Source organism: Canis lupus, chromosome 4 (genome assembly GCF_011100685.1).
Source record: "Canis lupus familiaris isolate Mischka breed German Shepherd chromosome 4, alternate assembly UU_Cfam_GSD_1.0, whole genome shotgun sequence".
Lineage (NCBI taxonomy): Eukaryota > Metazoa > Chordata > Mammalia > Carnivora > Canidae > Canis > Canis lupus.
In genome coordinates this window covers 35509496-35764382 of record NC_049225.1, presented here as the reverse complement: position 1 = coordinate 35764382, position 254887 = coordinate 35509496, and the positions used below count along the sequence as shown (strand labels likewise).

At 51.7% G+C, this 254887-nt stretch overlaps 6 protein-coding genes and 2 long non-coding RNA genes across 30 annotated transcripts; 5 read left to right on the top strand and 3 right to left on the bottom strand.

The window, feature by feature from the left end:
- Positions 1-5564: 5564 nt before the first annotated feature.
- ANXA8L1 (annexin A8-like 1) lies at positions 5565-20586 on the top strand. 2 transcript variants are annotated; one of them, XM_038534561.1, is made up of 13 exons: positions 5565-5685; positions 5802-5902; positions 9528-9618; positions 10319-10413; positions 11787-11900; positions 12620-12710; positions 13251-13330; positions 13706-13765; positions 14516-14609; positions 14814-14909; positions 16483-16541; positions 17494-17616; positions 20062-20586. In XM_038534561.1, exons 2-13 carry the CDS (start codon positions 5882-5884, stop codon positions 20065-20067), a joined length of 930 nt encoding a protein of 309 aa, XP_038390489.1. In that variant the 5' UTR covers positions 5565-5685; positions 5802-5881; the 3' UTR covers positions 20068-20586. The 2 variants fall into 2 exon arrangements, with proteins under 2 accessions (XP_038390489.1, XP_038390488.1); XM_038534560.1 differs by having other exon boundaries at positions 5632-5685; positions 19883-20586.
- Positions 20587-52271: 31685 nt separating this feature from the next.
- LOC119873252 lies at positions 52272-59502 on the top strand. The gene is made up of 3 exons (XR_005357603.1): positions 52272-52377; positions 59102-59258; positions 59359-59502. It is a non-coding gene; the product is annotated as an uncharacterized LOC119873252 (long non-coding RNA).
- Positions 59503-62823: 3321 nt separating this feature from the next.
- On the bottom strand, positions 62824-70015 carry LOC489082 (neuropeptide Y receptor type 4-2). 3 transcript variants are annotated; one of them, XM_038534557.1, is made up of 2 exons: positions 69971-70015; positions 62824-66332 (listed from the first exon to the last, which is right to left on the bottom strand). In XM_038534557.1, exon 2 carries the CDS (start codon positions 66290-66292, stop codon positions 65165-65167), a length of 1128 nt encoding a protein of 375 aa, XP_038390485.1. In that variant the 5' UTR covers positions 66293-66332; positions 69971-70015; the 3' UTR covers positions 62824-65164. The 3 variants fall into 3 exon arrangements, with proteins under 3 accessions (XP_038390485.1, XP_038390487.1, XP_038390486.1); XM_038534559.1 differs by lacking the exon at positions 69971-70015 and adding an exon at positions 68195-69363; XM_038534558.1 differs by lacking the exon at positions 69971-70015 and adding an exon at positions 67582-68130.
- A 28523-nt stretch (positions 70016-98538) lies between these two features.
- Positions 98539-104959, bottom strand: GPRIN2 (G protein regulated inducer of neurite outgrowth 2). 4 transcript variants are annotated; one of them, XM_038534554.1, is made up of 3 exons: positions 104859-104959; positions 104050-104127; positions 98539-99827 (listed from the first exon to the last, which is right to left on the bottom strand). In XM_038534554.1, the coding sequence occupies exons 2-3, from the start codon at positions 104101-104103 to the stop codon at positions 98553-98555; spliced, it is 1329 nt and encodes a 442-aa protein (XP_038390482.1). In that variant the 5' UTR covers positions 104104-104127; positions 104859-104959; the 3' UTR covers positions 98539-98552. The 4 variants fall into 4 exon arrangements, with proteins under 4 accessions (XP_038390482.1, XP_038390483.1, XP_038390484.1 ...); XM_038534555.1 differs by lacking the exons at positions 104050-104127; positions 104859-104959 and adding an exon at positions 101255-104039; XM_038534556.1 differs by lacking the exons at positions 104050-104127; positions 104859-104959 and adding an exon at positions 100720-100952.
- Positions 104960-119751: 14792 nt separating this feature from the next.
- Positions 119752-128330, top strand: LOC489080 (synaptotagmin 15). 6 transcript variants are annotated; one of them, XM_038534548.1, is made up of 7 exons: positions 119752-119874; positions 120416-120593; positions 120969-121111; positions 122102-122397; positions 123669-123839; positions 124557-124677; positions 125511-126208. In XM_038534548.1, the coding sequence occupies exons 1-7, from the start codon at positions 119868-119870 to the stop codon at positions 126101-126103; spliced, it is 1509 nt and encodes a 502-aa protein (XP_038390476.1). In that variant the 5' UTR covers positions 119752-119867; the 3' UTR covers positions 126104-126208. The 6 variants fall into 6 exon arrangements, with proteins under 6 accessions (XP_038390476.1, XP_038390477.1, XP_038390480.1 ...); XM_038534549.1 differs by having other exon boundaries at positions 119756-119874; positions 120421-120593; XM_038534552.1 differs by lacking the exons at positions 119752-119874; positions 120416-120593 and adding an exon at positions 126482-128330 and having other exon boundaries at positions 120605-121111; positions 125511-125690.
- A 14106-nt stretch (positions 128331-142436) lies between these two features.
- Positions 142437-219953, bottom strand: SHLD2 (shieldin complex subunit 2). Of its 11 annotated transcripts, none has more exons than XM_038534538.1 (13): positions 219895-219953; positions 199155-199247; positions 194831-194877; positions 192933-192988; positions 174760-174865; positions 172882-174402; positions 168875-168982; positions 160046-160240; positions 159749-159883; positions 154661-154867; positions 148040-148268; positions 143508-143623; positions 142437-142768 (listed from the first exon to the last, which is right to left on the bottom strand). In XM_038534538.1, the coding sequence occupies exons 6-13, from the start codon at positions 174395-174397 to the stop codon at positions 142533-142535; spliced, it is 2742 nt and encodes a 913-aa protein (XP_038390466.1). In that variant the 5' UTR covers positions 174398-174402; positions 174760-174865; positions 192933-192988; positions 194831-194877; positions 199155-199247; positions 219895-219953; the 3' UTR covers positions 142437-142532. The 11 variants fall into 11 exon arrangements, with proteins under 11 accessions (XP_038390466.1, XP_038390465.1, XP_038390463.1 ...); XM_038534537.1 differs by lacking the exons at positions 192933-192988; positions 219895-219953 and adding exons at positions 217736-217792; positions 217925-218388; XM_038534535.1 differs by lacking the exon at positions 192933-192988.
- Positions 159387-184261, top strand: LOC102153522. 2 transcript variants are annotated; one of them, XR_005358089.1, is made up of 3 exons: positions 159387-159495; positions 167394-167501; positions 183897-184261. It is a non-coding gene; the product is annotated as an uncharacterized LOC102153522 (long non-coding RNA). The 2 variants fall into 2 exon arrangements; XR_005358088.1 differs by lacking the exon at positions 183897-184261 and adding an exon at positions 174294-174537.
- Positions 219954-220265: 312 nt separating the features above from the next.
- GLUD1 (glutamate dehydrogenase 1) lies at positions 220266-254344 on the top strand. The gene is made up of 13 exons (XM_038534546.1): positions 220266-220704; positions 233727-233807; positions 234327-234382; positions 235177-235240; positions 239706-239800; positions 244996-245175; positions 246298-246435; positions 246643-246780; positions 247151-247231; positions 248119-248242; positions 249038-249129; positions 252291-252353; positions 252933-254344. The coding sequence occupies exons 1-13, from the start codon at positions 220266-220268 to the stop codon at positions 253050-253052; spliced, it is 1671 nt and encodes a 556-aa protein (XP_038390474.1). The 3' UTR covers positions 253053-254344.
- The last annotated feature ends 543 nt before the right edge of the window (positions 254345-254887 follow it).

Below are 254887 nucleotides of genomic sequence, written 5' to 3'. Positions count from 1 at the left end.
ACCGGTACCCTCCGCTCCTACCGCTGCTCCCACCGTCCTCAGCTCCCTGATGCCCCAAGAAGGGGCCCGACCCTCAGGGCCGCACCTGCCACCACCTCCACCCAGGCCACCTCGTCTAACGCAACCACGGGTCTCCCGCCTGCGTGTCGTGAGTCCCGTTTCGGTGGGAGGACGCCAGTCATGTTGGGACCCCCCAGGGAGCTCACCTAACTATGTGATCCCCTTAGAGCCACGTGCTGAGGCGGGTGCCTGATGGGGGTACAGCCCAGACCGCAAGGGCCATTACCAGCTGACGCTCCCGGGTGTCCCTTTCCAAAGGCTGGCTTCTGGAGGACACGGCCCCGTGAAGACACCACGGCAGGGACAAGCCCGGTGACCGCAGGCAGGTCACTCTCACCTCTGCAGAGACAAGGCTGTGTGGAGGCTGCACGTGGTGATGTGTGTAGTGACCCGCGCACACGATGCACACCCGTGCACACGCACAGGCACACGCATGCCGAGGGCTCCCAAGGGGCAGCTGGGCATGACAGCTTTCTAGGAATTTAAGGCAGGGCCGGGTGCGGACCAGACTGCTCAGGTCCGATGGCCAGATCAGGAAGGGACCTCAGGGACTCCTCCTTCCCTTTGACAAATGAGCTGAAGACCATGGGGGCCTCAGCTCCTGTGGGAATCTGGGGGCTCCCATGACAGACACAGTGCCCGGTATCGCGCGCAGCCCGTGAGCCCCAAGGTGACCTGGATTCTCTGTGCAAACACGCAGTTCCTTGGAACTGGAAATCGGAACCTTCACCCTTCCTTCCCACGGCCACAGGTGCTGGGTGGGCATCCCCGGGACGCGATCTGGCCCCCGAGCAGAGGCTGCGGCTGTGAGGGGCGGAGGTACAGGGCAGGCCCATTGTCGCAGGGGCCGGGCGGGCGCCCACTCCGGGCGGGCAGGGGCTCAGTGCGCGAGGCCCCTGGGCACCCAGGGCACAGCAGGCACCGGCGGGGGATGGGCAGTCCTTGCAGGCTTCCTGCCGCCTGGTAGCCTGGGCCTCAGGTGCCCGGTGCCGACTGACAAGGTGGGGACAGGTCAGCGGCCGGGGTGGCAGGAGGCTGTTCCAGGAGATGGCGCTCACAGCTCACAGTCGGCCACCAGCCCCATTTAAGAACCCGGTTTAAAACCTCAGTCTCAGTAGAGCCACAGAGAGCTCAGGGTCACCACGCAGTTGACTGCATGCCCATCGTGTGTCACTGTCACCCGGCAACGGTGACGCGACTTCGCCCTTTTCTGCAGATATGTCTTGGGAACGTGGAGAAAGAGCAGAGTACTTGGAGGGGAGGGGCCTGCAGTGCCCTGACCCCTCGGCGCACCTCCAAGCCCCAGGCCTCGCGCAGACACGCGTGACCCCCACAAGGCTCCCGTTAGAGGAGTGGACCAGGCTGGGGCCCGCGAGTGCCAGGCCCGCCCATGTCGGGAGCTGCTGCTGCCCCAGCCCAGCCCCCGCCCCAGCACCCGTCTGCCCTGTGCCCCCCAGGACCTCGCGCCAAGGACTGCTGCTGCCCCTGCGCACCCCGGCCCCAGGCTCGGCCCGCCCAGCACTGTGGCCTTCCTGCCCAGGCCAGCTGCCTCCCCGGCCCCAGGCTGTCCCCTCCCTCTCGCCAGCACCCAGCTTACTGACTTATTACTCCCGCCTCTTGGTTTTAATCCCGTGGGGGCCTCTCACCCACAGTCATTCCTTCCAGCCCAGGCCCAGGGCCCAGCACCCATGTCATCTCACTCCTATAGGCTGCACTTCTCTGGCCCCGTTTCTGCATCACACGCTTGAGGGAACCTTCTGACCCCAATGGATGGAGCCAGATGTTTGCCTCTCCTGTGCCTGTCCTGGCCTTCTGGAGGCTCCCGGGGTGGGGGTGGGGTGGGGGACACACATGCCCTGCAGGCTGGCGCCCACACAAGTTCACACCCACCCGCCTCCGCTGAAGCCTCGGTGCCAAGCATGACTTTTAACACAAATTCCAGACAAAACAATAAGAAAAGGCGTTTCCTAATTGCCCCAGATGTAAGAAGAGGAGGAGGAGAAAGAAGAGGAAACTTGACGTTAGGTCAACTCACCGCAGCGAGCGGCTTGAACGCCGAGCGCGAGATTTATGAGTCAAGAGTCAGGGCCCGACGAGCTGAAGGCCTCTGTGTGCAGGTGCGCAGAGGACGGGCTCTACTCCCTTCTGTGTCACCGCGGCAGGGGCCATGCTCCCCATCTTCATCCCTGGCCCGAGCGGGACACGGAGAGAGGCCATGTGGCCCAGGCTCCAGTGGGAAGTTAGGGTCCCGGGTCAGCAGTGTGGTGGGCATGGCGGGGAAAATCTGACCTGAGACGCTGCTATTAAAGTCCATCTGGTTCTAACAAACAGAATCCACCAGGTTCCAGCAAAACCAACATAATCCTGTCCCCCTGGGGACACCTCCCCCCTACCCCCCGCCCAGGGTCCTGGGGGCCTCGTGGAAAACATTTCCTGCGAAGATGAGCTCAAAGGGGAAAAAAAATCCTAGGTTTCTACCCAAAGAGAGCCCGCAGATGAGAGAAACAGAGACTCAGAGCCCAGAAAGTAGAGATAATAAAGCAACCTAAAAAGGAAATTAAAATCAGAGTGTGTGAAATGTTCAAGCAAAATTTAAAAAGAAACAAAAACTACAAGGACAAGAACAACTAATTATGAAAATGGCAGAGTTTAAAGATCAAAGTTTTAAAGCAGCATTAAATTAGAAATGTAATGTGACTTGACATAATTGAAGCGGAAAAAAAATGGAGTAATTGGAGAGACGGATCTGCAGATGCTGGTCCTGCCGACCGAGATGGAAACCAGAAGCGGGAAATTAATAAACAAGGAAAGAATGAGAAGCTGCAGCCACCGCAGCTCGTTCCTTCATCCCCAGTGGTCAAAGGCTGCAGCGAAGGCCCTGAACGCCAACCCACAGGGGAACAAAGCTGCGTCTGCTGACCCACCAGGCCTGGGGGCGGGCGGAGCAGGCACCTGGAGGGAAACCCACCCAGTGGTCTGCTAAGAGCGAGAGTCAGCAGACTCTCCAGAAGGTTCTGGAAGGACGGAGGGGGCTGATCAAGGACGGAGAACCAGCCTTCTGGATGGGACAGGCCGAGTCCCTGGGTCTGTGCTCAGCTGGCCAGAGCAGCCCGGTGCCTGCCCCGAGGCCTGGCTGGGGGAGCGTGGCTGCGGCGCTGCTGGCAGCCCCCGCGACCTCCCCTGACCTCGCTCCTGGGGCGCACTGCCCTCCTGCTGACAGGCCAGCAACCCCTCCACCTGCTGTCCTCTACCCTTGCAGTAACCATCACAGCCCTGTGGGCGGGGTGTGGGTTCCCCCCAGCTAACGTTGGCCCCACGCATGTGCCCTAGCTCCCGCTCCCCACCCGCTTTCCCAGAAGCTGGCCTCCCCTCCCTTCTCCCCTGCCTCTTCTCTCCTCCTCCTCCTCCTCCTCCTCTTCCTACTCCCCAGAGCACTCAGCTCGCTCAGCTCAGCACCCCTGCCCTAGAATTGCCCTCCTTGGCCCACCCCACCTTCCAGATGAGGCCCCCTCTGCTCCGGTTGCCCTCACACCCACGCCCTGGCCCCTGGGCGCCCCCCGCTACCTGGCTCCCTCCCACGCCCTCCCATACCCCCCTCAGCTGAGTGTTGGCACAGAAGCTCCCGTCACCCTCTGCCAGGAGCGCACTCTGCGGCTGGCCCCTGGCGCCCCACAGGAAGATCGTAGCCCCCGAGAAATCCAGCTCAGCTGGGCTGGACGCGGGCACCCCCAGAACCGGGCCCGCCTCTGGCAGTCTTGTGGCTGGTGGGGATGGGACACTGTCAGCCTGAGTGCAGGGGGTCGGGCGGCCGGTGCAGCAGAGCAGTCACCACCACCACCACTCCCCACCCCCCGTGCGGCCCTGACCCTCCTGTCGCGCCCAGGCCGGGGCTCACTCCGCTGGGCTCAGGGTGGCTCCAGGCAGCCTCTTCCCGCCTCGCCTGCTGACACCAGGGCCATGGCTAGCCGAGTGACCCAGGGTAGGGGGCGCTCGGACGGGGTGGGGCACATGTCCCCAGGGCTGAGGAAAGGCCCTCAGGAAGGGGAAGTAGTCACAGGGGCACAGCGGGCACAAGTGGGCACAAGCAGGCAGGTGACAGGCTCCAGAGTGGACCTGGGGATGACACAGGATGTCAGATCCCCGGGTACGTGGGACCCAATGGATGACCCAGGGACCCTGCAGGAGCAGGTGGGGGCCCCAGGGTGTCCTCTCTGGGATGGGAGGTGCCCAAGTGACTCCCGAGGGCAGCCATGGTTCAGGGCCCCTGATGAGGAGTGAGGGGCACAGAGAGCCCAAGAAGGAGTCCTGGGGGCCACTTGGGGGCACTAACGAGACTCGAAGGGATGGCAAGGGTGCTGGGGGTCCCAGAAAGGCAGCCAGAGGTGGGCTTGGGACAGAAGGTGAGGTCCTGGCTGCGGGAGCTCAGGATGGCCGGGAAGACAGTGCAAGCGCTGTTGGGGCCTGGTCCTGTCGGGGGCCCCCTGGGTCACTGTGCACGGAGCACCCCTCCCTCAGTCGCCCTCGGAGGGCCAGGTGGGTCTGCACCGATCCCTATGGCCAGTCCTGGTCCCCGCGTCCGGCCTGGCTCTCCGGGCTCCTCTCCGGGCCGAGCACGCCGGTCCTCCCCTGGGGTGCCTGCTCCTCCCAGGACCTGCTCCTCCTGGGACCTGCTTCTCCCTGGGGACCTGCTTCTCCCCGGGGCCTGCTCCTCCCCAGGACCTGCTCCCTACACACACACGCTCACCGCAGCGCAGGCACGTGCACCCGGGCTGGACAGCTGAAGCCCTGACCAGCCCCACCTGCGGGGACACCTCATCCTACCCGCGGACGATGGGGATTCTGGGCCCCCAGAGCCGGGGGCAGCCCCCTCCCCAGGCCCGACCGTCCCTGCCGGTGGCATCGTGCAGTGCTGTGCATAGCCACCCTCTGGGTGCCCCCGACCCCCCAGCGTGTGCACCCCCACCCGCACATCAGAGGAGCAGCCTGGAGACGGATCGGAGAGCCGGGTGGAGACTGAGGGTCGGTAGGCCAGGGGCTTGTGCCTCAAGGGACGCAAGTTGCTCTGAAAGGTTCCCTGGCCCTTCCCTCAGGGCAGCAGGGCTCCCAGAGGCCCCGGGGGAGGCTCCGCAGGGCGGGGGCCCAGGGCAGTCCGGCTGAGAGCAGGTAGAGAGAGCAGGCCATGGAACATTCTGGTCAGGGGACCCAGGGAGGGCCAGCTCCAGACAGGGAACAATCATCCCCTTCCCTGGGAGCTGGGCCTCCCCTGGGCGGCAGGGTCCCCCCCCCCACCCCGGGCGGCGGGGTTGCAGGAACTGGGGTCAGGAATTGGGGCACGGAGCGTGTGTCCCCCCCGCAGTGCAGGGACTGCACCTGACCCCGGGGTTTGAGGCCGACAAGGACGGTGGGGTGGGGCTCGGGCAGCCAGGCCTGGCGGGAGCTCCCCTGCTGCTGGCGGGCCTGCTGTCCTCCTTCCCTAGGGAGGCCCCGGTGGAGACGGACACGCGGCCAGCGAGCTCTGTGGGCCCCGTGGGTCCCAAGGCTGGGACTGGGTTTTCCTGTCCACAGAACAGCCCAGCCCACGCCCTGGCAGAGGCGGCACATTCCAGGCCCGGGAGGTGCTCGGAGGTGCTGGGAGGTGCCGGGGATGGGTGGGGGGGAGCGGGGTGGGAGGGCAGGGCGGGGCTGGGTGGGGCCGCAGCTGCTCGCCTGCCACCCCCCCCACAAAGTGTTGCCTGGGCCAGTCCTGCGGACTCTGGAGAGAGGGAAAGCCACCCCCAGCTCCGCATCCCTGGGGACACGCGATCCATCGGGAGGCAGCAGGATGGCCTGGTGGAAAGCCTGGGTGAGTGGGGAGCAAGCGGCCGAGGGTGGGGCTCCTGGGGGGGCTGGGGAGGGGTGCGCTCAGTCACCATCGCCCAGCACGGGACACCACGCCAGAAAGAGGAGACAGAGGGGCGGGCGGATGAAGGGAGTGGGGAGCCTGGGGGCTGGGGGCTGGGGGCAGGCTGAAGTGGGGGTGAGGGGCACGGGGATGGGGAGGCTAGGGGGGCCTAGAGAGGGGCTGGGGGGGAGATGGGGAGGCTGGGGGGGCTGGGGGGGCCTGGAGGGGGGCTGGGGGGTCCGGGGGCTGAGGGGGGAGGCTGGGGGGCCTGGAGGGGGGCTGGGGGTAGGGGGGGGAGGCTGGAGGGGCCTGGAAGGGAGCTGGGGGGTGGGGGGAGATGGGGAGGCTGCAGGGGGCTGGGGGAGCCTGGTGGGGGGCTGGGGGGGCCAGGGGTTGGGGGGAGGCTGGGGGGGTCGGGAGGGGGGCTGGGAGCCAAGGGCTGGGCCCAGAGGCAGAGCCAGGCAGGCAGGGGTTGTGTTTGAGGCACTCATGCATGTGGGGGGTCTGTGTGCACACCCGTGTGTCAGAGGAGACCCAGGCAGACGGTTCCCCCTCCCCCCCCCCCCCCCCCCCGCAGAGGGAACAGTAGTGGAGGTGCAGGGGGGGGAGGGGGAGCCCGAGAGAGGCCCCGAGGAGCAGGCAAGCCAGCCCGTCCTAAAGCCTGAGGGGCTTGGGCTTTCCCCTCAGAGCAGCGGGGCCACTGGAGGTCCTTGAGCTGGTGCCAGGACGGAGAGCCCCGCCCTGGGGCTTGGGGGCAGCCCACGGCTCCACGGGGAAGGGGACGAGGGCCTGGGGACGAGGGCCTGGGCGCGAGGGGTCAGCTGGGCCCGTCTGTGCCTCCTTTACAGAGACTGAGTCTGCTCCAGTCCCCGGGAGGCCTCATGTCGGGAAAAGGCCAAGGTGTGGCCGCTCCCCGGCAGTCACAGGCAGAGCTGAGTCACCTTTCCAGGGAAACGCTCCTGTCTGGACAGGCCCGCGCCGGCCCAGGGCCCAGGCCGACCCCCCACTGCTGGTGCTTGGGGCGCCTGGGACCCACAGCCCGCCCCAGACGCTGGGGCTCTGCTTCCGGAGTTGTACCTCTTGTCCCCCAAAGCTCCGGGCTGGGGAGAGGCTGAGGCTTCTCGGGGCAGCGGGTCACAAGGCTCCCCCGGCGCAGCGCCAGCTTCGGGTGAGACAAAGGCCCCACAGTGGTGTCGGTGCCGAGGCGAGGCCCGAGGCCCACGTCGGGGAGGGCGGCGGGAGGAGGCAGCTGGTGAGTCAGGCCGTGAGCAGGAGCCAGCAGCGCCTCTCAGCAGCCGCCCCCCCCCCCCAGCGCCCCGCGCCCAGCTCCCGGGCGGTCACGATCACCAACTCCGCTGCCCACCGACTCGGCCGCTGTCAGGGCGTGAGCACGGCGCCCCTGGCGCCTGGAACCGCTGAGCCAGGGCCTGGCACGAAGGAGCGACTCAGGCGGTGGTCGCGGCAGCTCAGGCCACACAAGCAAGGGGACAGTGCGGGGTGCACACAACCGGCAGCCGGGAGACCTCATGGGCTCTTCTGGCTGGAATGCGCACGGGGACCCCTTTCCAACGCTGGCTGAGACATGGGCGCTAAGAATCTAGATGGGAAATTTGTTACCAGACCTTGGAGACTCAAAGGAAGAGTTACAGAGTTTCTCCTCTGTTAGTCAAAAGGAATATCCCTATAGACCCCCCGCCCCCTCGATGGGGCGTGCTTTCAGGATCTCATCAGGGCTTGAAGGATGCATGGATGGTGGGTGGGTGGGTGGGGGTGGATGGATGGGTGGTGGGTGGGTGATGGATGGATAGAAGGATGGACATGGTGATTAAATGAATGAATAAACGGATGGGTGGGTGTGGCCATTGAGTGGGTGCAGAATGGATGACTGGGTGAACGGATGAGTGGACCGGGGGGTGGGTAGCTGGGAAAGTGGGTGAGTGGGTGGGGGGCAAATGGAGCAATGAATAGGGGAGAGGGAGTAGGGAAACAAGCCGGGACTGAGCTCCTTCCCACGGGGTATCTCTGAGGCTCCTTTGACGCCCGTCTCCGTCTCCGCACTCCTCTACCATCCCTCTCTCCATGATACTCACTCGAGGAGGATCCCTTACTTTCACCTTCGAGGTTCTAGGGGCCTGGGGCTAAAGCGCCCTGCGGCCGGCCCGGGTCAGGGGTCCGGATCCGGGCAGGGCCCAGGTGCTTCGGTTAGTTTGTTTCCCAGCTTCCAGGGCGTCCTCCAGTTCCTTCTAATCCTGACGCTCTGTCCCCCATGAGCCTGCGGACTTGCACTGGCCCCAGGACGCCCAGCCGGGGCGCTGGCTCCCTGCTTCTTGTGAGCACCCGCTTCCCGGGAGGAGGCAGCCTCACCTCCTACTTGCCCCTCTTCCCGGCCTGTCTGCTCTCTCTCGAAGCAGCTTGCTCAGCTCCAGAAGCCTGTCCTGACGCGCCCCATGCGCTGTGGTCTGGGGGGGCCGTCCTTCCCCAGAGGAGCCTGGGGGTGGGGGTGGGCAGCGCTTGCCCCCACATGGCACCAACTGGGAGAGGCCGCCGATCCGGAGCCCACACCCCAGGGTGGGGGCAGTGGCAGGGGCAGGGGCACGGGGTTGTGGTTCCGGCCGGTGCCAGCCTAGTGACAGAGGAGCCTCCCGCAGAGGGGACACAGCAGCCCCCGGAGCCCAGAGGGGAGCAGCACCCTGCAGCAGGCCAGGCAGGCTATGGGGTCTCAGGGGACCCTCACTTGGAGGGGCTCCCCTACCAGGCCTGAGTCACCCCAAGAGTGTGTGTGGCCTGCCTAACCCCGCAGAAGCCGCCTCCCTGGATGTTCACCATCCGTGCTCCTTGGTATCCCTGCACCCCCCCAGGGCCCCGCCCTTCTCCTCCCGAGCTCCCACTAACACCCCCCCCCCGTGAACCTCCCCCAGCCGCAGGGATCCTAGCTCGACAGATCCAGGAACAGTTCTGGCAAGAGGCTTGATGCAGAAAGCTGTAGGGCCCCCCTGAGGACAGCTAGGTGGCCGGGAGCGCAGTGGTGCTGATTGCTGGGCCTGTCACCCCAATAAACCACTATGGCCCTTCCTCGGGCCCCCCCAGGGCCTCCCCCTGGCTCTTCCCTCCTCCTGACACCAAAGGCCTCAGGAGAGGAGTGGGGGCAGCGCCGCAGGGGCCACAGTGCCAGCCGCCTTGAAGCGTCAGCACACCCCGACCCCCCAGGGCTGGCACGGGGTAAGGGGCTGACAGCTGAGATTCCATCTGTTAGGATGGCCGTGGGCGCGGAGCAGCTCGGCTCTGCCTCACCTTCCTCACGACGCCTGCAGCCACCCTGACGGGACAGGCCTGCCTTGGGCGAGGCAGCTGATGGACACACGGGGCCCCCACCCCAAGCCCCGGCTTCTGCAGCCCTGAAGGAGCCGGAGCACAAGCGGGTGCCGAGGGGACCTTCGTCTGGGGTGCAGAGTCTGGGAGGGCCGCCAGGCAGGGAAGGGGGAGGGCCTCGTGCCCCCCAGCAGGTTCAGGGCAGGTGCAGGGTGGGCTGGTGTTCTGCTCTGCCCGCCTCGTGCCCCCCTCCCAACGAGCCCGGGTTCTTTTGCAGATGGAACAGGAGGGTGTTACAGTGAAGGGCAGCCCCCACTTCAACCCGGAGCCTGACGCGGAGGCCCTGTACACAGCCATGAAGGGCATCGGTGGGTGGTGTCCTCACAGGCCCTCTGGGGGGTCGAGGAGGGGCCGCCCCGGAAGCCTGCAGGCACCCCCAGCCTGCTCCGCGCTGGAGCCGAGGGAGGGAGGCTGGGCCTGCCCAGTCGGGGGAAGGGGCACTGGCTGTCTGTGGGCGCATGCGTCCTGCAAGGGCCTGAGCCTACTGGCCCCCAGACTGGCCTCACAGCTTCCATGCCCCGTGGGCTGGGGGGGGTGGGCAGTTCTGCGGGGTGAACTGGGCCCCGGGGCCTCCTTCGAGGCCAGCAGGCTCGTGCCTGCAGAGGCCAGGGCTGCGTCTTTCCTAGAGGAACCCTCGTGGCCTCCACTTCTGGGAGGGCTCAGCTCTCACCTCCACTTTGGGAGAAAGCAGGTGCTCCGGAACGGGCAGCTTGAACCTGCTGCTGGGCCCTGGGTCCCACTTGCTCCCGAAGCAGAGGAGTGTGCAGGGAGGGGGTCTTGCCCCGGGGGATGTCCCGGGCAGCCCGGAAGGATGGCCGCAGGGTCCTTGATTCCACCCCTGCCTCCCCAGCCCCCAACATGCGGCCAGGAGGGGAGGGGAAAGGAGGGGAGGGGAGGGTGGAGGAGCCTGTGCCTGTGTGTCTTCACCCCACGAGAGCCGTCAGGTTCTGGAGCTGGGAGTGTGTGGGGCTGCCCTCCCCTGCGCAGCTCATGCCCGGCGCCCCGCAGGGACCAACGAGCAGGCCATCATTGATGTGCTCACCAGGAGGAGCAACGCGCAGAGGCAGCAAATCGCCAGGTCCTTCAAGGCCCAGTTTGGCAAGGTAGGGGAGGAGGGATGGGGGGGGCGCGCGGAGGCGCGGCTGCAGCGAGGAGCCTCGCCTAGAGCACGGCCTCTGGGGGGCTGGGGGGCACCCAGCGCTATACACGCTAGTTGTTTATCTGAGGTCGGAAATTCACCAGCCGCCTGCGCTCTATCTGCTTAAGGTACTTGTGGGTCCCCCACCCTCTCCCCGCTCCCCCAGCTCCCTCCTCCCTGCTCTGCCCCTGCTCCCCTCTCGGCCCCCCTCCCCCCTCCTCCAGCTCCTGCCCCCCCCTTTGCCCCCTCTCCCCTCCCCCTTCCCCCCCCTTCCATCCTGGCTGCCCTAGCTCCCCGCACCCAAGGCTCCCCACACCCGGGGCTCCCTGCTCCCTGCCCCCTCTTCCGCTCCACCCCCACCCCATCTCTCACCAGCCTCCATAGCCCCATCCTTGAGCTACGTTGCCCCCTCTCTGTGCTTTGCTCACTCTGCTCCCAGAGCCTGAAAGGCCTTCTCGTTCCCATGGTTCCCTGTTCCCGGGGCAGAGGTGCGGCCAGGCTCCCCTCTGTCCTGCGGCTGGACCCCCTCTGCACCCCCTGTCTGCTCGCTGGTCCTCGAGGCAGCTCCAGAGGCAGGGAGCACAGCCACTGGATCCCTTTTCTCTCTCCCCTCCCTCCACCCCCAGGATAGAGCCAGGCATCGAGGGTCCTACCTAAGCACAGGTGCAGGGGCACCCAGAGGTCCTTGGTTTGGGGATTTAATGCCGGAAGGTGACCAACGAAGCCCAATCTTTCCAGGAGGCACCACACGCACTATTGTTTTTTAGTAATTTCTTTCTCTTAACCTTCCCAACTGTGCATTATTCTCTTTATTTGGCGTTAGGGAAAACCGATGTTCTAAGGTAAGTGCCACAATCCCAGACCTGTGAGCAGCAAGGTGGGGATTTAAATCCAAATCTGACGAGGCCCTTGGTCCCCGGCTCCACTGTGCAGATCAGCAGGGCATGGCCTTGGGCTTCTTGGTGAGACGCTGCCCCTGGAAGGAGGCCCAGGTGACACAGGCCCGCCTTCGTTCCTGCACATGCTGGGTGCCTGTGGCCACCTTGGGACTTGACGGCGAGCAACCATAAAGGTGCACGTGGGGCTATAATGTGCCCAGCGCTGCCCCGAGAGCTCAGGGGGCCCGTGTCTCCTCCAGCCCCCTGAGCAGTGTATAGGGCAGGAGTGGCACCGTCCCTGCATGGCAGGTGAGGGTCCTGGTGCTCAGAGAGCCTGAGTTCCTGGCCTGAGAAATGACAGCCGCGGCCCACGGGGGAGCCCACAGAGTCCACCAGAGCCCCCGGGACCTGCCACCACTCGGGTGCACCTGCACCTTACCTTTCCTTCTTCCTGCGTTAGGACCTCACCGAGACCTTGCAGTCGGAGCTGAGCGGCAAGTTCGAGAGGCTCATGGTGGCGCTCATGTACCCGCCCTACAGATACGAGGCCAAGGAGCTGCATGAGGCCATGAAGGTAACTAAGGGGGGAGGGGGCGCAGAAGCCCTGTGGCCCTGTGGAGTCGCTGCTGGGGATGCCTTCCCTACGGGGGCCTGGCCCTGGGACCCCCGAGCCCCCTTGAGCTACCTTTTGGGATGGCCAAGCCCCGTGAGCCCGCAGCCTGCTGCCCAGACTGCCACTGGACCCAGACTGGTGGGCGTCTGCCATCCCGTGGCCACCATGGAGTCAGGTCAGCACTTCTCAGGACAGCGCCAGAGCAGGGGTGCGGGACGTGGGACGTGGGACATCTGTGTGTGTGTGGGGGTCCTCGGATCGCCCACAACCCCCACCGCTCCTTTAGCACCCGCAGATAAAGAGGGAGGCAGGGCCGGGGCCCCGCCATCGTCTCCACTGAGAGGACACTTGCTGGGTGCACTGGGCACGTCACACCTGTTACCTCCCATCGTCCTGTGGGGGGGCCGGCTCTTCATCCCAGGATGATGAGGATGCTTGGGCTCAGCAGGGGAGCGTGACCCGGTGACCCGCGGGAGACCACCAGCACAGGGCAGGGCCGAGACACAGCTCCCGTCACCCGCCCTCAGGATCTGCCCCTGGAGACAGGCGTGTGGCTTCCGCAGAGGCCCCACGGGAGGGCCAGGGGCGCAGCGCCCACCAACCCTCCTCCCGAGGCCCTTCCTTGGACGCAGCGGGCGAGCGCAGGTGGAGCTCTCCCGCACACCCGGGTTCATCCACAGGGCTTGGGCACCAAAGAGGGGGTCATCATTGAAATCCTGGCTTCTCGGACCAAGAATCACCTGCGGGAGATAATGAAGGCGTATGAGGCAGGTACGGGAGGGCTGGGCCTCGGCTGGGAGCGGCCCGGTAGGCGGCGAGGGGCGAGCCGTGCGCTAGGCCTCCCCGGGAAGGCTCTTCTGCACATGGGCGCTGCGTACCTGCCGGGTGTCCTGTCCTGTGACGGATGCTCTCGTAGCTCCTTAGGCCCACAGGCGCGGCTGGCCCCGGGAACCGAACAGGGAGGCCCTGCTGCAAGGGGCGAAGGGGGCCCACAGGCCTGCAATCGTGGCGCCCCCGGGAGGCGAGGCAGGCAGAGGCCAGCCTGTCCCCCCCAAGTGGAGCAGAGCCCGTAGGCAGCCCCCAAGGAGGTGCCCGGGCAGACCTATCCCTGTGCTCCGAGCTCGGCCACGTGTGGTGCAGCGTCCTCGTTCTGAGTGACCACCAGGTGCTGGAGCTGCCGCTTCAGGCTCGGCGCAGGGTGTCCTTGCCCCGGGACTCATCCTTACCAGGAGGCCTCCGTGGAGAGAAGCGCGGGAGACGGGGCCGGGGGAGGACCGAGCGTCTGTGCCTCAGGCTCCCATCTCCCCTCAGACTACGGGTCCAGCCTGGAAGAAGACATCCAGGCCGACACCAGCGGCTACCTGGAGAGGATCCTGGTGTGCCTGCTGCAGGTAGCACTGCTCTGCCTCCTGGGAGCCCCCGCCTGGCCCACCCCAGCAGCTGGGCTTGGGAGGGGGGAGTCAGGGCCTGGCTTCTCGGACACCTTAGTGTGACTGGGGCCTCACACCCCTGCCCGGCACGGCCTCGCGGGATGGCCCAGGACGGGGAGGAGGCACTGGGGGCAGCAGGCCCCTACTGCCTGCCCCAGGCGGCGCATGCGGTTACCCGCGCTCCTGCGTCCCCAGCTCCCGGAGGCTCACTAGTGTCACCTCTGGGTGAGGAATCCCGCCTGGAAAAGGGTACCCGGCCTGCGAAGTCCCCACGGCCCAAGGGCGCTGCAGCCCCGCTACCCTCCTGCCCGTCGCAGCCACCGCTTCTGTTTCTAGGGCAGCAGGGATGATGTGAGTGGTTTCGTGGACCCGGGACAGGCCGTCCAAGATGCACAGGTGAGGCCAGTCACCGCGCCCACAGCTTCCGCCCTGTGGGCCGCCTGCCCCACCCCTGCATCCTGACCCCGGGGGCTGATGCTCGAGGCTTCCATGCGACACTAGGCCAGGCTGGGACCCGCTCAGCTCTCTGGACACCTGTGCCCGCGGCGTTCCAGAAGGAAGGGGCGGCTGTTGGGCAGACCTAGAAATGGGGAGGAGGGCAACTGGGGGAGGGTCCACCGAAGCTCAGGAACAGCCATGGACGGGGATGTGGGGCCTCTGAGGACCAGAGGGGAGCGTTCTGGTCGGTGCCTAGAGATGCTCAGGGGCAGGGCGGGTCCGGAGCGGCGGGGCGGGGCCTCGGGAGGCGGGGCCTCAGCAGAGGCGGGGCCTCGGGCGGGGCGGGGCGGGGCCCCAGGCAAGGAGGGGCCTCAGCAGAGGCGGGGCGGGGCCCCAGGCGGGGCGGGGTCTCAGGGGGTGGGGCAGCACCCTAGGGGCGGGGCCTCAGGGGAGGTGGGGGCGGTACCCAGGGGCGGGGGCTCGGGTGGGCGGGGCCTCGGGAGGCGGGCCCAGGGAGGCCGGGCCCCAGGCAGGGCAGGACCCCAAGGGAGGGGGCCCAGCAGCTTCTGGGCAGACTTCCAGAAGGGATTCTAACTTCTCAGGGGCAGCAAGCCAGGAGGGCAAGCCAGGAGGGCCGGGTGGGTGGATGGGCGCTGACCCCAGCCCCGTGCCCTCTCTCGTGGCCCCTTGCGGTGGCCGCAATGCCAGGATCTGTACGCAGCGGGCGAGAAGATTCACGGCACGGACGAGATGAAATTCATCACCATCCTGTGCACGCGCAGCGCCACCCACCTGCTGAGAGGTACTGGGGAGGGGGGAGGCCCGTCAGGCTCCAGCAGGGTCGGCGGCAGGGGCCGGGAAGCGGGGGACACCGCCAGGGAGCCTGGACCCTGTCCCTGAGAACCGGGCGGAGGTCGCGGGTGGCACGGGGATGTGCAGTCTCCGTCTGCGGTGCTGGGTGGCACGGAGATCTGAAGGTCGCCTAAGAGGAGGCGTCTCCCCACAGTGTTTGAGGAATACGAGCGCATCGCCGGCAAGAGCATTGAGGACAGCATCAAGAGTGAGACCCATGGCTCCCTGGAGGAGGCCATGCTCACAGTGGGTAAGAGACGGCTGGGTGCTCAGACACCTGGTGTCCACAGCCACGGGGCTCCGCTCTGGCCCAGGGCACAGTAGCAAGGGGGTCCCCATGTCCACCTTCAAGGGGCCCCGTGCCTCCAGGCCACACGCATGTGCCCCTGGGCCCAGGACATGGGAACTGCTCCACCCTGCTGTCTCCAGGGTGCCATGTCCTGCCCCCATAACCCCTGTGCGGTGTGTGTGCCAGCGTGAGTGTGAGCGTGATCCAAGTGAGCATTGGTGTGTATGTGAGGGCATGTGCACACTGGCAGGATCGTGCCTGGCCCCGGCCTGCACACACCCTCAGCAACCACACAGGGAACGTCTTGGTTGTGATGTTAAGCCTTAAACAAAGTCACTCATCCAGACCTTAGCAGGGGCCCTAGTCACTGCCTTGGTTGCCCTTTGAAGGGATGATGATGTCTAGTTGCAGTCCAGACTCCACGCCTGATGATCTGACGCTGGGGTCGCTGGGCACCTTCCCTCAAGCCTGACGTCAAGTGTACTTAGACCAGGGTGCAGAGCTGAGGTCACAGGGAGAGGTGTCCATGCACAGCCGAGGCCCAGGGGCAGAGGGGCTTTTCCTCTGCTCCCTCCCATCATGGAGCCACGGCTAGGGCACCAGGACGAGGGCACGCACCCCCACGCCAGGCTGGCCCCACTCAGGGTCGGTCAGGGGAGCTCCACACATGTGTGGGTGCACTGCGACCTCAACAGTTCCCGGCGGCTTTGCTGCGATGAAAACTAGTCCGGGCTGGGGCGTCTCAGCGTGGACCCTGCCCCAGCGCGAGTCAGCCCCTGCGTGGGGTCTGGACGACCTCCTGGATAAACCTTCAGGCAGGGAAGAGCAAAGGGGCGCGGTGGCCCCACACGAGGCGCTTGCTCCTCAGTTGTCCTTGAGGACGCCCACCGCTCAGTCCCGGGCCAGGGCGGAGCAAGGCAGGCAGGTCAGGGAGTGGGTCACAGCCTTCAGCGGAGAGCTGAACAAGGGCAAGGCCCACGCCCTCTCCGCTGCCCTGAGTAAAGCGCCAAGCTCCCAGACCCAGGTGCCGAGTCTGAAGCAGCACCCACGAAAGCAAACACGGGCCGGCTCCCTGGGCCAGACGTGCCGGTGCCCCGGTGCTCCAGGGCTGGGCTCTGCCGCCACGTGGAAATTCAGACGGAGGAGCCTTACTGACACGTGACATGCAGAGGGCACCTGAGGCCTGTGGGCACCAGTCCCGGCTCCTCTGTGGAGCTGAGGGCCAGATTCTGGGCAGAGCTGGCTCTGCAGCGTCGGGGCCCAGGGGCTGCCCTGGACAGAGCCGGGCCAGGTGGGCCAGCCCCGTAGACCCCGTGCGTTCTTGGCTCACCCTCAGCCTACGCCCAGGGCCCCTGGCTTCCTGGCCTGCCCTCCCTAAGCAGGGCAGAGCCTCTCGAAGCCAGGCAGCACATACGCAACTAGGCCAGGAACCGCATGATGCTCCCCCCCAAGATCCGAGGCAAGGCGTAAATCAGTAAACACGTACACGTGCCACCGCAACCCGTAGCACTGACAGAGCTTTCCTGTTTGCCAGTGAAGTGCACACGGAACCTCCACAGCTACTTCGCCGAGCGGCTCTACTATGCCCTGAAGGTAACGGTTCTGTCCTTTGTGCCCCCCGTTCTCCTCCCCTCTCGGTTCTGATGTCAAAGCCGGGGCAGTCAGAGCCACCACTGTGACTTGCGTGTCTCCTCTCACTCCAGCCCCTTGCTGGGCCGAACGCTCTATCGGCAGAGGGTAAACCGAGTCCAGGGAAGGGAAGCCACGGGTGAATTTGAGCAGGTGTTTTCACAGGTGTGCAGTGCACTGACCTCTCCTAACAACCCTGTGAAGCCTGTGTCATGACCGCCATCCCACGGATGGCGGAGCTAAGGCTTGTGATCCAGGTCACGCAGCTGGCACCTGGTGGAGCCTCGGTTTGAACCCAGGCCAGTCCTGCTTCCTTTTCATGCCACCATGTGACACCCTTAGGTGAGCCCAGGTCGACACGGCCAGGACATCAGGGCACCCTTTGCACGGGTGTGCAGAGGGAGGCTGCCACACGCGGCCCTCCTCCTCCGTGCACGCCGGGAGCGCCGGCCCGGGCTTGCCTGTGGCCCAAGAGGCAGCGCTGGGCATCCCAGCCCGTCGGGCCCGCGGCTTGGCCATGGAAGCAGATGACGATGAAGGCGGGAAGGTGTTGCTGGGGAATTGGCCGCTTAAGCTGAATTTCACGATGTTGCTGCTCTAGGGAGAAGTCTTCCTCCTGGAGCAGGGAGCATCCTGCGTCTCGAATCCCATGTGCAAGCACCACACACACACACATACACACTGCTCTTGGGGCCTTTGGCTCCCAGTACGGGCAGACATGTGGGCTGGAGGGAGAAGAAATGAAGGGAATCCCCGAGTCACGGAAGCAGCCTTCTCAGTGCTTCCCCCGAAGTAGAGGCCCGTTCCCGTATCCCCGGCCCCAAGGAAGGGCCTTCCCCAGAGCACAGACCTGTGTGTCGGCAGGGACTGGACCGGAGAGGCCAGCAGTGACTGTTGACTGCTGCCTCTTATCCAGGGAGCAGGGACGCGCGATGGGACCCTGATAAGAAACATCGTTTCGAGGAGTGAGATTGACTTAAATCTCATCAAGTGTCAGTTCACGAAGATGTACGGCAAGACCCTCGGCAGCATGATTGAGGTGAGCCACGAGGTCCCGATTCTACCTCCGGGGTGACCCGGGGGCTGGGCCACAGCCCACATCACCTGTGTCCATCCCTTCCCAGTAGGGGTCTCATTCTGCATTCGTTGTCATGCAGTGTGTGGGGACAGGCAAGGGGGTCGGTACGGTGGGGGGGAGGCGAGGGGCCAGGGCAGGCACAAGGCCAGACCACAGAGGCCTGGGCGCTTCACGCCTACAGTTGGCTTTGCCCTGGACTCCCGGGCGCCCCTTTGAAAAGAACACGCCGAGCCCTAGCAAAGGAAACCACATCTGGACTCCAGCAACAGGGAGTCGTTTGGGAGGAATCAGGCAGGCACCCTCGCATCCAGGCTTCGGTAGTCGGAGCAGCACAATTTTAAGGAGATGAGTCAGATGAAATAGTTTTTCTAGTCATTAATGCAAATGCATTAATTAATTGACTATTTCATTAAGGGAAGTCACACCTGGAGGTATGTCCCAAGTCTTCCCTGGCTGCTAAGTCAGATCCCTAAGCTATTCTAGAAATGTCTGTTGTCAACCGTATTTCCAAGAAACACACAGCTCACACTATGTTTAAAGAAAAAAAGGCATTTCTACTTTTCTTTTTTTTTTAAGCATTTCTACTTTAATATGGTTCAGAATGGAGCCGCGGTAGGTGGGGGTAAAGGCTGATGGAATTATTCTTTGTTTCGTTTTTGGCTTCCCAGCCAGTCTTGCCAAAAGACAGGAGGGCTCCCCGCAAACCAGCCCGGGCTACTGATGGCTCCCCAACACCCAGGCCCACCGAGGGTTAGGAATCTTTTTCAACCATACACGGCTTCTGGGGCCTCGGGGAGCTTCCTCTACCTTCTCAGCATCAGTTAGAAGGAGTCACAGTCAGACGTCAGAGGAACAGCCACACTGAGCAAAAATGGTGACTTTGACCCATCCAGGGTGTAGACTTCATGACAGGGAGAGACTTAGGAGGCTAATTGGCGCATGAGCAATAATCAGTCACAGAATCCCCTGTCTACACATACAAGAAGCCCACCTCCTTCAGGCCTTGCCTGCATTTAGTTGGAATTGTGGCAAAGGTGGCCAAGTGCTTTCTTTGCGTACAGACCACTCTCTGTAGATGTCATCAGAGAAAAAAAAAATGATTTCCAACAGCGATACCTGCATTAAAAACTGCATAGAAATTAATAGGAAAATTGATTAAAAACCTCACTTATAACGTTATAGGCATGCATTTTAAAAGATAGACAAACTGGTTTTCAAAAAAGTACAAAAACAAAACTAATGTATTACAGAAATTGTTCTGTCAATAGAAAAAAAAAAGGGAAGGAAAGGAAGGAAGGAAAGAATTTGAAATGTGGTTAAAAATCTACCAGGAAACTTCAGGCCCAAAGGATTGTACCAGCAAATTTGAGTGAAAGTTAAGGATCCGTTGATTCCCATGAGTGGGAAGTGCCCTGGCACGTAGGACGTAGGACGTGGACCCGGCCCAGGCCCTGCTGACCGAGCGCCCCGGCGGCCGCGGTGCCCCCCGCTGCCCTCCTCCTCGCACACAGGGAGCTCCCCCACCCCGTGCTGCGCTGACCCCGGCCCCGCACTCTCAGGGCCTGCCTCACAGCTCGGGCGCCGGGTGGCCTGGAGACGTGGGGTCCTGCTGTGGGCCGTGCCGGGTAAGGCGCACCCGGACATGGGTGCCGTGTGGCCTCCATGTGAGCCGCACAGGCGAGCCCGTGCCTCCCTGCCTGCACCTCAGCACGTCTCAGGAGGCTCCCAGCCGCAGCAGCACCGGCATTTGATAGATGAAGCGGAGTCTGAGGTGGTGACAGGAGACTTGTCGCAGCTGCAGGGGCAGTGAGCGACAGCTGCGGTCTGGGTGTGCGTGCACCCGGACCCAGGCCCCGCACTGGGCGCCTTGCCTCCTGCCTCGGTTCCCTGATCTGTGACGGTCACTGTTGAGTAAAGGGGCGGCCGGGCAGGCGCGGGGCCTGAACGGACCCTGGGGAGGCCCGTGCAGCCGGTGGAACCAGGGGCCACCAAGATGCCTTCCCGGCCCCAGAGCAGGACGGTGTCTGTGAGTCATTTCCTACGTTGAGCTCCCCTGTCATTAGGAGGAGAGTCAGAGACACAGGCAAATGTCCTGCAGTGACACAGGGTGGGCCTGCGTCCCGGGAAGCAGGGGGTGCTCGGCCTCACTCTCCAGGGAGCACGAACGAGTCCTAGCAAGAACCTCAGCTGACAAATACCCCCGTGACCCTCTTGTCCCCGTCCCCAGGGAGACACCAGCGGTGACTACAGGAACGCCCTGCTGAACCTGGTGGGCAGCAGCGCCTGAGGGCTCAGTGTGGAGCCCGGGGCCCTTCAGCCCACCCTTGGCCGGGGACGGGGGCAGGGGCTTGGGGCGCCCAGCTAGCCTTTCACTCCTCTATCTCCCCGCTTCTGAGGCGGCTCCAGGTGTGAGCACGGTGCTGGCCTCCCCCCCACACCCCCCAGCTTGGCCGCTGCAGGGCCACTGGGCCCGGGTTTCGCAGCTGCGCAGCCCCACCCCATCGACTAAATCAGGATCTGCAGAGAAAAGCCCGGAGAATGAGGCATCTCCACGCGCACCTTCGCTGAGAAGCGTCCCGGAAAGGCCGGCCAGAGGCTGCGAGAGCCGCGGCCTTCAGAGCACACACGTGCGCACACGTGCGCAGCCGACGCACGGGCCCTCGGGCCACTGGGAGGCCACCAACATTCGTGCGCCAAAACCTGAGGCTGGAGGCAGGATGTACATTCTCCCCGTGTCTCACCTGCAGAGGAAAGCTGCGAACCCGTGTCCCGCCGAGGGCACGTCCCCCACCCAGGCTGTGCTGGCCCTGCAGGTGCCCTGCCCCTCCCTCCCCTTCACCAGCCTGCAGCTTCTCTTATTCCGACCCAGTGCCTGACACACAGATGCCTGTGTGGTGCTTTCCAGAATAAAGGTTGTGTATTCGACTCTAAGTGCCTCAGGGATTTTAGCAGTGACCAGGGAAGGACCAAATTGATCAATGTTCATAAAAGAAATCAATGATAAGATTTTGGGGGATGAATCAACCTCGAGTGCATGGGTGGGCATTTCCCAACAAGGACACACTGAGCTCAGAGCCTGCGGTCGCCCTAGGGATGACTCAAGTAAGGATACTTCCTGCCGCTAAATTAGGATCTCTCAGAGGCAGGGATCTTGGGCTCCTCTTCCAGCCTGTGGCTCACCTAGCTCTCAAGGGGAGCAGCTTGGGGGAGCCGGCTGCCCTCAGCTGGTCCAGATGTGGGGTCTCCCGGCCCTAAACTAACCCTAACCCTAACCCCAAACCTAACCCCAAACCTAACCCGAACCCTAAAGCTACCACAAACCTTAACCACTAACCCCTAACCCCTAACCTTAACCCTAAACCTACCCCTAACCTAACCCTAACCCTAACCCTGAACCTAAATCTAACCCCTAAATCCTATCCCTAACCTTAACTCTAAACCTAGCCCTAACCCTAACCCTAATACCAACCCCAACCCTAACCCAAACCCTAACCCCTAACTCTAACCTCAAAATTAACCCTAAAACGAATCCCTAACCCTAACCCTAACCCAAACCTTAATCTTTTTTAAAAAATTATTTTATTTATTTATTCATGAGAGACACACACAAAGAGGCAGAAACACAGGCAGAGGGAGAAGCAGGCTCCATGCAGGGAGCCTGATGTGGGACCCAACCCAGGACTCCAGGATCATGCCCTGAGCAGAAGGCCCCACTAAACCACCTAGCCATCCAGAGATCCCCCCGTAAACTTAATCCTAACCCTAACGCCTAATCCTAACCCCAACCTCAACCACAACCATAACCATAATCCTAAACATAACCTAATCCCTAACAGGCCAGCATAGCTAACCCTAACCCTAACCTAACTATAACATTAACCCAGAGCCTAACCCTTAGCCCATCCCCAAGCCTAACCCTACACTAAACCCTAACCCTAGCCCTAAACTAACCCTAACCTAACCCTAATCTTAAACCTAAATGCTATCCCTAACCTTAACCCTAACCCTAAACCCTACCCTTAACCCTAACCACAACCACAACCCTACCCTAACCCTAACCTAGCCCTAACCCTAACCTTAACCCTAAATGCTATCCCTAACCTTAACCAACCCTAAACCCTAACCCTAGCCCAAAGACCATCCTTAACAATAAGCCCTAACCCCTAACCCTAACCGTAACCGTAACCCTACCCTTAACCTTAACCCTAAACCCTATCCCTAACCTTAACCCTAACCCCAACCCCAACCCCAACCCTAACCCTAAGCAGCCTCCAGGGGAGGACACACGGTCCCCAGCCACCCGTGGGAAGAGGGTCAACAATTTGGGGCCGTTAGATCATCAACGAGCAGGGCAGCTAGTGGGTGTGAAGTCCTGACCCCATGAGGGCAGCGGCAGGAGTGGCTGAAGTGGGGCCCCCAGGGGCCCTGCAGGCCACACGACAACCCGTGTGGCCCTGGACAGGCCTTGGGGTCGTCCTGGTGCTTTTTTTCCTTCTTTTCTTTAATTGAGGTCCTGCCCTGGACTTGGCTTCGGCGCCGAGTCACTGAGTCACCCTCTGCCCTCAGACAACACTCTGTGCTGCCATCCCTCGGGGCACAGCCTTGGCCCCAGGCCCCCCCAAAACTAGCCTGACGCAGCCAAACAGGAGCCTCAAGACACGCGGTAGCGGAGGCAGCTGGGGAGACACCGCTGTTACACCGATGTGCCCGGTGGGGACCCTGAGCAGCGGCGCACAGGCTGTGCTTTGGCCCGGGTGGGGCGCCTCTGCCCCACAGGCAGAGCAGGGGTCCCGAGGCCAGGGAGACTCGTCCCAATGGGGCCGCGGCCAAAGCGGCCTGCGTGGTGCGTGGGTGGCCTCCCCCGAGCTGGCTCCCGTCTGTCTGGCCGTCCGCGCTCGGGGCCTGGGGCGACCAGCGGACTCTGGGGAGGCGGGCGAAGGGACTTGGCCAGGCACCCTCAAGCCGGGACACGGCACCTCCAAGTCACGTTTGCTGGAACAACCTCTTGGCACTTCTGGTAAAACAGACGTGGTCCTAAGGGACTTTTCCAATGGCTCTGGGATTTTTTTTTTCCTTTTTTATTCCTTTTTACTGCATCTGTGTTCTTAAAGGTAATTTGGGGTCTGGTCGGTTTGATTTCAGCAAAAGAGGAGAAGCTGGGTGCTCCCCACTTGGGCCCCTGTCATCGGCCCATGATGGCACCGTGTTTCCTGGCTCTCTATGGATTAGGGAGTCACCCCCCACCCCCAGGTGCCTCATCTCCGAAGTGCGGCCCGGCCTCCTCCGGGCGAGGCCGACTGGTAGAAGGAGCCCCCGACCTGGGACCGGGTCTGCCCTCAGCGCTGCCCAATGGCCTTTCCCAGAGTCCTTTTCTGCTTCAACGGAGCCGCCCTCACCGCCTGCTTCCCAGACGCCGGGTGCCTCTTGGACTCTGAGAGGGAAGCCTTCCTGTCCGCCCTGAGGACAGCGGCCCTGGACATACGAAGGGGACGCATCCTCTCTCGACTCCTGGCACCTGCTGGGCACCTGCCGGGCACCTGCTTACCGCTGCAATGACCAAGGCAACAGGTCCGACCACCCGCCCCACCAACCACCGTCCAGTGGGTCGAGTGGCCACGGCCAGAACCGGAGCCGCCTTCTCGCTGCCCGGGGCTGAGGCTCAGCCTCCCAGTGGGCGAGTCAAAGCGCAGAGCAGCCGCGGGAGGCAGGTGGGCACACTGAGACCCCAAGCTCCGGGACTTCCAGGGACACCGGGAGCCTCTAAGGGCTGGAGCCCCGGGCAGAAGGGACACACCGTGGGGCCTCGCACATCAGGGCTACAGCCCCCCACCCCCGTGTGACTGAGGAGCCCCCGCCCCCCAGTGCATACCCAGCTGCAAGTGGCGCCGGGTGGCCCGGGACCCGCTGGCGCCGTGCCCTCTGCTGGCCACAGGGTTACCTGCCCGCATTGCCCCCCCCTCGACCCACCGCCCCCTGGACCCACCACTTAAAGAGGAGGCTGGTGGGCTGGGCCCCCTGACCATTGGTGGGGGAGCCCGAGCTCCCTTGCACACCTGCTCTGCGCTCTGCGGGGCCATCAGCCTCTCCAATTAGGTTTCAAAAACACTTATTTGGGGGCGCCCGGGGGCTCAGCGGTGGAGCATCACCTCCAGCCCAGGGCGTGACCCTGGTCCCGGGATCGAGTCCCACGTCGGGGTCCCTGCAGGGTGCCTGCTTCTCCCTCGGCCTGGGTCTCAGCCTCACTCTGTGTCTCTTGTGAATAAATACGTAAAATCTTTAAAAAAAACAAAAACAAAACAAAACTAAGAGTTCATCAAAATTTTAAACTTCACCAGTAAGAAAATTAATGAACAAGTCCAAGACTGGAGGAAGGGGTCCCAAAGCATCCCGAACAAGCGGTTTGACGTCGGAATGTCTAAGAACCCCTTCGGGCCTTGGCCAGAGAGTACGGGGTGTGGGGCTGAGGGCTCAGTTCTGGGGCCTCCGCCGCTCACGGCCCTAACTGCTGGCTCTCGGTACAGACCTGGAAGTTGCTGAGCAGCGGCTGTTCGGTGGCCCCAGCCCAGGAGACCAGTCACTGCACTGTGACCCAGGTGACCCAGGTGACCCAGTGCCTCTCACTGCAGCGCGACAAGCAGCACGTCCACACGCTGCTCACCTGTGCCCGTTAGGGCTCCATAAAGCTGGAGGACAGGGTCTTTCTACGAGTTGGTAACAGGGTGGAGGACACCCTCGGACACCCACCCTCCCAGGGACACACGCAAGGGCTGGTGAGCCAGCGGGGACGCTCGCTCCTCTCTCTCAAGTGCCACACATTCGCTTTGCTGTGACAAAGTAAATTATGTAAAAGCTTTAGAAAACCTTTCAGTGGGTGCCAGGGGCTCAGTTTGGGGGGCCAGCTCTGGACTCCGGCTCAGGTCTTCCCCCCAGGGTCCTGGGATCGAGGCCCGTGTCAGGCTCCCGACTGGGCCCGGAGAATATTCTCTCTCCCACTGCCCCTTCCCTGTCTCTCTCGCTCTCTCATTCTCTCTCTCTCCAATAAATAAACAAAATCTTTTAAAAATAAAAAAAGAAAAAAGTTCGGTCATTTCTTATAAATTTAAACGTAATGCCTTACTGTACGATCCAGCAATTCCATTCTTAGGTTTTTGGCTGAAAGGAATGAAAACTTACCTCGTACAAAAGGATTTATACGGCAATGTTCACAGAAGCTTTACTCTTATTTTTATTTTTTTTAAGATTGTATTTATTTATTCATGAGAGACACAGAGACACAGGCAGAGGGAGAAGCAGGCCCCATGCAGGGAGCCCAACGTGGGACTCGATCCCGGGTCTCCAGGATCACGCCCTGGGCTGCAGGCGGCGCTAAGCCGCTGAGCCCCCGGGCTGCCCGGAAGCTTTATTCTTTTTTTTTTTTTTTTTTAAAGATTTTATTTATTTATTTATTCATAGAGACACAGAGAGAGAGGCAGAGACACAGGCAGAGGGAGAAGCAGGCTCCATGCAGAGAGCCTGACGTGGGACTCGATCCAGGGTCTCCAGGATCACGCCCTGGGCTGCAGGCGGTGCTAAACCACTGCGCCACCGGGGCTGCCCCCAGAAGCTTTATTCTTAAAATGTGAAACAATCCAAGCATCTATCAACAGGAAAATGAACAAATAAATTGTGTTGGATCCATGCCAGGAAATGCTAGCGGGCCTTTACAAAGGAAACGGGCCCTCGGTGCACATGACAACACAGAGGAGTCTCCAACACGTGTTCCTGATCCGAGGAAATCCCACGTGAAGGAGCACGTCGGGTAGGACCCCACGCATATGAAAACTAACCCACAGTGAAAGAAATCAGACTGGTGCTGGCCCCGAGATTTGGGGGTGGGCCCAACGGGCAGAGATAAACTGGAAGTGGCACAGAGGAACTTTCTAGGGTATTAGAAGTATTTTAAGTCTCATAAAATGGGGGCTACAGGCAGGCATGAACTTGCCAAAACATATCAAATTTTAACAATTAAGAATTGTGCGTTGCGTCGTATGTACATTATCCATCAATAGGAATATCGTACAGAAAGCCGCGATGAACATTTGTGTGCAGATTTTTGTGTGGACTTACGCTAAGGTCTCTGCTAAGTGCCCGGGGATGTGACTACTGAGCACCCAGTAGGTGCAAGTCTTTGCTCAGTGGACATTTAGGGTGTTTTTGGTCTTCTGTTATTTGGAAATAATACTACGATAGACATTCCTGTAGGAATTATTTTTTTTTTAAGATTTTATTTATTCATTCACGAGAGACAGAGAGAGAGAGGCAGAGACACAAGCAGAGGGAGAACCAGGTTCCCCACAGGAGCCTGAGGCGGGACTCGATCCAGGACCCCGGGTCACAGCCTGGGCTGAAGGCGGATGCTCCACCGTGAGCCCCCAGGTGCCCCTCTTGTAAGAATTCCTACAGGTCAGTTAGACGACAGACTCCTAAAATACAGCGCCTGGATCAAAGTTCATGCGGCATTGTAATTGAGATGAATTTTGCCAAATTGCCGCCAAAATGACATTTGTGTCGATTTTTTCTTTAGGAAAAGGAAAGAACCAGTCAGTCTCCTAATCCTCTCACTAACAGTAAATTCTCAAAATTTGATCACTGTTAGTCCGCTGGGGAAAGTGTGGTCTTCCTGTGATGACAAATGGTCTAAACACATGATGCTTTTCACATCCCTAGGAGCCCTTTGTATTTGTCTCCTCTGCTACTTGACAGCTCCTCCCTCAGTGGAGCTCGGGGATCAGCGGCGTTGTCCCTGTCAGGCCCCCCCGCCCCGGGAAGGCCACATCTGTGTCTCCACTTGTCGGCTGAAGGGCATCTGGATTGCTTCACTTTGAGGCTCCTACAAACCCACTATCGACGACTTTGCGTGAACATACGCGTTCAGATTACTAGGTGTGTACTGGGAGCGGAATTGCTCACTCACGTGATAACTCCATTTACTTTCCTCAGGACCTGCCAGGTTGTTCTCCAAAGTGACTGCACCGCTTTATATGTCCACCGGCAGCACATGAGATTTCTAATTTTTTTACATCCTCATAAACAGGTGTCATTATTTGTCTTTTTTGTTAAATCCATCATAGCGGGTACATAGTGCTATCATCTTGCACTGTTGATTTGCTTTTTCCTAGTAACTACTGATTTGGGCGTCCTTCCATGTGCTTCTTGGTCACGTGTGTGTCTTTTCTGGGGAAATGTTTGTTCAAATTCTCTGCCCATGTTTTCACTTGTTAGCTGTCTTTTATTGTTGAGCTGTAAAATTTCTGTCTATATTCTGCATACAAGATCCTTATCACGTATATGATTTGCAAATATTTTCTGTTCCTGGGTTGGTTTTTTTTCTTTCTTTCTTTCTTGATAGTGGCCTTTGAAGAATAAGTTTTTAATTTTGATGATATCTAGTGTATTTAGGGTTTTTTTTTGTTTTTTTTTTTTTGCTCTTGCCTTTGGTGTCATACGTAAGAATCCTTTGTCAAGCCAAAAGTCATGAAGATTTACCCATATATTTCTCTTTTTTTTAAAGATTTTATCTATTTATTTGAAAGAGAGAGAGGATGAGCAGGGAGAGGGGTAAGCAGACTCCCCACTCAGCACAGAGCCAGCCTCTGGACTCAATCCCAGGACCCTGAGATCATGACCTTTGGTAAAGGCAGATGTTTAGCCAGCTGAGCCACCCAGGTGTCTCCCATCCTTTATTTCTTTTAATAGCTTTATAGTTTTACTTCTTACATTCAGAACTTGGATCCATTTTGAGTTAATTTTTGTATATAGTGTGAGATAATGTTTCAACTTCATTCTTTTGCATGTGGATATCCAGTTGTCCAGCATCATTTGTGGTAGACTTTTTACCCCACTGAACTGTCCGTGCGCCCCTGCCAAAAATCAACTAACTGCAAGTGGAAGGGTTTATTTCCAGAACTCAGTTCTATTCCATTTCTAGTAACACACGGTCTTGATTATTACAGCTTCGTAGTAAGTTTTGAAATCAGGGAGTGTGGGTCCTCTCACATCATCCTTCTCTAAGAGTGTATTGGCTTTTCTGAGTGCCTGTCATCTCCATCTGAATTTTAGCAGGAGCTTGTAAATTCCTAAGAAAAAGGCAGGTGATGGGGATCCCTGGGTGGCTCAGTGGTTTAGCGCCTGCCTGTGGCCCAGGGCGTGATCCTGGAGTCCCAGGATCAAGTCCCGCATTGGGCTCCCTGCATGGAGCCTGCTTCTCTCTCTGCCTGTGTCTCTGCCCCTCTCTCTCTCTCTCTCTGTGTGTGTGTCTCACGAATGAATAAATAAAATCTTAAAAAAGAAAGAAAAGAAAAAGGCAGGTGAGATTTTGATTGGGATTGCACTGACTCTGAAGACCAATTGGGAAGTAATGTCATCTTAACAGTATCAAATCTTCCAAATCCATGAATATAGGATATCTTTCTATTTATTTAGGTCTTCTTTATTTTAATAGTGTCAGGTGGTTTTCAATATATATATTTTGTATTTTTTTTATATTTTGTATTTCTTTTATGAAATTTAGTCCTAAGCATTTTTGATGCTGTTAAAAATGGAATAATATTCTTAATTTTATATCTGAATTGTTTGATGCTAGTGTATACAAATACATTAAGCTTTTTTAATATATTAAACTTTTATATTGATTTCATATCTTCAAACTTGTTAAACTCACATTTTAGTTCTAATAGTTATTTTGTGAATGCCTTAGATCATACCTGTGAATATAGTTTTACTTTTTCCTCTATAATCTGGATGTAATTTATTTCTGTTTATCTACTCACTTGTTTACTTATTTGCACAATTGCCCTGTCTTGGATCTCTAGCTCCATGTTGAGCAGAATCGATGAGAGCAGATTTCCTGGCCGCCTTCCTGGTCTTCGAAGGAAAGCATTCAGTCTTCCACCATTAAATATGATGTTGGATATGGTTTTTCACAGATAATCTTTTCCAGGCTTCAGAAGCTCCCTTTCTCTTTCTAGTTTGTTGAGTGTTTTTATCATGAAAGAATATTGGACTTTGTCAAGTACTTTTTCTGTATCTATTGAGATTATGTGATTTTGTCCTTTATTCTATTAATGTGATATATACTTTGATTAATTTTCTCATGTTAACCAACTTTCAGGTATTTTATTGTTTTACAAATTACATCTTTATATGTTATAAGCCCATCAATACTTTCATAATTATCATTTATGCAGTGGTCTCTTAAATCAGACAGGATAAGAAAAAGGTAACAAAAATTCATCACACTACTCTTTTTTGTGTTTACCTGCGTAACTGCCTTTACAGCAGTCTATTTCTTTGTGTGGATTCAAGTTATGATCTAATGTCCTTCATTTCAGCCGAAGGACTCCTTTTAGTATTTCTTATAGGTAAGGTCTGACAGTGATGGATTATCTCAGTTTTTGTTTATTTGGGAGTTTCTTGTTTTTTCAAGGATAGTTTTGCTAGACTGAGAGTTCTTAATCGACAGTCTTGCGGTGCTTTGACTACGTGGCATCCCACTGCTTCAGCCTCCACTTCTCTAATGAGAAGTCAGCTGATCTCCTCATTGAGGTTTGCTTTGGATAGGTTGTTTTTCTCTTGCTACTTTCAAGATTGTCTTTGCCTTTTGACAGTTTGACTCTGATGTACCTAAATGTTGGTCTCTGGGTTTATCCTACCTGCAGCGCAAGGTGTGTGGATTAATGTTTTTCAACAAATTTGAGAACATAATGACAACTATTTCTTCAAATATTTTTCTGCCATTTTTTATCTCTCTCTCTTCTCCTCTCAGGATTCCCATTATGCATCTGTTGATAGGTTCGATGTATCAGGTCTCTGAAGCTCTGTTCACTTTCTTCTTTCTTTATTCTGTTCCTCGGGCTGTATAATCTCAACTGATCTATCTTCAAATGACTTCTCTTCACTAATTCTGTCCTCTGCCTGCTTAAATCTCTTTGGAGCCCATCTAGTATATTTTTCATTTCAGTTATTGTACTTTTCAAAACCAGAATTTCTAGTTAGCTCTTTTCTATAATTTCTATCTCTTTATTATTTCTCTGTTTGGTCAGATATCATCATACTTTTCTTTAATTCTTTAGACATAATCTTTTTTCGTTCTTTAAAGATGTTTATAACAGGTGATCAAAAGTCTTTAACAGTAATTTGAATGTCTGGGTTTCCCCAGTGGCGGTTTCTAATGAATACTTTTTTTCTCCCTTTGAATAGGCCATTTGTTATTATTTCTTTGCATCTTTCATATTTTTTTCTTGAAAATTGGCATTTTTAAATAATATAATGTGGCAACTCTGGACAACAAACTTCTTCCGGGGTTCTTTTTCTTATTGTTGTACTGATGCCTTTTTTGTCTGTTTGTTTGTTTGTTTAGTGATTTTTCTGGACTAATTATCTAAATTCAATATTCTTTGCCACATATGGCTACTGATGTTTCCTCCTGGTTAGTTTAGTGGTCATCTACTGATTAGACAGAGACTTCTTTTAGTACCTGAACCATTAAGTCCTCCTACTTTTGCTATGAAATGTGTGTGTGTTTGTGTGTGTGTGTGTGTGTTAAGCTATGTTTTCAACAGGCCAGCAAGCAACTTACAACTCTGTCTCAGTGTTTACTTCCTGCTTGCTGAGAGCCTCAAGGTCAATCATGGTGTAAGCCCTGCACAGGTCTTTCTTGGGTGTATATACAACCCAACACATGCATGTGGCCTTCTAGAATTTCAGGAACATGCCAGTGCTTTTCCAAGTCCCTATGAATATTTCATTCCCCAGCTCTTCCCTTCAGGAGTTTTGATCAGCCTCTTGTTAGCCCCAGCTGGTATTGCTACCCCAGGCTGCTGATTGTTTTTGACAAATGCCCTCAGGATATGGCTGTTTGCACAGAGCAAGCACTGAGCCATGTCAAATAAAGATAATCCCTAAGAAGGGGGCTTTTTCAGGGAACTGTCAGATCAAATAGTGATAATTCTCTGGGAATGGGGTTTTTTTGGAAAGCTCCAAACCCATTCTGTCCTCTCCAGTGACTGCCAGGCTGCTGGTTTTCCCTGCCATAGCTGTGAGAATTTTGGTTTGCAAATGCACCACGGGCCTTGAAAGGAGGATGGGAGTAAGGTAAGTTAAGACACCACAAAATTTGGCTATACTTACCACAACTCATCCATTTTTCTTGAATAAATTATACTCAGAATGTTGAAACCTTTTGGCTAATTTCCAGAGCTCTGAGAAAGTTAATTTTGACCATTTTCACTAGTGTTCTCCTTGTTTTTTGAGATTGTATATTTTCAGAGGTCATTATTCTTCCACTGTTGAAGTGCTTTTCTTGGTCTGAGTTTTTGTGTTATTGTTTTTTTGATTTAGGTTTTGGGGTTCTTTTTTTAGCTGGCTCTTGGAGGAATGGTTTTTCACTGCATAGCCTTGGAATTTTTTTCTTTGAAGTCAAATATTCATTTATTAGCATCTGTTTCAGTGTTGATCACTCTGTATCAATTTTCCTTTCAGCCAATAAATTCAAGTCTACTTTTGTTTCAGGAAAGTTGTTTTGAATTTTGACCCTAATATTTTTTTCTATCCCACATTTCAGGTTTCCTTAACCAAGGAACAGAATGTCCTCCTCTGTTTTGAATGGTTTCTGTCTTCTGCTGAAGGCTGTCTGTATACCACTTGTTTGCCTTTTCAAAACAAGGCCACTCTATGGAGACTTTTCTGTATTCAAGACAAAATTTAGAGACCTACGTGTGTTTCCCCACCCATGGTAATTATAAGAGTAACCATTATTATAAGGTAAACATCTAAGGCTTCAACATCTGATGTCATTTAATGACCACAACGACCTTGTGAGCTATGTATTATCTTCGTTTTACATTTGAAGATACAGTGGCTCAGAGCAGTTAGATAACTAGTCCACTGCCACCCAGCAGTTAAGCGTCAGAAGCAGGATGTGTATTGAGGAACATCCAGCTCCAAAGTCCAAGTGCTTCAACAGGCTGGCATAGTGATACTCATATCTGCCTCCACCAGGGCCCCATCCATTGATCTGGGACACTTGCCAGCTCATCATCCCTGCTACGGCGTGACAAGCTGAGGACCTGGCCTATTTATCTTATTAAACAAGGCCCCTCTCAGAGCTTAGAATGGTTCAGTGCAAAGATAGCAAATGATATGACACACATGCCACTTCTCCCCCTCTGGCACACATGGAAGGCTTTGCTAATTGAACATGGCATTCTTCCCCTCTGTGCTCAGTTAGGTCAGGATCCTTCTAGACCCGGTTTTTAGAGCAGCCGCTACCAATCTATTAGAGCTGACATGCAAGTTGAAAGACTATCCCTTATCTAAATAGTTTATTAAATAAGGAGGCTGAACTGGGGAGTGGCAGGTGGGGGAGGGGGTGCAGAGGAACAAATGAGTTCTCATAGAATGAGGAGGCTGAGCCCATGCAACAAATATAGGCCATCAGATATTTCCAAGAAAAAAAAAAAATCCTCATTTGTCCAGAATTTGGGAAGTGAGTGTGAATCTCAGAAAAATCTAGAAATTTCTGGCTATGGCCTGATGCCAAGTTGCACCGCCCTTATCTAATAGCACATTTGCATTTTTGTGTGAGTGTAACTGATAAAACTCTTTGGGGTCTGCTTTCTGTGTTGCTGAAACCCTCATGTCTGACTTTCTAAGTCTCTGCTTTAACATTCACTGCCAGTAAGTGATCCACACGGCCTCGCTCAAATGGCTCTCTGGTGGGCGGCCTTTGCAAGTGCCCAGGACCCCGCTGGTATGGGATGGGGGTAATGAAGAGCCCCTGATCGCTGACAGCCTGGGGCGGCCCTGCGTGTCCCAGTCCCAGGGAGCGAGAAGCACCTGTCCCCTCAAGCTTTGGTTCTAATACCTGAGGCTCCTGTGGGGATGAAGGGAGCAGCCAGGCCCCTGCCAGAGGGTCAGAAGCTTGCCCTGCAGACCTCCGGGAGCCTTTACCCGGCAAGACGGATGGCCGGGGGCCGAGGAAGGCAGTGAGGGCTAAGAAATGATGCAAGCCTCGGCATAATTGGATTCTGGGTTTCCGCAGAGTGTGCTATCACTGCTTACAAATGGGGCCCGGCCACCGAATTGAGTTATCAAGCGAGCAGAGTCCTGAGTCACGGATCGCCCTTCGTCCACAGCGGGCTGGAGGCGGCACTGCGTGGGAGATGGCAGCCGGGGGCTCGCGGGGACACCTCCTCCTAAAGCACGAGAAAGAAAGAGGCCGACAAATAGTCTCAGGCGGGCGGTGTTTCTCACTAAATCCAAAAGCGTGTGTGTGTGTGTGTGTGCGTGTGCATGTGTGTGCGTGTGCGTGCATGTGCACGTGCGTGGCAGGTGTAGAGAGTGCAAGCAGGTAGGAAGGGGCACACGCCGCCGCAGCAAACAGCCACAGATGCCAGCCCCGCGCAGGGCCCTGAGCGCCCGCTTCATGGCCCAACCAGGTGGCGAAGGCAGCTCAGCAGCCACGCCCGGAGGCCTTGCCATGGGCCAGGCGTGTGCTCGTCCACTGGTGCAGGCCACACACGTCCTTCACTCCCACGTCCCAAGAAGCCACGCCACCAGTGAGGCAGCCCTCCGGGTTCCTGCGAGTCCGCTGAGAGGGGAGGTGGGCACAGCGATGCACGAGCCCTGGGCCCCGGGCGCCCGCAGCCCAGCGGTGTGACCTCGGGCAAATCACCAGCCCCGCTGTTCAGTCTCCTCCTTCACGGAATCTGGGGTGCTCTCAAGTCCTCCTGCACCACCTGACCTCTCCTCTATCACCGTGTCGTGAAAAGCAGGGCTGACTTGGGAGCCCCGTGGGTGGGACCAGGAGAAGTCGGGGCAGCTGGGACGCGGACAGGACGCCGGGTTCAATTACTCCTCTGAAGTCTGAGCCGGAGGCCCTCGTGGGGCCCTTAACCTTCACTGGGCAGCTCGCTCTGCTGCTGTGGTCTCTGCCCCAGCTCAGACCTTGGGCCCAGAAGCTACACATTATAAGGAGGACAAACTGCAGAGGGACAGCCCAGTGCCCCCGCTGCCCGCCCCGCTGTGCCCAGCAGGTGGCCTGGGGTGAGTGACTTCACTCCTCTGAGTCTCTCTTCCTCTGCCTCATTCCTTCACAGAGACATTCCTCATTGCCTTTTCTTCTTTCTTTCTTTTTTAAGATTTATTTATTTATTTTGAAAAAGAGAGAGGGCATGCTCGTGCCTGAGTGGGGGCAGGGTGGAGGGCGAGAACCCCAAGCAGACTTCCCACTGATCCGGAGCCCGACCCAGGGTGATCCTGAGACCCCAAGATCATGACCAAATCAAGAGTCGGACACGTTAACCAACTGAGCCACCCTCGTGCCCCTCATTTCCTCTTCCAACGTCTAACTTAACCCCACCATCATTGTTTTCTCTCCATGTCGTGGTTTTTCTCTCCAGGGAAGTTACTACATTTTATACTTCTCTGTGTATTAGGGGAGGGGATGTCTGTCTCCCCCTGGAATGTGAGCCTCGAGGAGAGGGACGTCGCCAGTCATTCACATTTAATGTCCTGTGCCCACAGGATGCCGGGGGCTCGGCAGGTGAGCGCCTGCCTTCCACCCAGGGCGTGACCCCAGGGTCCCAGAATCGAGTACCGCCTCGGGTCCCTGCTGGGAGCCTGCTTCTCCCTCTGCCTGTGTCTCTGCCTCTCTCTGTGTGTCTCTCAGGAATAAATAAATAAAATCTTAAAAAAAAGTTCAATGCCCACCACAAAGAAGCTCACGGTGTGTCCCCAATACTAGCAATAATATAACAATAACAAGGGTAATAGTCTTGCCCTGTCCCTTCCTGACCCCACACCTAGATGTCACTTTCAGAAGAGAACTAATTCCTGGCTTGGACCCACCCTTGCGGGCAGGGGCACCAGGCCACAGCGACCTGACACCCCAGGCTCTGGCCTGTGGCTCCGGGGCTGGCCTGGCCTTTCTCCTGGGCGGAGTGCTGGCAGCCTGGCTACATTCCCAGAGAGGGCCCGTCTTCTTGGGCGCGGTCCTCCCACACCAGCCCTTCCAAACCCCTACTAGGCCAGCCCAGAACACACACAGGCAGAAGCTTCTAGGCCCACCTCGGCTGCCCTGCTGGGTCTCGGGAAGACTTGCCAATGGTGCCCGCTCTTTGCAGGCACCTCGGTGGGAAGCTGGGCAGGTTCCAGCTGGCCTCTCTTTTCCCTTCCCCCGAGGAATATTTCAGTTTCCCTCACTCTTGTCACCAAGCATCAGGCCAGCCTGGAGGTTTAAGGCTTTAGCGGTTCAGGCAGAAATTGCACAGGGGAGATGAATGGAATAAGGGGTCTATATAATTCAGCACCTTATCTCCCCTGACCCCTTCCCTCTGCCAGTAAGATAAAGGCACCTCCAGGGCAAGTATCCCCCACTCCTGCACAGTGGCTTGGGTTTCCTCATGGCCTCAACATCGGTGAGGAGAATACATGCAACCACTCATATCTGAGAAAAAGAGTTAAACAAGGGGCAGCAACCAACATCCAGAATCTCATGGCCATTCTGACCCTAGTGGTGTTAGCGATAAAAGGACCTTAGAGTATTTGAAGCTCAGATTGGGCAATAACTTGACTGAAGTCACACAGCCAGAGGGCAACAGAGGCAGGGTTTCACCTGCTGGTCCCCCAGATGCCTTTCCTCTGTACCCTGTTTACCAGCCAGTTGCTGCAGCTTCTGAGGGATCAGCCCTGCTGAAGGCTGCTCAGCAAACTGATCTCTGTGAACAATGTCCTGCCTCTGCTGTAGCAAGCACCCCAGATGACACTTCCCTCCATGACCCCGGCCCCCACTATCATCCCAAGAACACTGCAGGGCTGTTTCACTCATCATCAGCCCAGAATGCAGGGCATTTGGGCTTTTCCAGGACCTGTAAAAATGTTTGAGGCATGGGAAACTATTGGGAGCTCTGAAATACTTAAGTGAAACTGCAAAAAAATATCTTATTAATGAAATGTCTTACAATGTGTAGCATTATGTCAACTAGTGAACGTGTTTTATAGTAGTTATGTATGCTATATATAACTCATGTCATTATACATAAACTGCATTTAATGATGTTGGATGTGGCAGCTTTATGGAGTGGATAAGGCCTCCCAAAGACAGACCACGCAGTAAGCAAGTGAGCAGTGCTAGCTCTTGATTTGCCAGGTATGCCCAGAGCCAAAGTCCAAGCTCTTCCTACTGTATGTCTTTAAAAGGGCCCTTGGAGTCTTCTATTCCTTTAATCTTTCACCTCTTGTTTTTCTGAAGACATCATTGAAATTGAAGCTTGTAAATTCAAAATGGAAAGAAAAAAACAAACATAAGGCAGAAGCAAAAAGAGAGGTGGGCCATTAATAAGTAAATTAATAACTTCCAACATAGTTCTGGAAGACAGAAATTTCACAAAGTATGGGGAGAAGGAATAGAGGGAGGATCTGCAGTGCCAAATATATTATTGAAGATTCCAAGGGAGGTGGGAGAGGCTCTTTTCACACACTCAACAGGCCTGACAGCAATTGGAAACAGGCAGGGTTTCAACACTTCACTCAGAGTGGTAAAACATGGATACTAGCAGACTTTGATAAGATATACAAGTGTTCTTTAATGTCCAGGGCAACCACTATGAAATTTGTACAAAGAGATATACTCTCAAACATGATAAATCAATATGGAATCCTAAACAGTGTTCAAGTAAACCATAACCCATGAGAAGACCCAAAAAAAGAGAAACAGAGGAATCATAGGAAACAAACATAAAGCAAATCACAAAGTGGCAGATTTAATCCCTAACATACCAATAATTGCCCTAATGTGAATGGTCTGACTGCAGCAAGCAGGACAGAGATTGGCAGAGGGGATTTAAACAACTCTAGCTATTTACAAAAAAAGTCTCACTTCAAATTCAAGGACAGAGGTAGGTTGAAAATAAAATGATAGAACAAGATACACAATGCATACACTAATTTTAGAAAGTAGGTGTGGCCCTGTTAATATCTAATACAGAAAAATTACTAGAAACAAAGAGGAAAATTATGAAATGATGAAAGGACCCATTCAGGAGGAAGACATAACAATCCTGTATGTATACACGCCAAACAACAAAGCCTCCAAAAACATGAAGCAAAAACTGATGAAGCTGAAAGGAAAAGTATACAAATGCACAATTATAGTTGAGGACTTCAAAATCTGTCTCAGAAACTCAAAGAACTGCTACCCAGTAAATCAGCAAGGATACAGAAGATCCAAACACCACCAACAACCAACAGGATTTAATTGACATATATAGAAAAATCCATCCAACAATAACAGAACACAATTTTTTCATGTGTCCCTGGATTGCTCACCAAGATAGACCATATCCTGGGCCATAAAACAAACAACAGGGATCCCTGGGTAGCGCAGTGGTTTAGCGCCTGCCTTTGGCCCAGGGCGCGATCCTGGAGACCCGGGATCAAATCCCACATCGGGCTCCCGGTGCATGGAGCTTGCTTTTCCCTCTGCCTATGTCTCTGCCTCAATCTCTCTCTCTCTCTGTGACTATCATAAATAAATAAAAATTAAAAATTAAAAAAAACAAACAACAAAAAACTTAAGGAAATTAAAATCTTAGAGCGTTTCATCTAACCACAATGGAGTCAAACGAGAAATCAAAAACAAAGACAAAAGGAAAATCCTTAAACACTTGGAGATTAGACAACACACTTCTAAATAATCCCATAGGTGAAAGAGGAATTCTCTAAAGAAATTTTAAAAATACACAGAACTGAAGGGAAATTAAAATACAACATATCAAAATGTCAAAAAACAGAGATTACAGCATATCTTATACAGTACCAAAAGGGAAACAAAAATGTATAATGCTAAACAGGAAGAAGGAAATAAAAACGAAACAGAAGATGTCAGTACAGACCCAATAGCCATTTAAAAGATATAAAACAATGATATCAACAACTTGACATGCATAAGTGTGAAGCTTAGAACAAATCGACTAATTCCTCAAAAACCAGAAACTACAAAAAACTAAGCCAACTTGTAATAAAAAATCTTAGTAGCCTTATAACAATTAAACACATTTGATTAATAATTAAAAAGCTGTAGTAAAATAAATCTCCAGGCCTAGAAGTTTTCCTTTGAGTGTTATATCAAACATTTAAGGAAGAATTAACATCGATTTTACACAATCTTTTCCAAGACACAGAAGAGGGAACCCTTTCTGACTCATTTTATGAGGCTTGTATTACACAGATACAAACCAAACAGAGACAAAGAGAAACAACACATTAATATCTCTTCTGGAAAAAAAAATCTCTTCTGAACTCACACCCCAAAATCCTCAACAAAACATCAGCAAATCCAATCCAACAATGTATAAAAAGAATTAGACACCACAGCCAAGCAGGATTTAGTCTAGGTATGTGAGGCAAGTTTAACATTTGAAAATCCACTGATGCTAATCACCACATCAGCAGGCCAAAGAAGAAAAATCACAGGATCATGCAAACTCATGCAGAAAGAGCATTTGACAAAAGCCAACAGTCATTCATAATAAAAGCTCTCAGCAAGTTAGGAATACAGGGAACTAACTCAAATTGATGAAGAGCATCTGCAAAAGAAGCCATCACTAACATCATATTTAATGACCCAACAGAATATTTTCCTCTAAGATTGAGAACAAAACAAAGATGTCCATTCTCAACACTATATTCAACACAGTGCTAGAACTTTTGTGACTGCAATAATTCAGGAAAGAAAAGAAACACAGATAGGAAAGGAGGAAATAAAACTGTTTCTATGTCAGATAACATGATCGTCCACGTAGAAAATTTCAAAGAACCTAAAAAACAAATAAAAACAAAAAAACTCCGAGAACTAATAAGAAATTTTAGCAAGATTATAGGATAAAAATCAACTCAAAAATCAATCTCAAAACTCAACTATAAAAAAAAAACTGAATTAAAAGTGACAAAGGATTTGGGTAGAAGAGAAGGCCTACAGACGGCAAATAAGTACGTGAAAAGATACTCAACTTCATTAGTCAGTAGGGAAAAGCAAGTTAAAATCACGTGGCCTTAATGTCTAAAACTTAATAATCTGACGCCGTTGCTGGTAAGGATGTAGGGCAACTGGAGCTCTCCTACATTGTTAGTGGGAGTGCAAAATGGCACAGTCATTCTGGAAAATGATTTTTGGTTTCTTATAAAATTCAACATATACTTACTGTAGGGCCCAGAAATTCCCCTCCTAGATATTCACCACAGGGAAATAAAACTTCCATTCATCTGTATACAGATGATCAGAGAAGATGATGATAGGGGATCCATAATCGCCAAAGCATTAATATCCTCCCAGGAGTAAGTGGATAACATGTGCCACATCCGTACCTGCAACTCCACCCGGTTAAAAAGGAATGAGCAACTGAGCCATGAGCGTGCACAGGTGAGCCTCAGAGGCATCGCGTGCCCAGGGAAAGAAGCAGCCTACAAACTACATAGTGCATGCTTTCACTTCCATGCAGCCTAACAAAAGGCAAAACTATAGGGCCAGGGAGTAGATAACTGCTGCACGGGGGAGGTCCTGCAGACAACGGGGCAGCACAAGGGAACTCTGGGTGATGAAAGTGCTCCATGTCCCAGTCGTGCTGTTTCAGAGCTGTAACTACCGGGGCGCCTGGGTGGCTCCGTCGGGGAAGCGCCTGCCTTCAGCTCAGGTCATGATCCCAGGGTCTCCTTCTGCCCACCTGTGCGCTCTCTCGCTCTCTGTCTAAATAAGCAAAATCTCTTAAAAAAAAAAAAAAAAAAAAAAAAAGAGGAAAAAAAAGGAATTATAACTACTCCAAAAGTGAATTTTATTGTTTGTAAGTAAAATTAATTCTAAAAAGATAAAAGAAAGTTAATCATGTGCCTTCTGATGCAATGCAACACAAAATTCATAGAACATCTATGAAGAAAAAAGGTTAAATATACACTTATATGATCTAATCATTTCATTCCTAGGTATTTTCCCAAGAGAGATGAAACTGTATGTCCACAAAACTGGAATAATTCAACATCCATCAAGAACATTCACCTCTCGCAGAGTGTTCTCAACTTAAAAATTGTGGGATATCCATACAATGGAACACTACTCAGCCATAAAAAAGAGGGTGCTTTTGTACATGGATTAAATCTCAAAATAATCATGCTTAATTAAAAAACAAAAAGAGGGATCCCTGGGTGGCTCAGCGGTTTAGCGTCTGCCTTTGGCCCAGGGCACGATCCTGGAGTCTCGGGATCGAGTCCAACATCGGGCTCCCGGCATGGAGCCTGCCTCTCCCTCTGCCTGTGTCTCTGCCTCTCTCTCTCTCTCTCTATGTCTATCATAAATAAATTTTAAAAAATCTTAAAAAATAAAATAAAATAAAAAAGACCAGAAAAACAGGCATTCTTATAGTATGATAAGGGGGGAAATAGATATATACATTCATTTTCTTGACTGTGGCAATGGTTTTATGGGGGTGTATATACACTAACAGTCATCAAATTATATGCTTTCAAAATGTGTCATTTATTATATATGAATTTTATACCCTAACGGGCTGTTTAAATTTAAAAACAAAAGGAAAAGTAAATGTGTATTTAATGAAGGTTAAGATATGAAATTTTTTTTAAAAAGATTTTATTTATTTATTCATGAGATACACAGAGAGAGAGAGGGGCAAAGACACGAGCAGAGGGAGAAGCAGGCTCCATGCAGGGAGCCCGACATGGGACTCGATCCCGGGGTCTCCAGGATCAAGCCCTGGGCCGAAGGTGGTGCTACACCGCTGAGCCACCCAGGGGTCCCCTGAAATTTCATTTAAAATGTGAAGTCTGGTCGGCAAAATAACGGCACTGAGTTGGTGTCAGAGGGGCAGAGACTCGGCGCTGCTAGTGGAGAACTGGAGAACTGATGGTGTTGGAAAGGACAGCCCAGCTTGCATGCCAGCAGCACCAGCAGAAAGAACAGGACAGCGACAAGGGGAACTCCGGGTGGCACATGGACCTAGGCCACTGAGGAACTGACTTCAAAATAGGGCGTCCTGGATGGTCTTGGTGGGTCCTGAACAGTCCCTGGCCAGGGGACACAGGGGCAGAAGAGGAGGTGAGAGCGGTGCCGTGTCCGCAGGGCCCCTGCCGTTGCAGGCGGTGGACATGGAGGGAGAAGTCCTCAAACCAAGGAGGCGGGCAGCCGCCAGAAGGTGCAAGCGGCAAAACCCCGAGTCCCCACTGGAGCCCCGCACACCCTGACCCAGCCCAGGGACACCCACTCCAGACCTCCGACCTCCAGAACTCTAAGATTTGCAATGTGTTCAGCCACTAAGTTTCAGTAATTTGTTACAGCAGCTGGAGAGAAACCATGCAGGGCACAGAGCTATCGATTCCTGTTTCATCCGACACTTGAGGCAGTGTCCACCCCTGCGCCGTGGGGGGGCTAATGCTGAGGGGTCCGGGCTCACGATGCTGAGCACCAGGAGAGGTGGGCCCGCCGGGCACCGTCATCAGAACTCAGGGCCGGGCTTCTCAGGCAGGATCTCTGCCCGTGGTGGCCCACGGGACATCACCAGTGGGAATCCCAGAGAAGAAGAAAACACTTTTAGTAGCGAAAGTACAGGGGAGGATTCTTTTCTCCTAATTAATTTTTTAAAATTCCAATATAATTAGCATACATTGTCCTATTATTTTCAGGTGTAAAAGGTGTGATTCCACGATTGTCTAAGTTCCTCAGTGCTCATGATGATTAAGCGTCCTCCTAATCCCCTTCACCTCCTTCACCATCCACCTCACCCACCTCCTCTCTGGTCGCCACCAGTTTGTTCTCTATACTTAAGAGTCTGTTCTTCAGTTTGGCTTTTTTTTTCTTTGTTTGTTTTGTTTCTTAAATTCCACATATGACTGAAATGATATGGTGTTTGTCTTTCTCTGACTGGCGTATTTTCCTTAACATTATACCCTCTGGATTCTTAATGGCCTACATCAGGGACCAGGCTTGGGGTTCAGGCAGCTGCCACGGCCGGGGAGGTGGAGTGCCCGGGATGGGCCAGCTGGAGCATGCTCACACACACCCCGGGAGAGAAGGGGAGAGTGCCTTCCCAAAAGAAAGAGGGGTGGGAAATACGGGAACGCCTGCCACAGTCCATTACCCTGAATGAGGCTGACAAAATGCAGGATCAAGGTATAATTACGGAGTGCAAAGTTATCAAACTAAATAATGGAAGAACTAAAAATAATTGCGGAAAACTATGAAACCTGGGGGATAATGAAGGGAGTCAAGAGAGGCACATACATGGAGCAATCTCTTGTTTTCCACGGTAGGGGATCCACAAACTTTCTACAGACACTAGGTCAAGAAAAGAGTACATATACGTGCTAGTCTCAGAGGTACCCACGGGAGGCACTAAAAATGGGAATGTTTAGAAGTTTGCTGGAGAGAGAAGGTGGACACTGCTTTCCTTCATCATAAACCCTTCTCTCCTGTTTGATTTGTTCCTAATTGAATGCATCTTGTTGGTGACCAGATGTACTGTGAGAGCAAAAGATTTTTAAATATTTGGATGAATGACCTAAGCTTTGAAAAGGACTCGATCAGTATCTAGGATGGTGATTCCATTTGAGATGAAATTTTAGAATCGTAAGGAAAAGATGTATGATGTGGTATGATCCTTTTTTTTTTTTTTTTTTTTTTGACGTGGAATGATCTTAACTAATATCTGAGTTACGCTTTTTGGAAGGAAACTACCTTATTTTTTATCTACTTGGCTGAACCTCTAGGAGTTTGACTTGTTATATCACAGGTCAATAAAAAAAACTTGATGGTCTAAGTCTGGGGAAAAAATCCACCCTTACCTGCTTTAGTTTTTAAAAACCAATCGCAAATGGATGAGTGAATGGACCTCTTGTCATCCCCTTCTCTCCAGGAGACAGGAAGATGCCGTAATTCTCACAAGAAGACTTGCCACTCTCCATTTATCTGCTTCCCAGGCACATGGCTCCTCTGTCTGGAACACTGACCTCGCCTGTCCATTCTTCAGTCCCTGCCAGCTCTGGCCCCAGGGGATGGCCGGAAGCCACCTTAGCAGTTGGCCAGGATCCCATCTGCCTTTGCTTCTCTGGGGCCTGACCTGGTGCTCAGACTCTTGGCCTAGATCCCCACCTCCACTCACCCAGAATCTGGGTCTGGCTCCCTTGTACCTGAATTTCCTACTGACTCATAGGTCACAGCTCCCTGAAGCCCCAAGGTCACTTAGGTTCCAGAGGTTATCTGCAATCCTTCTTCATCAACCCAAGCTCCCAGATAGCCTTGAACACCTCCAGTGACAAGAACGCCATCCCTCCCTGGAGCTGCTCCTACTCCAAGTAAGTCAATAATCATTGCCAGGCTTCCCCTCAACCCAAGGGGCAGCACTAGGACCAAGATGTGGGAGCCACTGAGGCAGAACTTGGCCTGCCCTGCATGCTGACCCCAAGGCAGCCAGACCACAATCTGGGCTTGATGCTGACTTCTAGTCCCTCTGGGTCCCTGCTTACCCACCCAGGGCTCCTAGACATTCAGAGTCTCACTCTCCACCTTCCTCCAGGGCCCAGCCATGGACTTACACTGATGCTGGGTGTCATATAGAACCATAGTTGATCCCATCTCTGTAATCTTTGGTCACCATCCCAAAGGCAAGCCCCTGGCCACCCACCATCTCCCTCTCTCCCTCCATCCTGCTCTGGGACTCCTCTCTGTCAGGCTCTTCCCCCATGGCTGACTCCAAGTCCTTGTTACTGTACCCTTGGGAGCCCTATCTCTGAGCAAACAAACCCTCCATCATCAGCCTCTTTGCAGAGCTCCCTCGCTCCCGGGCTCTTTGAGGACACATCCCCTTTGTCCTCAGTCAGAGGCTCTCACTCTTTCACATCCAACTGGGGGAAGGATGGAGTGGGGGTCCGGAGTCTCCCCCTCTTTCCTCCATCCTTCTGAGGTGTCATCTGCTCTCCAATGGCTGGGACAGACAGCCTCCCCTGAGCTCCCCAGTCCTCCCAGGTCACCCTGCGCTGTCCACTGGAGGATGGACAGTGCCTTTGGGGATAGCCTCTCCCATGTTCTGTCTGGAGACAAGCTCTTAGGCTTGCCCGGCTTCATGCCAGGCTCCCAAACCAGGAGCCCCCCTTTTGTTTCAGCTGCTGTCCCCTATCCTTGGAGGACCTCTCCCCTTGGGAAACGTCAATCAAAAGTGGATTTAGCATCTGCATTATTTGGAGTCATGGCAGGAAGTAGAATTCAACCCGGATGGTTCAAATCCGAGATTTTAATGACAATGCTCCCAAAGAAAGGTGGGTAGAGTGTGGAGAATAAGTAAGGGACGTGGAGAACATGGAGGCAGCGACTGTAGGGTGCCGTCACCACCCATGGGCTGAAGACACGAAGACGCAACTGGGCCACCGCTACCAGGAAAGCTGGAGATGCGGAGGGGGCTGCCGGCTGGAGGGAGGCCTTGGAGGAACAAAGCTCTGACCCGTCTCTCTTCCAGCCTTTCACCCTCCAACCAGAGCCTCCCAGTGGCTGAGTCCAACCTATGCCCAGCGAGAAAGGCCCAGCCAGGAAGCCTGAGGAAGTCTGGTTCACAGGCCAAATGGGCCAGAGAGTGACAGAAGGAGGTGGAACAGGCACTGGGTGGACAGGTGAGAACAAAAGGAAAATAGCAGAAACCAGGGCCATCAAAACTATTTTTGGAGTCCAGTTGCCTTGTTTTACAAATGGAGGATCCGAGGCGGGGAAAGGATGGTGACACAGAGTCCTAGTTGCACAGAGCTTGTGGCCAGGCTGAGCCCAGACTCTGGGTCATCATGTCCCCTGCTGCCTGTCACATGATAAAGTCCATGACTCCAGTCCTCCTTTCTATGTAGTCTTTTGAAGTGTTTATGCACTAAAAATAATTTTTAAACCATTTTAATCGGGTACATTGCTCTGAATCCCTTCCCCAACAGGAAATATGCTGGCTGGCTGGTGGGAGGCTTGGCAGCTGGCCTTGAACTCCCTTGACCTCCCCACGCCCAGGCTGAGGTTTTCCATCCAAGCCCAAGCTCGACAGAGAGGCTGGGATTCAACAGTCATAACCCTTCTAGTTATTGCTCTGTAGACAGCAGCTGGATTAACATTCGGAGAGGATGGGAGGAGAACTCTAATTGAATTCCAACATAATAAATTGAAGCCAACTCCTTCGATTTATGGCAGTGTCTACTGGCATCTTTTAATTTTGCGTCACATTCATTTGGAGCCAATCAAATTAGGGCGCTCATTAGCGGCTGAGGTGGGTGAGGCTGGAGCCACGCTCCCTGCTCCCAGAGGTAATGAGATCTGTGCAACAGAATAATTCAGGAGTCCGTTTGGGGCTGGGGGATGGGAGGCTATGAGGGCACAGTGGTCAGACTCATCATCAGGGAAGCTGACTCGGGCGGGGGCTGGTGTGGACTCCGGATCTCGCTACTTGCTTATAGGATGGCCTCGGCCTTCACCCTCTGCAGCCTCACCTCCTCCCCGGGATAGAAGCAACACACCTACGTCTGAAGGCTGAGCGTGAGATGAGATCAAGATGTCATAAACAGTTCGTCCTCCAGGCTTCAGGCGCCGACCTCTGCCCTGTCCTCCCACCGAGCCCTCAGGAACACCATCGATGGGCTCTGGCTTCGGTGACCACCCTGGATTCACCCTGCCTCTCAAGGGGCGCTCGTTCAAAGAGTTGGTGGCCTTCTTTAACTTTCCAGAAAGACACGCTACTTAAAGCCACCTTGTTGGCTTGCCTAACTAGGAGGCCCACAACCAGGATTTTGGGTACGATTGGGCCCAGGAATTCAAGCGAGGTCTTCGGAGTTTCATGCTCTACCTCTAGACTCTGCAGGCCTCGGCTTGGCTTTGGTTTCACCCACACTGTCTCCATGAGCCAGCAAGATAGTGTGCAGAAGCCCCAAGCTCACCTGGCCCTCAAGGCACATTTAGAAGGAGAGAGAGCTCCTCTCCTAGAATTCATTCTCAGTTCCTAAAGATGGACTCTGGGTGGCCTTGTTGTGTCATACGCCAAGCCCCGAAAGAACAAGCATGTCCAATGTTACGAAGCGCGGAGCCAGCGGCCATCTAACTCGCCGTGGCCGAGAGGAGGAGTCTTTTATTACCGCCCAAATCACGGTATGTTGGTCGAAAAGAGCCTTTTTCTCAAAGCAGGGCACCCTGGAGGTAAAATTGTGCCAGAAGTTCCCTGCAAAGCCATGTGAGGACCACACAGCCTGCAACTAGAAAAATGCGACAAAGAGAAATATGCTCCTGGGATTTCCTGGGTCCCCTTTTCCAGCGCCTCCTCCTGTATTTCACTCCACGCCAGACTGTCTCCCCATCCTGCCAGAGCATCTACCATATACCTTCCCTGACCTCTCTCGTCTCCTTCTCTAGAAGACCAAACATCTCCTCTGGCACCCTAGAACCTTTCTCTGCTTTCCCTCTGAAACCCGGATCCTCTGCTCAGCCTCCAAAGTGCTTTCTCTCTCTGCCTTCCCCCAACTCTTACCCCTCTCTTGAGTGCCGAGAGGATCGACAAACATCTGGAGGGCCCCTTCCCCAACTTCTAGAGAAAACCAAGGGAACACATCTGGCACAGGTTGGGAACCACATGGATTCCCTGACACCCAGGGTGCCTCTTCTAGGAGGATAGGAAGCTGTTGGTGGAAGGAACAAAGGGGATCAGGGCTATCTGTGGTGTGGAAAGACAATGATTGAGATGCCACTTTTGTATGAAGAGTCCTCAGGTTTAGAAGGCCACATGGGCCAGATCCTGGCCTAGCACAAGGACGCAGGGTGGTGGGGTGGAGTGAGGGGGAGGGTGCTTCTGTCCTATTTATGGATGAAAAGAACAGTCCCTTCATATAAGGTAAAACCCAGAGTCTTCGATCTAGGTGGCCAGAAGCCCTGCTTTGCTGGGGACAGTCCTGATATGATGTCTTTTGTCCCAGTATAATTTTCAATACAATCCTGTAGTAGGTTGAGTTATGTCCCCCAAAAAGTTGTGCCCATGCCCTTATTCCTGTGACTTACAAATGTGACATTATTTGGGAAAAAAGGTCTTTGAAGATGTCATTAATGATCTCAAGATGAGATCATCCTGGATTATCTGGTGGGCCCTAAATCCATGACAAGCACCCCCGTAAGAGGAAGAAGAGAAGATGCCGATGCACAGAAGACTATGTGAGGACAGAGTTGGAAGAGATGCAGCCACAAACCAAAGAACGCCTGGAGCTCCCAGAAGCTGGACGAGTAAAGGAAGACGTCCTCCTCCTAGAGCCTTTGGAGAAGACAGCCGCGCAGCCCTCTGTTTGCAGACTTCCGGCCTCCAAAACTGTGAGAGAATGAGTGTCTACTGTTTTAGGCCCCAATTTGTACTAATTCATTACATAAGCCCCAGGAAACTCATACAAATCCTCTTTATTTTCAACTCTCCAAGTTTGCATACTTACATTCTCCCCCTACGTGCACGCACACACACGCACACACACGTACACTCCAGAGGGGAGCCTGGGGAAAGGCAACACGAAGCAGAGGATCTGTGCCTGTCTTACACACGGGACCAGACGCCAAGGGGTTGCTGGAGGTTAGCAGGGCACCCGGCCCAGGTCACAGCACAGGATATGCACAGGAACAAAAGAAATGTGTCTGATTCACATTTCCTGATTTCAAAACTCACTCTAAAGCTACAATAACCAAAACAGTGCGATACTAGCAGAAAGATAGACACACAGACCAACAGAATAGAACCGAGAATACCCAGAATTAAACCCATGCTTCTATGGTCAATTGATTTGACAAGGTTGCTGTGTCCCTTTTTGAGGAAAGAACGATCTTTCAACCAACAGCACTGGGACAACTTGATTTCTACCTGCAACAGATGGAAGCTGGAGCCCTGCCTCTCACGCTATACAGACATTAATTCAAAATGTATCAAAGACCTAAATGTATCAAAGACCTAAAATCAGAGCCAAGACTATAAAACCCTTAGAAGAAAATATAGGGGTAAATCTATGACCTTGGATTTGGCAACGGATTCTTAAATATGACACCAAAAGCAAAAGCAAAAAAAGAATAATAACGAATAAACACACTTCATCAAAACACAGAAACCTTGGAGAATCAAAGGATATCATTGAGAAAGTAATAAAACATACAGAATGGAAGAAAATATGTGAAAATCATGTACATATTCAATACCCGGAACGTATAAAGAATCCCTAAAACCCAGCAGCAAGGAGATAAACCCAAATTTAAAGATGACCACAAACCTCGCATACGTATTTCTCCAAAGAAATGACACGTAAATGGCCAATAAGCACGCGAAAGGATGCTCCATGTCCAGTCATGAGGGAGATGCAGATGAAATCGCGACGAGACACCACCTCACATCTACCAAGGTGGCCATAATTTTTTAAATGGAACGTAACACGGGTCGGTGAGGTTGGGGGAGAACTCAAAGCCCTCATACCTCATCTCCAGGGAGAAGGTAGGACGATGCGGCTGCTTTGGAAACCAGGTGGCTCCTTGAGAGGACCGGGTGGGCCCACCACGCGACCCAGCATCTCCAGTCCCCCGCGGGGAGATCCAGAGCAGCCCTGGTCACGGCCGCCCGACTGCGAGCCACGCAGGCGAACCGGGGTGCGTGCGGGACACCTGCCGCAGAGGCGCCGCAGCCCCACATGGAGCCCACCTGGCTCGGCACGGCTGCTGCCTTGGGCTCGGGGTCGCGCGTTGTGGGGATCAAGCCCAGGGCTGGGCTCCGCGCTCAGGGGGCATCTGCTTGGGGGTCTCTCTCCCTCCCGCCTCCCCCCACTCTCGCTCGCTCTCTCTAAAAAAAGGAATGACGTTTTGATACATGCTGACCGCATGGATAAACCTTGAAAATAAATATTACGCTAAGTGGAACCAGCCAGATCCAAGCTGACAAAGATCTCATGACTCCGCGAAATCTCTAAAATAGATAAACTCGGGATCCCTGGGTGGCGCAGCGGTTTGGCGCCTGCCTTTGGCCCAGGGCGCGATCCTGGAGACCCGGTGATCGAATCCCACGTCGGGCTCCCGGTGCATGGAGCCTGCTTCTCCCTCTGCCTGTGTCTCTGCCTCTCTCTCTCTCTCTCTCTCTGTGACTATCATAAATAAATAAAAATTAAAAAAAATAATAAAATAAAATAGATAAACTCGTAGAGACAGAAGGTAGAGATGGCAAAGGGCTGGGCGAAGCGGGGGGCGAGGCGTCGGTGGTTAGCGGCTGCAGAAACGGGGTCCCAGAAACTCTTGGGGGACTGTGGCGAGGACGGCACGCCAGCACGGATGTGTTGCATGTCCCTGACCTGCACGCAGTGAAACGGTTAAAATGGCAAATCTTACGTTGTGTTACAGCCACGTCTCACGCAATAAAAAAGAACGCGTGTGTGAAGGGCCAGGCCAGCAGTGGTCAGGAGCCCGGCAGGGGTCGGCAGCAGGGGTCCTATCCTCAGACACTCAGTGCGAGGCTTGTCAGCAGTCCTGGGCGCCCCCAAATCCATCTCTTCTGAAAAAGAGGAGAAAGTCCAGGGCACAAAGAGATCATGCATATTCATAAGTTGGCATCCTGGCGTTCGCCGAACACACTCCTCTGCCACCAGCAGGCCCCGGAGCAGGTCACGGATGGCTCTGCAGCAAGGGCACGGCTCCTCGTCCACTGCCCCCGGAGACAGCCGCGGGGACACCGGGTTGCCGGGGACAGGGATGGGGGGGGTGCACACCTTGGAAGGCTGGTTACTGCTGCGCCAGGCAATTCAAGAGGCAAAGAGGATGGGACAGAGGGCTCCCGGCCATCTGGAGGTCCCCGAGGCAGTGACGGGGAGGCTGCGCCCTGCAGCTTGGGGGCCGGAGGGTGTGGGGCAGGTGTCACTGTGGGCAGGGGCCACCAGGGGAGGGAGGGGGCATGGAGCGCAGGAAGAGAAGAGCCGGGGGGCTGGAATGGGGGCTGTGGAGACGTGAGCCCCAGAGAGAAGAGATGCAAGGGAGGGTCCCCTGCCAGGACTCATGGGGAGAAGCGCCCCAAGGCCCACTTGTGCTTGCAGAGGAGCCAAGATGAGCGAGGGCCATGGGTGGGGGTCACCAGGGGCTCCGGGCGGGCACTGCCCCCACGGGGCCTCCAGCCCTTGCCCGCACTGGAAGAGCCAGGCCAGGCTTGGGGGGGGGCGGGGGGGGCGGGGGCGCAGGGGGGCTGCTTCCCGGCAAGAGCAGACATGGGGGCTGGTGTGCAAAAAAGCAGGGCCCTGGGCCCACAGCCAGGCCCCCTCAGCCCACAGCCTCTGTAGGGTTCAAGTGCTACTCAATGACAGCAAGGAAAGGGGTGGGGACATCAGAATGTCGGCCCCGCTGAGGAAGCTGTGGCCCGGCCCTTGTCCCCAGCCCACTGTCCCCACCCAGTGTCCCCAGCCTGGGGTCCCCAAGCAGGCCGGCTCTGCTGCACCCCTCAACTTCCTGACCCCCACGCTCTCAGCACTACGTCAGCCACACCAGCCGGCACAGCCAGCCTCCTGCGAGCCTGACATCAAGTCTCCAGAGACAAGGGACCACTGAGACAGGCTGTGACTCTGGTGTCGTGGTAACGGCAGGACACAGGACACGCTGGCTGTGGAGGCCGCGGCTCCTGCCTGTCGAAGTGCGTGTATCTGTGGGCTCCGGGCCAGGCCTGGATGCCCGGCGGCCTCAGGGGTGCGGGCGGGAAGCTGGGTGACCCACTCTCAGACATCTAGGGGGCCGGGGCCCCACCACCCAGCGTCTGGGCTGGAAGAGCTGTGCTGGGACCAGGCTCTGAGCCCCTCAGCCGTCCCAGGGAGGGGTGGGCTCGGCCCCGCTGCAGAGGGGGTGCCCTGCCGGCCCAGCCCGGAGGTGGCACAGGCTGTTCACCCTTGGTTTGGCTTTTAGGGAGCGCGCCTGCAGGGATTCCTGGGACCAGGCTCTCCTGACAGAAAGGAAGCTGAGCCGGAGCCCTGAGAGGCCCCAGGAAGGGTCTTTTCCACCGAGGCACGAAGGCTTCTAAAATCAGCCGTTTCTGATGAAAGACGCAACAGCCACTTATTGTAGAAACCTTGGGAAATGTGAAAAATATAAAGATAATAAACAAAAACATGAGTGCAACCCCGTAGTCACTGTGGTCTTTCCCTCCAGGGCTCTGGTCAGGCTGCCTCCTGGACTGTGACACAGCGAGGACCCCACTCCAGGGGCTCCTAGGGTCCGCACACTGGTTGGAAGCGGGTAACGGGCCCTGAGTGCCCTCAGTGCCCCTCAAGGGCCCTCCCCGCCCTCCGACACAGCCACTTCCGACGACACGGAACCCAGAAAGGCCTCTGGGTACATGAAGCCTATTGCCCTCAGGTCCCCCGTGCGCTCCGGCCTCCACCGGCCTCACCCCCATGACTTGCACGCAGGCCCCTCCTTCCGATCGATGAGCAAAGGACTGTCGTGCATCCGGCCACACTCGCGAAGGAACCCGTTTGCTTCAGCGACCCCGACACGCTCCGACCCCCAGGGAGGCAGATCCAAGCCGCTGGGGAGACTTTTTTTTAATGGAAGTAGAGCCAACCTGTCGTGTCAGACAAGCACGTGATGCTCACCGCCAAGAGGTGGGGCCCCGCCGGCCACCAAAGGCACCACAGTGACATGGCCCACGTCTGTGACTGAGCTCCTCCCCCACTGATCCCCGTAGGCCCGCTGCCGCCTCCCATCCCCCCATGATGTTGCCCACTCCTGCCCCTCCCCTTGGCCAACGAGTAAAGACAGCTTCTCTTTTTCGTTGTTGCTATTGTGGTCTGTCCACTTGTTTTGTTTTTTTAGGTCCCACATACAGATGGAATCATGGGTATCTGTCCTTCACTTATTTCACTCTTATCTCCCTTATTTTCCCTCTTATTTCACTTAGCATTAATATGCTCTAGGTCCCTTAGAAGAATTAAGTCAATTAAATACATCAAAAAAGAATAGAAAGGAAGAATCATAAAAGGACTGCCTGGTCTAAGTTCATTTTAAAACCCGTGCGAATCAATAAATAGAACTCGAAAGGGAAAACGAATCTAAACTGACACACAAACGGGCATTATCCACGGTTTGGTTTTCATCTGGTTTATCTGTACGTCCTAACTTTTGTTTGCATGAGACAAAGTTAAACTTGGCTTTTTTGTTCAAAGACAAAAGTATAAGTCATTTGTGCAGCATTCGTTTCAAGAAAAGGGGACTTTCAAAAAAAAAGACACCAGAGGGGTCTGGGTACCTGGCCGCCCGGCAAGGGTGCAGCCGCCGCCACCTCAGCCGCCACCTCTACTCTACTTGTTCAATAGTTCTAAAAACCAAGTGTTTCTGAGCCAAACGTCTGCTCGGCCCCGTCTGCATAAGGAAGTCTCCATATCTGCATAGGAACACATGCGTGTGTTAATTGGTCTTTGTTGATAAACACACACGCGGTAGATTCCTGTGTCAACACTGCGGCCGGGCGCCGCTGGAGGAAGCGTGATGGGGCGATAAGCAGGAGGCGCTCCATGTGCCCGGAGCCCGCAAAGCGCGGCCGCCCGCCGACGGCTCTCTCCCGCCGTGCTCCATCTACGTTATGCCGTCCTGCTACTTACACACGAACACTAGACGGGCCTCCCGACGTCCAGGCCGAGGTGGGTGCTCCACTCGGGAGCCGCCTGGGCTGAGCCCGAGGGACCACTGCAGCCTCCACGAGCTGTGCTGCCCGGGGGAACCTTCCGGTCCGCCCTTCGGCCTCCTCCCTAGAGCTCAGCCCTGAACCTCCAGGCTCCTTTGTCTGTCCTCCGTGGCACTCACTCCAGGCCAGGCATTGCGTCGGCCACGCAGCGGGGAGGGACCCGGGGCCGGGGGGGCCACAGCCAGGAGGACGCCCAGACAGACGTCCTTTCTTCCGTCCCGTTCTGACCCGTTCGGTGGCCACACAGGCAATGAGACAAGGCGCCGGGGAAAGTGCTCGGAGAGTGAACTTGGACTGTTTGCAGGGACTCAAGGGCGGCATGTTTGAGGGACAGAAAATCAGTGGTCGGTGGAGGGAGCAGAGGCTGGAAAAGAGCGTGAGGAAGGCGGCCAGACGTGGGCCGGCAAAGGCCCGGGGGCCACGGAAGCGCTGGGGCTGCAGCCTGCAGGGCTGGGAACCACCAGATGGTAGCGGCAGGGTCGGATTTGCACCTGGAGCCGGAGGAAGCTGCCGGACAGCAAGGCGTGACAGCAAGGCCGGACGCGGAGGTGCCCCTGAGGGAGCTTCTCGCCGTAGCCGCGGGGCAGGAGCTGTCAGGCGGCGGGGTGGCGGGGTGGCTATGAAGGAGGCCCAGCGGGAGCGCAGGGCAAGGGCCCGCTCTCTTTGGGCTTGCCTTTGGGTGTGGGGGTGTCGCCCACGGGCACGGGAAGTCTGGGGACCGCCAACCTGCAAGAGCGGCGGAAGCCAAGGGAACCCAACGCAAGTGCTCACGGGGAGTCCGGCAGGTGGGCTGCAGAGGCCCAGGCAGGGCCAGGGAAGGGCTGAGCCCTGAGGGCCAGAGTTAGGGGAGCGGCCGGGCGGACGTGGGGGGCCGCGGGGCGTCTCCGCGGATGTGGCGCTGAGAGCGAAGTGCTGCCGAGGCCGCATGGGGAGGGGGCCGGCGTGCGGGGAGCAGCAGGCCACGTGGGCCTCTCCGGATGGCAACTCCAGCTGCGGGCGTGACCAACGGCTGAAGCCGGCAGAGCGCGAGAGGGCGGCGGCCGTGGGTCACGATGCTCTCGGAGGAGCTTGATCTCCGAGGAGAAGAGCTAAGAGGGCTGTGAGGTCCCGGGAGCTGCGGCCGCGTCCCGGAAGGCCAGGGCCTGCGGGGAGGGAGCCCAGGGCCACTTGGAAGGACGCGGCCCGACGGCCAGAGCTTCCCCAGGGAGTGATCCACACACGCCTGGGGCTGTCGGTCCCGCAGGCTCAGGGCTGGGACACTGGCCAGTGTGGAGCCCCGCGCAGGCGGGCAGGAACGTCGAGGAGGCTCAGGGACAGGCTGCCCGCCAGGCCCACGGCTCGACGCCGATGCTCTGAGCCCTGAGCGCAGGGGACGCAGGCCGCATGGGCTGGGGCTGGAGCCTGGGCGACACGCGGGCAGCAGCGGGACCCGAGCCTCCGAGCCGCCATCCCGGTGCCTTCTCGGTGTTTTGGACACTTGCGGCTCGTTCCCCACGTGTCCATCGGTGCTCGGTGAGAATGCACACCGATGACGCTGTTGCCTGGCCTTTGCCAGGCCGGTGCGCGGCTCTGAGGCGGCCACTGCTGACCTAAGTGACTGACGTAACCGCCCGGCCGCAGCCCCAGCTCCCGCGTGGACTTGCCGGGCCCAGGGCAACCCGGCTCTGAATGCAACGAGCCTCGGGCCACCCCCTGCTGGGTCCTGGGAGCTCAACGCCAGGGTTGGGGGGGTGAGGGGGTGGGGGGAGTGGGGGGGCCCTGCCGAGGGCCTCTGCTCGGGCTGGCAGGGTCGGAGGGAGGCCTGAGGAAGTACCTCGTCTCCCACGGGATACAGAAATCATGGACCCTCCCAAAAGTGCACAGAATCCTGAGAACATTCTAATCGAAGCCCCCATTTGACGGATGCGGAAGCTGAGGCTCGGTATTAGCAACCTCCAGGCCCTTCTCAGTGAGCTGGTGACATGGGAGCCACACACGGGGAAGACGGCTGCCATGGCGACAAGCCCGTCACCCCCTGGCCAGCGCACTGGACCCCGCGTGGCTCAGGACGGGTCAGGGCCCCGGGGAGCAGGGACGTGTCCCGCAGCGCATGCCGCCACCCTGGGGACGCGTCAGGACAGGAGTGTCACCCCTGCCCGTGCCTGTGGGCCAGGACTCAGCGCTTAGGGCCACAGTGGCCTCGCTTAGCAAGCTGAGCCCAAAAGCTGTGGAAGTGGCCTCAGGGCCCAAACTCCGATGCGGAGCCCGGATGAAGTAGCAGGGGGCTCAGGGCCCGCGGGACCCCAGACGAGCTCAGGGATGAGCCAGTGGCCCTCTGCAGGGCCCCGCCGCTGATCCACCAGCTAACATCCGGCCCCCGGAAGCCCTGGCCTCGGGCTCCTGAGCAGGGAGGCGCCCGCCCCTCTCCGGGGGACGGCCCCAGGGTCTGAGCACCCCGCCAGCCAGCTCCCCGAGCTCCCAGCTCCAACCCCCTCGGGCCGGCTCGGTTGTCGCCTCCCAGGACAGGACACCCATGCCCCCGTGCCAGCCCATGGACAGCAGCAGCAGCCGCAGCACCTGGCTGCAGCCACAGGGCCTCCCAAGGCCAGCACCCCCGCCAGTCACACCAACCGGCCTCCTCCTGGCGCCCCCCCCACCCCGCCGCAAACACACGGGATCTGCTGCCTGCGGCTGTGCTCACCACCCGCCTGGCACCCAAGCCCCCAAAGGGCCCTGGGGGGATGGGCCGGCCCGTGTGCACGGGGAAGTGGGTGGCTCGAACCGCCCGCCCGCTGCGGCACCCAGCTGGGCCACATGCTGAGGGGCGTCCCGAATGAGGTTGGAGGGCAGCGGCCGCGGGCGCTTCCCCGGCCCAGGCCTCAGGCCCTGCTGGGCGCAGGCGCGGGTCCAGGTTGCACAGGTGCTCAAGCACCCGCCCCCCACACTCTGTGATATTTAACTCTTCTATTTTTTATTTTATTTTATTTATTTATTTGACAGAGAGTGAGCAAGAGCGAGAAGGGGGAGTGCGGAGGGCGAAGCCGACTCCCCTCCGAGCAGGGATCTCAGGACCCTGGGATCACGACCTGAGCTGGAGGCAGATGCCCAACTGAGCCCCCCAGGCGCCCTCATATTTAACTGTTGTGACGCTCTGTCCTGGGGGAAGTGGTGCAGGCTGCCACCTCGGAGCTGCCAGCCGTGCTGATTAGAGAGCCCAGTAGTCCTTCCCCAGGACGCGACTGAGGCCCCCCCGCCCCCCCCCCCCCCCGCCAGCTGGCAGCACGGCTCACACCTGCCCAGGTGAGGTACAATCTCCCCGTGCCCCAGACACCTGGGTTGAAGAAATGTGGGTCAGGAAACAGTGGGTAAGGGAGGTGTCTTCTTGGGAAATCCTGGCTCCGCAGCACCTCCACCTGCCCCCACACCCTAAGGTCCTGAAGCCCAGAAGGGGCTGCAAGGGACGTTCGCATGTGGCAGCGGGCTGCTGGCCCTGCAGAACACACTACCCAGGGAGGGAGATAAGGCTATCGGGGTTTGCGACGCGGGGCCCGGAGCTCTTTGTTCTGAATGCGCGCCCTACTTTCCCTACCGTTTCCTTGGCAGTCAAGACAAAGACTAATCAAATGCCCATTAACACCTTTATGAATGAAAGGAAATGTATTTTAAGAGAGCTTTGTGCTGATACACAATTGCCCTGATAAACTTCTCCAAGTCTGACGGGAATCCATTCCAAATAAATGGTGACATTTAAGCAGCCTGTAACCCCAAGGGCCGGGGTGCAGCCACTCTCCGCAGATCCCTCCCGCCCGGGGCAGGAAGTGCTTGGTCGCTGTCAGCGAGGAGAGCATCCTAGTCTGCTCTGCAAACCCCTTCCCGGTATCTTCTGGAGACCCCGGGGCCCCAGGCTGGTGTGCCTCCGTGGATTGGCAGCAGTCTAGCAAAATATACCAGACCCTTGAAGACACTGTGTAGGGAGAAGCCCCACCACCAGACGAGGCCACGCCAAGATCTCTGTCACCAGGGGATGTCTGCCCAAGTCAGCACGACCCAGTTTAAGACAGAGACGAGAGCTGTGCTCATTCCTCCACCATCAGACATCCCTCAACACGCTGTAGGAATCAAAGATTTCCTCTTTGAGGAACTTGCAGATCTTTGCAGCATTTCTTGGGTATTATTGGTCCCTGCAAAGTGGTAAGGACAGAACTCCCGGCTTCCTGCCAAGAAGTTTGACTTGAGGCTGTTCTTGATTTTCTAAAGAAGCGAGGCCATAGAACAACTCACCTGGTGAGGGCAACCTGCCTGATGTCTCTGGCTCGGCTCTGGGGAAATAGCCCCTATGTCCGGCTTATGCTGCTCTGTCCACCGGGACACTGTCCCACCCCATGTCCTACGACCCCAACATGTTTGCTGACCTCAGTGCCCTATCACCAGATTCAGCTCTAGGCAACTGGAATTCTTTTGGGCCATGCCCAGCTCCAAATCAGCCCACACCCTAATCTGGCCCCCATCCGCATGGATTGGTCAGGCCTTGACCCAAGGTTTCCCTAGAGCTCCAGATCTAAGCACCTGACCGTCCATCTGCATGCCCAAGTGTGCCATCAACAACATGTCCTAAGATGAGCTACCCGTCCCCCAAATTCTGCTCATCTGGTCCACCTGGTCATTCTGATCCATCTCATTAAATGCACCAACTGACCCCTACTTTCCCAAGCCCAGAACCTGAGAATCTTCCTTCTCTCCCCGACACCCAAGGCATCCTGTCCACTTGACACCTAAATATGTCTCCAATGCATCTCTCCTCTCCAAGCCCACCTCTGCTTTGGTGTTTTGTTTTTTTTTTTTCCTGCCTGGCATCACTTTCTTTGAGAGACTACCTCTATCTCCTGCTATAATAATGCTCCCACCAAAACCACGATGAGGTCCCACCTCACACCAGTTGGGATGGCTAAAATTAACAAGTCAGGAAACAACAGATGTTGGTGAGGATGCAGAGAAAGGGGGGCCCTCAACCCTGTTGGGAATGCAGGCTGGTGCAGCCACTCTGGGGAACAGCATGGAGGTTCCTCAGAAAGCTAAAAATAGAGCTACCCTATGCCATGGCAATTGCACTAGTAGGTATTTACCCAAAGGATACAAGCATGATGACCCAAGGGGGCACCATTCCCCCCATGTTTATAGCAGCAGTGTCCACAATAACCAAACTATGGACAGAGCCCAGATACCCATCACCAGATGAACGGATAAAGATGTGGTACACACACACACACGCTGGAATATTACTCAGCTATCCAAAAGAATGAAATCTTGCCATTTTCAAGGACATAGAACTAGAGGATATTATGCTAAGCAAAATAAGTCAGTCAGAGAAAGACCATATAATTTCACTCCTATATGGAATTTAATATAAACAAAACAGGGGAAGGGAAGGAAAAATAAAATAAAATGAAAACAGAGAGGCAAACCATAAGACACTCTTAATTCCAGGAAACAAACTGAGGATCACTGGAGGGGAGGCGGGTGGGATGGGGTAATTGGGTGATGGGCGTGAAGGAGGGCACGTGGGTGTTACACGCAGCTGACAAATCACTACATTTTACCCCTAAACTAGCAATACACTTACGTTAACCTCATTGAATGTAAGTCTTTAAAACATAATAATGATAATGATGATAATAATAATACTATCAGAGCCATGTGATTCAAGTGAAGTTGACCCACCACCCTGACCCAGGGGTAGTCCCCGGACCCAGGCCTGGCTAAAGAAGGTGTGCAGCAACTTGGCCACGGTCATCTGTTCAGGACTGAGCCATGGGAAGCCTCTCTTGGGTTCTGCCTGGGCGCAGGAAGAAAGCTATGCTCCTTGTCCCTGTGCTCATGAGGAGCAACGGTGGGAGCTATGGAGCCTCCTCCTGTCCACGTAGGAGGATGAGGCCATGAAGAAACCAGTAGAATTAAGGAATTAGAGTTGTGGAGACAAAAGGGTAAGGGAAGGAGAGTCCCGATGTCATTGTTTGAATCCCTGGATCCAGCCTAAAACCAAAGAACTTCCTTTGGAAAAGCTCCATCCCATGATATGAATCCATAAATCCCTATTTGGTCATAACCAGGTTGAGTTGGGGATCTGTCTCGAGGAACTGAGCATCTGGTGGACACAATAGCTCCCATGGTCGGGTCTTTCTGCCTTCAAACTCCCCTCCTGTACTGGTCAGCTAGGTTGCCATAACGATGTATCACAAACAAGGTGGCTTAAATAATAGAAATGTATTGTCGCAATGTTCTGGAGGCTGGAAGTCCAAAATCAAGGTGTCACCTGGGTTGGTTCCTTTGAAGGCTGTGAGGAACGTGTCCAATGCTCCTAGCTTCTGATGGTTTGCTGGCAATCTTTGACCTCCCTTGGCCTGTAGAAGCATCACCCAGACCTCTTCTTTCATCTACAGTATGTACGTCTCTCTCTTCAAATTGCCTCCTTCTATGAGGATATCAGTCATGTTGGATCAAGGGTCCACCCTCCTCCAGCCCGGCCTCACCCTATACCTGCCATGCCCCCTACTTCCAAGTAGGGTCACATTCTGAAGTACTGGGGGGTTAAATTTTCAACATTATGAATTAGGGGTGAGGGACACAATTCAACCGGTACCATCAGCCAGCCCACCTCCAGCTCTGCCCCGCATCAGAGGTCGCTCGCTTATGCCCACCTTCAGATCCTCTCGTCTTCGCCTGCTGGTCCAGTGGCCACCGCAGCACCCAGCTCTGCAAGGTTCTGACCGACTTCCTGCAGGTGTGACCTGGTGCCACATCATCTTATACACTCACCGCACACCTTCTCACCCCTCCCCGGAGCTGCTCTGTTCAGGAGAGGTGAGTTCAAGGTCTAAGAATGCACAACTCCATGGGGAAAACCCCTGATGAGTGAAATACAAGGATTGATGGTTAAATTCTTACTTCTTTCTCCTTCCAGAGAGTCTGTCCTGAGACTTACACAGAAGATCAAGTAATCCGCTGCCTTTGAAAAACAGCCAGTTCAGTAACACGACTTCGAATTGGCTCTCTCTCCCTCCCCGTCTCACTCCCCATGTCCTCACTTCATTCTCCAATAAAGGAAAAGCCCATAAGCCTCTGCCTCAGCTTCTCTTTACGGGAACCCAGGCCAGCTCAGCCACACTGATCTCTCTAAATGAAACCTGGCCATGCCATTCCCCTGCTTAAGGACCTCCATGGTCCCTCCATTACTCATAAAGTTCAAACTGTCTAGCTGAAAGCCAGATGGCAGCTTGGAGGTCATCTGGTCAACATTTTCCCTGCTGTAATATTCCAAGTCATGGACTTTGGAATTCATCAGATTCGGTTTCAAATCTGGCTCTTTTTGAAAATCTGGATAAAGTTTTTTCCCCCTCCATTCACTTCTTATCTACCCAATCTGAAGGTTGAAGAGGCAATGCCTATAGCGTGTCTAGCGCAGTGTTTGGGGCACTAAATACGTAGTAGCCAGTATTGTTACAGACGCAGAATCAGAAACCAAGATGCAGAAGGGGCCTCTGAGGATAACACAGCCAGCTAGCAACAGCTTTACTACACATGGAACCAAAATCCTATAAAACCCAATGCCTACACCCCACAAATAAGAGGGAAATATCACTCCCTTCAGATTAACTTAAAAAGTTTTTAAATGTATTCACTCTTCAGATACTTCTTTTGCACCTCCCCTATGCAGAGAGTCCTCCAGGAGTCAAACCGTGAATAAAACACACAAGGTCCTTGCCTTCATGGGGTTTGCATCCTAATGGGGAAATAAGGCACCACACAACAAAGCAATAAATGCATGTAAGCGTGTCATGGGGTGCCGAGTCCTATGGCATAAAGTAGGCATGCGGGGCGAGGAGGTTGTATTTTCATAGCGTGGCTGGGGAATTAATCTTCTGAAAAAGGTTCACTTAAGGTGAAGGGAACAAGGGCGTGAAAATGTGGATATCAGAGGGTAGCGTCGGGGTAGGAAGTACAAAGGACTGAAGTAAGAGCAATTTGAGAGTGCTCCAGAGACAGCAGGAGGCTAGCGCTGCTGAAGGAGGTGGAAGAGGGGAAGGGTGGTGGCCAGTGAGGTCAGAGACAAGCAGATGGCCAACTCGGGCAGGCCCTGGAGGAGGGATGTGGCTCTTAGAGGTGATGGAAAACCAGTAAAGGGTTCTGAACAGAGCGTTTAAAGGACTGCTCTGCCCGAGTGAAACCCTCAGAGACAAGGCCACCGCAATCATCTTGGAGAGAGGGTGGTGATGGCCTGGACCGGGGGGCAGAGCCCGGGAAGGTCATTCTCGATACATTTTGAAGGCAGAGTTTAGAGAACTCACTGGAGGGCTGTAAGCGGAATTGGACCTCAAATGGTACATTCTGAGAGTAAGTGAAGGAAAAGGAATGATAAAACTTTCTATGAGAAATGCTTGTTCCCCAGTCATGGAGATTAAATGTGCAGACGTTTGGCAGTGACGTGATGGATAAGCTCTGGGTATCAAAAAAGCTGTGCCCACGGGCCTTGGACAGCTGTGGTGACTTATACTTATCCTTAACTCTTTATATCTGTTATCCTTAAGTATTTATGCACTTGGAGGGTTTCCAACACATCTTCATTTGCCTAGCAGCTACAATGTGTGATGTGGTTCCCAATGGGGATACAGGCGCAAACAAAAACTCAGCATCCTTGGGAAGCTTCCTTTGGAAGCTGGATGTACAAACCTGAGAGCAGGCTGGAGAGTCACATCTGAGAGCATTAGACGCATAAACAGTGATGTTGAAAGCCAGGAAGCTGGGTGAGGCCACCTAGGGAACTAGAGGTGGGCCTCCCTGTCTCTCGGGCGGGGGGGGGGGGGACATGCCAGTATTCCGAGGGCAGGGACACCAGGTCCAAGAAGGAACCTGAGAAGGACGGTCCAGCAGAACCATGAGTGGGGTGTCCCGGAAAAGCCACATGCAGAAAGAGACTCGAGGAGAAGGGATTGATCGACCAGCTGCCAAACATTGCTAATTGGCCACAAAAGACAAAACTGAGAACTGACCGTGGGATCTGGCGACATGGGGAGGTCACTGGTGGCCTTGGCAAGAGCTGTTTGGATGGACAGGTGAGCACAAAAGAGCATGGGAGGAGAGCAGCAGAGACTTCAAGATCAGACAAGCCTTTGGGGGAGCTCTGGGCAAAGGAGAGGCCAGAAGTGAGGATGCTGGACGCTCAGGAGGGGAGCGGGCACAGGGTCGCGAACAGCAGAGGTCTGCTCTTTCATGGCGACCCCTCAACAGCGGCCGGGCTACAGCAAAACAGGCACAAGCCGCTGAGCACAAACCATTCCAGCCTCTTTGGAAGTCAGTTTCACAGTACGCGTCAGGAGCCTTGAAAAATGTCCACGGCCTTTGACCCAGTAATTCCACTCCACTTCTCCTCTTCTAGGGAAATAATTCCAAATACAGGAAAAGTTCTCTGCGGGCGCCTGGCTGGCTCGTCAGTAGAGCATGTGACTCTTGATCTCCAGGTCACAAGCTCAAGCCCCACACTGGGTGTGGAACCAACTTAGAATATTTTTTAAAAATAATAAATCAGAAAAAAGTGGTCTTGCATAGAAGCTCATCACGCAGCTACACATAATAGGTCTAGAAACATCTCCATTCGCCACAACAGATGATGATCATGGATGTAGGATGGGTCTAGTCATTGGACTATACACTCTATGAGAATAGGGACAGGGTCTGTCTTATTTACCTCTGTATCTCTAGCACCTACCATGTGACATATCTGTTGAATGAATGAAAATTCTTACAAGGTTAAGCAAAAGAAAATATTAAAATATATCTCAATATCGTGCATAAATACGCACACACTTACAGTAGGAGTTCAACCATGTTTTTCCAATAAAACTAACACTATATATACAAAAACTAAAGAAATAACTCACAAAATGTAAACAATGAGTGTCACTGGGTAGCAGGACACGATTTCCCTTTTTCTATTTTGTTATTGCATGTTTTGGGGTATGTTTAAGAATGAACGTGATTAACTTTATAATGGGGGAAAAAACGAGCCAATGTCATTCCTGGAAAAAGGCAGGGCAGGAGTGAGGCAGGATTTATGCTCCCACCTCCAGGTTCCATAATGCTTTGCTCCAAGGGTCCCCAGGGGGTCTCTGTGGGTGGGTGGCTCCAGCCCGAGCCCCAGGGCTCCGGGGAAGATGGGCTGCTCCCATCACAGGACCAGGGACAGGGACGCGCCCGTCAGCTGGGAGCCAGGAGCCTTATTGCCCCGAAGGAGGTAGCAGCTTTACTGGCACATTTGCTAAATCCTTAATCTGCTCTCAAAAATGACACACAGCATCGTGGAAGACCGCTGGTGACAGTTTTCAGTGAAATCTGAGGGCACATTCACTAAGGACGTAACTGCACAGCCTGGTCATTCAGCAAATATTTATTGAAGGAATGAGAAGGTGTCACAAGAATTACGTCCGCATGCAGATGGAGAAGAGACAAACAAGCGCGGCCAACGAGCCACCTCTTCGGCAGCACCACCGCAAGCCCATCTCCAGAGCTAGGGCTCCCAGGGCGCTCGTCGAGATCCCACCGTGGATGGAGCAGAGCTTCTCACCCTCAAACATGTGCACCGCTGACTTGGAGATATTAATCACCTGAGGATTCTGGCCGCACAGGCCTCACGTGGGAACCGAGATCCTGAATGGCCACAAGCGCCGGGTGATGCTGAGGCTGCTGGTCTGCTGAGCATAGTTTGAGCAACAAAGTCCTAGGGGGCCGGGGAACCAGACAACTCCAAGGGCCATGAGGACCTGGGAGTGCAAAAAACCATCCGGGCAGGTTGTGCCAACCCGAGCAAGTCGAGGGGAGCACAGAAGATGCTCAACAAAGTTTTCACCAACTACCCCAAGTCCTAATGCCAGATGCCCAGCCCGGTTCCCCTGTCCTCAAGCACATAGGCACCCTAAAGCATCCTTATCCCCAAGCACCCCCACTGCAATAGGCAATGAGACAACGACTCCAGACAATGGCACAGGCTCTGCAGGGGCCTGAAGCCCCCAAATTCTTTGGGAGGCCTGGCGAACGACATCTTGCCGGGATGAGCCCAGGGCCTGGGCTTGGCTGGCAGGGGCTTACAGGGAGCAGCCAGCAGCAGATGGCACCAGAGGACAACCACAAGCTGCGCCCAATAGGCTGGCTCAAAACCTATCCCAAAAGCCAGGGTAAAGGTCAACAGAGGGACGGAATGAGAGATGTGAGCAAAGGCTGGGGTGAAACAAACAGCTCCGGGAAGGGAGCTAGTGGCTCTAAGAGCACTGGTCTTGGGTGTCGGCTACACGAGGTCTTGGTCAGCCTCAGAGTGAGACTCCTCCAGGCCCCCAGGCCACAGTGGGTCTAGCCACTGCCGCTGTGCCAGAGCATGGGTGGGTCTGCGGGGCAGGAGCCAGCCCGGGACCCGCCACAAGTGGCCCAGACACGATCCTGGCCTGCCTGACGGGTCTGCACGATGACAAGTCCTCAGATCTGGCCCAGCAGCGAGGACTGGGGCATGACCTCCATGGGGAGACAGTCATGGTCAGTGTAGCCCTTCCTCCATTGCCCCCAGTGGGCTGGAGGAAGGGGGACCCCTACTCCTTTCAGCCAGCATCCCATTAAGCCACACTAAGGAACCCCTGGCCCCTACCCCTACGGAAGGCTTGGTGAGGCTTTGGGACGACCGTGCACATCGCCCAGAGCAAATCAGCTTAGCGGTCAGAGAGTGCAATGAAGGAGGCCGGGGTCCCAGCCTTGAGCGCTGTCGGCCTGGCAGTGGTCAACGCTGTGGAGGGTCACAGAGTCCCGGGCTTGCGGCCTTGTCAAGAGAAGTCCTGTCGGCCGGGAAGGGCAGGTCAGAGAGCCCTGCCCGTGCTGGACCGGGCCGCCACGCACCTGTGCTCAGCTGAGCACTCGGCGGGGGCGCATGTGCCACGTTCACCGGCAGGGGCCCTGTCCCTGCAGCAGGGCCTGTCCTCGGGATGGAGCACAAGTTCTGTGACAGTGCAGATGCCCCCCAGGGTGCCTATCAAGGGGAGATACGTGTAGGCCCGTTTCCACATATGGTGGCAGAGGCCGTGAAAGAGAAAGGTGGAGGGAGTGTGAATCCTGGAATCCTGCTGCCCGGGGCCGACTTTCCCCTGTAGAGGAGCGTGAGGACCCAAGGTGACCGGGGTCCATGCTCTGCCTCGGGATGTGCCTATCACGGAACAGTAATGCCTCTATCTTGTCGTCAGAGACGTCCTCACCGCCTACGAAGCCTGCCCACCAGCATCACCTCTCCCGGAGGAGAGGGGTTGACCGAGGTCCAGAGCTGTGACCCCATGGGCTCCTTCCCTCACCCCACAGGGACCTCACAGACCAGGGACCTGGCAGAGGCGAAACCCTTGTGTCCCCAGGCTGAGCGTCTGTTTGTCAGTTAGAATGAAGTCTGCCGCTACGCGCAGAGCATCTCTGGCCTGGCACCTGCGCAGGCTGTAAGGCCTACTGCGACCTGCGGAATGCGACTCAGAATTCTCCCAGGAACAGACGGCTGGACCATCTGAATGGCAGGCTTCACAACGCAAATGGTTGCAAAACCCTTGCTGGCCCCTCCGGGCTCCAGAAAGCCAGGAATAATGGAGTGCCGCCAGAATGCCAGAAGCGGTGCCGGTAAGGATGCGACCGGCCCACGTAGCTGGGTGCAGAGGCTCGGCGACGGACACGGCAGGGAGAGGCCCCGGCCCCGTTGGCTAAATGGGGTTAGACCTGCCACTGAGCCTCAGAGACCCTTTGGAGACCTCCGTGTGCACCGTGGACAGGGGCATGTGCTCGGATTCATCCACGGGGGCGCTCTGTTGACACGTCAGCACCAGGGCCTTGACCTCCTTCTTGAAGTTGGTGTTAAGAAAGCCGTAGATGAAAGGGTTGACGCAGGTTGAGGCCATGGCAAGCAGATGACACACCAGGAAGATGAGGTTGCCATAGCAGATGGGGATGGCCTCGTGGTACCAGTCCTCCAGGCTGTTGAACACATGCAGGGGCAGCCAGAGCACGGCGAAGGCAACCACCATGGCCACAAGGATCCCGTTGATCCGCTTCATCTGCCAAGCCCGCGAGCTGTAGGTGCCCTTGCGGAATACCCGCTTCCGCTTCCGCAGGTGCCGGTAGACACGCGCGTAGCAGACCAGGATGAAGGCCAACGGCACGCAGTACTGGAAGAGCAGCAGCGAGGTGGTGTAGACGATGCGGTGGTGGTGCCGCGGCCACGACTCCGTACAAACCAGCTTGTCCGCCAGAAACTCCACGGCCTTGGAGTGGTTCCTGTGAAAGACATTCTCAAGGACGCTGTTGACCAGGAAGGGCAGGGAGAGCAAGCAGGCGGTGAGCCAGATGACCGCAATCCCCAGGTAGGCCTGGGAGATGCTGGGCTTCCAGCCGGTCGGGTTGATGATGAGCTGATGCCTCTCCAGGGCCACGAGCACAAGTGAGAGGATGGAGACCGTCACCGACATACACTGGATGAATGCCGACACCTTGCAAAGGGCCTCGCCGAACACCCAGTAGTCCATGATGGTGTATACGGCCGTGAGCGGCTGGCAGATGAGGCACATGAGGAAGTCGGAGAAAGCCAGGTTGGCGATGAGCAGGCTGGTCACGTTGGCTTTCTCCTTCTGCCTGATGGTCACACATATCAGGCAGAGGTTGCCCAGGACGCCCACGACGGTCTCGATGCTGTACGAGGTGACAATGAAGACCATCAGGTCCACAGAATCCTGGCAGTGGTCGGAGAAGTTGTAGGGAACGCCCCTCAATTTGCTCCTGTTCTGACCCTGCGGGGATCCTGGGAGCAGCAAGGCCAGGAAGTGAGAGATGTTCATGGTGCACGAGAGAAGATTCCAGAAGGGTCAGTGACGATGCCTACAAAGCAAACAAATGGTATTCAGGGATCGCGCCTCCTGCCAGAATCCAGAGAGAAGCGGGGGCCAGGTAGAGAGGCTCATGGCCGCTGCTGTCCCCCAGCTGCTGGGACCTGGAGACCCCGAGGCTCAGACGTGTCAAGCCACTTGCCCACAGTCACACAGCTAATGGGGAACAGGGCTCGGCGGCAAACCCGGGTCTGACGCCACGATTTGTCATACGAGTGCCCTCCGACCTCAGGCTTCCGAGCTGTTTAATGACAAGGAATCTAGAGTTTCATGTGCCGAGTACCGGACAGCAATCCTCTGGTCACATCTGATCTACACCAAGACGGCAGCAGGTGCCACCGCGGGCTCGCGTCTTTCTGCAGCACCGCCGGCCCTTCGGGGTAAAACCCAACCTCAGAGCTCGACACCCCCTGGTCCTAGGCCCAACCTGGCTGCCAGCCTTGTTTCTCAGGGGCACACAGCAAAGGGAAGGCCGTCAGGTGTGCAAAGACCGGGTTGCGGGCACGCCGGCCCTCCCCTGCCCGTGCCTGCCCGTCAAGCCCATCTGTGACCCCACACGAGTCCCTCATGATCAAGGGCCGATTTCAAAGCACTGGGGCTTGGGGGGCACCAGGCGGGAAAGCCACGGTGGGGACCAGGACGGAGCCCAGTGGCCAGTGGGCCCCTGCACGTGCCTGCACAGGCTGGGGGCCCCCAGGGGGAGCCCCACAAGCCCCCAGCCCGGAAAGGCCCTGTGTGTACAAGGGCCGAGGACTTCCAGGAGTGCACCCCAGGGGCCAGGTGGCATGGACCCGAATCCAAGAGCCCCGGGTCCGCAGGAAAGCTGCATTTCTGGTACAGGACCTGCTGGGAGGACACAGGACCCTGGGGCGGCACCTGAGCAGAACCAGGGCGGGAACAGGTAAGACTTAGATGCCACCAGCGCCTGGGAGGGCCGTCACCATCCAGCCCGACTCTACCGTGGGGACTTACGGGGTCAGGGTCACCAATGGTCAGAGTGAGGGCGCCTGGGGGCTCCGTGGCGGAGCCTCTGCCCCCGGCTCAGGGTGTGAACCCAGGATCCTGGGATCGAGCCCCACGTCCCGCTCCTGCTCAGCAGTGAGTCTGCTTGAGATTCTCTGTCCCTCTCCTTCTGCACCTCCCCATGCTCGTGCCAGCTCTCCCGGGAAGGGAAGGGGATGGAAGGGAAGGGAAGATGAAATGGTTGGAGTGGGAGCACACGGGGGCGAGGAGTGGGCCACCTGCTGCTGGGCTCTTTCCCTCAAGAGCAGGTGCAGGCCCGTGTCCCCGGGATCAGAACAGTATCTTTTGTTGCACAGGGAGAGCCGCCCTTGGCATCTGGGGCAACAGCAGAGAGACCTCTCGGATCCCGGGGAGGCTGCAGGCCGTGAGCTCGTCCTGGGTTCAAATTCTGGCTTCGGCAAAGTCACTAAGCCTCTGTCCCCTGGCAAAGTCACTAAGCCTCTGTCCCCTTGTCCCCTCGGCTGTGGGAGGGGCCGGGGAAGCGATTCTTATCCCACAGGATGGCCTGGTTCCCTCCTGGGTCAGGGGAGGAAGCGGGCAGAGAGGGTCTGAGCGCAGGCCCTGGAGCTCTCCCTCCCCTCTACCCTTTCAGGTTCAGTCTCCATCTTAGTCCCTTGGACGAATCGCACAACTGGACAGACCGGGTCCGGTTCAGGAGCTCTCCGTGCCACCCCCCGGGGAGCCGAGCTACCCACGCGGCAACAAGACCAGCCTGGCACAGCGGAGGGGCTCGTGGGACGTCAGCTCCCTTCTGTCCCGCCGCAGCCCACCCACCCCAGCTGCAGGATCCCGCGCACTTCCCCAGGAGGAGCGCCCGGCTCCGGCTCTCACCCAGAGCCTCCTCAGGCGGTCGTACGGGAGGGCACAGAGTGGGCACCAGGCACCTACTCCAATCCTCTGGCCCGTGCCCAGCCTCACAAGGGCACCAGCCCCGCTGCGGCGCCCTCCGCCCGGCCCTGGCACAGTACCCCCTCCCCCAGGGCTGCCAAGGCCATGCTCCCACCGCTTGCATCTCCGCGCTGAAGACCATGCTGTCCACAGGCCCGCGGCCAGCCTGTGAGGCACCGTGCCAGGCGCCACGCTGCCCTCACTCACTGCCCCGTCTGTAGGTGAGGCCCCAGGACGCTGGGGGGTCCAGGGGCGCTAAGGAGAGGGCAGTGGCCACCAGCCTGCAGACGGGCAGACGAGACTCTGTTTGGAGTCTGGTCCCTGGACGTCCCGGGAGATGCATGTGGGGACGGTGCAGCCAGAGGCGCAGGGAGGGGACTGGACGCGCAGGCCGGGGAGGGCACGCAGGAGCCGAGTCTTGGAAGACAGAGGGTGGCCTCACCCCGGGGAACAGAAGGGACAGCAGCCTTCACTGCGCTCTGGGCGCCTGATGCCCCAGCGAGCACCGATCCAAGCACACCCTCGGGGAGGGCGACACCCAGTTAGAGCGAGGACCTTGAGGTCCCACAGCTAGTGGGAGCCCCACAGCCTGACTCTGAGGTCCCGCCCTGGGCCCTGCCACACGGGTGCTGAGAGGGGAAGCGGAGGCAGGACACAAGCTGACGTGTGGGGGCAGGGGCAGGTGGGAGATGAGTCCCCAAGGTCCCTGCCAAAGCCTGACGGAGCCCAGGGGTCCAGGGGGTGCCCAGGGGCACTGGCAGGTGGCTCAGGTCCCCTGGGGACCCTGTCGTCGGCCAGGTGGAGTGCTCTGCCCTGTGGTCCCAGTTTGCCGGCTCAGAACCCCACCTCCCAGCAGCTCCCGGAGCCTCCTCCGCAGGCCCTCGGCCTCCCCAGGCAGGCCTGGGCTCCGGGTCCCTAACACAGTGACACTCGTACAGTCGCCTCCTGGAACCTCGGAGGCTCCCCAGGCTCCCGGGCAGCAGCAGAGCGAGGGCCCCCAGGAGGAGGCCCGAGACTGCCACTGCCATGGAGCTAGAGATGCCCGTGCAGGCAGGTCCCTCCTGGCCAGGGGAGGTCACATCCCTGAGCTGGGGCCAGAGGCCACAGAGACCACCCCCTGCCCCCCTCACACCGAGACCCCGCTCCCCACGCACCCTGAGATGCCCCGTGAGGCCTCCTGGTGCTACCCTGACTCTGCAGGTGCTGATAGCTGTGGGGACCCGCGGGGCCCCTGAGCCCTGGTGCGACCCCGCGGCCTGGCCCCCACCGTCCCAGGGAGACCAAGGACCATGACACATCAGAGCAACCGGTCAGGGGAGCTGCTGGGAAGGGCTGTCAGGACTGGGGCGCCCCCTCCCACCACCCCGTCCCTCCCCAGGTCCCAGGGCTCTGCAACCGGCAGCCACGAGGCTCCGCGCCCCCATACCCGCCCCGCCCCGCCCCTCCCCAGGCCCCGGGCTCCGACCACCCCGGCCCGCTCCCCCGCCCCTCCCCTCCCCTCCCCTCCCCAGGTCCCAGGGCTCCGCGACCCCGGGCCACGAGGCTCTGCGCCCCCATACCCGCCCCGCCCCGCCCCTCCCCAGGCCCCGCGCTCCGACCACCTCGTCCCTCCCCTCCCCTCCCCGCGCCCCCACCACCCCGTCCCTCCTCTCCCCTCCCCTCCCCCTCCCCGCGCCCCCGCCACCCCGGCCCCCGCCCGGCACCCAGGGGCCCGCCTACCCGCTCCGCCGCCGGCGCCCTCTGCGCAGCCCCGCCGCCTCCGCCCGCCCCGCCTCCGCCTCCGTCCCCGCCCGCGCCGCCCCGGGACGCCCGGCCCCCACCCCGAGCTCCGGCCCCGCTCGCCGGCTCCCCGCCCCCCCCCGGACCCCGCAGGGCGCCCCCGGGACTGCGCTGCTCCCGCCTGGGCCTCGGCGTCCCCCTCCATGAAATGGGCGGCTCGTGAGCTCGTGGCGGGATGCGCTGTGGGCCTCGCGGCGCCTCGGGTCCCGGTCCCGGGAGGGAAGGCAAACGGGGGAAGAAAGTGAGTCCCGAGGAGTGAGATGCTGCGGGGACAGGTGAGCTCCAGGTGCCCCCTGCGCCCCCGTGACCCCCGAGCTGCCACTCGCTGGGGAAGGGGCCTGGAGCTGCAGGGGCAGCTGCGGTTTATGGCATCTGCGGCTCTATCCTCTCGCCTTATCTGATCATCACAGCAGCTCCCAGGGGAAGGCATTTTTCCTCCTTCACTGAAGAAGCCGAGAGACTCCAAGATTGAGCCACTGCCCCGAGGTGGCTGCCGAGCAGCCCTGGGTGGCCTGCAGGCCCGAGCCTCTGCTCCCAGGGCCCTGGGGACCCTCTGCTGTGGAGCACGTCCGCAGCTTCCCAGGCTCCGCGGCAGAGGCAGGTGGCACCCGAACTGCTTGTGTCCCCATTCCCCGCCCCCAGGGCCCCAGGAGCTCCTCTGCCCCCAAGGCCCAAGCACGGGTCCACGGGTCCACGCACAAAGGCAGCATCTGACCAGGGAGGAAGGCCACGCAGTTAACCTTGATCAGAACTGTGGCTTCCTGGAGCCTAGAGTGGACAATGTCTTCTGTCCGGAAGCCGCTCCGCCACCGGGGGCTCTACCAACACCTGTTGTCCGCTCGCCACCTCCTCGTGGGGCAGCTGTGCTGCCTGGGGCCTGGCTGCTGGGCCCTTCCGGGAGGTCGCCACAGCCCTTGGCCGAGACCCTGCCCAGGCCTCAGGAGTCTGGGCCCTAAGCCCGGGCTCGGAGACCCGCCACGGAGCCACAACAGCCAGATGGTTCGGGCAGCCCAGCCCTGCTCTCAGGCAGTGGGAGAAGCACCTGCTCTCCCTCCACCCTCGCACCCTGGCCAAGTGCCCTCATCCCATTTCTCGGTGAGAAAAAACTGAGACCCAGAGAATTGGAACGACTCGCCCGTGGCCCACGTTGCAGAGGGCCAGGCTGCGATCTGCGGGCGAAGTCGGAGCTGCTGCAGCACCGCAGCGCCCCGCCCCCCCCAGCCCCCAGCCCTGAGCCCCGGAGGGAGCGCCTCCCTGAGGACCCGGAGCCCCGCAGGTGCCCTCCCCGGCCCGGCCTCCGCCGGGGAGGCAGACAGCACCCTCTGGCGGCAGCGGCGCAGGAGCGGCCAGAGCGGCCCCAAGAAAGCCGAGGCCGAGCTAGAAACTGGGCACCGTGCTCCCCCCCCCCCCCCCCCCCCCCCCCCAGTCTGGGGCCACGAGCCCGGTCGGGGAGGCCCTGAACCGTGAGAGGGGAGGCCTTTTGTCTGGCCTCCTAGACCTGGAGCCTCCGCGATAAACAGCCTCGCGATGGACACGTTTCCCCCCCTGCCCCCCCTCAGCCTGTTGCATGTGAATCACTTTGGAGCTAAATGCAGACCCTAATCCCTCAGACACCTGGGCTCCCCCAGGGCTGCCGGGAAGGCTGAGTGTCAGGAAGGATGGATGCGCCCCAGCAGGCCTCTTGAGGGCAGGGGGCCGCCCTTTGAAACCAAGCCCTTGTCACGAGTGCTGTCACCACCTGGAGAGCCAGGGGGGCAGGTGGTCGAGAGACGGGCGCAGGCGCCAACTCCCCGGGCCGCACGTTCTCTTGGGTGGAATGGAGCTAAGAACATAAGGCGGCGCCTGAGGGCTGCTGTGAGCAGCAAGAGCCGAGATGCCAGAGGCCCCCAGCGGGGAAACAGGCCTGGCCCCGTGGCTGCTGTTGTCCTTCCCAGGCGCCCGCCACCCCGCGCCACAGGCTCACGGGCCGTCGCCAGCAGCTCTAGTCCGAAAGCTCCCCAGACCCACGCTCCCACCTGAGGTAGTCCTACACAGTCCTCACAGGCCACGCCCAGCCTCGGTCAGTCTGTTTCTCCTTAAACCCTCCCAGGGGTCTCCCCAGATGCCTTCTCCACTCAGGCTCTACGCTGCTAGGGACTCTCCCTGCGATCCACGTCGCCAGGTTTGTGCAAATGTTGCTCCTGTCGCCTGGACTCCCTGAGCTCGTGGTCCACTTAGGAAGCTCCTACGCATTCTTACAGACGGAGCCCCTACAACCAGCCCCCGGGAGATGTCCCACTCCCCCTCACGCTCATTCTAAAGGGAAGCTGTGAGTGTGTTCCCCCCACAGAGAGCTCCCGGGCAGCCGGCCTGCTTTGCTCCTGGAAGATGCAGAGCAAAGAAAGCCATGTTAGCTTTCCAGGAAAATCAGCTTGGTCGCTCATTTTAGGAACAGAGAACCAGAGAGTCCCACATGCTTAGGAAATCAGCAGCACCAAGGAGACAGGTGACAGGTGACCGACCCCACATAAAGCTGAAGTAGTTCGGGGACGAGAGCAGAACTTTAAGAGATCATACATGTGCGTGAGAGAGATTAACGAAGCTGCTGGATTCGTAAAACAAGAGCAGATTGCTAGGAAACAAGAGACCTCGAAAGCAGGAAAGAAGCCTTGAGCATTAAATATATGATTGCTGAAGTTGAAAAGCATTTTATTGGAAGGGATGGCGGGGGGTGGGGGCAAAGGAGGGAAATGTCTCATAATGTGGAGCAAAAACACAAAAAGATGGAAAACCTAAGAGCAAAAACAGGAGACATAGATGATTAGTGCAAATGATCCCTTATCCAATTAATAGAATTTCCAGGAAGGGAGGAGCAAGAAAACGAAAGGTAGCGCATCGGTCACAGACGGGGCAGGGAAGCGGAATCTTCCCCCAGAGAGTCCAATGAAGAGACATTAGCTGAAGAGCAACCCAGGGGTGTGGGCAGGGGTAATGGGATGAGGCCCCCAGAGATGGGGGAAGCAGCCACCACCCTACTGGTAGCGGAGCAAGGGGGGAATCCTGTCAGCAGAGCCGGGGCCTGTGCAGGACTGGCCCCCAGTGAGCCGCTACGGTTGAGGCCTGCACGACCTCCAGGGCCGAGCATGGAGACAAGGGAGGTGGGACAGAAGCGTCCTGACTTCTCTCCTTCCACTTCTGGGCTCCTGGGGCTCCTGCCATCAACCAGGGCCCTGGGAGAGGGAGCGCGGGCAGCAGGGGATCACGCAGCCTCCCCAGGTGCAGAGGAGCCCAGCACAACGGCGAGCATGGCTCTGGGTGACTGTCCGCAGACGGTGCCCGGGAAAGGGATTCTGAACAATAAACTTCCCCAGAGATGTGGGTTGGAAAGATCTCCTGGGTGCTGCTCAAAATAAAACTCTTTGGAGCACTTCTGTGGCTCCGCTTCCACCCCCTCCCCTCCTGAATATCCACATCTGTACCCAAAGTTTGTTCCCAGGGCCTCCGCGGTTCAGGGAACAATGCAGTCCCGGAGCCATCAGTAGAGCTGAGCAGGGGGTGTCCCGTGAGGGGGAGGCCAGGGTTGCAGAGGCTGGAGGCCGAGGACAGGGAGCCGGGGAGGAGAGGAGCTGTGCGGGACCACGTGGGGGCCGCACCCAGCCGGGGAGGGGTCCAGGGGCCCAGCGCCAAGCACTTGAGGACGGCACCTAGGGTGGCAGGGGGCACAGGGTGTCACAGCAGGGTGGAGAGAGGGCCCAGGTGAGGGGCGGGAAGCCGTGTCGGAGCCCAGTGCGGGGACATGGATGGGCTGCGGCGGCCGAGAAGGGAGGGGGCTGCCCACCCCACGCAGGGGCACAGCCCCACGGCTCATGTGCAGACCGTGAAGCCGCCAGGCTCCTCACCCGTGGAGAAGGTTCTTACAAGCCCAGAGGGGAAAACAGCAGAACGAGCCCGGGGTCCCCATCACAGCGAAGGTGTTGCGTGGGCGCAGGCTTTCTGTAGACACATGGGCCTCACCTGCGGCATCTGCCTGACACGAACTTCGACTCCACGCATGTGAACGCCGAACACATTTGGTACCAACAGCAGTTCTGGATTTGATCGTCCCTGGGGCTGGCGAGACGCAGGAGTGTCCTCCCTTGCAGGCGTGATCCCGAGGCCCGGCCCCCGGTACCCGCGCAGCTGTTCTGTTTGCACCGTCGTCCGTACAGCGTCCAGTAAGTCGCGTAACAGTCACCACTTTATCACGAACTAGGCTTTCTGCGCCGTGACGGGGCCCAACCGTAGATTGACAGGAGCTGTCCGAGCCCGGTGAAGCTCAGCTCAGCTCAGCCCTGAGGTTCCATAGGTTAGGGTATTAAATGCATTTTCGATTTATGTTATTTCTAAGGCACGATGGGTCTATTGGGACATAACCCGGTTGTAAGTTAAGGGGCTCGTTCAATTGCACATGAACGCAGTTGTGAGATCCCCGCGCGTGCCTCTCCTTACCTGCCCACTGGGAGAGGCCTGGGGTAGGGACACCGAGCATAATGAGCACCCCTGGCTCCCATACTCGGCTTCTAGATGCCTCCGGAAAGAATCCAAGGGACCGGGAGCGCAGGACATGCGCCTCAATGATCTTTGGAGGCCAGAAAGTAACAGGCCGCCCTAAGGACAATGGGGCTTGTTTAAAAACATCCAGAATCCAGCAGGAGGGGACCCTAACCGGCCAAATCTAGGACAACGTGAGTATTACAGTAAATAAGGAGAGTAACAGATAATGGCCCTGCTGAATAAAATAGAAACCCGCGAGTCGCCTCCAATATAAACAACTGAATGAATGAGGTGAAAGTTTGATGAACAACAGGATGTTTACATGGCTCCCGCGCACCTCGCCATAAAATAGTCATTAATCACAAAGGGAAAAATTATTTACTTTTCGGCGGAGGAGCCAGGAAGACACCACCCTAATGACCATGATCAAAGCAACCCCCATCGCCAACGCAACACATTGAGCTTATGGACCCGGGAGAGGGGGCAAGACGAACCCTCGGGGCTTTCACCGTGTTTCTGTCAAAGGTGGACCCCATCCCGAGCAGCCACCAGACCGGCCTGTAGTCTCGGAACATGTCCAGGCGTGAAAGTCCAGGGGACAGGAGAACCGTTCCAGGATAGAGACCAGATTCATGAGAGCCGAAGCCAGGACGCCGGGGCCGTGATGGAGGAGCCGGGGAGGCACAGGGCAGCCACGTATCCGCGTGGTCACCTTAGTCACATGGCTGTGTTCTTGCTCAAGCAGGACAGTGTCGGGGCAGCCCCGGGGGCGCAGAGGCTCAGAGCCACCTTCAGCTCAGGCCGTGGCCCCCGAGACCAGGGATCGAGTCCCGAGTCGGGCTCCCTGCATGGAGCCTGCTTCTCCCTCCGCCTGTGCCTCTGCCTCTCTCTCTGTGTCTCTCATGAATAAATAAATAAAATCCTTTAAAAAAAAAAAAAAAGAAAAAAAGGAGAAGAATGTCCTTCTCTATGAGAAATACACGATAAAGCTAGTCTGGGGGTGGGGGGCATCTCGTTGCAGCTTACTCTCAAACGGCTCAGAATTTTTAAAAAATATTCTCTACACTCACTTGTTATTTTTCTGTCTCTCTATACATTTTCAAATAATGATATTATTGATCATAATTAGATTTTTCACCTTCATGGAACAAACCAGAAATAGAACTGAAAGTGGCGACCCCTGGAAATCACCGGGGTGGGGAGGGTGTCAACGGCATTTATCCAAGCAATAAGAATATAGCTCATTTCTTTCTATTAAAGAAGAATAATGGTCATAATTAAAAAAGAGAATAAATGAAAGAAATGAAAGGGCACCCACGGCACCGAGGACAGAGAAGCTCGGGGGCCGCCACCCTGGGCTCAGTGTCATCATCTGTAAACTGGAGCCAAGACCACCTGGTGAGGATGCCAAGGTTGAAAGGCCTGACGGAAGGAGGCCGTGGGGGCAGGAGCCCCGAGGGTCTGGCCTTCCCTGAGGCCCTGGGCTGCAGAAGGAAGCACATCTGCTGTTGGGAGGCGTCCAGACCGACCCTGAAGGATCACTTGGTCTTTGTTTGCCTTTGTTCCCTGTGAGGCCATAAAGAGGCTGGGCTGTCGTGACCTGCCCCTGCCGAAGACTGAGATAAGGGGCTGTCAGCTGGCAGCCAACAGCTTTCCTGCCTCCCACCCGCAGCTGGCCTCTCCAGCTCCCTGCCCCCGGCCTGCAGGGTAGGCTGGGCCCCAGCCCCTCCGCATCCTGCTGCCAGGGCTCCGCTCCTCTGCTCCACCTCCTGGAAAACCAGGGCATCTCCAGCAGCCGGGAAGGAGGGAGCTGGGGAGAAGGGAGCCAGGGTGAGGAGGAAGCCAGGGAGGAGGGAGCCGGGGTGGAGGGAGCCCGGGAGGAGGGAGCCCAGGCGCACAGTCGCCACCTGTCCCCACAGCTCCGTTCCCCCAGCAGGATCTAGGCTGGAAGCTGAGCCCCGAGGACCGCATCCTCCCTCCTCTGCAGAGAGTAAGCAGTGGGGACCAAGGGGCACTGTCCGAGGCCTGCGCCCTGTGCCCTCCTACCCAGGGCCTCACAGCCCAGCGCTCTGCTGTCCCTGTGGAAGACGAGAGAGAAACAGGGAAGCTGCCCTGCCTACACTGCTGGTCTCCACTGCCCCGGTCCCTGTCCCTGCCCCGGGGACCTCCTGGGACCTCCTGGGACCTCGTGGGACCTCCTGGGGCCTCCCAGGATCCATTCAAACCATCCACGGTCATTAATAAATATTTTTGAGTTCTGCGTGTGCTGGACACTGGACACAGAGCTTGGCTCCCGAGGACAGGGCCACGGTTGGGTGCGGGCGGGCGTATAGGGGAGATATTCAGCAGTGCCGCGTGCCTTAGGTGAAGAGCCCACCCTGTTCTACCCGTCGTGCCATGCACGGGCATCGGCCACGCGAGCTGCAGGGCTGAGCAGGGCGTCAAGGGGCGAGGAGCAGCGAGGAGCTGCCACCGGCCTCAGTGGGGCCGGGACCGTGCTCCCCTGACGCGGTGGGGGGTGCGGGCGAGCAGAGCACAAGGTGCTCGAGCGATGATTTATATTCCCCCCAGACGGAAGGAGCACCTCAACACCAAAGACAGCCAGATTCTGAGCTGATACACGGAAATGCTCTGCAGCACGGGTTTTAACGGAGACTTTTACTTGAGATCACGGTGGGGTCGCGGGAGGTCCTAAGATGCAGTGCGACGCTCCAGGCACGGCTGGCGTGGTTGATGCCACATGACGTGTGAGCACCACGGTCTCCGCTGCCGGTGCCCCCGACTCAGAAAATTGAGGAAAACATGCTTTCAAAGCCTGGATGCGCAGACACGTTCGTAAGGCAAGAAATCACGCCCTTGAGGAGTGAGGACGTGCTCCGTAGAACGACAGGACTACGACCTTATCTTCGAAACCAAGACCGTCGTTGTGTCTTCGTATGGAACGTCAGGAAACGTCATATGATCAAGTCAAAGCAGAATAAAATTCCTTTTTACTTGAGACCCTGACATCGATCAGAATTGTCAGCAAATTGAATCTGTCTTAGTTCACAGAGTCGTGAATATGTCGTATCCTTCCTATTTTCATAGTAGCCTGGAGAAGGGAACTCACAATGCGGTACCTGAAAAAATCAAGCATTTTTAGGTCCAAGTGATTTGCTTCATGGTTTCCCTTTCATTAAATGTGATTCTTCTCCTAAAAAAAAAATCGTATTTCTGATTTCATGTGTTTTCCCTTTCAAAAAAGGAGGATTATTATTTTCATTCTTAACACATTTCTCTTTCATCACTTCCCCTAAAATTGAAGTTATTTAGATTCTCTGTTTCAGGTTGCTGTAATAGCCGAAAGCCCTTCGGTGATGCTTGCACTGGGTCCTTTGGGGTCACTAACTCCCTCTCCACTTGGGTGACTGTGCCTAGTAATCTCATCCCTTTAGTTTTTTTAACGCATTCTGACAACCATTTCTCATTGCCAAAACCTCGTTATTTAATTTATTTATTTATTTATTTATTTATTTATTTGGTAAGCTCCACACCCAGCATGGAGCCCAACACGGGACTTGAACTCAGGACCCTGAGACCAAGACCCAAGCTGAGATCAAGAGTCGGACACTCAACTGATCGAGCTCGAGCAGCCACCCGGGGAAGCCCTATTTTATTTTCATTCTTTTTTTTAAAATATTTTATTTATTTATTCATGAGAGACACAGAGACCCAGGCAGAGGGAGAGGCAGGCCCCATGCAGGGAGCCCGACGCGGGACTTGATCCCGGGACCCTGGGGTCACGCCCTGGGTTGAAGGCAGGCGCTAAACCGCTGAGCCACCCAGGTGTCCCTTTATTTTCATTCTTAAAATAAAATTGCTTGTTCTTGTTTGATGGATTTGATGAACTCGTCGTCTCTTTTAAGATTTAATTTTCTTTTAAATCCCGTTTGCTCATTTAGCTGTGTCTGTCTGGTCAGTTGTCATTCTCCCCCACGCAGGCACGTGGGGTCTGGTAGGAAGGTCCCCCGCCGCAGGCTTAGAGACCAGCCCCAAAGAGCAACGCTAGTTCTATTGTTTGGGGGTTGGGACGGTGGCCGCCAGGCCCAGCCCCTGGGGAGCATTGCTGGGCTGGATGTGCCGACGCTCGGCCTCTGGGCAGCCGTGCCCCTCACTCCTCCGGGTGCCACCGCCGTGCTCCCCTTGCCGCCTGCTGTTTGGTGGGGGAGGCCAGAGCCCACAAGCCCGCAGCGGTTCCCAGGCCCCCGGCCTGCTGCTGCCCCGAGGCCCGCGGCCCCTCTGTGAGTCCTCCAGCTGGAAGCACCCCGAGAGCCCGTCCTGGCCGCTCACACAGAGCGGGTGCGCCTCCCCATGCCCACCAAACCCCATGTCTCACGATTCAGGGGGCCCTTACTCTCCAGGCCATGAAAGGTAACCCGACGCGATTGTGTCTGGGGATAGCGGTGGTGAGTCAGAGTCCCCGTGATTCAGTCCCACGGCCGCCCCATGACTGTCCGACCGGCGCCGCTGCTGCCGCCCAGACCTTGGTAAGGACTTGGTGCGCCGGCCAGCACGGAGCCAGGAGCCCCCCACTGCCTGCCGCCCCCCACCCCAGCGGAAGGAATGTCCTAGAAGGAGAATAAGGGAATGGCTTGCGTTTATCCCGGAGGCCACGGCGCCCACTCCCCGAGCAAGCGTCTGAAGGACACCGCGCCAAACAACTAAGAAAAAGTAATAATAAGGTTCAGAAGGGGTAGCTCAGGGCGACAGTGACGCAGAACCCAGGCGCAGACCTCGGGGCCCTGGGCCCCCGCATCCGCCAGCCCATAGCAAGGCCACAGTCGGGGGCCTGCGGCCAGGCTGCCCCCTCCAGGACTCAGGCCCGGGCAGGGACCCTCCGTCTCCGTCTGCCGATTGTCTGCCTGTCTGCCGTGTGCCCAGCGCTCACCGACTCCCTCACTTAATCTTCCCGTGGTCCTGGATGCTGACGTCATTACCCCTGTTTCACGGGGAGGGGGGTGGGGGGGAGGAAACGGACTCTGTGAACGGAGGTGACGTGTCCCAGCACAGCCAGTAAGGACCCCCCCAGAGCTGCGGCACCTGGGCCCCCCGGCCAACAGCACGGACAGTGTGCAATGCCAGGCTGCCTGCTCCCCTGCAAGCAGGTGCCTGGGGAAGGTGCTGGGAAGAGCTGGAGGAGTAAGGGGAGCAGGGTGCCAGGCAGGGGGAGCTCCGAGGGTGCAAACAGGAAAGAGCACTTGACTCCCAGCTACAGGCGGTGATCTCCAGGCCCCCGGTCTTGCCCCTGCCCGCCCCAGGCTGCCCCTGCCCCAGGCCTGTGCCTGCTACTGGGGCCACGCCCCGCAGGACTCGCCACCGCAAGGCAGAGACCTAGTAGGGGCAGTGCCCTCTGGAAGGCTCCGGTGCCCCAGGAGAGGAGCAGGAGGCCCGGGGACCCCAGGCCGGGGGCAGCCTGCAGGTGAGGGGCGGCTCCAGGAGAGGCTTCCCAGGTAGATGCGGGGGGAGGGGGGCAGCTGTTCTGAAGCTAAAGACCAGCTAACGTGTCTGTGAAACGAGGTTCCACGATGTTGGAACCTGCACACGACCCCAAAATACAGCAGGAGCCACGGGCCTGGGCGGGTCCCAAGGACGCTGCTCCGGCCACCGAGGGCGGAGCCTCCGTCACCGCCTGCAAATGTGCGGCCACCTGATTCCCGCCGCGGCCAAGAGCTCCCTGGGTGAGGCTGCCCCTCAGTCACCTCCAGGTGACCACACGTCTGCTGACTGACTGGTGTGCAACAGGTCAGCGGCTGTTTCAGCAACAGGTACTCTGGAAACCAAGCCATCATGCCCTTCCACATGTCCCACGCTCGAGCCATCCGCCCAGGACGCGGCCCTTGCTTACGCTGCGGGGGGACGCGGGGAGCCTGCGTGGCAAGGCCGAGCCACATCGAGGGCCCCCGGGGTGGACAGCAGCATCTGTCCACTGCTCACACATTCTATTTCCTTTCCCGTTTTTTATGAAAATAGAGGAAAACTCTAAATGCAAGTGCTCAGGACGTGGGAAGAGCTCAACCGAAATGAGAGTCTGGGGGTTCAGGTGTCACAGCATGAGCCCCAGACCCTGTGTGCCCGTGGTCACAGAGAAGGAAAGGGGGCAGCCGGGGGGCTCAGTGGTTTAGGGCTGCCTTCAGCCCAGGCCGTGACCCCGGGGTCCTGGGGTCCTCTGAAACATGCACGCACCAGTGTCCCCAGCACTCATTTACCTGACGGCTATTCAACTATTAATCACCACATGTTTACCGAGCCCCTTCTAGAAACCAGGCACCAGAGCACGTGGGGTCCAGATGCGGAGCCAAAGTCACCCCGGCAATCGTGACCGTGTCCAGATGCCACAAATGAGGAGAGGGCAACTTCGGGGGTCTGGGGGGGGGGTCAGCCTGGGCCAGGGGCGTGCTCTCAACCTCCTTATGCTTACCCTGCTCAGCATCCCGTGCAGCTTCGCTCCGCAGCCATGTCTTTCTCAAATCGTGGAGGAGCCTTGTCATCCCCTCTCCTACGGCTCCGTCCTGCCCAAGATGACTCTTAGGTTCTTTCCCACGTCCTCACCCTCTTACACCGGGGGTTGCTTTCTACCTTTCAGTTCACTAAATCTACTTTTGACTCCTTTGTCTCTCTACTCCATTAGCACGGCTTTTATACCCAGACTTCTAATCCATTCCTTCCCAAAGCCAACCTGTTCTCGACTCGAAGCCCTCAGGCTTTATTTTACCATTTCTTTTTTTTTTTAAAGCAATTTTTAAAAAGATTTTTATTTACCTATTCACGAGAGACGCAGAGAGAGAGGCAGAGACACAGGCAGAGGGAGAAGCAGGCTCCACGCAGGGAGCCCGATGCGGGACTCGATCCCGGGACCCCAGGATCACGCCCTGGGCTGAAGGTGGTGCTAAACTGCTGAGGCACCTGGGCTGCCCTATTTTACCATTTCTTGTTATTTTTGCACTGCTGTCAACTCTATGGAGGTCTCAGAAATGCTTAATTCTTCCTCTTATTTTCTCATATTTCCATTTCCTCAGCATTGAATTCCTCTCCTCATTGTTGATCTTAATTCTCACTCTCCTTATGATTAGTGTTTCCCAGTGTTTCAGAATTCACGTTGCAACCGAATGTCTGTTTCCTTTATTGTTCTCACGGCTCATCGCCTGTGCCCAGCTTCACCTTCCCAGATCTCGTCACGGCCCCAAACAAGTTCTGCGATAGCAGGTTAGAGCTAGCCTGGGGCTGAACCCAGAGCTGCGACAACTGGAGGGGCCCCGGTCAGCCTCCCAGCCTCCTGGGCATCATGCCTGCCCAGCGTGGGGTCACTGAGGCCACACATCTCCCTGCTCCGTGCTTTGCTAGGCCCGGGGCCCCGGCCGCACCCCCCCCCCACCCCCCGCAGATCCAAGGAGAGCGCCGCGACACACGGCTTCTGTCCTCAGGCCCTGCTGTGCGGAGAGAGGTGCTCAAGCGTGGCCTCCAAAGTCGGAGAGATCTGAGTTCAAATTCCAACTCGGCCGCCAAGTAGCGATGCAGTCACAGTCACGAGATGTCATGGCGCTGAACCTCATCTGCCGCATCGTGAATGAACAGCAGCAGCTCTCTGAAGGCGGCTTTCCGCTGCTGCTGAGCGCTCGCGCCGTGTTTGCCGGGAACTCCTGCATCTGCCAAGGTCGGGGTTCCCAGCTCTGGTGAGCATTAACCGTTGGCGCCCCTTCCCCGCCCGCCCTGACTTCCGAGGAAGGAGGAACCACATTTGATTTTGGGGCACACCTCAGAACTGCTCGTTAACCAAATCAAGAGAAGCACCGACGCACGACCAAAACCCTTTGCCAAACACACGACGGGGGAAGCGCTGGCGCAGGTGCCCCTGGGAAGACGCACGGCAACATGGTGAGTGTCCTCGGGCACAGGCACGCGCGTGGGGCGCTCCCTGCTGTGTGGATGGGTGAAGAGCAAACCCCGGCAGGCCAGGAGGGTGCAGACCGCTCCTGCTCCCGCCCACGGGAGCCCTCCTTTCTCCCTGCCCTGGAACGCTGGGCGCCGGAGCGGCACGAAGGCTCCAGGGTCTCCTCCTCCCCAGCTGCCCAGGGTGACCAGGCTCGGCCCGTCCCTCCCCCAACTCCCACCTACGGAGAAGGTTACGGGCCCCAATCCAGGACTGCTCTGGGCAGGAGCGTCAGGCTGGGCCCTGACAGGCCACGTCCTCCACCAGGTGTCAGTCAGGCTCCCCTGAGCCCTGAGGCCCTGGGCCTGCACTGCCCTTGTCCACCTGCCCCTACCTGCCCCTGTCCACCTGCCCCTGTCCACCTGTCCCTGTCCACCTGCCCCTGTCCATCTGCCCCTGTCCACCTGCCCCTACCTGCCCCTGTCTACCTGCACCAGTCCACCTGCCCCTGCACTGCCCAGCTGCAGCAAGAGTCTCCCTGAATCAGCCCAGTGGGAATCCCCCACCTTGATATCTGATCACCCTCAGTATCTGATCAGATTCTTGCTGCCCCGCCCTGGGTGTCTGCTCATTCTGCCCAGAATCCTGCCAGACGGGTTTTAGCCCAGCTCCCTCCCCAGCCACTGAGGCCTCCTCTCCATCCGCAGCCCCCCGCCCTCCTCCTCTGCCATCCGCAGCCCCCCGCCCGGCCCCCACCTGGCCCCCACCTGGCCCCCGGCCCCCGCCCGGCCCTGGCCTTCCTAGGCCGCCTCTCTGGAACCTCCCCAGCCTCTTTCCGGTCTACAAGCTTCTGTCTCCCCCTGAAAGCACATTGCCACCAGCAGAACCAACACCTGCTATGCGGTCAGAGTGGAGACACGTGTCATGGTTTGTTGGATGAGACTTGTCACCTTGTCCTCCCGTCTGGAAGTCCCCACGGCTTCCAACACTCCCAGCTTCCCTTCCCCCCGAGTGCCCCGTCTGTAGCCAGGGTACCGCGCATAAGCCATAAAATATGTTTACACAGAGATTCGCCCTCTGAGATCTCAATTACCCCCTACATTCCCAGCTGCTGGGACGTTGCTACAGCCCGCAGGAGTCTGGACAGTCCTCGTAATCTCGGGGCTCTGACCATCACATCTGCTTCACCAGCGCACCCCACCTGGACATCCCACCTGCACACCCCACCTGGACACCCCACCTGGACATTCCACCTGTGCATCTCCCCTGCACATCCCACCTGGACATCTCACCTGGACGTCTCACCTAGACATCCCACCTGGACATCCCACCTGTGCATCCCACCTGGACATCCCACCTGTGCATCCCACCTGGATATCTCACCTGCACATCCCACCTGTGCATCCTACCTGGACATTCCACCTGGACATCCCACCTGTGCATCCCACCTGTGCATCCCACCTGCGCATCCCACCTGCACATCCCACCTGGATGTCTCACCTGGACATCCCACCTGTGCATCCCACCTGGACATCGCACTTGGACGTCTCACCTGGATGTCTCACCTGGACGTCTCACCTGGATGTCCCACCTGCACATCCCACCTGGACATCCCACCTGTGCATCCCACCTGGATATCTCACCTGCACATCCCACCTGTGCATCCCACCTGGACATCCCACCTGTGCATCCCACCTGGACATCCCACCTGCGCATCCCATCTGCACATCCCACCTGTGCATCCCACCTGGACATCCCACTTGGACATCTCACCTGGATGTCCCACCTGCGCATCCCACCTGGACATCCCACCTGGACGTCCCACCTGGGCATCCCACGTGGGCCTGGCAGTCTTCTCATGGAAAGTGATTGCTACTCTTGTCCCAGGTGCCCTGGGCATTGAAACGCGACCCTCCTTCATGCCGTGGGTTTCTCTTCCTGCACCTCAGTGATGAGCCTCCTGAACCAGGTGCCAGCAGGCCCAACCCGAGCTGGCAAGGTGGCCCTTCCGTGTCCTCCCAACCCCTGTTCACACCACAGGTATCGCCCCCGTGTGTGGTCAGTCGTGTGCAAGGCTGCCCACGGCTGCGGAGACCGTGCCTGATTCGCCCCAGTGTCTTCGGCTCCATCCCAGGGCCCGGCCCCCAGGGCACCCACAGACTTCTCTAAATACTTCAAGGGGTAGCTCGAGTGGACGTGTGTGGTGCATTCCGTGCCGCGTGGCTAACAACGGAGACCCCAGGACCCGTCCCCTGGGAAATTCCCGTCCCAAGTGGACGTAGGGTTAACTGCCGGTTGGGGCCGATACCTGACGCAGCTTCCACATCCCAACACGGCACCAGCTCAGTCCCTTCCAGCTCCTGAGAGCAGAGCCTGACTCGGGTCTGCAGGGCTGCCGTCCTCTGGAGGCATCGGGGCCCCCGCGTCCCAGTCTGTGAGCCCGGTCCCTTGTCCCGCCTTCGAGCCGCAACCCGGCATCTTCAAATCTTCGTCTCGCTCCTCATCCTGTCCTCACCCCCTCTGTCTGACGTGACTCTTCTCCGTCCCGCTCACCGGACCCTGGTGGTCACGCTGGCCCCTCAGGATCATCCAGCATAATCCCCCCCGCCAGCCCTTGACTGCATCCCATCCGCAAAGCCCGTCTGCGGCGTAAGGACATCCGCAGGGCCCAGGGATTGGGACCTGGACACCTTAGGCCGCCTGCCGGAGTCCTGAGCCGGGAAGCCTGAAAGATGGTGAGGGGGTCCGAGCGGGCCACCTTCTTGGGCGGGGCGGTCTTCACGCAGCGTCCTCGGCACCACATGCTCCCCGCTGCCCTCCTCACCCCCACACGCTACGAGGGAATGGGGGAGGAAGGCACTTCCACTTGCCAGGCATGTGCATCTGTGTTGCTCTCAAAACCACTGTCTGCAGAACCTTCCAGCAGTTTCCCTGACACCCCACTGGGCCCACGTCCTGCTGGCCGGCCTGAAGCCAGCCCCCACGCACCCCAATCGCCGCCCATGGGCACCTGGCCTCCTCAGCAGACATCGTACCCAAGGACAGAGGAGGTACCCGGACGCCCAGCCAGCGCGGGCCGACCCCCGGCCCACACAGGATCCTGCCCGACACCACAGGCCTGGGCCGTGCTTTCCAGCCATCATGGGGCCCCGTCGTGCCCCAGGCCCCTCCTCTGGGTGTTCTGGGCCCCGGAGCGCCCATTGTGGCCCGAAAGCCCCACCCTCCACGGGTGTTCTGGCCTGAACCTGCTTTCCCGGCTTCTGGAAACCCAAAGCCAAGCCTGGCCGCACCCCGGGAGCGGCAGGCTGCCACTGCCTCCTCTAGAGCTTGGGTCCTGGGTTTTGGAGGCACCCAGACGTGTGGGAGGAGCTGCAGAGAGAGCCGGGAGGGGAGGGGAGGAGGAGCGGGTGCCTGGGACCCTGGGGTCTCCCGCACAGACGCCCGAGGGACAACGGGGACAAGCATTCCACCGGCGGGCGGCGGAACATGGAAGCCCTGGCGAGAAGAAACGGGAAAAGGGAATTTGAAGCAGGTTCCATACGGGGTGCAGCACGGCCCCGGGGCCCCCAGGGCATCTTCCCAGAAGCCGGGCTACCCCCCGCCCCGGGTGCTTCGGAGAGAAGAGCTCCTTCCGGGGGCGGTGAGCGGAGAAAGAACCTGGTGCAGAGCGACGCAGGCGCTGCCAGGGAGACGTGCCCCCCACCCCAGACCGGCGCCCCCAGTGTCCCCCGCCCCCAGGAGGGGGCAGGTTGGACCCATTGACAAAACGGCCACTGAGGCTTCCGGGAGTGGGAGACTCACCCAGCCTCACGCGGCAGCTGGCGGGGGAGGTGGGGGAGGCAAGACCCAACCTCCAAAGCCCCTGCCCCGGGCCCTGCACCCCGCTGCCTGGCCGGGCTGTTGGCCGAGTCTGCACAAAGGCATCCTGCAGGGCAAGCACCAAGCTTGGCCCCCAGGTCTCCCTGCACCCCCTCTGCCCCTGCCTGGCCATGAGGTCCCACCGGGATGCACCCGGCCCTCCCCAGACCCGCAGACATGGGACCCTGGGCCAGGTGGGCCACTGAAGCTGCAGGGCCGGGGGCTGCTTGGGGACCACCGCTTCACAGCTGGACGGCCCCCTGGGCTAGACAGCAGGTGGGAGTGACGGAGGGGCAGCCAGGGGTCAGAGGGCAAGAACACGCAGAGGGGGACGGGGAGGCCGCCCTTCTACCCCAGGCCACCAAAGAAACTGTACTGCAGCCCCTCATTCCCTGAGGGGGCAGTGGGAGCCCCTCGGGCAGCCCCAGGATGCTCGAGCCCACCTTCAGCTCAGCCTCTGGGGTGGGCCCCGGCACGGAGGCCCTGATGTCGGGCGGATGACCTGTCCCGGAGGGGAGTCAGAGGCGCCCGCACACTGATAGGGGCCTGGCCCGCAGCCCCGTGTGTGCTCCCCGGCCCTGGAATCCGGGGCCCAGCCTGCGAGACCTCGGGACCTGGTCCTGCCCGGGGCCATGAGCTGCAGCTGGGGGCGGCCTGGGTCTTTTTTTTTTTTTTCTTGGCAGCCTGGGTCTTGCTGCCCAACCCCGGCCTGGGCCGCTGGCGGCAGGTCTGCTAATGCCACGTGGCCCCACGAGCGCGTCCTTTGCCAGCCACCTGTCCCGCCAGCAAAATCCTCTCTAGGACCCGGCAGCTCTAACTGGGCCCCAGGGCTCCCCCAAGGCCGAGGTCACCCATCAGCTTCCCTGCCAGGACCCCCGCTCCCCTGGGGCCAGTCTCTGCCCCGCTGACCCCTGCACCCCGGTACCAAGAGCTGGGGACCCTGCACCTCCACCTCTCGGGCCTGCCCTTTACCACCCGCTGCCACTCTGATCGCTCCAGAGCCCAGTTCCCCTCCTCATACCCACAGTGGCCCCACATCCACAGAATAGAGCCTCCCGACCTGGCCCCAATGTACCTCCGAGGCGTCCGCTGCAGACGTTCTTTATTCCGCCTCCGGCATTCCAGCCCCCTAAACACCTCCTGCTCCCTGGAGGCCTCTGGATCCTCACCTCTGCACATGCAGCTCCTCGGCCTGGCCCCTGTCTTCTCCCCTCCCGACATGCACTTCCAACCCCTACCCATTCATTTTCTCTACGACCAACTCCTATTCATCCTTCAATGTCCTAATCAAACATCACCTCCTCTGAAACCTTCCCTAGTAGCTTCAGGGATTTAGTGAGTTTTCTTCCCTCTGGGTCCCACAGCACCCTGCTGGGCTTGCTGCCCTTGTAGAGCTTTGGATACGGTTTCATTTGGTTTTCATTCCATCACACTCCTCCCTTAGAGCTCTAAGGGTAGAAAAAGTTCATTACTTATGTCTGGTTTTCAAGACCTAAGACCTTCCTTGTCATAGTACCAAATTATAGAGCATAGCTGCTAAATGGAAGGAGAGAGAGGGACAGATGGGACAGAATGGATGGACGGATGGGCGGATGGATGGATGGGTAGATGGATGGAGGGGTGGGTAGATGGGTGGATGGATGGGTGGACGGGTGGACAGATGGATGGATGGATGGGTGGTTGGGTGGGTTGATAGGTGGTTGGGTGGATGGGTGGATGGGTGGATCGATAGGTGGTTGGGTGGACAGATGGACGGGTGGGTGGGTGGATGGCTGAATGGATGGGTGGACGGATGGGCAGGTGGATGGGTGGACGGATGGATGGGAGGAGAGTCAATGACAGATAATGGATGGGGACATAGATGAGGGGATGGATGAATAATGGCAGTAACATGGGGATGGGTTGTTAAGTGAGGAAGGTGGACAGTCAGATGAATGTCTGGATTTGGGTGAAGGATGAGTAATGGATGGGTAGGGAGATGGATGATAATGGATGGTTTGTGAATAGATTCATGGGTAGGGAGATGACGGGTGGGTGGATGATTGATGGATTATGGTGAACGATGGGTAATAGGTTTGTAGGTAGGTGGATGGGAGTATCCGTGAAGAGCTGAGCGGTTGGGAGAAAACAGCAATAATGAAGAGGAGGGGCCAGCGGAGAAACGTGGCTGCACCAGGCGTCCATCCCCCATCACCAGGGTCCTGCAGCAAAAGGGATAAAAGTCAGCCCCGAGGCTTGCTGCCGAGACCAGCCCCTGCTTCACACCCGGGTGCCCAGGCGCCCAGCAAGGGGCTGTGAGCCCGCACTTCCCGAAGCCTGTAAACAAGGTCAGAGGCTGAGCGAGGCCTGCAGGTTGGGATGACGTTTCTTGGGTTAGGAATGGGCTGGTGAATGAATCCCAGCCAACAAGATGACGTCACTGATAAGCCCCCCGGGTCTGAGACGGAGGCGGGAAGCGAGGGAGCGCTGAAGCAGCAATGCACTATGGAGAGTAAGGACCCGGGTCTGGCACCCCGGGGTGGGGGGTGGGGTGGAGGGACCACAGCACACAGGGGGAGGGGGGCAATGACACAGGCCCGGGGAGGGTGCTGGGCTGGGGTGCGGGGTGCAGGCAGGACGACCCCGGGGGAGAAACCGGGTGACAGAAGGCAGCTGCCAGGAGAAGGAGCTGGCCGAGCTGCGGGCTGCGTCCTGCTCCGGGTCACGGTCGCCCCCCTGCGGCCCGCCCACAACCCCAGCTCTGCCCCCACCCTGGGAGTCTCTGACTTCCCACGGTGCGACAGGTGTCCCCCAGATTCTTCTGTCGCAGTTCGAGTCCCAATGCCTCAGATCACAGCCTCACGTGGAGACAAGCTCTTGGCAGAGAAGACGCGGGAAGGCCAGTCAGGGGCGCTGGGCTTCCTCACCCACGAGGAGCTGGGAGTCGCAGGCGGGGGGACGAGCCGTGGCCCACGGCCCAGGGGAGCCCACCGCTGGCGCCTGCACCTGTCACCGCCAGGCCCTGTCGCGTGCGTCCTGTTGTTTAGACCACCCGGCCGTGGCGGGGGTGACAGGGGCCCCTGGGGGACCCCGCCATCTCCCAGGGTCTGCCTCGCATCCCTCCCTCGTTCAGTCTCGCCCTCGAGCTCCGTCCCCCACGGTGGCTCGCAGTTCCCTTTGCCCCGATCCCGGGTGGGGGGTGCCTCTGAGTGTGAGTCTGGGAGGCTCAAACAGGGAGAGCAGGACGGCTGGGTCAGCCTACATCCTCCTCCTCCTCCTCCTCATCGCCCGACCCCCTCCCTGCGAGCCCCCCCTCCCTGCCTCTCTCCCTCTCCCAGGCTGCGAGGGCCTCCACAGACCCCCATCCTTCTGCGCTGTGTGGGCCGTGGCCGGGCAGCTCCGTGCCCTGGGGGGCCACAGAGCCCAAGGTGGGAGGCCCCGCAGCCCAATGGCCCCCCGCCCCCTCCCGGGCCCGCGCTGCCCCCCAGCCAGGCAGCGCTCCGGGGCGCCGCAGCCGAGGTGACCTGCGCCTTGGACCTTCAACAGAGGCCACTGAGCGAAAAAGGCAGGGGCTTTGACACTCCGGAGTGTTTACTGCCCAAGCGGCTGGAGGGACCCACGGACTCTTCAGATCCACTGATAACGCGGGAACTCTCAGGCGCCGGGCTCCGTGCGGTGAGCATCTGCCTTCAGCTCGGGTCACGATGTCGGGGCGCTGGGATTGAGTCCTGCGTCGGGCTCCCCGCTCAGCAGGGAGTGTGCTTGCCCATCTCCCTCTACCCCTCCCCGCTCCTCCACCCCTCACCCCTGGTTCTGCTCTCCCCCTCTCTCTCAAATAAATATTTCTTAAAATAATAATTAATTAATATAAATATTTCTTAAAATAATAATTAATTAATAAAACTGTGGGATAAATCTCTGTACCTCCCTCTCAATGTAGCTCCGAACCTAAAATCGCTCTAACAAGTAAAATTCACTAAAATGTCAAGAGACACTGGTAATATATGTAAAAGGAGCATCTTATTAATACACCAAGAGCTCTAGCAAGTTAATAAGGAAATAAGAATCCAATAAAAATGGAAAATAGACACGCACAGGCAAATCACAAACAGACTCAAATTGTCAGTAAATATATGGAACAATAATAGGAAACATTTACTTAGCCTTGCTTTGAGCCAGGAACCTGGCGAGCGATTTCCATGTCCAATGCTATTAAATCCTGAATGCCAACCACTGCTGCTCACAGGCGAAGAAACTGGGATCCGGGGAGATGCCGCAGTTTCCCCGTCACACGGCTCGAGCCCAGCGAACGGGAACCTCAGCCACGCGGCCCGGCCCGACACAGCCTTACTCACGGTAAAGGAAGAGCAAACCCAAATAACCACCAAGATACTATCTTTTTAGGGCACCCAGGAGGCTCAGCAGGTTAGCGCCACCTTCAGCCCAGGGCATGACCCCGGGGTCCTGGGATCGAGTCCCACGCCGGGCTCCCTGCATGGAGCCTGCTTCTCCCTCTGCCTGTGTCTCTGCCTGGGCTGAAGGCAGATGCTCGACCACTGAGCCACCCGGGCGTCCCAAGACGCATTAATTTCTAAAATTGAGTGCAGAGTAGGTCTCATTTGTATAAAATATTCAGAAGCCTGAGAGTGGACTACGGGGAAAATTTCCTGGAGGATGGGAGGACTCACAGCAGGAACTGCAGAGGGGCCGGAGGCATGTTTTCACGGTCCCTTTACACGATTTGAAATTCTTATCGTGAACATGTATTCCTTTCCTTTTTCAAAAAGTCCAACGAAACCCCAGGCCTGGAGTCACACAGTGCCAGGCGTCTGGACCCCAGCGCCCTCAGGTCCTGGCGGTGAAACCGGAGGGTTCCGGCCCCGGTGAACCTCAGCTGCCCTCAGCGGGGGCCTGATCACCAGAAGCAAGATGAAGAAGAAGGTGGGACGGAGTCACTGCCTCCGCCTTTGCTCCGGGTCCGGGCCGGGAGAGCTGAGGGCTGTGTGCTGGGACCTGGTGGTGCAGTGCCGTTTCCCGATGGCCTGTGGCACCTGAGGAGCAGCAGGCGTCCGTGACCACGAGGTGGGAGGAAGGACTCGAACCCCTGCTGTCTTCACCGAGCCACTGAGCCTGCTCCAAAAGCGGCCCAGTAAACTCTCAAGTGAAATTAAGAATTAAGTGGGAAATTGAACACCCGAATTGTTAAGACACCTTCTCGTCCATGATTCAGTTACTTGCAGGCAGAATACGTCCTAAGGGAGACACCACCTCAGTGAGGCTGCGTGGGCTCGGGATGGGAGGAGCCTGGTCAGGAAGCGGCTTCCCCAAACCCAACTTCATCTTCCCCTGTGCTCCCCTGTCCTCCCCCATCCTCTCTTGTGCTCCCCCATCCTCCCCTCTGCTCCTCTGTGCTCCTCTGTACTCCTGTCTTCTCCGTCCTCCCTCGTGCTCCTCAGTCCTTCCGTCCTCCCCTCTGCTCCTTTGTACTCCCCTCTCCTCCCGTGCTCCCTATCCTTCTCCGTCCTCCCCTGTCCTCCCCATCCTGCTCCATCCTCCCCTGCACTCCCCTGTGCTCTTCTGTACTCCCCTGTGCTCCCCCATCCTCCCCTTTGCTCCTCTGTGCTCCTCTGTGCTCCTCTGTACTCCTGTCTTCTCCGTCCTCCCTCGTGCTCCCCCGTCCTCCCCTGTCCTCCCCTCTGCTCCTCTGTACTCCCCTCTCCTCCCGTGCTCCCTATCCTTCTCCATCCTCCCCTGTCCTCCCCATCCTGCTCCATCCTCCCCTGCACTCCCCTGTGCTCTTCTGTACTCCCCTGTGCTCCCCCATCCTCCCCTCTGCTCCTCTGTGCTCCCCTCTCCTCCCCTGTGCTTTCCTATCCTCCCCCGTCCTCCCCATCCTCCTTTGTCCTCCCCTGCACTCCCTCTGCTCCCTGTTCTCCTCTGTGCTCCCCCATCCTCCCTTGTGCTCCCCTCTCCTCCCCTGCCCTCCCCATCCTCTCCTGTCCTCCCCTCTGCTCCCCTGTACCCCCATGCTCCCCCATCCTCCCGCATCCTCCCCCTGCGCCCCGTCCTCCCCTGTCCTCCCCTGCACAGCCCTCAGCCACACTGTAGTCGAGCAGGTCTCCTTCTCTCTCTGGGCCGCCCCTCACCCCACCCCCCATGCCGCCCACAGTTGGGGAGCCGGGCCTACAGACGCTGAGGACAGCCCTGCAGGGAATGCAGCGCCCCGTCTCACCCACTGCCCTCCAACCCTCAGCCAGACGGCGCAGGACCCCTTGGGGGTAGGCACAGGCCTGTCTACACCGGGGCTCAGGAACAGGAGAGGGGGGCGCCGAGCATGTTCACAGGCTGCAGGTGTGAGACACAGGTGAGCAAAGGGGTTAGAGGACCCTGGGTTTAGGAGCGATGCCAAGGTCTCCTACCAGCAGCCCCCGGGTGCATCCCTCCCCGCGTGAGTACATGAGGCTGCCCCCGTACCCGTCACCCCCTCCACCTCCTCCGTCTCTATCCTTCCTCCTGGAATCTTCCGTCTGCTTGTCCTGGAGGAGGACCTGGAAGGGTGGGCCCTGGGCACGACGGGCAATGGCGGGAGGGGGCTCCAGGCAGCTGGGTGGGGGACATGGTCATGGACCCCTGCTTGTGTCTCCAGGGACCTCAGCGGCCACGCCACAACCACCAGGGGGCCCCCGGGCTCCTCCTCCCGCCCCTGGTGCCCTCCCAGCTGGGGTGCCCTCCTACCCTGGTGTCCCCCTACCCCTGACCCCTCCCGCCCTGGGTGCCCTCCCCCCTGCACCCCAGCACCTGTCCGGGGTCCGGGTGTGGGTGAAGGAGGAGGACCCTCCTATCTGGGTTCCACAGGCTCCGGCGCCCTGGGGACATCGGCCGCACGAGGAGGACGCCCACAGCCGGTGCACCCACACCCTCCTGGGAGGGCAAAGGCTCAGGAGTCAGGAGAAGCCACATTTCCAGGAATATTTTACAATCAGAATTAATGCAACAAATAAATGACCAAGTAGCACAAGTTCTAGTAAAGGCAGGATCCCCGGCGGAGCCTGGCTGCCCGGGCCTAGGTCAGGTGTGCCGGGCGCCCGCCCCAGAGCCCCACCGTGGTCCCCGCCCTTCGCGCTCCCCACTCCACAGCCCAGCGGCGTGACCCGCAGGGAGGCCGAGCCGCCCGGGACTGAGCCGGAGCAAGGGTTCTGGTTGGCCCTTTGGGAAGCCCCAGCACCCCCCTGGCCCCCAGCTCTGCGGCAGGGCCATCAGGCCACTGTCCTCCAGGGCTGCGGGCCGGGCCTGAACACCAAGCGGTGCCCGGGGCCAGCACCTCGTCAGACACTTGATGCCTAAAAGTGACAGGTGGCCGGGCGGGCAAGGGGCCCAGCAGGCGCGGGTGAGGAGGCGAGTCCGCCCCCAGGGCCCCAGCACCCCGAATTCAGCTCCACGCTGAGGCTGCTGCAGCTCCCTGCCTGGGCCTTGCCTCTTCCCCGCCCAGTCCCCAGTCCCCGCACCTAGAGCCCAGCACAGAGAGTCCACCGGACAGCACACAGCCCCCGGGCTCCAGACCCCGCTCCAACCTCGCGACACCCAGGAGGGGAGGGTGCCCACAGCCATCCCCCAGGGCGCCCCCGGCCCCGAAGCCGTACACCTGCCCAGCGGGCCCGGGACAGAGCACTGGCAGCGACGGAGCAGCCCGGGGGGCCCCGGGGGGCACTACTTGGCAAGCCCCGGGACGCGGCTTTCACCCCGACGGGATGGGCAGGTGCGCAGGGAGAGCCCAGACCAGGAAAATCGGGGACGCGGGGACCCAAACCGAGCCGTGGCCGTGGGGACACGCACGGGGCCACCAGCCAGCCTTCGGGCGAGGCTGACCTGGGGCAGCAGGGGGAGGAAGGGGCGAGGACAGGGGTGGAGACGGGGCTTCCGGGAGGCAGAGGGGGCTTGACCCAGAGGAGAAACAGGGAGAAGCCGAGGTTTAAGAACACGGGGAGGGGGTGGGGGGTCAAACCTCCAGACAGGCCCCTGCCGTCGGCTGGCGCACGGCCACCCCCACAGCGTGCAGTCTCTTATCAGGGAAACGGAAAGGCCAGGCCTGGGCCGAGCCCCCTCCCCTGGGGACCCTCAGCCGCCCTGGAGGGGACGAGGACAGCCATGTCCAGACCCGCCTCCCTGCCGGGCGCCCCCAGCTGGGACGGGGCAGGCGGTGGAGTCGCGGGTGGTCACGGCCAAGGGTGCGAAGGTCCAAGCTCCAAGTCCTGCAGCGAGAGGGCGGGAGCACACCATGCACCCCAGCCCCCAGCCTGCACACCCCACTGGGCCTGGGTCCCCGGAGCAGATGTCGACCTCTCTGAAATGCTTTCTGTGGCTTATGACCTGTGTGCCCACAGCAACCACACGAGACCCGTGCTCTCCCAGCAGGGAGACCCCGCCCCCCACGGTTTCCCAACGGCTTCTGCCCAGAAAGGGGGAGCAGCCTGGGAAGTCCCGCAGGGGACGCGCTACAGACGCCAGCCGTGGGGGGCTCCCGGGCCCCGCTCATGACCACCCCCAGGAAGCGCACAGGTGAGCCCCACGTGCCAGGTGGAGACGACGGAAGCCCTGGGGGCAGCGTCCAACCTGCAGGGGGCTGCGACGTGCCGCGTGAGGCCTGGCTGGCCGCCCCCTCCAATGTCTAGAACAGCTTGTTGGACAGAAACAGGCTCTTAGGGAAGCAGTGGGGACTCGAGTGGGTGCCCCTCCGCTCCGCGCTTCTCTGGACCTGAGGGTCCCCGGGCCACCGCTTGGGTCCGAAGAGCGCGGCCGGCGTGAGGCCCCGGGTTTGCCCATGAAGACTGCTGGCTCCCAGGGACGGTGATGGGTGCTGACTCAAGGTGCCCGGGGGCCGGCCCTGCTCCACCTGACGGGTTGGAAGGAAACTGATAAGGGACCCGGACCTGTCACAGCTTCCAATGACAACTGGGCCAGGCCAGAAGGGCGCCGCGGAGGCCTCCAGCGTGCCAGGTGCAGAGTGCCGCCCGTGAGTGGCCGCGGCCGCCCGGCACGGACACCACCCGCATGACGGCCCAGAGCAGCCCACGGGGACACGCGCAGGCCCTGCAGGCCCTGGACCCCGTGCATCCCCTGGGCGGACAGCCGCCATGCAAGAGGCTTGCCCGAGGACAGCTGGGGTACCTGCGCTCCCCGGGACGCGCCCAGGCCGCACGCAGAGCGCCCGGCCCTGGGGCAGAGCCTGCCTTGGGCTCCACTGTGGCCTGGCTGAGCCGGGACTCTCCACTCGTCCCCCTTGCCGTCCCCACGCCCTACCCCGGGGCACTTCCAAGCCCTCCAGCCGCAGTCTCCCCGCGTGGCTCCCAAAGCTGCTGTTCCGAAGGGCCCTGGCCAGAGCCAGCGTGTCCCGAGCCAGGCGTGGAGCTCGGGGTGAAGGACCGGGAGGGAGGCTCCAAGGGGTAATGGCTGGGGGCGGATACGGGCCTTGAGCACAGCCTAGCCCGGGCCTGCTGGGGCCGCGGCAGTGACGCCCCACAATGTGAGCAGGTGTGCGCACCAGCATGCCAGGCGCTCTCCGTGGATTATTCCCCTCACTCTGCAGAGCAGGGACAGGGGCAGGCCTGGCCGCCAGCCTCTCCACGGGAGGACGTCGAGGCCGCGAGGTCACCCCCGGCCAGGCTCCCATGCTCTAGATGTGACCTGGGGCCCCAGTGCAGCCCAGGGGTGCCAGGCGGCAGCGTCCCCGCCATGTCCAGGACGCCAGGCTCTGCCCGGGGAGGGCCTGTGGGCCCGTGAGAGGAGAGCCCGCTCTCCTGGGCCGCATCCCGTGCAGCCGGTAGGGGAGGCGACCAGCCTTTCTCGGCTCTGGCACCTCCGGCCTCGCAGCATGGAGACCCCGGGGGCGGCCTTCACTCCGGGGTGGACCAGGCCGCCCGAGCCTCGGCCTCGCCCACAGAGGATACGCGCAGGAGGCCAGGCCCGGCTTGCAGGGGCCCCCAGGGCTGCCAGGAAGGTGGGAACAGTGGCCGGTGGCGACGGGGACGGGATTCCTGCTGGGTCGGGGCGCTCGGAACGTGGGGCGCTCCGAAGGACACGACCTACCAGAAGGAAACCAGACCGGCCAGGCCCGCGGGCTGTCTCTGCAGACCTCTGGCGTCCAGCACTTTATTTCCAATTCAGCAGGACAAGCATACACAGGATGGAATGTGCGTGCCCTACAGGCCCCGAGTGTCTGGCCGGAAGCCGGCAGGTGAGCGCAGGTCGTGCCTGAGGCTGCTGGCCATGCCCCGAGTCCCTAAGCATGACCCACCGGCGGGGCGGCCAGGGGACGGGGCGCGGGCCCCTCCCAGGCCACGCACTGGGGTCCAGCCGCTGGCCCAGGCGGAGCCCGCTTGCTGTGTGCGGCCGGGCGGGAGGGGAGGTGCAGGCCGCCGGGTGCTCCGAAGGAGGTGGGTGTGCGAGCCCCGCACCCAGGGCTCCCGGTGCAGCTGGGGGCCGCACGCCGGCCAAGCCTGAACTCGCAGCAGCCTGGAAGCTCCTGGGGGGTGTCTCAGGTCGCAGCCCGACATCCCGCATATGACCCTGTGCCGGCCGCCCCGTGCCTGGCAGCCTCGTCTGGCTCCAACTGGAACCCGGCCCCCCGGGGTCCTCCTCCCCCCTGAACCCCCTGCAGGACGCGGGCACGTGAGCTACCCTCCTCTTCCACGCTCACCTCCCATAGCAACCCCGAGGACCTGTTGCTCCCTGGCACCGGGGTCCTCTGCGCGGGGACCCGCCTGCCCGCCCCCCACCCAACAAGCACCCAACTCGGCCTGAGAGGACAGGTTCCTCCCACCCCCCTCCGACCTGGATGCCCTTCCGCACCGTCCACCCTGCTCGGCTGCGGCCCCTTGTGATGCGTTCCCCCCACCCCACGTCATCACGTCCCATGTCCCTGCAGCCCCTGGAAGCAGGAGGGCAGCCCGGGACCGGGGGTCACGCACCGCAGCGTGAGGTGCCCAGAGCCTGCGCACACGCGAACGCCTGCCGACCCCACCGTAACAGGGGCAAGGCCGAGTCCCCTCCCGCCCCCAGCAGCCCCTTGCCCCAGCCCAACCCTCACAAGCATCCCGGCCTCACATGGGCAGACCCACCCCTGCCTCCAGTCAGCCCGCTGTCGTGGGAGGCCTCTCCACCCCCGCGAGCACAAGCTCCTCGGGTGGGCTCGGCTTGGCCAGTGGGCAGGGGCCAGCGGCACCCTCCCAGGCAGGGGCCCCTGAGCAGCACCCCGACCTGCTCCCCCAAGGGGTAGGTGGGCGGGTGGTCCCGAGAGCCGAGGACCTTCCACGGCAGCCCAGGATGAGGACCCGAGCCTGCTCCCGACTCTGGGGCTTGAGACACCCCTGGGCCATGAAGCACAGGGTCCGAGCCTGGGCCCCGGGGCCCCTCACCCATGACACCCCCACCTCCCCGCCCCGCCCAGGCCAGCTGAAGCGGATAAGGTGGGGAGAACAGGCTCATGGCCTCCCCTGCCCGAACCCCGCAACTCAGAGCCCACGCCGACCCCTCCAGTTCCCCATCACTCTCCCTTCCCTCCCTCCTGCACCCGCCGGGAACCAGCCCTCAGCGCCCCCGGGGGACCGGGCCCAGCTCTGAGCACCCCCCACCCCGGCCCTTCCAGAACGCCCACCTCCCACCTCCCAACGCCGTCAGCCCAGCGAGGGTGCAGACAGCCTGGCACGGCCCCGCACACGACCCTGACCGGGGGATTTTCCTGGGGGCCGCTCTGCCCTGACCAGCCACCTGCCTCAGGGGACAGAGCGGCCCTGGGTCCATGTTGCGGGGGTCACGGCCACCCCCCAGCAGGCCGCCCAGCACGGCAGCCGCGGCCTCGCCAGATCTCCCTGGTTCCATCCAGAGGGTGGGGCTAGAGGTGGGCACCCAGCAAGGTAGGTGCCCCCCCCATGACAGCCCAGGGGGTCCCTGACAGTGCAGCCCCTCCCTGAGGACCCGGCTGTCTGGTCATGTGAGGAGTTGATCAGGGCCCAGCACTGCTTCCAAAGAAAGCCACCGAGTCCTGGGGAAACGCCAGCGGGGTTGGGGACGGAGCGTCAGGCCGTCCCTGGTGGGGAGCCTGTCCAGGGTTCGCAGCCCGGGGGGGCAGGCATGGGGTGCTCGGGGAGCGGCGGGGAGCGCAGGCTGGGGCAGCCCCCAGCTCGGTTGGGGCAGTCGGAGCAGCAGACGCCGTCCTGGGCTGCAGGTCCCGGGAGCTTGGTGCCCCCAGCGTCCCCAACCCACGGCCCCGCGTCACTCGGGGGCGGCGCTGGAGCAGCCGCAGCAGCTAGGGCGCCGCAGGGACTGCATGACGGCTCGAAGCGGGCCCCTCCGGCCCCCCCCAAGGCTGTCCTCCCTGGCGGGCGCCCGCTGCAAGTGCTCAAACTGCATCTCCAGGTGCTTCTGGATGGCCACGCCCAACACCTCGGGGTCCAGGGCGGCTCCGTACACCTCCCAGGTCATGCCCTCGGCATCCCACCGCACATCCCGCACAGGGGAGGGGGCCTCCTCCAGGCCGGACCCCGGAGTTACCTCTGGGAACGTGGGCAGGGCCCCGGGGGCTTCCAGGGCCGGGCTGGTGGCCACAGCCTTGCACACTGCCAGGGGCGCTGCCTGCACGCCCGCATCCTGGGCTGACGGACAGGAAGCCGACACGGAGCCCAAGTCACTGGCCGAAGTCATGGTCCACACGTCCTTGGTCCTGGCAGCAGGCCCCATGGCGCACGCGGCGGGACCCCAAGGGTGGGCACAGCAGCGGGAGAGCCCGGGGGGCCCCCTGGGGAACCTGCACTGGCACATCCCCCCCCGCTGAGCCTGCAGCCCAGACTCACTCACAGACGCCACCAGTTTGGGAAAGGCCGGGACCCCCGGGGCGGGCAGGGCAGGACAGCAACCGCCAGCCCCTGCTGCCGGGGACAGGGCGTGGCAGGAGGTGGCGGCTGGCTGTGCAGTGGCCGCGGGCCCGGCCTGGGGGCTGCCGCTCCGGGGGGCCGTCCCTGCCAGCCGCGCCCCACTCCCCGCCAGCATCCCGGCTGAGCCCGCCGGCCCTTCCTCGGAAGCCGGGCCCCCCTCCAGGCCCGCGGGGGCACCGCCCAGCTGCAGCTCAGCCGCGTGGACGGGCGAGGCGCCCAGGGCCGAGCAGCTGAGACTGCCCTTCCGCGCGGCACCGTGGCCCCGGGCCTGCGGGCTCCGCACCAGGTCCGAGTGGCTCCTCTGCGTGGCGGTGGCCCCGGCGGTCCTCAGGCGACACGGGTCACCACGGCCCACGGTTGACACGTTGCCCACAGTACTGCTCCGCCAGTGGCCCATGGCTCGGACCCAGGGGCTGGGGGCCGGGGGCTGCGGTGCGCTGTCCACGTGGTGCTCCTCTTCCTCGGGGACGTGCGGCCCGCCGCTCACCTCGCCAGGCTGGGCCTGCCACACGGTGCTGCTGGCGCTCTTGCGGAGCTCGGGGGTGCGACCCCCGCCATCCCCCAGCAGGCTGGACGAGCTAAGCGACAGGTGCTGTGGGCGGGTGCTCATGGTGGCCTGCAGGACAGGGGCGGGGGAGCGGGGCTGAGCCCGGGGGAGGCAGTACAGGACTTTACCACCCGGGGAGGGCCCACTGGCGAGGACTAGCTGCTCCAGAGCCCCCCCATCCGGGACTGCCCCCCACCAGGCACAAGGCTGCGGCTCAACGCTGACAATACCTTTCCACCTTTCTGGAACTGCTCTGGGCCCTCCCCGCACCCCGGGCCCGGCCTGGGTGAGCTGGGCCGCTGGGACTCAGCCCTGCAGCCGGGAAGGGAACGGGGCTGCCCGACTTGCTCCTCCGGCTCCAGGGGAAGGAGGCCCACGCACTGGCCCTGCACACCCCCAGCCCTGCACACCATCACCCTGCACACCCCAGCCCTGCATACCATCACCCTGCACAGCATCACCCTGCACACCTCCAGCCCTGCACACCATCACCCTGCACACCCCCAGCCCTGCACACCATCACCCCTGCACACCACCAGCCCTGCACACACAGGACCCGCAGCATCTGTTCACTTGGTCCACAGCCGGCTCCAGAGCACCTGCTGTGCCAGGCTGTGGAGCTGGGGCCACGGAACCCAGACCGGGCTGTGCTCCCAGGAATGTGGTCTAATAGCACCACGCAGACAGGCCTTCCTCATAATTTAAATTCCCTCTTGCCGAGCGGGCCTGCACTCTCCTTGCCTCCCCGCCCCAATTCCTGTCCCATCCTCCAGCCCCGCAGACCCCTCTGGATTCAGAGCCAGTGCGGTGGCAGCCCCCAGCTGGGCTGGCTCCGTCTCTGGCCGAGCAGCGTCCAGCCGGGATGCAGCGACCTGGCCAGCTACGGGCCTCCCACCAACCCACAGTTGCCAAGGCAGGCATGTGGCCTCTGCCCTCTGTGCACCTGGCACCCGGCACTGACCCGACACGCAGCTGGCGCTGAGACTGCCCGGCCGAGGGAGCAAGAGGACGCACGAGGGAGGCCACGGAGAAAGGGCCGTGAGCAGGGCACTGGCAGGGGAGCTCACTTTCACGATGAAGCAGAACAAGCCTGGGGGAGGCCCAGCCCCGAAGTCGGTGGCCAGAGAGCAAGCGAGGAGAAGGCGCCAGCGAGAGGGAAGAGAAGGAGCCCAAGGCAGCCGGCTCCCCAGGGGAGCGGTGGGCGGGGGCTGGGCAGGGCCCCACAGGGAGGACCCGCCAGGGCATCCGGGCCAGCCGGGCCGCGGCCAACGCTGGGAACGGGGACTCTCCCCGGGACTCCCAGCCCAGCAGGACCAGCTGGAGAAACAGGGTGGCGGAGGCGGCTCAGCTACAGACTGGGCGATCCCCGTCCTGCCCTCCACCCCGGGCTGATAAGAACTAGCAAGAAACCGACCGCCTCGGCCGGGGGAGCAAGGCCAGCGGAGATGGAGCCTGGGCAGGGCTCCCAGGAGCCGGGTTTTGGCACAGTTACCCACCTCCCCGGCCCCGGCACTCGGGGGACGGCCGCTGGCGGTGCCAGCCCTCGGTGAGACTGCTTCTGGAGCCCAGTCCCCCGCGGGCTCAAGGCTGGCTGTGGAGTCCAGGTCAGCACAGCTTCCACGATGACGGGAAGATTCTAGTCTGCACCCTCCGATACGATGGGCACTGGCCGCCTGTAGCTACCGAGCCCTTGACAGGTGGCTACACGCTGGCTTCCTCAGTTCAGGTCAACACAAGCAATTTAAAGGTAAATGGCCACAGGTGCTTCATGACTACAGTCCCCTACTGGGCCGCTCCGGACACAGCTCCCGTCTGCCCCTGGGGGCCAAAGCCAGGCCAAAGCCCTGGTCCCTGAGAGTGTCAAGAAAAGGATGAGCAGACAAGGGAGGGCTAGCACCCAGGCCTCGGGGGCTCCAGGATGGACGCGCACAGACAAGGGCGACAAAGCCAGGAACAGCCAAGGACGAGGGTAAGAAGGGACAGCTCCCAGGGCCCCGTCACCTGTGCCAGGCACGTGCACACCCTGTCTACGCACTGGCTCCTTTAATTCTAATTGTCAGGGCAGCCTCGTGACATATGTCAGCAACCCCGTTCTCCAAGGACGAGGCCAAGGCTCAGAGAGGCGTGCTCACTTGCCCAGAGCCCCGCAGCTGCTGGCGGCTAAGCAGGGATCAAACCCGGGAGCGTCGGAGCACCGCGATGACCTCTGTCCCCGAAGCCAACACCCTCCATTGTCCCCGACTTTTTACTCTTCTGTTGCCCTGACTCAGCTAAAGCCCCAGCACCCGACACAGCCCCCGGCACTTGCAGCGGTGCCCATGCCATGCTGGGGGATGGGGCGGGGGGAGAGGGAATGAGTGGGAACGAAGCCTGGGCCCTGCCCGCGTCTCAGCAGCCCCCTAGGCTGCCTGGAGCCAGGACAGGAGCTGCGCCTGCTGGCGGGAAAGCTGCGGCCACCAACGGCCCCCAGCGGCAGGTTCAAGAACAGCGTCTGGCTGAACCCTACTGACTCAAAACCCTCCTAGGGCCACAAGGAGCCAGGTCAGCTCCCCACCCCCGGGGAAACAGGTGGGATGAGGCTGGGGGTGCCCTCGGGCCCCTCCAGGCACAGCACGGTACCAAGGGTGCTGCACCCCTCACCAGGACTAGGCATTGCCCGGAGGGAGCAGGGACCACGGAGCCCCCAGACCGGTGCTTCTCCGCTGCTTCCCTTCTTCATCTCACCCCAGTGGCAGGTGACTAAACGGACGGAGCAGCTCAGAGGTGTCAGAGCGCCCCCAGCTGAACCCCAACAGGTAATTCTCCCATAACCTGGCCTTCCCAGCCTTGAGAGGGGGAAACACCTTGAAAAAGTCGCTTGGGCTACCGCAGGGAGGGGTTTCCCACAGGCCCATCGGCGGGAAGAGGAGCCTCCCAGGGGCAAGAGGAGCGGACCACGTAGGCTTTGGTGCTGGAGGGGAGCAGCCAGGGGAAGGGGTTCCGCTCCTAACCCCATCGCCCTTCCTGTGCACGTGCCCTCCGGGGGACCCCGTGCTCCTGAGCCTCTTGGTTTGCCAGGTCTGCAAACCAGCAGGAAGTCCCCGCTGCAAGGCTGCCGTGCAGCCAGCGTGACAGCGGACTGAACAGCGACTGCTGATAACGACGTGTTCTCTCCTCTGTCAGGAGGGATCTGCGCTCAAGGTGTCACGGGGACTAGCACCGGGGGACAAGAGGCCCTTTGAGGAAGCCACTGAGACACCGCTAGGTTAGCCCAGGCTCGCTCCCCAGTCCTCCCCATCTGCCTCTCATCCTAGGACCAGTGTCTGTGTGTCCATCACGGCACTAAGCCTCCCAGTCTACTTTAAAACTTGATTTGGGAGGATGCACGTGCCTACACTTGTATACACACGCATGCAGGCACACGCCCGAGTCTGGAGTCTGCAGTCACAAGGCCCTGGGTGGTCTGCCCACCTGCCTTGGCTTCACCACAAACAGACCCCAGGAAGATGCTTTAGTACAGAATAAGGGACAGGCGCACGGAGCTGAGATCCCCAGTGTTCTTTGAACGACACCTTTCTGTCCCCTCTTCCTGCCCCATATGATGCCAGTGTGGCCCTGCCTTGTGGCCGGTACAGGGGTGTCCTGCGGCCCCAGCTCTGCTGGTCAGGAAATGTAAAGATCACCAGCCTCACGTGCAGCAAGTGGCCGATGTGACTTTGAGTAGATCCTCCCGGTTCCCCAGAACCTTCCAAGCTGGCCTGCGCGGCTGACTTGGTCAGAGACTCCAGCTCCTGCCGGATCACCTGGCAGAGGAGCCCAGACCTTTGAGAGTGTGGCCAGGAGTGCCACCAAAGCCGTTGCAAGCAGGTCCTGCTGCAGAGCACCCCATGGTGTCCACACACACCTCCTCTTGTTCACAGACAAGCATTTGGGCGCTGATTCCGACAAGAAAAGCAAACCCGTGTGGTCAGGAGGGGAAAGGGCTCCAATGTTAAAACGTGGACCTACCCCTCAGGGACCTGGAAGGGACACGCACCAGATGAGCCCCTCATCGGAGTGGGGTGTGGCTACCTCCAGCAGGTGGTCTGATCCATCCCAGCAGCCAAAAGGGACCTGACAGGACCACTCAAGGCCCCAGGGGGGCAAGGCAGCAAGGAGCATCCCTGAAGGATTGTTTGGAGGGCGTGAAATCTGCCCATCACGGAAGGATGGGGGGGACTTCAGTACCCAATGCTCGGGTCACGAGCTGTGGCCCGGTAAAGTGTTCGAGGATAACTGTGGGCAAAGGCCCCAAGGACCCAGCACTGCTCACCGGAGAGAGGCCCAGGCCCGCACCAGTCCCGGAGCTTCTTCCTCCGAGGACCATCTGCCCGGGCTTCCCAGGAGGCACCTGGTGGAGAAGGCAAACCTGCTTCAAACCAGAGGCTGCCCCGGGAGCCAGTGCGTCTCCACCTGCATGCTCCCTGCACCCATGCGCTGCACCAGCCCGTCCGGCCCCACCCGAGGCCCCATCGAGGCAGACGCAAGGCCGCTCGTGCGTGGTGGGAGCGCCAGGCGGCTCGTCGTGGGAGCCGCAGGAAGCAGCACCTCCACAGCTGCCTCTGCACAGCACATGCACAGGCCGCCCTGGCCTCTGGCTGCGGGGCGGACACCCTCCCCCCGCCCCAGCACGGCCGGGCCCTCGCACAAGTCCCCCACTCACGGGGAGGTCCTCAATACAACCCCACACTCGGCTAGGGCCTCCCCAGGAGCAAAGGCAGGGGCTGCGGGGAGGCCGGGGCTGGGGCAAGGGGGCAGGGTGGGGGGGCAGGAGCGGAGGTGGGGAGGCTGGGGCTGGCAAGGAGGATGGGGCGCTGGGAGAGGCCCGCGGGGGGCAGCGGAGGGCGGGTCCCGGGGGGGGGGGCGGGCGGGGGAGCGGCGGGACGGGAGGGACAGGCCAGAGGGGGGGAGGGAGGACGGCGAGGGCGGGTCCCCGGGGGCGGCTCGGGCCTGGGGTGCGGGGTCCGAGCGCCCGCGGAGGTGAGCAGGGGCCTCCGGGGCGCAGGAAGGGGAGGCGCCCCCCCAGGGGAGACCCCCGCCCCCGCCCCCCCCCCCCCCGGCACGCGCCCAGCCGCCTCTCACCCGCTCCCCGCTCGCCCGCCCGGGGCCGCGCAGGCCGGCGGAAGCGCTGCTCCTGCGGCCGCCACAGGTGCCCGGCGCAGCGGCCCGAGATGCAGCCGGAGCCCGACACGGCCCGGGCCCGACACGCCCCCGCAGCCCCGCAGCCCCGCCCCGCAGCCCCGCCCCGCCCCCGCTCGCGAGGCCCCGGCCCCGAGGCCCCGCCCCCGGCTGCCGCCCTGGCCCCGCCCCCGCCCGAGGCCCCGCCCCCGGCTGCCGCCCTGGCCCCGCCCCCACGGCGCCCCGGCTGCCCGCACTGCACTCCGTCCCCGCGGCCCGCGAGCCCCCGCCGTCCTTCCCGACCTCAGGGCGGGTCCCCCGGCCCGTCCCTCCGGCCCCGCCCCCTCGGGCCCCGCGCGTCCTCTGGCGACCCGGGGCCTCCCGCTCTGCCCCAGGTGCCCGTCGTCCCGGCCCCACCCTCGAGCCCCCCTTGCTCTGGGGCCGCCCACCGTCGCCCCGGCTGGTCCCCCGCGGTCCCCCCTGCGCGCCCGGTGCTCCGAGCCCAGAACCGCAGGGTTTCCTCCTCCCAGCTCCTCTGTCGCGGACTCGGAGACGACCCGGGTCCTCCGCGGCCCCCCCTGCACCCCCGCCCCCTTGCTCCCCCCAGCCCTCCCCCGCCCCCTCCCCCCAGAGCCTTCCCCCCTCCCCCCAGCCCTCCCCGCCGCCCCCCTCGCCCCCCAGCCCTCCCCCCCACCTCCCCCAGAGCCCAAGCAGGTGGACGCCATCTCTGGAAAACCGGGTTCCCCCACCCTTCCCCTGCCCCATCCTCACCCCCACCTTCGCCGGGGCCCCACCCCACTGCTGGCCCTTCAGTCTCCAGCCTGCCCGCACCCCCGCACCTGCATCCCCCAAACGCCCCCCCACCCACGCCTTTCTGCTTCGCAGCTCCGGAAAGGGTCCCGCCGGGAGCACCTGCTCCTGCCCCCTTTCCCTCTCCGTCCCCCAATGTCTGACAGCCACTGGCCTGCCTAGGGGTTCAGAGAGGTGCCACCCACCCTGGCCTGCCCCTGTCCCCTTCAGCTCCCGGAGGTTCCTGCCACCCATCCTCCCTCCTTGTAAGAAGAAGGTGCGCGTCCCTGGCCCCGTCTCTGAGAACTGGGTCCCAGTGTTGACTCTGGACTCCAGCTCTGGGGACCCCTGGTTTGCCTGCACAGCCTTCTGCCGAGGGGTCTGACCTCTTTGGTCCCGTGCTCCCCACACACCCCTCCCCCCGCCACCCCCCCAGCCAGTGCCTCTCTGCTCCTCCTGCGGTTTGGGAGAGCTCAAGGCCCGGCTCACGTCTGCAGCCTCACCCAGCCCTGCCCAAGGCCAGAGCATCAGCAGAGGGTCAGCGGGAAGCCCCTTGCCCCAGCGCCAGGTGGAGAGTGGGAAGCCGGGCGGAGTGTGCACCATTCCCCCCCTCCCCCAGCCCCTAGCCTGGCGCCTGGCCTGGTCCCAGAGCAGGGGTGTGCTGAGCACGTGCAGCAGGTGTGGCTGGCACATCACAGGCAGCCACCCCCACCCCCACCCTCCCGCTGCCCTGTTCTCCAGTGCGGGAACCCCCACACCCAGCCTCAGCGTCCCCATCTGGAGCTCTGAAGGGCCCTCTTCAGATTATCTCAGAGCCAAGGAGACAACGGGGACCACCCTGTCACCCACAGCATTTGGGGCCGCAGGTCAGGCCCTCCCACTTCCCTGCTGACCTTTAACACAGACATCCATGCCTCCCCATCCCCACGCCGTCCCCCTGGGTTCCCGCTGGCTACGGGCCTGGCAGGAGGCCTTGGCCCTACCTCCTCTGCCCCTCACTCCCTGCCCCCATGGTCGGCTACAGCTTCAAACTGGAGCTCAGTCCCTGGTGGAGACTCACTCCCTGAGTCCCGGGAAGACTCCCACTGCCCTAAGCACCCCTTTCCAGTGGGTCTGCAGAGCATCCACCCAGAGTCTGGCACCTGGCTCCAGGGGGAACGGGATGACCATGATGAGGCCCCAGGCCCTGTCCTCCAGCACACACCGGCTTCCAGGGGCATCCTGCCCCAAAGGAGGCACAGGGGAGACTGTGCTGAGGCCACCAACCCTCTCCTGCTCCTGCCTAGCGATGAGGGCCCCTCCTTTCCCGTCTCAGGGTCTTACCCACATTCCCTTTTTAGGGAAACCAACCGAGCCCCGAGAAGGGACAGGCTACCTGGGGTTACAGGGAGAGTGGGCTCCGGTCCCTGCGGCTCCCAGCTCCCTGGCCGTGAGCCAGCCCTGAGGACCTCGGCGGGTGTTCCGGGGGGGCGGCTTGGCGTCGGGTGTCCGCCTGCGGTGGGGCGGCCGGGCCACTCAAGCCGCCGGGGTCTCTGAGCGCCCGCAGGGCCCCGGCACCTGGCCAGCGGGTCCTCCTCTTCCTCTCCTTCCAACGGTGGCTTGGCGAGAAGCTTCTCCGGCTGTGGCGGCCACCCAGGGGAGCCAGCCTGAGGCAGTCGCGATCCCGACTCCCCCACATACTGCCCCCTCCAGCGGCACTGCTCCCCTCTCTGGCCTCGGTCTCCTCATGTGCACAGTGACAGCAATCCCCGCTCCGAGGCCACAGGGGAGGATGGGGCTGCGCAAGGGTCCCCCCAGCTCTTGCCCTTGTCAGCCACTTGACCAAGGATCCCCGAGCTCCTCCAGTGTGGGCTCTGCAGGCTGTGGGGCGGCTCTGGGCTTGGCAGGACTTGAGGCTCTGGTTCAGGCCCTGGGGCCAAGTGCCACTTCTGGGGACTCAGAACCTGATGGAAGAGGACAGCCAGGAGGCTCAGGAGTTCAGCGGGGCCGGGCCAGGACTCGGGGCCGAGGCAAGCAGCACACGTGGAACTCCGGGCTCCCGGGCTGTCTGGGCATCCGCCTGCAGGGGTCCCTGAAGTCGTGGAGTAAGTCGGGTCCTCAGGGGGAGCGAAGCGAGGGTGGCCTCCCAGGCGGCAAAGGCCTGAGCAGCAGCCAGAAGGGACAGGGGAACTCGGGACATTCCTGGGACGCGGGGGGGCCCCGAGCCGCTTCACCATGGTTCCGGAAGCCGAACCCCCGCAGCGCATGGCGGGGGGGCGGGTGTTGGGCCAGAACCCAGGACGGCCGCGGGCACACGCTCTTCGAAGCAGGACCGTAAAGGGGAGAATAAAGGGGGGGGGTCACCCGGCAAGGGACGTGCGGTCAAGAGAGATTTGGGGGTTTCGTTCTGGTTGTTTGGTTTCCTTTCTAGGATGCCGCATCATGGAGCAGGAGTCCTTGATTTCAAGTGACAGAGAACAATTCGGGGTCAGATAGAAAGAGAAGGTGCTGGAAGACTTGGGGGAGCTCAGGAAGGAAGCTAATGTGGAGCGCTAGCCTTGCTCCCCAGGGTGGGAGCCCGGGGACCCCAGACTCCAAGAGCAGGGGCTGCTCCACAGTCTTGCCCCGTCCCTGCCTCCGAAGGAAGGATTCCAGGTTTTTCCTCCTTTGTTCCCGTTCAAGGTTCAAAGCCTCAGGAAGTAGGAGCTTGTTTGGGGAGATGGGGCCACGTGCCTCTGTCCTTGGAAGGCAGGGGAACGCTTCCCAAGTCTGTCTCCAGGACGACCACAGCCTAGCAGGACATTTCCCGGGTTGGGGTGGGGGGACGGGCCAGACGCACACGGATCTGCACCCCGTCGTGATGGTGATGGGAAGGAGCCGTGGGGAGGGACTGGCTGGGGAGCCGGGAGAGGACCAATGGCCAGCGGAGGTCCCGGGGGCTGGGGCCTGGAACCCGAGAGGCGGGAGGAGGCGGCTTCCCTCTAGGTGGAAAGCGGGAGGACTGAGGCCACGCACCTGGGTAAGCCCCGGCTGTGAGCCTCCAGACTCTGCTTTGTCTGTGGAGCAAAAGGGAGGCTCTGGTGGTGACAGGGAGGGAGGACGGAGGGGAGTGGGGGCAGCAGAGGAGGCTGGTGGGGGCGTCGCGGATGGGCGCCCAGTGGGTGGTGACGGGCAGTTTCAGCTCAGGCCACCGTCACGGGGATGTGCAACTGAGCCCCCCGCGGGCTCCGGGCTGCGCGAGTCTGCTTGAGGTTCTCTCCCTCCCTCTCCTGCCCTGGGCCCTGCGATAAAAATAAGAGAAAAATAAAAAGCGATGGTCGTCACAGAGAGGGAAGGAGCCTGGGTGGGTCACCCAGATGCAGCAGAAGCCTGCTGAGCCTACGGGGCAGGGGGCGGGGAGGGCAGCAAGACACGGGAGCAGCAACAGCTCCCCCAGGCAGCAAGTTCCAGGCAGGCCTGGGGAGGGGGCAGGGAGCGGGGCCTTGGAGCGGGCGGGGGCCGAGGCAGGCCAGCGGGGGTGCAGCCCTGGCTGACCAGCGGCCACGGAGTTCGAATCCAAGTTACTCCGCCTGTGTGACCCCATGAATAATTGTGTCTCCGCTCTTTAGGTCGTGCATGAACTGGTGGAAAAGGCGTCGGAAGAGAAAGCTCCGTCCTCCCCCGGAGGACTGGGTTACACACTCTGCGGAGTGAGTCCGGAAGCCATAGGTCGCGTGTGGGAAAGGCCACCTGGAAAAGAACGGGGCGGGGGGGGGTCACAAGAGTCTAGGACATTTCTGAATCAGGTGGCCGCCCGCTGCGGTCGGGTCACTGACTCGCCCCCCAGCCGGTCGTTGGCTAGACCTGAGCCCTGGATCAAAGGGCTGATGCGGTGCCGTTTAGGCAGACGGGAGGGTTTTTTGAATCCAGCTTAAAGCCAAAGACTCAGAGGAAGCAGGCACGCTTTCCTCCGGGCCAACGTGTCGCGCGGTCAGGCTCCCCTGGTGGGAAGCAGGGCAGCTGGCAGCCCCGAGTCCAAGCCCCTGAGCCAGGCCTCACCAGCCCGCCCGGCCACCCAGGCCACTGGAGGCGCAGCCCTTGGACCCGCCAGCCTGGGGCACCTGCGCTTGCCGGAACCGTGGGGGCCCTGAGCTGTGCTGCGCAGCCCCTCCTGGACCACTGGGCCTTGCGGACAGGCCAGCTGCTACTGCCAGACCAGGGGGAGAGGGACCCGAGCTGGCCCGAGGCCCAGGTGGCCACAGGCGGCCACATCCTGCGCGTCTCAGAGACAAAGCCACTGGACAGTCCCTGTGCCTTTCCAGCTCCCCGCAGCCCCACATCGGGTCGCCCCATGGCAGACACCGCCAGCTGCCCCAGGACCATCCTCCCCCCACCTGGGGTGACAGCACCTGCCCCAGACTCCGTGCCGCGTGGCGCACTGGTGCCTGGGCTCCGGCCCCCAACACATTGGTGGAAGAGACGTGTGCAGCCTCCGCTGCGCCCTGGGCCGGACTGTGCCTCGGTCCTTCCATCCCCCGGCCGCAGCAGTCACCGTTCACCAGGCCGCGTGGGGCCCCCAGTGTGTGTGACCAGCAACAACAGCCACAGAATCATCCGGACAAACGAGCATCAGGAGAGGGGAAGAGAGTGAAGGCCATGGTGCCCTGGGTGCTGGCGGCCCGAAGATACACCCCAGCGGGTTGGGCCTTGGGCCCCCGGCAGCATCCAGCACCCCACAGTGGTCTCGGCGCTGGGCATGACCGAGCTCTGCAGGCAGGACAAAGGGACCTCAGGCCGTTGAAGCTGCTGTCGGGTATCCGCCGGAAGGAAGACCCGTGCGTCTCATGGCACCCCAAACAGGTTCTCAAGGTGCCTGTACTATCGACGGGAAGCCCGAGAGCCTTGCAGGCCGCGCGAAGGTGGCACATACAGGCCTCCCACGGGACCCTGGAAAGGCACCTGTAGCTGCAGGAATACGGGGGGCACTCAGAATGGGGGCGACTGTGGGCTACCTCCTGCCACTCTCGGGAAAGTCCCTCGTGGGCCAGCAGGGCAGGGATGGGGCCAGTCCCTCATGGGCCAGCAGGGCGTGGACGGGGCCAGTCCCTCATGGGCCAGCAGGGCGTGGACGGGGCCTTCCCATCTCAGCTGAGCGACCCCGCTGGTCAAGGTCGGGGGGTGGTCGGTGGAGCGCAGAGGCCGCTAGCCAGCTGGCCAGAGTCTGTAGGCCGCATCGCTAAACGGGTGCCCGCGAGGAGACCTGGAAGCAAATGGGCAGAAAGCCCACGACGACTGTGGGGAAGCCTGTCCGCTCCGGCAGCGCGGGCCTGGCCGGGACAAAGCCTTCGCTGTGATGCCTGAAGACGCAGCCTCCGCAGGGCTGCCTAAGGGGCGGGGGAAATACTGTACCACAACCTGAATGTGACGCGTGGGTGAACTACCTGGAATTACGATAAAAACGTGAAAGAAAAAACCAGCTGACCCCTCGGCAGCAGCCCCACACGGCGGGAAGTGGGCTGCGTAACTGCCAGCCCAGCAGGTGCACGCCTTCCGTGCCAGGGTCCGGCCGCGTGGACAGAGGGCACCAGCGGGGCCGGAGGGACAGTCCTGGGGAAAGGGCCGTCGTCCTGGGGACTCGCGGTCCCGGGAATCTTCAGTTTCTGCCCAGCGGGACTTGCCGATGGCGACCCCCACCCCGCCCGTGGCCTCACCAGGGCCCCATTTCTCCTAGTGTGGACGGGGCTCCCTGGTGTGCAGCCTGTTCTCGCAGGCCGTCCTAGAGCGCGGGTGACAGCGGCTCGTACACGAGTCTGCCGAAGGAGCACGCGGCCAGGCTCAGGCCAGCCACCGCGTCCCGCCACCCCGGCCCCAGAGACGGTCCCGGAGACGAGCAAGCATCCCACTCAGAGCCAACGACGCGCAGCAGGGTCCCTCTGGGAGTCCCAAGGAAGACGCACTCCCCAGGGACATGCGGGGCCTGAAGCCACCGTGTGACACAAAGCTTGGTGCTGCAGCCAACCCGGAGGGTGACCTCGAGGTGAAGATGTGGGGAGCAGCAAGGTCCTGGCACTTCGTCCAAGCTCGCGTGTGGCTGAGGCCAAGGCTGGTGTCCTTCCTTGACTTCCCAACCATGGAAGCCAGGGATGACCCTCCTTCGTTCAAGCTGCAGTGCGAATTAAACTCCCACCCCTTGTTACCCAAAGCGGCCTCGGTGACAGTGTTGGGCAGTCTGGGAACAGGACAGGGGCAGCATGGCAGGCAGACGGCCGCGGCCAGCCCCACAAGGTGAGCCGGATGCCCCCAGCAGCTCGTTTGGGAGACCTGGATGTGTTATAGGGACGCGTATGTGTCTGAGCTTGAACCGGAAAGTCCCCAGAGCTCTCAGGGCAGCCCAGCCCCAGCCCCGCTGCATTGCTTCCCGCCCGGAGCCGGGGCTGCCCTCCCCCCGCAGCCTCGGCCCCGCTCTCCACCGACTGGCACCCTCCAGGGACACACAACTCCGGCCCCTCAGATACCTGGAACCACCGAGGCCCCACCCCTGCCGCTGGCTGCCTCGCCCCTGCCATCTGTCCCAACGCCTGGTTCAAACCAGACAAATCTGATAGACGTGGGTCACCTTCGACGCCGAAGGACAGCACGCACCCCGGCCAGCTGACGGACGCAGCTCCTAGGTCAGGAGCCCCCTCCCCAGGGTCACATGGTCCAAGACACGGCCACCTACCCGTTGTCCCCCAGCCGGGGCAGCCATCGCTGCTGAGCTGTCGTCCACACAAAGATGTCACACGAGCCACCACTCTGGCGTTGGGAGGCGGCAGCCCACCTCCAATGGGCTAAAGCACCCAAAGGCCCCGAGTGGGGCTCTAGTGAGTCAGCAGCTCACGGCGGTTGGGTCTGCGGGACGCGGGGGGCAGGGACATCGTGAGAACCTGGCACCTCCCGCGTCTTGGCCGGACTGCCCTGCACGGCGGGGCCTCAGCAGCCCCCGGGTTGTGTCCCCGCATCTATCCGTCCGCAGAAACGGACTTAAAGCATCGGGAGTAACACTGCGTTGCTGTGTGAGCTGCTGTTCCCGCCACCCCTAAACTCGAGGCCTGGGTGACGGTAAAGGAACGTGAGCTGCGGCATGGCTCTCAACCCGTCCCCATAGCCGAGGCAGTGTGAGGCCCTGAGCGCTCGGCCCTGGGTCAAGCTGAACTCTGGAGGTAAGGGGTCCCCCCATCTCGTGCTCTGAGACGGGGGGAACATGCGGCCTCAGTCGCCAGAGGAAACACAGGGGACACGCGGCACAGCAGCCGCCCACCGCAGTCTGCACCTTCGGGGGTGCAGCATCCACGCACATCCTCCCTCCCTGGACGTCGTCGAGAAGATGTTCTCGTTAGGATAAAGCCGGTGTGCCACACGCCGCCGAACCCGCCCCGTGGAGGAGCCCAGAGGGAGCAGTGCCACGCGGAGCTCCAGGGCCCAGGGGCGGGACCCATGGGAGCCACTCTGCGGGGTGTGACCGGGTGGGGGGCAGCCGGGGGAGGGCGGCCGGGTCAGCACCCTGACGGCAGCCCAGCTGGCCAGCTCCCCCCACGCTTACCGGGGGCCTCTCGGCCCACTCGGGGCGCCCTGGGACACGCCCGGGGAGACCCACTGCTCAGACAGTAACGCTGCCGCCAGAGGCCTCCCAGCGGGACAATGAAGCGCCAGGCAGGTACCTGGGGCCCCGCGGGGCGAAGCCTTGTGTCCCTCGCGCATCAGCAGGAGCCGCTTCCCTTGGGAGCCCAGGCCCCTCCCGCCCCCTCCCGCCCCCTGCCCGCCCGTGGGACGAAGCCTTGGTGGGCAGGACGGTGGGAACCGGGCACCGCGACTTGGAGTGTCCCCCACGCCACGTGTGCTCAGACTCCACCCCCAGGGGCTTCGCGCGCCCACCCGCGCCCACCCGGGAGGGGAGGAGAGCCGCCCCGCCCCGCCCGCTCCCGAGGGCCACTGCCCCGTCTCTCTCCTTCCTCAAAGATGCCCGGTTTCCTGGACGATGGGGCCCGGGCTGAACGCACCCGCCCAGCTTCCCTGCGAGTAGGGCCAGAGGGAGACCGACTGCGTCCTGAGCAATGAGGTGCAGAAGGGAGCCTCGGGGAAGGACGCCACATGACGCCTGGGGACCCCACAGCCCTGCTGTGAGCACAGGACAGAAGCCCCGCGCTAGGGAGGCAAGGACCAGGGTGGGCGAGCCCGCGCTCTGCCTCGACCCAGGCTGCGGGGTCCAGGAGGACTCTCGGGTCCAGTCGTGGCGTCGTCTGGGGTGTGCATTCCTCACCCTTCACTTTCACTGCTTGAAGTTTCTCAAAACTCCGGTTCTGCCCATTTAAAGACCGTACGCTCGGGCTTTAGCCCGCAATGACTCGCGCTGTGGTGCATCGGTCCATGCAGGCCTCAGGTCCAGGCTCAGCCGATGCACCGCCCTGTGTCCTTGAGCGGGTGACGAAGGACATGTAACCAAAGCTCTTCGAGCCTGTGTTTCCTCATCTGTAAAATGGGAATAAAATTGCCGTGACGCAGACAGCCGTTTCCCTTACTCACCTCCTACCGTGGGACGGAAAAGGGCAGACGCCCACCCTCTTGGTGCCCCTGGACACCAGCCCCCATGGCCTGCCCGGCGATGTACAGGGCAATGTGCCGGGGCTTCCCGAGGAAGGGACGGGCGTGAGTGACGGGCACACTCACTTCTTCCTCTCCTGCCTTTGGACTCGGTGCTGGAGGACGCCCAGCGTGGGGCTGCGGAAGCTCCCCGGCCGTGAGGCGTCAGGCGGGGAGGGAGACTCCCGGGGCCCGGCTCTTGGATAGGAAGCTTCAGCGGCCAAAGCAAACCTGCAGCCATCTGACAGCAGATCCCCCAATAATCCCCTATCTCCCCAATCCTAAGGCCCAAGCTCTCCTTACCTCTAACACCTCCCTCCCTGTCCCTGTGTCCCTGTCCCCTTTCCCTCAGGGGAAATCAAGCCACGCGTCACCACTGGGTTGATGCTGAAGGACTGTTTCACGGCTCGGCAGGATTCTTCTCAGATGCCGGCAAAGCGGCGTGATAATGGTGCGTTTTGTGACCGATAGCATCTTAAGGTCATCGCAGTAGGAAAGCGAAGCCTCCTTGTGGTGAAGTCCCGGTAAGTCAGGTTTTCCATCAGACCAAAGAACTGCTAACTGGGGAATGTACCTGCTGCAGAGGGCGGCTGGGAAGGATGCACGCAGGTGTGCTGCGCAAGGAGGGAACCTGGGGTAGGTTCTATTTAAAGGGAAGGTACTTTGTCCCGGCCTCAACGTGCCGTTGGCCCAGCCATAGACACGCGCAGCCTCTGAGAGACACAACTGTTTGTCGAGAAAATAAGCGCAGGCAGACGGGGAGTTCTGGGCTGGACCACACAGAACTCAAAGCAGGTGCCGACCTCATATCACTTGAAACTTTTGATTCCAAACGGAGACACACACTCGAACTGGCTCGGGGGCAAATGGGCAAAGTCCGGGGTGTTCCGGCCTCGACGGGCTCTGAGTCGGACCCGCGACGCCGTGGCTCGGGCCCCGGGGCACCAGCGGCGCAGGGCACGCTCCGTTCTCAGCTGGGCTCTTGGCTCAGGCAAGGTCCCCGGTGAGCTTCCAGGCCCTGGGAGCCCCGGCCCGGCGCTGCCAGGAGGCGGGTATCTGTGGGCCTGGCCCGTCCTGTGTCTGTCTGGGTGGCCCTGAACCCGGCACAGCAACAGCGGGGGGAGCCTCCGAGGAGCCAAGGCAGAGGGAGGGGTCAAGGCAAGCAGCGCCGGAGGAGGGAGGGGGCTGTCGCAGAACACACAGGCCACCATGTCAGCAGCAGGACAGGGGACGGCTTCTCCTCTCTGCCCCTCAGGCCACCCCCTCCCAGGCCTCCCCTCACTCACAATGAAGGCTGGTGCAGGGAAGACCCAGTGAGGAGCTGTGATGAGGCCACGCACCCCAGGCCACTACCCCAAGGCGTGTGGAGGGGACAAAGGGTGCAGCTCTCCGGAGGGGAGCCCTGCTCGGCGCGTCGCCCCAGCCTCACTGGAGCCACCGAAAGTGGAAACCATGTTTCCGCCCCACTTTTGCTGCTTAGGGAATCTCCGTGGCACTCACCCACGAGCTTTCCTAGCGCCTCCCACGTCCCGGGTCCATGGGGCTCGGCTGACAGGCCGAACCCACTGTGCACAGGCGCTCCGGTGGGTTTGCACCCGCTGCACAGACCCCAGGGCCTGCACCAGCCGCCTCCGCCACCGGGGCAGGCTTTCCTCGGCCACAACCCCGCCTCTGCTAACGCTCCGGGGGCCCACACAAGTCCGCGGCCAAGCTCGAGGCCACGCGGGAGGGAAGTGTGGCTCCCGCCAGGGGCTGTGACAGCAGCATGACATCCGGACCAGGAAGAGAGGACTTGAGACCAGAAACTTAATCTACTGCAAAAGGTAAACCAAAGATTTGCATTCCCCGTGGGCACGTGTCTGGATTTGTTCATCGTAGAGAAAGCTCCGCTCTAAGCCCTGAGGCCGACCAATGGCCTTGTTGATCCGTGGTCCAGGGAAAGGAGGAGGGGCCAAGGGAGTGCTGAGGCCACCTGGTCCCACCTGCAGGGAGCCGCCACCGACATGCTCCCTCCCTGTCCCTGTGTCCCTGTCCGCTTCCCTCAGCAGCTGCCCGGAGTCATCCTCCCCCACGCATGAGTCATCCTGGAGTCCTGGGCTCGGAGCTCGGAGCCTGGAGGCTTCTTTCCTGATGGAGACAAAAACTGCTCTAGGCTCTAGGCTCCGGGACCTGGAGGAGGGACCCAGAGGAGGGACCCGGAGGAGACTTGCTGCCGGGCACCTGGAAAGCCTTTAGCCGCTGTCCCTCGGCCGCCGTGCCCGCCTCGCCATACCCAGTGGCAGAGCCGTGCTTCCCTGATCCCAGCAGGTGGACCATCCCAGCTCTCGTCCCTCCTCAGCCCCTAGAAGGTCCCCCTCCCTGGGGGGTGCTCCCATGGTTCTGGGTACAGCCGCCCGTGCCCGTCAGTCCCCCCGGGCCTGCCCCCTGCCCCGGCCTCGCCGCCTGTGTGCATCAGCCTCCAGGTGGCTCTTCGATTCTGCGACATTCTCCGGTGAGACACGAGGTCCTGGGGGGTCCCTGAGGCTGCGTCCACAGGAGGGGGAGCTTCAGAGGAATCCCGAACTCCTGAACCCCGGGGTTGCACAGCAGGCTCAGAGCAGGGTCCAGGCCAGGGCTTAGGAGGAGGTGGGCTCCAGTCCGCTCCCGGGGGGAGACACCCTCCAGCTCCGACCTGGCCAAGGATGGCGCTCTCCCCCCGCCCCCCCCCTCCCCCCCGCACGGCCTGGTCCCCCAGGGTGGGCTGAGGCTGGTTCTCCGCCACCTGCCTACCTCCGCTCTTCGGAGGCTCCTGTTGGTTTACTTTTTAAAGATCTTATTTATTTGAGGGGGAGGGAGCATGTGCACAAGCAGGGGAGACACGGGCTCGATCCCTGGACCCCGGGGTCACGCCCTGAGCCAAGGGCAGCCACTCGGCCGCCCCTTCACGGCTAACTTCTCGGCATCTTTGCCGAAACATCAACTTAACACCTCGATACGTGCAAACAAAACTTTTTAAGAAGCATTTCCCAGCAGCGCCGAGGGCTGGCCCTGTGCCTCCCGGCCTCCGGTGCCGAGGAAGGCTGGCCAGGTCAGGAGCCAGCGGGCGCCGGCCGTGTGTTTCTTGGCGCAGCCTTCATCCTGCTCCGGGCTCTGTTCCGCGGCGATGAGAGACGACGGTCCCCAGACAGGCTGGCTCTTAGGGTTAATTGAAAGTGGCCTTTCTCATCAATCACCCGCTGCCCTCAAGTGTTAACACGGCAGGCGCAGAGGCCTCAAGGCCTGGGGCCCTGCCACCCTCCCAGGGAATGCTCTTACCAGGCGAAATGCGACTTCCTTTTGGCCTCAGAAAAGACAAACTGGGTCTGCCGCTGTTTCCAGATTTTCCAGCTCCCAGAGACCCGGGGAGGAACAAGACCTGAAAACAGGAAGCAGGGCCGGGCTGCAGCCAGGCCTGGACACTGTGGACGGAGGGGAACCGGCCCCGAGGCTGCGGCCCTCGGCCTGCTGCACAGCCGGCCCACGGGGAACGGTCTCGGGCCTTGCTTGGCCTCTCCTCTCAGCCGGCCAGCAGGGGAAAGGAAGAAGGGGTAGGGCAGGGGCGCCCCACTGTTTCCAGGTGGTCGGCAGAGCCCCGGATTCTGTTTGCTCATCGGAAGGCGGTCCCCACCCCGCAGGGCGACACAGCAGGTCTCCGGAGGCCGCATGCGCCAAGCCTGCACCCTCACACCCCAAACACGAGCGGCAGGAGAAGCGATCTCCCCGACACCTGCCCTCATCTTGCAGGAGAGGGAACCAGGGTCTGCGCTCAGTGGGCCGCGGTGTGAGGGCAAAGGCCCAGCCACTGGTCTCCAGGCCCAGCCGAGAGCTTGCGGGGGCCTGCGATGCGGAAGCGGGGGGGTGGGGGCAGCGCACCCTGGGGTGCAAGCCCTCCAGCCCCGGCCCGGATGCTGCGCCCAGTAAGACACGGCTCCCTGCCTTCATGAAGCCCCATCAGCTGGGGAGGGAGACGCGGGGTCACACAGGCACTGGGTGCGGCAGAGGGGTGGCAGCGGGGTCCTGCAGGGTGAGCCTGGAGGACAGCTGGGGGTGGGAGCTGAACATGAGGAACAGAGAGGAAGTGGGTGCGGTGTTGGGGTTAGAGATGCCGGCCGGGCCGGAGAAGGTGGTGGTGAGGGCGTTGGCCTGGAGGGAAGCTGCCAGGAGCAGGGGGAGTGGGGGGGCTGTGACAGAGCAGCCAGCAGGCCTGGGAGCTCAGCAGGAGGCTGGGGCGGCCACAGGCACCCTTTGGGCAGAAGCACCCACTCGCGCAGCCGGGGGCTAGCCAGGGGCTGGGGTGGGCCTCGTGGGGGGTCCCCGACACTGGTTGCGTGGGCCTTGCTTGCTGCCCGTCCAGGTGGGGGCTCCCTGAGCGCCTCAAGCAGCAGGAGGGAGGATGTGAACCCCCCCGGAGGCTGCACGGACGGGGGGTTCCAACAGCGCCCCCGTCCTGCCTCGGCCCTGGGACCCGGTAACCTCGCCCAGCAATGGGAACCCCGCAGGCCCGAGCCCCCTCTCCTAGGCATCACCAGCCCAGCGCGAGCAAAGGTCCGAGCCCCAGGCCCTCCAGACCCTGCAGCCAGCGCAGTGGGTGCCAGGGGAACGGCTGGTACAGGGGCCGCCTGGCCTCCTGGCAGCCCGGGGTGCAGAGGACAGACAGGCCCTACTGGGTACACACGAAGGGACCCCCTTCACCCGACCGCCCAGGGAGGACCCCCCAGGGCACCACCCATCCCACCTGCGCCCTGCCAGCCCAGTGGGCTCCGCGCCTTGTCCACTCAGCCTCCTCCGTGGGGGGCCAGGTACGGGGGCCAGGTGAGCGGGGCCGACTCGGGCTTGGGACGCGGCCCTCAGAACTGTCAGACAGGCCGACCCACCCCACACACGTCCATTCCTTTCGGTCCCACCTACGACGCGGCCCCAAGTCTCACATGCTTCCAGCGGTGCCCCCAGGGATGCTGTGCCGTGTCCCAAGGGGGTGCATGTCCTCCCCTGGGCGCCGCCAGAGCCCGCAGAGGAGCGGGAGGCCCTGCCCCAGCCTCGTCACCCGGCGCCGCCCCTGCGCCCCGGCAGGAATCCGCACTGTGCCGGGGCTGCGGGTGCCCGGGGGACGCAGCGCTGCCAAGTCACATGGTGCACATAGCCTCCCCCCAAGGCCTGGTCACCATCCTGACCCTTTCAGCCCAGAGGGCCCTAACCCCACCAGACACTGTGCGGGTGCTAAAGGTCACGGTCCCAAGCGGCACAGCTGGCGAGGGTGGAGCCCAGCGGAACCAGGTTGGGGGCCGGGAGCCTGGGGCACCAGCCTGGTGGGGGAGGGCGGGGGGGGCAGGTGCAGGCCCTTCCATCAGATGCTGCCGCGACCGCCTTCGCCCGACCCTCCCTCCCTACCCTGCACCCCCACCTCCCTCCCCGTGCTCTCCACACCCCGACCTCTCTTCCGGCATCCGCCCACCTCCCCCACCCCCTGCTGGACGAGCGGGGCCTGGTCGGGTGGAGCTGGCTGGCTCCTGGCCTGCACCGCCCCCAACGGCCCTTAAAAGCCTGCCCCAGGGCTGAAGGCACGGAGACCTGAACGCTGCCAACAGCCCCATGGCCGGTAAGCCCCCCACCCTCGCCCCCAGCGGGCGTCAGGCCCCCCCCGGCCCCCCCCAGGCCGCACTTGCCCAGCAGCCCGAGCCGAACCCTGGCCAGGTCCCCGCAGGTCCCGGCCCCGCAGTGCAGGGGGTCCCGTCGGGGTCGCGTCGCCCCTCCCGCCTGCACCCTCTCCCACCTCCCCGAGGGCTGAGGAAGGGATGGGCCTTCAGAGAGGTTACGGACCCCAAACAGTCCAGCGTCCCAGCAGCTGCCCCACCCCAGGCGCGTCCCTCGTGCCTCCTGGGGCGTCTGATGCCCACACTGGGCTACCCCAGCCCGACCCGGATGCAAAGCTCGGGGAGGCTACGCGGGAGCACGAGGAAAAGGTCTTTTCCAGCCAGAAGCCCAGGTTCAGGGCCAGCGGCTTTCCCAAGCCTGCTGTGGGGGGGGGGGGGTCCAGGGGTCTGCCCAGGGGCTGGGTGCTGTGGGAGCCCTGCCCCCAGCGTGAGGGTGAGGCTGGCGTGGCCTCCCCGCAAGGATATCCTGGCAGCCTCTGTCCCCAGAGCAGGTGGCCCTGATGGCCGGGGGCCTTGCTGGGGGGCTGCTGCTGCTGCTGCTGCTGCTCTGCGGGAGCTGCCGCCTGTGGAAGAAGCTTCGTGACGCGCCCGCCTACGAGGAGCTGCCGGGGACCCCGTCTGCCCACAGCCTCCGGGGGCCCGGGGGGCGCAGGCCCGGGGGCAGGTGAGGCAGGAGCCGAGGGGGCCGGGCACGGGCTGGCAGGGATCTGTTGTGGGGCAGCCCTCGGCCCGCCATGAGGGAACCCCGGGACCGTCACCACCGGCGGCGGGGCAGGCGTCGCAGGCTCATGTGCCAGATGAGGAAATGGGCGCAGAGGACACGCGGGGCCGGGGAGCAGTACTCACAAGCGCCAGAACAGGCATTAGAGTCGGGCCCGGCGGCAGCAGGCGGCATTGGCTTCGCAGGCGGGGTGACGGGGCTGAGGGGGTCCCGGGAGACGGTGCTCTCGCCTCCTCCGCTCCTGCTTCCTCTTCTTCCCCTGTGGGCCAAGCACACCGAGGCCACCAACATGCATGTCCTCTCCCTGCCTCGGGACAGGCCACCAGATGTGCCATTTGTGGTGCCCCCTTCCCTCCAAGACCAAGACCGGGGGCCCCTGCGTAGTGGACGGTGGGCACAGGCCCCATGGGACCCCTGCCTCGCCCTGGAGCTCCAGCCCCACACCTCGGGCGGCATCGCTGGTGAGTGCTCCCGCCAGAGCCCGTCCCAGGCCAGGGCCCGTCCAGGCCGCGTCGGGGGCACCCATTGGCCTCCACGGCCAGCAGCCCTCACCACCAGTCACCAGCTGTGTGGGCAAAGCCCCAGGACTGCGATGCCTGGGGAAAGCCCACAGCACTGGCGCCTGCTGGCAGGACCTGGGCAGTGACTTCCCCCCCAGGTTGGACCCCGGGAGTGAAACAGCGCGGGGGGGTGGGGGGAGGGCTCCTCTGGGTCTCAGCAGGAAAGCCACGTCCCCGGGAGCCTAGTGCTCCGGGCAGGGCCTTCTGCTTTCCGCCCCCCGGAAAGAGCTGCCCAGGGAGCACTTGGGGGACTTGGGTTTACCGGGTGCCGCAGCAGCCCCAGCTCGGGCGTCTGAGGGGGAAGGGACCGCACCCCATCTTACTCGACCTCAGAGCTGAGCCGGGCCTTGTCAAGGTCTCAGGGCGGTGAGCAGCGCATCAGGGCGTGGGCCGCATGTGGGCTCTGTGCTAGGCTGCAAGGCTGCCTGACGCAGGGGGCACAGCCTCCGCCACCCCCGTGCTCGGACGCCAGGCCCCCTCCCCAGGACCACGCTGGCACCGCTGACCCTTCTAATTGGAAGGGGAGGAAGAGGCAAAACTTTGTCACTGACACCCCCCAGACACAGTGGGCAGGAGCCAGGCCAGGTGCTGGGCACCACGTCCCCCCACCCCAGCCCCAAGCAGGCCCTGACCTTAGGGGCAGTGGGCAAATGCGTACTGGGGACCCCGGGGGGTCTCAGGGGGCAGCAGGCCTGGACAGGGCATGCCTTAGTGCTGGCAGGTTTCCTGGGGGAGCTGCACTGGAGACAGGGCTGTGTTCAGTGGGAGGAGGGCTGGGGGGTGCGGCCCAGAGAGGGCTGCCCACTGGAAGCTCAGCCAAGGAGAGACGGGTGGGGGGCCCTGGGCTGCCGTCCCCTCCCCCCCGGCAGACCACGTGGCCCTGTGTCGCAGGAGAGGTAAGCACGGTGGGGACCATCAACCCGGAGCTGTACAGGGTCCCAGAGGACAGGAGTGAGAATGACTTCCCCGAGGGCTGCCTGGGGCGGCTGTGGTTCTCCGTGGAATACCGGCAGGAAGCCGAGCGGCTACTGGTGGGTTTGATCAAGGCGCGGAGGCTGCGCGCCCCCTCGGAGGCCTGCAGCCCTCTGGTGAAGCTGCACCTGCTGCCCGACGAGCGGCGCTTCCTCCAGTCCAAGACCAAGCGCAAGACCTCCAACCCGCAGTTCAATGAGCACTTCGTCTTCCAGGTAGGACGTCTGGAGCAGGGGGCTGGCCTCCGGGGATGGGGAGCGGACGCTGCACAGGTGGGCCCTGGCCTCCCGGGCTGGGCGGGGAGGGGACGCTGTGCAGGTGGACCCCACCACGTCCCCTGAGGCCCCAGGCACCAGGGCTCCGCTTTATCCCGCCGCCAAGTTGGGACGACAGCCCTGAGCCTCCCGTCTCTCCGCTGGGGAGACGGGAGGGAGGTGTGGGGAGAGGCCCGTGCTCCTCCCGGCCATCCTTGGAGCGCCTCCTGAATGCATGCCAGGTGCAGGCAGCTCCGGCCCTGGGGGGGGTGGGGGGGTGCTCCTGGCCAGGTTCCCGAGGTAGGCAGAGGGCGAGCCCCACCGGGGTCCGCAGCAGGCGGTGCCCTGGCTGCCCGAGCACAGGCCGGCTCAGGGCCGAGGTGCCGAGGCCACGGGGTCTGGGAGCCCGAGCAGGTGACTGGGGCCCTGACGAGAACCAGCCCTCAGGAGCCACCGTGGTCGAGCAGTGGTCAAGCCGCGCTGGCCAGGGGCGGAGAGGTCTGTGCGCGGCGGAAGTGTGCTCCTGAGAGTGCGGCCCTGATCCTCGCACCCTTCTGGGGCTGGGGGCGGGGGCTGGAGCCAAAGGCCTGGCAGGGGCCCAGGCAGCAGGACTCACAAGTGACCCCGGTCTTCCCGCTCCATGAGGATCAAGGCCCGCAGACCCACACGGCTCTGCGTCCTGCTCACGGACGGGCTCCCGTCCACTCACGACTCCCCGCCCGGTCGCAGCCCCACTGGCTCCGCTCGTGCTTGGGGGCAGGGGCAGCCGAGGGGGGACGCGGGGAAGTCCGTGCTCACCAACCATCTCCCAAAGACCAGACGCTGCGATTAGGGTTTTCCAACTCAGAGAGTAGGAATTGTGTCCCCTTTCCAGGTGAGGAGACGAGGCCCAGAGGGAGACCCGGGGCACCCAGCTTGGGGCAGGGTGTGGGACGTCGTGCTGTGACGGAAGGCCAGGTGCCGGGAGGTGCATCTCCTCATGGGCGAGGGGCGTCCTGTGTCTCAGTGAGGCCCCGGGGGCGGGGAGGGGGCTGGTCGTCAGCCGCACCGTGCAGGCTCCTGCATCCCCGGGGGACCAGCGCCTGCCAGGAAGGGTGCCCTGCGGGTGGCGCCTGGCTGCAGGGAGCGCAAGTCCCTGGCTGCCACCTCTCCGCACAAGCTCCTGTGTCCGCAGCCGCAGCCGCCCACCGGTCTCTGCACCCACCCGGGGCCCAGACCCTCCCGTCCCCCAGGTGTCCAGCCAGAGCGTCACCCAGAGGGTCCTCAGATTTTCCGTGTACCACATGGACAAGCAGAGGAAGCACCAGCTCCTGGGCCAGGTGTTCTTCCCCCTGAAGCACGAGGCCCTGGCAGGTGACCCCCCGCACGTCGTCTGCAGAGACCTGGAGCCCGAGAGCCTAGAGGTACCGATGGCGGTGGCCCGGCGCGTGTCATGTGTCACACTACCGAGGGCAGCCAGCAGTCTGGCCCTGCAGCCGCTGCAGCATCAGCCCTCGGCACACGGCCTGAGGCCCCTGCAGGGGGGACCGCGGGACCAGGGCCTGGGCCGGAGCTGCGGGGGGGGGGGGGGGGGGCGGAGCCACTCCTGGGCCCCCAGGGCCCCCTGAGCTGCCTTGGCCCTGGAGACCAGATCCCCTGGGGCACCTGGAAAATCCACACTTAAATTCCCATCCACAACCGACACCTGCGACAGGTGACACCCCAAATGGGCCAGCCATGAGAAGTACTTACCCTCTATCCTCCTGGCCCCCAAGAGGACCCGGGCCGCTTTCAAGAGGCTTCGGGATCCCCGAGCCTGGAGTTTGAACCCTCAGCTCTGCTCCTCACTACTGTGTGATCTCAGCCCCTTCCGCTGACCAGACCTCAGTTTCCCCAAGTATAAAATGACAGGGGTTTAAAAGAGAAAATGGGGTGCAAATGCCTGACTGCTCAGACCAGGGGGGGAGGTAGTGTGGCCCCCTCAGCACCTGCTGGGTGACGGGGTGCCCTCGGACCAGGGGGAGGTAGCGGGGCCCCTCCAGCACCTGCTGAGTGACTGGGTGCCCTTGGACCAGGAGGAGGTAGTGGGGCCCCCCCAGCACCTCCTGGGTGACCAGGTGCCCTCCCCCGGGCCCCTGCAGCCTCCCTCCGAGTTCGGGGACCTGCAGTTCTGTCTCAGCTACAACGCCTGCCTGAGTCGCCTGACGGTCATCGTGCTACGAGCCAAGGGCCTCCGGCTGCAGGGGGACACGAGCTCCGTCAGTGAGTGTCCTTCTGGGGCAGCTACTGTCCTGTAGCCGGGACCCTCCCTCTGCACACGGCCTGGCTCGGAGCCTCACTGTCCCCCGTGGACGCCTGTAATGCGAGGCCACTCCATCACCCTGCACCCACGACTGTCCCCCGGGACCTCCACCAGGACCCCACGGGCCCAGGCCAGGTCGGCCCTCCCTTCCCCCCCGCAGGGTCTTGGCTCCTGGGACGGTGCTGTCCGTCCTCCTCCGCGTCTGTCCTTCCATGAAGGATGCGTGGTCCTCCAGCGCCAGACCCCTCCGCCCCCCCAAGGGTTCCCTGAACACGAGGCGTCCCAGCAGCCTTGCTCCCTGGAGGCCGGGACCTGGAGGAGTGAGGCCCTGCTCTGGCTCAGTGAACGTCCTGCCTGAGGGGCCCCCGGGGGGAGGGGGGACTGCCGGCCACCTGTGTGTTCGTGGTCACTGCAGCAACTTGTTCTTGAACCTCCCTGTGGATCCACACCCTCTGCGAGCACCACCCCTAGAAACTTGTCCCCTGAAGGCGAAGGCGCTCAGGGGGCCACAGGGAGGCAGGGCACGCAGCGGGTGGGCTGGGCGTGGTGCCCCGGGAGCCCCAGAGCCTTTGGGGGACAGAGGAAGGAAAAGGGGGGGCCGCATGCTTCCTCGGGCGTAGGACCACACACACACACACACCGTTTCTTCGGGTCACCGCCTCGGGCCACAGCGGCCATGAGTGATGGGGTCCTGGCGCCCAGGGTGCGCCCGCCGCCCAGCCAGCCCCCAGCTGCCCCAGCCAGACCCCAGTAGCCCCCCGCCCCCGCCCAGCCCGGTCCGCACCGCCCCCAGGTGTATGGGTCCAAGTGTCCCTGAGGAAGCAGCACACGGTGGTCAAGAGCAAGAGGACATCGGCCGTGCGGGGCTCCGACTGCCCCGTGTACAGCGAGACCTTGAGCTTCCACGCGCCCCCCGCTGAGCTGGACGCGGCCAGCCTCAGCCTGACAGTGCTGCAGGGCGCGGGAGCCCACGGTAAGGCAGCCCCACCCGGGACCCGGGCACACGGCGCGCCCCACACGGTGCACCCCACTCAGGCTGGGCCTGGCCCGAGGACACAGAGCGCCTGGTGCCTCGGGGACCCGCGCAGCCTGGTCCGTGGGTCTCGCAGCAGCGGGGCCTCCCCGGGGCACCCGAGCCACCCATCCCCGGGCAAAGCCACCGACAGTGGGGGAGGTGCCACCACCGGGACCAGTGCCGCGGCCGCTGTGTGCCCCACCAGCGACCGTCCTAGACTGGGCCAGGGTCAGGACGAGGGTTGGGGTGCCCTCTGGCCCCCAGGGTCCTCACTAGGCCCTTCTGCACCCTGCGTGTGGCGGGAGGCGCTGGCCAAGGATCCCGGCCACGCGGGGCTGCCCCTGCGCTGGCCCGTGTCCCTCCCGCTGTGACACCCGCCGCCCTGCCGGGCTCCCCCCGGGGCTCCTGCCACCGCGTCCCGCTCCTGCCTGGGGGGCGCTTGCTGCGGCCTGTGGGGGAGGGGCGGGCGCCAGGTGGGGGCCTGGGGCCCAGAGCTGACCCACCCCCCCAGGCAGCCGGCAGCTGGGCCGCGTGGTGGTGGGCCCCCGCATGTTCGCGCGGGGCAGGCCGCGGGAGCACTGGGACCAGATGCTCGGCGCACCAGGGGAGCTGGTGAGGCACTGGCACGCACTGGGCCACGAGGTGGAGGAGCCCTGAGCCCGGGACCTGCGGTGGCGCCGGGAGCACCCCCACTCCGCACCCCGCACCCCAGGAGCACCCCTACCCTCCACCCCGCCCCCCGTGCCTAGGCCTGGAAGCCGACACCAGAGGGGACACGAAGCCGCAGCTGCTCCCCAGCTGCTCCCCACGAAGCCGCCCGGCGCCCCCCACACCCCCCTGATCCCAGAGCCCCGGCGGGGCCACCCCGGCAGCACCTCAGGTCAGCAGAGGGGCCTCAGCAGCCACCCAGGACACCCCAGCCCTGGGGTCATCCATCAGCATCGCGGCGGCTGCGCAGGACAAAGGTCCTCAGGGACTCGCCCGTGGGCTCCGCATCCGCCCGTTGTACAGGTGTCCCCGGGCCCTGTGGTCTCCCGGCGACAGCACTTAGCCCATGTGGCTCACTTCGGAGGGAGCGGTGACAGCACGTGGCCACAGCACAGCCGTGACTGGACCCGGCAACCACTGGCCGGACGGTGACCGATGACCCACGACCGCCTCGGGCAAGCGTGCACATTCCATGAGGCTCGTCACCGCCTCCCCGTGACGCTGGACTCAAGGTGATGGGCATCAATGCACCAGTCACCGTCACCTGCTGGGGGCCTTGCTGTGGTCGTGAGCCGGACAAATGAATCCTGGGTCTCCCGGCGGCGGGTAAAGTCAGGATTGTCACGCTCTGTGCCTCTTGCACTTTGTGTCCGATCCCTGTCACGGCTGAAGGTGGCCTCACTCGGCAGAGGGCGCGCACCCTCCCACGGAGCGCACACCACGGCCACCCCACGGCTTCACCCTGTCCCCACGCGTGATGGCTCCACGCCCCCATCCCCTGTGTGTCACGGCTCCACCCTGTCCCCACGTGTGACGTCTCCATGCCCCCGTCCCCTGTGTGTCGTGGCTCCACCCTGTCCCCGTGACCCACGGCTCCACCCTGTTCCCACATGTCACAGCTCCACGCCCTCATCCCCCACGTGTCATGGCTCCACCCTGTCCCCACGTGTCACGGGCCCACCCTGTCCCCACACGTCACAGCTCCACCCTGTCTCCACGTGTCACAGCTCCACGCCCCCATCCCCCACATGTCACGGCTCCACCCTGTCCCCATGCATCACAGCTCCACCCTGTCCCCACATGTCACATCTCCGTGCCCCCATCCCCCACGTCACAACTCCACGCCCCTGTCCCCCACGGCACGGCTCCGCACCCCATGCCCCACGTGTCTCAGCTCCATGCCCCTGTCCCCCACGTGTCTTGGCTCCACGCCCCTGTCCCCACGTTTCATGGCTCGCACACTCGTGCCGTCTTTGAGCAAGCCCCTCCGCCAGGCCTGCTTCCGTGTCCCCAGGGCCTGAGCCAACAGGCACCAGCCGCACCCGCATGTCAGGGGGATGTGGCACCTGCCACTGGCCCTGCTGGTGGGTCAAGCATCCCCCGTGCAGGACACAGTGAATGTGTGTGTCTGACTCACAGCTGAAGACTCTCAGCTGCAGGAGGCTGTCGCACTGGGCCCTGCGGGAGGGGTCGGAGGGGGGCCGGCGGCAGCTGGGTGTCTGCAGTCGGGGTCAGGGCAGGACATAACTGGAGGGGGCGAGTGGGGCTGCCTCGGTCCTGCCCACCGGGCGCCTCCGGAGGGAAGCCCTTCGCCTTTGCACAAAGCATTTGGAAGGAGCTGGTCAGCAGCCACGCCAACAAGTGCTAGTGTGTGGTGGGATTCTCATGGAGTAAATACACCCGTTTGGGGGCCGTCTGATATCCCTACAACTTTGCATCTTCAATCCATTAACATGGTATATCCCTCCGTCTCCTCTGGTCGGTCTCTCTCTACCTCCAATTTTTAAGGATGCCGGTATCATTCATTTTTTGTTGTTTCGTTCGTTTCAATGTCATTTATTTTAATTCCACGTATATTTTACAGCAAGCAAGACATTACTATTATTACTATGTTCCATCAGGATTCACTTCTATTCACCCCCAGCGTCGTTCTTTCTTTTGCTTTCCCTTCTCTCCTGCGCCTCTGGGACTCTACTTGAGATCATTTTCCTCCTACTTGAAGAACTCTTTTTAGTATTTCTTTTAGTACAGATCCGCTCCCAGCAAATTTTCTTAGTTTTGTAGCAGAAACGTCTATTTCAAATTCATTTTTAAAGGATTTTGTCTTTGTTTTTGTGGAAATAGAATAGGCTGACAGTTTCTTTTCCATCAGTGGTTTAAAAATTACGTTCCTTGTCTTCTCCCTTCCCTCATTCCTGTCGACATGTGAATTATCTGTGCTGTTGTTTCTCCTCTGAAAGTAATGCATCTCCTTCTACTTCCCACACTTTGTGTTTTTTAATGTTTTATCCGTATCTTTGGTTTTCAGTAGTTGGAGTACGATGCACCTCCAGGCAATTTTCTTCTTACTTATCCACCCTGGGAGTAATAAATCCTCGGTTTGGGAAAATTCTCAGCCCGTATTTCTTCAGATGTGGTTTCTCTTCCCTTCTTCCTCTCCTCTGCTTCTGAGACTCCAATTACACGCTTGTTAGATCTTCCTGCAGCTCCCACAGGACTCCAGCACCTGCAGTTTCCAGGCCCTACGTCTGTGCTTCGGCCCAGTCTTCATGTCGCCCTCCTCTGTTCCACTACATCTTCCTTCTGCGAAGTCTAACTGTATTAAGCTATATGCCAAGGCCTGCATTTCAATTACTGCATTTTTCCGTCCTAAGTTTCCACTTGCTGCTCTGTGATGAGCTCCAGCTCTCTCGTGCAGGGAGAGCTCTATTTTGCCAAACACACCTGATCAGCGGGTCAGTTTTATTGTGTATGTTTTCACCCTCGGGTCCTGTTACGTGGTGTGTTTGGTCACATATTGTCCGACGCTGACCATTATGATAAACGATAATGGCTCCAGGAGACAGTAGTCCTCCGGACACGGTTCACGGTGTCCTCTGGTTGACAGAATGAGGGGAGGTCACCTTGATCCAGTCTGGTAATGAACTAACTGGGGTCTGGGTTGCAGGATTTTTGCAGGGTTTTTTGTTGTGTGTTTTTTGGTGTTTTTAGAGAAAGTGTGAGTGTGGGGTGGGAGTGACAGGGGGGAGGGAGACAGGAATCTTTTCCTTTGTGAAGATTTTCTTTATTTGACAGAGAGGGCGAGAGTGCAAGCAGGGGGAGAGGGAGAAGTGGGCTCCTCCACGGAGCAGGGAGCCGGATGAGGGACTCGATCCCACGGCCTGAGATCATGACCTGAGCCAAAGTCAAGAGTTGGATGCTCTACCGACTGAGCCACCTGGTGCCCCTGGTTGTAGTTTTTGTGAGGCTACATGATCACCCCCAGGTATCCCCCATTTCTAGGGTGTAGTGTTTCAAGGACACCATTTGGATCACCCGAGGAGGCTCTGGTGTGATGACTGGGCTCCTCTTCCTTGATAGGTCCTGGAAGTCCAGTTTTTATATCCCCAGTGTCATGCTATTGTCACAAAAAGAAAGGAAAGGAAAGGAAAGAAAGAAAAAAAAAAAAAAAGCCCCGCCGTCGTCCAGGGGCTTTCTGCATAGATTGATTCAGGTTCATAAACCCAGCAAATGCCTCAAAGGGAAAGAGTCCTCCGTGCCTGAATCCCCTTCTGTCTACTCTCCAGCTGACACCCCACTCCTTAACCCCCGGCCCCGTGTCTGTCCCGTGTCTGTCCCGCTGCAGACACCGGGCCGCCGCCCTGCGGCCTCTCAGCCACGGCCTCTGCCCCGAAGCCCAGCCTCTGAATGGAAATCAGTCCTTCCTGGAGGGACGGGTCCACGGACGTCAGGCCACCTCCGCGTGCTTTCCCTCTCTTGAGAGCACGGCCTGTCGAACGCCTGTCGAGTTAGCAGCTGCCAGGAGCTTCGAGAGATTTTCTGTATCCCCTTCAGCTTCCCCAGTCGTTCCCCGGCCTGAATGTCAGCCCAGCTCACACAGAAAAGTCATTCTTTTCTCAGAATCCCCAGAAAAAGAGTCCCCTCTTGGCAAAGACCGAGAACCACACGATCCTGGGAAGGCTGGTGACCCCAAAAGGAGGAGGGTCGCTCGTTTGCCACAATTGTGCATAACAAGCAATCACGCCACCTCGGGTTGTGCAGAACGAGCATCTCCTTGCCCCGGCTGCAGCAGGCTGGGCGTGAGCCCCGGGTTGGGGTGCAGCTGCTTCAGGTCCCCGCCAGGCCCACTCCAGTTCGTCCTCCTGCCACAGGCCCGGGAGCGGGGGCCCCTCTGGGAGAAGGCCGACCTTCTGCTGCTGCCAGGCTTTATGTAATAGCCCCTCGGCCGAGGACACTGTGTGGCCAAGGTCAAAGTCGGGGGGGGGCGGGCGGTGTGCAGGGAGCCCAGGTGCCGTTTCCGAGAGGAACTGCAGCTGTGCCGCGGCCACAGCTTGAGGGCGGGGTGGGGGTGGCGGTGGCGGGACGCCCCAGCGCAGGCACCTGCTGCCCGTGGCACCTGCTCCGCGGGGCCTGCTCCGTGCTGGCCCTCAGGCCTTTCCCATTGCCCATTGCCCACTGCCCACTGGGGCCGTCCGCCCGGACCCAATGCAGAGTCGCACTGGCCCAAGGGTCAGGGTCAAAGGCAGAAGGCGGCGCGTCACCCTCCTTCCACCCCTCATCTCCACCTGTCACCTCTCACGGGGTGCTCACCTTGGAGCACGCCCATCGTCCGTCGTCCGCCGGAGCGTCTGCCAATGAGGATTTCCAGACGATGCAATAAAGGCCTTTAAAGTGGATGGGGAGGTGCCGCCCTCCCCTCGCCAGGAGAACCCCAGGTACCAGGTCGGCAGGGGCTCTGGGGACTCATGGGGGAGCGACCACCCTCGGCTGGGGGTGACCCCAGTCCCGGATCGAGTCCCGCATTGGGTCTCCGTGCGTGGAGCCTGCTTCTCCCTCTGCCTGGGTCTCGCCTCGCTCTGTCTCATGAATAAACACGTGAGATCTTAGAGAGAGATCAGCAGAGCGAGAGGCTGCTAAGGCGCCCGCGGGAGATCGCGGCTCCTGTGTGCCCTGACCGGGGGCCTCTGTCCCCACGTGGCCCCTGCCGCCCCCTCGCTGCCTGGTTAGCAAGCTGGGGGAGGAGTGGGAGCCCAGGACGCGACAAATAGGAACCCAGTGCTTGGGCCCGATTCCGCCGCAGCCTGCGGGGTGTGGGGATGGGGGGGACGACGACAGTGTGCAGGGTCCTCCAGGAGCTAAGGATACAGCTGCCTCACGACCCAGCAACTGCACTGCTGGGGATTTACCCCCAAGACACATGCGGGGCAATGCGGGGACCCCTGCAGCCCAGTGATCCCAGCAGCGGTGCCCCTGAGAGCCACGCCGTGGGAGGAGCCTCAGTGCAGGGACAGACGAGGACCAAGAAGACCTGGTCTGTGTGGACATGGGTCGTCCTCAGCCCTTGGCATGAATCCCCACCCGGTGCTTCCTCGGGGGTGATGCTGACTGCGGTCGCTCGGAGGAGGACAATCATATGGTCTCAGTCATACGGGGAATATAAGAAATAGTGGGGTTTTAGGGGAAGGAGGGGCACTGAGTGGGAAAAATGAGAGAGGGAGACAAACCAGGAGAGACTCCTGACCCTGGGAAAGGAACAAGGGGCAGTGGAGGGGAGGCGGGCGACGGGGTGACTGGGTGCCGGCATTGACGGGGCACTGGACGGGATGTGCACTGAGGGTGATACTGCATGTTAGCAAACTGAATTTAAAAATGTTTTTAAATCAAAAATAAATAAAAATAAAAATGGGGAGAAAATGAAAAAAGAAGTGAAGTTGCAAATTCCAACTACACGAGACTGGACATTTTAAGTGCTAAACATAGTCTGTAGGTAGGAGTTATATACAAAGAACTTGTCGTCCCCCAAGAGTAACCAGCATAGTCCAGGGCCTTGTCCTAGATATTGGGGGGGGGGGGTGTGCGGAGAGGCCACCGGCCGGCAGCTTCCAGTGCGGCCCTGAGAAAAAGAGAAGTAGTTTGTTGATGCGATGCCACCGCCGACTGTGGCCCCTGGGGTCTGGGACCTGAGCTCAGTCCCACGGGTGACAACGGGCAGGTCCCCGGCCTCGGCTTCTTGCGGGTGACAGACAATTAGTCCCCCGGTCCCCCCGCACCCCCAGCGTTGTTCCAGGTGCTTGGTTCTCAGAGGGGGGATCTGCTCATGGGGGCGGGGGGCCCACCGTGGAGCCGCACCTGCTCGGGGAGCTCGGTGGCAGGGAGGACCCCCCCCCCCCGGCAGAGAGGCCTGCGCATCGCCCAGGGGGCATCGCCCAGGGCGCAGAGCAGGAGCAGGGGGCTGACGGGCTGGTGCAGGTGTCCAGGGTGCTCTCCTTGCCCCCACCCGGGGGCCGGAGAGCGGGACGGATACACCTGGACCGGCACCTTCCACTTGTGCACCTGCAGGGCCAGCGGTGCATTTCTCCCCCTCCCCCCACCCCCTCATCTTCCCCTCTTCTCCCTCCCCCCCCACCCCTCCCCCCCTTTAGTGTCAACTCTGGGTGCTTGTCCACTGATGATGGAGGCTGACCCGCAGGTGACAGCACCCCCCCGACCTCACACCCATACCCTGACGTCGGGGACTCAGTGCACCCCAACCTTGCACCCTGACGTCAGGGACACAGCCCCCACCGACCTCACAGCTGTACCCTAACGTCGGGGACACAGCCCCCACCAACCTCACACCCGCACCTTGACATCGGGGACACAGCCCCTCCCCGCCTGCTATGCCTGCTGCGCCCTCTGCCGTCCAACTTGGCTCACGGCAGAGCACCTTGGAAGGACGCGGCTAGGAAATTGTTAACTGGTCAGCCAGCCTTCCAGACTCTTCCCTGGCCCCCCAAAGGCACCTGTCCCTCCACCAATATAACCACTAACCTGGTTTTCGTGGAAATGGCTGCTTTGCTCCTCCTCTGTGACGGGGCCGCCGTCAACACCAGGCCACCAGTTGCCGCAAAGCTCACAGGGACTGCGACGGGCGCTGCTTCCTCTTGGGCTCCTGGACTCTCCTTGTGTTAAGACGCACTGTAGGCTTGGGGCGGGGAGAGGGTGCCGGGGAGAGGGCACAGGGAGAGGGCACAGGGAGAAGACACCAGGACTGGGGAGAGGGCACTGGGTGAGGGTCCCAGCGCGGAATGCAGTTGCTGGTCACAGGTGTCCGGCTGTCCCCACCCAGGAAGCTACCCCCCCCAAGTCCCCCACCAGGTTCACTTCTCCCCACAGCCGACTCCCCGGTGCTCTGCATCCTTGTCCACACTTGGTCTCCTCAGTCCTATTTCCGTCATCCTCTTCCGTAGGCCGGTCCCCACAGTGGATCTAGTCCCTGCCGGATGGCACCGACCCTGCCCGTTTGCAGGGCATGCGGTCATTCCAGGTCTCCTCCGTTACGAAGAGCTTGATCTTACCTGCTTCTCTGTTGGGTTGTGGTTTCCTCACTGACTTGTAGGAAGTCCTTTCAATTAGATGTAGTCCCACTGTTTCCTCCCATTCTGTTTCTTTTCTAATAACTAATACATTTGCAGTTGATTTCCTCCCATTTTTATGCCGTTCTTTTGATAAATAGAAGTTTTTGATTTTAGGGCAGTCCGGGTGGCTCAGCGGTTTGGTGCCTGCCTTTGGCCCAGGGCATGATCCTGGGGTCCCCAGATCGGGTCCCACTTCGGGCTCCCTGTATGGAGCCTGCTTCTCCCTCTGCCTCTGTCTCTGCCTCTCTCTCTGTGTGTGTCTCATGAATAAATAAATACAAATTTTTTTTAAAAAAAAGAAGTTTTTTATTTTAATGGAGTCAGACGAAGCAATCTTCTATATTAGTGTTTTCTGGTGCCTCCTTTTTAGAAGCCCCGTAGGTGCGCCGAGCATCCTCCCTCGTCGGCCTCCACCATGCTCGTGGCCACACAACGACCTCTCGGGGGCTGCGTGTTCCAGGCCCTGTGGAGGCCCACATACGCTCTGACCGGGATGTGGGAAGGCTTGTTCCCGCCTTTCCTAAAGTTGCTTCGGTAACTAATCGAGATAACACAGTTTCTCACCACCCTCCTCCCGTTCTGGACACAGCTGGCGCCTCAAGGTCCGTTACGTGTTAGGCCCTTTGACCTCAGCAAGGTGCTCTCCACACATCCCTTCACCCTATAAAATTTGTGGACCTAGGTCTGACTCTGGGGAGAAGAGCTGTGCAGCTCTGGATTGCCACCCACCCACTCAACGCCTGTGTCAGTGACTTTCCCCGGATAAACCTGTGCGCACTGCATGGAGCCATCTGTTTCGTTTCCTGGTGTCGGAGGGCCTTCTCCCTTCCTCCTCCCTCACCTTCCCACGCGCCCCATACCTTGGGATCACGGAGATACTCTTCTACACTATCTTCACATTGAGATAGAGAATCTACTTCAGATAGACGTTTCTGGAGTTATAACATTGGGCTCAAGGTTCTTTCTTTTTTTCCCTATAGGGTATCGAACTATCCAAGCACCATTTACTGAAAAGCAGATCCTTTTCCCCATTAGCCTGCTGCAGCACCTGGACATGAATCCAGCATCTGTACGGCTGCGTCTGTCCCTGGGCTCCTTCCGCTACGTTAGTGAATTTGCGGCTTTCTATCCTAATACCGTCAGCTCTTGACGATCATCTGTAAGGCCAACCCCTGCTTGAGGGAGTCCGCAGTCTGTCTGGCTCTTCACGAGTCGTGGCCCCTTGGGCGCGCGGCATGTGCATGTAAATTTTAGAATCGGCTTGCTAAGTCCCTCCCATCTCTTTTGTGATTTTGGTTGAAATTGCCTGGAGTCTGTATCCAGTCACGGAGACTCGTCTGGAATGCCGCGTCTGCCAGTTCCCGGACACGGGGCACGCCTGTACCGACCGAGCCCCTCTCTCACTTCCCTACCCAGTGTGATTGTGGCATGTGCAGGCTTCGTAGATCTTCATGACCTTTTTTCCTGGCCCCTTGGTTTTCTTATACCATCATAAACAGGATTTGTTTTTTTTTGTTTTTTTTTTTACATTGTTCATCTTGTATTTCTTGCTGGTATCCGCAAGAAAGTCTTCCTCGATTGACCTTGCGCCCAGCAATCATGCCACGCTCACTAATGCTAATCATTTATCTCTAGATTTGTGTTTTTAATACACCACAATCATAGTGTTATATCTTGGCTCCAATCCTTCTATTTTAACTTCAATTTTTTGCTTTATCGATTGGGCTGGGAACATCAGGAAAGCATTGGATGTAGGTGTTGCCACTGGACATCCCTGTCCGATTTCTGTTCCCAGAAATATTGCATCATTACTAAAAGGTCTCCTGTAGCTGTTGGCTCCTTAGGATCAACATCGTTAAACCTCTCCATCTCTCTCCATTGATGTAATGTACGTCTTGACAAAAACGAAGTGTGTTATACACTATTTCCTGAAGTGATCTTTCACTTAATGTACTATAAACACGGGTGTTTTTTTCATTGTTTTGCTTACTTTATTTTTTGTCTGTTTTAGCTTAAAAACAATTTTTTTCTGCCTATTCTTTTTTTTTTTTTTTTTTTACCAGCTTTATGGAGATATTCACAAGTTAATCAATCCACCACGTAGAATGTAGGACTCAGTGGTTTTTAGGATATTCACTTTCCTTTTTGTCCTTCTCACTTAATGTGTAAATCGGTCTATCAACTTTTTTATACCATCAGGGGCTTTGGTTAATATTGAATCAACTCAAAAAAAAAAAATATTGAATCAACTCTGCATCCTAGATCTTTTCAAGCAGCAAGAGCGCAGGACCATGTTTCATTAATTCTTTTCTCTTTTTGTTTCCCTCGTTGTTTTAAAATCATTTCCTTTGAATACATAAAGCCTTTCACGTTTTTGGTTTTGTCTATTATCTGAACTACACAGTGTTGTGGGGTGGTAATATATTACCACCTTTAGGATTTTTAAGTTTATGTTGTGTTTATGTTCTATGCAATTAATATATTAGCAATATGTTTTTGGTTGGGTTTCCTAAGGTTATTTTTCTTTGTATACATTCCAGCCACTCAAAATAGTGACATGTTGATTCATTTAAGACTCCTTGTTACAAAAAAAAAAAAGACTCCTTGTTACAACCACACATTCTTTTTTCTTCTGAAATCACGTGGCCATCATATCTAATGCTGAACAGGCATTTGAAAAATATTAATAATACACACTTCTGCCTTTCAACTAGAACATACATATGATCAGTAAAAAAAAAGAAAAAAGAAAAAGAAACAACCCAGTGAAATAAATGAACAAATGACCTGAGCAGGCCGTCCACAAGTCAAGGTGCATAGGCAACAAATAAAGCACATGAAAAGTTGCTCAACACCATCAGTCATCACAGAGAAATGCAAACCAAAACCGTGAGCTAGGGGTGCCTGGGTGGCTCAGGTCATGATCCCCGGGTCCTGGGATCCACCCATTGGGCTCCCTGCACAGTGGGCGGCCTGCTTCTCCCTCTCCCGCTCCCCCTACTTGAGCTCTCTGTCAAATAAATAAAATCTTTTTAAAAACTAACTTTAAATAAATTTTTAAAAAAGACCATGAGCTCTTGCCTCACATCCAGTAGAATGGCTAAATGAATACGATTGGCACCTGGGGAACAACTGGGGCCCTCATACCTGGCTTGTGTGTAAAGCCGTACAACCTTGGAGTGCTGTTTGGCAGTTTCTTTGGAAGTTAAATAGATATCTACCCTATAAATCAGCAATCTCAGTCATGGGTACTTGCGCCCCCAGGCCCCAAAATGAAAATGTTATGTCCACAACAAGACTTGCAAAAAGATGGGGGATCCCTGGGTGGCTCAGCGGTTTCGCGTCTGCCTTTGGCCCAGGGCGTGATCCTGGAGTCCCAGGATCAAGTCCCGCATCGGGCTCCCAGCATGGAGCCTGCTTCTTGCTCTGCCTGTGTCTCTGCCTCTCTCTCTCTATGTCTATCATGAATAAATAAAAATAAATCTTAATAAATAAATAAAATTTAAAAAAAAAACTTGCAAAAAGATGTTTATAGCAACTGTTCCTGACAGCCCCAAACTGGAAACAACCCAAATGACCTCCAGTCACAAAACAAATAATGTAATAAATTCCCATGTTGGCATATCATTCACCAATAAAAAGAACAATCTACTGAGTCCGTGAACCTCAAAAACATTGTGTGAAAAAAAGCCAGCCACAAAGTAATATAAACCGTCTGATTTTATTGTTATGACATTCCAGAGCAGATAAAACTCATCTATGGTGATGGAAATCAGAAACGTTGCCGAGCATGAGCGGGATTGACTAGAAGTAGAAATGAGGGAAATTTTTAGAGAGATGGAAACAGAATTTTGATCAGAGTATTGGCTACAGGAATGTATTTGTCAAAATTCAGCAAACTGTACAGGAAGATCTGTGCATTCTACTCCATATAAACCTTAACTCCAGGAAAAACAATCTGATTGGCCCAGCGTGAGTCAGGTGTCCTACTGATTGAGTGAGAGTTCTTGCCGGGAATCAAACCAGGTGCAGACACAACCCAGAGACGGTGTATGTGTGCTTGGCCCCCATTCCGCGGAGCGTCTACACCTGCTGGTGCCGTTAGTATCTGTATCGAAACCATGTCTGTATCGAAACCTCGCAGTGAAAGCAGCTGTGCGCTTGCTGCAGGACAAGGGGAAGCTCCGAGCTCACAGGCCGGGGCCGTGGGGGGAGCCGGAGTCATGAAACCTTGTCCCCTGTCCTCCCCCACCGCGCCCCCATCACGGCAGGAGCTGGGCCTCAGGGGCAGGGAAGGCACCGGGAGAAGCAGCCTCACCCCCAGGTCCCATCCTCCTCCCGCGGGCTCCAGGGAGCTGGAGTGGGAGAGACGCTGTGCCCCACCCCCCCGGGAGGCAGGGAGCTCACCCTCAGCACATGTATTCCTTAGGGGGCCATGTCAACCTCCTGATGACACGCCAGGCTCAAGACCCCCAAAGACAGAATAACAATTAATTGGCAAACTTCTTCCCCTCTCACCTATTTCTCACCCTATTGACCTTAAAACAGAGGCCAGAGGTAAACTCTCAGGATAGATGAACACTTGAGTCTCACTGTCCTGATGTGTGAACCATCTAGAGACCCTCCAGGAGGCACGTTCGTCATTTAAAACGGGAGACACAGGAACAGTACGTTTTCTGTTTCATTCTATACTCTTTTGAGAAATTAGAGAGGTTTTCTTCCAAGAAAACCACGTGACAGCCTGTGCTCGCCTACTCAGGCTGCACCGACCCTAAATCAACGTAAGACTAGTCATGAACGACTTAGGGCCTTGGTCCACAGTAGTTTAGGAAGATCCTGGGATGATGATGATTCGTGATCACCAATACAGTTACCCTGTGGGAACTCTGTAGACTCTACTCCTCGGCACAACAGCAGGTGAGGTAAAAGCCCTCCTCTCACCTGCTCCCAGCTCCACGAGTGTGCATTTCACAAAGTCAAGTGTCAGGGTAGTGCTGTCGACCCAACTTCCAGATGCATCTTCAGTCGTAACAAACCGTATTTCGAAGTCTGGATGCCACTGGCGACCCCAGTCTGGGGATGCGGGACTCGGCTCTGGTTTCCCGGCCCTCGTGTCCTCTGCTCTAAGGCTGAAGCATCCGTACAGGATCCCAGCGTGTCACCAGAATCCACCAAGCTATGTGACGCCGCGCCGTGCGCCACGCCAGTACTCTCAACGCCAAACTGAACCTATCGAGACTCCCTTGCTTTGCAGGTCAGGGTTTCTTCAGAGATGTCCTGTCCTTAGTGACTTAGGTACCCCCCCATGCGTTCTCGGGGGGTTTCACTTCCTCAGCCCCACTTGAGATGTTGCATCTTCCCAAGTACACTACACTACTTCATGCACGTCACAGTTTTCGTGGCAAACATCTCATATTTTGAAAAGCAGGTTCGGGGCACCTGGGTGGCTTAGCGGTTAAGTGTCCGACTCCTGATATCGGCTCAGGTCACAATCTCGGGGTCAGGGTCATGAGATTGAGCCCCATATTGGGCTCCACACTGGGCCCCGCATGAGCCAGCTTCAGATTCTCTCTCTCCCTTTGCCCACCCCACCCCCACTCACGCAAAACTAAAAATGCAGGTTAATGAGTTCCTCTGTGAAGCCTTCTTGCATCTTCCGTTGTAACAACAGGTTTGTGTCTGCCCTGAATTCCGCTTCCCTTATGGAAAGGCTTTCATTCTGTGTGGTTCTAGCCCTTTCAACCCCAGTGCCACATGCACCCCTGGCCCCGGGGGAGGATGGGTAACCTAACAGACTAAGTCTGAGTCCTTCCATGAAATTTGCTATCTGGACACTCACAAAAAAAAAGAGTCTCTTTTTCTATAAAGAGGTTTGGGGTTTCCTATTGCCATTTTTCCTCCATGTGGACGGGCAGGAAAGATAGGGCAGAGAGAGACAGAGGAGGGGAAGCTCACAGGAGGGAAAGGCCAGGAAAGGGAAAAAGAAACATGATGGGAGAAGGGGAGCCAACAGGTCACGGGGAGAAACTGAAGGGAAGGGAAAGAAAGAATTAATGGGGTGGGGTAACCAAACTTTAAGCCAATGGATGGAACTGTGCTTTAAGCTACTGCTACCTGTTACAAGAGCCACCATTTCCCCCTTTTTGGCTCAAGCTAGTGTGAGTTCAGCAGAAGTCCGCAGGGTGGATCACGTGTGCAATTTTGTCACCCTTCTTGAAAATCAGAACACTCCTTCCCCAAAAAAGCCCCCAAGATATAAGAGGAAAGTCCGCACAGCTCTCAATAGGGAAAGCCGAGCGCCTCTAACAGCCGTGGAGAAACTGCACGTGTTAATGTCAAGCATCCATGGTTCTCTAAGGCGGGAGAGCTTCCCTCTCAGCTGACCTGTCAGGAGGTGAAAATGAGATTTCGGGGGACCCCTGGGTGGCTCAGCAGTTTAGCACCTGTCTTTGGCTCAGGGCATGACCCCGGGGTCCCGGGATCGAGTCCCACATCAGGCTCCCTGCATGGAGCCTGCTTCTCCCTCTCTCTCTCTGTGTCTCTATGAATAAATAAAATCTTAAAAAAAAAAAAAAGAAAAATGAGATTTCCCTAAAACGCCTACCATAGCACTGCCAGACACAGGGCTGCCGGGGCGGCTGACATTCTTGGGCTAGCTGACTGAGTTTCATAAAAATCCGTGGAGTAGGTTAGATGTACTTACCTGCGCGTCTCCTCGGGTAAGGAATACGCCTGGGAGTGATGGCGATTTGTTTAATTAAATACATGATAATTGCCTCGGGACAGAAGGAAGTTATTTTCAGCTCAAATTAGGGTTCCTGGAAAGATGGGTTAACTTGTGAACGAGGTACCAAGAGCTGTGAGGGGCCGTTGGTGTGACCTGCTGTTCTAGGCTCCCCAAGTGCCTTGGAGACGTCTCCCCAAGCGAAGACGGTGCCGAGGCATCTCCTCCAGGGCTGTTCTGGGGATGAGAGGTCAAGCCGCACCTCGGGGACCACGGGGAAGGGCGAGTTTAAGGGAACGGCACTCCCCATGGGCCGACACTCACTGCGCAGCCTCCACATCAGAATTCCAGACTTGCCTCCACCGTCCTTTAGCCCAGAGAGAGCCTGGCTTGGAAGACGGTGGCTCTGGGCTGGAGGCTCCCCACCCATCGCGGGGATTTCCTGGGAGAGCCAACTCTTGTTTGAATGTTAGTGTCTGTAGGGACAGCACGGGGACAACTCTTCTACTTTCATCCTGGGGGCTAGATAAAACCCCGCAATCAGGGCAGCCCCAGTGGCTCAGCGGTTTAGCGCCGCCTTCAGCCCAGGGCGTGATCCTGGAGACCCAGGATCAAGTCCCACGTCGGGCTCCCTGCGTGGGGCCTGCTTCTCCCTCTGCCTGTATCTCTGCCTCTCTCTGTCTCTCATGAATAAATAAATAAAATCTTAAAAAAAAAAAACTGCAATCATCTGATTCATCCCCTCCCCCAAGAATTCACTCACCAAGCAGAGCGCTTGTCCCTCCGCCCCCCCTCTGCCCCCTCTGTTGGTCAAGGACCTGGGAGGATTTGCTGAGAACTACTCACCTCCTCTACAGGAAGACGTCCGTCTGTGTGTACGCACTCTCTTGCACACATTTTTGCACGTTACTTTGAGGAGAATACAAAACCCCTGAGTTTCATTTTTAGAAAAGCCAAGTTACAAAAAGAAGAAGAAGAAGAAGAAGAAGAAGAAGAAGAAGAAGAAAGAAAGAAAGAAAGAAAAGAAAGAAAAAGAAAGAAAGAAAGAAAGAAAAGAAAGAAAAAGAAAGAAAGAAAGAAAGAAAGAAAGAAAGAAAGAAAGAAAAGAAAGAAAGAAAGAAAGAAAGAAAGAAAGAAAGAAGAAAGAAAGAAAGAAAGAAAGAAAGAAAGAAAGAAAGAAAGAAAGAAAAAGCAACCCTGAATGAGAGAAAACAATTGCAATGAACCACAAGAATTTTGTAAAGCACATTATGGTAAAACAAACTTGTTCGTTTCTTCATGAATTTAGTTATTTTCAAGCAATGTTTTCAATCAATGAGCCCGCAGCATACTGCACGCGTCTGGGCGAGGGCCACTGCACCGTCCTCAGCCGCGACTGCCAGTTTAGATGAGCTGCTTCTACAGTCTCGGCGAGAGAACAAATCACTGAATGCTCTTTAGTAATACGTAAACTCAGAAGGCGCTAAGCTTCTGAAAATGAACTAACACCACGACTCTCTTCCTCCTTTTGCAAAATGAGTTGAAGCAGGATGTCGTTTCCCTCATTTCGCATGCTTCTTTAGAGAAAGAAATGCTTGTGTCAAAACGCAGGCTTACACAAACCAACTCGTTGCCATCTGGGTCACAATTGGGGAAACTGTTGGGCATCCCCAGCTAATTAGAGCAGGACGGAGGGTGAGCGCGGCAGAGCAGCAGCTGCCCCGTCCTCCAGCCTGTGCCCTGGGGCTGGTGCGGCGCCCGCTGGCACAGAGCAGGGACCAGCACAGGAACCCTTCCTCCCCAGGGAACGGCTACGCAGAGTCCTTATCACTTACATCCTTCCTCTAGAAGCAGGAGAGGGAAACACCAAAAAAAGAAGCCAAAAACCTCAATGAATGTTCTTAGAAAAAAAGTTTTAATGTATAGATATATCACATTTCTCCATACAAAATACACATATATATTTAAAACCCCAAGGGAAAGCCCCGTCCTTCATTTATTCCACAAGGCACACGACTCCAGCGTGGTCCTCGAAGGACCTGCCACGTCCTCGGCGCGGGCGTCGGGGTGGAAATCCAGCAGGGAGCACTCCTGCTGCAGCGGGCAGCTGTTGTCGTCCAGCACGAACAGGCTGTGCACCTGCAGGAGCCACGGCGCCGCGCCGGCCGCCAGCAGTGAGTGCAACAGGTCTGCGGCCACCGCGCCATAGGTGACCTCGGCCCAAGGCGCTGGGGGACACAGGGACACGGACACGTGAAGCGCATGGCCAAGGCTCCGCTGCCCCCTGGGCGCCTGGCCCTGCCCCACCCTCGCCCGCTCCGACCCCAGCGCTGAGCTGCTCTGAGGCCCGACAGTGCCCGTGTGGTCGGCCCAGCGGGCCTGGTGCGCCAGGGCTCCTCAGCGGGGACTGGGCCCCGGGGCTCGGATGGTTGGGCTTGGGTCACGATCTCCGGGGCCTGGGATGGGGTCCCTGCCCCCAGGGAGCCCGCTTCTGCCCCACCTGCTGCTCCCACTCCCGCTCGCTCTCCCTTCAAATAAATGAAATAACCAGTGGTGGGAGCTGGCGCTTGTGGGCCTCGGGGGGCCTGGGCGAGGGGAGCGGGCGCGGGGGCTCAGAGGGCGGGCAGCCCACGCACAGGCCGCGCCACACTGGGCCCTGGTCCTGAGCCTGCGACCTTGGCCAAGCCTGGAGCCGGGACACACTAGCGCGGCCGGGGCAGGCCCACGGGCCCCGTAACCCCGGCGGCAAGCAGGCGACTGGGCCCACCACACACAGGGCTCCCTGGCCGTGCGGACCAAGTCTTCCCCTGCAGCAAACATGCTCCTCGTCCCCCTCCAGCTAATCACACCTCTGCCTTTACGCGGACAGAAAAGCCCCTGAGGTCCGTTCTGATCCACGGTGCCATCCACCCCCACGCATGAGTGGTTCCAGCACCGCCACCCGCCCCGCAGCCGTGGCTATCTCACCTATAACTCTGCGGAGCCAGTCGGGAGGAATGTTGAGAAGCATCTTCTCCATCAGCTGAGATCCCACCCGGATGCCCACGTTACACCCTCCGTCAGCCACGGTCATTACAGCTGGCCTATGGGACAGGGACACGCGGCCTCAGGAACGCCTTCCAACTAAGGAAATGCTTGAATACAGTGAAATTCCAAAGAGCACTGGGTTGTTGTTGTTGTTTTAAAGATTGTATTTATTTATTCATGAGAGACACAGAGACCCAGGCAGAGGGAGAAGCAGGATCCCTGTGGGGAGCCCAACGCAGGACGCAATCCCAGGACCCCAGGGTCACGCCCTGACAGCGGCGCTAAACTGCTGAGCCCCCAGGCTGCCCGAGCACTGGGCTTTTATGCAGGGTTCATTTTAATTCCTAAAACAACTCTAGGATGTTCTGAAACATCTTAGGGAAAAAAAGAAGGGCTCTTCTTTTTAAGAGTTTCAAACGATAAATTAATAAATTAGGCTTATTCTATGTTCATTTTAAAATTTCAAATACTAATATAAGAAAGCCTATGTTTACACTGTTGTGTGAATTAATTTTACAAATAAAAATAAAGATAATAATCGCAATATTTCGCAATCACAACTTCAAGTTATTTTTCCCCACTGTATTCTTGCCTATTAAAACCAGACTGCTTTACAAGTATTGTATTTATCAATACAACTATTGATAAATAGTTCCCTATTGATAAATAATATTCAATATGTCCTACAGTGGAATACTAAGTGGTTGTTAAAAAGAATGATGAAGGTTTATAAGTGCTATTAGGGAAGGGATGTCATTATGCACTCTAAGGAACAATATGAATAAAACAAAATGGACAATATTATTCTATTTATGTATTTTTAAAGGAAAGGATATATGTGTGTTGGTATGAGCATAATAAATTATTAGAAGAACATACAAGAACCTCCTACGACCATGGAAGCAGCATGGATGGTGGATGGGGTACATGGGGAGGAACTTTTTGCTTATTTTTTTTAAAAAAAGATTTTATTTATTTATTTATTCATGAGAGACACACAGAAAGAGGCAGAGACACGGGCAGAGGGAGAAGCAGGTTCCATGCAGGGAGCCCGACACGGGACTCGATCCCGGGACCTGAGCTCACACACTGGGCCGAAGGCAGGTGCTCAACCGCTGAGCCACCCGGGTGTCCCTACCTTTTGCTTTATATCTTCCTTTACAGTTTCTATTTTTACCATGGTTATATTACCTCTTTTAAAAATTGTTAAAATAAAATTAAGAACACTTTTTTTTTTTTTTAATTTGAGAGAGAGAGGGAGTCTAAGCAGAGGGAGGAGCAGAGGGAAAGGGACAGGCAGACTCCTCGCTGAGCAGGGAACCCAACACACGGCTTGATCCCATGACCCTGAGATCACGACCTGAGTGGGAATCAATTCAGACCTTCAGCTGACTGAACCACACAGGGGCCCCAAGAACAGAGTTTGGAAACAGACTGGTGACGATAGAGGAACTTATTGTAACAGCTCAAACAACACTACTGGTTCTCCCTCAAAAATCTACTTCTCCTTTTGCCCACATGATGATTCTAGGTCTTTCCTCTTTTTTGACTCTACTCTTTCCCCGTGCTCTGTCCGCCTCCGTTCTTCACCTCAGCAAACACACGCTCAATATGTACTATGTGCCAAGCGCTGGGAACACAACTGGCAAACAAGACGGATCTGGGTCCTTCACTCGAGGAGCACACAAGTTTGGTTTAACAGTGGTGCCAAGGTGACTTCACAGGGATACACTCGTCTTTTCAACAAACCCTGCTGGGACAACTGGATATTCACATGTTAAAGAATGAAGTTGGACCCTTTCCTCACATTAACTCAAAAATACGTCGTGGCCCTATCTGTAAAGAGTTAAAATTATAAAATCTTTATAGGAAAATGTAGGAGTAAATCTCCATGATCTCAGCTTAGGGATGATACCTTTCTTAGATATGGTACCTTTTAAAAGCACAAGCAACAGAAAGGAAAACAGATAATAAAATACGTTGGCAAGGATGTGCAGAAACTTCACACATTCCTGGTAAGAATGCAAAATTGTGCAACAGTTTTGGAAACCAGTTTGGCAGTTCCTCAAAAAATTAAACATAGAGTTACCAGACGACACAGCAGTTCTAAAACATACGCCCACTGAACATCTGTACCCAGATGTTCACAACGGTTATCATAGGATAGCAGCCAAATGTGGGAACTGTCCAGATGCTGGGCTGTGGGGAGGGGAGAAGTGATGGGAACGGGGATCCCGGGTGATGAAAATGTCTCTTAAAAGGGGCCGTGGTGACCGAGGCACAGCCCTGTGAATATACTCAAGCCACCGATCGTCCCATTTAGATGGGTTCATTCGATGCTGCGTGAATCCTGTCCCAGGAAAGATGTTTTTGAGAGAAGACAGCATACGGGACAAGCACAAGCTGCAGGAGTACACGCACGGTGCCCTAATGGAAAATACGGGTGGGATTCAGAAGGCTCCTCGATGAAGTGCCACTAAGACATGGAGGAACCCTGTGGAATCAGGTGGAGGCAGGGACACGCAGGGAAGAGCAAGGAGAAGAACCTCGGCGTGTCTGAGGAACTGGAAGAAGGGCCGGGGGCTGGAACACGCGAGCAAGGGAAAGCACGGCCGAAGATGAGGCTGCAGGGGAGAGTGTGCTGGAAAGTGCTGGAAGGTGTGTAGGTCAGGCAGTGGTCGCCCTGGCGGCTGCGCAGAGATGGACTGAAGACTAGAGACTACTGCTCGCAGGGTTCAAGCAAGACCCAGCAGCCCAGGCTAGGCCCATGGGCTTCTGGACCAGGAGCACCTCCATGGCACTACAGCGGAGGACTCCACCCGCAATACCTCATCCTAGGTCACACCCTAATCAGGGGATACTGGTCTGTGAAGTCCTGTTCCTTCTCGGGAACAGTTATTCTTTCGACTGAAGATTCAAAGTCTGTCTTCTCCATGAGGGATATTTACTGGGTAACATTTTTGTCCAATAAATAATTACATTCATTAGAACATTAAGAATGACACAAAATAACATATACACTCTGTAAGGAACCTTGACTATTGATCAGAAATCAATTTTAATTCATTACACTTCTTATATAGCATATGCATCTTAATTTTCTTTTCCATAAAAGCAACGTTCAGAGTAAGAGCAAAATTCATTTGCTTATTTATAACACACGTACGGAAAGGAAAATAAGGCTTATGGATTCAGCTTCTGGAAACGTGCTTAATGTATACCATGATAACATGCTGAATACATTTGCATTTAGTTTTTAGGCACTGTAGTATTTAGAAATAGAGAAGAGCACAAAGGGGATCCCTGGGTGGCTCAGCGGTTTAGCACCTGCCTTCGGCCCAAGGCGTGATCCTGGGATCTTGGGATCGAGTCCCACATTGGGCTTCCTGCATGGGGCCTGCTTCTCCCTCTGCCTGTGTCTCTGCCTCTCTCTCTCTCTGTTTCTCATGAATAAATAAATAAAATCTTTAAAAAAAAAAAAAAAACAGCACAAAATACTGATGGCTAAGGACACCTGGGTGGCTCAGTGGTTGAGCATCTGCCTTCGGCTCAGGGCATCATCCTGGGGTCCCGGGATCAAGTCCCGCATTGGCCTCCCCACAGGGAGCCTGCTTCTCCCTCCACCTGTGTCTCTGCCTCTCTCTCTCTGTGTCTCTCATGAATAAATAAATAAAATCTTTAAAAAAGAAAAAAAAAAAAGAAAACACTGATGGCTATTTTATAAAGGCATCCAAAGGCATATAAGGGCATATTTTTTACAAGGTAAAAAGAAAAAGTTTATCCAAGACTTGGATTATTTGAAAAATGTATTTTTCACCTAGCTGGTCTGCCATTTTACTAAAGAACACTTGCAATCCTCAATCTCTAAAGTGAAGTTGGAAAACCTGAGGCACAGAAAAGTTAGTAAACATTTTATTAGCTTCCACACTAAGACATTAGATCAGAGAACACTTTTAACCTTTATATTCCAATTAAATGGTAAAGTATGGGATTCAGTTTCTTATGAGCCATTTAGATCTTGGTTAAAAATATAAACCAAGTAGGGGCGGGTGGCTCAGCGGTGGAGCGTCCGCCTTCAGCTCAGGGCATGACCCCGGGGTCCCAGGATCGTGCTCCCTGCATGGGGCCTGCTTCTCCCTCTGCCTGTGTCTCTGCCTCTCTCTGTGTCTCTCATGAATAAACAAATAAAATCTTTAAAAAATATATAAACCAAGTAAAAATTTTCTTCAATAGAGCTGCTAAAAGACAATCAACTCTTCTAAATACTGCTTTTAAAGATCCCTGTTACAATTACTAGATAATTTTTGCTTTTGGAAATAGCCATTTATCACTCAGGGGGAAAAAGTTATTCTCTTGGACTAGGTCTAGTTAGTCCTGATTAGAAAGTAAGAATTGATATATGCAATTTTTTGGTCATGTCCAGTCATATAATAAAATACTGTCCATCCCACTGGCTCGCCCGGCTGCCTCACCTGTAGTATAGCTTCTTCATAGTAAACGGCAAGCAGCTGTAACACTGTTTGTAGATCTTGTTCTTGTCTGTTTCCAGTTCCAACCCACATTTTGCACAGCCAGTATATACCATGTCCGGAAGGGAAGAGAGGATGTTCCTCAGGGAGCTGCGGGCATTTAGAGCTATCTTCTGACCTGCTGTGATAGGAATCACTAGCTCTAAAATCTGGGCTTTGATTAGAATCACTCCTACAAGAGACAGAAAGAAGTATTTGTAAATTATAACTTTCATTTATGGACATGGTTAATGATACGGTTGAATGAGGCCACTTAGAGGATGTGCCCAAGGACTCGTTCATGGTCTTCCCTCCTTCATTCTTTCCCCGGACAATCTCACTCACTTGTGGCTTCAGGGTTTACTCTAGAAAGTGAGAGGTGAGCTGCCTGTAACTAAGAGTGAAGATTTATTTGGCTAGTTTGGCTGCACGGGTGGCTGTTTTCTTCCCCCCCTGTCCTGCGGAGTCATGCAAAATAAGGTCGATCCCTCTTTCAGTAGAAATCCCTTCAAAACACTTAAAACTAGCTGCGATCCTGTCTCTTCCCATCCTCTCTTCTTTTTTAATTGATCATTGCTGAAAGCCAAACAGCAGGTCAGTTATTCTTCCAGTCTGTACTTTATCCAAAAATAATATACCACTAGCTTATCCTCTTTTTAATCTTTCCTTTCAGTTTCCTGCCCGTCACCATCCATACTCTGGGCGTTGGTATAGAGCATGTGAGCATGGAGAGTCCTCATTTACCAAATGTGTGACTCACCAGGACCTCGAGCATGTTCACTCACTGGCTCATAAATTCACCTGTTAAACAAATACCGGGTATCTGCTATCTGCCATTTTCTAATTTACCTTTGTCTTATTGTATACTAGTGAGGTGTGAGTTCATCTGAGTTTATCTTCTCCCTTCCTCTCCAGATTCAGTTGAAAGCCTTTGTTAAGTCTTTGGATTTGCTTCTTCATCCTTTTATTTATTTTATTTTTTTTTTAATTTTTATTTATTTATGATAGTCACAGATAGAGAGAGAGAGGCAGAGACACAGGCAGAGGGAGAAGCAGGCTCCATGCAGGGAGCCCGATGTGGGATTCGATCCCGGGTCTCCAGGATCGCGCCCTGGGCCAAAGGCAGGCGCCAAACCGCTGCACCACCCAGGGATCCTTTCTTCATCCTTTTAGTTGGCAGGACACTACAGGTCAGGAGCTCATCCTTCTGGCTACCTGTTCTCTTTTTGGGATTATCTCTTCAAGAGTCCTGCTAATGGTGACTGTCCTATTCCTAAGTCCTTCTGTTTGCTTTAGTCTCTCGGCGCCCAGAGACTGTTTCGCCACCTTCTCCAAGCATGCCCTCCATCCCTACATGAATGACAAGAGTGTGTAGTGGTCAGCGTACCTAATAAACTATAGCACACTGTACATCACACTTTTCCACAGACATGTTGTATCACTAAGAAATTAATGAAAGAATTCCATAATTTTAGAAGGATGTTAACATCACTCCACACATTTTCTAAATGTACACATCTCTATAAAAGAATGAAAAGTTCGTGATTAATGTGGACTCTGCTTTCAAGGGGCTTCCAGCCTGCTGGGCCCTGACATTCTGCTGATGATAGGGCCAGTTGCTGAGTAGGCACCCTCATTTCTTGACAAGGGGCCAGCCACTGCCTCACCCCATCCAGCTTCTCTTAAGCTTTGTGAAGAGAGCAGACCCTCCTGGGAAATTCTCTCATGTTGAGCTCCCTATCCCGCTCCTTTAATTGTGAAGCAGATTAGGAAAAAAGTTGCTTGTACTTCCCTATGTTCTCTCCATTTCTGTCTCAAAAACACATCAACAATGGCAGAAACTACAACTTCAGCCCTCAGAGCTGAACATAAAGAAAATGAAAAGTGGCTAAACAGCCCCCTTTGACACAGCCTATCAGGAACTGATTGTAACAGCACAAAGCTTTTGCATGGCTTACCAATGGGGAGCCCACCTCGAGGGCTTGCAAGGACATTCCCAACCCCTGCCTCATCCCCCAAACCAAACCTTCAGAGCTGTGAGCACCTATTTTATTAGAGTTCATGATGGTGATTTTTATTTTAAAATCTAATTCTACGTTAATTCCAGAAGGTAACTGCTCTGTGTACGCAGTAGATAAGACAGCTGACTTCTCCATGACAGCAAATGAAATGTAGCTCCTCCACTGCCCGATTAGAGTTAAAATCTTCCAATAAAGAAAACTTCAGGCCCACAGGGCTTCACTGAGGAAGCTTCACTTCTACCAAGCATGTAAGGAAGAAAACATTCTAATTCTAAACAAACTGTTCCAGAAAACTGAAGAGGAGGATCTACATCCCAACTCATTCCATGAGCATTATTCTAATACCAAAAGCAGAAAAAGCTATTACAAGAAGAAAAAAAAAAAATCTATCGTTCATGAACACAGACATAAAAATTCTTAACAAATGTTAGCAAATTAAATGCAGCAATATATAAAAAGGACACATCATGACCAAGTAGGATTTACCTCATAAATGCAAAGTTGTTTTAACATTCTAAAATCAATAAATTATATTAAAAGATTGCAAAAGAAAAACTGTAAGATCACTTTAATTGATGGAGAAAGAGTGTCTGATAAATTCTAACATTCATTCTTGATTTTAAAAGTTTTTCAGCAAACTAGGAATAAAAGGCAATTTCATCAGCTTCAGACAGAGCATCCAGGAAAACTCTAAGTCAACGTCATACTTAATAATGAAGAACAAATGTTTTCTCCCTAATACCAGAAACAAGGTAAAAACGTTTGCTTTTACAACTTTTTTTCAATATTATATTAGAGAAGTTATCACATGCAAAGGGGTGAGAAAAATAAATAAAGGGCATCCAGACTGGAAAGGAAGAAATAAAACTCTTTATTCACAGATAACACGATCATCTATATAGAAAATTCAAATCTACCAAACAGTTACTATTGAGCTTAGTGAGTTTAGCAAGGTTACAAAAGACGAGATCAATATACAAAAAAAAAAAGATATTTTTACATAATAGCAACAAACAATTAAAACTGAAATTTTAAAAAGCACCTATTGGGACGCCTGGGTGGCTCAGCGGTTGAGCGTCTGCCTTTGGCTCAGGGCATGATCCTGGGATTGAGTCCCACATTGGGCTCCCTGCATGAAGCTTGCTTCTCCCTCTGCCAGTGTCTCGGCCTCTCTCATGAATAAATAAATAAAATCTTAAAAAAAAATATTTTTAAAATAAAAAGCACCTATTATAATAGCAGAAAAATAGAAAACAGGAATAAGTCTGAGAAAAGATATGAAAACCCTGTTTTCTGAAAACTATAAAACACAGCTAAGAGAAATAAGAGACATATTTTGTTCATAGGTTGGCAAACTCAATACTAAGATGTCAATTCTCCCTCAAGTTGATGCATAGCTTGAAAACAATCCCTGCAGGCTTTTTTTCTGGAAATTGAGAAACTGTAAAATTCACAGAATAGCCAAAACTACTTTGAAAAAGAACAAAAGGAAGGTAAACGAGATCTGATTCTAAGGCATATTATACAGCTACAGTGATCAAAATAATGTGGTACTGGTGTAAAGATAGACAAATAGATCAGTAAAATAGAAGAGAAAGCCCAAAAACAGACCACATACAAGTGGACAACTGATTTTAACAAAGGGGTAAAAACAATTCACTGGAAAAATGGCAATCTCTTCAACAAATGGGGCTTAAACAGCTGGGTATTCGTATGCAAAAAGGAATAGAGCTTCCAGCCATGCATCACATAATATACAAAAATTAAACTCAAAACAGATCCTGGACCCAAATGTGAACCCTAAAACTCTAGAACTTCTAAAACAATATGGATATAAATGCTTGTGACACTCAGTAAGGCAAATATTTTCTAACTAGGAAATCAAGAGCATAAGTCATACAAGAACAAATGGATAAATTGGGAGTTCATCAGAATTCAGAACTTAAGGTCTTCAAAAGGCCTGGTTAAAAGAATGAACGTACTAGTAACAGACTGGGAAAACATATCTGCAAAGGCTATATATAACAAATAATTTTTACCCAGAATATAAAGAACTCTCAAAATTCAATAATAAGAAAATAATCAACCCTTTGTTTTTAAGTAGGCAAAAGATTTCAGTTGACACTTCATCAAAGACATATGGATGGCAACTGAGTCCATGAAAAAATGTTCAACATCATTAACCAATAGGGAAATGCAAATTAAAACCACAATGACTTATCATTACAGAAATTATAAAGAAGGCCCATACCAAGTGTTGACACGAATGTGGGAAAAACAGAATTCTCACACGCTGCTTGGTGGAAATGCAAAATGCCACAACCACTTTGGAAAAGTTTGGCAGTTTCTTAAAAAGTTAAACATGCACCTACCATATAACCTTCAGCTTATTCAGCTACTAGGTATTTACTCAGGAATAAAGAAAGACTATGCCCATATAACATCTTGAACATGAATGTTTATAGAAGCTCTACTTACAAGAGCTAAGAGCTGGAAACGACCCAGATGCCCATCAGCAGATGGACAGATAGATAAATCATGGTACGTTCGTACAACAGAATAAAGAAGAATGAACTTATGTGCACAAAAACACAGATACGTCACAAAATAATTTACTTAATTAAAAATGCCAAGCAACACAGTGTACATAATGTATGATTCCATGTATATAAAATCATAGAAAATTCAAACTAATTTCCAAGGACAGAAAGCAGATGGGCTGCTTGGAGGGATGGGGGGGGGGGGGCACGTACCCGGGAAAGGGTGACATTACAAAGGGGCAGCCTGGTGATGGTTTCATGGGTTTCGTGTCACAACTCACCAGTATGAATGTGGACACTTCAAGTGAGGGTGGTTCACTGTATAAAAATTATACCCTAAAAATTCTGTTAAAAATAATTTTAAATTTGACGCTCTGAACCATATTTGAAAAGCACTCAGTTATCTTCTGCTCTGCTTATGGACACAAATGGACACAGCTTTTACATTCTGGGGATGGACCAAAAGGGGGCATAGCACGCTAGCAAAAAGTCCTAGAAATATACTTGAGACTCGTAACACGTGATCTCTTAGGAGTTTCAACTCATTTCATTTTGGGTCAGATTCTTTTTCTTAGAACTGTAAAAATAATCTTGCTTCACTCAAACCACATCTAACATTTAATAAAATCTAAAACTATAAGAAGCTGGAAAGTTATTAATGTAAATGACAGAATAATATTAAAATTTAGTACCAAGATCCAAAGTTCCTGAGTTATTCTTAATAACTTAACCTTCATAAAAGCACCAAAAATGATAATCTCACACAAATTCTGAGAAAAAACTTTGACCGAAGATTTTCTTCATTAAAAAACTTACATAACTATAAATTTACAGGCACATCCCATATTTTTCTACCCTCACTCCCCCTCTAAAAACAATTGCTACAGTAGCCACCAGAAAACATTCTGTTAATTTCCAAAATTGATGATCATGGACATTTATTGATTGTTGGCATTTAACAACCTTAAATATAGTTTCAAATGCAGTTTAATCTGTTACACATTTTACTAGGAGTTAGCACACTTTTAGCATCATCTCTGTACTGAGGAAGCCAATACAATTTAATGAAAAGTATTTCCTGCTAAAACTGTATCAACTTATCTAGTCATTTTCACCATTTTATTCTCTTCATTCCAAAGTGTATGGCATATTGAACCTAAAACATATTCCTTTTACTACTACACTCAAAATTAATTACTTTAATGGTATTAAGTTCATGGAAAACGTGTATGTATATAAAATCCATCACCAAAGGCAATCTTCTGCATAGCTGTAGTATGTTTCTGAGGATGAATTTTATACACATACATGCACACACACATAAATAGGTGAGTTCAGGAAGTCTGTTATTACATTTTACTAAGGCAGCAAGCAAATTGCATGCATTCTGTATCAATGCTAAAATTTAAAAACCATGTACAGATAACAGTTTAGTAACTTGATAAAATGCTTATCTCAATCAACTGACTCTGGTTAGGGTCATTTTTCTATTTCTGGTTTATTAAGTGATAAGCTACTTGTACATGTATGCAAAAAATATTTTTAAATGGTCCTTAATAATTACAACTTAACCTCAAAGGATTATAGGGAGAAAGCTAAGAAGATGCAAATATCTGGCTGAGCTCTTTACACTGATCTATATTTCCCTCCCTCCCTCCCTCCCTCCCTCCCTCCCTCTTCCTTCCTCCCTCCCTCCCTCCCTCCCTCCCTCCCTCCCTCCCTCCCTCCCTCCCTCCCTCCCTTCCTTCCTTCCTTCCTTCCTTCCTTCCAAGATTTTACTTAATTATTCATGAGAGACACAGGGAGAGAGAGGCAGAGACACAGGCAGAGGGAGAAGCAGGCTCCATGCAGGGAGCCCAATGCAGGACTTGATCCTGGGACTCCAGGGTCACGCCCTGGGCTGAAGGTGGCGCTAAACCACAGAGCCACCCGGGCTGCCCAACTTTCATATTTAATTACACATTTTTTCCCACAAATGGTAGCTTGCCTTGCTTATATTAAAATGAGGAATATAAAGATCTTACCTGAATGCTTATCTTCCAGGTGTGTTGCCAAATCTGAGATCTTCACAAAGGAGGGTGTGTTTTTTTGAAATTTTGCTTTAAACGTAATTGCCCTTATATCATCATCAAACAGGCACTCACAGGATGACCAAAATGTTGTATGCAATTCTAGGCTTTCTACGATATCATTGTGCTGAACAAAAAGATATTTAAATTCCCAAATATAATCTTAAACAAACAAACAAAAACAAAAAGTCACCAAAAAGGAAATAATCCAGGCTCAGAATCAGATTAAATAGATTGATCCAATTAAGTCAGTTAAATACAACTTTCATCACACTAAGGAATTTGGGTATAAAAAGAAAAATGTGAATTACACTGTTTCAGGGCATTGGGATGAGGATGCTGGAGATAATTTTCTTTCTTTCTTTCTTTTTTTTTTTTTTTATTCGTGAGAGACACACAGAGAGAGGCAGAGACACAGGTGGAGGGAGAAGCAGGCTCCCTGCGGGGACCCAATGTGGGACTCGATCCTGGGACCCTGGGGTCACGGCCTGAGCCGGAGGCAGACACTCAACTGCTGAGCCCCCCAGGTGTCCCTGGAGATAATTTTAATTAAAGTTTTTCTAAAGATTTCTTGGTCTCTTAAACAGTCATAATTTATCATAACCAACTGCTTCTCAGAGTAGCTAATTCCTGTTTTGATATCTACAGGCAAAGGTTTTTAAAACTAGTAAGGCATAGAAATGGACACACATCTGCCATAATCAATATCTCTCACTGATTTTCAACACCTTCATTTTCTTATTTAACTAATTTTTCCAGGATAAAAAAAAGGCATTGAGAGACAATTGCAGCATGTATTTTTAGTTCCCTCAGCCATAATTATAATGATTAAAACTGCAGTGGCACAGAGCTTCTTGCCAAATAGTCCCTATTCTATTTTAATACATTCAACTTTAAATTCTAATAAAATAAAAGTATTTCTTGGCACTAAGTCTTCTAATAATAACAGCTGTCTTTTTAGTTTCCACTTACTTCAGGCCATAAATCTAATTCACACCCTTCCCCACCACCACCTACTTAGTTTTTTCCCTTAGTTTCTTCTTGAAAAAATGGAAAATCTTAAAACAAGTCAGTAAAGCTGTATAGATAGAGCATAGAGCATCATTAGAAAGAGCTAAAGCATATATATTCCAAGTCACTGCTTAAAAACAATCACTATTTTTAAAATAGTTTGCTTCAGGGATCCCTGGGGTGCTCAGCGGTTTAGCGTCTGCCTTCAGCTCAGGGCGGGATCCTGGAGTCCCGGGATCGAGTCCTGCATCAGGTCCCCGCAGGGAGCCCGCTTCTCCCTCTGCCTGTGTCTCTGCCTCTCTCCCTGTGTCTCTCACGAATGAATAAATAAAATCTTTAAAATAGTAAATAAATAAAATAGTTTGTCTTATTACAAAATACATGCTTCTAAGTTAGAAATCAGATTAAATAAATAAAATAACAGCCATAATCTCAACACCCCCAAATAAACACAGTTAACACTTTCAGTGGACATCCAGTTGTTTCTTTTTTTTTTATCCAGTTGTTTCTAATTTGTCTTAATATGCCAAATATATTTTAAATGTCATTAAGTATTATTCTATATTATTTAAAATACTGTACAGATATGCCAAAAATCTTAAAAATTATTATAACAATTCCCTATTTGGGGGCATGTTGGTTATTTTTTTTTAACTGTTAGAAAAAATACTGTGATAAATGCATTTTTAGCTACATCTTCATTCATTGCCACAATAAATTCCTAAAAGTGTAGTTATTAGGCCAAAGGTATTCCAAATTCGGTTTTCATATGCATTGTCGGTAATCTTTAGGAAAGGTTTTGCCAATCTACATTTCCAATAGTTTATGAGAGTAGCTATTCCCTTGTATGTTCTGTATCAATTTCTCAGGAGAAAAATCAGGTACTGTCATTATTTTATGTGTGTGCCTTCAATTACTAGTAAGTCCATTTTTTTTTCATACATTCATTAGCCATTTTTATTTCTTCTTTGGGGACATCCTGTTCATATCTATTACCCATTTATCCTTACAGATATTTGTCTTTTGCTTTTCAATTATTTTCTAACAAAATGCAACATTTTTTTTTTCTGGCTTTTCACTTGCCTTTTAATTTGGTATATGGTGATTTTTATATATAGTTCTTGTTGCTGCGTTATGTTTAACCTACCAATCTTTAGATTACAAATAAGTTTGCTTATATTTTCTTCTACTACTCATTGTTTCTTTTTTGAAAAAAAAATATTTGAATATCTAATGCAACTGGAATTTATTTTGGCACAAATATTAAGTATAAATTTAATTCCATTTTTTCTCAAATTGTTAGCTCAATTGTTCACTATTTCAAACAGTACCTACCTTCTTTTTTTCAAAAGGAAAAGTTTGCTTTATTTCTTAGTTATAAATAAAATGTATTTACAATAAAATATACAGTAAGACAAAAGAGTCGTAATAGGTGAAATAAGATTGGCCAATGTTCTAATATAATGGGTATAATGGGTATTATAATAGGTACTTCATTATATTACACTCTATATACTAAATCTGAAGTTTTTGCTAAACGTATAAAAACTAAATGCAGATTCACACATGCATAAAATTCAAACTAAAGGCATAAAGAAAAAAACACAATAACCACTGCTAGCATTTTAGTATATGTAGTTTCAAATTATTTAATGTATACACACACTCATGGTCCCACTTTATTAAAATGGGATCCTATTACACATGAGATTTTATAATCTACTTTTTAAACTAAACAGTAACATCACATACGTCTCTCCAGGCTAGTGAACATTCCTATCTTTGGTGGTAAATACCTTTGTGTGTCCACTCAGACCACAAATGACCCTCAGCTGTCCCCCCACCCCACCCCCCAAAAAGCCCAGGCATTCCTATTGTACCTTCCCACCCTGTCCCAGGGCCACAGTTGATTGGATCTTACTCAATCTGGGCAATCAGATATTCTTTGCTGGGAATTTGGAAATGGACTGGTCTCTTAAAAGGAAAAGGAAGATCAAGGGCTACAGGGTAAGCATCTTCTGCTGGCTTCCATGTGGTTGAAAAGCAGAGAAAGTCTGCGCTGAGTGACTAAAGCAGACAGATGGAGAAACTGCAGCTCCCAGTTCCAAGTGCACGTGAGCCCATCATGCTCTTGCCCTATGTACTGTGAGATACCCCTGTACATTTCTAATACATTTCTATATTTAAATCGTGAAGTGTGGGTGTGAGTAGATTTCAAACCTCCATACAGACAATTATGATTTGCATGAAGTATAATTACAAATGTTGGGATCATTTGCATTACCCTGTGCTTAATTAATAATGTCACGAGAATATTATAATTTGTTATACTTTTTAAATTTTAGACTTAAATACCTTCAGAATTTGAATTGGAATGGCATTTAGTTCTGAATAGCTTATTTTATGCACCCAGTTATTCCTAAGAAGTGTACAGTATGAAGTCTACCTTCATCAGGACCTAAACTGTGATCAGAGCTCACTACAAAGCCCCATGCCTATTTCAAAAGAATGTGAATTTGGGATTTCTTGTAATTCTCCCCCAAAACATCAACTCTGATCAACAGTATTCAATGATGACTATGTGATGTTCACTTCTGATTATATCACCTAAATGTGAGTTTGTTACCCTTAGAACAAGTAAAACCAGTGCCCAATATGGACGTTAATGCCACAAGAAATACTAAACGAATGGATAAAATGCCAACAGTTTCTGAAAGTAGAATCACTTACTTAGATGATCCTTCAAATTGGTACTTTTGAAAAGAACAATTTTGAGGTATTGAGGTGGATATCAAAACTTAAAAATGATGGTTATAAGTCAAGTATGCTGAAGGAATGAATGAACAAAAAACAACTCTATCTTAATTCCTGGTTTCACAAATTTTCAGTATTAACCTAAATACCACAGAATTATCCGGAGACAGCTATAATGACTCTTCTACTAGCTAAATAACTACTACTTTTAGAAGAACATTCATGTTAAGCATGGAGCAATCTGCTCTGCTACAAGCTCCATCACAAATGGAGTAACACTGTTGACCTACATTTTTGTTTCACATGCACTAGACTCATGTCCCCAGCTATGATATAGTGGTCAACTGACACATGTTTGTCAGATTTCTCAACTGAACAAATATTTACTATTGTTTGATCCTAACATAAAAGTCAAAAGTCAGACTTATCTCAAAGCCTGGTTAGAGGCTATTAATGATTAAGGGAGAGAATGTGACAGATCATATGCTTAGATAACTATTTTGTAGGGAGAAGTTCGGGAAGAGACATTAACTCTTTCAAGGAAAACAGAATGAGTCACACACTTAACCTCTGGATTAATTCAGCAGGATAAAATAACTCATAAGCCACTAGTTAAACCATCTCTGACTATTTACAACGAAAGGATCTCACAATATCAAAATGAAGATATTATATGGTTTTATTGAAACATCAATGCCATTTAATTAAATTTATCATAAATTATTAGTAACTCATGCTTTAAGGAAAAATGTAATCATGGGTCATATTTTAAACATAAGCATGCTACAGATGGCTAATAGTCCACACTTTTAAAACAACTGGTATAAAAACCTGGAACACACTAATTTATGAAACAGGAACATTGCGACTTGAAAGGGTTAATGCAGCTCCCCTAACATCTGCCTTATAACCAGAGAGAAGTTTATCCATCAGAGTACTCTGGCTGAATAAAAATTGTAGAAGCTTCTCCAGATTTCAATTTTTAAAGAACGTTTCCAGAAGGAGATAAGATCTTCACTGAAAAGGTAAAGTAGTATACCTGGGAATAAATGGAAGCTTTTCTTTGCCACTATTAATTGTAGAGCACTTTTTAGATCACTAAATTGCTTACATGAGATGTAAAATCATAAGAAATCTGAGGAAGAACATTCAGTTATGATCGCCTACTATTTCAAATGTAGCCTATCTTCTTCTCTTAAGATGTTCTTCATCTTAGGCTCTTAAGCATTAATCATTTACCTAACTATAAATAGGTTAAATCCTTTTTGGTATATTTACCTTTTTTCCTTTGAAGTTGAGGGTACCAGGCTGCTCCAGGACCCCATAATACAAGCACATAATGTTGACCTTGGACCTGTTCCACTGTTAACATAACTTTCTTTTGCTTCTGTCCTCTATAACTGTATAGTGCCTCTGGAAAAGAAATATTTCAGCTAGCATTACTTAATCACACAGAACACCATACTTTAATGTCTGATGATAAATAATAGTAATAACCAAATAATATACTATCAAAGTCTTGTATCTTAATTATTTTATAATCTAAAATTAAGAAGGTGCCCCCCAAATATTTACCTGTCAGTACAGTGATATCAACGACTCTTAGTACTGCATGGACTAGTATGTCTGGCTGCAGCCGCTCCAATTCTACAAATTCTATGCTGTTCATTTTCTGAGGCTGCCTCTGAGGAAGATCTCTGAGATAGGAATGTTCGGAAGACACATATGCCAGTAAGTCTTGAAGTACAACACCATTAACTATACCGGAATCTAAGAAAGAAAAAACATACCTGTGTATGAAAGATGGCAAAACTCTACCTTCCTAACAACACAATATTTTCTTAGAAATGTATTTTATGTTGTAAAGTGTGATTAAAAGTAAAACATGCTTTCATTTCTAAAAATATTAACTTTTTCTTAAATGTTTAGGTGCAAAAATATGCTTGATATTTTTAACCAAGGGAATTAGAATTATTCACTGTCTCCAAAACAACCTGCCCAGCTCCCTTCTCTATTTTGTTAATGATAGCATTTTTCTATGAATTTTGGTGATTTTCTATGAATTTCAGTATTTCGGTGATTTCTTTGACTCCTCCACTACCCTGTTACACCCAGTTGTTTCCCTAACCCCTGCAGTCTGATTTGCTCTGGTCTCCCCCGACATCCCAACCGCTACTGTTCTTCCCCAAGACTCTTATGTTTCTCATCTGAAATACTCTTATGGGTCACCTAACTGACTCTTTCCCTGAACAGGCGTGCCTCTTCCCCACTTCTAAGCCTCCATCCTCACCATTATCACTGGCTGCAATGCTGTCATCCTCTCTGCCTCTCCAAATACAACACAGAAAAGCAATCACTATAGAGAGGCTCCTAGTAACTTCTTCCCCCAGGGCTTTTATCTCCAGCTCTCATTTGGCATTCAAGCGTGTGCTACATTGTAAGATTTCTCTTTTTTAAAAAAAGATCTTATTTATTTATTCATGAGAGACACACAGAGAGAGGCAGAGACACAGGCAGAGGGAGAAGCAGGCTCCCTGCAGGGAGCCCGACGTGGGACTTGGTCCCAGGACCCCGGGGTCACAACCTGAGCCGAAGGCAGACGCTCAACCACTGAGCCATCCAGGTGCCCCTGTAATATTTCTCTTGATTGTTAAATCAGATGTTTAGTTCTTTGGTCATTATATAATTTAAATATTTTCCTTTATTTTTTAATTATTTGTTTCAAATTTTTCTCATTTTTTGAGCTATACTTTACATACAATAAAATGCATAATTTTAAATGTACAGATTGATGAGGTTTGCTGATTAAATTTTAAATTCCCTGAAGGAAAAGGAAGTATATTTGAATATACAGTAGACTGTTGACCAAAATAAGATCCTAGCAAAAAGCACTTATGTACTTTTATAGAAGGTTGGGTCTATCTGCTGATTTCAGTAGGAATGAAACAAATGATTCTTCTTTCCTTCTCCCATTAATATTCTCATCCTAATGTATTTCTTGCACTAAAGCCTCATTATTCATTCACTTATCAGGAGACCATCCACTATGAGCCAGGCATTATGTCAGGTGCTAGGGATACAAAGAGGTATCTTGTCACGATACCCACACTGAAGGAATTATCGACCTCGAGATAGTCAATAACAAACACTGGGCTGAGGGGGTGAGAGATACATGTAAGCCCTCCTAAGAACACACAAAACCACCGCCTAGCCAAGTTGGAAGAGTCTTTATTGAAGGAGTATTTTAGCTGGGTTTTGGAAAAAATGTCCTAGAGTTTTCTAGGTAGTAGATGAAGGAGGGGGTATATTTCCAGGTAAAGAAAAAAGGGATCTGTATTCCTTTATATACTATAGATGCTTCTGGTAGTCTGATGAAGCATATGAATCCATCATCAGAATAATATTTTTAACAGCCTTATTGAGATATAATTCACATACATAAAATTCACCCTTTTAATGTGTATCATTTGGGGCATCTGGATGGCTCAGTCGGTAGAGCACACAACTCTAAATCTCAAGGTAGTGAGTTCAAACCCCATGTTGGGTGTGGAGCCTGTTTTTAAAAAAAATTTTTTTAATTAAAAAAAGATAGGGGATCCCTGGGTGGCTCAGCGGTTAGCGCCTGCCTTTGGCCCAGGGCGCGATCCTGGAGTCCCGGGATCGAGTCCCACATCAGCCTCCCGGCATGGAGCCTGCTTCTCCCTCCTCCTGTGTCTCTCTCTCTCTCTCTCTCTCTCTCTCTCTATCATAAAAAATAAATAAATCTTTAAAAAAAATTAAAAAAGATAATGAAGTGTATGATTTGTTTTTTTTTTAGTATTTCACAATGTTGTTCAACTATTGCCATCATCTAATTTTATAACATTTTCATTACAAAATCATATTTTGCAATACATAAAATAAGATTGCAAAACCAACCACATGGAAATAGAGCAATCATGTGCCTCATTAGTACATTTGATAACAAAATATAATAGGGTATGTAACAATTACCATAATTTCAAACCAGTGACAGGCATAAATTATATTCAAGTTATTGGGATGCCCGGGTGGCTCAGTGGTTGAGCATCTGCCTTTGGCCCAGGGGCGTGACCCCGGGGTCCTGAGATCGAGTCCTGAATTGGGCTCCCTGCATGGAGCCTGCTTCTCCCTCTGCCTGTGTCTCTGCCTCTCTGTCTCTCATGAGTAAATAAATATTTTTAAAAAAATATATTTGTTATCTTTGACAATTATGTGATATGGTGGCCAAGACACAGGCACTGCTGCTACTACTGTGCATTGTTGATGCACGATGGAAGCAGATGCTCGTATTCAGTTAGCTGTTGGAGAAAATAGAGATGTGATGCCTTCCCATCCACGTTCATGGACCCTTTAATGGGAGGAATCAATTTTCACAGACAAGAGTAGGAGGAACATTTAGGAGGCTAGCAGCCCCCAGCGGGAGACAATGAGTGCTAGAAACCAGGCGAGACTGTGGAAAGGGGTGTCAGACCTGTGAAAATAGTTTAGAGGTGGAACCCAAGGGACAGTGAGATGGAGAGGATACAGAAAAGATGAAAGATGGCATCAAGATTCCTTACGCAGCTGAGCGCACGGATGAAAATAAATAATAAATGCTTGAAGGTTTTTAGAACCTGAAATCTATTCTAGTTAAGACTACTCCATTGGTCAATGACTTCTATGAAGCAACGGTGATTATCACTGACAAAGGCAAGGAGCATAAGAGGAGAACAGATGGCGGGAAAGAGCAATGAGAGCAAGAGAGGAAGCGAGAAGACCCATTCGATTACAGCAAAACCCAGTTCCAAGCAGCTTTGACCGTGGCTCCAATTCGTCCACCAGACATCCTGATCCCTCTTTTGCAATATTCCAGCACGTGTGGAATCAAAATTCAGATGGGTTCAGATTCTGACTCTGTCAACAATGAGTTCTGTGAACTTGTACATGACTTCTCCGGGCTTCATTCTTTGTCTGCAACGTGGAGTTTTTTGGGGAAAATACAAAGATCTCTGATAGCAAATTATTTATCCCTGCTTTATCAGACAGAAGCACGGGATTACTTAGATTCCATCTAAAACAGTCTACTTCACAAAAACATTGTATTAACCTTTTTTTTTTTGTATTAACCTTTGATTTATACATTTAACTTAATCATTTCAATTTAATAATATTTAAGATAACTTTATGTCCTATCAAATTATCAGGACTAGGTTTGTAAAATACATAACACCTCACCATAATGAGGAAAGAGCAGAAGTCTTTTCCAAAAACACAACATATTGATCGGAGGTAAGAATGTTCTCCTGAATTGTAGCCACTTGCAAACACAAAAACAAAAACCTAACTAAATTGATGTATCCTTTCAGAAGAAAAACAATTACAGTATTCTCAAAGTATCAAGTATTTAGTATTCCCCTAAATCAAACAAAAAAGACTATACTTTAGCTACCAACCTGTGTAAAACAGGGCAATATAAATGTTAAGTATAAAAACAAAGAATTTAAAGTAACCTTCAAAGCTTCTCTAATTTGGGACACCTGGCGTGGCTCAGCGGTTTAGCACCTGCCTTCGGCCCAGGCTGTGGTCCCGGGTCTCGGGATCGAGTCCCCCATCGGGCTCCCTACATGGAGCCTGCTTCTCCCTCTGCCTGTGTCTCTGCCTCTCTCTGTCTCTCATGAGTAAATAAAGTCTTTAAGAAAATTAGCCTTTAAATACGTTGAATATTACTTACAACTCATTTAGCTCTATAGAAATAGGCTCTCCCAGATGTGGCAATACTTCAAATACTCATAATAAAACATCATTACACTTACATCTTTTCAAATGAGAAATTGCCTTTTCCATTTTGTTGCTTCCAGTTTCCAGGTAGTTGCTAACCCATGCCCCCCCCCACCCCCCCCCACCCCCCGGGAAGCACTTCCAGTAACCAGACCGCAGCACTCACGCCATCCCTTCGTCCTGGGCCTTGCAGAATCCAGTCCACACACTGCTTTCAACAGTTACTGAGGTTTATCTTGTCTTCCCCCCACCCTCCTGTGTAATTATTTTATTGTAATAAAATAGTAATACAGTTGGGTTCATTTGTCAGTGTTGATGTTCCCTTTGAGCTGCCCCCTCCACTACATTTTAGTTGGTTTTGATGGTTTTACAGTGGGGATGGGAAGCATCACTGTGAATCAAGGCCACACAAAGAGACCCACTCAGAGAAGTGTTACTCCCTCCCTTCAATGTTACCCTATTTCCATTCCCTCCTTCCTTCTGTCCTTTTCCTACCCATTCTCTGCAGGTAACTAGTTTCTTTGGTTTGTTTTTTTCTTTCCTGCATTTTTTTTTTTTTTCACAAATGAGGAGATACACATATATCTTATTCCTCCCCTCCTTCTTACACTAAAGATGGCATACTAGGTTTACTTTGTTGAGCTTTGTGTTTTTCACATAGCAGTATGTCCTGGAAGTCACTTCCTACCAGTTCAGAGCTCCTTTTCATTCTTTGTCACGGCTGCAGAGTACTTCACTGCAGGAATATACCACCACCTGATCAGTCACTCTGCTACGTAGGGGCGTTCTGATTTTTCCCAGGGTCTGGCAATTACAAGCACTGCCCTGAATAACGTTGTGCGTGTGTATTTTCTCATTGTTGTATCTTCAGGACAGACTCCTACAAGTAGGCTGGCTGGGCTGAAAGCTGACTAGATAGGTCATCCTGTTAGAGCGCCAAATAGCCCTCCAAGAGAACTGAGGCAATTCTCATGCCCGCCAGCAACGTACAAGAGGGCCTGCTTCCCCGCAGCCTAATCAACCGCATAGGCCGCCATATTTTTTAATTTTTGCCAATCAGATAGTGGGAAATGAGATCTCTGTGTAGCTTTCATTTGAAAGTCTCATGTCTTTTTCCCATTTTCCTATCAGTCCTTTGTCATCACTCAATTTGTAGGAGTTCTCTATATATTAGGAATATCAGCCTTTTGTCTAAAGCATATGTTGCAAATATTCTAAGTTGCCAGTTTTCTTTTGACCTTGTTTATGGTGCTATTGCTCGGGCAAAATTGTATTTTTCTATAGTCAAATTTATCAGTTTTTTTTTTTTTTTTTTTTTTACTGTTTCTAGATTCTGAGTAATAGCAAGTTTTCCCTACACCAAAATAATAGAGAAATTCATCCGTGTCTCCATCTAGCAGTTAATGGTTTTACTTTTTATATTTAGATTCTTAATCCATTTGAAATATATCCTTTTATCTTGTGTGAGATACTGTTCTAATTTTGTCTTCTTTCTAAATGACTATCTGGTTGCCTCACCACCATTGATTAAAAAGTTAACCTTTACCTCAGTGACCTCAGATAACATCTTTGTCATATACTAAATTATATGTATACGGGCCTAATTATGATCTTCCTATTCCACTGGTCTATTTGTCTATTTATGCACCAGAATCACATCGTTTTAATTATAGAGGCTTTACAGTTTAAAGCCTGTCTGGTGAGCGTGGTCACTCGTATGCTTACTTTTTCAATGTTTTCCTAGCTATTCTTGCATGTTTGTTTTTCCATATGAACATTAGTATCAAGTTGTAGATGCCATACCACAACTTCCTAATATTTTTATTAAGATGGCATTGAATTTATAAATTAACCTGTGAAGAACTTTACCATTATAATGTTGAGTCATCTTATCCATGAAAAGGGAATGATGGGTTTCCATTTGTTCATGTCCTTATTCTTTCTGGAGTGGTTACAATTTTTTCCTTATATAGGTTTTGCAAATTTCTTGTTAAATTTATTCAGAAGTACTTTCCTTATTGCTTTTGCAAATGAGTTTTTCCCTACACTTATGCCCTCTGTTTAGTGTTTGTATGTATGAAGGCTATTGTGTTTTTAATTTCATCTTTGACTGCCTGGAATTTTTCAGATTTATCAAAGCATTTGTGCATATAGTTTTTACTCTTCTTCACCCATTCAGATACCTCTTCTTATCTAGTTGTACTGGTTGGTAACTCTGTATATTGATGACAAGTAGCAGAGAAAGTGGACATCCTCATCTTGTTCCTTACCTTGATTTCAGTGGAAATGCCTCTAGTGTTTCTCCATTAAATAAGATACTGACATTAGGACTAAATACATCTATTTTATCAACACAGTACCAATTGTATTGTAACACTGTATTAATACTGCATTTATTGATACTGAATAAGAAAGTATCCCTCAATTCTCATTTCCTGGAGCACTTTTTATGGTAAGTGAGTGTTAAATTTCTCAACATCTATGCAGATAATCATATAATATTTTCTTTAGATTTATTAATATGATATTCAATATTCATGAATCCTCTAACATTGAATATACCTTTCCATTTCTGGAAAAAAATCTCACTTGATCATTATTTCTTTAATGTGGTGCTAGATTGTGTTTACTAATTTTTTTAGACTTTTTATTTAGACTTCATGCATCATATCTCATGTATAAAACTGGTCTGCATTTTTATTTGTAATGACTTTATTTGGTTTAAGGGTCAGTGTTATATTTGCTTTCTAAACGGAATTAGGAAGTTTCCTTCTTCAATACTATGGAATAATTTTTAGAGCATTGGAACCATCCGGTCTCTGATGGTATGGGTAGAGTACTCCTGTGAAACTGTCTAGGCCTGGCAGCTTTTTTGTACATTAGTTCTTTAATAATTGTTTCTATTTCTTCTATAGAAACTGGTCTGTCTAAACTATATCTCAAATCCACCTATTTCTCATTATTTCTACTGGCTACCCATTACCACTCAGCCTCAACTACTATAATAACTTCCTAACTCCCTGATTCTGCTCAGCCCTTCACAACCAGATCTATGGTATTCTCCATCTTTCAGAGCATTCGTCCTCACCCGCAAATATTATATTTGCATGTCTGTTTAGTTTCTACCTTGTCTGTCCTCCCGCAGGAACACCAGCACCATGACGGCCAGCACCAGGCGGACGCTGTTCACCACTGTACCCCCAGTGCACAGAAGTGCCTCAAACAACGTCAACACTTAATACGTATCAACTGGGTAAGTGAAGAAGAACTCCACTTTAGGTATTTTCCGAGAATATGTCAGTGCTGATTTCCAGCTGACCAGCTTCCCTAGAACAGAGGGAAATCTCACCCCTTCCCAAACACCACACTTCTTTTTTGCTTACCCTGCCTTTCTTTGAGAATTCTTATTATTCATGGGTTGGAATTCCATGCTGTATCTTCCATATGTGCCTTACAACTTTCTTGTTATTCTAAAGAATCTCTTCCTTAATCAGTGTCTTTCTATATACCAATAGCTATTTTTCTGCGACACCATTTCACTATTCTATCAAATCTATTCTGCTTATTTCTTCTCCTGTTAATACTACTATATGGTTATTTTGTATTGCATACAGTTTCAATGCCCCATGTTCATTCTCTCATTTAATCCTCATAGCAACCCTATGAGCTACACATATGTATTTTACTTCCCATTTCACAGATGGTACAGTGAGGTTAATTAAGTACCTTTGCTGAAAGACATAGACTGTGGAAGTGGTAGGGCCAGGATTCAAATCCTACTCTATTTGACTAGCAGGTTATACTGTCTCCCTTATTGTGTTTTGTTTTTTATTTCTGGGAGGAAAAGACAGCAGCTGGGCTCTACTCTGAATAGCTTATTTTAAGAAGAGAAATGGATGTCAGAGAAGGAGAGTAGTCTTGCCTCGCAGTGGTGGACTGAAAAACAATGATACGGACCACAACTGTCTGACTGCAAGGCCCATGCTTTTCTCATTAGCTCAAGGGTTCCTAACCACAGGCTGGGAAATCCTACAGAAGAACTTCAGAGATCCTTGGAACCATCTGGAATTATATGCAAAATTTTGTGCTTAGCTCCCTAAGTCCGTTTTTCTGCAGAAATGGCCCATAGCTTCTCAAAGAGAACTATGCCTCCCTAAAAGGCTAAGGACCATGGTTCTTATGTGGACTCTAAGAAAAGTATGAAAATGGAACCTGAACCCCAATATTTCTCAAAATACTTATGATTTACAATGCACAAGTTTATTTTTACAAATTCTATTTTTTTTTAAAGATTTTATTTATTTATTCATGAGTGACACAGAGAGGCAGAGACACAGGCAGAGGGAGAAGCAGACTTCCTGTAGGGAGCCTGATGTAGAACTTCTCTGAGGACCCCGGGATCATGCCCTGGGCCCTGGGCCCTGGGCCAAAGGCACACGCTCAACCACTGAGTCACTCAGGTGTCTCTATAAATTCTATTTTCATTCTTGCTAAAGAAAATAAACCAACACTGGCCAGCTAACCTATTTAGAAAACATTTTGTAAAACTGCCATTGTAATTCCATTTTCTAGTATGCGTATATACTTTAAATACTAAGAAATTATCATATTTAAAATGTGTCTTACAATCTTCAGGCTGGACAGATGAGTAACTCCCAAGATTTAATAACTGACTGGTAAATGTTGATTGTAGTATTGTCTCACCAACCCAATGATCTTCGTGAACAGTAACATCTAGAAAAGAGAAAAAAAAGTTCTGATTATGTCATAAATTCCTTCACGTTGTAGTTAACTTAGCAATTGTAGCAAGATATTATCCATGTCTCTCACATGCCAGGCAAAAAAACTTCACAAGGGTTAAATGATCTGCCTAAAGACACAAAATAGTCAAATAGCAATAACAAAATTGCTTCTGTATATTTGAGCAGTATCAGTATGGAAGCTCACTGCTCCACAAAGAATGGTTTAATGGCTTTGTTTACATAAAAGAAATGTTGTAATGTCTATTTTGAGAAATTAAAAGGAAATCATTTAGAGCCAGGAAGCAAAGCAATGGTTCCAAAGCAGTAGTGCCTAGGAGAGTAATATTTAGTATGCATTTATCTCTTCTGCTATAAACACATAAGAATATAATATAAGGCATTCTTAAGGGAATTCGATTAATTTTTTTCCCCCTCAAAAACATGGTAATCTTCATCTCTAGATGTTAAAAGTGAAAGATTCTGGAAATTAAGGAATACTTTCCAATAGGAAAAGGAGAGTTGTATGAACTGAGATGCACTACAGAAGAATCAGAGAGTGGAACTAAATATACTAACAGGTAGAAACAATTCCAAGTAGAGCAAAAACTGTTAAGTTAGAGACAGAGACAGATGGACCCCAGGCAGGATATAAGCAGTGTAAAAATTGCTAGAGGTATACAGATATCCTAACAGCAGCAAATTTTTGAGATAGTAAGAAAGAAAAACAAGGATGCACAAATTCCAAGTACTTAGTTCCAAATTTTTACCCAAACCATACCCAAATAGTTGTAATTTGTTAGTTCAATGGAATTAGCCAGGTCAGTTTAAATGTAAAGTCATCCTGAATTTCCACCTCTCCCTCCCCACCCTTCTGACTACCTCTTGAGTTTCCCCACAGCCCTGCCAATACTGTTTTACACTATACATTCCTCTCTCTCCTAGCAGGTCCCCTTCCCACCTCGAATCCATTTCCCCAGTGCTAGTGATTTCTCAAGAAAATTAATGTGATCCATTTACTTGTTTAAGAAACACTCAGCGGCTCCCCACTGCCTGGCCAGGAAGAGCTAGCATAGCATTCTAGACTCCTCATAATCTGACCATCAGGATGCCTGCTCATCAGAACAAATTTCAAGGAGAGACTTTGGAAATCTAGGTTGTAAAACCTTTGTTCAGGTGAGTGACTTGCTAATCACTGGTGATAGGGTGGAGTAGAATTCACGGTCCAGCCTTTGCCTCCAGGCTCTCCCGATTCTCACTCACTGATATGTCCCAGAGTGTCTCCTATTTGTTCTTGAAAACCTGTAGTTTTCCAGTTAAGTGCCGCCAGGTCCTCTTCAAACTCTGGCCAGACAGTCCTCCCTTACAGCACTTCTCCCTTCTATTGCTCCAAGTATGATGGCAAAATGTCAAGTATATCCCTGAACATCATGTGATCTGGAATATATCTGGGCAGAAAGATGTTCAATTCTGGGGTGTATATCAGTAGATAGTATGAGATATCCCATGTAGAGATATAAGAATCTACAATTGCATGCTGTTAATTAAAATGGAATTTCATCCATAAATTCCTATGTAAATGTAATTTCAGAACTAGACAATGGAAAAGTATAGATTTCTCTTTTTTCCATGAAGTTTCCATCTGTCACACAAAAACAAAGGAAACTTATTCAGAAATTGGTGAACTAGGGGCAGCCTGGGTGGCTCAGTGGTTTAGCCCCTGCCTTCGGCCCAGGGCCTGATCCTGGAAACCTGGGATCGAGTCCCACATCGGGCTCCCTGCATGGAGCCTGCTTCTCCCTCTGCCTGTGTCTCTGCCCCTCTCTCTCTCTTTCTCATGAATAAATAAATAAAATCTTTAAAAAGAAGGAAGGAAGGAAGGAAGGAAGGAAGGAAGGAAGGAAGGAAGGAAGGAAGGAAGGAAGGAGAAAGAAGAAAGAAAGAAAGAAAGAAAGAAAGAAAGAAAGAAAGAAAAGAAAGAAAAGAAATGAACTAGATAGAGAAAGAAAGAAAGAAAGAAAGAAAGAAAGAAAGAAAGAAAGAAAGAAAGAAAAGAAAAGAAAAGAAGTGAACTAGATAGATTTTTTTACCAAGGAAATAAGGCAAAACAGAAAAAAACTGATTTTTTAAAAAAGATGCTCATCAAAATAATCTAAATACCCTATAACAGAAAAATGGCTAAGTAAAGCAGTAAGTCACATGATAAAAGGTTACCTAGTTGCTAACAACTGCATGGACACTAGGAAAAAACACAGGGATGGCAGGTTTGAGTTTCCACCTGTCAGGTAAAGTCCTCCTGTGAGGCTCACACAATGACAATAACCATGGTCCTGGGCCTGGTTCTCTCCTGATAGTCTGGGAATCTGATTTTGTCAGCACCCCAAAAATAGATTTCAGTTCTGCAACATAAGCTCACATTAAACAAGTTAATGAGACAAACAAACAAAAAACAGAACACAATTATTTAAATTTACAACGAGGCACTGATTGCCACAGAAACATTTGCAGCAGAGTCTCATGTAGGCGGTCTTATACCTGGGAAGCCAGATCGTAAGCAAAGGGCTGCCCGGTGGGCACTGAATCAGAATAGAGGGAGCTAGATGAACTGACTTTCCAACAAATAAGACATGGTCAGTGGGCGGGGACTGCGCTGTGCTGTGATTGTCGGCTACAATCCCACACACCTCTCTATGAGAAGCTGCCCCTGACAATCTTACCTACACACCGAAGGTGTTCTAGACAAGGCCTTTGTTCCCCCAGCAAACCACTTGGTAGGAACCACCAGTGACTGCCTTATGTTTTCTTTTTCTAAGCTTCTAAGGCCCACCCACCCTTTTTTTTTACCACATTCTTTCTTTAGATATGTTATTGAGCTTAATCAGCTTCCTCCCGCCTGGGACTCCTTAAAATGACTAGAATCTCTGTTCTAATACACTGTGTATTTATTTTCAATTAATGAAGAACATGTACAAAAAAAAAAAAAAAGTTAGATGTCTTAGGTCCGAAAAAGCAGCAGGATAAAAACTGTATGTTCTATTTATGATTACAACTGTATAGTAAAAATATGGGTTCTGGAGTCTAGGTTGAAATCCTGGCTTTGCCAGTTCCTAGATGTGTGAAACTGGGTTTACTGCTTTACTTTTCTGGATCTCCATTTCCTCAAAGTGAAAAATGGGGGCTAATGATCAGTACCTTCTTCACAAAGCTATTGTAATGAACTGATATACATGTAAAGTTTAAAACAGGGTTGGACACAAAGTAAGTTCCCAATAAATACCAACTAATTATATATGTATGTATACACATTTTAAGGAGCAGAGGGAAGATAACTGGAAGGTAACACTCCAAAACTCTACTGGTGGTGTTATGAGGTTGGTTTAATATCAGCAGTTTTCCCTTTCCATATATATTATTAAAATATGATTTTAATAATTAAAAACACAATAGAAAGTCTCTATTGGTCCCCTCAACAAGAATGTGATGTGTACAGCATTATCAGGGATTAAGTAGTAGAAACCCTGTCCTTTCATCCTAAGACTGCTAATATAGCTCAGGAAAACACTTAAAAAATAAGACATCCGTAGACAAAACCTAAGAAAACAAATAGCCTGATGATATGACCTGAGTGCTGACACAGTGAATGAAGGGGAGGAGCAGCCAGGGAAGGCTTCTCAAAGGTGAGTGGAAAGAAGGGACAGAACCAAGAAGGCTAGAGCAAAGGCCCAGAAATGGCAGGGACACGGGATATGGAGCGGTGGTAATTAGGAGACCAACCAGGATACTGGAAAGGGATGGATCATGCTGGCTCCCACATAGGCACACAGTAAAAAGGCTTAGAGTGCAAGGGGGAGAAGCCTACAGCTTCAAACTGGCACTAACCCGTGATGACCTTACCTGTGAGCAAAATTATATCTCCGGGAAACACTGTAAGTGCCCAAAATGCTGCAGTCCTCCACAGAGAGACCTTCTTCTTAATTCCTGACTGGTCAGTTACCGCAATTGTTGCTAAAGGCACTTTACAGCCAGAATTTGGTCCAGATTTTATATTTATTTCTTTCACATGGCATGGAGATAATACCATGACTAAACAATTATACTTCCGACTTTTAGAATCACAATTTTTTATTAAAGATGTTTTTTTAATGCCCCCAAACTTCCCATCTCTCTGGTTCTCTGCTGTAGTAGGATCTCCTGCATTGGAAACCAACTTAATTTTCTTGAATGGTTGGAGGACTCTGGGCAGAGTTTTGGAATGGCCCAACTTCTCTTCAGGGATCCAACTTCTTTTAACAGAACTTTTGTGGAAGGTATTGAGTTGGGAACACAGCATTCCTGAGCCATATGGCTCAATGCATACATCACTGGGTGGCAGTTCATCTTTAAAATTGAAAAGCTCTTGAGATCCTGTATTTTCTTCAAGACCTTTATCAGGTTTCATGTGAGTGTCACTACTTTTTGTTTCAGGACAAACAGGACTAAAGAGTTCAAGGGAATGTGCTTGGTTTTGTCCACTTTCATATCCTCCTGCAGAGTCATCATTAGGCTGAATCAAATTATCTTCAATTATTCTTATTTCCCTGTGACTTGCCTTTGGTTCGCTCTCCATGTTTACAGTCCCTTTATTTATAGAGTTCTGTCCTTTAGACTTCCTTTGAGATAAAAAAGCAACCTGGCTGGAAGTCATTATACTAAGAAATTCAGTATCAGTAGATATTTTAAGGTCTGTGACCTTTCTAACAGCTTCAGACCTTGGCTTATCTTCTGTCTCCAAGGAAGAGAACTCTGGACGCTGGTTTTGTACCTCATGATGCTCTGTTGGTACATACTTCGTCCCAACAGCTCCTGGCCCTACATTAATCTGTTCTGTACTAGAGACCAAATCTAGTTTAGCTGTACACTTATGATCTAACTGAAAGAAGTTTTTTTGAAAGTTTTGGCCAAATGTATTTGACTGATCTTTATGCTGTTCGTCTGTAATTTTCTTATCTTCGCTGAAAAGCTTTTGATACTTTTCGTCTTCAGTTAAATGCTGAGCCTTGCCCTTAAATCCACATATTTGCACATCGGAGCTAGTTGTATCACTCACCCCCGAAGGGGGACTCTTCTCAGATTTTACGGTCTGTGTTTCAGAAATACAATGTATAAAGTCTTCTTTCACATGAACAGGTTCACTCATAGAATTTGTTGAAAAATGAGCATTAGGAAGATCTGGAGGGCCATTAGCTTTTAAGACTTGATAGTCTTCAAGAGTTTCATCCCTCAGATGTAAAGAGTGTTGATTGTATGACAGCTGAATTTTTTTCCAGGGGTTCTCAGTAGACATTAAAGAAGTTCGTTCCTGTGATACTGTCATGTTCAATGGACCAACTGGAGCACCCCAAAAAATGTGGACCTGAGATCTTCCACTCATAGTTTCTGAAAAATATTAAAATGAATTTTTTCTCAGTAGATCTTTTATATATTAATATTAACTTAATAATATGCCAACAGCAAATGTAATATAAACTATGAATCAAAAAAATAATTAATAAAGGTTATATTGGTATTCCATTTAACTACAAAATTCATAAAAATATAAGAAATCATAAGAAAACAAGAGCCCCCAAAATCCTCATCTAAAGACTCTCTTCAATAAATTATATGAAATACTGAAAAAAAAAGACAAAAAAATAAAGCTAAGTATACTAACATCAAATGGCATTTAATAACATGTAAAGGACAAGTTAGTAGAGAAGGAAAAAGAAAGCATTTGTTTCATTGTACTATAGTCACCTTTAAATTTCCTGTTTTCTTTACTCTGTAGATTATTTCAGTAGCTTTGGGGCCTCCTTCCTTTAACTGTGAACCCAATTCCCAAGACCAAAATAGAAGGCTTGAACTGGAAGGGAGAGAAAATACAAAACTGAGAGTTGAGGTTCTCTTCAAAATGTAGAAGTGATTGTGTCATCTGTGCTCACGCCAATCTGTGAGCACAACTAGGAACTGCTTCTGTATTTTAAAATCTTCTCTGCAATACAAATAAAAAAATTAAGAGTAGTCATTTTGTAATACATGGATCAAAGAAATTCGTTGTGATTTAAACTTTTTGTCATTAACTATGGTGCCTGATATAAGTACACCTAAGTAAGCATCATATTTACTGAAGCTAAAAATGAGGAATCGTACCACTATTTACTTCATTATTACTGACTTTCAAAAGGAATTTATGAAATAGATCTGGCCCTAGAGCTTGCTAAGAACTTTTTCACAGTGCTGCAGGGTCAAAAAGACAGATAAAGTTCTCGGCCTGAACAAAAAGGAGAGGAAAATAGTGAATGTAAACTAATACTTTAAAAATAATGTACTAAATCCTACAGACTATAAACAGGAAATGACCATCTGCTGGAGAAGAGAGCTGCTGGGGAAGGCAAGCGCTGTGGCTGAGAGCATTTAAACAAAACAAACAGTGTCTGTAAAAAGCAGAGTTAAGCAAAACCATGGCACAACTAAGGGCTTTTGATCAGAGTACAGGGTCCTTTGTAAAAAGGTAAGGTTTCAAATCATAAAAAGTCCATATGGAAGTACAAGGAGTCTAGAAGTACACAGAAAGGAGGAACCAGCAAGAAATGACAACTGTAATCTCCAGTCCTTCTTATCATCCTTGAGGATTTGCTCATTGTCACCTTTCCAAATCTAATAATCTATCCGACTATAATTCTTGTGATTCCAGTATCAGTGTGGATGATCCTTCCAATTCCCTGGCTTCTTGGCTCCTTGACCTTCTCTCCTCCTTTGATTATATTTCTCCACCTTACCCCAGTTACCTATTCTTATAGTCACATACCCTCCCCATTATCAGTAACTGCATACTTTCCTAAATTCAATTTTAAGCTTATTAGTTTCTACCATTTTTCTACTTACTCCCTCTAAATGCACTACTCCAGCAATTCTTTCAACATACAGGACCTACAACTAATCGTAGGGACCACATTTTTACAGCTTCATTCTTCACTTCCCTCCTTAACCAGCTTAGATCCTGTGGGCCAAGGTTAAAATCACTCTACCATACACCACTAATTCCACTGCTCTCCTCACTAAGGTATCTGCCCAGCTGAACTCAACCACTGGTTGAATCACCACCTACCCTGCAGTAGCCCAATGGCTACAAGTAACTAGAAAAAAAAATACACTTTCATCTGAAAACAAATCTCATTTTAAGTTCATGACCACTAACCTCCAGGTGATACCCAGCAATCATCTCTCCCTGTCCACTCGCTAAGTTAACTCTTCCATGCCTCTTCATTTTTAAATCTCCAGCCTCTCTTCCTTGATCCTGGAGTACAGCTGGTGACCATGTTACCCTTTCCACTTACAACCTCTTAGCAACATACCTACCAACCCACCTTGTCGTATTATACACTGTGCCCACCTTCCTGTCACTATGGATGAACTGTCCATGCTTCCCTGCAAGGCCATGTCTTCCTTACTTACATATTAGGTCTTATTCCCTTTTTCTTCCTCAGGTTCCAACAATTCTCCCCTTCTCTCCTACGTGATTGATTTTTCTCTCTGTACTGGAGCATTCCATCAACATACAAACATGCTGTTATTTTTTTCTCATGTTGTTACTCAGCTCCTTTGCCCCTCCAACCATTCTGCTCCTCTCTGCAGCAAAATTCCTTGAAAAAATTGTCTATGCTCCTTCTCCCATTTTCTCTTAAACCCACTCTTGTGGAGCTTTGGTCCCAACCACTCCACTGAAATAGCATATTCCAAGGTCCCCAGGAGCTTCCACACTGCCATGATAAGTCAATTCTCCATTTTCAGCTTACACAGCCTATCAGCAGCATTTGACACTGCTGACCTTGCCGTCCTTCTTAAACCCTCTATCATCTGCTTTAGGGATACTACACCTTCTTGATTCTCATTCCACGTGGTACTGCCTCACCACGTGCTCTCTCTCGGGCTCCTCTGCTAGCTCCTCATCTCCAGAACTCTGTGCTCAACAACCTGTCCTTGAGTCTCTAAGCTCACTCCTTAGGTGACTTCACTCGGTCTCAATACCTTCTCTGCGCTAATGACTATCACCCATCACAACCTCTCCTCTGAACTCCTGACTCCTTAACCAACTGTCTACTTACTCTTCATTACCACAAAATGTCTAATAGGCAGCTGTACAGAAAAGAGTTAACACAGCAGGCCTCAGACTACTGTCCTTAAAAAGGCTGGCTTGCAAGGTGAGCCTGGGCTGGCATCTAGGAATTTAGATTCCAGGAGGATTCCCACCATTCCTTGATAAGAGTGGCTCACCCTGCCTAACCTATCTATGTAAACAATGTTATGATGAACACTTGCTTTCCTTCTGAGAGGCTGGGACTTTGGTATGTTATACAGATGATAGGTATGTGACCAGAACTCCTTAGAGAAATGGCTGATTTCAGGTCTGGAGCAAGAAATGTATAAGGTGAACCAGAAACATCATACCAGAAAGTAAGAAATCTATCAAAAACTTCTAGGATGGTGTCAAAAGAACCCAGAAGCCAGCTTAAAGAGGTTCCCACTGGCCAAAGTTGAACAATCTGAGCATCATTTAGAATGATTATTATAATCATTTGGAACACACCAAATACGTTTAAACCCAGGAGTTCATAAAGATAACTAAAACAAACTCACTTAGTGATCACCTTGGGAGGACATTAGTGACTAAGCAATTGTTTTTGCTTTGTTTTGTTTTGTTTTTAGCAATTGTTTTTAAAAGCTGGTGAATGACGGGAAAGAAACTCTATCTTGTCTTTCTTTACTAAACAGTATCTCAAGATGACCAACTATTGGAAGAGAAAAATCTCTCTTTACAGAGGTATCATGATGTTAAAAAAAAAAAAAAAAAAAGAGGGGCACCTAAGTGGCTCAGTCGGTTAGGTGTCTGCGGCTCAGGTCACGATGCCAGGGTCTTCAGATAGAGCCCTGCGTCAGGCTCCCTGCCGAGCTTCTCCCTCTCCTCCCTGTTTGTGCTCTTCTATCTTGGTCTCTCTCTCTCTCTCTTGCTCTCTCAAATAAATAAATAAAATCTAAAAATAAATAAATAAATAAAATCCTTAAAAAAGAAAAAAGGATGATCATGGGAGACTTTTTAAGCAAAAGAAGTTTAGAACCTAAAAGTCCATAAAGAGGAGAATGGAATATTCATCATGGGATATTCAGAAACAGATATGGCAGCAAAAAGAAGTAACCGAGAGTTATTTGTCAACATGGATACATCTTACAAATACAAGTCCCAATGCTGGGTTTGAACTTATGGCCCTGAGAGCAAGACCTGAACTGAGATCGACAATCAGACACTCAACTGACTGAGTCAACCAGGTGCTTCACAAATACAATTTTAAATGAAAGAAACAATTTGAAGAATATATAACTTTGGGTATCAATATATTGAATTTTTTATATTTTTATAATTTGAGCATAGTTGACACACAGTGTTACATTAGTTTCAGGTGTACAACTTAGTGATTCCTATTCGACAAGTTTATACATTATGCTATGTATACATAGCATATATGTCCCTTAAGGGGAGGAATGGAGAAATAGGTAAAGAGTACACAAAGGGCCTGAACTGTGCTGAACATGTTTGGTTCTCCTTATATTGTTCATATATACTTTATAATATAAAAAAAAATCCTAGGAAGAAAAACATTGAGAATGTCATTAAGGATGATTCTTAATTTTTTTCTATATTTTAAAAAGTTTTATTGTGATGAATAATGAATATGGATTATTTTTGTAATAACCCAAATCTTTTTTGCTTGGTAATTCAGGCTTTTCTTTCACAACCCCCAACTGAATATGATGGTCCAATAGCTGTAGAACAATGGACCTAAACCTAACCTTGCACAGCAAGAGCTGAGCACAATGACGGCAGTTAGTGATGCGCAAGCAGCTAAAACAAAGACAGACTGCAATTTTCAAGGTTTATAATGGTGAATTACTAGTATGGAAACAAATTCGTGGTAAGTTTAGGTGTCAAGTTTTGAGGACGAGGCCTCCCTAAGTACTGTAACGACATACCTCACCCTATCTAATCCTCATAGAAGAACTCACATAAGGCCTAACAGGCGCAGCGGGTCAATCAGCATTTTACCACTTATGTCACTTCAGATTGGCCACCAGGGGGCCCCCGAACAGCAGAGCCAAACCCCCGAGGTCAGAGGGGCAGTCAAATCAAGCACCAGAGGACTAAACCAGGCTGACAGGCAGGTGACAGTACTTATATTTAAATCAAATGCATAAAATTACTATGATAATGACCAGCCCTCTCTCAAATCTCTGGGTTTCTCTCCAATGGTTTCTTCCCTTTAATCTCAAATCTTTAAAAAACAAAACAAAACAAAACAAAACAAGCTTATATCTTTCTTTGTTCTTCCTGTTTATTCTTCAACTCACTTAAATATGGCTCTTACTCCACATTTTGCTATCACACTCTTTCCTACGAAAACCAATGCCCTTTTACAGCCAAATCCAAAGGTCAGTTTTCGATCTTGATCTTACTGCCATTTGACACTTTATAAATCCCTCTTTCCTGAAGCATTCTTTTTTGATTCGGTGAGAGCATCAGTTTGGAATTACTTTGTGCTTAAGAGACAGATAACTGTTGGTTTATTCATTTAATAATTCACATAACAAATACTTAGTGCTATTTGCTGGCATTATGCTAGGTAATGGGAAGTCAGTGATAACAACAAGGAGCTTTAAGGAGCTTAGAGTCTAATGGGAGCAATAAAATGACAATTATAAAATAGTAATATTGAGCTGCCACAGGATTAAATGCAGGGTGTCCCTAGAAGGCAGGAGGTGATGGCAACCAACCAAAGTAGAAAACTGCCGATTATCTGAATTTTTCATAGACTCTTTGGACTACAGTTAGTAACAAAAATTTTGAAACTAAATTTAAATAAAATCTGAAAAAAAGGAGTGCGATACAGCCCCCAAGTCCCCTCCCCCCCATCTCCCCAGCACAGGAGCCAGAAAAGCAGCTTTGGCTGGCTGGCCCAAGAGACACACAAGCTACAAGTAATCTCCAGAACGTTTACAGAGAATATAAGACACTCACTGCTTCTGTGTCCTCACTTAGCCTCTTCTCCTAAATGCCCTGCAATCAGACTTCTATTTCTTACCTCTGTTAAGACAACGTGAAGTTCAAATTGTCAAATAGGTACTCACAGTACTGGGCTACCCTAACTGTAAAACTCTTTCTCCCTCGTTTCTGGAAGGCTGTGCGTTCAACCATTTTTTTTTTTCTACGTCCTTGGTTCTTCTTTCTTTCTTCTTAGATCATCTCTTCTTTTGACTCCACACAACCCTGCAGATTTTCACTAATCTCATTCATTTAACTATTGAATATCCAATTATGCTTTACCAATCTATACTTAACCAACCACCCTAATGTCAGACACACTTCTAGTCTCACTATGTTTGATACAATCATAGTAGATAAAAAAGCAATATTCTATTTATCCTCTTTATTGAAGGCAAAATCTGACTAAATGACCCTGGATCTAAATGGATTACACAGTTCTTGGGCTCAATTCTAGTAAGGTTTACAGTTACAAGGCCATGAGGCCATAGGTCCTCAATTTTCAGAGCCCTGTGTGCCCTCTAGATAGAGGAAGATGGGGAAGCACACAGGGTGACACAGAGTATCTTGAGAGTTCAGAGAAGATCTCCCAGGACAAGAGATGTCTGAAATCAATTAGTTCTATAAAACACAAGGTTATCTGTCCCTAATTGTTATTTCTGTATGCCTTTACTTGTCTAAATATACACCTCTAAGTGTATATTTAAGTGTGGAACTTCCCACCCATACATCAAAAAATGGACAAGAAAGTATGGTCCTGTTAATTCAAAAAAGAGGAATTTTCTTAAAGGTCTTTATATCTATGGCTGCTGCTATGAAATCCTGTAACTGACAGAGGAGTTGTGAACGTATGAACAGGGAAATAGGATGTGGTGAGGACAGGGGGAAACAAAACATTTATCAAAGCAAATACACAGACTGCAAAGTTAAGTTATTGACAAGTGATAAATTGCAATGATTCTAGGATATGTTTTGAGTGAACTCAGAGGGTTAAAGCTCATTAAGATACCAGATGAAACTTGCAAGTACATACCCATTACCGTAGTTAATAATTAGCCAATTTCTCAATCTGCAGAAGGCCACTTCAGTCAGAAAGACCAATACAACCATAATCCTTTATCTTTAGAGTGGTCAGAGTCTGATGAATGGGTCAAAGATTTATAAAAACAGGATGAACTGTATCAGCAAGTTTTGTCTTGCAGAACACTGCAACTAAAAATGCTTATTACAAAATATATGTGGTTAAAAGAGAGTGCCTTCTCTGCCTTCTTACGAACCTATAAAACTCACTGTTATAATGCCTTTCCATGTCTATTTTACCCAAAACACTAAGCATCATAAAGTTATTCAATAGCATTAAATGACAAAATGAAGAGGCAAGATAGGGTTGTAAATGAGAAGCATGGGTTTCAGGGTAGGATAGATATGGGTTCCAACTCTACCGCTTACTAAAAATGTGAACTTGAAATTGTCGAAGCTAGGTGATAATTACCTGGGGCTCATCATTATTATTCTTGCTACTTTTGTAGATATTTTAAAACATCCGTAATAAAAAGTTAAGTTTCTTTACCCGTCAAGTGAGAATTATGTTTATCTGTCAATTGAGAATAACATCAGTCCCGTCTTACAGTGTTGTGAGATGGGCACACAGTACTCACTCAATAAATGTGAGTTTCAAACCTTGGAAACTCTACACACAACTTGGTAAGACAAACAAAAAAACCAACCCATTATATTTCCTCCAAGGTTTTGTTTTTTTATGTGTATTTTTACATAGTTGCAACCATAAAATTGAAATAATTTTATATTCTGCTTCAGTGGTTTTACAGGGCCACCCTTTTATGTCAATCTGTAATCTTCCTAATCATTTTTAACACTCACTTAATACTTTAATGATGACTCTAATTTAGTTAACCATTACTCTCCAATTCATTAATTTGTTTCTAACTTGTCATTATTATAGCCCTTGCTGCAATAAATGGTTTGGGGCATTCAACATTACTTTTCAATTATTTTCTGGTGGTAAACTCCCAGGTATGAGATTATTGGGTCAAAGACATGTCCATTCTTACGGCTCTTAATATGTATTATCATGTTGTTTGGAAAGGAACTGAACAGTTTATAACACTACAAACAATAGCTAAGAGTTCCAGCTTGATACCAATTTGTTAGCATCCGAAAAAAATAATTTTACTAGTAAGGGTACTGAGCTACTTTGCTGCTGTTTCATTTGCATTTCCCTAGATATGTCCAAACAGGAAAAAAAAATAGTGAATTTTAAATTACATTTGGATGAATATCCTTAATATATAAGGAGTATGCAAGCATGTGCATACATGGGCATGCAAAGTAATAAAAAAAATGGGGGAAGAAGCCAAGCAGGTATATATAGCACTGAAAAAATATATGCTTAAAAACAAATAAAACGTGTACTCCTAATAACCTGAAAAAAATTTATAAATTAGTGAGAAAAGATTTCTACCTATCAAACTATCAAAGATTCATTTAAAAGTTACAAGGGTGCAGGGAAATGACTTCTACCCAAAGAGTTTTAAATTTGTAAAGCCTGTCTGGGGGATGATATGGCAATGTATGTCAAAAGTCTTAAAATTCTGCATCCCTTTGGCCCTTACAATTACACTCCTAAGTTTAACCTAAAGGAAAAAAACCTCATATACACTCTCACTGACTTAGCTACAAAGATATTCATAACAGTAGTGTATAAAATGTTAAAAAAGAAACTGAGGACAATGTGCATCTATTGAGGTCTGTGGAGTAAGTGATGGCATAGCCATACAAAGGCAAACTATATAGCCACTAAAAATCATGAAGATAGGGCACCTGGGGGCTTAGTTGGTTAAGCATCTGCTTTGGGCTCAGGTCACGATCCCCGGGTCCTGGGATGGAGCCCACACTGGGCTCCCTGCTCAGTGGGGAACCTGCTTCTCCCTCTGCCCCTCTTACTGCTCATGCTCTCTTTGTCTCTCAAATAATAAATAGAATATTTTTAAAAATCATGAAGACATAGAACATATAAAAAATTTCCTCAATATATAACAGGGAAACTAGAGAAAATTGCATATGGAAAGACTGTATTTTATATTTTAAAATATAAAAATTCAGTATTCAGTTTACCACTATTTACCTTGAAGTTAGAAACCATTTCCCAGGATCCCTGGGTGGCGCAGTGGTTTAGCGCCTGTCTTTGGCCCAGGGCGCGATCCTGGAGACCCGGGATTGAGTCCCACATCGGGCTCCCAGTGCATGGAGCCTGCTTCTCCCTCTGCCTATGTCTCTGCCTCTCTCTCTCTCTCTCTCCCTCGCTCTGTGACTATCATAAATAAATAAAAATTAAAAAAAAAACCATTTCCCTTCCTATGTAAGAAAAAAATGTGTTCTCCATGGTAACTGATACAAGTGGTGGCGAAAAAGTAATAGCTCTTTTATGCTTTAGCCTCATTTAATCAGTCCAATCTGTCATTTTCCGTCATTGTGCTAAGAAGTGACGTGGAGTACTAATAACCTACGTATTATATACATTTGCACTGAATTCTACTCTAAAGAATCACCAAGAGCTACTAAATGCTAGTACCTGAATTTCCCATTTAAAATGACAGAACAGTGCCACACTTTATGTGACCTATGAAAGGATAAAAGATACAGTATTTGTCCTAAAAACAAAAGCAATTGGAGTTTAAAGCTATTACTTTTTCTTGTAGCTAAACTAACAGCTACTAAAAACAAACCCGGGAGCAGACAATTGAGTCCTTAAATCACCTTGCATAACCTTGATTTCTTTTAGGACACTCTGGTTTTCACGTGAGGAATGTCTTCCTGGGGCTGCGGCCACCTGACGTGGGGCAGGCAGTGAGCCTGCAGTACGCTGGGAATGTCCTTCCCACGCTCTGTTCCAGCATGGGCCTTTCTTCCAGTGAGGTCCAAGCCTTTAAACAGGAAGCGAACCTTAATCTACCTGCTTTTTTACCATCAGAAGATAGTGACCAGGCACTTGGATTTGCCCAGAAGAGTCTTATTTTAAACGTGCTATCCTGGTGGCCTGGTCAGTAGGGTTCCCTCTCCACTCTTCCAATGTCCCGGTGCAGAGACGTTATATAGTCACCGAGTTAAGAACCACACAGATACATGAATAAATGTTCTATTAGTGAAGAGTGTGCCTCTTACTACATTTCGTCAGAAACATTATAATAATAGGGACAATTTAAGGGGGATCCCTGGGTGGTTCAGCGGTTTAGTGCCTGCCTCTGGCCCAGGGTGTGATCCAGGAGTCCTGGGATTGAGTCCCACGTCAGGGTCCCTGCATGGAGCCTGCTTCTCCCTCTGCCTGTGTCTCTGCCTCTCTCTGTGTCTATGTCTCTCATGAATAAATAAATAAAATCTTAAAAAAAAATACGGACAATTTAAGGGAGAAAGGAAACAACCTGTTCAGTTTTCCTGTACATTTTTTAAAAAGATTTTTCATTTATTTATTTTGAGCAGCACATGAGCAGGGAGGAGCAGCAGAGGGAAAAGACGAAGCAGACTCCCCGCTGAGCAGGGCGCTGACTTGGGGCTTAATCCCAGAACTTTTGAGATTCTGCCCTGAGTCAAAAGCAGATGCTTAATGGAGTGAGCCACCAGGCACCCCTCCTGTACAATGTTTTAAATAATGAAATACTAATTGAAATAAGGTTGAACAGTATCTAAATATTGCAACATGCATTTAAGAATCTCACAAAAGAGATAGGAATTAAATGAGGTAGAGAAGAGAATGAATATGTTTGGCAACTAAGGAGGAAAAAGCGTCTGGCCGTCTAGTTCTGCAGACAAATTCTTACAAAGCTGCCGACAATGGTATTACGCCTTTTGGGTCCAGTGTTCCAGGGAAATGCCTCAGCAAGATGTCAACTTGACCAAGGTTCATGCTTTCTAAGGAATTCCGGTCAGATCCTAAAATATCGCACTTTGCCTCCTCCTCCCCCACACCACCTAATGGCAAAGGGACTGAACTCTGAGGGGTAATCACAGTCCTGTAAGCATTAGCTGGACTCCAGGGTCTGCCTGCCAACCCCCATGCTTGCTACCATCTGCACCCACGCCCTAAAAAACATAAAAAACAAAACCAACAAACCAAGGGGAAAAGGACAAAAGATTTTGCAGCTTAGGCTCTGACATTCCTTTGTAAAAAGTAACACTCAGGGACGCCTGGGGGCTCAGCGCGCCGCTCAGGGCCGGACCCTGGGGTCCCGGGATTGAGTCCCGCATCGGGCTCCCCACAGGGAGCCTGCTTCTCCCTCTGCCTGTGTCTCTGCCTCTCTCTGTGTCTCTCATGAATAAATAAATAAAATCTTTAAAAAAAAAAAGCCACAGTCAATAAATGGAGGCTCCAGCCTCCGAGTTCCTCAAGCCAAAAAACTTGGCATCCTCACTGATTGCTTTTTCTCCAAACTTCATCTCCTAACTCCTCAAACTCTTTAAGCCCTCCCTTTAAGATTCCCTTAGAATTTGGCCACTTTTCTCCCCCTTCACCTGCTCCTGCTCTGGCTCCAACCACCATGGTCTGGATGAAAGGCAAGAGGTTCCTAACTGCTATCCCCACTCCCCCGCGGGAGCCTCGGCCCAGGTCACGCAGCCCGCGGTCACGGAGCAGGCTGGAGCGAGCGAGTCGGGGTCTGTGCTGCTCGCCCCTGCCCCTACTGCCTTCCGCTCCCATCTTCACACATCCCTCAAGGGGAGCTCGCTAGAGCCCTGCCGCCCAGGCCCAAGCATCCTCGGAGCCCTGGCCCACCCAAGGTGGGACGAGAACAAAGCTTCTCTATAAAGCAGCTTCACTAGCAAAGAATTCCACTGGGAGGGTCCACTGCAAACTTCATAATAAGGAAAATAATAAATGGCTTTTACAAAAACATCTGTCTTTCGTAATCCCTTCTTTCCTATCTGACTCATTTTCTCTCTCCTCCCCTTCCCCCTTCTCTCTCACTCTCGCTCTCACTCTCACTTTTCACTGTAATGATCAGGCAATGTGATGCTAAGCTTCTAAGAAATTAAATATTCAAATTTTAAAACCTGTTGCTTAGCCAGTTGAAACAAAGTTAAACCACAGATGACAGAAGGAACCCACCTGACCTGACCTGACACTTTCTCTCTTTCACTGTCCATATCCTAAAGTATAACCCAGCACCTAGGAGTACTTGCATTAACATTCTTCCCCTAAACCCGTTTACTAGTTTTTAAATTTTCTTAATTTAAAACATTTGTGGGGTGCCTGGGGAGCTCATGATGGAGTGTCTGCCTGCGGCCCAGGGCGGGACCCCGGGGTCCTGGGATCAAGTCCCGCATTGGGGTCCCCACAGGGAGCCTGCTTCTCCCTCTGCCTGTGTGTCTGCCTCTCTCTCTGTCTCTCTCATGAATAAATAAAAATTTTTTTAAATAAAGTATTTGTAATTAAACATTTGATAATGGCACAGGTAAGTCTTAAGAGTCCTGTCCAGGGATCCCTGGGTGGCGCAGCGGTTTGGCGCCTGCCTTTGGCCCAGGGCGCGATCCTGGAGACCCGGGATCGAGTTCCACGTCGGGCTCCCGGTGCATGGAGCCTGCTTCTCCCTCTGCCTATGTCTCTGCTTCTCTCTCTCTGTGTGTGTGACTATCATAAATTAAAAAAAAAAAAAAAAAAAAGAGTCCTGTCCAGTGATGAGTGACAACTGTCTACACCCACGTAACCATCACCCAAAACAAGACATGGCACATCTGCATGGACCTCAGGAAGTTCCCTCCTATTCTTTCTTCAACGGTTTCCCTCCCTCTCCAACCTACAATTATCTTCTGATTTCTATCACCGTATAATAGTTTTGCCTTTTCAGGGACTTCATACAAACCACATAGTATATGTTCATTTATGCCTGGTTTCTCCATACAGTGGTTTTGAGACTCATCTGTGTGGCTAAGTGTTATCAGTTGCTCAGAACTGCAAACACACCACAATTTATCCATTTTCCTGTAGATAGAGATTTTATTGTTTCCAATTTTTAGCTACTAGGAATGAGCCTGCTATGAACACTTTTGAATTCATAATTTTGTGGATATGTTTTCATTTCTCTTCATTAAATACCTAGGAATAGAACTGACAAATCATAGGATAGAAATGTTTGATTTCATTAGAAATTGCCAAATGGCTCCAAAGTAGCTGTACCATTTTCTGCAACCATCAGCAATGTATGGTACCAGTTGTGTCACATTATCCCCACTGCTAAGCATACTTAGTCTTTCCCTTGCTAGTCGTTCTAGAGGGTGCGAAATGGTATCTCACTGTGAGTTTACATTGCTTTATTTCCCTGCTGACTAAGTGATGCTGATGCCTTTGCAAGTGGTTATTGACCATTAGCATGTTCTCCTTTGGAAAGTCATGTCTTTTCCTCATTTTGTTACTAGACTGTTCCTCTTTTGCTCATTTTTCTGTTGGGTTTTTGCAGTTCTTTATACCCCCCAGATACAAGTCCTTACACATAAAAGTGCTAGATATATTTTTCTCCCACTCAATTATTTGATGCTGGACACTTTAACTGTTGATTTTTACTGTATTCATTTAAAGAGTGATGGATTTAGTTTGACACACAGTTGAGTTACTTACAAATCATTTGATACTTTCCAAACATGCTTCCGAGCTTTGTTAGGTCGGTTTAGAGAGGGCTTCAGTCCACGGCTAATTTAACCTCAGTTCAAGATGTCCAGCCAATGTCCATGTATGAAACAGTCTCTCCTCTGCACCTAGTACATACACACACTATTCCAAGCCCCTGGAATTGTTCAGTGTGCTGATTTCAGGGTGGCTTTCCCCAGTTAGGTGGGGTTTCATATTTTGCATATGCAGATGAGTATTCAACAAAAGATTCTAGAAGAAGACCCTCCTATAGATCTATAAGTTCTATGGATCTTTCTTTCTTTCTTTCTTTTTTTCTTTCTTTCTTTCTTTCTTTCTTTCTTTCTTTCTTTCTTTCTTTCTTTCTTTTTTTTTTTTTTTTTGATTTTATTTATTTATTTATGAGAGACACAGATACAGAGAGAGGCAGAGACACAGACAGAGGAGAAGCAGGCTCCACGCAGGAAGCCTGATGCAGGACTCCAGGATCACACCCTGGCCGAAGGCAGGTGCCAAACCACTGAGACACCCAGGGATCCCCTGGATTTCTGTGTAGTACCCACTGCTCTGGTCTTTTTAATCCTACAAATTCTAGTTGCCTTAGCTTCTCTAAACTCTCCTGGGCTAGTTTTGGGTTTCCCTACTCTGTGCTGCAATCTAGAAAGTGCCTATAGGCAGTGTGCTGGGGCACCTACAGTGCGCATGTCATTTATCTCAAGGATCACCAATGTCTGAAAGCAGCTGTTTCATATATTTTAATCCTGTTTTTCAGTTTACAATAGAAGGGCAATCTTCAAGGCGGTTAATCCTACACGGGAAGATGTACCACTTTCATAGAATCCCTCTTGTGGTATGTTATTCAACCTACTTAGGGCTTGCTGACCTCTTAACTCTGTGAATTGAGGTCTTTCATTGATTTTAGAAGTTCTTGACCACAGTCTCAAGAATGTCTGCTACCACTTTTCTTTCTAAAACTCCAAATTCACACACATTAGAGCGACACCCCCATAGGTGGAGCTCATTTCTCCCTCTCCCCTCCTCTCTGCTCTCATTTGCCACGTTGGATAACTGCCATCGACAAGGCTCCACATTCATTGATCCTATCTTATGACATTTAAGAAGCTTTAAGCCCATGTGTAAACCCAATCTTCACTTCTAATATTGTATTTTTCATTTCTAGTATTTCTATTTAGTTCTGTGGTAAAGTTCCGAGACTCTGCTAAAAATCCCCATCTTCTCATGCATGTTGTCCACCTTTACCATTAGATCCTCCAGCATTCTGTTTTTCAAAGTTCTCTTTAAGTCTCTATCTGATAATTCCACCATCCGGATCACCTCTGGCTCTCCCTCTCCTGGCTATTTCCTCTCCTAACACTTGGTCACATTTTCTTGCTTTTTCTTCTGTCTTGTAATTTTTATCATAGCCCAAACATTCCGTATAAAAATACATTCATGATTGAAGTAATATTCCACTTCTAGAAAGAGACATGGCGGGGGGATACCTGGATGGCTCAGCGGTTTAGCGCCTGCCTTTGGCCCAGGGCGCGATCCTGGAGTCCCGGGATCGAGTCCCGGGTCGGGCTCTCTGCATGGAGCCTGCTTCTCCCTCTGCCTGTGTCTCTGCCTCTCACTCTCTCTCTCTATGTCTATCATGAATAAATAAATAAATAAATCTTAAAAAAAAAAAAAAAGGAAGGAAAGGAAAGGAAAGGAAAGGAAAGGAAAGGAAAGGAAAGGAAGGAAGGACAGATGAACGAAAGAAAGAAAGAAAGAAAGAAAGAAAGAAAGAAAGAAAGAAAGAAAGAAAGAAAGAAAGAAAGAAAGGGAGAGACATGGCCCTTCTGTCAGGCCACTGGAATGGGGTCTGGGTCAGTCTTATCTATAATTAATCTGGGTCTTGGCTTTAATACAGCTTTAGTTTGATGCAGTCTATCACTGGCTTCAAATATTTAGAGGGTGGGAATCAGGACTTTTGCTAGAGCAGGGTCCGGGATCCAAGCCCAGGTAGGATTCCAGAGATCTGCTTGTGCTTCTCAGCTAAGCCATGGGCTTTCAAAACTGTGGGAGTGCTTGATATGTACACTGTGACTGAACAACTAAGTAAACAGATGGCAGATGGTGTGAGCCAGCTTTCTCACTACTAGAATAAGAGTTTACAGATAAACAAGGGGAGGAATTTAGAATGATCTATGTGGCAACAGATTTGAGTTGGACGTGTCAGTATGAACTCATATTTAGCTTAATATAGATATAGATGGGTACATACAGAAATATTTATAGAATGTGTATAGATACAGATTAATGCACCTACAGTTCCTGGCTCTGTCAGCTGAGAGGGCCTACAAGCACAACATCTCAGTAGCAACAAGCACACCTAACACCTAGATCTTGGTTTCCCCATTCTCTATTCTCCAAGGAACCAGGGCTCCTTGGAGAAATAGCTGACTACAGGACTGTGGCAGGAAATGTACAAATAAACCTGGAGCATCACGCAGAGCCAGAAGAAAGAAAGTGCTTGCTCTCCCTCGCCCTCGCTCTCTCCCTCTCTCTCTCACACACACACACAATTTGATGGGGTTATGTCAAAGAGACATGAGAGCCAACTGAAAGCTCCCAATGGTCAAAGGTGGAACAAGTTCACCAAGAAAATAAATAAAGTAGTAACTGGATTATAACCTCAAGTATAAAATAAATATCCATGAGTCCATACTGTTAAATAAAATAACTGACTAAGTAAATAAATGAGGGAAAAGAGACAAATTTCCTGCACGGGAGAATTCCAGGTAATTTATGTAGATTCTCCACCCTTATGGACGGAGAGCATAACTACCCACTTCTTAAGTGTGGGCTTGAAATAAGTGACTTCCTGCCACAGACTGCAGTATGGAAACAGAGAAAACGAGAGTAACTTACAGTGGAGAAGCTCGAAAACCACTACCTCGACCAGGTGATCAAGCTCAACACCAACATTGATAAGTCCTGTACCCTTAATATGTTGAAAATGGCAAATAGCCTCTATGGTCTTCCTCCTCCAAACCTAAAATCCTAATCATGAGAAAAATATGAAACAAATACTAATAGAGGGACATTCTACAAAACTCCTCAACAATACTCCTCGAAACTGTCTAGGTCATCAAAACAAGGGAAGTCTGAGAAACTGCCACAGCCCAGAGGAGCCTAAAGAGACATGACAACTAAATGAAATATGGAACCCTGGATGAGATCTTGGAACAGACAGAGGACATTAGGTAAAATCAAAGAACATCTGAATAAAGTATGGACATTAGTTAAAAATGATGTATCAGGACGCCTGGGTGGCTGGCTCAGCAGTTGAGCGTCTGCCTTCAGCTCAGGGTGTGACCCCGGGGTCCCGAGATCGAGTCCCACATTGGGCCCCCTGCAGGGAGCCTGCTGCTCCCTCTGCCTCTCTCTGTGTGTCTCAATACATAAAATTTTTTTTAAAAATAATATATCAATATTAGTTCATTACTTACAACAAGTATACCATGCTACTAGAGGTGTTCACAATAGGGGGAAATCAGTTAGGGGCATAGAGAAACTTTCTGTACTATCTTTGTGATTTTTCTATAAGATTCAAATTATTCCATGGGTTCCATGCTCAGCAGGGAGTCTACTTGAGTCTCTCTTTCTCTCCCTCTCCTTCTGCCAACCCCTTATGCTCACTTGCACTCTCTCTCTCAAATAAATCAACAAATCTTAAAAAAAAAAACTAAAACTATTCCAAAAAATAAAGTTTATTTTCAAAAAAAAGAAAAAACCTGGGAGCTCTCTCTCTGCGTTAAGCATGACTGCCAGGTTTATCACTTATTCTCTTTGCTTTCCCATCCCACACTTTGCTCCCTGCAGCACAGGTGACCTCCCTCAGCCCGGTCTTCCTCCCCAGCCTTCCTGCTGGGGGCGGCTTTCTACACTGCGTGAAGGCCTGGAATGAATGAGGGGAGCTTCTCACCTCTCCTGCAGTCATCCTCAGTCCTTGGGGACTGAAAGCACAGAGCTGCGGGGGGGGCATCTCCACCTCTCTCTGCCTTCAGCCTTCCATAACTGAAAACCTAGGGCACCTGTGCTGGGTTTCTCTCAGCTCTCCAGGTCTGCTCCTTCACCCCTGTTCAGTGCCCTGTGCAATTGAAGGAAGAGCCCTGGGCCTCAGGTAGGGGCTGTCAGCGGCACTTCCTGGCCCAGATGTGTGCTTTATCACCTGTGGCTGAGGGCTGGAGGCAGACTTGCTCCTTGGTGCAGGAGAACTGGGGCTCATCAGGGTTCTAGCCAGGTGTGCCAGCCCTCCGGCACGGAGCCACACGAGCCACCCGAAAGTGTGGCTGGCTCCTCCTTTCCTCCATCTGTGGCAGTTCCCCTTTCTTGGGCTGTTCACCTCAGAGCAGCCATGGGCCTCTTCTCTACTGTGAAGCTTTTCGTTACTTTCTGGAGTTTAATTCATCTAGGTTTCCTTGTATCTTCACTCGCTGATGGGTTTTTAAGACTATGATTCTTACTTGGCTTCTGCTGGTTTTCAGGGTGACGATAACAAAAGTCTTGTAACTTTGTACATCTAAGTGTACAAAGAAGCAGGATTCTTTCCCCAACACTTCTGATGCTTCGTCTGCCCGCCGCCCGCCCGCCCCTCCCCCACTGCCCGGCAATAAGATTTCTGCTCAAATATCCTCTCTAAAGAAGCCTTGCCTGATTGCCCTGTCTAAAAATGTTTCAGCAGATCTGGCAAATCCACAGGGACAGAAAACAGATCAGTGGTTGCCAGGGGCTGGGGAGAGGGAGGAGTAGGGAGTGACTGTTTAATGGGCACTGGTTTCCTTTTGGGGGTGATGAAAAAGTCTGGAACCAAACAGTGGCAACGGGTACATAACATGGTGTATGTGCCTTAATGCTATTGAGTTGCACACTTTAAAATGGTTAAGGATTCTGTGTGTTTTACCACAATTAAAAGAAAAAGAAGAATAGATAAATGCTTAGGCAAACGAAAAAAATCTAGCAAGTTTCTGAGAAGATGGAAAGATTGAGCATACACATTTAATTTCATTCTTTCCCAAAATTGAGCTGAAATGCTAATAAAGTATTTTTAAGGCATAGAAAAAAGTTTGAAGGCCGGAAAGCAGATGGAACAGTGGTAACTACTAGCAGATCCAAGAAAGCTGAATCTTAAACCAGGAATGTAGAAAGCCAAAAACTAACCTGACTTAGTCCACAGAATTCTCCAAAGGCACAGGGCCTGGTAACAGATGGTACCTCTGGAAACGAGTGAAGGGGACACCAAATTAGGCAGGTCAGTTGACAGCTCTTTAAGAAACGGCTTCATCTCTCAATGCCTTCCTAAATTTCATGTGCTTAGGTTAACTGTGCCTCTCTCACCAAGGTAAAATTCTAGAGGGTTATTCTCTGAAGAGGATTTCTGAACAGAGGAGACAAAGCACATTGCAGATAGAACTTAATGAAATCAGGGGATTAAGTAAGCACATACATATACTGAATGCTGAAATCCTCAGCCTTTTCCCCTTACTCAGCTCCCAAGGAAATGCATGTGGGCTTTCTGACCCCAGGCAGGAGATTAAAAGACTTCTCCAAAAGGGGAATGAAATCAGAAACAGAGATCAAGTGCTCCCTAATAGACAGCAAAGCCCAGTCCCTGGACAGTGAACTCTCACAGTCAACAAGTACCAGTGATGTACTCAAAGCTTCTAATCAACCTTTCACAGCTCAGGATTATTACTCATCAGAAAAAAAAAAAGAGAAAAGAAAAAAGAAAAGAAAAGGAACTTGGAGGAATCACAATGTTAACCAAAGAAATTTTTATTTTATTTATTTTTTTAGAAATTCCTTTTTTTTTAAGGTTTTATTTATTTATTCATGAGAGACACACACAGAGAGAGGCAGAGACACATGCAGAGGGAGGAGCAGGTTCCCTGCGGGGAACCTGATGCAGGACTCGATCCCGGTACCCTGGGATCATGCCTTGGGCCGAAGACAGACGCTCAACCACTGAGCCACCCAGGTGTCCCAGTAACAATGCTTTTTAAAAGAGACCTTGGAAATTAAAGTTAGGGAAATTCATCAGAAAGAATAGAGAAAAAAACAGATGATAATAAGAAAAAAAAAGAATTTGAGGTCCAGTCAAGATAATTCAATATCTTGTACAGTAGAGGCTCTAGGGATGCAAAGTAAGAGAATGAACCAAGAAAGCAGACACAGGAGAGAAGAAATAGAAGACCCAACACAAAGGAAAAGAGAGCCCCTGACATAAGAGCTGAGCTCTATGGGAAAGCAGAAGCTACTCTGCACCTGCAGCACTTTGCCCTAGGAGAAATTTCCTCAGGACAATGACGTTAACAGAATAAATTATGTGAAAGAAAACAAGAACTCTGGGCAACGGGTAGAGACTGTTGAGTTCAGTTAGTGATAAGGACACAGAAAATCATACAAACCCAAGTTATGCCCTAAACTAAAAACTCAGGTAACATCAATTCAAATATGTTATTTGAAAAACCACAGGCAAATCCCAAACAGTGAAGACAGTCAAGAAGTGTCACCTCTGGGAAGGGGTAATGAAGGTGGGGGACTGAGGATCCCTGTTTGAACAATCCCCAACAAATGACTTAACTTGCTGAACTGTATAACCTTGAAAAAAGTATGCACAAAAGAGTATGGAAGATGAGGAGAGTGCAGAAAACCCACCCCGACAACAAAATCTGACCTGTGGGAGCAAAGAAGTCCCACAAAGTAACAAATAATGAGATTGGATGAGTTTGAGGGGGGAGACAAAAGAGCAAGAAAGAAGAAACACTACTTCCACGATATCACAACACTTGTTAGGTGCACGATGTCAACAGCAGAAATTTGTCGGTTTCTGGGGTTCAGAGCCCTAGTCTGTAAAGCAGGTGTAACAGTATCTCTCACAGGACTCTTGGTAGGCTTAAATCAGATAATGAACATGAAGTGCTTACTGCGATGGCAGATATAAATATTATTAACACGGTTAATAATTCACTCTTCTTTAAATAACTGAAATTCTTTTTTTGATATCAATTCAACCAATTCAATTGTCACAATACTGAAGAGTTTACTTGAATGCTTACCTTGTCTACTCAAACATCAAGGCTTCCAACCCTTCCATCAAGGTCTCCTAAAAAAGGAGTGAGGGAGAGAAACTATCTGAGAGACAGAAAAAATGTTTATAAAAACACTCATCACACTAAAGAATTGACTGTACCAGAAAAACTATCAGGTCACCATGCTTTATCTTACACTTTCTAGTTGATTATGATCAATCATTCACTCACCAAGCAAGTCAGCAATTAGAAATGAAAACTTTGTACTAACTGTACATTAACTCAGTAATGCTGAGGCAAGAATTTTTCCATTTCAAAAAAGGCAAAGTCTCCAACCTATGCACACATTGTCTTCTCCAAGTTCACTGAGACTTTGTTAGAAAGCTTGGGAAACATTTTTCCAAAGAAACAAGATTATGAAATAAAGCTGTAACCCTGGGCAATCACCAAAGGCCAATTTAATCCATAAGTACCTAAAAACCATAGAAAAAGAAAGGAAGAAATATAACCATGTTAAATGACTTTCAACCACTACTTTTATTTTTCCGCAGCTAGCAAAAAAATAGCTCTTATTTGAGATCAGACATTATATCACCCCTGGTTTCATTCATCTTTTTATCCTTGTAAAAACAAGCTGTATATACCACAGTAGCTGCCTTATCTCAGAAGCTTAAAATTTTAACTTAATGGATGAATAACTAGAATTAAAAGTACTATTTGAACTACACTCTTTCTATGGGGAAATGCATTACAATTTCCAACTGAAGGAACACCTTCCTGTATCTTGGCAACAAGACCAGTTTGAACACCAAGAACAACACAATGTCAGCAGACCCACCAACATAATAGTCACCCTCCTTAGAGACTGTGTTTTGGTGGGAGATCACTCATACTAATGCTAAGTATGTATAAATCACTAAATTGGGTTTTCATAATATAAAATCATAATTTGGGACGCCTGGGTGGCTCAGCGGTTGAGCATCTGCCTTCAGCACAGGACTTGATCCCGGAGTTCTGGGATCAAGTCCCACATCGGGCTCCTTGCATGGAGCCTGCTTCTCCCTCTGCCTGTGTCTCTGCCTCTCTCTGTCTCTCATGAATCAATAAATAAAACCTTAAAAAAATAAAAAATAAAATCATAATATAATACATAAAACTTGACCTCCTGACTTCTTTCCCTTTACCAGTACCTTAAATAAAAATAGCAGCCAAACATTTTTATCTGGAAAGATTTTTTTCCCCTAGTTTTATTGATATTTAATTGACATATAACATTATGTTACTTTTTAACATACACAGCATAATGACTTATATGTATATCACAAAATGATCACAATAAATCTAGTAAACATCCATCACCATACAATCACAATTTTTTCCCTGTGATGAGAACATTTAAGAACTATTCTCAAAAAAAAAAAAAAAAAAAAAAATTGGGATCCCTGGGTGGTGCAGCGGTTTAGCACCTGCCTTTGCCCCGGGGCGTGATCCTGGAGACCCGGGATCGAATCCCACGTCGGGCTCCCGGTGCATGGAGCCTGCTTCTCCCTCTGCCTGTGTCTCTGCCTCTCTCTCTCTCTCTGTGTGTGACTCTTAAATAAAAAAAAAAAAAAAAAAAAATCTATTCTCACAGCAACTTCCAAATACACAATACAGTATTTTTAAATATTTATTTATTTATTTATTTATTTATTTATTTATTTATTTATTATTTGAGAGAGAGTGAAAGCTGGGGTGAGGGTGGGGGGGAGGCAGAGGGAGATGGAGAAACTTAAGCAGACTCGGAGCTGTGTGCAGGGCCCAGTGCAGGGTTCAGTCTTACAACCCTGAGATCAGGACCTGAGCCAAAACCAAGAGACTGACACTTAACAGACTGCACCACCCAGGTACCCCCAGTGTAGTATCTTTAACTACAGTCACCATGCTGTACATTACATCCCCGGAACTAATTTATGTTATAACTGGATATCTGTACCCTTTGACCACTTTCACACATTTCCCCCATCCTCTGCCTCCGGCAACCACAGATTGGTTCTCTGTTTCTGGGCCTTTGGTGTTTTTGTTTTGATTTTCAGATTCCACAACTAAGTGAGATCACACAGTATTTGTCGTTCTTAACATAATGCCTTCAGGTTCCATCCATTTTTTATTTTTGTAAACTGCAAGATTTCCTTCTTTTTTATGACTAAACTTTCCAGTGTGCGTGTGGCACATACCACATTTTCTTTATCCATTCATCCACTGATGGACATTCGGGTTGTTTCTATGTCTTCGGTACTGTAGATAATGCTGCAATGAACATGGGGGCAGATGACTCTTGAAGACAGTAATTTCATTTCCGTCAGATATATGCCCAAAAGTGGAATTACTGGACCATGTGTAGTTCTATTTTTAATTTTTAGAGTAGATTTTTGATTTGTGGTTTCTGTACTACTTTTAGTGCAAAAGCTTAAGAATTGCAAACTTAATACCATATCCCCCCAAAATATTTTTAAAAACTGTTTAAAAAAATAATAATAATAAAATAAAATAAATAAAAAAATAAAAAACTGTTTAAAAGATCTGATTAAAGCCCAGTATTCACCCCCCTCACTTTCTCTCTCTTTCAAATAAATAATCTTTTTAAAAGGCTGGGGGGCTCAATTGGTTAAGCCTCAGAGTCTGGGACTGAGCCCCGCAGCATCGGGCTCCCCGCATTTTCCCCCTGCTTTTGCTTCTCTCTCCCTCTCTCTCTGTGTCAAATAAATAAATAAAATATTTTTTTTAAAAACTCCTTTATTTAGATTTTTATTATTTTTTTAATTTAAATTCAATTTGCCAAGATATAACACCCAGTGCTCATCCCATCAAGTGGAACTCCTTTAATTTTTAATTACTCTAGGAAAACAAATCAATCTCTATAATACAATACAATACAAGGGACTCTTGGGTGGCTCAGCACTTAAGTGTCTGCCTTCAGCTCAGGGCATGAGCCTGGAGTCCCACATGGGGCTCCCTGCGGGGAGCCTGCTTCTCCCTCTGCCTATGTCTCTCTCTCTCTCCTCTCTCTGTCTCTCATGAATAAATAAAATAAAATCTTAAAAAAAAAATATATATATATACACACACACACCCATACAAGAATAATTCATGAGAGGGAGGGAGAAAGAGAGCTTACTTCAAGCTTTTTGGAATAACTGATAATCTCATTCCTTTTCCAAACACAAAATTCATATAAATTGTCACCTTAAATGAGACACACATAAAAAGCACTTAAGCTCCAATCTAGCATCAGAAATTATTCCATAAATGTTATTTCTCTTGAGCACCCTTTCTGCTCTAAAATTCAATACACCCAATAAAACCAACTTACTTTATTTCTTTATAACAATTTCATTTTATGTAAATTTATGAACACTATATAAATATTTGTTAGAACAAATATAAGAGGTTGAAGAGTTGATAATGACTAACAACAATGGAAGCAGATACATAAATAATGTCATCAGCGGAGGAGACAAAAGCATCTCTAAACTACCTACAACATTCACATAATATCCTTAACATAAAGATTTTGAGGCCAGATCTTTATGTGACATTTTTGAAAAATATTTGCACATCCAAGAAAATTTAATCATAAGTAATTAAAACTATATTGAATTTTGTTTCAACAATGTTTTCTGTTATTTGAGTCCTTTCTCTTTTCTTTTTGATAAGTCTGGCCAGAGGTTTATCAATCTTATTAAATCTTTCAAAGAACCAGCTCTTACTTTTGTTAATCTGTTCTACTGTTCTTTTGGTTTCTATTTCAAGAATGTTTTCTATTAAAAGAACAATGTTTGGGGCACCTGAGTGGCTCATTTGGTAAAGTGTCTGCCTGTGCCTCTCAAATAAATAAATTAAGTCTTTAAAAAAAAAAAAAAAAGGTCATGGTCTCAGGGTCGTAAAATCAGGCCTCCCATCAGAATCTGCATTCAGTAGAGTTAGTTTGGGATTAGCTCTCTCTGCCTCTGTACCTCCCCTTGCTCATGTGCACACATGCACTTTCTCTCTCTAAACAAATAAAATCTTAAAAAAAAAAGTCACTCCTGCTGAACCTGATTTCAGGGAAGGCCAACGTCAGTCACCTACATAATCATATGCCCAATGTTCATTCAAAATCTTCCTGGCTGCTCTTAACAGGGTTAGAGTAGAGTAGGCCCTTGATATACACCAACTACCAATGTAAATTATCAGATTAAATAAAAGTCTCAACTTAAAATAATAAATCTCTTCTGTGCCTGCACAAACCAGGCAATATAACCAGATGTTTTATACATATTACTACTCATTTCAACCTCATGATACTTTACGGACAGGTTAAGTAACTTACCTAAGGTCATAACACAGTCGGTTGTGAAGCCAGAATTCAAACCAAGGTCTGTCGAGCATACGATCACTTTTGCTGAAACATTCCAAGTGTTGGCTACAAAGGAATATATTTTCAGTTTAATTGGCAAACACTCGAATTCTCTCTTGAACATGGTTTCTTAGTGTTTAGGGAGTGAGAAAGTGCTTGATAATATTACTGAAGAACAAAGTGAGGTAGGTGTCTGGGAAAGCATGTAATGCACCGGAGGCCCACTATGTGCCATGGGCCATGCTGGCTATTTTAAATGCACGAACACTCCACTGTTACAACAATCCTGGGACGTAACTATTGGTACCTCATTTTTTACATAAGAGGAAACTGAAGCTTAGAAACTCCCAGAAGGTCCAGGTTTATAGAAGTTGCAAGCCATAAAATTGGGATTAGAAATCAAATTCAGTCCATCAATAAGTATTTACTGAGTGCTTACTAGGTACCAGGGCTAGAAGAGGTACTTAGGATAGAATCCTAGAGAGATCCCCCCACATACAGCTCAAAACAAACCCATTTTCTTTTTGCTGAAGGAGTAAGTCATAGGGCAATTGCCAAATCTCCATAAATTGCTTTCTCCTTTTAATCATTTTATTTTAGGGGATGCCTGGGGGCTCAGTGGTTGAGCGTCTGCCTTCAGCCCAGGGAGTGATCCTGAGGACCCGGGATCGAGTCCTGAGTCGGGCTCTCTGCATGGAACCTGCTTCTCCCTCTGCCTGTGTCTCTGCCTCTCTCTCTCTCTCTGTCTCATGAATAAATAATTAAAATCTTTCAAAAAATCATTTTATTTTAAATAATTATTCATGCTTTGGTTAGATGTGTTAAGTACTGCCCCCCCTAAACTCCAAAGTTGAGTGTCAGGAAAACTGAACAAACCTCCAGTAGCAAGGGTAAAAATAGGAGCAATTCTGTCCTACATGCATGATTCTGAACATACTGCTGAATGGAGAGGACCACTTTGGAATATAAACTTCACATGTTCTGGAGGATGGATTAAACCCTTTAGCATTCTGTGAAGCTTCTCAAGGTCTGGCAGATTTTAAATGACAACAGTGAAATTTCAAAAGGAACAGGATAAGTCAGCACCAGAGCTGGTTTAACATTAATAATAAGTGATCTAATAAATAGGTCTATGTTTGCCCAGTCAGGCTTTGCTTATTATGTCAGTTGGAAAGCCAGAAGGAAACTGGTTTTAACTCCCATACAATCTGTATCGGGACAACATCACTTTATCAGAAAGGTAGCTGATGTCAGCATTAACGTTGAGGCAGTTCAAATGCAAAGTGACCTTTCTTTTCCAACTAATGAATTTCCAATTCATTCATGGTATAGAATTGAGAGCAACTACCATTGGTCGTGAGCTTTCTATGTGCCAGACATTCTATGAATTTTCTCATTTGATTCACAGCCACCCTGCAAGATATTAACCTTATCTTTCATAGGAAGAAACAGAAGTTTTGAGAAATAAAGTGACTTTTCTAAGGTCACATAGCTTGTAGAGAGGCACAGAGGCAGAGTCAAGGTTCAAGCTCAAGATGTCAGTTACCATCATGTTCCAAAGCACCAAAAAGCTGTCAGTTTCTTATCTTGTAAAGAAAAATTTTTAAAGATGTTATGTATTTATTCATGAGAGACACAGAGAAAGAGGCAGAGACACAGGCAGAGGGAGAAGCAGGCACCATGCAGGGAGCCTGACGCAGGACTCGATTCTGGGACTTCAGGATCACGCCCTGAGCAGAAGGCAGACGCTCAACCACTGAACCACCCAGGTGCTCTTTGTAAAGAAATTTTTAATTAAGAGCACAGAAAGCAGAGTAAAATAGCAATTTGGATTAAAACTGCTTTAGTACATCAAACAGTGTAAAGTGATGTTGACCTTTTAAAAATTCCTAGGAAGGTCATTACAAAAGACAATATAAAATGCCCTGAAGTTAAAATACTAGCTTTTCAATAACATTTTAAAGTAACAAATAAATATAGTATTTACTATTATCAACAGAAAACCAAGATGTTTTTTTAAAAAAAATGTTCTAATCTAAAATAATGGTGTTTAAGAGACTGCATTAGAGCAGGCTGGCTACAGGCAACACTTCCAAGTTAACTCCATGGAAGACTAATCCCTAAAAAAATATTGAAAGACCATGAGCTTCCAATGTTAAATAAGCTTGAGAAATGCTGCACTTAATACTAAACCGTCTTCTTTTAGGTTACAAATAATACAAGGTAGTGCATGAAAATCCTCTGGAGCCAGTCTATCTGGGATGGCATCCTGGCTCTTCCATGTACTAAGTCATGCTATGGTAACTTTGGGCCTGTTATCTCACCAATCTGGACTTCAATTCTCTCATCTGTAGACAAAAGGACATAATTACAGAAGAGAGACTTGTTGTAAAGATTAATGTGTGTGGGATTGTTAAAACAGAGCCTCAAAATACTAAGTACTCAATAAATGTTAAATCGTTAGTGGTAGTATCATTTCCCTGAGCTTTATTAAGCTGATGAACGTTGATATTCACCGTTTATCACCAAGTGGGAAAGGGATACAGTATGTAGCTTCTTCTCAAAATTGTATGATGGAACCTACTTTTTCACAGACCATCAAGAAGATTGGTTAACATCCTCAAAACCAAAAACCAAAAACCCATACTCTCAAAAAACAATAGAGAATTCCACCACCAAAATAAAATCTGCTTTAAAAAAAAAACAAAAACAAAAACACAAGGTTAGTGCTTCCCAGTAGCTGAACATATTAAGGTGCTGGAGGGGCGATGTGTCCAGAGTGGCCGTGTAAGTGCCCCTTCCCCCATGCCTTGTCCTACATGTCTCTTCCATTTGGCTGTTCCTGAGTTGTATCCTTAAACCAGTAACACCTCCTTACAGATTCCAGCACATAGATTTAGTGCCCTGAACCTATATGTGTAATGAAATGAAATACCATTTTGTTTTCTATTCCATAGCTCACACTGGCTTCAAACCACCATCTGCCTCATCAGATCAGTCATTCAATTATCTAAAACCCTGTGTGTTACCTATTCAGTCATCATCCGGCCTGGAGTTATCTGAATAAGAACAAAAATGTTTTCCATTACCAAGATATGGCCATCTATGTCAGTCTCACATCCCCCGTATAGATTTGAAAATATTCAGGTGGTGTTTTTTGCGTTTGGTGTTTACTGTGACCATTTGCAAAATTTAGTCATTGCTGGAAGTGCCAATTATGTTACCATATCATTAAGAATTTTTCTAACCAGTATGTGTCAGGATCTTCAGAAATGCTTATAGCCTTTGAACAAACAAATCCATTTCCAAGAATCTACACTATGGAAATAAATAAAGAATACGTGATAAAATTTTATGCAAATACATATATCGCCATATGGTTTAGTATTCTAGAAAATTAGAAATACAGTTGACCCCAGAACAAAGTGGGTGTTAGGGGCACTGACTCCCATACAGTTAAAAATCTGAGGGGGATCCTTGGGTGGCTCAGCAGTTTGGCCCAGGGCCTGATCCTGGAGACCCGGGATCGAGTCCCATGTCCAGCTCCCTGCATGGAGCCTGCTTCTCCCTCTGCCTGTATCTGTTTTTCTGTCTGTCTCTATGTCTCATGAATAAATGAATAAAATCTTTAAAAAAAGAATCAAAGTATAATTAACATACAGCATTACACTAGTTTCAGATATACAGTATAATGATTCAATATTTCTATCTATACATTATTCAGTGCTTATCAAGATAAGTGTTCAAGAGCACATATCAATATTCTGTTTTTGTTTTGTTTTTTTACATACCAATATTCTTAGGGGTTTGTAAAAATACCGTGCATCATGAGTCTAAGTATTCCTTAACCCGAGGAAGTCTGAAAGTATATTTTAAATATGTCAAAGATCAATGTAGTAGAAGTTTTGGTTTTAAGAAAGCCATTTTGAGGGGATCCCTGGGTGGCTCAGTGGTTTAGCGCCTGCCTTTGGCCCGGGGCGGGATCCTGGGGTTCCGGGATCGAGTGCCGCATCGCGCATCGGGCTCCTGGCATGGAGCCTGCTTCTCCCTCCTCCTGTGTCTCTGCTTCTCTCTCTCTCTATGTCTATCATAAATAATAAATAAATAAATATTAAAAAAAAAAGAAAGCCATTTTGGGAGAGGTAAAACTTCAAGAATATGGTTTTGCAACTTTATAAATGGACACATTTTCTAATTCTGAAAATAGACATTTAATGCTTTTCACCTTAAATAGGATTTAAATATTGCTGCAATGGTATTAAATTTATAAGTGATCAAGAAGATCAGGAATCATTCCTATTGCTATTCTCTCCTTTTGGGACTCAAAACTTCTGATATTTCCCCTCCAGTTGGCATCAGCTTCCTCACTCCAAAGCCTATCATTTCTCATCCCGATTTGGACTCAGGATCATCTCTACCGATCTGCCCACCCTGTAGAGACAAGTCCGTCAGGCCAGGCGACCCTGGCCAAGTGCTTCCACCGTGCGGCCCTCCTCGCCTAGGCTGAGCCCCGCCAAGGAAGAACACCGCCCCACGCCCCACGCAGGCTTCTTTACGACCCGCTGAGCAAAGGCCAGACCGCGGAGCCAGCTGCATGGCTGTGAGGACGGTGCAGTCATCAGCTCCGTGCAGGAGCCGAATCTCGGTGCATCAGCATAAACCTATTTTCCCACAAAACTAATACAAATGTGGAGATCAGCCACGACCACCCCGTGTCTCGTCACCCCGTCCAGGGCCTGGGCCGGCGCTCTGCTCGCTCTGCCCCTGTCTGCGGTGCCCCCCGCCCCCCGACTGGGCTGCTCCTCCCGACGACCGGTGCTGCACCTGGAACCCAAAGAGCACATCTCAGCCTCGTCTGGTCCGGGCTAAACCTGGCGCCAGCTCCATTCCTGCCTCCTGCCCGCAGCCTGCGGGCGGCCTGGCCCCGGCTCAGCAGGCCGTCCTGGCCCTGCCCCTCTGCTTCTGCCATCGCTGACCGCCCAGCCCCTCTCACACGCTCCCCAAGGACTTTGGGACCCCGTTCGGGGCCTTCCCGCCCATTGCTCCAGGCCGATTGTGAGCACCTCGCTTTCTGCAACGCCCCTGCTTTACGGTCCCGGAGCGGCCCAACCCCAACCCTTCACCTCTCTGCTTCAGAAACCCAGTCCCTGGCCAGCTCCTGCTCCCCCTGGGTAAGCTTCAATTTAACTTAATCTAAATTCCAACCCCCAGTCTCCACCACCCCATGTCCCAGATGCTACTTTGTGGTCTCCGTCATTCCCTTGTCAGCCTGGACTCCATGGCCCGTCACCTTGAACACCATCACTGCTGGAATCTCTTGCTTCCCTTTCTGCCTCATTGGCCCGTTTAAACCCAGACCACCAAGGTCAATCCACTCCTTCGCCTTGTCTGCTCAGAGGCTTGGCCTGCTGAGCCTTGAGATGGGGTGGCGGGTGGGGACCACTCACACACCAGAGCCATGAAAAATGTGTCATTACAACTCATCGAAGCAATCCTGTTCAGTTAGCTCCCTCATTTTCCCCCATGGCCAGCTCAAAATTCTCCCTTTCTCCTCAGACTCTCCCCTACAATCACCATCTTCTGTCCCTATAATCTCAGCCAATGACTTCATCCCCGCCACTCCACCAGAAAAATTCATCAAGTATATCCAGGCCCCAAATTCCTCACCTACCACCCAAACACTGCTCTCCATTGACACCATCCCTCCTTCCATTATTCCCATGGTCAGTGGAAACTATATTCCTGTTCCTACTCAAATCTCTTATCTTTACTCCATTCCCTCTAATCCTAAGGATAATGTTCAGTCAATCTCACATACCTCCTTCTTCTCCCTGTATCAAGTTCTCCCTTTCTTTTTTTTTTTTTTAAGATTTATTTATTTATTTATTTATGATAGACATAGAGAGAGAGGCAGAGATACAGGAGGAGGGAGAAGCAGGCTCCATGCAGGGAGCCCGATGTGGGACTCGATCCCAGGACTCCAGGATCACGCCCTGGGCCAAAGGCAGGCGCTTAAACCGCTGAGTCACCCAGGGATCCCCAAGTTCTCCCTCTCTACTGACTTCTCCTGTGAAGCACGTAACCATGCTGACATCTCTCTCATCTTGATACAACATGCACTCTCCCTACTATCCTTCCAGCTTTTTGAAAAGAATGTCTGCACTGTCTCCACTCTTGCAACCGCTCACTCCTGGTCCTCAGCCATCTGGCAATGTACCCCCAGCACGGAGAGTCCACCAGAGTGTCTTCAACAGAAGACAATCAATCAGCAACCCGTTGCTCCGCCCTTACGTCAGTTGACCTATTTGAGGTCAGTTGACCTATTTGAGATCGGACACAGCTGATCACTGTTTCTTAAGGCGTCTCAGTTTTCATTTAACAACATTTACTGGAAACCTACTTTATGACAAGAACTGGGGATAAAATGATGAACATGGCACAGTCAAGCCCTCAAGGAGCTTAGAGTTGAGAGAGGGAAGCTTCTATGAAAATTCAAACCCTTCTTTCAACCTCTCAGATCACTCCTTCCTTTCTCTACTTACTCCCTCAGGACTCCTTTCTTTGCTCTTCTCACATCCATCCTGGGACTACCATGTTACACTGCCTCCTCACTGATGATGACAAAATCTTCTCTAGCTTAGAAGTCTGTCTTGAGTTCTGGACCTACTCACTCTCTTGAAAAGGTACTGGTACTTCAATATCTCACTATTTTGATAGTATCCTCATGCACAAACATTTTGAATTTTGATGAAGTCAAATTTATCTATTTTTTGTTTGTGCTTTTGGTGATGTATTTAAGAACCTGTTGCCTAATATAAAATAATGAATATTTACAACTATATTTTTTTCTAAGAGTTTTATACTTTCAGATTTTAGATTTAAGTCCTTAATCCATGGAAACCATAATTGTCAAAAGCTAAGAATTTCACTTTCAAGATCTAAGGGTTTTTAAAATTCTAAGACCTTGGCTTTAAATATCACAAACCAAAGCAAGAAAACTTTCCTGGCAGAGTTTATACTGTAAACTACAGCATCCAGGAAGCGGCAGGTAATGGCGTAAGTACAGTTCTCCCACAACAATCAAGAGGATATAAAAACTAGGGGGAGGAATACAGAGAGAAAAAGGAGGTAGAAAATAGGGAGAAGTTTGGAATTCTTAGCTCCTATCCCATCTGAAACTAAGTCTTGGGGTGAGAAAAATCTCCAGTATGTTTGTGCGGAAGGACCCAGAAGAGAAGATAACCTTCTTTCCCTTTCCTAAGTTATGGTCCAGGGAACGTCAAGTCTTTTAGCAAAACCCTGCAGCTAGCACTGCATCTGTGTTCACAGCCAATAATGTGTCCAGACCATATTCCTGAAAAGCTGCCCCAAAGACCCAAGCACATCAGCTTGGTGCAGGAACTATTAAGACGTTTGCTTTGGGCCAGTTTGCTGAGGGCATTCGATCATGAGGGAGAACATAAATTTTAGTTTGATGGTACTAAAAACATAATTCAAAGCTCAGGACCCACATAAAATAAATGATGAGCCTAAAGAAAGAGTGTCCCCACAATAACCTGTAACTTTAAAGGGCAACATCCTCAGGGTAACAGTCATCACAAAGAAAACCAATGCCTGAAGTCTTCTAACCAAGGTTTGCATTGTTTGATGGCCCAGGAAACTGCAAACCTTGGATTAAGTGGCACGTGGCCTGACCCTGGCCACCTATAGAATGAAAGATAAAAAAATATAAAGTTGGAAAACACAAAAAGAATAGGTAAGAAACACTGAAGATAAAGTGAAGGAGGAAGGAACAGGGGGTAGAGACAGGATTGGAAGAGGTAACAGTTGCAAATGTTCCAGAACCTGAAAAGATCTCCATCTCTAGAGTCAAAAATTGCAAAGAACAAACATGCAACAGAAGATACAGGTAAAGCCATTAAACTGATCCAATGAAGAGACTCTGTCTAGCGAGGTGCCCTAGCTAACCTCTGCCGTTCCTGCTTCTGCCTCTCCCTCCCCAGCAAACCCACAGATGCACACCCTCTGGCCACAGGGAACTATGGTCCAGTTAATCTAACCCAGACCATTCTGATCAGGCTTTCTTGGTTTAAATGAATGACATTTCAACCCATTCTGAAAGTGGGGAGGATATTGTAGACACCTGGATTAGAAAGAAAACTAAAATTGGAAAGCCATTTTTCTGGCCACATCAGAGGTTTCTGGCCAGCATTTAGACTGGACATGGCTGGGTACCTGCCCAAAAGGCAGTCAGTCATCTGTAGCCTGAGGAACAGGGGATGAAGGTCACAGGGTACCAAACATGACCATCACATAGAGCTGGGAGCATAGAGGCGATTATGATTAAGATCAGTGGTAGAGTTCCAGGTAACTCAGCAAGAAGTGTGTCGGTCAACACGGCAATTTGGCTGAAATGACAGTTAAAAATCAATCTACCTGTACCAATGTTAATTTCTTAATTTTGATAAAGGTATTTTGGCTACATCAGATGTTATCATTGTGCAAAGATGGGTGAAAGAAACTGCAGTATCTTGTATATATTTAAATTATCTCAAAAAATTATCTCTTCTATATATCTAAAATTCTTTGTAGAAAAAGTTATTTCAGGGACGCCTGGGTGGCTCAGTGGTGGAGCATCTGCCTTGGGCTCAGGGCGTTACCCTGAGGTCCTGGAATCGAGTCCCGCATTGGGTTCCTCACAGGAGCCTGCTTCTCCCTCTGCCTGTGTCTCTGCCACTCTCTCCCTCTCATGAACAAAGAAATAAAATCTTTAAAAAAAAGTTATCCCAGGGATCCCTGGGTGGCACAGCAGTTTAGCGCCTGCCTTTGGCCCAGGGCGCGATCCTGGAGACCCGGGATCGAATCCCACACGTCGGGCTCCTGGTGCATGGAGCCTGCTTCTCCCTCTGCCTATGTCTCTGCCTCTCTCTCTCTGTGTGTGTGACTATCATAAATAAATAAAAATTTAAAAAAAAGTTATTTCAAAACAAATTATTATAAATAAAACTATTTCAAAATATAAAAAAAATTAAAAAGTGGAAAAATTGAACACATCTAGTCATTGTTTTTTCAATGGTTAGTATCTTAAGTACATCATGGAATGTTTTTGTGAGCCTAAATACACATTTTTAAGTATTATTTTTTCATATTTCAGACTTTTGAGGTCTTACCCTATTCTTCACAATTCAAGGACACCTGGGTGGTGGCTCAGTGGTTGAGTGTCTGCCTTCAGCTCAAGTCATGATCCCAAAGTCCTGGGATCGAGTCCTGCATTGGGCTCCTCAAGGAGCCTGCTTCTCCCTCTGCCTATGTCTCTGCCTCTGTGTTTCTCATGAATAAATATTTTTTAAAAATTAAAAATAAAATTCAAATTCAGGGGTGCCTGGGTGGTTTAGTCAGCTGAGCATCCGACTCTTGATTTCGACTTGGATATGATCTCAGGGTCACAAGATCCAGCCCCATGTCAGACTCTTGGTAGAGTGTGAAGGCTGCTTAAGATTCTCTCTCTCTCAGGTATCCCTGGGGGGCTCAGAGATTTAGCTGTCTGCCTTCGGCCCAGGGCGTGATCCTGGAGACCCGGGATCAAGTCCCACATTGGGCTCCTTGCATGGAGCCTGCTTCTCCTTCTGCCTGTGTCTCTGCCTCTCTCTCTCCCTGTGTGTCTCTCATTAATAAATAAATAAAATCTTTATAAAAAAAGAAGATTCTCTTTCCTTCCCTTCCCTCTGCCCCTCCCACCTCCTCACTTGCACAAAGAAAAATAAAATAAAATTCAAATTCATTTGACAGTTATTACTGTTTTAACTGATAACTATAGAGAAAAATTAGGAAAACATAGATGTTCCATAATGAGAACCAATATGAAAAAACAGTGATTTGGATTAGAAATAACATGAGTCTGCAGAAATGGGTTAGGAATACATCTAAGCATCCCTTGCTGTCCCATCTGTTCTGTTTCTGAATTCAGACAGCAAGAGCTGGGTCAGTGAGGAATACCTGTAGTTGAAAATGCACAGTCATTGCAGGCTGATGGGGCAGGTTTTCTGTTATTCTCATGTGCACACTTTTTAATTTTTCTCTAAGAAAATGTTAAAATAAATGAAAATCATAAGAGGCAAGGAATTGAAATTTGTCAGGGCTTAGGTGTTTTCGTTTTTTTCCAATTAAATTTTTTCTAGTTAAAGCCAGTGTGATTGATTCTCTATTTCCTTTTTTTTCTTTTTTGTATTGTATAATGAAAGCGGCAAGACAGAGTATAAAATCACAGAAGATAGTGAAAGTCTAGAATTCTTTACAATACTTATTAAAGTACATCAAATTGTTATTAAAAAATAATTCCATTTTATATCTGACCTATAAAAAACACATGAAGGTAAGGAGACATACTTGCTTTAATTTGAGCCTCTCATTACAACTTCCCTTGTTCTGAAAGTCTCTCTGTATCAGCACCTTCCCGCTGATGTACTGCTGTTCACTGATACTTCATTGTTCTTTTTTTTTTTTTTTTTTTTAAATAGCTGACCAGAACTTTCACTGTGGATGGCTGGTGATATCTAGAATCTAAGATGAATCCCTTTGTATTTCACTGTTTTTAGATGGCCCTCCAGGACTACAATTATAAAGATTCTATCTTTGACAAGAAAACTGTGGAGGGCAAATATATGTAAAGGGCCCTTTTACATGTCTGCCTGACGCATCTTCAAAACAGTCTTATCTTGGGGCACCTGGGTGGCTCAGTCGGTTGGGCGCCAGGACTCTTGATTTCAGCTAGGATAGGATCTCAGCGTCATGGGACCACACTCCCATGGGTATGCAGCCTGCTTGGGATTCTCTCTCTGCCTCTCCCCCCACCCACCCACCCCGCATATGTGCGAGCTCTTTCTCTCTCTCAAAAAAAAAGTCTTATCCCAAACTATGCTTCTGATGGTATGAACTGTAACACAGAGACTCCAATGAGGCTGTCACTCTGCCCTTAGCACAAACACAAGAAAGGCCAGATTAGCCCTCCTACTGATTTAAGTCACTAGTCTGTGTGTTACACCATTAAGTTGCTGCTGGCAGCTTAATCTGAAGATCCTATAAAATCATCGGAACATTTGATATATCTTTATAAATCTCAGACTTTCCCCCCGAACTTGAGGATGGGTTTCCAGGTTCCGTTCTACTTTCCTGTCTGGCAATAAACACCACAGCATGGAGATACTGCCTTAAAAGCTGCCAGTGTCCCCCACCCACGCCAAAAAAGAGGCATACTCTTAAAACTACAATCATTATATAAAATCTCAAATCATGATATAAAAAAATCTCAATCATTATATAAAAATCTCTGAACTAGACTCAGCAAATGTCTCAAAGTAGAAAAAAATAAAACATGATGACAGTTTTCAAAGGGAACTAGACTCTGCAGATTTCTCAATGTAGAGAACAGAAACCACAGGCATAATTCAGTGTTATATTTAAGAATGCTTCACCCCTCTTAAACTGTGCTGATATTCTAAGGGAATATATTATCACAGTGAGAGCACAGAGCAGGGCAGTTATTTTCTGGGGCAAATCAGCAAACACTGATGGTTACCAACTTCACAATTATTCCTCCTGCTTTCTTCCTTGCTGGCAGTGCCTATCTGTCCTTTAGAAGTTCAGAGTGTCAGAAAGTCCTCCTTCCATCCTCCTCTACAGCAGGGGCATGGCACAGAACCCATTCCTAACTCCTGAGGCTCACCCGAAAGAGCGGCAGCTAGCTGGCAGGGCTGTGGAAGTACGTACGGGAGCAAACTGCTGTTCTCCCACATAGCTCTTGGTTCTGTCTGGACATGACCCCTGGAACTGATGGAGCAATCTCCTGACCATGAGGAAAGATACCACCAAGCTGCTGATTGTAACACTGGGAAAGTTCTGATAGTATCACTGAGCCCTCTACCAACAACTGGAGGAGCCTTGCCTCCAGGCTTCTGGTTAGATAAGGGTTATCTCACTTAGTTTGTAGCTTTAGCCTAAGCCACTTTTCGTTGGATATTACTGCTTAAGGGCCAAAACATCCAACTAATACAGCTAGTAAGTATCTGTTCACTTTGAGATCCGAGAATTAGATCACTGCTACTTGGCTGACCCCAGCCACTTACCAGTGTCTCTGCCTTGATCCATCGTACTGCCTCATTCATGTTTTTCTTTTCTTTCACTAAGAGTGGACTCAATGTAATCACACTCACATTTGTACTTCATGATAAAGTCAGTTTCTTCACAACTTTTCACATGATGGCCAATGAGAAGGTGCTTTTTGCTTCTCCAGCACACAAATAAGTGTCTCAATTTTAGCATACATTTTCTTACTATTCAAACTCCAATCCCATATTACCCATTCAGATTACATTCAGCTCACAAGTGATCTGAAATTTCCAAAGAGAGGAGGGTGGGGTGCCTGGATGGCTCAGTTGGTTAAGTGTTCAACTCTTACTTTCAGCTCAGGTCATGATCTCAGGGTTGAGATGGAGCCCCACGTCCTGCTCCACGCTGAGCAGGGAGTCTGCTTGAGATTCTCTCTCTCTCTCCCCCTCTGCCCCTCCTCCTACTCTCTTTCTCTAAAATAAAATAAATAAATAAAATCTTTAAAATTTCAAAAGAGGAACTGTGAAAGCTAGGATAAAGATTTTTTTTTTTTTTTTTTTTTTTTTTTTTATTTATGATAGTTACAGAGAGAGAGAGAGGCAGAGACACAGGCAGAGGGAGAAGCAGGCTCCATGCACCGGGAGCCCGATGTGGGATTCGATCCCGGGTCTCCAGGATCGTGCCCTGGGCCAAAGGCAGGCGCCAAACCGCTGCGCCACCCAGGGATCCCAAGATTTGGTTTTATAAAGAGTATCTACATAGATAGATAAATGAAGCTGGGTGGGTGAGGCACTTGGATTGATGAATAATTGAATGTGTTATCCTTTTTACATATAAGGAAAACAAAAGATCTCAATTAAAAATAAAGGAAAAAACACAGACATAATGAATTGCATACAGGTGAGTTCAGAATCCCACCCTAGTACAGTTAATTTTTAAGAGACCTATCCATTTCTAGCATACTATGCTTAAAGAGATAAAGTTCCTACAATGAATTTTCGTATTTACTCACAACATGGAAAGAACTCTTAAGCGAGAGTTGATAAAACCTTTGTTGAATGTTATTCAGTAACGCAGTAAAATGAAAACTTGAACAAACTACACAGTAGATATAGGTGACATTTAATACAGTAGGATAAACAGTTTTTAAAAGGAAAAAGGCTACAAACCCTGAAAATTTCAGATCCTTTTCTGGGATATAGTTTGCTTTTTACTTACTGAAAAAAACATGCTCACTAAAGGGGACAAATGAAAATTACAAACTTTTCTGAAAATCAGTTAGAAGCACAAAAGCAAGTATTAGAAAAAATGTTCCTGAAAATTAGAGCACAAAAGCTTGAAAGATAATCCATCATGCACCAAAATGACCAAACTGGAAAGAAAAAAAGAACTAGAGGATACTCATTTTTCAACCAAATTGCTATTTTTTTGTTTTTGTTTTTGTTTTTTTTTTAAGATTTTATTCATTTATTCATGACAGAGAGAGAGGCAGAGACCCAGGCAGAGGGAGAAGCAGGCTCCATGCACGGAGCCCGACGCGGGACTCGATTCCCGGGTCTCCAGGATCACTCCCCAGGCCAAAGGCAGAGCTAAACCACTGAGCCACCGGAGCTGCCCTTGTTTTTTGTTTTTTGTTTTTAATGTATTTATTTATCTGAGAGAGAGAGAGATGGCGGGTGTGTGGGGGGGGGTTGGGGGGAGGCAGAGGGAGAGAGAGAATCCCAAGCAGACTCCCTGCTGAGTGCAGAACCCAACACAGGTCTGATCCACAACCTTGAGATCATGGCCTAAGCCAAAATTAAGAGTTGCATGCTTAACCGACTGAGCCACCCAGGTGCCCCTCAATCAAACTGCTGTTTAATTATGATGATCAAATTATTTTTAACCCAACTGTATGCTAACCAATACTCTCAAATCATGGTCTCATTTACCTTCAGGTCTCTGCATATGGTGTTCCCTTAGTACAACATTCTCTTCTCTCCTCATATTCAACTGGCTGATTAACAAAGTACTACTAAGCACTTGTGAACTAAAACCTATTGAAACATAGGAACACCTGGCTAGTTCAGTCAGCAGAGCACTGCAACTCTTGATCTCTGGGTCATAAATTCAAGCTCCATACTGGGCATGAAGACGACATAAAAATAAATTAATTAATTAAATGTCACAAATAAAATCTATTTTTAAGAAAACTATTAAAGTAAGAAAGATGGTGACCTAATAAAAGAAATATCAAGATTCCTAATTCCTTTTTTTTTTTTAAGATTTTATTTATTTATTCATGAGAGACGCAGAGAGAGAGAGAGAGAGGCAGAGACACAGGCAGAGGGAGAAGCAGGCTCCATGAAGGGAGCCCGAGGTGGGACTTGATCCCAGGTTTCCAGGATCACGCCCTGGGCTGAAGGCGGCGCTAAACCGCTGAGCCACTTGGGCTACCCAAGATTCCTAGTTCCTTGTTTAGAAGTCATGGTTTATAAAATTAAATATTTGACTTGTCTACATAGAGTAACCAATTACATCAAATGGGAACAACTTTATAGGAAAACAAATTCTAACCACTGTTAAATTCTTCCTAAGTTCAAATTCAGTACTCATACTTGAGAAGGCAAAGTCATTCTGAGATGAGAAAGTCTGAAAACTGATGTTCTATGTAACAGGTTATTCACTGTAGCACTGCTATAACTTCAAGGTATTGGAAGCGTGTCCATCAACGAGGGACTAGGAAAAATAATAATAGCACACACATACAATGAACTACTGTGCAATAACAAAAAACAAATGAGCAGTTAGGCAGTAAAATAGAATAATCTATTGGAAAGGAAGAAGTAAAACTATCTCCCTTTATATATGATCTTGTATATAGAAAATCCTAAGAAACCCACTAAAGTAATGATCAGAATAAATGAGCTTAGCAAGGTTAAAACATAAGAGATCAATATACAATAACCAATTCTATTTCTGTAACGTGAAAAGAAGAACTTAAAAAGGAAGTTAAGGAAACAATTCCAATTATAATAGCATCAAAATGAATAAAAGTCTCAATAAAAAACTTTTGTTTTTAAAGATTTATTTATTTATTTAAGAGAGCATGTATGTGCACAAGCGGGACAGGGAGGGGCAGAGGGAGAGACTCTCAAGTAGCACTCCCTGCTGAGTGCAGAGCCCCAAGATACAGACTCCATCTCACTGCCCTGAGATCATGACCTGAGCTAAAATAGTCAGACAACCAACTGAGCTACCCGTGCGCCCCTCAGTAATAAACCTAATGAAAGAAGTACAGACCTTTCTTTTTTTTTTAAGATTTTATTTATTTATTCATGAGAGACACAGAGAGGCAGAGACCCATGCAGAAGGAGAAGCAGGCTCCATGCGGGGAGCCCAATGTGGGACTCGATCCCAGGACCCCGGGATCACACCCTGAGCTGAAGGCAAGACGTTCAACCACTGAGCCCCCTAAGCGCCCCCAGAAATACAGAACTTCTATTCTGAAAAGACAGAACACTGCTGAGAGCAATTTTTAAAGACCTAAACAAATGAAAAAACATCTCATGCTCATGGGTCAGAGATGTGGTATCATTAAAATACCACCCCCCAAACTGACCTACAGATTCAACACAATCCCATTCCAAAATTCTAGGCAGAATCAGAGCAGAAATTGACCACTTGATCCTAAAATTCATATGAAAAGTCAAGGGACTCAGTATAACCAAACAATCTTGAAAAAGAACAAAGAATACTCAACACTTCCCAATTTCAAAATCTACTACAAAGCTACAATACTCAAAATGGAGTTCTACTAGCATAAAGAGAGACATGTGAACAAGTGGGAAAGAACTCAAGAGTCCAGAAATAAATTCTCACATTTAGGTCAATTAATTTTTGATAGAGTATGAAGACAATTAAATGGGGAAAGAAATAGCCTTTTGAACAAACGGACATCCACAAGCATAAGAATAAAATTGGAAAAAAAAAAAAAAAAAAAAAAAAAAAAAAAAAAAAAAAAAAAAGAATAAAATTGGATTCCTTTATCATTCCGTATAAAAAATCAACTCGATATCCATTTTGAGAACATTTTGTCCACTCCATATACAAAACTCATTCCATATACAAAAATCAACTCAATATCCATTTTAGTTCTTTTAATATATGAAAGAACTAAATGTAAAGACCTAAATATAAAAGCTAACACTATAAAACTCTTAGAAGAAAACACAGATGTAACTCTTTATGAACTCCAATTAGACAATCATTTCTTAGACATGCTAACAAAAGCACAAGCAACAAAACATTTATAAATTGGACAAAAAAAAATTTTTTTGTGCTTCAAAAGACACCATCAAAAAAGAGAAAAAACAACAGAATAGTAGAAAACACTTGCAAATCATGTATCTGATAAGGTATTTGTGTTTTGGTTTTTTTTTTTTTTTTTTTTTTTAAGATTTTATTTATTTATTCATGAGAGACACAGAGAGAGAGGCAGAGACACAACACAGGGAGAGGGAGAAGCAGGCTCCATGCAGGGAGCACGATGCTGGACTCAATACCAAGGTCATGCCCTGGGCTGAAGGCAGATGCTCAACCACTCAGCCACCCAGGAGTCCCAATAAAATCTTTTTTTTTTTTTTTTTTTTTAATGGGAAAAGGAAATGAATAGACATTTCTCCAAGAAAACATATGCAAATGAGCACATGAAAAGATGTTCAACATCATTAGCCACCAAAGGAATGCAAGTCAAAACTAAAATGAGCTATCACTTCACCCCCAGATAATACTATGTGTTGGGGAGGATGCAGAGAAAATGCATTCCTCATTCACTACTAGCAAGAATTAAAATGGGTAGTCTGTGGAAAACAGTTTGGCAGTTTCTCAAGGTTAAAACCTTTTTTTCCAAAAGGTTAAACAGCAATTCCATTCCTAAATATATATCCAAGAGGAGTGAAAACACATGTCCACACAAAAACTTGCACAAGATGTTCATAACAGCATTATTCACAACAGCCAAAAAGTGAAAGTAATCCAAATGTCCACGATGGATTAAAAAATGTGATAAAGCCATACAGTGAATACTATTTAGCCATAAAAAGAAATGAAATACTGATCCATGCTACAACATAGATGAAATCTTTACATTATCCTAAGTAAGAGAAGCCAGTCACAAAGGGCTAGGTATTGTACCATTTGGTCTAAAGGAAATGTCCAGAAGAGACAAGTATAAACAGACACAAGGTGGAAAATATGTATTACTTTTTCAAATCACTTTTTAAAATGCTATGTTCTTTTATTTTTATGCTAAGTCTTTCTAAATCTTAAAATTCTTCTTCTGAAATATTCTTAAAAGCACTTGAAAACACAAAAGCATGCAATACATCAAAGAGAAATGACCTAGAATTCTAAAACAGCTAAGGAAAACTCATAAATGTCAAAGGCAGAAAATTGACTTGTCTTTGTTGAACATTATCAAATGACCAAAACTCCCTCCAAGTTAAATTCTGGCTTCCTTTTGAAATGGAAATTACTAATTAAACTTTAATTTGCAAAATAACTGTATATTTTATAGAGGCAATCATCAAGGTAACCTGTAGAATGTTGAATCACTCCATTGTACACCTGCAACTAATATAACACTGTACGCTAACCATACTGGAATTTAAAATAAAACAGATCATCAAGGTAAAGCTGAAACTTACGAGACCTTACATCACCAATTAAACTAAATGCAACACATACTTCAAATATTTCTTGGCCTTGCGGCAATAGAGTAACTCTGGTGTGAAATACACAGGTTTGAGTCTCAGCCCACTATTTACCAGCTAGGCGACCACCAACAATCTTCTTGGTCTGGGAGCTTCAGTGCCCTCTTGCATTAAATCAGGAATTATAATACCTACTTTAGCTTAAAAAGAAATACTCGAACTACTTACTAAATGGGGGGAGGGAGAGTAGTGTTGTTTGGAAATTGTCACTCTTTAAACATCTGAAAACATTTTTTATGACTTCTAAAACATAACGAAGACTTAAGAAATGAAAGCATCTAGGTTCATAGGGTTCTCGTGGAGCCATTTTGTAAGGCATTTATACACAGGAGGCTGTCCTGGGTTAAAAATGATCTCCTCGCTACTTCCATAGCCTTTCTGACTTTTGAATTCAGATGAATAAAACTTGGAAGAAGCAAAGTTAAACATTTATTTTTCTGAAGGCTATGGTTATCACGAATGAGATAAACAGGGTAATAAAACTAAGCTTTTAAAACCACTTTCCCCAGAACATACCAAAGAATTTAATTTGAAGAGAAAAAATGTCCACACGTTTACTGATGCTAGTCCACTTTATTCTAAAATTTTAGGATTTGGGGTTTGGTTTTCATGGGGTTTTTTGTTTTGGTTTTTGCTTCTTTTCTCTTTTTTTTTGCAATGTAAAATGAGGCCATCAAGTGAAAAGCAAATTGGTACCTTCATTTTCTTAACCAAGAAGACAAATCCAGGTTTCAGTTCAGAGAATAGTTTTCACTGGAAAACAACCAATAGAAATAATGACACATTTATCTATACCAAACAAGATAAAATATAATGTGCGTCTTCTTGGCGTTGAGAGCACCGAGAGGGCTTAGCAATCTAACCCACGCAGGTTTCCCTTCACACCTGTCAGCGCCTTGTAGGAATCATGGCCATTCTCTACCACGGCGTAACAGAGTGAGGAAAGCGAGGTCGCTTCACAGGTCAAAAAGGAACACTTTAAAACCAGCAAAGTAGGGATGCCTGGGTGGCGCAGCGGTTTGGCGCCTGCCTTTGGCCCAAGCGAGCGATCCTGGAGACCCGGGATTGAATCCTACGTCGGGCTAACGGTGCATGGAGCCTGCTTCTCCCTCTGCCTATGTCTGCCTCTCTCTCTCTGTGTGACTATCATAAATTATAAATAAAAGAATAAAAAAATTTTTTCAAACCAGAAAAATTTTTTCAATAAATAAAACCAGCAAAGTACAATAAATAGTACCAGCAAAGGACAACTACAGCCGGGCATGTGGCCTCTGGTCGGTACCTCGTCTAACAGACGGGGTCCACGGCTTGAAGCCGCGCGGCCCACCCGGAGCGCAGGGCGCAGCGCCCTGCAGGGGCCAGCGCCCCGGGTCGCGGCCCCAGGTCTGCAGAGGCCGCTGCAGCCCCAGGCCCAGGTCTGCAGAGGCCGCTCCAGGCCGACCCCGGGTCGCAGCCCCAGGTCTGCAGAGGCCGCTGCAGCTCCAGGCCCAGGCCCGCAGAGCCCGCTCCAGGCCCGACCCTGGGTCGCTGCCCCAGGTCTGCAGAGGCCGCTCCAGGCCGACCCCGGGTCGCAGCCCCAGGTCTGCAGAGGCCGCTGCAGCTCCAGGCCCAGGCCCAGGCCCAGGCCCAGGCCCAGGCCCGCAGAGGCCGCTCCAGGCCCGACCCCGGGTCGCGGCCCCAGGTCTGCAGAGGCCGATGCAGCCCCAGGCCCAGGTCTGCAGCGGTCGCTCCAGGCCCAGGCCCAGGTCTGCAGAGGCCGCTCCAGGCCCAACCTCAGGTCATGGCCCCAGGTCTGCAGAGGCCGCTCCAGGCCCGACCCCGGGTCACGGCCCCAGGTCTGCAGAGGCCGCTGCAGCTCCAGGCCCAGGCCCAGGCCCAGGCCCAGGCCCAGGCCCAGGCCCAGGCCCGCAGAGCCCGCTCCAGGCCCGACCCAGGGTCGCGGCCCCAGGTCTGCAGAGGCCGCTCCAGGCCGACCCCGGGTCGCAGCCCCAGGTCTGCAGAGGCCGATGCAGTCCCAGGCCCAGGTCTGCAGCGGTCGCTCCAGGCCCAGGCCCAGGTCTGCAGAGGCCGCTCCAGGCCCAACCTCAGGTCATGGCCCCAGGTCTGCAGAGGCCGCTCCAGGCCTGACCCCGGGTCACGGCCCCAGGTCTGCAGAGGCCGCTGCAGCTCCAGGCCCGCAGAGGCCGCTCTGGGCCGCGAGGGCCGCCTTCCACCCTGACAGCGCCCGGGGCTGCGCGGGGCAGCGCCGACGGCTCCCCGGGGGCTCGGGCCGCGGGGAGGGAGTCCCCAGTCCCCCCCCGCCGCTCCTCGGGCTGCCGGCCGCCGGAGCTCGGGCGGGGGAGCGGACGGGAGCGGCACCGGTGACTCACCCCGCGCGGCCCGCGCCAGGCCTCGGCGCCCCCCCCGCGGGCCTGGGACCCGCGGCTCAGCGCCCCCCAGAGGCGGGAGAGCCCCTGCCCCGCCGGCCCCTCCTCGGGCTGCCCCCCGCCCCCCGCGGGCTCCTCCCCGGACTGCCTCCTCCTCCCCCCGCGGCCCCCCCTCCAGGAGTCTCCCCCACGAGCCCTCCCCCTCCCCCGGCTGCCCTCTCCCCCCGGCGGCCCCCTCCTCCCCCCGCGGCCCCCCTCCCCGAGCTGTACCCCCTTCCCCCGGCTGCCCCCCTTCTTCCCGGGCTGCCTCCTGCTCCCCCCGCGGCTCCCCCATCCCCGGGCTGCCCCCTCCCCCGCGGGCCCCTCCCCGGGCGGACCCTCCCCGCGGGCCCTCCCCCTTCCCCCGGCTGCCCCCCCCCGTTCCCGGGCTGCCTCCCGCTCCCCCCGCGGCCCCCCCTCCCCGGGACGAGGCCGGGGGCGCGCACAGACCTGAGGCACCGCCTCCGCGCGGGTCCGCTCCTCCCGCCGGGCCGTCGCCCCGCCCCCCGCCGCGCGAGCATGCGCACTCGGCCCCGCCCGGCCCCGCCCCGCCCCCGCGCCCCGGGCCCCGCGAGGCCGCGCTGAGGCGGAGACCCGGCTCCCGGGGGGCGCGCCCCGCCCCGCCCCGCCCCGCCCCGCCCGTCGCAGGCCGCCCGGGCCGCGGCCCCGAAGCCCGTCCTCCCGCGCGGCGGCGGGCGCCCGAGGGGAGGGGACAGCCGGGGGAGGAAGCCGCCGCTTAAAAGGGCGGCGCGGCCGGGCCGAGCTCCCTGCGCCCGCGGCCCCCGCCCGCCGCCGCCGCCGCCGCCGCCGCCGCCGCCGCCATGTACCGCCGCCTGGGCGAAGCGCTGCTGCTGCCCCGCGCCGGGCCCGCCGCCCTGGCCTCCGCCGCCTCCGCCGCCCCCGACGCCGCCGCGCTGCGGGGCCGCGCCCGCCCGCAGCCCCCCGCCGCCCCGCCGCCCGCGCGGAGGCACTACAGCGAGGCGGCGGCCGACCGCGAGGACGACCCCAACTTCTTCAAGATGGTGGAGGGCTTCTTCGACCGCGGCGCCAGCATCGTGGAGGACAAGCTGGTGGAGGACCTGCGGACGCGCGAGAGCGAGGAGCAGCGGCGGAACCGGGTGCGCGGCATCCTGCGCATCATCAAGCCCTGCAACCATGTGCTCAGCCTGTCCTTCCCCATCCGCCGCGACGACGGCTCCTGGGAGGTCATCGAGGGCTACCGGGCCCAGCACAGCCAGCACCGCACGCCCTGCAAGGGAGGTGAGCCCGCGGCGCCCCCCCGCCCCCCGTCCTCCCCCGCGCGCCCTGCAGGGGAGGGGAGCCCGCGGCGCCCCGCCCCTCCTCGCCCCCACCCCCAGCCGTCGTCCTGCCCCCTGCCTCGGTCGCGGGCATCCCCCACTGCCCTCCTCGCCCTCCCCCCCGCCCGGGTCATGGGCATCACCCCCTCCTCGCACCCCCCAGCCGTCGTCCCGCACCTGCCGGGTCGCGGGCACCCCCGCCCCTCCTCGTCCTCCTCCCCTCCTCGCCGCCCCCCCCCCAGGCCGGGTCGCATCCCCCCCTCGCCCTCCCCTCCTCGCCGCTCCTCCCCCCCCGCCCCCCCCGCCGCCCCGGTCGCGGCACCCCGGGCTCGGCCTGCGGATGCGGGCGGCGGCTCCGTGCTCGCGGGTGCAGGAGGCCGGGTGGGCCCGGCGAACGCCCTTCTGGAAATGGGAATGGCCGGCCGGATCTGACGGTGCCTTTTTCAAGTTTTTGTGAGCTTCTATGAGTCACCGGAACGCAAACTATGAGATAATTATTTCCAGGGTGGTTTTTTTGGTTTTTTTATACGCTCCTTTTCACATCCGCGACAGACGATCGGGAGACCTACAGAGTGAATTTGCCTTTTCGGTTTGAAATCTAGACCGTGTACTAACAGATGACTTCACTAATGACACGTTGGTCTTTTAAGGCGAGTTATTTTTCTGCCCTGACAGCTTCTGTTTTGCGCACACACACACCAAAAAAAAAAAAAAAAAAAAAAGCGATACACGAGCAAGGTATCATCTCCGGCAAACAAACACCAGGCGCCGTGACAGTAAATCTAAAGGGTGTAGAATGCAGGCCGGCCCGCCAGCCAATGGAATGAAATAGCCCTGGGGGTGTGTACTGGTCCTGGCTAGCACCAGATTTGAGCTTGGGGAGAAGATAAGTACTGGAGAAAGGAGCTGAGTCGATTACAATTTGGTAGTTACCCAGTTATCCTGCAGTTAAACTTGGGAATATCTGTACATTTGGCTTCTATACTGTCAGATTGCTTCCCTTGAGGAAATAAACTCTTAAAAAATTTTTTTCCCCAAGAAATTGCACAATACATGTTTAAAGGTGTCTAGGCATAACCTAGAAAGAAGGCACAATCGCTTTTTTTCTACTGAAAGAGAATGATGTCCGATAAAAGGCCCAGGAAGTTGAAGTCTTGCTGGAGGCTGCTTGGCTAACAAGCACAGAGAGGATGTTGGGCTGGACCCTTTGTCTCCACGAGCCTTCTATTCTACTAGCCGAAGTCTAAGGATAGTTTTTAAAAATCTCTCTACTAGAGAAATTTGAGCCCTGCTGGCCCTTCCAGCCTGGGAACAAAGGTTGCCTGAAACTGTTTAATGTTTTACTTGCTAAATCTGCATTGACCCCACCCTCTTCTGGGACATACCTTTAGAGCTTAATTATCCTCTAGCTCCCTTTCCTCTTCTCAAACTTACGTTTGAGCCACTTTGACCTCTAATTTCCCTTTGTGCCTATAAAATTACATAAAAAGTGCAATCTCCGCCATCCTCTTCCTTCTTCCTACCACTCCCTTATTCTCTTAAACAAGAATACACATTTTAGACTCCCAAGAAAACCAAACAAGGATGTTGGAGAAAGAGAAGTTAGCAAACACTAAATTGCAGTGTTTCTTTAAAATGGCCGTCTAGTTTATATTACTATCCTCTTGGCAATATTTTCCAGTCACTTAAGAGATAAGCAAATAAACCAGTATGTGTGTTTTTCTGCAGGATCTGATTTTGTGTCCTTGAAGTTCTTTATAATCCTGTGGTCTTTATAGGCCAAGCCCTCTCCTATCTTTAAAAATCTCAACTCCACAAATTTACTAAAGCAACTAAGATTTGCCATAGTTTGTCAGTCCTTCTTCTCCTGTTGTCACAGCAGTTGTGATACCAAAATACTGAACCTAGCAACAAACCGCATCAGCCATATTGAGGCACTGATACTGTAGCACTTGCTTGTCCTGAAGTGTAAGATACAATTCTCTCCTCAATTTATCCCATTTACCAAAAGGCATGTACTGAAAGCACTGTCAACTCCCAGCATATAAACACAGAAACCGAATTGCAACTAATAACTAGTAGCAGGCATTGGAAGATAACATGGAAGAAAATTGGCCTCTATAAAGTGATAAATTTATTATCTTAAGAAAGTTGAAAACTTTAAGGAGGTAATAGGATTGGGAAGGGTTATATAGCTATGAAGGCCCTTGAAATATTTTGATGGGCTTAACATAACGATCAGTGTGCTAAATAGTTGATCAGCAAAATTTGAATAATGTGGACTTAACCTTTTGCTTTCCTGACACTACAAGATCTTCCCATTTTATCACCTTTATCTGACACAAAGAATGTATATGCCAGGAGCACCGTATTCTGGTAGTTTTTGTCTCCAATTAAACATTTAAAGCTGGGTTGTTTGGGGGGTTTTAATTGTTGACCTCATGGATTGCACTCTGGTCTTAGAAATATAGAATATATTAGGTGATTGAAATTTTTAAGGATCCTTTGAATAATCCCTGTGACTTCAGTACATCTTGCCCTTTTAAGCACACTTTTCTCTCACCGCCTCTACTGCCTTCTCTACCATTGTTCTCACACACACACACACAAGCCTTGTCTGCTCCTCTTCATCCCATTCATCACCCTCAGTGTTCTGCATCTAATCTTTCCTTGAGCAACTTTCTACCTGACTTTTCCAAAATACCATTTTCAAGGTTGAAGCAAAGTAACAATCTAATTATAATCTGTGTGAGGGTAACAGGTGGTTTTGAGACCTGGGGGTGGCTGATGTGTGTACTTTATTCCAAGTAAATATTTAATAAGACATTTTGGGGTTTTTGCCTCTTCCCCACAAGGGATTTTTGACTGAAGCCATAAAATTTGCATCTCTTAAGGATTTGCAAAAGAATATGTTATAGGCTCTGAAGGGAAGTTTTAAGAGCAGCCTAAATATTTTCAGTAAAATGAATGTTGTGGGAATTTCTGCTTTGAGAAGACTTTTTCAAAGTTTCCTACATGTTTGAAAACATTTGAACAATCACTGATTGTTCCTGTTAACTTTCTCGAAATAAATTCTGTATTTTATTGGCCTGTGGTTCTGCCTGAGACCAATATAGTGCCTTTTCAGAAAGTGTATCTTTGGCGAGAGAAGTACAGATTGATAATAGCAATTCATTGATGTAGGAGCAATTTAACTTTCCCAGCTTGTCCTCCCCTATCTTCTTCATATTAAAACTAATATTAACCTAGAAGTCCCTTCTAGGTTCTAGAAGGAAGTTACTCTTCCTTCCATCATAGAACTTTCTAAAATTAACATAATTTTAAATAAAGCTAATAGATTCTAAGTGGAATAGTGTGATACACTGACCCTAAATCTTTGGCTTAACTGTAAATATCAGTACCAAAACTCTGTTAACCCATTGACTTGTTTTGAAAGAGCCAAAATGCAAAAAAGGAAACAGTGGGAGGTAGACGGTCTTTGTTCTTGTCTCTAGGGGACAGGATGCAGGGGTGGAGGCCTTGGGAGGCTGCTCTGGATTGGAGTCAGTGTAATATTAGTCCGTGGTCCTCTGGGCTGTGATGGTGCGGTGAATGGTAGTACTTTGGAGGAAGACTGCAGAAAGTACTGATCCTGTTTAGAAAACAACACATGCATGCTCTGCCTTTACTGGGGAAAAAAAAAATTCTGACTTCTGTGCCAGGTTAACAACCATCAAAACTTGGGTAACTTTGGTTTTTGTTTGTTTGTTTAAGATTTTATTTCTTTTTGAAAGACACAGAGAAAGGCAGAGACATGTAGGCAGAAGGAGAAGCAGGCAGGGAGCCTGATGTGGGACTGGATCCCAGGACCCCAGGGCCACACCCTGAGTCAGGGGCAGGTGCTCAACCACCGAGCCACCCAGGCATCACCCAGGCATCCCGGTAACTTTGAATAAACTCTCACATTCTCTAATATTCTTGAAGTGTGAGTGTGTGTCTGCATCTGCTCCCACGAGATAAAATGTAGCCTTAAATTTAGGATTTAACTCAATCTGAAAGTTCCACTAGAAGACAAGTAATTTGTAATGTGCTCTTCCCCGCAGCCCTCATCCCTGAGGTTTCTGTGGTTGCTGCCCCACTGCTGCTTTTTTTAATCCTTTTAAATTAAATCCAGAACTGGGTTGCCATCATAGAGGCCCTTGAATTTCATAGAAGCCAAATGCATGTGACCTGCCCCCATCCCGCACCTCGAGTAGTAAACGAGGTTAGTGGCGGCGACTCCGCGTCCGATGGCCCTCAGGCCTTCCCCTCACTTGGTCCAAATCCCCGTAGCTGGCCAGCTTTGGCAGCAAAAAGCCCATATGCGGGCACACAACCACGGCCCTCTCATTATGCAGGGAACACACTGCGGGAATTGGAGCATCAACAATTGGAGGACAAGCACCAGTGTATTAAACCCCAATGAAATTGGCAGTGCTTGAATTTTAAGTACAATAAATAAAAAATGAACATGGACTTTCTGACCTATAGAGGGAAGAAATTGGGTATGCAGCTATTGATGATGATTTAGGTCAAGAAAATTGTTTTTTGTCCAATGATGTTAAAGGTGCTGAGGGTTCGGCCAGAAACCAATAAAGCCCAAAACACTAGCTTTTTGGTTGTTGAAGAATTCCTAGGCAATAGCCTGACCTGGGGCTTCTGGGGCCGTGTGGGTTTTTTCCATTTATTTTGCATAATAATTAGATTTTTGTTTTATAAAAAAGATTTCGGACCTCATATCACCTCAATAAAGGATTCGATTCCTAAACAGCCCATGATGGCTGTACCCAAGAAACTCCTGTTAAAATACTTGCATAGCCTTCAAATGTTCAAATAGCAGTTAACAGTTATAAAATGAAAAATGAAGCAGCTCTGCCCCCAGATCTTCCCCATAAAATAACGGAACAATTTTCTATCCGAAGCCATTCCCTAAAACTGACGTTGCTGTCCCAGCGAGGCAGAGTTGTCCCCTCTCCAGAGACAGACATGAATGCAGGTTGCAGTCCCGTGAGGGCTGAAGCGTTCATCTACAGGATCATAGATGGGATCATAGACGGGATGTAAAAGGGCCCGTTAGGGCCGGGCCGGGGCAGGCTTAGCAGGGGCGGAGCTGCATCCCGCCAGAGGGCTGCTCCAGGCATTTCCTTTCACAAAGGGGGCAGCACCTGGGACATCCTGCCTCTGCACAGGTCAACTGGCAGAGCAGGGGGTAAGCTAACAGCTGACTTTGCCGAGCTCTCAGCGGACACCAGGCACTTTGCTAAGAGCTTTTCACGCATCATCACTTCTATTGCCCATGACAACCTCATGAACACAGTTGTCCCCTATTTTCAAATGCAGACTCTAAGGCTGAAGAGTAAAGACTCCTGGAAAGGTTGACACACCCAGTTAAGTAGCAGAGTTGGGGTTCTGACTCCAGCACCCCCCTCCTTAATCATTGCGGTTTATTCGTGTAAAAAAAAAATTATATCCTAAGCAATGGTTGAGAGCCATGTCATGCCCTGCACACAATGACTCCTAACACTTTGGATCATTTGAAATGCGTTAAAAGCTACTAGAAGGCCTCCCTCTTCCCTAGAAAATGCATAGGTATTCCAACAACTATGCATATAAAACCTGCCCATATATGAAATCTTTACAGGTCCATTTATTCCAGGGGGAAAAAAAGCATTTTGTGCATTTGAGCCTTATGATGTACATGAACTATTTTTTTTTGATCCCTTTTACCAAAAAAGAAACCGCAGGGAATAATAGTCAAGGGTGAGAGTACCCATATTGGAGGTGTATTAAATAAGGATTGTTCATTAAAAGCTATAGATTATATTCCAAATCTGTTTTTCCATTATGTGTTCGTTTTCCCTGAAGACAAGAGCTTTAAACTTTATGCTTAATTAAGGAACATTCCTTAGCTCGTGGGGATTTCTGATAGTTAACCTGTTCATTACAGGTCCTGCTCTGTGTCAGGTACTATGCTTTTTTGCTGGGGGAACTATCCATAAGAAAGCTTTAACAAAACCAAAAAAAAAAAAAAAAAAAAAGCTGATTTTTTTTTTTTCTCAAAATGTCTTTTCATCGATTTCCTCAAAATAGAATCCCAAATCTCTTATGGTATCTGTGTCATTCTCCTTTTGCTTTTAGCTCAGTATTCTATTTTCTACATTTTCCTTTCCCAAAACCAGTCACTAAATGACACAGTTGAAAACCTACTCAACAATGCATTGCTGCAATTGGAGTTCCAAAAAGAAAACCAGGGAGCGATAGTCTTAATCTGTAAGCAAGGAGGGCTGGATGTGAATTGGATGGGGGAAAGAACATTTTAGATAAAGAGAAGTAGAGGGGGTGACTGATTCTCAGCCCAGGCGACAGGGAAGACTGTGTGATGGCATCCTGGGACAGACTGTGTGTTTGTAAATCGTGGAAAGTGTGGTTTTATGACATAATAGATACTGATTTAGTCTCTGCCCCCAGTTCCTGACACTCCTAAAATCCTGGTAATTTCCTGAGAGCCTGTTTTGTCCTAATATTTGGTCTTTGACTCCAGTTCCTGACACAGAGCTTCTAAATCCCTTGGAATTTCCTAGGTGATAGGAGCATCTTTTGTTTCAATGAGGCAACCCTTGGTGGGCTCCTGGATAGCTTCAGGATGGCAGCTGGTCACCAGAAAGACTAAGCCATGATGAGTAGCTTGGAACTTTCAGCCCCATCCTCTGTCCTCCTCCATGGAAGTGAGAGAAGTCGGATACTGAGGCAACAGCCATCGTGCCTACATGAGGAAACTTTCATAAAAATCCCTGAACTACTAGGTTCTGAGCGCTCTGGTGCACATCCGCGTGCCCGGAGGAAGGCGCACCTGTTACCCAGGGACAGAAGCTCCTATACTCAGAACCCTTATAATCCAGTAAACATGTAAAGGCTTTACTTGAGTGCCGTGAGCCATTATAGCAAATTCTCAAACCTGAGGAAAGGGGGACGTAGGAGCCTCTGGTTTGTAACCAAGTTAGACAAAAGTACGGGTACCCTGGGCACCCAATACTTGGGATTAATATGAAGGCCAGTCCTGTGGGACTAAGCCCTTAATCTGTGGAGTCTGCACTAACTCCAGGTAGCCAGTGTCAGAATCGAATTAAACTACGTACGACAACTAGCTGGTGTCCACAGAGAATTGGAGAACTGGTTGTTGGTGTGGAAAACCCACACATTTGGCGTCAGAAGTGTGCGAGCAGAAACAGCTTTCTCTTCATGCTTGTTGGGTGGATAATGATAAATCTGGAAGGGCCCAGAAGGCTGGGCAGCAGAGGAGCTGAGAATGAAGTGATAAGTTACAGCAAAGAAATGAAAAGCCACAAGCGGATAAAACATTTTGAAGGAAGGATAGTATTTCCCAACAGGTAGGATCTCTCAATGAAGAGAAAGGTCAAAGATAAGTCAAACTTCTAGTCTGAGGAACTGTTAGAAAAAAACAGTAGTATCAGGGACTAAAAAGTGTTAGTAGGAAAGGACTGAATTTTTAAAATAAGGAGATCTGGTGTAAAATGTTCCTTAGGAAAATTGGAAATTGGAAATACGAGCATATGTTATTTTCTTGATCTTATTTTTTTAATATAAATTTATTTATTTTCTTTTTTTTATAAATTTATTTTTTATTGGTGTTCAATTTGCCAATGTCTTGATCTTACTCTTGGAAAGTACAGTCGCCCTACCTGTGGTGCCCATCCGTTCCTTGTCTCCTGTGTCCCTCGAATTCTCTTCCTGCTCTTAAGACCATCTCAAATACCACCTTGGCTTATTAATAATTTATATGAAACAGGGTATCTGTAATTTCGATCCTTTACCCTTTGAACCGTTTTATAACAAGTTACTGTTATGTTTTAATAAATCTCCAATTTTATATTCACTTTTACTAGCGTCATTTCCAAGACCTGTTTGGTGAGAAGGTGGGACTCAGTTTACTGCTGTTTTAAGAATAAGCAGTCTATGAAACCAATGAACAAAACCCTCCCCTCTTAACGTATAATCTTTCCTCCATCCATTGGGCAGTAAGTTCAATACATAAGCACCAGACAAAGCTCTATGTTTAATAGATAGTATGTATTTAAATGCAGGCAAATTATTTGGGAGGACATACACACACACACACACACACACACACACACACACTTGCTATGAATAGTCACCCGTAGGGAGAAGATGGGGATTACATAGTGCTAGTTAGGAGAGATTTCAGTTTTTCCTGTGTTTCAGCTTTGATGAGCACATATATGTAGGTGTTCTATAACTTTTAAATGTCAATGAAAAAGAAGTGAAATATTTTCCCTTTCATTTCTCCAACATCAGCTAAACATATGCTTCCCAGAACTTACTAAGTTTGTCTCTTCCAAACACTCAAAGATTTTGATTATGGGTTAGAACCCTTAAGTGTTCGCTTCCTTGCCTTCTTACACAGACATGGACACTATAAACAAAAGCAGTTAAAGGTATGCTTTTCCTTTGCTCCTTGCAGTGTGGAACCAGTTTTGATCTGAGACTTCTCATACCTTCCGTGGTCGTTACTTACTGATGTGTGCTGGTTCCTCACTGCTTATTGCTCTCTTCTCCTCATTTGTAATTAGGTTATGCCATTCTGTTGCACATTAGGAAATTATATTAGTATTAAGTGAGAAAAGCTGTTCTCATGAGTAAATGGCAAGACGGTTAGTGCATGCATTTTAAGAGTTCTAAGGCCTTTTTGTTTTCCTGTGAGTTCAGTGCCTGTGATAGAACTAGTTTTCTGAAAAGTGAAAGAATATAGTTGGAAATTGAATTTTTAATAAATCAAGCCCTATTAAAAGATTTGGTTCAAGTAATTTTTAAAACCATTTGGATTTTCATGAATGTGTTTAGTTAATGATTCATCGTAAAAAAACAATGGTGACTCAGTTGCTAGGAGCCTTTTTGTATGTTTTTGGTTTTGAGTCAGCTGGCAAAAGGAAAAAAATTCAAGCTACTCAGTTGTGGTTTTCACTGAATCTTTTTCAAAGTAAGGAACTGGTGTGGTTTCTTCATCACTATAGCAACTTCAGCTAATTTTCTCTTGATTTTTATTCTAGAAAAACTTAACTGTACACCAATCATGAAGCTCTTGAGGATAAGGAATATCTTTAAGACTTAATGTCATTAAGTCAACAGGCAGAGAAATGCTCCCTGTTGTGTGGCGTGCAGATACCTGCATGTTATTCATGTTCTTTTGAAACATCTAGATACCAGTTAGCTCAAAATAGCTGCATGGTACAGTTAATTAATTACTCTTCAGAGTAAAAGGTCTGATTTCAAAGCTGTGTCACCAACTATACCAGGTTTGGTAAATAATAAACGTTTCTAGTTTAGGCAGCCCTGGACTCCTGCTTTCCACTGAAAGTGTTCACCTCCATCGTGATACAAGTAATCACTTCCCAAATGCTAGTGGTGCTAGTAGCAGCAACATAAGCTAACAGGTAGTGCTGTGGGACTTTAGGATACCAACAAAAAAATCATAATTTACTTTTCTTCTCATTTTTGAAATAAAATTTTTGGTCCATCTATAAGGGTTTTTTGTGTGTGTGTATGTGTGTTTTAAGATTTTATTTATTTATTTGAGAGTGAGCCACCCAGCTGCCCGCAGTCCTTCCAGTTTCCGCCCTTGTGCCCATCCAATCGCTGTCAGTCTGGCTCACCTTTAGCCTTCTCTACCATACTTCCCATCCCAAAGAAAAGAAGGAAAGGTGTGGTTTTAGAAAAAGTAAAAATATTCAGACTTGCAAATAAGATCTTTCTTATTTCATTTTGGTTTAAAACATTTTAAGGTTTCCTGATGTTCTTGTATGTATATGTGTTACCTGTTACTTGGCTTTACTGAATGTCTTGTCTTCAAATTCTGTATTCTTGGGGATCCCTGGTGGCTCAGCGGTTTGGCGCCTGCCTTCGGCCCAGGGTGAGATCCTGGAGATCCAGGATCGAATCCCACGTCGGGCTCCCTGCATGGGGCCTGCTTCTCCCTCTGCCTGTGTCTCTGCCTCTCTCTCTCTGTTTCTCATGAATAAGTAAAATCTTTTTTAAAAAAAATTCTGTATTCTTGAAAGATAGGCATTCAAAAATGCTATGTTTTCCCCCTTTTAGAACCTTGAAGTTTAAGATGTAGGGTCTGTACCAACTTAAAGTAGTCCGTATCCCATCATTTTATCCCTTGCATAGCCCAGTTGTGCCAGGATCTCAATCCACTGGATTTACAAATAGAGTGGGGAGCGACTTCTTTTTTGCCATCACACTCTTAGCATCCAATAGAACGTGGGTAAGAATTTTTAGGCGACAGTATATTTTTATTAATTATCTTCGGTTTCCAGTGCTTTCCCTTAGGGATGGGTGAACTCCTGTCCTGGGGCTTGTTTGGTCCCCAGTACTGGTACAGTACAGAGTATTTTATTTATGGCTCTACTTGGAGAGTTTGTTCCAGACTAACAGTTTCAGTAATCCTGTGCTAGTGTGTCTGCCAGCTTAGGAAGTAAAAACATTTATGTGTATCGCTGATTAATTAGAAAGCTGAAACGAAAGCCTGTTTTTTCTTCAGCCTGGCAGTGCCATGTGCACTCCTTCCACCGCCCCCTCTGCCCCCACTTCGTCTGCTCCGGGGCTTAGCTCCCTAACTCTCGTCCTCCTTCCCTTAGTGCTCCTCCCTTGCTTCGTGGACTCCTCCGGGCTGGTGTGCAAGGTAGTTGACGTAACTACTTCTCTTCAGTGGCTTGCACTGGAGCTCTGGCTGGGTGTGGCTCGGAAAGAAAATTGCACTTTACAAACAAGAATTCCTGGGTTCCGTCCAGCAGAAACATGTTTTTTGTTAAACATGTACAGTTTCTGACTCATCATTCCAAGGCTTCTGCAATAAAATAGACATTTTGTTTACACCAGTTTGTACAACGAAGAGTCCAGTTTCTAATTAGCATTAAAGTCTAGAATAATAGGATTACTCTCGGATTCGTGAATGTTACTCTTCAAGCTGTGTTTAGTTTCCCACTGAATGCATTAGATTTAAGCATTGGATAAGGGAAAATAACTTCTCCCTGCCCTTAAGAAAGCAAGGAAAGTGGTAGCTACACTTGTGAGCATAGTATAGTATATAGGATTGTCCAGTCACTGTGTATGCTACACCTGAAACTGGTGTGATTTTTTTTTTTTTTTGAAAGAAAACAAGGGAAATTAAAATAACTTAGCAACTACTTCCACAGGCACTAAAAGAGCAATGAAAAAAACTGCTTTGTGTGTGTTGTAGGAGAAATACTAATCCTTAATAGCAGACTATTTTACTGCCCTCATTCATCTTAAGAGGTAATGAAATCAAGATTTATTAAGCTGTTTGTTTAAACGCCTATCAGTTTAAACTTTTTAAAACCTGAATTTCTTTATCTGCCTGTACTTGGTAACACTTGCAGTAGCCGTGATAATGGCAGAGGTGGAAGCACTGACCCCACGCAGGCGCCGTGCTGGCTGCCTCACGAGCACTGTCCTGTGCAGGCTTGATTCAGACCCTGGGCACAGGTCTGTGCCCCCAGGTGAGCAGTGCCCTTCCCTGCACCCAGCCCAGGTCCCAGCCTAGTAGCCTGGTTTCCACTGAGTCCTATGCCATGTTACATGGTTAACATTTTTACTGATTTTAAAAACACACTGTAGTGTTTAAACAAATTTTTTTATTTAAAAAAAATATAGAGATGCCTGGGTGGCTCAGTGGTGGAGCGTCTGCCTTCAGCCCAGGTCGTGACCCCAGGTCCCGGGATCAAGTTCCGCATCGGGCTCCCCTCAGGGAACCTGCTTTTCCCTCTGCCTGTGTCACTGCCTCTCTCTCTCTGTCTGTCGTGAATAAATAAATAAAAGCCTTTTTTAAAAATAATAAATGTTCTTTATTGCTTACAGATTTTTTTTTTCTGGAGTACTTTTAGGACCTGAATTTTCTGCCTCTTAACTACTTTCCAGCTCTTCCATAATATATGCAGACACTTCCGGTGAATTGTGTACAACTTAGAGGCTTATCAGAATTTTTAGTGACCATGGCTTTTCTGTCTTAACGCCTTAGTCAAGAAATAATGATATATTTATTCGCCACACATTTGGGCACCTAATACATGCATGCCATTTTCTATGTTAGGTACCAAGATTTAAGTTAAAGCAGTGCACAAAATAAAGTCTGTCCTCTTGAGCTAGCTTCCCAGGTGGGGAAGTCAAGACAGTAAACAGTATAAAGTCAGCAGTAAAACATTAAGGTAAATGGGGCTAGAGAGTGGGGATGAGGAAGGTGCTTTTTTAAAGAATGTGGTCAGGTAGGGCCTCTTGTAGTGAAGAAAGTTCTAATAGAGGCCTGAACAAAACAGGGAAGCAAGCTCTATGGCAACAGATAAATATAACTGCTAGACCTTTTAAGAAAACTGTCATTTCTAATCTAAATTTTTTGAACTCCCTGCTACCAAATCATCCAAGCCAAAAAGTAAAAGAAAAAAGCCTTCACTGAGTTAGATGCCTCCCTCAAAGCATAAAAAATTCCATTTGAAGGATTTTTTTTTTATCTTGTGAAGCCATAGTTCCTGCTGTCTGCCACTGGGCTGTACGTTCCTGAAGGACAGGACTGTGGCTCATCTCCTCATCTCCAGGAACCTTGCTTGGTGCTCTTAAGTGCTCCCACCAGAATGCAAAAACTGCACTCCCATCCCTGTCTTTTTCTCTTAACCACCAGAATACTTAAAAATCTAAATCAGTACTCCTCCTGTAGCCCGTACAAGGTGCTAGGTGTCCAATTAGCAGATTTTCCTTGACTTTGTATCACAAGCCACTTGAAGTGTTCTTGGAAAAAAACAGAGTGTAAAATGCAGAAAGTGTGGGCATTTCCATTTCTAGCACTTTTTCTTTTAACCAGCCCAAAGGATGTTCTAAATACATCCCCTTTTCTCACCCCCCTCCCTCGCCCCGCAGGTATCCGTTACAGCACTGATGTGAGTGTGGACGAAGTGAAAGCTCTGGCTTCTCTGATGACCTACAAGTGTGCAGTGGTTGGTAAGTGATCTCCTTTGTTGCTGCCTGAAAATGCTTTGGGGAAATATGTTAACATACCAGGTTACCTTTAGGATGTTATTTAAATTGCACAATTTAATGCTTACATAATTTTTCAATTAGTCTTAATTAAGATTTAATCTGTTTTTTAATGGAAAAATTTTTATGGGAACTAATTGGATTTTAAGTGTAGATTTTTTTTAACTGCTTTTCCATACTCTGTAAGTAAGACCAAATCATAGTAGAAGGAAAATAAGTATTTTTTTTCTTTTAGAAGTAGTAAAGCACACTGATTAAATATACATAATTTGCCCAGCCTTACAATTTCTGTTCCACTAGAATTTTAGTTCAAGGACATTTTAGAAAAGATCAGTGTTGATCAATGTTTATTTCTTGAATTTTCTGAAACTAAATCTTATTAAAGAGTCACGTTTGAATTATTGTAATATCACATAGTGCTTTCTGCCTCCGGAATTTGTTTATCCTTTGTATGGAATAACAACTTGCAGCCTTCTCTTACAGATGTGCCATTTGGGGGTGCCAAGGCTGGTGTTAAGATCAATCCCAAAAACTACACTGTGAGTATCAAAATGACATTTGTGCACATGGTGCATTCATAAAGGACTTGAAATTACAGGGCTTCTATGTGTCCCCCATACCAGTGAGATTAATGGCCCCTATTTTAAAGGAATGGAAAAACAAGTAAATAATTAACTCACTGAGTGTGGTGCCATATAAAGGTCACCTGCTTAACATCAATGTCCTTTTTCATTTTTACACTTGGTTAAAAGGTAATTAACATCTTCATATTCTTAGGGCATTTATATCCATCCATGTTACATAGTCTATAATATAAATATAATATGCTCTATATGCATTTAACATGTTCCTATGATCTGCGACTCTTATCTTGGGATCTCAGAACCTAGTGACAGCCTAATTTAGTAAAAATCTTGTTTATCCTATCAATTCCAAGTTAATTTAAGCTAGCTGTTACTATGCTTTATAGCTCTGAATTAACATCTGTTACAAACATTTTATATATATGATTTCATTCTTTTTTTTTAACCATTTAAATGAAAATGTGCCATAGGGATTATTCTTAGGGTCCTATATTAATACAAAGAGAACAGGAAGTGGATTTGAGCCCTAGTTCTACTGTTTGTTGTTTGTATAACCTAATTTCTGATCTATCATTTTCTTATCTTCAAAATGGAAATGCCTGCTTTATAAGTTGTAAGGATTACACAAGAAGATATATGAAAATGTCCTATAAATAGAAAATATGAGGCAATTATCACTTATCTCCACCAGTGGTTTTCTATCAAAAACATTTGTTTCCTTGTTTTGTTTTCATTTGTTTCCTTTATAGGATAATGAATTGGAAAAGATTACACGGAGGTTTACCATGGAGCTGGCAAAGAAGGGCTTTATTGGTATGTATTACCTTGTAGGCTTGAGCATGGAGTAGGAACATCTAAAAGGCAATTTTCTTAAGTTAAACTCCTGTTTTTATCTATATGCACATGGGTAGAATTGCCCCTTTACTTTGAAAAACTGGGTTCTGTGATAAATACGGTGGACATACTTGGGCCTGTTTTGGTAGGTCTCACGTAGAAAAGCTCAGGTTCTCGGTATGCAGTGTGGACACAGGGGGATCGCTTCCACCTCTTCTGCTTGGACAATCTCTATTGTGATATCCAGAAAGATTTTAGGAAATAAATAATACCTGTTTTATAAATATTTTTTTTAATATGTAATAGTCACTTTTACAATAGTCTGTTCTGCAAGCAGTGAGAAATCTGCTGCCTTTTGGAACAAGAGCCTAGAGCAAGCTGCCCCTTCAGAGCAGTGGGCACAGGCTGGGAGGTGAGGGGCTCACCCTGATGACTCCATCTGCCCTCCCTGGCGGGTCTTGAGAGTCCCCAGGGTTCCTGATATTTGTCACGAGGCCCTTTTGCCAAACACTAGATTTCTAAGGGTGCTGATCTTCAAAGGCTTGATGTTTTTGCAGTAAGTGTCACCTGTGTTGTATGTTTTGTGTGAGATGTGAATATTTGCTATGATATATAAATACTCATCATTTAGTCAGTTTTTCAAGCAAATGAAGTCTGTATATTTCTTTTTTGTTCTAGGATTCTAATTTGTTTTTATAACATAAAAGTATTTAACAGAATGTTTGCCCTTGTAACATAAAAAAAAACTGACTAAAATAAGAAAGAAAATCTACTTTCTCTGTTTTCCTGCCCCTGTGTTTTTCTTCCCCAACATTCTCCCCACTGTTAATTCCTATGAACTTAAGGTATGCTTCCTTTGAAATTTGCCCTCTTCGTAGGAAAAAAAGAGCATGAAATAAACTAATACAGAAATCAATATAAGTAGCACTAGAACTTGACCAGATTGGGTCTGTTGTTCATCATTTCACAGGCATTTGGATTCTTGGCATGTCTCCTCAGCACTGCTGTGAATCTGTTCCTGTCAGAACAGGGGGGTGCCGGGTACTTGGAGGGGACTGCCTCCTTTACAGAACTGCCTACTACTGCTGAGATTTGGTGAACTGCAGTCATGTTCAGCCTAGAGAGCCTCATGATTTTTCTCTTAGCTTCAGTCGCAAAGTGTTTAATAGTCTTGAGTCACTTCAGACTTTATTGCCCATACCTAGAGTATAACGAGCTTCATTTTCTCTATATTCACAAGTACCTTGGGATTCCAAAGGTTAAAAGTGATTCCTGGAAACAGTGAAAGCCTAAATACTGCAATTTGACTTCTTTGTTGAAGCACAAAAGCCTCATTGACTCACAATGCAGCTAACCTGACACCTGGGCTCAGAAAGATTTGTAGCATCTGGGGGGAGAGGGGGGGGGATCCTTTTTCTCCCTCCAGGGCCCAGAACTGGTCCTGAGTAAACCTCTGCAACTGAGTTCATTTATTTCTCCCTTACTTACTGACTTGTCTTTCCAGAGTTTCAGACTGTGAGTTGGACATGGGCCTGAGTCCTGGCCCAGGCACATCCTATGCCTTTAGGAAAAGCTTTTCATTTTCTGCAAAGAAGTCAGCTGGGCTTTTACTAAGGATTGCAGTGGCTCTGCAGCCCAGTGTGGAGGGAAGCCGTCCTACCTGGCTAGTGCTCCAGTCCCTGAATACTGAATGTCCTCCCAGTTGTCATTCTCCTTTACCTTCCTTCCCTGATGGTCCCTGCTTTTCAGCACAGATCTTACACTACCTCTGTTACATTTATTCATAAGAACTTTTTTTTTATGCCATTCTAAGGGATATCGGTCTATAGTATTCTCTTCCTGTGAGGCCCTGATAACAGCATCATACTGGCCTCAGAGAATCTTCCTGTGAGGCCCTGATAACAGCATCATACTGGCCTCAGAGAAAGAGTTAGGAAGTGTTCTTTCCTCTAGTGTCTTTTTTTCTTTTTTTTAAACTTGTGAAAGCTTGGTGTTTATTCTGTTGTGTGAGTTTAGATACCACCTTTGTAAACTGTAAAGTTCCCTTGGTAATCCAGTGTCTCCATTTCTTTATAATTTTCTCAGATTTCCCTGCACCAAAATTGGCCTTTCAGCTCCACCCTGTGCTCATGTTCTGTTAAAGCAGCTGTGCTCTTTAGTCAATTTTTCATCTTTTTTATACTATTGTGGGATTGACTGATGGCATTTTAGCTTTCCCAGGGTTATGTACCTGTTTTACAAAATGTGGATGTTCAGACCTGTTCTCTGTTAAAATATTTGAGTATTTTTCTGTAATTCAGGTTTTGCTTGTAATCCGAGCATTGCTGTCCATTGATTTTATGTGGAGTAGAAAACTCATAAGCCTAATAATATTTTGTGATTTCGGCTTTGGATCGGGAGCGCTGTCTCATCTTAGGCCATCTAGATGAATTGAGGTTTTTGAGAAGCCTCAGAATTTATCATGGTACATTTCCAGTTTACAAACTGCATACTTCAAACTTGCCCCTTGCCAATAGCCCTTCTCCACTTGAAATCGTGATTTGACGCAACAAGCATACTTGACACTTGATACTACTAAAAAACGTTTGTAGATCCCCCTTGCATTCAGGAGCAGTTTATCATTTACACCTTTGGAGAAAAGCAAATCCGATCAAACAAATCTTTACGAACGTCCTTGAAGTCTTGCTCTCAAGGAATGGACATTGTGAGCAAATGAGAAGAGTAGAGCCCCTTTTACAGAGGATAAGACTAGAACAGGGCGTGAGTCCGTCCAAGGAGGAGAGTTAGGGGTAGAGTGATTTGCGGGAAGTCAGACTTCATGAGAGTTAGAAACTGCCTAAGAGAAAGGGTGCTCAGATGCAAGAGAATGACAGATTAGCTGTGGGCCGGGTGGGAGCGTGAAAAGCTTGACCATTTCCAAGTTGTCTTAGACCAGTTATGTAGCCATTGCATCACAGCCTGTGCAGAGAAACACCTCCTTGGACGTGGGCCCCAAAAGTACAGGACAGTATTAAAGCATATGTTATTCAGTTGGTTAAGTAAAAAAATACAGAACTTGAGTACTTAGAAAGAACTTTTCTGTGGGAGACTTCATAGCTGAATAATTTTTAAAGTTCTATTTTTCTGAAACGTTAATGGGTTTGTATTAGTTAACTGAAACAATACAGAAAGTTATAAACAAGGCCGAAGTGGAAACATCGTGAGCAAGTGTGAGGTATCCATATCTTTCCAAACTTGTGCACACATACTACATATACAGGTGGAAATAAATGCATGGAGACTATACACAGGCCTGTCCAGAGAGAGAGAGAATTTTATGTAAATGGAACCTCTATACATGCTATACAAATCCTGCTTTTTTTCCCCCACGTAATGTGTTTTGGTGAGGACTACAAGCTTTTTACTGGCTGCATAGTATCTCTTTATGTAGATACAGCATTTTTATTTAATTGACCCACTAAATGGGATGTTTTTGTATTTATATGTTTTTGTATTTTATATGTATTTGTATCCCTCCCTTGACGGATTTGAGTGGACATCATTTAACACATCTTTAGGGGCACCTGGGTGGCTCAGTGGTTGAGCCTTTGGGTCAGGTCGTGATCCTGGGATCGAGTCCCACATCAGGCTTCCCTGCATGGAGCCTGCTTCTCCCTCTGCCTGTGTCTCTGCCTCTCTCTCTCTCTCTCTCTCTCTGTCTCTCATGAATAAATAAATAAAATATTAAAAAATAGTAATAACGCATCTTTACCAGAGATCTCGGTGTGGCCGTCAATATTAGCGCTGACACTGGCATTTGTTGCTGCCGTGGAGTAACTTCTTATCCTCAAACTAACTTTCTAATCTGCTGTGATCTGAGCAATTGAAAGCTGAGGCCTAAAACTTTATGTACATTGAGGAAGCTTTGAATAACAGGTCAAAGCCCGGGTGAAATTATGGGCCTTAACACAAATGCTTCAGCAATGTGTATTTTTTTTTCCTTTTCTACTTGATGGGGAGGGCTTACACCCCCATAAGCGGTATGGTTCTGTGCTGCCTCAGACACAAACACTCCCCAAGCACAGCACTCATCCTTCTGTAGGCAGGATGGTACTGTTCTCTCTGGTTGTATGTAGTTCAAGGAGCTGAGGTCAAGAGGGACACACCGAGGTGCCTATGCTCATGTATTCAGAAGTCCAGTTGAGTGGCTTCTGTCTGTTAGCAGAACTGACTTCCGAACAATATCTCAAGGCAACACCAGAGGGAGAAATTACCCATATAACATTTGTGTGTGTGTAAATTTTGTCGTGACGCACTTAACGAGTATTTCTATGACTTCAAGTAGTTACCCAGATCTAATGTTTTCTAACCACAGTAGCTTTGTTGTAAAAAATTACAAGGATTTAAGTGTTTGAGATGAGTTCATCTTAAAAGCTAGTACAATGCCCTTTCCTTGTGTCCCCAGGTCCTGGCATTGATGTGCCTGCCCCAGACATGAGCACAGGTGAGCGGGAGATGTCCTGGATTGCTGACACCTACGCCAGCACCATAGGGCACTATGTGAGTACCCACCCAAAGCCCTGAGATCCTCATTTGCTGTCTACAAGAAATAACAAACTGATGTTATGTGGATGGAGAGAATTTGCTGGGTTCTTCTCCCCTTTAATCGTATCTTGATTTGCACATTATTTTACTTCCATCTCTCTAGTCGTAAACCATAAACGTAGCATGAACATGGACTGAGCTTTCACTTACATGCCACCCCATCCTGAAAGCTGGGATGGGACCTCAGAAATGATCACCTACCAGTCAGGGCAGGACATGGTGTAAAACACTAGAAGGGAAATGAAGAAGCCTTCAATTCTGACTTCCCGCAAAGAGCTTTCATTTAAAGAGGAACTAAGACACATAAGCAGATAAGATATGGAGATAGGATAATACATGGAGATGAGGCCTATTTAGAAGTGTACTAGGAGAGCGAAGAAGTACATGAACCAGGACAAAAATCTCAAGCCCTAGTTTTGCTAGTGAGAGGGGAGGCTCTGGCACTGCCCCTTTCCTCAAGGAGCCTGGGCTGGTGCTGTTAGACTGCACTGGAGCCCAGGGCCACGAGGCCTGGGGAGAGGCGTTGGCACCTGACAGAGACTCCATAGGACTGGAGTTGGATGTGTTATCAAGGAAAACAACCAGGAGGACTTGGGTCTGAGAGACCAAGTAGAAGTAGTGCCACTAATACAGAACACGAGAAAAACGAACTTTCTGTTCTTGAAAGGGATAGAACCTTGAAAAACATTTAAGGAGTAGGAAGAGATAGGGAGTTGAAAAGACATTCATTAAAAATGTATCTATGGGCAGCCCGGGTGGCTCAGCGGTTTAGCGCTGCCTTCAGCCCAGGGTGTGACCCCAGGGTCCCGAGATCGAGGCTCACATCATGCCCCCTGCATGGAGCTTGCTTCACCCTCTGCCTGTGTCTCTGCTTCTCTCTGTGTCTCTCATGAATAAATAAAATAAAATAAAATATAAAGTAATAAAAGATAGATAGATAGATAGATAGATAGATAGATAGATAGATAGATAGATAGATAGATAGAGCCTCTGCCAAACAAGCAAGATATTCAGTACAGTTGGGATAATTGGGAGCACAGGGAGTCCTGATGCTGGCACAAGGCGTAACAGGGCCCGGCCAAGCCTCCACAGGTGAGATCAGAGGAGGCCTCCTTGAAGGAGTAAGCTCTAGTCTGCACTCTGATGAATAGGATCACTTGCAGAAGGGACGGGGCTGTGAGTGTTGGAGGCAGAAGGAACCATTGGGTAAAGTTCTGGGGTGCAGAAGTGAACTTGAGGCTGAGGGAAGACTGGGGTAGTCAGAGTGGAAATCCAGAGAGTGGAGTCTAAGAGAGGCCACTTAGAGGAGAATTGGACCAGATCATAGGACCAAAGTCTTTGCCTTAAAAACAGAAGGATGCTGGTGGAGTGCTAACTAGAAGCAGGCATGAGGCATTTTGACCTTCACTGTGTACAGCAGGGAATGAGACTGTTGGGGGCAGGACCATACAGGAGCCCAGGAGACGGGGGACCCTGGCCTGCGGTAGAGCTGGAGACAAATGGACAAATGGGAGAGGGATGGATGGATTGATTGATTTGATTTGATTTGATTTGATTATTTATTCATGAGAGACAGAGAAGCAGGCTCCGTTCCGGGAGCCCAATGTGAGACTCGATTCTGGAACTCCGGGATCTCACCCTGGGTGGAAGGCAGGTGCTCAACCGCTGAGCCACCCAGGAGTCCCAAGGAAGAGGGATTTAGAGGGAAGGTGGTCAGTTGCAGAAGGAGGAGGGCGAGGAGCTCCACATGCCTCGTTGAGGGAGCCGTGTTTGGGAAGAAACGAGTTCAGCAACTAGATCATCCATCTGGGGGACAGAAAGTGGAACCAGGCTGCAAGGAGCAGTTGAAGGAGGGAAATGGGGCACAAGGAGTAGCCTTCACAGAGAGGAATGGCGCTGGGCCGCAGAGCGGAAACGAGACAGGTGCCTGCTGCCCAAGGACAGGGGTGGTTGGCAATTGTCTGGCTGTGGGCTCCACGTTCATCCTTGCAGGAGATAATGCAAGAGAGACGGACAGCGGAGGTAGCAGAGTCCTCCAAGGAAATAAAGGCCTCGTGAATTTTCCTTTCAAGGGCCCTGAGGGAGGGGCGCCTGGGTGACACATTCCGTTAAGCATCTAATTCTTGGTTTTGGCTCTGGTCATCATCTTGGTCTTGAAATCAAGTTCCATGTCACATTCCCAAGCTCGGTGCAGAGTCTGCTTGAGATTTTTGCTCTCCTTCCCTCTACTTGCTCCCTCTGTCTCTTTCTCTCTCTCTCTGTCTCAAAACCTTTTTTAAAAAGTTGGGGGGAGGCCCTAGTGGCAAGATGAGCCCTGGAGAGGAGAACTAGAACTCTTGCCCCCAGAGAAGGAAGGGGGCTGCAGCTTGCAGTAGAGGAGCTCAGACATTAGTCTGAGGACCTGAGAGGGTGCAGACTGTGGTTGGGAGTGTGAGCAGGCCACCTGGATTCAGAACTGGCTCCCTTACACACCAGCTCCATGGCCTGTGGCAGGCCTTGAGCGCCCTATGCTTCCATTTCCCGTATATAAGATGACAATAGCAATAGCTCCTAATGATTAATTGAATAATAAAATATAATGCACTCAGAATAGTACCCACTCCTGGAGCACCTGGGGGGCTCAGTCAGTTAAGCACCTGCCTTCAGCTCAGGTCATGATCCCTGGGTCCTGGCATTCGGGCCCCACATCTGGCTTCCACGCTCACCAGGAGCTTGCTTCTCTTTCTCCCCCTGCCTGCTTATGTTACCTCTCACTATCTCTCTCTTTTTCAAATAAATAAATTAAATCTTTTTTTAAAAAAATAATAGTACTCCTTAGTAAAACACACAAGACAACAAGTATTCATAAATATTAGATCGGTAAATTGCGAAAATCCCCTGAAATAAAACGAACAGTATGAGATGCTTCAGAGAATTTTGGTTTTAACTGCCATTCCCCAAAATGATGCTTTTTCCATGTCCCCTTTTGATATTAAATGAGCTCCGAATTATGGTCTCTGTTTTTAAACAAGACACTAGACTGCTTAGTGCCAAGTAGTAGACACCACATTCATTATTCATAGCTTACTGCCAGGGGTGACCACAAAAGAAAGTTTTGTGAGGCACTGCCAGCTAAACCTGGCAAAGGGCTTCCCTTCTTAAAGTGATAGGAAATCCAAAATTAGGGCCTAAGGTCAGGAAGCTACTGTTTTTCTTACTCATTTCAGATGTAAACCTAAACCTGCCTCAGCTTTTGTGTAATCTGCCCAGAAGTGCAGGCCACGGAGTGAGGGCGTGTGGTCCCTGGGCTTCTGGGACAATCCGGTGTGCTGGGCGCCGGGCAGCTGGCACCGGGCCTGACCTCAGATGGGGTTGCTAGCGGCTCCGGCATTCACATTTGCACTGTGTAAAAGCATTTGGCTCTAGGTTTGCAATTCTGCGTTCACACAAGTGTTAATTATTCATGAAGGGAACTGTGGGAAAATTGACTAATTTCTGTAAATCACTTTACTGGACTGCCTTCTTTTTTTAACTTTTATTCTTTTTTTTGTTGGCGATTTACAGCTAATACAATTCTAAGTTGTCTCTGTAAAAACAGTTAAACACACACACACACACACACACAAAAAACAAAACCTTAAAAAAAAAATAGTTAAACACTACAGATAAAGACCAGGTTACTTGTTAACTCACCCAGCTACATCTATTCGGGGGTAGGGAGAGTGTGAAGTAAGGCATTGCGTCTTCCTTAGTGGGTAGCAGATTGCCCCACAAGTTTATTAAATAGTCCATAATTTATCCACAAATGTAAAATGCTTCCTTCTTTTTATGTTGATGTCCTGTGTATAATAGGGCCATCTATTTTTCCTGCCCCCACTGACCAGTCTATTATTCTACATTGTTCTGGTGGCTACATTTATGGATATACCTGGAAGGGAAGTTCTCCCAAGCCCTTTCTTTCTTCTAATGACAGTTTCTGAGCAAGAATACATGGTCACTTCACAGAGAACAGGAGGACAGATGGTAAAGACTGTTACTCCCCGACCCTGCCCCCGGAGCTGGCGTTTGCTTCCAGGGGTCCTCCACTCACACTTGCACAGGAGCCTCTCTGTCTCACCCACATGTACCTTTGTATTTTCCTAACTCAAATGATACCATACCAAATACACAAAAAATTTAAGTTCCTAGAAGTAGAATCTTTGGATTACTAGGTATTTTTATTTTGGTAGGCATTCCAGATTGCCCTACAAACCCTTTAATTATTTTGTCTTTTTTTTTTTTTTTTTTTTTTTTCAAATTTCTTGAATACTTTTGTTAATCTATTCCTTTAGTTGAACTTTGAATATTATCTTTTAAAGTAGCATTTAGGGGATCCCTGGGTGGTTCAGTGGTTTAGCACCTGCCTTTGGCCCAGGGCGCGGTCTTGGAGTCCCGGGATCAAGTCCCACGTCGGGCTCCCGGCATGGAGCCTGCTTTTTCCTCTGCTTGGGTCTCTGCGCCTGTCTCTCTCTCGCTCTCTCTTTATCATGCATAAATAAATAAAATCTTTAAAAAATAAAGTAGCATTTTATTGAATTTCTAGATTAGTTTGGTGGGAGAGTATCTTTACAATGTGGAGTCTTCTCATCTAACCAGAACTACCATGATACCTCTTCCTACTTAGGCTCTGTTTTGATGACATGTTCAAGTTTATGGTAGGTTTTAAGACACATGTAGGATGTATATCCAACTTAATAGGCCGTAAGTACTTTTGAAGGAATAATAGTTGTAAACAGAACTATCTCTACTTTTGTGACACTGTTATTTGTACTTAATAATGTTAAGTTCCTAAAAACTATTTCTCCTGTTGGAAGATAATGATTTTTTTGTTTTTTGTTTTGTTTTTGAGAGAGAGCGCACTAGCGGGGAGAGGGAGAAGCAAACTCCCACTGAGCAGGGAGCCCACACAGGGCTTGATCCCAGGACCCTGGGATCATGACCTGAGCTGAAGGCAGACTTGAATTTAACCCACTGAACCACCCAGGCACCCCATGAAAATATGATCTATTTTATTATATTTTTTTCTAGGAACAGAAATCTAAAAAAGTGAGGCATATCCCTATTGGTGAAGGTGTATATAGTCCTCATAAGCAAAATAGACAAAAATGTAAAGTTTTGACTTTTTCTTGCAGGATATTAATGCCCATGCCTGTGTTACGGGTAAGCCCATCAGTCAGGGTGGGATCCACGGGCGGATCTCTGCAACTGGCCGGGGAGTCTTCCATGGGATTGAAAATTTCATCAATGAAGCATCTTACATGAGTATTTTAGGAATGACACCAGGGTTTGGAGATAAAACGTTTGTTGTTCAGGTAAAAATGTTTGCTCTCTTGAAGAATAACTGATATACATAGAGTAAGTTTTTCAGTGTTTTTAGATTTGCAATTTTTAAATGTCATTCTTTTGAATCTCTGTAACTATTAGGATGGATGTTTCCGGAGTAATACATGCTTTAATTTCTAAATCTTGATGACTAGATTCATGTGACTAGAACCACTTTCAGTACCTCACAGATACGTATGAAACTATCACCAACTTCTTTTGGTCAGTATTTAAATTGAAGTTGTTTTCAGAAGGGGAAACGTTTGCACAATGATCCAGATTTCAACTTTCAGGAAGAATTTCTTTGGTATTTGGTTATTTTACAGAGTAGAATATAAATTAAGTTGAATGGTACTTTGTTTTTTCCAAAGGAAATGTAGAAAAATGTATAAAGACTACTTTGTACCATTCCATGCTATTAAATTTGAAAACCTATATGAAACCATTTGAAATGGACAATATTCCAGTAATATCTAAAGACATATACCAGAAAGAGAAAAGATTCATGAATTTGACTATATCAAAATTCAAAAAGATCTTTTACCTAAGAAAAATCAGTATAAACAATGTAAAAAGACAAACTTAAAGTTTCCAACTTATTCTACTGCAAAGTTTCAACACTCATAACATAAACAGCATGTAAAAACTGAGAAGAAAAAGAGCAAATAACTCCAGGGAAAAACAGGTTAGTGAAATGAACAGATAATTCTAATTCTCACAGGAGTAGACATATAAAGATGTTCTAGCTCCCTCATATTTTTTAAAAAATGCATGCAAAAGAAAATGACACAGAGGAACTGAATGGTACTTTAAAATAGAATAGAACTCCTATTCCTCCCAGGGTGTGACATAAGGCATCTGGTCCAAGGGACTGAGGACATGGGTGGCATGACTGGCTCTTTTATAAGCCAACCAACCTAAACTTCTTTAGGACTCACTATCACAGATAATAGAAGATGGGATTCCACATGGGACATTTATTGCTGAAGAGAAGCCATTCAGTACATTGTTTCTTGTGACAAAAGGATCTTGAGAATGACTTCTAAACTGATAGAATGTGTCTTGGTCAGAATATGACTCTTCCTTCTACACTGTGTAATTGTTCTCTCTAGGGATTTGGTAACGTGGGCCTGCACTCTATGAGATACTTACATCGTTTTGGTGCTAAATGTGTTGGTGTTGGTGAATCTGATGGGAGCATATGGAATCCAGATGGTATTGACCCAAAGGAACTGGAAGACTTCAAATTGGTATGTTAATCTAAAGTCTGAACTGTGACTACCCCGAATATTGTAAAGTTGAAATAAGTGTTACTAATATCTATTTCCCTTGTTAATTTTTTAAAATGCAACCCAAAGATTTGCTCTTAATAGATGAGTCTTCCTATCATGGGCACTAATTGTAAACACTGAAACTGCAGTGCAGCCATTAATTCTGACTTCTCAATCAATTCTCAGCAACATGGATCAATCCTGGGCTTCCCCAAGGCAAAGCCCTATGAAGGGAGCATCTTGGAAGCTGATTGTGACATCCTGATCCCCGCTGCCAGCGAGAAGCAGCTGACCAAGTCCAATGCACCCAGAGTCAAAGCCAAGGTGAGAGCTTGGTACCAGTGTGGAATGACCGTGAGGGTCATAGAAAAGCTCTCAATTGGTTTTTCTCTTTTTTTAACTGCTTTGTTGAGCTATAATTCAAATACCATACAGTTCACCCAAGCGTAAAATTTAGTGGCTTTTTGTGTATACACAAAGCAGTGCAGCCATCCATCACCGCGGGTTTCCTCTTAAACCAAACTTCCAAAAAGTGGTTAGGGAAATAGAAGGGTTTTATATACTTTATTTATAGAACAAAAGACTTCTTACTAACTTAATTTAAACTGGACTTCTTCTCCCCATTGCCCCTTGCACCTGGTGTAGGGTTTCGATGGCACTGCTGGCATTTCTGTATGTCCTGACTCTCTTGCAGATCATTGCTGAGGGTGCCAATGGACCAACAACCCCAGAGGCCGATAAGATCTTCCTGGAGAGGAACATCATGGTGATTCCAGTAAGTCATCTGTGTTTTATATGTACTTGGAATCCTCTTCTATAAGGAATGAGAGAGAAAGAGATAATCATTAATTTCCCAAACTGTAGTAAATACTTCACCTTTATTTGCTTTTAAGAAAATACAGTAGAAGCATGGTTAGTGTAAAAAACCTGACAATTTTCACCTTGACCTGAACATTATTTTCCAACTTTAAGCTCTTTTTTGATTATGTATTTAGCCTGCTTAATAATCCAATTTTATAAATGTATATTGTGCTGGAAATATGAGTTCCAGTTAAACTCGGAAGCCTCTGTGTAATTTCTAACCTTATGCATTTCAAATGTCCCTTGCCTCTTTACTCCTATGAAGAATGTGTGCCTGGGTTATCAGGTGGGCAAGCATGGGTTCTATACCAAGGATTATTTGCAAGTGGAAGTTAGTGTGGATTTGTGATGCATTTAGAACTTTTGTTGAAAACATTTAAGAGATTCATTTCAACTGAAACAGACTGCCCCTAGATAGTAGGAAAAAGGAATGCTGATCTTCTCGTAAGGGGCGCTGTGGACAATCCAGTTCTGTGGTTAGTGGGCAAGCAATTTTGTCTCAAGATTTTTTTGGTAGAGAAGCTCTAACCAAAATTGATCAAATACTTGTTAGTTAATTAAAAAAAAGTTATTATTTTTTTTTTTTCAAAATGGAAAAAAACTCAAGTGGATTGGAAAAGACATTTGTTAAATTTTTAAGTGTGAAATCCCTGATGCAATCTAAGATCTATTTGGGGAGTTTAAAGTATAATCTATTTGCCTTGATATAAAAATGGAGCTCTGATGTTCATTGAAAGCATTTATTAAAACCATGATTTTCTCATTTCTTTGGTGTCTTCCCTGTCACATTTTTGTGCCTAGGACCTCTACTTGAATGCTGGAGGAGTGACAGTGTCTTACTTTGAGTGGCTGAAGAATCTGAATCACGTCAGCTATGGCCGTTTGACCTTCAAATATGAAAGGGATTCTAACTACCACTTGCTCAGTGAGTTCCGATGACCTTGTCCAAAAAATCTGGGGGGCCAGCTAAAAGTCTGGAAGAAGCTTACACTTCGAAAGGACTAGTTTCCTTTTTTAATCCCAGAGAATTTACTCTCAGAACAGAAAATTATATTATTCTGTCTTATGAGCCTGAGGACCAAAAGTATATTGAGTTTTTTCATGGATATTTAACTTACTAACTCTTTCAAATGTATTTGCATTCAGATGTTGGTTCTGTGCTGTAATGTTCTCTGAACATAATCTATAAATTAGTAAATAGAGTATCCTTTTAAGCCAGGCGCTCACTGGTACTCTTCCATTCCGATCTCTGGTTGCTCTTAGTGGAGGCCTTTCTAGTGTTCAAGAATTTTTGGAGTCTCCTGATGAGAATGTGGCTTTTCTTTGCCTAGAGTAGGCTCCAGAGTTAATGGGCCAATCTCGTCCCGCTGAAGTAAGGCCAGACCTCCAGCCGAGCTTCACTGAGCCCACTCTGAGAATCTGGGTGAAGTGTTCCATCCATTTCCGTTTCTTTTTCCCTCAGCATTTTCTTTTTCACAGAGCCAAGGAAAAACCCTGGTAATGGGTGTTATGGAAACAGAGCACTGACCTAAATTCACATTTATATAGGAATTTGGCAGAGTTCTAAATGATTAACCTGTTCACGGCATTAGTGTTGAAGGCTTCTAAACTCTGTGGTGGTTTCTGGGTCGTGGATATAGTTGGAGACTACTTTTGGTTCTACTTCATTTTTTTTTTTTCTACTAGCAGTATTTTAACTTCACCTCTCGGCTTTCTGCAGTGTCTGTTCAAGAGAGCTTGGAAAGGAAATTTGGAAAGCATGGTGGAACTATTCCCGTTGTGCCCACAGCAGAATTCCAAGACAGGATATCGGTGAGTGCGCTGTGGCGGCCTGCCCCCCCCCCCCCGCCCCACACACACACGCACATGCGCACGCGCCTGGTCCTTAGCCCCCGGCAGGTGGATGAGGGTCACAGGGGGTCAGCAGCTGGCGGTGATGATGGGACCCGTGTGTGCTCTGCACATGCCTTTCTCATTATTCTAAACGGAGTAGGATTTTAGTTTAAAATAATCGCTCTTCTGCTCTTGGTACTTCTGCAATACAGATGGCTCAACAGGTGATTCTAACCTAATTGTGAAGAATTACTGTGTATCCTAACTCTTAAGCTTCAGAGAAATGGAAAGAATTGAAAAGTAAATATTAGGAGAGCCTGGCTGGCTCAGTTGGAAGAACAGGCGACTCTTGATCCCTGAGTCGTGAGTTGGAGCTCCATGTTGGCAAAAGGGATCCCTTAAAAATAAAAAATAAATAAACTTAAAAAAAAAAAAAGAAAAGCTTTACAGAAACAAAGAAAACATTAAATTGAACTATATGAAGAATTGAAATTGCTTTGTGGACATGAACAGGAATGAAAGGAAGCAGGTAGAAAAGGTATCGGAGTGAGTTAGCTGACGGGACAGTAATAGTGCCCCTATGTCACAGAGATCGTCTTCCTCGTAAATGGCAGAGACCTTAAATACAGATTAAGGTTTCTTTAATGTATTAAAGTAGCAAAAACCATAAATGGATGTTCTACTCACCGTGTCTGTGGTGAGACTGGATCTTTATTGCTGACGGGACGGACCGGCGCAGCTCTTGGGGATGTGACGGGCTCTCAGTCCTGCCCGTGGATGCTGCCCTAATGTCCCCTCTGGGACCTCCTTCTGAAGGACCGGATGGCTCCGCACGTGGTGCCGTCATGGGGACGTGTTCACTGTCAGGTTTTTAAATCAGGTTTGATTTCAGAGTCTACATACACCTGCAGGGAAATGGCTCAAGTATAATCAACCTGTCTCCGTGTGAAACGTCAGTCATGGGCAATGCCGTAGGCAGCACAGCGTTGGGGCCAGGGCATCCTTGGGTGCTAGCCGCTGCCCTGGTGAGCCGGCCTTCTAGGGGCCCCCTGCGCCGGCCCGCCCCACCCCGCCCCCGGCCAAGCCCCCGGCGGGAGCCCAGGAAGAGGCCAACTTGCTCTACCCTCTGTAACCAGCGTTGGCCTTGTGTGTGGACCTCCCTGTTTCCAGATGCTCTACGTGCCTCAGAGGTCGGGCTTTGGGGCTGTCCTCACCCCTGACTTGCCGGCTGGAAGGGGGCCTAGCGTGTGGGTGTACAGCACAGGCTCTTTCCAGCGCCTTCCCCTAGCTCCCCGTCTAGCTCCGTGCTCCCCAGGCTTGCCGTGGCCCTGCCAGGACCTGCGTCAATGACCCCCCCGACACCCCCGTGTGTCCCCGGTCCCCTCCTTGTCTCACGTAAACCATGGGCTCCATCATTAGCCCCTCCCTTGCCCTGTTGTGCCTCCACATGCCCCTCGCTAACACCTGAACCCTGACGACCCCAAGCGTGCCCCCATGCGCCTGTCCCCTACAACGGGCAGGAGGCCCTGCTGACTGCCCAGCCCCAACCCGAATCTCAGGTCCGCGGCCGGGCCAGCTCTCGCTTCTCCCTGTTTCACTTTCTCTCTGCCACCCCTGAGTACCTGCCTCGGGAGCTCTGGGCAGAGAAACCTCCACCCCGGCTCCCGGCGCCTGCACCGTCTCGTGTCCCAGAGCGGCTCTGGATGCCTCCATCTAAGCCCAGTGGCCTGTTTTCATGTCCCCAAAGTGTGCGGCTAGGGCTCCCCGTCCCTTCCGTCCCACCTCAGCAGTCGTTTCTGTCCTGTGCTCCGTGCGGCCTCAAAAACAGTGCAGGCCCTGGGGGCTCAGCTGGGCGTCTGCCTTCAGCTCAGGTCATGATGGCAGGGTCCTGGGATCGAGTCCTGCTTGGGCTCCCTGCTCAGCGGGGAGCCTGCTTCTCTTTCTCCCCCTGGGCTCCCCCCAACTTACGCTCCCTTGCTGTCTCTCAAACAAATAAGATCTCCAGGAAAAAAAAAAAAAAAACAGCCTCAATCCTGGTTCCCCTTCCCGACTTTGTTCTTGTTTGTCTTCCCTCATAGCAACGCCCTTAAGAGTCGTGCACCTGCGTGCAGTCCCTCCTCTCCGCTCCCCTCTGCTGACACCCCCACCCGGACCCCCGGCACCCTCCTGTCCTCTCCCGGCGCAGCACCTGTTCTCACAGCCGACGGCGCCTCCGGGATCCCTTTCTTTCGCCTCCTAAGACCCCACAGCCTCGGGCCTCTCCTTCCGCAGCCATTCCTTCCATTCGCCCTCTGCGACTCCGTCACCTCTTCTCCAAGCCGCAGCCGCTGGATCACTTCGGGGTCTAATGACCTCCATCAGGCATGGGTGTTGGCCGTCTCCCCCACCGGGACACTGGTCCCTGAGGGCAGGACAATCCCTCTGCCCCCAGGCCTAGAGGAGCCCCTGGCCGGGCCCCACAAGTGTTCCATGAGGAGTGCATGAGTGGGAATCCATGCCCCACCCGGGAAACGTCCTTGTTTCCTGTGACTTGATAGGACAGAACAGAGTCTGCCACGGGCACTCTTGATACAGGGGTGACAGGCGCGCGCCTCCCAACGTGACGCAAATGCTCGCAATGGAGGGCAGCTTGGACCCCCTTTGGTGGGTGACCCTGTTTTGAGTTTCCAGCCGGCGTGGCAGGATTCATAGCTGACGTGGGGCTGGAAACAACTGCCTAGAGGAGTCTGATGAAGCAAATGAATCATGGGAGGAGTAGTTGGCAGGCGAACTTACTGTGGTCGAGGACCCTGGGTTGGAACAGCCCAGCTCTCGCAGCCGCCGCCTTTGACCGCGGCCAGCCCCGCTGGGTGGGGTGACGGGCACAGCGTGGGTAGCACTGCTGAGTGCGGAGCCCGGGAAGAGTAGGCCAGGCTCCTCTGCCCTGGGCCCACACCCCACCGTCCTGCGTGCGGCGTCCCCCCGGGATCCTCTTGGTGACTATTGGCGTCACGTGGAATGAAGAGTAAATGGTGGCCACACCGCCACCACTGAAGCCGCCGTCCAGGGGCCGCGGGGCAGGGCTGCGTGCCGACCTCAGTCCTTGCGCTCCCAGGTGAGCGTGTGTGCGTGGCCATGTTAACCGTCTGCTCCTCCCCTAGGGCGCCTCCGAGAAGGACATCGTGCACTCTGGCCTAGCTTACACCATGGAGCGCTCCGCCCGGGTAGGTGCCGGTGCCCCTGACGGGCAGGGTCTCCAGGGGCTTCATACACTTCCCTGCCGGGCCCGGGGTGAACCGGTAATTGCAGGTTGGGCCACTGTGAGGTTCGGCGGTTAGCACATGCCCCGCCACCGGCCGTCTGGGTCGCCCTGCAGGCTTCAGGAGGCTCCCTTGCCAGAGAACGAGCGTAGGCAAAGGGTGACTAGGTCCTTAATTCAGGACTTGAAACACAATTTGAGTCCAGTTTTCCTAATTTCTCGTTCAGATTCTGTGTGGCTTTAAGTTGAAATCGCGCAGGCAGACGTTATTGGTGGTGCTTGTTGTTCGGTCTTTTTAATGAGCTAGTAGTTGACACCCTAAATTCACCCTTTTAGAGTAGACAGTCTGCACGCCCAAGCACCCTCACAAGACTGCCTAGGCATGGGCACCCTGTCCTAGCATCCTTAGCTCTGTGGAATGCTCGCAGGGCCCAGCAGGGAGCTTGCTGCCTCTAGCAGCGTACCGAGCTCAAGGCAGGGGCGGCCTCCCCGGGGTGGGGCTGCTCGGCTCACGCCTGTGTCACTGTCTCCTCCTGCCTTCCAGCAAATCATGCGCACGGCCATGAAGTACAACCTGGGCTTGGATCTGAGAACGGCCGCCTACGTCAATGCCATTGAGAAGGTCTTCAAGGTCTACAATGAAGCTGGGGTGACCTTCACATAGACACCTGGCTGACCTCTTCACCGCCCTCTTCCCCCCTTCGTCTGCAGACCCTTCACAAGTTTACATGTAGCCACAGAAATCTCTCGCGCGTGCTCTCTCGACTTACTAGATAAATGGACATCACGCTCAACACATCAGTCCAAATCCGCCCCTTTGAGAAAAAGAAATTAAGGTTAGGGGATCATGTACCGGCCGACGAATATGGAACTAGAAACGACCTGTGCCACAGAGCCATTTGGGTATTTTTGCCTTTAAATGGAAGGTCTCTTCCCTCCAGCTGTGCTGCCTTGCTCCTCGGCTGCTCTGGGAAGGTGGGACCCCCAGGGCAGATCCTGGGGCCGGGAATGCACCTGTTGCCCAGCAGCAGCCAGTGGCTCACTGCCTCGGCTCTGGACGAGTCTGAGACCTGCGGTAGCTCTGACGCCTCTGAGCAGCAGGTGTGGGGCATTTTCAGAGGGTGGCATGGTCCTCAAGTGACTTACTGGTATTTTACATCAGCAAAATAACTCAGTTTTACAGATTGCAACAAAGATAAAAGCTGTTTCTCTTTATGCATTTTATTCTCTTAGAATAAAATAAGTACATGCTGCTGTAATAAAATTGCCTTTAATCACTTACCAAGCCTAACCTTGACTCGAGCAGTGAATGCCTATAAACATAATAAATGAAAAGAAGCTAGTATTTTTATAATATAAAACAGTATCATTTATAGCTTATCAGTCATGTATTGTTGTCCAGCAAAAAAATAAGTCCAATGGAGAGTTAAGTTATCTTCACACCTGCCAATGGTGGAGGCTATTTTTGTTAAGACTGTCAGAATTTACTAACCGCAGTTACGACGTAGAGTCCAAAGAGTGCAGTAACCTCCTTATCATGGTAATTAATTGTTCTCTTCTGAAGATCTGTGTTGTCTAATTGAACAATAATTCAGGTAGAGCGTCCCAGAAAAAACCACTTGGACTCCCGCTCTGGAGTCTAGCTGGCGGCTCCGAGCCCTGCCAGGGGCCCCGACTCGGCCTGCCTCGGCGTCCCCTGAGAGGCCTGAATTCTGCTCGCAGCTTCATTACCACTGGGCTGGAAACATCCTTGGGTTGAGTGTTTTGTTTGGGAGTTATTTCATGAGGGCCTTTTAAACAGTAGTGTCCCAATGAAGTACTAGATATTATTTATGTAAGAATGAGCTTTTTTTTTTTTTAAACAATATCCTTTCAAAATTTCTAACTACTTTGTAACTGCATGACTTAACCTGGTGATAAAAGCAGTTATTAAAAGTCTACCTTTTCCAAAGCTTATGCTTCCCGTGTTTCTGTGTTTTTATATTTGGTAGTAACTCTTTTAGGAAATAATGAAACTAAGTCGGGTCTCTAAAGTTTTTGAAACGACTACCTGTGTAACATTTCTTCCCACAGTATTACGAGCCGTCCAGATTTTATTCTTGAATTCTTCTGTGTTTCATTCTGTTGAACAATATCGATGGCTCTTGGCAGAGGTTTTAGTACTGAAAGCTGACACGCTCAAGTAATTTTTAGTCTTTTTAAGTAGAGGAGCGTTTCATTGATTAGGGTTTTTAATTAATGACTTAGCCACAGCATGTAACCACTTTAGACGGACTGCTGACCGCTGTCAGCAGAACTAGATCCCAGACCTGACTACCAGTCACCTGGCTGCCAAGTCTGGGGCTCAGCTTTCAGCCGGACTCTGTTTTGTCCCAGTTCTGCCCAGAACATCTGCAGTACTGAGGCCTGAGTTAGGCAATAGGTAAACAAGACCCCCGGCACCAGGGACACGGAGGCCGTCCCCGCTGGTCTGTCCACTTGCACTCTGGGCAGAGGCTG

Bases quoted from the DNA above. Each gene is read 5' to 3' on its own strand.
- SHLD2 (XM_038534538.1), bottom strand. From the start codon at position 174,397: ATGAGTGGAAGATCTCAGGTCCACATTTTTTGGGGTGCTCCAGTTGGT. The intron at 168,983-172,881 runs GTAAGGTCATCA...TCTCTTTTCTAG, and splicing joins AGATATAATTTTGCTCACAG to ATGTTACTGTTCACGAAGAT. The intron at 142,769-143,507 runs GTGAGATAGCCA...TGTGTCCCCCAG, and splicing joins CTGGCTCCGCAGAGTTATAG to CGCCTTGGGCCGAGGTCACC.
- LOC489082 (XM_038534557.1), bottom strand. From the start codon at position 66,292: ATGAACATCTCTCACTTCCTGGCCTTGCTGCTCCCAGGATCCCCGCAG.
- GPRIN2 (XM_038534553.1), bottom strand. From the start codon at position 100,216: ATGCTGTGCAGGGTGATGGTATGCAGGGCTGGGGTGTGCAGGGTGATG. The intron at 99,828-99,988 runs GTATTGTCAGCG...CCTGTCCTGCAG, and splicing joins AGTTCCAGAAAGGTGGAAAG to GCCACCATGAGCACCCGCCC.
- ANXA8L1 (XM_038534560.1), top strand. From the start codon at position 5,882: ATGGCCTGGTGGAAAGCCTGG. The intron at 10,414-11,786 runs GTAGGGGAGGAG...TTCCTGCGTTAG, and splicing joins TCAAGGCCCAGTTTGGCAAG to GACCTCACCGAGACCTTGCA. The intron at 13,331-13,705 runs GTAGCACTGCTC...TTCTGTTTCTAG, and splicing joins TCCTGGTGTGCCTGCTGCAG to GGCAGCAGGGATGATGTGAG.
- LOC489080 (XM_038534547.1), top strand. From the start codon at position 120,664: ATGAGGGAACCCCGGGACCGTCACCACCGGCGGCGGGGCAGGCGTCGC. The intron at 121,112-122,101 runs GTGAGTGCTCCC...CCTGTGTCGCAG, and splicing joins CACCTCGGGCGGCATCGCTG to GAGAGGTAAGCACGGTGGGG. The intron at 124,678-125,510 runs GTGAGTGTCCTT...CACCGCCCCCAG, and splicing joins GGGGGACACGAGCTCCGTCA to GTGTATGGGTCCAAGTGTCC.
- GLUD1 (XM_038534546.1), top strand. From the start codon at position 220,266: ATGTACCGCCGCCTGGGCGAAGCGCTGCTGCTGCCCCGCGCCGGGCCC. The intron at 235,241-239,705 runs GTATGTATTACC...TTGTGTCCCCAG, and splicing joins GGCAAAGAAGGGCTTTATTG to GTCCTGGCATTGATGTGCCT. The intron at 252,354-252,932 runs GTAGGTGCCGGT...CCTGCCTTCCAG, and splicing joins CCATGGAGCGCTCCGCCCGG to CAAATCATGCGCACGGCCAT.